This window comes from Phyllobates terribilis, unplaced genomic scaffold (assembly GCF_046119375.1).
Source record: "Phyllobates terribilis strain yellow unplaced genomic scaffold, ASM4611937v1 Scaffold_4__5_contigs__length_816908805, whole genome shotgun sequence".
Lineage (NCBI taxonomy): Eukaryota > Metazoa > Chordata > Amphibia > Anura > Dendrobatidae > Phyllobates > Phyllobates terribilis.
Genome location: NW_027362764.1, coordinates 67,885,564 through 68,173,921, shown reverse-complemented (window position 1 = coordinate 68,173,921; position 288,358 = coordinate 67,885,564). Strand labels below are relative to the sequence as shown.

The following is a 288,358-nucleotide window of genomic DNA, read 5'->3' as shown; positions in this document are numbered from 1 at the left end:
TGACCTCATCTCTTGGCTGACTGTGGGTTGACAGTAAGTGGGATCTCCAACCTCATCATCATCACCCTGTGCGTTATAACACCCGTCATCCTCAGAGCCAACCTGTTCCTGCCCTGACAAAAAACTAAAGTTGTCGCTCCAATCAGGTATTTGAGTCTTATCATCGTCTTCCTCATTGTCTCCACCAACAGGAGTTACAGTTTGGGAATGAGGGTCTACATTATGGTCAGAACCTTCTGCGTCTGGTCCTGGATCCGACTCATAAAGATTCTGGGCATCAGTGCAGATCATTTCCTCGTCTGGATTCACAGAAGCGCTGGAGTCGACCTCTGATTCCCAGGCTATAGTATGAGTAAACAGCTCTGCAGACTCAACCATCTGTTCTACCTCATACTCAGACGGGCAGCTGGAGATTTGGAAGCTGTGAGGAAGCAAGTGCGATTGGGGTGACACCTTTGAGGACTGGAGTATTTGTGATGTTGAAGTTGATGTGGAGGAGAGCCCACTTAAAGGAGCACTTGATATCCGTTGAAGCACCTGCTGTTTTTGTGCCTCATCTGGAATTTGTAGCGATTGGCGTGGCCGTAAGAAAGGGATCTTATCACATTGTCCGCTAAAAGAAGTAGACATTTTAGTTTGGCTGGAAGATGGTCTTTCTTCTGCAGATGTTACTGTTGCTTTAATACCTACCCCACGGACACAACCTTTTTTCCCCTTCCCAACACGCCTATTCCCCTTTCCACCAGCAGCAGGCCTTTTTCCACTCATTTTGGTGGTTAACTAATTCACAACTCTAGAGTTGTTTGCACAAAAAAACAATGGATGGGAACCGAGCAGAGCTGAGTGGCCAAACTGTGGTATTAGGCCAAAACTATTGGCTGGGTTAGATGCAGAAAAAAATTATATTCAATTTGCAACCTGATGGAGGTCAGTATAGATGGACTAATAGAACAAGTCCCACACACAGCTAGAAGCCCAAATATTTTTTCAGAGGTAGATGCAGATAAAAATTATTTTTAATTTGCAACCTGATGGAGGTCAGTATAGATGGATTAATAGAGAAAGTCCCACACACTGCTAGAAGGCCAAATATTTTTTCAGAGGTAGATGCAGATAAAAATTATTTTTAATTTGCAACCTGATGGAGGTCAGTATAGATGGATTAATAGAGAAAGTCCCACACACTGCTAGAAGGCCAAATATTTTTTCAGAGCTAGATGCAGATAAAAATTATATTCAATTTGCAACCTGATGGAGGTCAGTATAGATGGACTAATAGAACAAGTCCCACACACAGATAGAAGCCCAAATATTTTTTCACAGGTACTGTAGATGCAGATAAAAATTTAATTTTAATTTGCAACCTGATGGAGGTCAGTATAGATGGACTAATACAACAAGTCCCACACACAGCTAGAAGCCCAATATTTTTTCAGAGGTAGATGCAGAAAAAAATATATTCAGTTTGCAACCTGATGGAGGTCAGTATAGATGGAGTAATAGAACAAGTCCCACACACAGCTAGAAGCCCAAATATTTTTTCAGAGGTAGATGCAGATAAAAATTATTTTTAATTTGCAACCTGATGGAGGTCAGTATAGATGGACTAATAGAGAAAGTCCCACACACTGCTAGAAGGCTAAATATTTTTTCAGAGCTAGATGCAGATAAAAATTATATTCAATTTGCAACCTTATGGAGGTCAGTATAGATAGACTAATAGAGAAAGTCCCACACACTGCTAGAAGGCCAAATATTTTTTCAGAGCTAGATGCAGATAAAAATTATATTCAATTTGCAACCTGATGGAGGTCAGTATAGATGGACTAATAGAACAAGTCCCACACACAGCTAGAAGCCCAAATATTTTTTCAGAGGTACTGTAGATGCAGATAAAATTTATTTTTAATTTGCAACCTGATGGAGGTCAGTATAGATGGACTAATAGAGAAAGTCCCACACACTGCTAGAAGGCCAAATATTTTTTCAGAGCTAGATGCAGAAAAAAATTATATTCAGTTTGCAACCTGATGGAGGTCAGTATAGATGGACTAATAGAGAAAGTCCCACACACAGCTAGAAGGCCACATATTTTTTCAGAGGTAGATGCAGAAAAAAATATATTCAGTTTGCAACCTGATGGAGGTCTGTATAGATGGATTAATAGAACAAGTCCCACACACAGCTAGAAGCCCAATATTTTTTCAGAGGTAGATGCAGAAAAAAATATATTCAGTTTGCAACCTGATGGAGGTCAGTATAGATGGACTAATACAACAAGTCCCACACACAGCTAGAAGCCCAATATTTTTTCAGAGGTAGATGCAGAAAAAAATATATTCAGTTTGCAACCTGATGGAGGTCTGTATAGATGGATTAATAGAACAAGTCCCACACACAGCTAGAAGCCCAATATTTTTTCAGAGGTAGATGCAGAAAAAAATATATTCAGTTTGCAACCTGATGGAGGTCAGTATAGATGGACTAATACAACAAGTCCCACACACAGCTAGAAGCCCAATATTTTTTCAGAGGTAGATGCAGAAAAAAATATATTCAGTTTGCAACCTGATGGAGGTCTGTATAGATGGATTAATAGAACAAGTCCCACACACAGCTAGAAGCCCAATATTTTTTCAGAGGTAGATGCAGAAAAAAATATATTCAGTTTGCAACCTGATGGAGGTCAGTATAGATGGACTAATACAACAAGTCCCACACACAGCTAGAAGCCCAATATTTTTTCAGAGCTAGATGCAGAAAAAAATTATATTCAATTTGCAACCTGATGGAGGTCAGTATAGATGGACTAATAGAATGATGTTATGCCCAAAAGATTTTACTTCACTAGGTGCAGTAAAAAAATTGGTATTCTATACACAGGTGGTATATCTTGCAACACAGCTAGGCTACTCCACTGACTAACACACTCTGCAATAGGCCAAAAAGAATTAGCTTTGCTAGATTCAGCCAAATGCTGTGAAAAAAACTTGCACAGCACTGGCACAGACCTGCCTGGCAAAAACTGATAGGAACTGATGTAACCTAGTCCTGAAAAGGACTCCAATTACAATTAGTCTTTACTCCCACAATCTATCTATTTAAGAGCACAGACCTGCCTGATAAAAGTCGTAGGAAATGCTGTAACCTAGTCCTTAGAAGGACTGCAATCACAACTATTCCCTACTCCCAAGCTATCTGTAGATTTGTGCGAAAATTGGCTTGAAATTAACAAGGTATAGCGCACACAGCAACAGCGGTGCCGTCTAACACGCAGCTGCAGCAGTGAGAAAATGGTGGCGACGGGGAAAATGGCTTGGTCTTATAGGGCAAGGACATGTGACATACACTGCCAATGACACATGCCCTTGCTTGTGTGAAAAAAAGCACTTCGCTCCGTGTGTGCGCTGCTGATAGGCTGACAGATTGCACCTCCCCACTGTAAATGCGGGAAAGAGAAAAAAAAAATGGAGATCTTCATTGTTCCTGCAGAGATCCATCCCCTGCCCCTCCCCCCACCCCGCTGTACACTCAAACTGCGTATTAACATTAATTTTCATCATTACTGAGAAAAAATCCAGTTATGATTTTGGTGCACGAACAGTTATCGAACATAACCTCGAACAGCCGAATTTTTCTCAAATTGTTCGTGTTCGCCGAACGGCTCGAACACCGCCCAAAACAGCTCGAATTTGAGATTGGCGAACAGTTCAAGTAGAACAACGCTCATCTCTAATCACCACATCAGTTACAAGCTGGAAGCACTACAGTACTGCTTCAGCCAAGCGGCAACAGGCTGTGCTGAAACTCATAAGCTTAGGTGATAATCCTCACACTGCTTGTGAGTTGTGGAAAGCTGTGAAAGAGCAGGCAGATCTGTGGCTGAGATTGCTGAACCTACATCCAGGCATGGTCGTGTGTGACAATGGCCGCTACCTGGTGGCGGCTCTAAGGCGAGGCGAGATCACACACGTACCATGCCTGGCTCATGTGCTTAACCTCGTGGTTCAGCGGTTTCTTAAATCTTACCCCGAGTAGCCAGATCTGCTCGTCAAAGTACGCCACCTGTCAGCTCATTTTCAGAAGTCGGCTACAGCTTTCGCCGCCCTTGCTGTGTTGCAGCAGCGTTTGCAGCTTCCGGCACACCGACTGGTGTGTGATGTCGCCACACGTTGGAACTCTACCCTCCACATGTTGCAAAGGATTTGTGAGCAGAAGAGAGCAGTTGTGGAGTACCAGCATCAACAAGGCCGCCGGTATTCAGTTCAGACTCCACACATAAGACCTCAGGAGTGGACCTGGATGTCTGACATATGTACCATCCTGACAAACTTTGAGGAGTCCACCAAGATGGAGAGTGGCGATGACGCCATCATTAGCGTCAGTATCCCACTTGTCGGTCTTTTGCAGCGCTCTCTGCAGAGAATTAAAGAGGAGGCATTGCAGCCAGAGTATGATGAGATGGATCAAGAAGCCATAGTGGGCGATTACACACAGCCCAGCCTCATCTCATCCCAATGTGCATTGGGGGACAATGAGGGAGAGGAGGAGGAGGAGGAGAGCATGGTCAGTCGTCATCTTGGTGAGGACACGGAAGTCTTGCCCGTTACCTGTCTGGCACGCATGGCTGACTTTAGGTTACGCTGCCTTAACCGTGACCCTCGCGTTGACAAAATGTTGGGTGACAGTCATTACTGGTTGGTGACACTTTTAGATCCCCGCTACAAGGAGAACTTTCACTCTCTTATTCCTGAGGAGGAGAGGTCTACAAAAATGGGGCAGTACCAGAAGGCCCTTGCTGCAGAACTCTTAAAAAAATTCCCATCTGAACACGCTAGCGGCAGAGGTCATAGTTCGTTGCCCAACCAAGGCGTACAGGCGAGAGAGACGCAACTCCAATCCAGCAGAGGCAGGGGAACACTGTCAACGTTCTGGGAAAGTTTTCTGAGACCCGCCCAGCTTACAGGCCCTGAGGCGCGGGGTACTCTCACAAGGAGTGGAAAGTTTCAAAAGATGGTGAGGGAGTACATTGCCGACCATACCAGCGTCCTCCGTGATTCCTGTGCCTTTTAATTATTGGGTATCCAAGCTGGACACTTGGAATGAACTCGCTCTGTACTCCTTGGGAGTCCTGGACTGCCCTGCCGCTAGCGTGTTATCGGAGCGTGTTTTTAGTGCCGCTGGGGGAATTATAACTGATAAGCGCACTCGCCTGTCAACTGACAATGCTGACAAGCTGACCCTTATCAAAATGAACAAGGGCTGGATTGGGCCAGACTTCTCATCACCACCAAATGACAGCATAGTAACATAAAGTCAAATCCACTGTGTTATTTTGGGAGGTGCATTCCCATGCACCGCTTCACACCCACACATGGGTATACGCTTCCTTATTTCGGCTGTTTTTTGCTCTTCTCCTTATCCTCAGCCTCCACCACCACTATACAACCAGGGTGACCGTGGTCCGTGTTGCCAGCATTGCAAGTTCCTCCGTCCTAATTTTTGGCAGCTTTTGCTTGCATGGCAGCTTTTGCTTGGAAGGCACACACAATAGTGGGAATAATGTTTTTAATATGCTGTACTGCATGGCTCTTGTAAGGGGCATTAAAATCATCTTGATAAGCTACTGTGACCTCCACGTCTCTTCCAAGGGTCATTGATATTGTCTTTTTATTCCTCTGGGACCTCCACGTCACTTCCAAGGGTCATTGATATTGTCTTGTTATTCCTCTGGGACCTCCACGTCTCTTCCAAGGGGCATTAAAACCGTCTGGTTAAGCTAATGTGACCTCCACGTCTCTTCCAAGGGGCATTAAAACCATCTTGCTAAACCACTCTGAACTCCACGTCTCTTCCAAGGGGCATTAAAACCGTCTTGTTAAGCTACTGTGACCTCCACGTCTCTTCCAAGGGGCATTAAAACCGTCTTTTTAAACCACTCTGAACTCCACAGCTCTTCCAAGGGGCATTGAAATGTTGTTTTTAATTACCTCTAACCTCCACGACTCTTCCAACGGGCATTGCATTTCCTCCTAATTTTAGTCAGCTTTTGCTTTTCAATGCATAGGCGAACACTAAGGGAGACTCACTCCCCAATAATGGGTAGAAGGTTTTTAGTACGCTGTAATCCACGTCTGATTCAAGGGGCATTGCAGTTTCTCATAGTTTTTGGAAAGCCTTCCATTCATTGCTTAGGCCAACAGTGTACAGGAGACCCAGTTGCTATAAATGGAAAAAATGGTTTAGTTAAGGCCCTCTGACCTCCATGTTACTTCCAAGGGGCATAGGAGTGCCTCGAAATTTTTGGTAGGCATTGCACTCACTGTATGCCCTATAACTGTGTAGCCAAACCGCTCCTTTTGGTACAGAAACATATCCTACAAGACATGTGTGGTTGACTGGCCTGATATTGATGTGAATGGTCCCTGTTCCTCCTGCTCTTTCTCCTTTGCCATCACCTCATCCATCATTCATCACCTGAAGCTTTGTTTTAGCGGGAGTCATAGAACTGGGATAGTAGCAGGAAAACATCCAGCAATCCTCGGAGGAGGTAGGATATGCACCAAAACGCTGACCACCTCAGGCCCAGTCGCTACTACATACATGTGCTTGCATTCCAAGGAACAGAAAGCTAAGGAGATGGATGGCCTCATGATCAAGAGTAATTTACTCGTTGTGTAGGATGCCGACCACTGCTGCTGTCTACCTTCTGAACTTTGTGTTGAAGCCTGATTGACCCAGGACCCGCAATCCTCTATGTCTGGAGCAGGGGCGGACACAGACTATAGTGGGCCCCTGTGCAAGAAATTTTTGGGGGCCCCCCCCTGCGCTTCATAAGGCAACAAAGTTATGTAAACATAACCCCCCCATGTGCAGCTCTCACCCCCCCATGTGCAGCTCACCCCCCGGATGCATCTCTCATCCCCCCCCCCGTGCATCTCTCATCCCCCCCCCGTGCATCTCTCACCCCCCCATGTGCATCTCTCACCCCCCCATGTGCATCTCTCACCCCCCCATGTGCATCTCTCACCCCCCCATGTGCATCTCTCATCCCCCCATGTGCATCTCTCATCCCCCCCATGTGCATCTCTCATCCCCCCCATGTGCATCTCTCACCCCCCCATGTGCATCTCTCACCCCCCCATGTGCATCTCTCACCCCCCCCATGTGCATCTCTCATCCCCCCCACTCCTAGTTAATTAATTGTATTTAAGAAAAATAAAACTTGTTATACTTACCCCCATGCGATCCCTGCAGAATCCTGGCGCTCGTCCACGTCGCTGCCACCAGGCTCTCCTGACGTTCGGCCATGTGACGGTGCCACATACATAGCCAACAGCTTTTGTTTTGGCCAAAAGATTTTTAAAGCCGCCACCACGATAAGGTAGACTCTTCTGGCTGGGCCCTACTCTAACCTATTAAAATTTTCTTAAAATATCCAATACTCTTTTTAGATATATTTTTATTTAGTTTTCTTTAAGGGAATGTGTCATATACATTTTTTTTTAAAATGACCAATAATACCACATACAGGGAATACCGCCACACCATCACCAGACCACATATTACCACAACATAGTGACCGAATAATACCACACAGAAGGGAGAAAAACTGCCACACCATGACCAGACCACATATTACCACCACATTACTAATATTACCACCACATTACTAATATTACCATAAGTGTCATTATACACGGGAGCTCTATACATGGTATAATGTAAGTGTCCAGGTAATCTAGTGATCACCAGTGACATTATACACAGGAGCTCTGTATATAGTGTCAGTGTACAGGTAATACAGTGATCACCAGTGACATTATACACAGGAGCTCTGTATATAGTGTACAGGTAATACAGGGATCACCAGTGACATTATACACAGGAGCTCTGTATATAGTGTACAGGTAATACAGGGATCACCAGTGACATTATACACAGGAGCTCCGTATATATTGTCAGTGTACAGGTAATACAGTGATCACCAGTGACATTATACACAGGAGCTCTGTATATAGTGTACAGGTAATACAGGGATCACCAGTGACATTATACACAGGAGCTCTGTATATAGTGTACAGGTAATACAGGGATCACCAGTGACATTATACACAGGAGCTCTGTATATATTGTCAGTGTACAGGTAATACAGTGATCACCAGTGACATTATACACAGGAGCTCTGTATATAGTGTCAGTGTACAGGTAATACAGTGATCACCAGTGACATTATACACAGGAGCTCTGTATATAGTGTACAGGTAATACAGTGATCACCAGTGACATTATACACAGGAGCCCGGTACATAGTATATAGTGTAAGTGTACATGTAATGCACTGACTCACTGGTGACGTCTCTAGGTGAAGTCCTTCAGCTACGCTTTTCTCCTTCATCCAGCACAGACCGCCATCACGTCTTCCAGCCAGGACTCGTCTCTGCATAAAATAACACAGTTATCTAGAGCACATTCCCCAACTTCTACATTACGCAGCTGAATACAGACGTGCATCCACCATCAATATATGGTTAGTTATTATGCAACCTACCATTCCAAATATAAATTGTAATCCACCACGGTGCCCCCATTAACTGTAAATAGGCACTTAATATATAATTTAATTAGAACCTCTACTCTATACTTCCTGCTCCCTGCATTCATTATTTACATGCACCCCCTGCCCCAATTCATTATATCATGTCCGTGCTCTCCCCACCCCATCGTCATTTATCATTTACTCTCCCCCACCCCACATTCATTATGTGCAGCTCATTATCCCCCTACTCCCAATTCCCCCATGTGCAGCTCATTTTCTCCCAATTCCCCCATGTGCAGCTCTCATCCCCCCATGAGCAGCTCTCACCACCCCCCATGTGCACATCTCTCATCCCCCTCCCCCACATGTGCCCCTCTCTCATCCCCCTCCCCCACATGTGCCCCTCTCTCATCCCCCTCCCCCCATGTGCCCCTCTCTCATCCCCCCCATGTGCATCTCTCATCCCCCCATGTGCATCTCTCATCCCCCCATGTGCATCTCTCATCCCCCCCATGTGCATCTCTCATCCCCCCATGTGCATCTCTCATCCCCCCCATGTGCATCTCTCATCCCCCCACATGTGCACATCTCTCATCCCCCTCCCCCACATGTGCACCTCTCTCATCCCCCCATGTGCATCTCTTATCCCCCTCCCCCATGTGCATCTCTTATCTCCCCCCATGTGCATCTCTTATCCCCCCCCATGTGCATCTCTTATCTCCCCCCATGTGCATCTCTTATCCCCCCCCCCACATGTGTACCTCTCTCATCCCCCCCACCCCATGTGCATCTTTTATCATCTCCCCCCCACGTGCACCTCTCTCATCCCCCTCCCCCCACGTGCACCTCTCTCATCCCCCTCCCCCCACATGCACCTCTCTCATCCCCCTCCCCCCACATGTGCACCTCTCTCATCCCCCCCACCCCATGTGCATCTCTTATCACACACACACACACACACCTCCCATTCCCCCCACTCCTAGTAAATTGTATTTTGAAAAAAACAAAACTTGTTATACTTACCCCCATGCGATCCCTGCAGAATCCTGGCGCTCGTCCAAATCGCTGACACCAGGTTCTCCTGACTTCCGGCCATGTGACGGCGCCGTCACATGACCGGAAATCAGGGGAATCATGAAGGAGCTGCCGCAGGAGCGCAGCGCAGCGCTGAGATGTCCCGGACCCGGCGCTTAGCATGGGGCCGGGGGCCCCATGAGGAGAGAGACTAACAAGAGGGGTCCCCCAACGGGGCTCCAAAGGGGCCCCTACCGGCTGGGCCCCACACTGGAGTCAGGGCAGACATGCCCTGATGGCGGCCCTGCTGGAGGCTGGAGGGGCCCCCTCTCCCTCGGGGCCCCCGTTCAATGAACCGGCTGCATGGGCGGTAGTTCCGCCCCTGGTCTGGAGGACGTGTTGCAACCCAATGTCCAACTGTGTCCCAGCTTCCACAATATTAACCCAGTGTGAAGGCGTCAGTGAGATGGACCATCCCTGGCCACATTCACTTGTCCACGTGTTTGTGGTTAGGCTGTCCTTCCCACTAAATGCACTGGGTAGGGCACAAGTAATGTTTTGGTATGGACGCTTGTGTATAAGGTGCACCGGGACAAATAGGGGTGGTTGGGCACCGTTTATGGACACCTGGCTGCCCCCAAGTAGCTGGGGACCGTGTGTGGGCACCCGGTCGCGGGGCAGCTGGGGACCGAGTATGGACACCCGGCCGCCCCCTGGCGGCTGGGGACCAAGCGTGGACACCCGGACGCCGGGCGGCTGGGGACTGAGTTTGGATACCAGGCCGCCGACGCAGCTATGAAGTGGAAGCCAGATTCCGCCTCCACATGCCTAAAAGGCCCAATTTCAAGTGCAAGCAAGCAGTATGGTATTGCAGCCTGGGGGTGAGTGGGTGGCAGGCTGCATACTTGCGCTTGCATTGCAAGGAATGGGGGAGGTACAATTGAACACTGCCCTGGGAAAAGGACTTGAACGGGGATAGTTGCAAGTCTGCAATGACAGGTGCAGGGCGGGAGGCATCTTTGCATGTGCCATGAACAGGGGATTGGCATGCACACACTACAGCGGAATAGGCTGTCCTTACCACTAAATGCACTGGGGAGGGCACAGGTAATGTTTTGGTATGCGCGCTTGTATATAAGGCACACCGGGACAAATAGGGGCGGCTGGAGACCGAGTATGGACCCCACGGCCGCCCCCTGGCGGCTGGGGACTGAGTGTGGACACCCGGCTGCCGAGCGGCTGGGGACTGAGTATGGATACCAGGCTGCCGACGCAGCCATGACATGGTGTCTGGCGTCTGCCTCCACAAGCCTAAAAGTCCTCATTTCAAGTGCAAGCAAGCTAGCAGTATGGTATTACAGCCTGGGGGTGGGCGGGTGGCAGGCTGCACACTTACGCTTGTGTAGCACCCTGAGGATTCGGCTGCTACAGGGGTATTGCACCTCAACCCAGAGGTGTGATATTCCACTCCCGGGTAAGGATGGAGTGTGGATCTGAGCTCGGTAGGCTGCATGCACTACACACATCCCATTTCCGAGGAGCAGACCGACGGTACTCCCACTTAGAAATGTGCAGGTACGACCGAGTCTGTTCCTGGCTGGAGTGGGAGGGGGGTGGTACATCCCAAGTAGTGTAGGGGCAGATAGGGGGAGCAGCCTGGGTAAAGATAGGAGCTCATTGGGTGCTGGTCACCTGAGCTCACACATAGAGGGTGTATATAAGGTGGGCACCATCAAAGAACAGGGTCAGTCTGTCAGAGTCAGGAAGAGGAGCAGAGAAGCCCCAGAGAGAGAGAGAGGAGAAAGCAAGAAAGACCCAGAGGGGGAAACAGAAAAGGAACTCTGAGAACCCAAAGTCCATCAGCGGGTGAAGAGTTGGCAAAAGGGTACCGGATCCCAAGCTGGTGGGGGCAAAAGCACACCCTAGCCAGAGACCGGGGGCCGTGGGCAGTGTCTGCCACGGCCACCCACCACATCCACCCCGAAGGCATACCACGTGGAGGGTCAGGGAACCCAAGGCCAAGGGTCTCCCAACAGAAGGCCCGAGGGAGCTGGACCTGGGTGGATCACTAGTGGGGACGGCCAGAGGAAAGGACAGAAGGAGAGCTCAGGGTCACGCTCCGGACTTGTTTGGGGGTTGGCTGGATCCAGGACCTGGTGGACGCAGCACGGCTCGGGTGGTCACTTGAAGCTGGAGTGACCGGAACATCAGCAGTGAGTAAATACCCTAAACTGCACAACCCGACTCTGTCTTCCTTTAACATCTATGCTGCACCACCACAACCCCCATCCTCTGCACCTGACCCCCTGAGGCTATACCCCACCCGTTGGGGGTTATACCACCAAAAGCTGCACCTACACCATCAGCCTCAGCGGACCCTGCTGCAGCGGCGGCCATAGTGACCGCAATACAACGGGTGGCGTAGTCGACAATAAAGAACTTAATAACATCTGTAGGACTGCCACATACAACTGAGTTTGACACCCTGGGCACGGACCGGGTCACAGCCACTCGGAAGACTACAACTCCCATCTGATCCGGCTCCGGATATTCCCCCTAAAGAATATGGCCCAGGGGGCGCGTCAACTTTGGCGTAGTCGGCAGGATTACGTGCCCGCAACACCCGGGTACTGCGTGCCTGAAGAAAAGAACGAGTTTACCTCAAAAAGAAGTCTCCTGCCGGTTCCGGAGGGTCCCCGCCATCGGACCCCATCACCAGTCGATTCCCGCCGGTTGTCCGCCATTAACAGCTTTTTCCCGCCATCTGCAGAGTTTCCCGCCACTGGGAGACGATTCCCGCCATTTCCGAAGATTTCCCGCCTTGGGGGAGCGGACGCCATTATGGGCGTGCCAGAGGGTGGCAAGAGGCCACCTCCCATCGTGGGCCAGGACCGAAAATGGCGCCAAAAGTGGAAACCGCCCCCACCAACAGAGACTGTGATGCTAGAGGTGTCTGTCAGCGTGAAAGAACAGCCCCTGGAGCTGACAATCACCAAGTGGCCCCGGGACCGCCCTCGAAGGGGGAGGAGACGAAAGGAGAGAACAAAGATGGGTGTCGCTTGGAGCAGTCTGGAGCGAGCGCACCCGGAGGCAAGAAGCCTGGAGAAGAGTATCGGAGGAGCTTACCCGGAGATGGCGAGAAAGCAGAGCAGCACCGGCCCGCTGGCCAGGAGCCTGCTGGAGACAACTGAAGGAGAGCAGAGCAGCACCGACCCGTTGGTCAGGAGCCTGCTGGAAACAACGACCCCACTAGGCCTAGTGGAGGTCCTAGCACAGCTCCCCCGAGACCGGGAGTGTGCACAGACCGCTCTGGAGGGCCTCGCAAGGAGGATGGCCCGGGTGCAGCGAGAGACGTTGGCGGAGTGGAGCCGTGAGATGGCCCAGCAGACCGAGACCTGTCAGCGGAGCACGCCACCCAAGACGAGGAGACAGACCGTCTCTGAGGATGGCGCGGGAGGACTGGAGGCCGGAGACGGCGCCGAGAAGGGAGCCGAACGAGTGGAGGCAGGTAAAGGGGACGTCTATACCCCAAACCGGGAAACCGCGTACCTGCCCCAGCTCCCCGTCGCAGAGCCCGAAGTCTATCCTGCCGTGCCCGTCGCTGCAACGTCACCGCCGCAGACTAGGCCTCAAACGGGAGCCGCGACCCCTGTGACGTCACACGCCTCGACCCCGAGCGTGACCAAGCAGGAAGTACCACCAGCCTGGTCGCAAGGCCTAGTACCCCCGGGCGCCGCAATACCAACAGCGCCCCCTACCTCCGCGGAGCCCCTGGCCTGGTCGCAGGGCCAAGTAGCCCAGGGCGCCGCCGTCCTTACGGTGCCCTTTACCTTCCAGATACCCCAGGCCTGGCCGCAAGGCCCGGGCAACCCGGGCGCTAACACCACCGCGCCCATAAGACCAAGAGTGCCGCATCTGGGAGAGGACCTGTACGCCCAGCATACGTGCCCGGATGGGCAGCCATTTATATGGCCACCGGAGTTCCACCATCCCCGACTCCGGAGAGAGAGACCCCTGGATGAACCCCTGATCCCGGCTCCAAAGCCCGTAAAGAGGATCTCGCCCCCGCTAGCAGAAGCGCAGTTTGAGTGGGACCCCACCGGAGAAGATCTCATGGGGTTCACTCAAGAGACTCGGGCAGCTGCAGCGGAGCGTGCTGAGTGCTGCCGCCAACAGCTCGAGGACTTTGAGAGGGAGCGGAGAGAGAGGCGGGTCCGGGAACAGCAAGCTCAAGTAAGGAGCGCGGAGCAGAAGAGCCGGGCCAGGAGAGACCCCCGTGCAGCGCATAGTCCCCGCACCACCGGGACTGTGATAAAGTTTAACATGCAGCATGGGTGGGGCTTCATCCGAGACCACCGCACCCTAGGCGACGTCTTCGTGACCAGGAGAGACGTTGAGTCCCACCTACCGGAGGGACACAGAGGTCGTGACCTTTACATCGGGGACGAGGTCACCTTCACCCGGCACAAGTGTGCCAAAGGACCCTACGCCCTCCATGTGCATCGCCTGACGGAGGAAGAGCTGCGGTGTGAGGAGGAAGAACAAGAGGACCCAGACGGGTCTGAAACTAGAGTTAGAGGTAACCACAAAGAAAGAGCAGGAGGACGCCGTCGTTAAGTACAGCAGAGTAGAAGCTGTATATAGTTGCCCGTCGGGGCACCGTGAACTGAAACTGTTACTGTTGCTAATGTAGTCCCCGTTGGGACCAGAGAATTGAACTGTTTACCCGTTTAACCCCTAAATCCCACTGACCGAGGACTGAGAGCGGTCATTCCTCCCCAATACCTGGCCGAGGACTGAGAGCGGCCACTACCCCTGTATATAGTTGCGCGTCCTAAAGCGCCCCCTACCGGTTTTATAGGAAAACCATTTGTCTAGAGAGACTGTCGCACTTTACCCGGTCACAAGTTGCACAGTGACCGGAGGAGGAGCCAGAGGCGACGAGAAAGTTTTATATGAAAAGTTTTATTAATATATATATATATATGATGTTTTATATGTTTATGCAAAAATTTGTATGTTTTTGGTGTTTTGTTCTTACAGCCCGAGGACGTGCTGTGATTTACCAGGGGGGAATGTAGCACCCTGAGGATTCGGCTGCTACAGGGGTATTGCACCTCAACCCAGAGGTGTGATATTCCACTCCCGGGTAAGGATGGAGTGTGGATCTGAGCTCGGTAGGCTGCATGCACTACACACATCCCATTTCCGAGGAGCAGACCGACGGTACTCCCACTTAGAAATGTGCAGGTACGACCGAGTCTGTTCCTGGCTGGAGTGGGAGGGGGGTGGTACATCCCAAGTAGTGTAGGGGCAGATAGGGGGAGCAGCCTGGGTAAAGATAGGAGCTCATTGGGTGCTGGTCGCCTGAGCTCACACATAGAGGGTGTATATAAGGTGGGCACCATCAAAGAACAGGGTCAGTCTGTCAGAGTCAGGAAGAGGAGCAGAGAAGCCCCAGAGAGAGAGAGAGGAGAAAGCAAGAAAGACCCAGAGGGGGAAACAGAAAAGGAACTCTGAGAACCCAAAGTCCATCAGCGGGTGAAGAGTTGGCAAAAGGGTACCGGATCCCAAGCTGGTGGGGGCAAAAGCACACCCTAGCCAGAGACCGGGGGCCGTGGGCAGTGTCTGCCACGGCCACCCACCACATCCACCCCGAAGGCATACCACGTGGAGGGTCAGGGAACCCAAGGCCAAGGGTCTCCCAACAGAAGGCCCGAGGGAGCTGGACCTGGGTGGATCACTAGTGGGGACGGCCAGAGGAAAGGACAGAAGGAGAGCTCAGGGTCACGCTCCGGACTTGTTTGGGGGTTGGCTGGATCCAGGACCTGGTGGACGCAGCACGGCTCGGGTGGTCACTTGAAGCTGGAGTGACCGGAACATCAGCAGTGAGTAAATACCCTAAACTGCACAACCCGACTCTGTCTTCCTTTAACATCTATGCTGCACCACCACAACCCCCATCCTCTGCACCTGACCCCCTGAGGCTATACCCCACCCGTTGGGGGTTATACCACCAAAAGCTGCACCTACACCATCAGCCTCAGCGGACCCTGCTGCAGCGGCGGCCATAGTGACCGCAATACAACGGGTGGCGTAGTCGACAATAAAGAACTTAATAACATCTGTAGGACTGCCACATACAACTGAGTTTGACACCCTGGGCACGGACCGGGTCACAGCCACTCGGAAGACTACAACTCCCATCTGATCCGGCTCCGGATATTCCCCCTAAAGAATATGGCCCAGGGGGCGCGTCACTTGCATTCCAAGAAAACAAAGCAGATGCTAACTTCTATCATCATCATCATGCTCCTCACCTTGGCACTCTCAACTCCCCTGATGGAGAAGCCAGGGCCCACCGGAGGAGTCTGGTTGTCTGGTGGGCTTGTCCAATGCTGCCCTAAAGCAGGCCAGGCTAAGAAAAGTGTGGGGAAGGTTACCGGGACAAATAGTGGCGGCTGGGGACTGAGTATGGAGACCTCGCTGCCGAAGCAGCCATGAGGTAGTGGCCAGCTTTCGCCCCCGTCCAAACTAAAAGGCCCCATTTCAACTGCAAGCTAGTAGTATGGTATTGCAGCCTGGGGGTGGGTGGGTGGTTGGCTGCATATTTGCGCTTGCTTTGCAAGGAATGGGGGAGGTACAATTGAGCAGTGCCCTGGGATAAGGACTTGCACGGGGATAGTTGCAAGTCTGCATCTTCTGATGCGGCAAGGATCACTTCTGATTGGCACACTTTTAGGCAGTGACCTGGGTGTCAGAGATGCTTCCAGGGGTCTTCCCCATGCTGTTCCCATGTCTTGTCAGCACTGTATGCATGTGTCACACAGCACATGGCCAGATAAGGTTGTAAAATGTTAAAATGACATTTCCCTGTGAATGCATTTGTCATGGTTGAAAGCAATACAAAAGTGAAAAAACGCATAAAAAATGCTACTTGTGAACATAGCCCAAGGTGTTGAGGAGTATTTTTGTTTTTGTTTTTTTATTTTACCTTATACACAAGTCTTTACCCTGGAAAGGATGTTCCTTAACATATTTCACAGAAAAACAGTTTCAGTTTTGTTTTTGAACGTTTTATTGTGAGCTCGTAAAAGTGGCTTAATACCTCTGACCACGTTGTTGACAGCAGTAACCTGGGGGTCAGAAATGCTTCCTGGGGCGATCCCCATGCTGTCCCCATGTCATTTGAGCACTGTCACTATTGTTTTGGCCACTTTTTAGGCTTTCTACAGACTGCCGATGGTGCCGTCGCAAAAATGCTCGGGTCTCCCATAGACTAACATTGGGCTCGTTGCTCGGGTCGAGCACCCGAGTATCACGGTGAGCTCGGCCCGAGCTTCAAGCACCCGAGCATTTTAGTGCTTGCTCAACACTAAAAGTCATTTCAAAGGAGTTGCAAAGACAATCAGGACTGCTATAGGCTTGCAAATGCCACCTGAGCATTTTGGTCTTATAGACCCAAGGTCAGGTTTGGTCTTCTCAGGGAGAAATTAAGGTACTTTTAATGAATAATTGAGAACGTGACATGCTAATACAGAAGCTAGATAGGATAGCTCAGTTATTGGTACTGTCTATTTCTAAAATGAATGTGGTCAGAGGAAGGGCCCCTACAGTTGTGATAGTCAGAGGAGATAAAGGATTAGGATCCTCATATCCTATCAATGATGGTGAAAAAATATGGGTGAAACAACTGGGTGACAAAGGTCCTCCAGAACCTGCTGAAGTAATTGCTCAAGGAGCAAATAACGTGTTATGAAACCCGGGCAAGAGAAGTGGGAGCACGTCCCAACTGACAGGGATTTTGTTCAGAGAATAATATGTATTTTTTCTTTAGATCAAAATCTGGAAATGATGACCCAAGCGATTTTCAGACCAAAAATCGAGAGACCATCCATGGAAAATGTGGCTTTATGGAAAACCAAACAGAATCTGTGGATTTACTTGGCTCAGTTGATGAACATTAGCCATTTTTGTATGACAAAGACTACCCCTGCTACCAATATACTGGAAACTTGCAGGGTGGCGGTACTGACCCCTTTACAGTTATGAACGAAGATGATAGGGGGATCTACTCAAGATAAAGACAGAAGGAGAAGATGTGACCCACAACTTCATATACAATCCATATTATGCCTGTATGAACTGTATTGGGGAAAAAAAAATTTTTTAACGGAAGACATGATTACCATAAAGACTCAAAGTATTACACCAGCTGATTTATGTTATCAGATTACCTGATTTTGGATATATAATTTTTGCTATAATTTGTACATGCATTTCTATGTTTTGCTGTACGTAGTGTACACTTTCATTATTATTTTTATGTTAATCATGTGCTAAAAATATCCCCATAGGGTATGGAACCTTGTATAACCTTGGACACGCTCACAAAAATTGCTGGATTATTACGACAGTCATATGGGATCACGTCTGATCATTGAAAAAAGTTTTTCTGCTTCCACAATACAGTAATGTGTACAAAATAAAAAACAAATGGCTGTATTCTGCGAACAAGCAAATGGAGCAGTGAAATGATGTACACTGACACACTGCTACAAACTCTAAATGGAGGACAATATTTTCCACATTCACTACAAATGGCTGGATTTGAAACACAGTTATATGTGATATGTCTGACGGACACTCATGGTTATAAATTGCGGCCCTGTAGTTTACTATTCTTCACAGCGACCTCGTGTGAATAGCTTCACTTACACACTGCAACAAACTGTAAATGGAGGCCAGAAATGGCTGAATTTGTAACGCAGTTATATGTGATATGTCTGATGGACACTCACGGTTTTAAATAGCGGCCCTGTAGCTTACTATTCTTCACAGCGATCTCGTGTGAATAGCTTCACTGACACACTGCAACAAACTGTAAATGGAGGCCAGAAATGGCTGAATTTGGACTGCAGTTCTAGACGGATTTTGGTAAGACCTTACCTGTAAAATCCTTTTCAGCGAAGGAAGGAAGGGAGACACAGATCCATTACTAGTGGGTAGGCGGAGCCCCACAGGATAGTTCACCTCCGATTTATAAAAAGTGACGACCGGCCCCTCCAGCTTAGGCTCCTCCTACTCCCATGTTCCTCAGTCCGTACACAAGCTAAGGAAGAGCAGACAACACCAGCAGAACAACACAACCCCTTCTGAAAAATCAGAAATGCGAGAGAACAGGTTATGCATATAACAGAAAAAACACACAGTCCCAGGCACTACTCACTGGACCTGACAACTGCGATGAGCTGGCAATGCTGGAACAGAGCCCTAGCGCGCCGACCGCCATCAGAGAGGAGTCGCGCCGCATCTGGAAAACAATAATACACTTCTGCCCTGGGAGGGTGCTGTGTCTCCCTTCCTTCCTTCGCTGAAAAGGATTTTACAGGTAAGGTCTTACCAAAATCCGTCTTTCAGCAGCAGAAGGGAAGGAAGAGAGACACAGATCCATTAGTAGTGGGACGTCCCAAAGCAGTCCAGAACTCAAGGGTGGGAAACAGTGGCAGAATCGCCAACACCCCAACAACTTAGTCAAGTGCGCAACAAGCGCCGAAAAGGAGATAAAGAGATAACCTAAACCACCGACGCCTGCAGGACCCTGCGTCCCAAGGCCACAACGGCGGAAGCACTCACGTCCACTTTATAAAATTTAGTAAAAGTGTGGACGGAGCGCCAGGTAGCCACCCGGCAGAGCTGCGCTGCCGAGGCCCCCTGACGAAAAGCCCACGACGAACCAACAGCTCTTGTGGAATGAGCTCGAACCTTAATCGGACAAGGCTCGCCCTTGAGCCAGTACGCCTCCAGGATAGATGAACGTAACCACCGAGCTATAGTGTCCTTGGAAGCCCACTGACCACGCCGACGACCAGCAGGAATCACAAAAAGAGAGTCCGACTTCCGAAACCCTTGGGTGATTGAAAGATAGAACTTCAATGCTCACACCAAATCCAACGAGTGCAAGGCCCGCTCCTTTGGACTCTTCGGTTTCGGACAGAGGGAGGGCAACACGATATCCTGATTGACGTGGAAATTCGATACCAACTTAGGCAAAAAATCGCCACGGGTACGAAGCACCACTCGATCCGAGTGGAATTCCAGGAAAGGGGGCAAGCAAGACAGTGCCGCCAACTCAGAAACCCTTCTCAAGGAGGTGACCACCACCAGGAAGGCCACCTTCCAAGAAAGCAAGTAAAGCATAGCTGAATCCAAAGGCTCAAACGGCCCATGTTGAAGAGCCTCCAAGACTAGATTGAGCTGCCAAGGAGCCACAAACGCCCTCCGAGGCGGAAACTGACGTGCAATCCTGCGAAAAAACGAACGCACATCTCTGCGCGAGGCAATAGCCTTCCGAAAAAGCACAGACAGTGCAGATACCTGACCCCGCAAGGTACTAACTGCCAGACCCTTGACCAAACCACATTGCAGAAAGGCTTAAGAAGTTGGGAATGGAAAAAACCCTCGGGTTTCTTGATGAACCAGAACACCATGAATTGAAGGCCTCCCCAGTTCTGTGATAAATCCTAGCCGTAGCTGGACCTCTGGCCGCCAGCAAGGTGGCAATGACATTGGCTGAAAACCCACGACGGGTCAAGATTTCGGTCTCAAGAGCCAAACGAAGAAACTTCAAGTCCAGATGGCAAAAGGGCCCCTGGGTTAACAGGTCCGGACGAAGAGGCAGTGGAAACGGAGGCGCCGCCAGAAGAGACACCAGCGTTGAATACCACGCTCTCCTCGGCCAATCCGGCGCCACCAAAATCGCCGAGATCTGTTCAAGTTTGATCCGCCGGAGCACTAGAGGGAGTAAGCATACCGGCGGAAACACGTAGATCAGCTCGAACTGGTCCCACGGGGCCACTAGAGCATCTACCGCCACAGCTTCCGGGTCCCTGTACCTGGACATGAAGGTCGGGATCCTGGCGTTCAACCTGGATGCCATAAAGTCCACTTGGGGAGTCCCCCAACGGGAGCACAGCAGTGCAAAAACTTCCGGATGAAGGCTCCATTCTCCGGAATCCACCTGCTCGCGACTGAGTAAGTCCGCCGTGATATTCAGCGCTCCTGGGATGTGAATCGCGGATATGGCTGGAACCCTGGACTCGGCCCAAACCAGGATCCGAGAGACCTCCATCATGAGTCTGGAACTCCTCGTCCCGCCCTGATGGTTGATATACGCAACAGCTGTTGCATTGTCCGTCTGAATCCGGACCGGCAGACCGCTCAAAGGGACCGTCCAATGTCGGAGGCAGAGAAAAAATGCTCTCAACTCCAGGATGTTGATCGGCAGAGACGACTCCTCTGACGACCAGACCCCCTGAACCCAGAGATCGTTCCAAACCCCCCCCCCAGCCAGACAGGCTGGCATCGGTGGTAAAGACCGACCACCGTGGGAAGAGGAAGGATTTCCCCAGGGATAAGGCCTCCGGACGTAACCACCATTCAAGAGACTCTCGCACCCTCATTGCCGACCTCATAGCCTGGACATGGTGATGAAGGTTCGCTTGTTTGTCCGGAGGTAGGGACACCGCTGCCCTTACCATGTCGAAATGCATTCCCAAGAACAGGATTGACTGCGAAGGCTCCAAAGACGACTTCTTCCAATTGACCAGCCACCCGAAGTCCTCCAGGTGCTGAAGGGAGAGATCGCAGGCTGTCACCGCCTCCTCCGCTGTGGGCGACACAATTAACAGGTCGGCTAGGTAGGGGAGAATTGCAACTCCTTGCCTTCGAAGGAGCACCATGAGCGGCGCCAGAATCTTTGTAAAAACCCTGGGTGCCGAGGCCAACCCGAATGGTAGGGCTACAAACTGGTAATGGGCCTGACCAATGGCGAAACGCAGGAAACGCTGGTGAGCCCTGCCGATAGGGACATGCAAATAGGCATTGCGGATGTCGATCGACACCAAGAAATCGTACTGCGACAGGGCCGCCACGACAGAGCGAAGAGACTCCCTACGGAATTTCCAGGTCCGGACATAAAAATTCAAATCCTTGAGGTCCAGAATGGGGCGAAACTTTTCCTCCTTTTTGGGGACCACAAAAAGGTTGGAGTAAAACCCCCTTTCCCGGTCCTCCGGCGGAACCGGAACCACCACACCCTGCTGCAGAAGAGTGTCGATCTCCCGCAGCAGTGCGGCAGCTTGGGCTCGGACGGGATGCGTGACTGGCGAAACCTGTCCGGGAGTCGAGAATGAAACTCTATGAAATAGCCTGCCGACATAACCCGCGTCACCCAGGCGTCCGATACGTGGGACGCCCAAAACGACCCGAATTGTAGCAGACGACCTACCACCCGAGAGCCCTCGAGTGGGTTCCTGGCGTCAGTCCGCCTTATCGGGCTTTTTGTCAACCTCCCGTTTGTCCTGACGGAAGTGTTGTTTCCAGGGAGTACGGGATTTCTGGGTGGTCTTTTTCCCGGAAGACGAGGGACGACCCGATCTCCAAGAGGGCTGACGGAACCGTCCCCTGGGCCGAAAGGACCGGCGACCACTACCTGCAATTGACTTGCCAGACGTAGAAGCCGCTACCTTCCGCTGCGGCAAAGCTGAATCCTTGGCCTTTGCCTTGGCAATCAGCTCCGTGAGGTCTGAACCAAAAAGCTGACCGCCCTTGTACCAGACTCAGCAAACCTTGTTTGGATACTGCGTCTCCAGTCCACTGTTTAAGCCACAGTGCTCTTCTGACTGTGACGGCCGAGGATTGAGCCCTGGACAGAACCGAAGTAGTATCCAGCACTGCGTCCCTGCCATATCAGGCCGCCTCTTCCAAAAGCTGGAAGAGTCTTTCCACTTCAGACGGCGGATCCAACCACCGCAGAGGAGCCTCACCAGCCCACATGGCCCCCAAGGCCGCTCGGAGTCCATGATCCGCGGCCTCGTAGATGGAACTCGCCGCTAACTCCGTCCTTCTGTCTAGCGGTTCCTGTAGACTCGCCTTCCCTTTAACAGGAAGCAAGGAGGATTTGCTCAGCTGAGACAATGGCAAGTCCGCTTCAGGAGAGGGGACCCAATTAGCGATCGTCTCCGTGGAGCAGGGATACAGGGCATCAAAGAACCACAACCCCTGGAAGCATTTATCCGGACACAGGCGTTCTTTCTCCACCGCCTTGTTAAGTTCATCATGCGCCGGCAGTGTCGAACGAGCCCGACGCGACTCCTGATACAGACGGGCCGACTTGCCAGGCCTCGTCACCTCTTCAGACAGCTGTAACGCTTCCCGCATGGCTCCAATAAGAGCATCCACGCGGCCCGAAAGCGAAGCAGAGCGACCCTGCCGATACTCTTCATCAGAATCGGAGATCTCACCAGCAGAGCTTGTCGGTGATTCCGAAGCCTCCGATGCGCTGCGCGGAGGAGACAGCGCCACCACAGGCCTGTGGCACTTCCTGCCTCGTGACGCCGGATGGGACTTAGCTGATACCCAATGACCCAGGAGGTTAGACAGACTGTCTATGGAGCGAGTGAGCGCCTCCACTTTAACATCACTGAGACCCCCGACAAGTGTCGAACCTGACGCCGTCGAAGACCCCGGCGCATCAGATACACGTGACCGATCCTGAAGCGGGCCGGGAGAGAGGTCCGCGCCCCCTGGACCCTGATCTGACATGCCCCCCACGCAGCTGCGAGCGTCGCGGATAAGGCGGTAATAACCCTTTACAATGGGTACAGTAACCGGGAATGTGTGATTCCGTTATCACAGCCTGTTCCCCCACAAAAAATTCAGCAAGCACTGAAGGGTTAAAGCAGAACAAAGGTTAACCTATTACAGAAAGGGTTAACTGTTCTGATAAGGCCAGACCCCCAGAAGGGGTTAATGCTGCTGACCACGCAAAGCACCTTTGCCTTAAAAGGTCAGAGGTGTGCGTTCAGCAGAGAAGCAGCAGCACTCTGCGCTGCAATGGTGAGGAAAAACAAAGGAATATTCTGCCTTAAGAGACAGAAGTGACTCACCAGCTGGCCGAGTTGTTCCTGGAGCCTGTGTGTGTGTGAGGGGGGAGCAGGGAGAAAGAAGTAATGCAGAGGGCCTGTGAAGAAGGAGAAGGGGGGGGGCGGGGACAGCTTCAGCGCGCGCTTTTCGGGGGCTTCCTGCTTGAGGCTGATGGCAGGCAGCCAAGAGCGCGAAGCCACGCCCCCCGACACTAACTGAGCCCGCGCTCCTCTGTCCCTGCTTCCCTGCCACCCGGGGAAGAGGAAAGGGCTGTGCATCACCAGCTACTGTTCTCTGTGCTCAGCCAGTCATGGAATCTGCCCTCATGTGGGTCTCTGAGGGTCTTGTGATTCCGGCTCGGGGTGCGGCAGGAAGGAAGCACCCGTCTCCTCAGCAGTCAGGGCCTTACACCGGGGTGCCGTACCCCTCTGCCTGCAAGGACAAAAAGGCAGCCGCTGAAGCACTCCACACACACAGAGGGCACTTACCCAGCTGAGCGCCACAGGGACCCCCAGGGATGTGTGGCGCCATGGCCCTTTGCTCCCCCCCACGGCGGAGCGCGCAGGGACCCCACATGAGCGGTGTGCGTCTCCGCCAGGGAACGCCCTGTATCCCCCGGGGCCGGCAGACTTCTGCGGGGACCTCCTTAGGGGGTACGCAGATCCGCCAGGGGAGGGCCAGGGGTCCCAGCAGCGCTGAGACCCCCTGAGACCTCTAGACCACGGGGGTCCAGGTCTCCTGGTAAAAATAAAAAATTCTTCTGAGGAGCTGCAACTATCCTCTGCGACCTCAAATTTTAGACTGAGGAACATGGGAGTAGGAGGAGCCTAAGCTGGAGGGGCCGGTCGTCACTTTTTCTAATCTGAGGTGAACTATCCCTGTGGGGCTCTGCCTACCCACTAGTAATGGATCTGTGTCTCCCTTCCTTCCCTTCTGCTGCTGAAATGTGATACGTCTGACGGACAACCACAGTTTTAAATAGCGGCCCTGTACTTTACTATTCTTCATAGTGACCACATGCGAATAGCTTCATTAACACACTGCAACAAAATGTAAATGCAGGCCAATATTTTCCATGTTCACTAGAAATTTCTGGATTTTTATCGCTGTAATATGGAAAAGATCTGGCTGTATTCTGCAGTGCTCTGCAGTGGAGAAGAGAAATGGTGTACTCAGGATTGCTTTTTAAGCAAATAATCAGGATTAAAATAAAAAAAAATATCCCTGGCCCCTGATATCTAGAGCTATGTCTACAAACATCTGTAACAGCAGCAGCAGACAGAATGTGCAATGGACCCTCTTGTGCTGTATACACTGCCACATACCCTACCTGCCTAACTCCTGCAATCACCACTGAGTATATGCAGCTGGATTAGTCCTCAGAAGGACGGTTTGTTCAGTTGGATATATATATATATATATGTTGTGGAATACCTACACTAACCAATAAACAAGCAAATCTCTCCCTCAGACAGCAGCATCTCTCTCCACTCTGCTTGTTTTCGGGGTACACTGTGACGAGCCTAGCGTCACCGGGTCTTAAATAGATCCGATGACGCTATACGGCCAGCCAAGCACATTAACGCCACAACCAACACTGCTACGACATTACTGTGTATGGCAAGCAATCCCTGCTCTCTAAAGAGCACCAAACATGCAGGGCGGGTACCCAAGCTCCCGCCTGAGCAAGCCGGAAATACTCGCTTGTCGAGCACCATGATGTTCGGGCGAGTACCAAGTAGTGGTGAGCACTTTCGCTCAATAATTAACTTTAGTGTTAAAAACTTGGCAAAACACCATAGACTACATTAAAGTTCAATGTGCAGGGAAACAAAGAGCATGTAACAGCAAAATGGTATAAAAATTTTAATGAAATCCAATTGCAAAAAATGAAAACATAATTTTTATAATTTTTAGTACATACACTTAATTTAAAAAAAATGCCTTGACCCAAAAGATGGTCAATCCCTTTACATAAGTTGTCAGGGGTATCTGGTGTTGATGGGCCCTGAGACTGGGATTCACACTTTTTAGCAATATTTTTTCCTTCTGAAGAGTGAGTCTTCCAGACAAAAAGCTGTTGTTATCCTTATAGATGATTGTTGTCCATTAGATTAAGAGTCTGTAGAGTCTAGACATTATTTCACAGTTACTGATGGGTTTTATATGAATCAAAGATTTACATGTTCATTTTGCTCAGTATTTTCCACTAAAACGTTGGCATCTTGTGTCGCTGCTGAACGGCTGCTGTCGAAGTATATTTTGTTGGTGAAACCATTTTCTGGTAGTGCCATGACCCCTTTTCTCTTATATAAAATGAAGACCGCAGTGCCGAAGCCAGCAAGAACAAGAATGATAGGAACAACCACGCCAATGACCGTGCCACGTGAGGACTTCACTTCTGTAAAGGAAAATATAGATTAGAGATGGGAGAGACAGACTGATAATAAATGGATGTTGGAGTAGAACAGAATGACACTAGTTTGTGAACTCAGAGATAAAGTGGCCGATCCATCATTTCTATTGCGTTTTTTTTTTATCTAGTTTTGTGTATTTTTTGCCTGTTTTTCATTTGTACCATGTTCATCTTTTCATTTGCGCCTTTTTTAAAGTCACTTTTTTATGAGTTCGTCTTTTTGTTTGCTTATTAGTTTGACATTGTGGGCAGGGTTTAAGCATTCTAGATGTTTTCAACTGATTCATCATTTGGGATGAACATACTGTACTCCAGGCTCACCTTGATTGATTTTATCTACGTCAGAAAATTTGGCCCAACTTTTGCAACATTTTAAAAAAGTTGGGCCAAATTTTGCAAAAAAGGAAAGGTGACTTAAAAAAAACAATTAATGAATTGGGGCTGAAGACTTTAGAAGAGGTGAGTGTAACAACAATTACCTTCCTATTGGTATTATCATTTAGTATCACTGCGGGTACTCTTACAGTTAAAGAAGCCATCAAAGTTTTTATCCTTTTAATATCTTGCAGTCATCATATTTTCTGGCATTTTGTACTTACAATTGCATTTTTTGCCCTTCTACCCAGTTCTAAGCTCTATGTAGAAACAGGAGGTTAATTTTCTCTGCACAAGTCATGAGTCACTGCAAAAGTCCCTGGCAGAGGGGAGGAGGGAACAGCTGACACAGGAGTTGAAAAGGGGAAGGATAAAGACAAGAGATTTCCTGTGTTACATACAGCAGAGAAAATAGAAGAATTAGCTGGATAGAAAAATTAGCAATTGTAAGTACATACACTGTGCTCCAAATTATTATGCAAATAATATTTTCTCAGATTTTCCCAAATTACCTATATGAATTGCAGTCATTGTAATTTTCCAGTCAAATAACTATTAGAGTACAATTGAAAGTTTTTTGTACAAATTGCCTATGATAACAGTATATTTTTAAAAAAATAAAACACTCAAACTGCACTCAAAATGCATGTTCAAAATTATTATGCACAGCAGAGTTTTCAACTTTTTCATTTTAATAAAGAACAAAAAAATGGTCATTTTTGAAATTATGAGCATTAGCAGGTTATTACAAACTGAAATCAAACAGTTTTCAACTCAAAACTTTATTCGAGGTGATGTAACATTTGTACATAGGACCCCTTGTTCGAAAGGAGCTTCTGAACTCTCTCATTCATTGAATTTGTCAGGTTTTGGATGGTTTCTGGTTCAATTGTTTTGCATGAGGAGAGAATACCCTCCCAGAGCTGTTGCTTAGATGTGAACTGCCTCCCGCCATCATAGACACTCCTTTTGATGATGCTCCAGAGGTTCTCAATGGGGTTGAGGTCAGGGGAGCATGGGGGCCACACCATAAGTTTGTCCACTTTTATGCCCACAGCAGCCAGAGATGCAGATGTGTTATGTGCAGCATGAGACGGTGCATTATCATGCATGAAAATGATCTTGCTGCGGAATGCACGGTTCTTCTTCTTGAACCATGGCAGGAAGTGCTGTTTGAGAAACTCAACATACATTATGGAGTTCATCTTTACCCCTTCAGGGATCCTAAAAGGGCCAACAATCTCTCTCCCCATGATTCCAGAACAAAACATTACTCCACCTCCTCCTTGTTAGTGCCGTAGCCATGTTTGCATGGGGTGTCCATCAACCAGCCATCCTCCACTCCATCCATCTGGACCATCGAGATCATTTCATGCATGATAATGCCCCGTCTCATGCTGCACATAACACATCTGCATCTCTGGCTGCTGTGGGCATAAAAGGGGACAAACTTATGGTGTGGCCCCCATGCTTCTGCCCCGAAGTATGCATATCACATACATCACTGCCTTTCCCGGCTCAGAAACTGGCAAATCCTCGCAGCTCACAATGCATGCGATGGGAGGATTCAAAAGTCTGCAGTCACACTGATGTGTTTCTGATTGGTGGAATAATCATGTTAGATCAACCTCAAATTGTTTTGGTAAGTCAATTGTATATAATCACGTGTATTCACTCTGTATATAGCTTTGATATAGAACGCAGGCTTGCGTTTGAAACGCGTTGCTATGCTTATTTTTCCCATGGAATCCCTATTCTATCTATAAATTTTTTGCATATGAAAGAACCTGGAACATTCTTTATTTTTCTCAACATTGCAAGTGGTCCCTTGAGTTCTGTGCTTCAGGATGCCAAGGAGTGTGGGTGAGCTGGTTCCTTCTTTCCTCTTTTACACTGAGAGACTGCAGACTTTTCATTTTAGATCGGACAACCCCTTTAAGAGAAAGTTCTTCCCAGGATAACAATGTTCACATTCATAGACCATCCTGGGGCATGCAGGGTGTGATCACAGTAATGTATGGTGAATGTAACAAATGAGATAAATGTGATCTCTACTGTACCTGGCATGTCTGACAGCTTTTCAGTAGGCGATGGAGCTGTAATCACAATACACAACAGGTCACACATTTTAATTTATTTTATGTTTTTTTACTTTTAAATATTAAAATTGTGAAATTGAGCAGTTTAGCTGATCTTTGGTGACTTCTTTTATGTAAATTTTCATGAGTTACCAGAGGTACATCACTTTGTTCTGTTTTTGGGCTTAGGCTGTGTGCCCACTATGCGTTTTTTAAGCATTTCCGCAGCAGCAATTCCGCTGCAGAAATGCTTAAAAAACGCTAGGTAGAAGGTCTGCCATGTTCCCCAATGATAATCCGCATGTGCTGTGCACATGCTGCGGAAATTTCCGCTGCGGATTATCATTGCGGAAAAAAACGCAGCACTACTAATTATTTTGCGGAATCGCAGCATTTTCGCCACCATTGACTTGCATTGGAACGCATGACATCCGCATCACTGCATCTGTAGATGCGGATAACATGCAGTTCAATGTGCGCATGGTACCCGGGTTTGGGGAAGAAGAGACTCTCCTCTGGACCCGGGTACCATAGTACCTGTTAAAAAAAAGAAGAAAATAAAAAATATACATTTACTTACCTTCTGATGGCCCCCTTTGTCCTTGTCCTGGCTTGCCGGCAGCTCGCAGTAGACTAAAGGACCTGCGGTGACGTCATTTAGTCATGTGACGGGATTTATACAGTGTGACCAAGTTGTCAAGCACTTTCCAAGTGATGCTAAAATCGCTTGTCAACCCGCATGCGGAAATGCATGTGAAAAACGCTTCACTTCCGCTTGTCCCTGGCGGGAAAAACGCATGTACAATCCGCATGTACAATCCGCATGTACACTAAGTGCAGGCACCGGGCAGGTTAAAAACTATATTAATCGGCAGATTAACCCTATCATGCAGATTAATAGTGTTTTTTTTCTGGTGACAGGTTCCCTTTAAAGTTGATATTTCTGCACATCTAAAAATCTCAGCAGTGAGATTTTTTTTTATGTGACAATCCAATATTGTTTCGTCAGCCTAAAGAGTCTTCTTGAAGGGGATGTGTCATCAAAAAATTATCTATTTAAATTAGGTTGTGCAAAAGTTCATTGTGAAATGAGGTTAAGAAGGATCAGCTGCGACATTGCCTATCGTGTTTGATGGATCCTGTGACATTACCTGTGTATAGAGGTGTTACCTGTCATTGTAATCCTATCTGTGATGATTATGAAACTTTTGAAAACTCTTCCTGAAAGAAGAGCCATTATACATTTCCTTTCAAGGGTACGTGTCATCAAAAATGACTGATTGTTTAACTCAGGCTTTTATGTTAAATACATGTTTTAAAAATAATGTTTATTTGTATTTTTCTTTTAACTTTTGTGTTTTTTTAATTTTCCATATCACAATCTATATAAAAAAATAAATAGGCGAGTAAATTAATGCAAAATATTGCAGTTTATGTTCAAAGTCTTCTGGTGTAGAAATCCTCACAGGAAGAAACAAGCCTCTATGCTCCGATCTGCTATAGCAAATCCTTGCCCTTATGGTACCTAATCATTGTCCAGTTGGCAGATGTACCCTTCACTTATTGGAAAAGGTCTCTCTGCTCCTTACCATCTCATACTAACGGAGGTACTCTTATACAAAGTGGGAAAATCAAGACATGGCATAAGCCAAAACTCATGCTATTCTGTGGCACTCTCTAAAGCTGTCAAGTAAGTTGTGGGAAAGACTAAGTGCAACATGAAGGGAAGAGAGGGAGGAAGCCCAAACACTAGGGAAAAGGGGAGTGGAGACCCCTAGGCAGATCTAATATCACCCTGCCTACCCTATCATCTCAATATAGGTTCTACACCTATCGCCGAGCAGGAACCTAAGCCCTGAATGTCCCTAGAGCTTGGCCCCAGATAGGGAGGGGACAGGATGAGCACTAGTCAAGCCCCACTATAAAGACAACAAGGTAAACAAACAAATGGGATACACTTAGCTTCAGCAGACACCAGAGAGATAACGCCAACTGTCCTTCAAGGGCACAAGAGAAAAAACTAGCCCACTGCTCGTGTTCCAAGCCTACACAGGTATATAGAACTATCACTGGAGAAACTGAGATTTTTTAACTACCCAGCAAGGGTGTGTCAATTCAGTAGAAGGTGGAGGTCGCTGCGGGGTCCTAAAGGAAGAAGGATATAACTATACAACAGAGATGAGGGAATTAAGAAGGCATCCGCAATGCCAAGCGCAGTGACCTTCTAAAGCCGGCTCCAGAGTGACTGTCTGTCACACCTGACACACCCGTGAAAAAAGCCATAGGGTAGCACAGCATAAAAGCAACTGCTACTCATCCCCACTTGCTAGCTAGCCGAGGCACAGGTCTTTCTGTTGAGATGCACAAGTTCTTCCCCCTGAAGACTGTGTACATGTGTCTGACCTCTACCTGTTCAAATCCTTAATCTATTATTTTCTGTGTAACCTCCTAGTGGCATAAGCACAAATGCTAATGCCCATTACTCAACCATGTCATCACTCATTTACTCTCACGTCCACTTCACCTCTTGTAATAGTGGATCCTGGATTATTGATACATAGGTGTTGCCTTTTATTGTAAACCCAAATGTGATGATAATGAGTAGTGATGAGCGAGCACTAAAGTGCTCGAGTACTCACTGCTCAGGTCAAGCAAAGCAGAATGCTTGAGTGCTCAGTCCGAGTAACGAGCCCAATGTAAGTCTATGGGAAACTCAAGCATTTTTCCGGGCCCCCCGGCGGTCTGCAGAGGGCATAAAAATTGTTCAAATTACATGGGAACAGCACGAGGAAGACCCCTGGAAGCATCTCTGACTCCCACGTCACTGCTGTCACCAACGTTGTCAGAAGTATTACGCCACTTTTACGGACTCACAATAAAACATACAAAAACGAAACCAAAATTAATTTTTCTGGGAAAAGTGTTAAGGAACATCCTTTCCAGGGTAAAAACTTGAATATAAGGCAAAATAAATAACCAAAAACAAAAATGCTCCTCCACACCTTGGGCTATGTTCACACATAGCGTTTTTGATGCGTTTTTGCACTTTTGCATTGCTTTCAACTGTGAAAAATGCATTCACCGGGAAATGTCATTTTAACATTTTACTGCCTTATCTGGCCATGTGGTGTGTGACACATTATCAGACACATCCTGTTTCATTCATGAAGGAGGGATTCTGAAAGTCACAAACACTATTTTTATAGGGCCATCAGGCGGCCCTTACTATTCTTAAAGGGCCAGCAGTCGGCTATGCTTTAATGTTCCCATTATTAAAGAGTGTGTCTCTGTTATTCGGTATACAGTGACTGCAAGGGCTGCCAAAAATCTGGACGCACCCCGTTACCCCTTTGAAGAGACATAGAGGAGGGTCTCAGTAAAAAAAAATGTCCCATTATAAAGGAGTGGGTCCCTTATAGTGGTAATGCCCATGCAGTGACTGCAAGGTCTGTCAAAATTTGGGGAAAAAAAATACCAATTTAAAGACACATAGAGCTGGGCCACAGTAACAAGATGTTCCTATTAGAAATGAGTGGGTCTGCTATACAGTAACAGGGTATGCAGTGAGTCCAACTGCTGCCAAAATTTAGGAAACACCCCAATAACAATTTAAAGACACATAGAGCTGGGCCACTGTAATGACATGTTCTCATTAGAAAGGAGAGGGTCTCCCATACTGTTTGCCTATGCAGTAAATGCAATGGCTGCCAAAAATTTGGAGGAACTCCAATGTCCCTTGCAAGAGAGGTAGAGTTCGGAGGGCCTCCTGAAAACAATGTTCCCATTATTATGAAGTGGGTCTCCCCTACTGTTTGCCTATCAGTGAATGCAACAGCTGCCAAAAATTTGGAGGAACTCCAATGTCCCTTGCAAGAGACGTAGAGGTCAGAGGGTCTCCTGAAAACAATGTTCCCATTATTAGGAAGTGGTTCTTCCATACTCTTTGCCTATGCAGTGAATGCAACAGCTGCTAAAAATTTGGAGAAACTCAAAGGCAGGAAAGACATTGGAGCTAGAGAGGGTACAAAGGAGGGCGACTAAGGTAATAAAGGGAATGGAGGGACTAGAATACCCAGAGAGGTTGTCAAAATTAGGCCTATTTACGTTGGAAAAGAGAAGGCTTAGGGGAGACCTCATAAACATGTATAAATACATCAGGGGGCAGTACAGAGATCTCTCCCATGACCTGTTTATACCAAGGATGGTGACAAAGACGAGGGGGCACACTATGCGTCTGGAGGAAAGGAGGTTCCTGCACCAGCATAGAAGGGGATTCTTTACGGTCAGAGCCGTGAGACTCTGGAACTCTCTGGGAGAGGAAGTGGTGATGTCCAACTCACTTAATGAGTTCAAGAGAGGCCTGGACGCCTTTCTTGAGAACAATAAAATTACATCTTATGCTTAGTTAATTAATCCAGGGATTTAATCTGACTGCCAGATTGGTGTCGGGAAGTGAATTTTTCCTCAATGATGTAAATTGGCCTATACCGCATGGTTTTTTGTTGCCTTCCCCTGGATCAACACTGCGGAATAGCTGCAGTGCACAAGAAATAGGCTGAACTGGATGGACGCTTGTCTTTTTTCGGCCTTATAAACTATGTAACTATGTAACTATGTAACAATGTCCCTTTCAAGAGACGTAGAGGTCGGAGGGCCTCCTGAAAACAATGTTCCCATTTTTAGGAAGTGGGTCTCCATTACTGTTTGCCTATGCAGTGAATGCAACGGTTGCCAAAAATTTTGAAAGAACTCTAATGCCCCTTGCAAGAGACGTAGACATGGTGATATGGTAGATATTTCGGTGATATGGCGGTAGAGGATGAGGATGAGGAGAAGGAGGAGAACAAGAGCAAATAGGCAAAATCAGGAAGCTTATACCCATGTCTGGGTGGGAAGACAGAGGTGCATGAGAAGAGACCTCCCAATAAAAGACACTGGATTTGAGTTTATGTTACGCTGCTATCGTTCGGTGGTGTTGAGACGTCTGGCCCAATCCAGCCCTTGTTCATTTTTATAAGAGTCAGTTGACAGGCGGATGCGCCTATCGATTATAATTCCACGAGCGACACTATAAACCCACTCTGACAAAACACTAGCGTCAGGGCAGGCCAGGACCTCCAAGGTGTAGAGAGCTAGTTCATGCCATGTGTCCAGCTTGGATACCAATAATCATAAGGCACAGAGGAATCAAGTAGGATGTTGGTACAGTCAGCAAGGTACTCCCTCAGCATCTTCCGCAACTTCCCCTCCTTGGGAGAATACCCCACACCTCAGGGCCTGTAAGATGGGAGGGTCTGAGAAAACTGTCCCAGAACTTTGACAGTGTTCCCCTGCCTCTGCTGGATTGCACTTGTGTCTCTCTCGTCTGTACTTATTGATTGTCCAACGAACTGTGACCTCTGCCGCCAGCGATTTCAGATGGGAATTATTTTAATTATTCCGCAACAAGGGCGTTCTGGTACTGCCCCATTTTATTAGGCCTCTCCAGCAAGGGAATAAAACACAGAAAGTTCTCCTTGTAGTGTGGGTATATAAATGTCACCAATCAGTAATGACTGTCACCAAAAATTTGGACAAAGCCAGGGTCACGGGAAAGGCAGCATAACATAAACTCAGCCAAATGTGCCAGACTGCAAAGAGGCAAGACTTCCGTCTCCTCACCAAGAGGACGACTGACCATGCTCTCCTCCACTTCCTCCTCCTCCTTGTCCTCAGGCCATCCACGCTGAGATAACTGTCACACCACGCATGACAGTTGTGCAGGTAGTACCGTCTATAGCGCAGGAAACTAGCTCCTCTTCTTCCTCCTCCTCATTGTCACCCAATCCAGGTTGGAATGAGATGAGGCTGAGCTGTGTGGAATCACCCTGTATGGTTCCTTGCTCCATCTCATCGTGCTCCACCTGCAATGCATCCTCTTTAATTGTGAGCAGAGAGCATTTCAGAACACAGAGAAGCTAATTATGGCATCATCGCCGCTCACCATCTTGGTGGAGTTCTCAAAGTTTTGGAATATGGTACAGATGTCTGACATCCATGTCCCCTCCAGAGGTCTTATGTGGGGAGTCTGACCTGAATACTGACGGCCGTGTTGATGCTGGTTGTCAACAACTGCTCTCTTCTGCTCACAAATCCTTTCCAACATCTGCAATGTAGAGTTCCAACGTGTGGGGACATCGCAGATAAGTCGGTGAGCTGGAAGCTGCAAACGCTGCTGAAGCACGGCAAGGGCGGTGGAAGCTGTAGCTGACTTTCTAAAATAGGCACACAGGCGGCGTACTTTGACAAGCAGATGTGACAGATCTTGGTAGGTTTTGAGAAACCGCTGAACCACAAGGTTAAGCACATGGGCCAGGCATGGTACATGTGTGAGTTCGCCTCGCTTCAGAGCCACCATCAGGTTCCGGCCATTGTTACACACGACCATGCCTGGCTGTAGGTTCAGCGGTGTGAGCTACAGATCTGCCTGCTCTTTCAGAGCTGTCCACAACTTTTCAGCAGTGTGCAGTTTGTCACCCTAGCATATTAGCTTCAGCACAGCCTGTTTGCCGCTGGCCAAGGCATTGCTGCAGTGCTTCCAGCTTCTGACTGATGTGCTCTTTTCAGAGATGGAGGCTGAAGAGGAGGAGGAGATGCAGGAGCTGTAGAATGTGGGGGCAACCCTGATTGACCCAGGTCCCACAATCCTCGGCGTCGGGAGGACGTCTTCCGTCCCAAGGTCCAACTGGGTCCAGGCTTCCACTATATTTACCCAGTATGTTGTCAGCGAGATGTACCGTCCCTGCCCACAAGTACTTGTCCACGTGTCCGTGGTTAGGTGGACTTTCCCAGTAACTGCGCTGTTGAGGGCACGTCTAATGTTGTGGGACACGTGCTCGTGTAATGCAGGGATGGCACACCATGGGAAATAGCGACGGCTGGGGACCAAGAATCGAGGGATGGCTGCCGCCATCAGGTTGCGGAAAGCTTCGGTCTCCGCAAGCCTAAAAGGCAACATTTCGAGCGCATGCATTCGCGAAATGTGTGAATTTAGTAGTGTGACCTGTAGGGCGTTGGCTGCGTATTTGTGCTTGCGCTCCAAGGACTGGGGTACTTGCGCTCCAAGGACTGGGGTATGGACAACTGAACGCTGCGCTGGGACAAGGAAATGGACATGCATGCTGATGGTGCTACTTGAGTGTGTGCAACAACACGTGCAGGGCAGGAGGCATTTTCGCATGCGCCATGAACAGGGGATTGGCGTGCACGCACAACAGCGGAACAAGCAGTGGTGTCACCCACAGACACTGTTTCTGGACCCTGGGGTTCATCCACTTAGTAGAGTGCTTTGCTGCCATGTACCTGATCATGCTGGTGGTGGTCAGGCTGCTAGTTTTGCTACTCCTGCTGATGTTGGCCTGGCAGGTGGTGCAAATGGCCTTTTTGGGATTATCTGCAGAATCTTTAAAAAACAGCCAGACTCGGGAAGACCTAACAGTTGTACTGGCAACTTCCGTCTTGTTGGTGTTACGAGGAACGCTTTCCCGCCTTGTGTCGGTGGCCACCACACTGTTTCTTCCTGCCTGTTGTGGTGCTACGCCTCCCTCCCCCTGTGTGCTGCTGTCCTCGCTCTACATGTCCCCTGGCCAGGTTGGATCAGTTACTATGTCATCCACCACCTTGTCTTCCACTTCCACTCCCTGGTCCTCCTCCTGACTTTCTGGCAATTGTGTCTCATCATCATCATCCACCTCTTGTAACAGTAATTGCACTTTCCCACCGTTGCCTTCGTGTGACTGTGGCTGCTCAAATAATTGGGCATCGCTACACGACTTCTCCTCTTGACTCGCTTGAAGCTAGTCGGGCGAGAGGCCCGAATCTACAAATGGAAAAGTGAACAGCTCTTCTGAGTGTTCAATTGTGGGATCAGTTGTCTCCGGGCACTCGGCATGGTGGGAGGAAGGAGGATCAGGGTGAGGAGTATGCAGTCCAGACTCACGGCTACTGAGACTTGACCGTGTGGAAGACAGGGTGGTAGGGGTGATGGCAAAGTGACTGAAAGCATTATTTGCTATGCAACCAACAACCTTTTGACATTGCTCTGGGTTCAATAGTGGTGTGCCGCGGTCCCCTAGCAATTGGGACAGGAAGGTCGGGAGACAAGATGTGGGTGTTTGTTGTGGCACAATTTCAGCTTGCCCACAGCCTCGGCCTCTGCATGCACCATCACCATCATGTCCACTTCCCCGTCCCTTGTTACGCACCTTGCCCATTTTAAATGGAGGACAATATTTTCCACGTTCACTAGAAATGGCTGATTTTGGAACGCAGTTATATGTGATAAGTCTGATAGAGAACCACAGTTTTAAATAGCAGGCCTGTAATTTACTAATATTATTTTTCACAGAGATCTAGTGTGAATAGCTTGACCGACACACTTGTTATGATCTGCAACAAGAACTAAGGAAAGCTTTACCTACAGTAAGACTAAGCTGAATCCCTACGATGTAGCGGGCAGCCTGTTCTTAGTGAACAGAGCCGCCTTAGTCCTAGGCTAGTCTGAACGAAGACCTATAGAATAAAGGGAAGGGGTCCCTAAAAGAACTAAGGACTGGAACAAAAAGGGACACCTCCTCAACAGAGAAAGTTGTTGCAGAAAAACAAAAGATAAACTGACAAAAAGGTACTAGAGGTCCCAAGGAACCAAGCGAACTGAGAGATAGGCACCGAAGCACCTGGCTAGCAAAACAGTCAAACAACACTGAAGTCCAGCACAGCCAAAAAGGCGGAGTTGGAATATAAAGGCAAATGGTCACGTGACCGCAAAACACAAGATGGAAAACACAAACAGGAGGGTTCTAACAGTACCCCCTCTTTTAAGAGGATCCTCCAGATCCTCAAGGCCCAGGCCTATCCAGAAAACCTCTTGTGGAAAGCTTTAACAAGCCTAGGAGCAGAGACATCATCCGCCCTTACCCAGGAGTTATCTTCGGGACCAAAACCCTTCCAGGAGACGAGATACTGTACTCTCCCTTTATGCCATCTAGAATTCAAGATATGTGAAATTTCATATTCGCCGTCTTCTACCACAGGAGGAACTGAGACAGTGGCATCCCTATCAGATATATCTGCCCTTTTCAACAAGGAAACATGAAACACAGGATTAATCTTCCAGGAAGTAGGAGCATCCAACCTAACCGCAGACGGGTTAACAACCTGAAGCACTTTAAATGGACCCACAAACTTAGGACCCAGTTTTTTAGAGGGAATCCTCAACCGCAGGTTCCTTGAGGACAACCAAACCATGTCACCCACAGTAAACAAAACCTCCTTTCGTTTCCTGTCACAATACTTCTTGGACTTCTTGTTAGCCTCTTGAAGGTTGCAACGTACATTAGACCAAACTCTCTCCAAATCACCGGAAAAATTCTTCTCCTCCGGCACCGCCGACCCCAATTTGGAGAACGAACCAAAAGACGGATGTCTCCCAGTAAAACAAAAAAAAGGAGAACACCCAGCTGAGGAGGATGTATGATTGTTAAGAGCAAATTCTGCGAGAGGCAAAAACTTAGACCACACCTCTTGATTGTCCGCCACAAAACATCGCAAAAACTGTTCTACATCCTGGTTCTTTCTTTTGGTCTGTCCATTAGACTCAGGATGATATCCAGACGAAAATGACAAATGGACTCCCAACCTGTCACAAAAAGCACGCCAAAAGCGCGCCACAAACTGAGGTCCTCTATCAGAAACAATATCCGTGGGAACGCCATGAAGCTTGACAATCTCCCTAACAAGCGCCTTAGCGAGTGTCTTGGCGCAGGGCAACTTAATGAATGGAACCAAATAACACATCTTACTAAAACGGTCCACGACCACTCAGATGACAGTAAAACCTTCGGACACGGGCAGATCAGTAATAAAATCCATTGTGAGATGCGTCCAAGGCGCACTAGGAACCTCCAGAGGGCAAAGCAACCCCGCAGCAGGAGTAAGTGAAGCCTTTGACCTAGCACACACCGTACATTGACGCACCCACTTGATGACTGCTTTCTGCCATCCAGGCCACCAAAAACTGCGACTGATAAGTCTCTTAGTCTCAGAAATTCCTGGATGACCTGCCAACTGAGACTCATGACACTCCACAAACAAATCTCCCCTAAAGGTTCTGGGCACGAACAACCTCCCATGGGGAGTGTTAGATGGAGCATCATCTTGAGCTTTTAGAATCCCATTCTCTAAAACGGAGTCCAATGCCGCCACCACAAATCCTTTCTGTAAAATGTTCTCCTCCTCCTCGGCACCGAAAGTAGGAGAGAAGCTGCGAGATAAAGCATTGGCTTTAACATTCTTAGTACCAGGGATATAGGTACTTTAAGAAATGAAGGTCAGTCAGTCCGAAAAATTGAGAAAACTTTGAATGTGTCCCCAAGTGCAGTTGCAAAAACCATCAAGCGCTACAAAGAAACTGGCTCACATGAGGACTGCCCCAGGAAAGGAAGACCAAGAGTCACCTCTGCTTCTGAGGATAAGTTTATCCGAGTCACCAGCCTCAGAAATCGCTGGTTAACAGCAGCTCAGATTAGAGACCAGGTCAATGCCACACAGAGTTCGAGCAGCAGACACATCTCTTCAATAACTGTTAAGAGGAGACTTTGTGCAGCAGGCCTTCATGGTAAAATAGCTGCTAGGAAACCACTGCTAAGGACAGGCAACAAGCAGAAGAGACGTGTTTTGGCTAAAGAACACAAGGAATGGACATTAGACCAGTGGAAATCTGTGCTTTGGTCTGATGAGTCCAAATTTGAGATCTTTGGTTCCAACCACCGTGTCTTTGTGTGACGCAGAAAAGGTGAACGGATGGACTCTACATGTCTGGTTCCCACCATGAAGCATGGAGGAGGAAGTGTGATGGTGTGGTGGTGCTTTGCTGGTGACACTGTTGGGGATTTATTCAAAATTGAAGGCATACTGGCTACCACAGCATCTTGCAGCGGCATGCTATTCCATCCGGTTTGCGTTTAGTTGGACCATCATTTATTTTTCAAAAGGACAATGACCCCAAACACACCTCCAGGCTGTGTAAGGGCTATCTGACCAAGTAGGAGAGTGATGGGGAGCTACGCCAGATGACCTGGCCTCCACAGTCACCAGACCTGAACCCAGTCGAGATGGTTTGGGGTGAGCTGGACCGCAGAGTGAAGGCAAAAGGGCCAACAAGTGCTAAGCATCTCTGGGAACTCCTTCAAGATTGTTGGAAGACCATTTCCGGTGACTACCCCTTGAAGCTCATCAAGAGAATGTCACGCTGTCTCCGTATACTGGAGGTAGGGGGCCTAAGCTGACCCTAAGCTGGGACCCTGACTAATCCCTCAACCTGGAGGTACTGTTAAAGGTACAGAGGTCCAGGCCGCCAGCGTAACCCCTACCTCCTGAAGATCCCTGCACCACAGTAATCTAGTCCTGAGAAGGACCCCGATCACAACAAAAGGGAACAAGACATAATATGCCCAAACACAATACTTAGACGAACGAGACAGTACAAGGGAAAAACCAAAACCACCTTGCATACAAACAACTACTCAACTACAACAGAGGGAAAACCAACGGGAAAGGAGATAAATGATAAAGCGAGGAAAGGGAAAAAACACTTCCAAATACACTTATCTCAGCAACTCCAAACACCACGATCCGCTCTGTCAGTCTGAATGAAATGCTTTCACCGACACCTCCCAAACAGACCAGCAGGTATATGAAGGAGTCTCACTACAGAAGTATTGATTGCAGCTGGGCGAGGCTGGACCTCATCTAGCCCAGAGAGAGAGAGAATTAACTCCCTCACTGCCGAGAGACACAAAGCACCAACAAGTCAGCTGCGAGAAGTCAGGCTGTGTACTCGTGACGATCTTCGTGGCAACACACCCGTGACAGTACCCCCCCTTCTACGAGGGGCCTCCGGACCCTCAGGGCCAGGTTTATCCGGGTGAGTCGTGTGGAAGGCCCGAACTAATCGGTCTGCGTTAATATCCGACGCAGGAACCCACATCCTCTCCTCAGGACCATACCCCTTCCAATGAACCAGGTACTGAAGGGACCGGCGATTAAAGCGTGAATCAATGACCCTCGATACCTGGAACTCCAAGTTACCATTGACAACCACTGGAGGGGGAGGTAAAGGTGACGGTACCACCGGCGCCACATACCTCTTAAGCAATGATCTGTGAAACACGTTGTGAATTTTAAACGTAGGGGGGAGATCAAGACGGAATGCCACCGGATTAATAATAGAACTGATTCTGTACGGCCCAATGAACCTGGGACCCAATTTCCAGGAGGGAACCTTAAGTTTAATATTCCTGGTAGACAACCATACCCGATCGTTCACAGTTAGGTCCGGACCAGACACTCTCCTCCTATCAGCCATACGTTTGTATCGGTTCCCCATAGTATTCAGATTCTTCAGCACCCCTCTCCATACTGAAGCGAGTGATGAGGAAAATCGTTCCTCCTCAGGAACCCCCGAAGAGCCCCCCCTACTGAAAGTACAAAACTGGGGGTGAAAACCATATGCCCCAAAAAACGGGGACTTACCAGTGGACTCGCTCCGCCTATTATTAAGAGCAAACTCTGCCAGAGGTAAGAAAGAAGCCCAGTCCTCCTGGTTCTCTGACACAAAACACCGGAGATATGTCTCCAAGCTCTGGTTCATACGTTCCGTCTGACCATTGGTCTGAGGATGAAAAGCCGAAGAGAATGACAACTGCATCCCCCGCCGTGCACAAAACGCCTTCCAGAACTTAGACACAAACTGAGACCCCCGATCAGACACCACCTCGGAGGGTACCCCGTGAAGCCTCACAATCTCCCCAATGAACACCTGCGCAAGAGTTTTAGCATTAGGGAGAGCCGGAAGAGCGATAAAATGTGCCATCTTGCTGAACCTGTCCACTACAACGAGTATGACCGTTTTACCCGAAGACGGAGGGAGGTCCGTAATAAAGTCCATAGACAGATGAGTCCAAGGACGCTCCGGGATCTTCAAAGGTAAGAGGGCCCCAGACGGACGGGTATGTGAGGTCTTAGAGCACGCACAAACCCCACAGGATGCGACAAAAGTTACCACCTCCTTATGTAAGTTAGGCCACCAAAACCGACGCGAGAGGAGATCCACAGTTGCTTTACTCCCCGGGTGTCCTGCAAAAACAGAGTTATGGTGTGCCTCGATCACCTTTTGTCGCAACTGATCTGGAACAAACAGTCTCCCTGGAGGTCCAACAGGGGCGTCCCCCTGAGCCTCCAATACCTCCTCCTCCAGCTCAGAGCATACTGCCGAAACCACCACCCCCTCCTGAAGGATAGGAATCGGGTCGTCCGTATTCCCGGCCCCCGGGAAACTACGAGATAAGGCATCCGCCTTTACATTTTTTGACCCAGGACGATATGTAACGACAAAATTAAACCTGGTAAAAAACAATGACCACCTAGCTTGTCTGGGATTCAGACGTTTCGCGGACTCCAGATATAGCAGGTTCTTGTGATCGGTGATGACGGTGACCGGATGAACTGCCCCCTCCAAAAAATGGCGCCACTCCTCAAAAGCTAACTTAATGGCCAAGAGTTCCCTATTGCCGACATCGTAATTCCTCTCAGCGGACGACAATTTTTTAGAGAAAAAGGCGCACGGATGCCACTTACCAGGGGACGAACCCTGTGACAATACTGCTCCCACCCCTACCTCGGAAGCGTCTACCTCTACAATGAATGGCTGAGACGCATCAGGTTGAATGAGTATGGGCGCCGAGGCAAAACATTTTTTCAAAGAGGAGAATGCTTGACAAGCCTTGTCAGACCACCTAGAAAAATCCGTCCCCTTTTTAGTCATGTCTGTGAGAGGCTTAACCATGGACGAGAAATTACGAATGAACTTCCGGTAATAATTAGCAAACCCCAGGAAACGTTGTAGTGCCTTAAGATTCTCTGGCCGATCCCACTCAAGAACTGCCCGCACTTTCCCAGGGTCCATACGAAAACCGGACGCTGAAACCAGGAAGCCTAAAAACTGGAGTTCCTGTACGGCGAACACACACTTTTCCCACTTGGCATACAGTTTATTATCCCGCAAGATCTGTAACACCTGCCTAACGTGCTCCTGATGAGACACCAGATCCGGCGAGTAAATTAAGATATCATCCAGATATATGACAACAAACTGTCCCACCAGGCGGCGAAAGATGTCATTAACAAAGTGTTGAAACACCGCCGGGGCATTAGTCAGACCGAATGGCATGACAAGGTTCTCATAATGCCCCTCCGGAGTGTTAAACGCCGTCTTCCACTCATCCCCCTCCTTCATCCTAATCAGATTGTACGCCCCCCTGAGATCCAACTTAGAGAACCATTTGGCGCCCACGATCTGATTAAAGAGATCGGGAATAAGTGGGAGCGGATACGGATCTCGGACCGTAATCCGATTAAGTTCACGGAAATCCAGGCAAGGGCGTAGGCCTCCATCTTTCTTCTTAACAAAGAAGAACCCCGCAGCCACCGGTGAAGATGAAGGTCTAATATGCCCCTTAGCCAGACTTTCTGAGATATAATCCTTCATGGCCTGCCTCTCAGGACCAGAAAGGTTATACAACCTAGCTTTAGGTAACTTGGCCTCAGGGAGCAGTTTTACAGAACAGTCATACACGCGATGAGGAGGTAGTTCCTGACACCCTTTCTCCGAGAATACATCCTCAAAGTCCGCCAGAAATGGAGGTAAGACCCAAGGAGTAACCGCACCAATGACCGTGTTCATGCAGTTTTTATTACAGAATTTACTCCATTGGCTTATCTCCCTGGTTTGCCAATTAATAACCGGGTTATGCTTAGCTAACCAAGGAAGGCCCAACACAATAGGAGTGGGAAGACCCTCCAACACGTAGCAAGACAACAGTTCTTTATGTATTGCCCCCACTTGAAGTTTTACGTCATGCACAGCTTGCAAAAAACTTCCCTGACCGAGAGGCCTGGCATCGATCGAGAATATGGGGATGGGTTTAGCCAACTCACTCAACCGCATACCTTGGACCCGGGCAAACCGAGCATCAACCAGATTAGCCCCGGCCCCACTATCCAGAAGAACAGATATCCTCTCAGTTCTCGTACCCACCACCACCTCCGCCGGTACGAGAAACTGAGACGAACCTAGGGACGAAATACCTACTCCCAGATTGCCGTCCACCACACAACCTGGGATTAACAGTTTTCCGACGACTCTTCACTCTGCAAGGGACGGGATGGACACCCCCCAATAAAATGTCCCTTTCTCCCGCAGAAGAAACACCTTCCTGCCTTATGGCACACCACCGGTCCCCTCCCCCGAAATGATGTCCCTCCTAATTGCATAGGCTCCTCTGGACTGACCAGGGGAACCACCATATGAGGGGACCTTGTAGGAGGTGGAGTCATCACAGGGGGTAGAATTATCCCGCACCTCTCCCGAAGCCGTCTGTCCACGCGAATAGCAAGGGCCATAGCGGCTTCCAGTGACACGGGAGAGTCATACTGTGCCAACACATCCTGTAATTTGTCGGATAAACCATGACAAAACTGGCTCCTAAGAGCCGGGTCATTCCACTGGGTGTCCGTGGCCCACCTACGGAACTCCGAACAGAATTCCTCCGCCGGACGATCTCCCTGCTGGATCCTACGTAACTTAGACTCAGCAAGGGAGATCCGATCTGGGTCATCATATACGAGTCCCAGAGCAGCGAAAAACCTATCCACTGACTGGAGAGCCGGGGAACCCGGGGGAAGAGAGAACGCCCAGGATTGTGGGTCCCCTTGTAGGAGCGAGATGACAATTCCCACCCTTTGTTCTTCACTCCCCGATGACCGAGGCCGCAGCCGAAAGTACAATTTGCATGCCTCCCGGAAAACAAAAAACTTGTCCCGCCCCCCAGTGAACCTATCAGGGAGAGCTACTTTAGGTTCTGGTCCGGCTTGCTCCTGAGGATGCCAAACCTTGGACCTAACGTCCGCCAGCTCCATGGACAAACTCTGCAATTGCCGAGCTAGACCGGCTACTGGATCCATGGTAGCTGGAGAAAAACTAAGTTGGGTCGGTGAAAGTGTCACGCTGTCTCCGTATACTGGAGGTAGGGGGCCTAAGCTGACCCTAAGCTGGGACCCTGACTAATCCCTCAACCTGGAGGTACTGTTAAAGGTACAGAGGTCCAGGCCGCCAGCGTAACCCCTACCTCCTGAAGATCCCTGCACCACAGTAATCTAGTCCTGAGAAGGACCCCGATCACAACAAAAGGGAACAAGACATAATATGCCCAAACACAATACTTAGACGAACGAGACAGTACAAGGGAAAAATCAAAACCACCTTGCATACAAACAACTACTCAACTACAACAGAGGGAAAACCAACGGGAAAGGAGATAAATGATAAAGCGAGGAAAGGGAAAAAACACTTCCAAATACACTTATCTCAGCAACTCCAAACACCACGATCCGCTCTGTCAGTCTGAATGAAATGCTTTCACCGACACCTCCCAAACAGACCAGCAGGTATATGAAGGAGTCTCACTACAGAAGTATTGATTGCAGCTGGGCGAGGCTGGACCTCATCTAGCCCAGAGAGAGAGAGAATTAACTCCCTCACTGCCGAGAGACACAAAGCACCAACAAGTCAGCTGCGAGAAGTCAGGCTGTGTACTCGTGACGATCTTCGTGGCAACACACCCGTGACAGAGAATGCCAAGAGTGTGCAAAGCAGTCATCAAAGCAAAAGGTGGCTACTTTGAAAAACCTAGAATATAAGACATATTTTCAGTTGTTTCACACTTTTTTGTTAAGTATATAATTCCACATGTGTTAATTCATAGTTTTGATGCCTTCAGTGTGAATGTACAATTTTCATAGTCAAGAAAATACAGAAAAATCTTTAAATGAGAAGGTGTGTCCAAACTTTTGGTCTGTACTGTATATATGTTGTGGAATACCTATACTAACTCTAAATAAGAAAATCTCTATCTGACTCAGCAGCAGCTCTCCCTACTCTGCCTGATTTTGGGGCAGACTGTGACTAGCATAGCGGCGCCAGGTCTTATATAGACCTGATGACACTGTGCGGCCAGCCAATCACTGTAATGCCAACATGGTTATGGCATTACAGTGTGTGGCAATCAATCCCTGCAAAGCGGGGACCCGAGTTCCCGTCCGAGCAACCCGGAAATAGTCGCTGAGCTTGTCGAGCACCGTGATGCTCGGGCGAGTACCAAGCAGTGGCGAGCACGTTCGCTCATCTCTAATGAGATGGCTGATAACTCTGCCCTCAGTGTATACAGCAGAAGCTGAAAAGGGGCAGACAATGTCATTCTACCTTGAGGATGGTTTGTTCCTCTTAAATTAAACAGTTACATAGAAAAAAAGTCAATAACTTACTTTTTAACTTTTTACATATGTATCCATTGTAGTAACGGCACTCTGACTCCTGCCATGTTCCCTTAGTAGTAGACATTTTTATACAAGTTGAACTTGAAGCTTCAAATTTTATTCCCTGATGCCAGTTTACAAAGTCCAGGGGTGCATTGTCATACCAAAGCCATTTGTCTAAAAGCAAACATATTTCCTTATTTAATATGGCTGCCCATTATATACAATAATATATTACAATAGGAAGAAAAGTCATAAAACTATAATAAAAGTATAAACCTGCTGATGCCACTCATGACACATTTGTTTTCGGTAATACTTTTGCTCTCCATAAAATAACAATTTTGGAGCATCTGTGTTGTTCCTCCTGTGTTGTATAAATACATTTACAACTGGGATTCCCTACAATCTCTAAGGATCTCACAATGAACTTTTTGTGAGTTTTTGGTGTTGCAGATTTTCTTACCCTTTAAAAGAATTTCAGAGTTATGATTTTTTTTTCTTTTGTTTCAACTTTTTTAACTTCATACTTCATTCTCCTTTAGAAGCTGCTTTGAACTGCTACTGTAGCAAGAATTCTTACTCAAACACTTTTGGCTTGCACATCAAGAGCTTTTCTTGGTTTCAAAGCTAGGCTCTAATGGTACCCAAAGCTCTTTTTGTTTAGATTATTTGTCCTGTATCCTTTATTCCTCCCCAGTCCTTACTGTACCCCCATTTCTCTACATCTACAATATACAGTGGGTACAGAAAGTATTCAGACCACTTTAAATTTTTCACTCTTTGTTTCATTGCAGCCATTTGGTAAATTCTAAAAAGTTCATTTTTTTTCTCATTAAAGTACACTCTGCACCCCATCTTGACTGAAAAAAACAGAAATGTAGACATTTTTGCAGATTTATTAAAAAAGAAAAACTGAAATAGCACATGCTCATAAGTATTCAGACCTTTCGCTCAGTATTGAGTAGAAGCACCCTTTTGAGCTAGTACAGCCATGAGTCTTCTTGGGAATGATGCAACAAGTTTTTCACACCTGGATTTGGGGATGCTCTGCCATTCTTCCTGCAGATCCTCTCCAGTTCCGTCAGGTTGGATGGTGAATGTTGGTGGACAGCCATTTTCAGGTCTCTCCAGAGATGCTCAATTGGATGTAGGTCAGGGCTCTGGCTGGGCCAGTCAAGAATGGTCACAGAGCTGTTCTGAAGCCACTCCTTTGTTATTTTAGCTGTGTGCTTAGGGTCATTGTATTGTTGGAAGGTGAACCTTTGGCCAAGTCTGAGGTCCAGAGCACTCTGGAAGAGGTTTTCATCCAGTATATCTCTGTACTTGGCCGCATTCATGTTTCATTCAATTGCAACCAGTCGTCCTGTCCCTTCAGTTGAAAAACACCCCCCATAGCATGATGCTGCCACCACCATATTTCACTGTTGGGATTGTATTGGGCAGGTGATGAGCAGTGCCTGGTTTTCTCTTACAAAAAAGTTCTATCTCCGTCTCATCAGACCAGAGAATCTTATTTCTCATAGTCTGGGAATCCTTCATATGTTTTTGAGCAAACTCTATGCGGGCTTTCATATGTCTTGCACTGAGGAGAGGCTTCCATCGGGCCACTCTGCATTAAAGGCACGACTGGTGGAGGGCTGCAGTGATAGTTGACTTTCTGGAACTTTCTCCCATCTCCCTACTGCATCTCTGGAACTCAGCCATAGTGATCTTGGGGTTCTTCTTTACCTCTCTCACAAAGGCTCTTCTCCCACAATTGCTCAGTTTGCCTGGATGGCTAGGTGTAGGAAGACTTCTGGTGGTCCCAAACTTCTTTCATTTAAGGATTATGGAGGCCACTATGCTCTTAGGAACATTGAGTAATGCAGAAATTCTTTTGTAACCTTGGTCAGATCTGTGCCTTGCCACAATTCTGTCTCTGAGCTCCTTTGGCAGTTCCTTTGAGCTCATGATTCTCATTTGGTCTGACATGCACTGTGAGGTCTTATATAGACAGGTGTGTGTCTTATCAAATCAAGTCCTATCAGTTTAATTAAACACAGCTGGACTCCAATGAAGGAGTAGAACCATCTCAAGGAGGATCACAAGGAAATGGACAGCATGTGACTTAAATATGAGTGTCTGAGCAAAGGGTCTGAATACTTATGACCATGTGATATTTCAGTTTTTCTTTTTTAATAAATTTGAAAAACTTTCTACATTTCTGTTTTTTTTCAGACAAGATGGGGTGCAGAGTGTACTGTAATGTTAAAAAAAATGAACTTTTTAGAATTTACCAAATGGCTGCAATGAAACAAAGAGTGAAAAATGTAAAGGGGTCTGAATACTTTCCGTACCCACTGTATGAACACAAGTAATGAGACACTAACAGATTACACCTACAGGAGATTTTATGGCATTCCATTCTACATCCACAGGCATTTATATAGAGTTGTCCTCACCCACCCCCTTTGGTGCTTCAACAGCTTTCACATGGCAGGTTTTCTACAAGATTTTGCAATTTGTCTGTGCGAAATATTTGGCAACTAATCCAGAAGAACATTTGACAATGATGTTGGACAAGAGGTCCTGGGTCTTAATTTCCATTCTAGCTCATCCCAAAGACTGTTGATGGGATTGAGGTCAAAGTTCTGTGCGGACCAGTCAAGTTCTTCCCTACCAGACTCTCCCTACCATGCCTTTATGGACGATGCTTTGTGCACTGGGGCACAGTCATGGGGAAAAAGAGCTTTCCTGCAACTGTTTCAACAATATTAGAAGCAACAATTGTCAAAAATATCTTGTATGCTGAAGTATTTTTCCATTCAATTAAATCATGATTCAATCATTCTCTCTCCTCCACCAAACTTTATAGTTGACGCAATGCAGTCAGGCGGGTAAATCTCTCCTGGTATTTGCCAAAACCAGTCTCATTCATTAGACTGAAAAGAACACATTTATAATTTCCACTGCTCCAGGGATAGTGGCAACTTTACATCACTTCATCCGAGTCTTGCCATTGTGCTTGGTGATGTAAGGCTTGCATGCAGCAGCTCAATCATGAAGTTCCTGCCTGGGGCATTGTGCTTGTGCTGATGTTATACCAGAGGAGTTCTGCATTCGGCAGTTATGGAGACAGCAGAGCGTTGGTGACTTTTCTGCCCTCTGCTCCTCAGCACTCAGTGACCCCCCACTCTGCAGCATTATGGGGTCTCCACTTTGTGGCTGAGTTACTGCAGTTCTTTTCACTTTTTAAAATCATCACTCACAGGTGATGGGGAAGATTTAGGAAGAATAAATGTCATGATTTGTTACACCTGTGGTTCCTATTACAGGACAGTACTGGTGTCAGTGAGCTCTGCACCACCGGCCGGTCTGTCACATGATAGTAAAGGCAGAAGGCATGACGGGGGCCGGATGTTATACACCGGAGGAGAAGGGCTGGATGTTATACACCGGGGACGAGGGGTCGGATGTTATACACCGGGGACGAGGAGCCGGATGTTATACACCGGGGACGAGGGGTCAGATGTTATACACCGGGGACGAGGGGTCGGATGTGATACACCAGGGGCAAAAAAAAACCCTGAGTTCAATGAATAATTCTTTTGACCATAGAGTGTATTTGTATTTTTCAATGTTGGGCTGATTCGGCAGCCTATAACAGTCTTTCAGATAGGAGCCGCTTCACTAACATATAAAATGTGCATTAATACTTTTTTTATTTCCAAGAATTTTACACCCCTGTCAATGGTGCCCTAGGTAGTCACCTACTCCACCTGTCTCTCATTTCCAGCCAATCTCCTAACCATCCCTTTAAAAGACTCAGAAAAGACTGAAGAATAATATCATCATTAAGAAGAAACACAAGAAGTATGGTGAGGGGTAAAAAATGGTTAAAGAAAACAATAAATGATTAGATAATGTCTTGATACCATTACCTTCCACATTTCTGTAAAGCCCAATCCAAAAACCTTTGACCCGGTCATTCAGTAACTCAGCATGATGGAGGAGAAAATTTGATTCAATCTGATCTTCAATTGAAACTAAACTGGCATCTGTAAAATTCAGAGGTCAAATAATTGTTTAAGGGAGTCCTAGTGGACAAATATGGTATTACAAGTCATAATCACAAATCTGATTCTACTGTACATAATATTTATTTATTTTACTCACTTACATAGCGCCAAGGTATTTTGCAGCGCTTTACAGACATCATCATCACTGTCCCATTGGGGCCCACAATCTAAATTCTCCATCATTATGTTTAGCTCGTGGGAGGAAACCGGAGAACCTGGAGGAAACCCACACAACAATGGGGGAAATTACGAACTCCCTGCAGATGTTGTTCTTGGTGGGATTTGAACCCAGGACCCCAGCGCTGCAAAGCCGCATTCCTGGTTTTGTATGGATGAATGGATATGGATGGATGAATGGATATAGATGGATGGATATGGATGGCTGGATTTGGATGGATGGATATAGATGGATGATTGGATATGAATGGATGGATATAGATGGATGGATATGGATGGATGAATATGGATGGGTGGATGGATATGGATGGATGGAGATGGATGGATGGATATAGATGGATGGATATAGGTGGATGGATGGGTATAGATGGATGGGTGGAGATGGATATGGATATGGATGGATGGAGATGGATATGGATGGATGGAGATGGATGGGTATAGATGGATGGATGGATATGGATGGATGGATATAGATGGATAGATATAGATGGATGGATGGCTGGATGGATATGGATGGATATGTATGGATGGATATACCTGGCTTCAGTGCAGCGCACGGCTCAGATGATTCAAGTGTGCTTCTTACGGGGAGAGAGAGAACATGCCCCCAGAGCTCTTGAACTCACAAAGAGTCCAGCTGACAGAGGAGTCCTTGAGCTCCCAGCAGGGGAATTCTCGGCTTCAGTGCAGCACAGCTCTGCTGATTCAGAATTAAATTAGCTCCCTCTTTACTAATAGAGATCTCTCCCTCTCTCTCATCGTCCACCTACCCATCCATCGAGCGCAGGTGCCCGAGTCCTTCATTGACTTACATTATGCTCGGTACTCGAGTTGAGCAGGTCCGAGCATCTGACCATCTCGATTCGAGTACCGAGCACTCGAGCAGTTTACTGTTCGCTCATCACTAGTCCTATGTGTTAGAACCCTCCTGTTTGTTTTTTCCATCTTGTGTTTTGCGGTCACATGCCCATCTGTCTTTATATTCCAGCTCCGCCCTTTTGGCTGTGCTGGACTTCAGTGTTGTTTGACTGTTTCTCTAGCCAGGTGCTTCTGTGCCTTTGTCTGTCAGTGCGCTTGGTCCTTCTGGGACCTCTAGTACCTTTTTGTCAGTTTGTCTTTTTGTGTTCTGCAACTACTTCTCTGTTCAGGAGGTGTTATGCTATAGGTCTTCGTTCAGACTAGCCGAGGACTAAGGCGGGTCTGTTCGCTAGGAACAGGCAGCCCGCTTCATCGTAGGGATTCAGCTTAGCCTTACTGTAGGGACAGCTTTCCCCTATCTTTCCTTAGTTCATGTTGCAGATCATAACACTATGTTAATATGTAACTTGGCCTGTTAAGATGGTTTTGATTGGAAAAGCTTTTGATTTCAGTAAATGTGACCACTTAATGCTGCAAATTTAACACATGACCATTTTCAGTTCTTTAAAACCTATAAAATGTTTGTAAACTGTTGTGCATAATAATTTGGCGCATTTCGAGTTTCTTTAGTTTTGAGAAAAAATAATGATATCATTGGGAGGTTTGTCCAACAAAATTAGATTTTTACTCTAACGATTGATGATTTTAAAATTGTACTGACTCGTTTGGATTTTCCATTTAGGAAAATCAGAGAAAAATAGCATTTGCTTAATAATTTGGAATGCGGTGTATTGAAACACTGTGCTGGTCAATGACTGGAGAACTGAGGCTCCACACAGCAGGTGCAATCTAGTGACGTTGTTGCGCCTGCTGCGTCCAGCCGTTGGCTCCCTCTTCCACATTAGTATTCACTGATATCTGCATCCTCAGAATGAAAATACCAGTAAAATTGAGATATTGGGCATGGTGCTGCTCGACGGCCACTGTTTCCAGCACTTTGGCTGCCTCAGTCCGCGGACCAGACATGAGCAATCAAAGGGATTTGCCCAATTCTGTTGCAGGGGAAAGTGAGGACTGCACCAACGTACATAGTCTATGGGCAGTCCAGAAGTAGTTGTACAGTTGTATCTGCTCTGTGAGACTTGCAAACTGCTCAAGTCTCTCTGCTAGATTTCTACAATGAATTGGTCTGGAGTCCAGACTGTTTAGCTCACAGAGCATTGTCTACATTGTACAAATTGTACCAACTTCACAGATAAAAGTTGTGGCCCCTTCATTCTTCATGTCAAAGTAATGGAATATGTTAGTGATATAACAAAACGTTATAAGATCGGATAGTCTCATTATCTGTTTTCTGGATCTCGGCCATAATCATTATCTCCGTTAAATTAATTTATTCTATCCAATGTTTCTATCACTCACCTTTCAAAAGACAGTGACGGGATGCTTCAGACCAGCCTTTTGTTTCAGATGATTCGAAATGATAGCAATGGTTACGGAAGGGTATCCAGCCTTCTGTGTCCGGGCATGTTCCAGGGTTTTGTGGTGGGTCGGTGGGAGGAGGAACTTTAATTTAAAAAGATAGAAGAGATTGGTATGGAGTCGGACATAATGTGTAAGTTATATTGTCATGCCCTCAGCATTAAGTTTCATGTTTTCATTACCGTTCACAGCACATAGGATCCTTCTAGGGTAGTGATTCTCAACTTCAGTCCTCAAGACGCACCAACAGATCATGTTTTCAGGATTTCCTTAGTATTAAACAGGTAATAATTCCATCACCTGTGCAATAGTAAGGAAATCCTGAAAACATGATCTGTTGGTAGCTCTTGAGGATTGGAGTTGAGAACCACTGTCTAGGGGTTGAATTTTCTTATTGGCACTAGCTTTTTGTCCCTCTGCTCTTCCCATCTCCTTGCTCTCTAGCGGTGCATTGTGGGAAGAAGGAGGAGCTCATTCCCTCGCAGACTGAAGTACAGTGGACATCCACCATTTCATTCCCCTTCGTGATAACATCGCTGGTAAGAAAGATTATGTTGCATTTGTTTTCAACCACCCACTGCATAAGACTCTCACTCCTGCTACATTTATAAGGGTACGTGCACATGGTCAGGAATGGCTGCGGATTGGATGCAGCGCACTTGCGCTGCGTGCAATCTGCAGCGGCCACATGTTACAGCATAGAGGATGTCAAGAAATCCCATGCCCACTATGCGTCCCTGTTCATCTGCGGATCACCCGCGGAGACAGACATGCGACACGTCTTTCCAGACCGCAACATGTCAACTTCTCTTGCGGAGTTGCTAGTCTCTGCAAGAGAAATTCTATCATTGCAATGTATTGATTGCGGTGAATCCGCATGGTTCAATGAACACGTGGATTCACCTGCGTGCAGCACTTTGGACGCAGCATAAAGTATACTGCGTTCAAAGCACTGCCAGAAAGGATCGTGTGCACATACCCTAAGACTGGTTAGAAAGTTGGTTGAACACATGTTGTCTATACACTGTTCAGCCATTTTGTCTCATGTATTTCTGTGTTGCCTTTATACATGTGCTGATTCCTTGTTATTTTCCTGTTTCTAGTTTCACCGAATGTATTTACTCAATGTTCAATAAACTGCACGGTGTTCAGGATAGAGTCTTCTTATTGGACTACAGTAGATCGTTTTAGCTGCATGTCAGACTACAGACACATCTTAGGGTACCGTGTAGTGAGGACAGAACATATATACTGTATATACCATATTCTAAGGATTATATGACACACTTTTTTCTCTCCAAATTTGGGAGGAAAATGGAGGTGCATCTTATAATCCGAAAGGTAGCTTACCAAGGTAAGGGGGCCTTAGTAGTGGAAAGGGGCCACAGGACACAGGTCGCTGCTGCAGGAGGCCGTCGGCGACAGAAGTGGGGATGATGCTGCGGCCCCCAGGCTGGGAGGAAGGGGTGTCACGACGGTGCGAGATGGCAGGTCCTGGGTTTTTATAAGATGCCAGCAGTGAGCAGAGTCATTTTCCCATTTATTTCTCTGTGGTGTGTCTCCTGGGATCTCAATCTGCGTAAGCACCACTTCGGGCAGCCATTTTCCAGATCCCGCTGCAGGGAAGGGGACTCCGCTCACCGCCGACATCTTATGAAAGCCCAGGGCCCCCAGCCTCACACCGCTGGGACACCTCCTCCTCCCAGCCCTGGGTCCGCAGAATCGCCCTACTCTTGCTGCCGCGGCCGGCCTCTTGCAGCAGCGACCCTGCCTCCTGTTACCCCACTCCGCCGCCGCCCCCCATCCCAGTAAGCTACCATAAAATCGGACTATAAGACGCACCACCACCCACCCAAAATTTGGGGTACGTCTTATGGTCCGTTGAATCCTATGGGACGCAAAATACAGTAGTTAATTTAGTTACATGCTGATTTTTTTTTTCATTTAAAGTCATGCCTGTAACATCCCTGGCGGCGTGCTGGCATGGCTTACCACCTCCCACCATGCAAGACCACCATCTTACCTATCAGTCCAGTCTGCACACTTTGCTCCAGTATCTGCTGTGTGCATGTCTCTTGTCTGATTGCTTAGGGCGGCGACGCTGTTACTGCCTGTTTCTTATAGTTACTGTGTGCACAGTTCTAATGCGTCCCCAGCCTATTGCTGTGAGTCACTGGATACTTAAACCCCCTCCACCCAGTAGGAGGACCCTGAGCAACACTTTCTTTCAGTGTGTTCTGTGCAACTGAGTTGCCAGGTCCTGTCCTGTATCTTGTCTGTTTCCGCCACCCTGGGGGCTGTATACCCAGGCCTGTTACCTGTATCTGTGACTTCTAGTCTGTTCTGCTACCCTGGGGGCTGAGTTCCCAGGCTCGTTCCTGTATCTTGTTCCTGGTTCAGTTCCTGTCTGAACAGTGTCCTAGCCCATTACTTGTTTGTCTCTATATCCGTATCTTCCCTTTTCCTGCAGTGTCTAAATCTGCACCTAACTCTGACTCGTTGTCTCTGTACTTCTGTTTGTGAGTTTAGTGTCCACTCGCTACTTCATTGTAAGTACCTTGTGTGTATTTGCTCTGCTCTGCTTGTCTACCGCACCTGCGGGTTTTGCTCTGCTCTGCTTGTCTACCGCATCTGCGTGTTTTGCTCTGCTCTGCATGTCTACCGCACCTGCGGGTTTTGTCTGCTCTGCTTGTCTACCGCACCTGCGGGTTTTGCTCTGCTTGTCTACCGCACCTGCGGGTTTTGCTCTGCTTGTCTACCGCACCTGCGGGTTTTGCTCTGCTCTGCTTGTCTACCGCACCTGCGGGTTTTGCTCTGCTCTGCTTGTCTACCGCACCTGCGGGTATTGCTGTGCTCTGCTTTTCTACCGCACCTGCAGGTTTTGCTCTGCTCTGCTTGTCTACTGCACTTGCGGGTTTTGCTCTGCTCTGCTTGTCTATCGCACCTGCAGGTTTTGCTCAGCTCTGCTTGTCTACCGCATTACCGGGTTTTGCTCTGTTCTGCTTGTCTACCGCACCTGCGGGTTTTGTTCTGCTTGTCTAGCGCACCTGCGGGTTTTCTCTGCCCTGCTTGTCTACCGCACCTGCGGGTTTTGCTCTGCTCTGCTTGTCTACCGCACCTGCGGGTCCTGCTCTGCTCTGCTTGTCTACCGCACCTGTGGCTCCATTCCTGTATCCAAGTTAGTACTGGTCCCTATCCTGCCAGTACCCACCTGTCTGCATACCAGCCGTGCCTGCCAGTACCCACCTGTCTGCATACCAGCTGTGCCTGCCAGTACCCACCTGTCCATATGCCAGCCTAACCTGCCTGTTCCTGCATTCCCCAGTGTGGGTCAACAGCTGTGACCGGGGTCTGACCTGGAGTAGCACCTGGTCCCTCTGCTCGGTTCCTCCCTGGTTCACTGAGTCGACTGAGCCGCCGTGCGACCTTGGTCGGACCGAGTTGATACTTAGTCACGCCCCTCCAGGCACTCCTCGGTTCATGGTCCAGTGGGATCACTAACCACGCTCACGCCAGTTAGTCCGGGCGTGTGCGTAACAATGCCATAGGGGGAGCTTCAGGAAAATAAAACCTTCAGAAAAATATTACAGCCTACAGACAAAAAAGTGGCCTTGAAAGTGGGCATAACTTTAGAAAATTTTGACTGATTAAAAAAGTGTCATCCTATCAGATTACCTGGATCCATGATGACATTTGAGGTGAGAACAGACCCTCCTAATTCATGGAACACATAGTTTATTGTAAAACAAGCTGTCTCTGGGACCCCCATTAATTGTCATTGATATGAACCTCATCTCTTCCCTAGACCACCAGATATGCAGATATTAATCCTTGTCTAGTCTAGTAAGCCAAGTATAATGGTATTAACTCATTACTCCCCTAGACTGCCAGCATTGTAGACAGAACTCCTGCTGGTCCATGGAAGATTAGATTAATGACAGCAACCCTTATTTTTTAATGGAGCTGTTTTCAAAACCCGAGAGCACTTCTAATGTGCACATTGTTCTCTTCATTACTCTAGACCACCAGGGCATTGGCACAAAACCACTACTTACCTGTGACATGGCTAATTATTTGAATTCTATATGGCTATCTGGAAAATAATCATCTTACCGCTTGTTTGTTTGCAGATGGAAGAATAAGTCTCATCACAAGACGATGTCTTCCATTGCCCATCCGTATCCACATATACACATCCAGTGTCTTTACTTGGCTCTTCTGCAGCCCATTTTGTGTAGCGTACTTTCCAGTTATCAACCCATTTATATGTATTCTCAGTCTGAAATAATTTTTATTAGTAATATGATGGAAATCAGTTTTTCATAAGTCATCAGTTATGTGAAGAAAAAACAAACAGTGACAGTAATGAAATTATAAGACTTTTCTCCAAAACATGTCATGCCTCGTAAGAAGATTAAAGAGTAGGTGATCGAAGAACCAGGGAAGAAGCAGTGGAGGTGGGATAGATATGAGGAGTGGCGAGGAAAAGAGTTTTCTATGTTTTTAACCCCTTCTTGGCCCTTAAAATCCAATCATGAATAACAGTAAAGAGCAGCTTTGCTGCCCAACAGCAGGTGTCTACATCAAACCTAAATAGTAAATGAGGATGAGTAAAAGTCATAAGGTCATAGTCATATGGTGCTCTAATCCGGGTCTATAAAAGTGGCCAAAGAGGAGTAAGTAAGAGGCTTCAGGCTGTGCTGCTGTCAGAGTAGTTTGTCCCAGGAGAGGGATACAAGATCACCAGAATGAGAGTACTGCCATTGTTTAGACCAGTGTTTCCCAAACTCCAGTCCTCACGTCCCCCACAGGTCACGTTTTCAGGATTTCGAAAGTGTTGCACAGATGAGAGAGTTCCTGATGCCTTGATGATTCTTCCATCAACCTGGGTAACACTAAAGAAATCCTGAAAACGTGACCTGTGGGGGCCATGAGGACTGGAGTTTGGGAAACACTGGTTTAGACCATTGTGGTTACCAAATGTCTACCTCTTTTGTTACCAAGACATTGCCTCTTGGAAGATTCTGTACATTCCTTCCACAACTTCAAAGTGGGGAGCAGCTCTAGCATTTGCCACTGTTTCTTATTTAGAGGGGCATATCACCACTCAAAGCTATTTCATCTTGTAAGATTGTTGATGTAGAGTGGCGTGGTAGTCTCGGGTGAGGTACCCGTCTCCTTTTTTGATCTGGTGCACTATATGAAAGTGTGGGTCCTGGCTGTGTGGCGCCCCTGAGGGTTCAGTCGCCACAGGGGTACTGCACCTCAGATAGAGGTGTGGTATCTCCTCTCCCAGGTAAGGATGGAGCATCTCACAGGATCCCACTTCACACTCAACACTACACCACTCCTGTCCTGTAGGGGGCCTAAATGCACCAGGGTGCTGCCCCGGCCCGGGATAGAGGAGATGGGGGGAACAAAAGATAGGGGGAACCAGGTAGTGGGTGAGGGTGGAGGAAACACTTACAGGAAGCACATACAGTATCATATATAATCTACGGCCATCTTAAGTTCAAGGTCTTTTGATTGTGGTCTTCTGTCAGGGTCCAGCAAGAGTCTGTAGCTGGCTGAAGATACACGGTCCTCGTACTTTGGTTGTTAGAACCCTCCTGTTAGTTCTTTTTCTATTTTGTTGGTCACATGACTTTCTGCCTATATAATCCAGCTCCGCCCTTCTGGCCTTGCTGGACTTCAGTGTTTCTTTTACTCTTAAGCTAGCCAGGTGCCTTGTACCTAACTCTGTAGTTTGCTTGGTCTTTGGACCACTAGTACTTTTGTTTGTTTGTCTTTGCTCTGCTACAATTTCTGCTACGAGGTGTCCATCTATATCCCAGTCCTTAGTTCTTGTAGGGACCCCTCCCTTATATCTATAGGTCTGCGTTCAGACTAGCCGAGGACTTAGGCGGGTCTGTTCACAAGGAACAGGTCCCCCGCTGCATCGTAGGGAATCAGCTTAGTCCTATTGTAGGGACAGTTTTCCTATCTTTCCTTAGTGCTTGTAGCAGTTCATAACACTGGCCTTGAGACGAGGAGCGGGTCAGAGTTAACCAGTGTCTCTACCCGGTCAGGGTCCTGTTCTAAGATGGCCTTGGAGGGGAGCAGAGGAGATAGGCTCCACAGGCAAAAGGATCCCAGGGGGATACGGACGGAGCGGAGTCGCCACCTGTATCCTTCACTCTAGCTTAGCCAGAGGTATTCCTGCTGCAAGAGGGGCGACCTGTGTACTTCACTGTTGGAAAAGCCTGGCGGCTTAGTGGATCCCAGGGAGGAACACAAGCGGGAGGAGATAAGAAGGAGAGGAACACATCAGCGGGGTCTTGACAGGTGCTCCTGATCTACCTGGGAAGTGCTGAACCCCCTACCCGGTGGCCGCAGTATGCCGTGTGTAGCAGAGAGAAGCTTTGCGGCTGAAAGTTCATCTAAAGTGAGTAAAGTACTCGGATGACTTCATTCACCGTCTCCGCTTGTTTATTCCTGCGCGGCACTGCACCCACCATTCCTCCACACAGATCATCAATCTCTGCCCTGAGACCTACTCCGCCTGTGGGGAGTAGTACCAACCGAGCTGCCAGAACACCAGCCTCAGAGGACTGTCGCAGCGCTGGTGGCCTTCACCAGAAACCACTGGTGGCGTAGTCGAACAACCACTCATCCAGAAGCCCAATTTTTATGTGACAGCCCTGGGCACGAAATGGGTATAGGCCATGACTGCATCCCCGCAACATCCGCAAGGACCCGGCTCCGAGTATCACCCATTTGCTCAGGGAGGGCGTCACAGCTGCGTGTGTAGACTTGTACTGTGTGGGCTGCATGTAGCCGGTGGTGTGCTCTGGCCAGGACTGTGTGTTGTACAGTTCAATGAGGGAGACTTGTGTTCCAACACATCTCTTTACTCAGTGGTAACTTGATAAAGGTTATATACAAGGGATAGCGGGTACAAAGTCATATGGACATTTCCTTTACATTATAAAGCATTTTTCACTTCCAAATATCCTTCCTCTGTAGTTCTACTCCATAGCTAGTGAGGCACATAGTTCAGTCCTACTCCGCCACAACCCAGCTTTAACGCTACTGTCCTGGTCAGCATGTCTCATTACTTGCTCTTTGGTTCCACATCCTATTTCTTCCACCACTGCCATCCTGGAACCCTCGCACTCGGGACCCCCACTAGTCCATCGCACTTAGTCCTGCTTATGTCCATTACCTTCTGCGTTACAAGCTCCGAGGTTAGTGACTTTTATCTAAGGCCACCTCCACGGAAGGCCACTCTGTCTCATCAGTCACTTCTCCTCAGGATCACACTATCCCTTGTCCCTAGTCTCCTACCCTGCTATGCAGATCTGCACATTTTACTCTCTAAACCCTATCTAACAACTAACAGGAATTTAGTCACTTTCCCTAATACTAACTCCTCCTACAGTGGGCTAGTCGCAACATTATCTTTCTCTTAACTTGCCCTGTCGTCACTACCTATGTTATAGTTAACTATCTTCAGTACATCCCTATACTACCTGTGTTCTAATGTTATACTATACTTTACATTATCACATCCTATATTGTACATTACTTATAATAGTATTATACACTATACATAACCTCATCACAATTCACACTACACAATATATAGAAAGACGTGACAGCACAGTCCACCATCCTTACATTGACACAAGCTTCTTTCCCCAAATGAGACTGCAACCATCAAGCACATTGTCTTTTTGCAAGTAAATCTATTATTGAACTATCTCCTGGTTCACATGCAATCCTTCTCCCTTTTTGAGTGTGAGCCACTGTATCCTACTAAATATTTAAAGGGACACACTGCCCATAACCACTAAATGTTAGAACTCTATCATTGAACTTCTTCCTGTTGCAATCAGTTTTAGATTTTTTCTAAATGGAATAAAGGGATACATTTTTTGATTGAAAAGCCAGATGAGGGCTTGTTTTTTTGCTAAATGAGTTATTACTTGGAATATCACCATAGTTTTTTACCATATAATGTACTGAAAAAATATATTTCTGTCATTAACATCAACCCCTCCAAGCTACATATATGGGCATGTAGATTTAAAATTTAAATCCATCAACACCTTTATATTTTCTATCTGTTGCTGCATTCCTGAGGATTAGCATTTTAATTAATAAGGAAATGAACCATTAAGTGCTCTGGGTGTGACATGGCACTTTCCGAGCCTCTGCCTCTTGATGTTGTTTCCCCGCCCAGCACCAGCCCCTTTAGCTTGATTTATAGCTCCCTATCACGGTTGCTTGCCTAGCATGTGACAGCACACATTCAGTGAGCTATCAATCAAGCTACAGAGACTGGTGCTGGATGGCGAAACAACCTTGAGAGGCAGAGGATTGGGAAGAGCTCTCCCATGCTCAGAGCACATAATGTCTCATTTACATATGAAGTAAAACACTAATTTCTTGGGAATGCAACAACAGATATCATGCTCGCAGGTGGCACACGTGGTTCATGGACCCTCAGTACCACAGACAGGGCTTACCGTGGAGGGGCATAACTAAGCAGCTACCTTGGTGTTCACTCGAGCCTTTAGGTCAGGATTGTGCGGCAGGTAGCTGCCAGGTGCCACTCCAGGGTGGCATCCAGCAGTAGCAGCTGACCCCAGGGGTCAAAGACGAAAACTCGGATAGAGAGTCCTAGGGAAGGATGGCCACTGGTACGGGTTTAGACTGTACAGGTCCTGGATACCAGACAGAATGGCCATTGGGACAGGTTCAGACTGCGCAGATTGGACAGCCACTTGGGACAGATACAGACACACAGGTCTCAGCTAACAGTTCTGGTACCGCCAATGTGGCCATGGGGTACAGATACCGCAGACGTGGTTTCGGGGTGACGTATTACCTAGACATAACTACAGAGACAGTACAGGATAGGGAATCTCTACAATAGACTATGGTAACATGGAATGCGGGAATAATAGTAACAGACTAGTAACGGGGGACCTAGCAACATACAGCAACACCAACCACTTAACACTAAACTATAGGGGTTGCTTAGGCACCTCTCTCATGGGGAGGCAGCCTTTTATACAAGATGCTTTCCAGCTATCAGCTGGGAGACACCTTGCAGGTGTACACTTTAACTAAATTTTTATACTGATTAATAAGAGTGAATTCTGACTTTTTTACTTTTTTTGCATATGGCACTACATCAATTCTGTACATTGTATATGGTGCAAGAGTATCTATATGCCATTTATATCACTATTAACACTTCAACATATTAGAAATTAGTATTGAAAAACTTTATTCACACCTCATTTCCACTGTGAAGGCCGATCCAAAAAGGCTGCTTATGTTTCGCCGAGTGAAGTTTTAGAAAAGATGTGATGAACACATCTGTGATGCTGACTAGCTTTGACCCTTCCTTCAGGCACATCTCCTGGGCCTCATCCCAAATCCTTTTGGTTTCAACAAATTTATAGCCGGCGTCTCCATATTTTATGTAGTTACTATAATCTGTAGGAGTGTTGGGAATCACCGGCAGACTCGGGTCTGAAGAACAAACAAAACTAAATGAGTTGAAAGAAGACACAAAACAACAAATAGACCTAAACCAACATATCCAACAAGAAAACAAAATTGCTCTAAAGTTACTGGGAGTAAAAGTAACTGTATCAAACTAGTAAAAATCTCTCCCTTTCAAGATGCACCAATGAGTTTTACAGACAGAGTCCCATCCTGGGTTATGGAGGCATCATTGCACAATTTGGTGAGTATAGGAGTGGATACAGACAAAAGAGGGCCCCTTGTGCAAGAATAATACATGGGTCCAATAGCGAACCATAAGGCACAATTACACCAGCTTTCGAGAAGGGCCCCTTTACCTCTTCTGCCACGGTGCAGTTGCATCAGTTGCACAAATAATATCTCCGCCCCTGGGTGGGACCATATCATACTTCCTCGATCCAAACCACATCTGACTCCTTATTGCACCCATTTATAAATGAGGTGCTTGTGCATGAATGTGGATCTCACCATTAAAGTATCTATAGGACTCCCAAAAATATCCCAGTTCTAAAATTTTTAAACAGTGGTATTGGGCTTCCTTCATGGGGAAAGGGAGCTAAAGGCACATAGATACAGTATGTGTAGACCCAGTGAGTCTACCATTGCTTTATGTAGGCAAAACATCTTTCCATATATTGGAAGGTTCCTGCATATATGATGGTCTCTCCTCTGGGCCCCCTCTCTGAGCGACGGAGGAGAATGGCTTTGGTAGTCCCTGCCACATCTGTCAATAGACAGCATATACGGTATGCTGTAATATTTTCCTTGTTTCGGGACTGTTTGGCCAGAAATCGCAGCTGATCTCCAGAGTTATATAGGATGACTTGTGCCAATCAACTAATCAGTTTAGGTGAATAAGGGAAAGTATGTGCTGCTACAATGAAGAAAAGTCAAAATGGCAGTGGAAGAAAGCCAATGGCACATTGGTCTGCGGAGGAGCTGCACACATTAAAAACCTACCTGCTTCTTTTTTTTAAATATATTAATTATAACAAAACGATTGTAAAGATGGACTTTAACTCTTTAAAGAATCAAAATGCATTTAGAATTATAAGTGGCCTTTTGAAAACAAATCTTTTCTACATATTTTGCTTTAAATGATATACATACCACATACCATCAAATTTCTGGCAGATGTATCCTTTGGTAAGATCACATTCAACTTCGACCCAGGTACCAGCACCAAATGTAGATTCCAATTGCAAAACTGCACAATTATTATTCTTGAAAACAAAAACATTAGTTTCTGATCATTTACATACGCATAAGATGCATATAAACATAGTTGACTGTTTTTGGATTTTTGCCCCATGCCATATTCAGTTTTGGGCCACATTCACACGTTCAGTATTTTACATCAGTATTTGAAAGCCAAAACCAGGAGCGGGTGAAAAATGGAGAAGTGGTGACGTGTTTCTGTGGCACCCCAGGGGTCTGGCTACCACAGTAATAGAAATATTACGTCTGAGAGCAAGTGGGAGGTTTCTCTGGTCAGGAGCCCTAAGCATGCAACACCTCCTGCCCAGACCTGGGAGGGGAGGAATCTGCCCTTATAAACTGGGTCTGGGGCGGGATTAGGTCAGTCAGAGCCTGGAGACAGTTCCAGACACAGGGAAAGTGTCAGCAAGGAGCTCTGTAGGAGCAGGAGCGAGTGCCAGGGGCTGGAAGCTAGATAGCTCGCCCTGGCTGAAGACATTAAGACCGGACACGGAGTCCGAGGCTGTGGGGACATCCAGGTCCAGCAGCAGAATCCAACCGGCAGGGAATTCCATGTCCTCTGGCCAGAGAAGCCCGGAGGCACGGTCACAAGCAAGGGACCAGCACCGCCATCGTGAAGCGGAGGCTAATAGAAGGCCCCAAGTCGCCGGCCGTACGGGTGAACACCACATGGTATACTCAGGGACGTGGGCTACTACTACCCGCACACAGCAAGGTAGCCAGGAAAGAGTACAGATAGACGGGGAGGCCTACAACTCCACCTGGCCAGGGGAGATCCTGCTAGCTCTCAGACTGACCAGGCCTCTACTGCTAGCCAGTACTCCTGGGAGGGTCTGCTTTATAACATCAGTAAAGACACTGAACTGCACTGCACGGACTCTGAGTTATTCCTGCTGCGCTCGTGCACCATCACTCCCATCATCCACACTAACTGCCCTGAGGCTATACTCCTCCCGTGGGGAGTCATCCCGTTCTTCGCTGCACAAACAACACCGGCCTCAGTGGTCTGCCTTGCAGCGGCGGTCCCCACTGACCGCAATCCACGGGTGGCGTAGTCGGACTATTATCTCACTAATAAGACTGCCACTGAATTGACCACCCTGGGCACGGACCGGGTCGGCGCCATGGAGACTATAACCCCCAGCGATCCGGCTCCGGGTATTCCCTGCACAACACAGGCCCAGGGGGCGAGTCAGCTTTGGCGTAGTCGGCAGGATTCAAACCAACCTGCCCCAACGGGTATTGCGTGCCTGAAAAAAAGACTTTTGCACTTACCTGAGAGAAGTTTCCCGCCGTCCGGAGTCGTTTCCCGCCATCGGACGCCATCTTGGGTCATTTCCCGCCATCTTCTGCCGTCTTCCCGCCATCCGCAGCCGCTTCCCGCCATCGGACGCCATCTTCGGGACGCCGCGCGGGAAGAAGAGGGGCGTGGACGCCAAAAGCGCGCGAGATCCGAAGCTCCGCCCCACGCGCTGATCCTGCGCAAGGTCCTGGAAGGGAGAGGGAGCGACGCTGACGTCACAGGAGCGCGACGCAAGGTCCTCAACCCCGACGATCGACTGCGGAGACGCGGCCTACGGAAGAAGAGCATCGCAAGGTAGGCCACGGTCCACTAGGGGGGAAGGAGAATGTCGGATACCGAGGGGAGCTCCACCGCCACACTGGCCGCCAGCGCAACCGCTGCTGCGGTCATGCCATTCACCATGCCCTATATCCCGGGGGCAACCTGGCTACCCCAGTACTCAGGGGAGTCACATACCCTAAGTGACTTTAGGGAAAGACTGGATAGCCTGAGTTATTCCTGCTGCGCTCGTGCACCATCACTCCCATCATCCACACTAACTGCCCTGAGGCTATACTCCTCCCGTGCGGAGTCATCCCGTTCTTAGCTGCACACACAACACCGGCCTCAGCGGTCTGCCTTGCAGCGGCGGTCCCCACTGACCGCAATCCACGGGTGGCGTAGTCGGACTATTATCTCACTAATAAGACTGCCACTGAATTGACCACCCTGGGCACGGACCAGGTCGGCGCCACGGAGACTACAACCCCCAGCGATCCGGCTCCGGGTATTCCCTTCACAACACAGCCCCAGGGGGCGCGTCATTTCTATTATACTTTTCCTCTGATTGTTCCACTCCTGATTTTGGCTTTCAATTACTGATCTAAAATACTGACCAAATACTGAATGTGTAAACATGGCCTTAAGTAAAAATTGGAATCTACTGTGAAAACATGTGGTCCATTTTATACTGATCCAAAGGGGTTCTCTCATAGAGCTAGAAAAGACTTGAATTGACCATGTGCTATATTGGGAGTGCACAACATATGTTGGTCCAAGGGTCGCAATTCCATACTGAACCAATAACTAAGACCGAAAAAATTTAAAGGGGTACTTACATGAATACATCACCAGAACCACCATCAGTGCATTAATATATCACCAGAACAAAATTTTGAGTATTTGAGGAGGATTTGGAGAGATTCTGCTAAGTTTCTGCTCCAAAAAATAAGTGTGAATATAAATTAACTTACATTGTTGCTGTGGTTTTGTGCTTGTGGGGCGGTGTGGCCTGGAGTCATGGGGACTCGGTCTTGCTGGTGCATTGCCGCTGCAGCAGTGGTTGGCGCACGGCTCAGCTCCTATCCAGGCAGGAAATGTTAGGACCCACTACGAGGTTTGCCGTGACGTGGCAGTGGGCTTCATACAGTCTGATCAGAATGTTAAACTAAGAACCTCATGTTCAGTTATATATAATTTTGCCGAGAGGCATTAGATCAAATGTATGATTTTTTGGAGGTGCGGTCCATGCTCCTTTTTTTTGCATAAATTAACTTACACTGAGTTTTTGGGTCAGAAACTACATAGAATCTTGCCAAATCTTCCTCAAAATCTCAAAACGTTTTGGATAACAACATGTATACTAGATCAGAATTTCCACCAGCACATGAGTGAGGCGCCAGGAACACCATTAGCAAAAAAATGCAGCACCAGAACCATTGTCAGCACATGAATGCAGAACCAGAACCACCGTCAGTACATGAATGCAGCGCCAGAATGACTATCCTGTATAGTTTAACTTCTCTGGCCTATCCTCTGCCAGCAGGGGATATATTAGGCAGCTATGCCCTCCACACCGTGCCTGAACTTAGGTTCCAAGTGCAGTTCATCTCCTAGTATTCTGTCTGAGTGCATGTTTGTATTGACTCTCCTATTACCGACCCAGCTTGTATACCGGCTCTGTCTGACCTTTCTGATCCTGACCTCGGCTTTGTATTTTGAACCTATGTTGCCTACCCCGAGCCCGGACTTCTTGACCATGTGTCTGCCTACGCCCTCGGTGCCTCGTATCCCTGCCTTGACCCGTTGGTCAGCTTCTGCAGGTCCGGGCACTGCCCTGGAGTGTCACCTGGTGGCTACCCTAACGGCCCAAACCTATCCTCACCATCAGAGGCTCTAGTGAAGACCAGGTAACCACTTAGTCACGCCCTGTAGGGTAAGCCTCGCCAATGTCGCTGTGTGTCCACACCCACCATAGTCATACCAACCTTAGTACAGCAATCAATTGCAATGTCAGGTCAACCCCATGTGCAATTTTATCGCTTGAACTTACAACCCCCAGTATGTCTTTAACAGTGAAAAGGAGATACTGAGAGCTGTTGTTAAGTCATCATCAGACTGTGGACCATACAGAAACCACAGCACAGATGAGACGCAGGAAGGATCACAAATAAACATTTACAGCCAGGTACCTTATATTTGACATCTTCTCTGATTGAAGTTATTCCCATCCCTTTTTGTATCCATGTAGTAAAGATGCCATGATGAGATTTCATGCCCAAAGCTTGTCTCTGCAGACTTTAGTAGTGTTTCCTGACACCGTGCCCTTACAAATAAAAGTATCATTATAATTCCCCAGAAATAAAATTAGCTCCCATGCTGTGGCCTGGAATAAAGAATTTTCCCTCAATGTGCTTCCTGCACAAAATACCCACACACACTGCCCATCTACAAAATTTCCCCCCAAACTGCACCTCTGCAAAATACCGCCCTACTCTGTCCCTCTGCAAAATATCCCCCCCACCCTGCCCCTCTCCAAAATATCCCCCCCCACCCTGCCCCTCTCCAAAATATCCCCCCCCACCCTGCCCCTCTCCAAAATATCCCCCCCACTCTGTACTTCTCCAAAATACCCGCCCACACACACTGCCCCTTTCCAAAATACCCCCCCACACTGCCCCTCTGCAAAATATCCCCCTGCACACTGCTCCTCTGCAAAATATCCCCCGCACACTGCCCCTCTCCAAAATATCCCCCACACACAAACATACTACCCCTCTGAATAAGGTACCCCCCACTGTCTCTCACAAAACTGTGCCCCTTTTCACAATTATCGCCCCCCATTATGTGCGGTCAGACTAACAATAACCCCCCCATCCACAATGATAAGGCATTTCATCTTCAGCTCCTTAATGGAGTGCTTACTATTGCCCACGCCATCTCCGCTCCTCTGCGGTGCTTCGCTGCTAAGGTGCCAGCAGCAGTGTGTTTATGTCACAGCGTGCTGATCTCATGACGCTGATGCACGTCGGGGCCAGGGCAGACGTACACTCCTCTGCTCTGCCTCAGTCCCGGCGACAGTGTTCAAATGTATTCACATCTGAAAGACGCAAATACATTTGAGTATAAGAAGATGGGAGCTGCGGTGCCTCGACATTTGCATGGGCCGAAACATTTGGCGACTGTAGGTTGTGCAGGCCTGTACTACTTGGATAATGATGACATCTGTAAGTCACTATGGTTTAAGATGACACTATATATGAATTCTCCAAATCGCGTGGATTTTCCTGGGAAATTCGGTTTGGCGTGCAATAACTGTTCTTTAACAATGAAAAGGATCTGTTGCCTCCCCAGACCCCAAAGTATAATAAACATAGAATGTAAAAAGCAAAAAAAACAGCGTAATACCTCACTGCTCACCTATCTGTCCAGTTGTCCACTCTACTACTTTTGATCGTCACGCACCGCATCTTCACTGTCTCCACTCTAGGCAGCGAATTCTTTCTGTGACCAAGCTTTAGATGCCTCTGTGTGCCATGCCAATTCAACGCACACGGTAATGTCACGGCATCATGGTGTACACCGCAACCTTAGGATGAACAGTAACCTCCAAGGCATAGTCACAGCCGGAAGTCCCGGCTTAGAGTGAAACAGTGAGATAAGTACTTGTTTCTTTTGTCATTGTCTTTTAACCTTTTGCTGGCCCCTTGTGTTTCAGAAAATGATGGCTGCCATGTTGCTAAATTTGTGCAAAAATAATTTTAAAAAATCCATATTGTGTAGAATAGGGAATTTTGTAAAATGTGAGTAGAATTCAATTCTACAATTACATTTGTCCATCTTTAATTGCAATGTAATAATACATAATACATTTTTTTAATCAAGGAACGAAATTATTTCATGATCAAAATGGTAGGCAAACCCAATATTGCAGTCATTGTTATTAATATAGGTTACAAACTCTTGTAGTAATAATTCATCTCCACTTCACAAAATTAGTGTATCGTCAATGAAACGTCCGTACCAATATATATATGAAATGAATGAATTCAATACATTATAAATGAACTTCTCCCACCAATTCATAAAAATGTTTGCGAGGGCTGGTGAAAATTTGGCCCCCATGGCACATCCTTGACATTGAACATAAAAATTTCCCAAAAAAGAGAAATAATTGTGTGCTAAGAGAAAAGTCATGATCTGCAATATACTTTCAATGAGATCGCTAGAAAAGTTGGAATACTTCATCAACTGATCTGATACAGATACCGTAGCCAAGTTATGTGGGATAGCAGTATATAATGAGTTAATATCACACGCAACCCAAATATAATTCTTACACCAATTCATATTATTCATGATAAGTACGTGCTTGCTATCCCTGATATAGCTTGGTGCAATTATTGCGATCAGCTGGAGTCTCTCATCCAACCACTGACTCAAGTGTTCAAGCAGAGATCCAACCCCCGACGCAATAGGTCTAAGAGGTGGGGGAAACTTTTGTTTGTGTGTCTTTGGGAGGGCATGAAGAAGTGGATAAGTGGATACTCAGGGTTTAAATATTCCGCCTGTTTTTGATACATTATACCCAAATCAACACCTTCCTTCAAGACAGTTTTTCCTTAATGAGAGAAGTTGGATCACTATTCAATCTCCTGTAAGTATTGGAATCGTGAAGCATTTTTAAAATTTCTCTCTCATAAAGACCTCTGTCTAAAACAACTATGGAGCTGTCCTTATCCGAATTTTTTATCACTATGTTGGTATTAGTTCTCAAAGATTGTAATGCAGCTCGTTCATTCTTGTTCACATTTGAATTTCCAGTATGCGTTTTTGTTTTCTCATACAATTGGTTTAATTCTTCTTCCACCACAGGGAGTACTTGATTGATGACTTTATAAACTGCAACATCACTTATAGAGTTTATGTTATCTCCTGTGAGAAGTGTATGCTGCAGTATGTGGGATGTACCACTCACCCTTTAAAAAGATGGATCTCTGAACACATCTACATATTACTTCTCGTAGTCTATCTGGTGCATCAAAACACTTCTTACATTCACATAAGGGAGATGTTAGCATTTTGAAGGTTAATGCGATTGAGAGAGTTCTGTCTCCAAAAATAGGAGATGACAGAACAAGTACTCTAAAGTTTAAAGAAGCCTCCTGGATCTTAAAATTAAACAGCAGAATCCCGAATGGGATGAATATTAAATCAGATGTATTATATATATATATTAATTATGAAAATATGAAGTCTTTTTTACGAAGGTTTTTTTCTGAATTATTGTTACTCCAGGATATACGTCATTTCCTCTTACACACCCCCCTTTACTTACTTCATTTAAGCAACTATTTGGCGCACAGACTCTATGCATACTAGGAGTAAGAACTTTTATCGTTCGAAACGCGTCAGTGCATGCATCTGATACAGCGCTTGTTTTTTTATCCAATATGAATTTTTAATCTATTTTCGAAATAAAGGTTGTTTTTTACAATTTTCTCCTGATTTTTCCACGATTGAGTGCTGGACTATATACCCTTTCTTCCATTTTACCAGAGAAGTATCTTTGGCAAATACAGTGGATAGGCTATCATTCTGTGATTGCATGGGTTACATTCTTTAGTCTTCCACTGATAAAGTAACCACATGGGCTTTTGCAGCTTGCATATATTCCAATACAATGCAAGCTGCTCGATGCTGAAATCTAATAAAATCAAATGAAATAAACTCAAATTCATTACAATTTCAGTCTGCTGCAGACAAAACGAATACTGATGCATCACCTGGAGTAAGTTTACCCCAATGTGTTTGATAAAAAGTTCATTACAGTCTACTATTAAGGCTTCTGTGGTTGTATGCTGTCCAGTCATAAAAGTAGCTATGTAGCTACAACTTTAAATAGAAAGTGTTCTGTGGCTTTTCTAGTAATAAAGTGTATTCAGCACTTGATTAAAACTTCTGACATGCCATAGTGACATGTAAAAATATTTGAAGGTTTGCTTAGCCCCCTATCGATCACTAATACGAAGTGGCAAACATGTTCAACAGACAGCTGATCAAAAACTAAAGACTGACTTACAGACTTTCTGCCGCTTTGTGTTAGGCTGGATTCGCATTGCGTTTAGCTTACGGTCAAGTGACTCCATTGAAGGTTATGTCTAAAGTACCGGAAAATGGGATTCGGACATTTGCGCTGATGGGGCCATTGACTGTAATGATGCCGATGTAGTCACTGTGTGATCCGTCTAACATATTTTTCAGTTGTATCCTCCTATTCCTGGCATGCTCCAAGACGCATTTAATAACTACCTTTGTGCACACCTCAACTTGGCTTATACGGCTGAAAATGATATCCGATAAATGACACAGTGACTTTGTCTGTATTATTACAATCAAAGGCCCCATCAGCAAAAAATGTCCGAAGCCTGTTTTCTGGTGCTTCGGACATAAGCCCCAACGGAGTTACTAACCGTAGGCTAAAACCCAATGTGAACTGAGCCGTAGCAGTTTGTCTCAGCACCTATACCCCCCCCACCAATCAAAATTTCTGAAATGTCTTTATGACATGTGAAAAGGTTTCTAAAAGTTCATTTATACTTTAATACACATATTAAATGTACATTAGGTAACTTACACTCCAATAATTCTTTGGGTGTCCTTTGGCCCAGTTTGTATAATAAACTCCACTTTGATCTGTCCAAAGATATCTCAACGTATTTCTTTTGTGTAATCCGATCCATAAATCACCTCGTACGCCTCTTAAATTAGACATCAGAAAAGCTGTAAAATACATATCCCATGCGTCAACACCTTGGAAATATTAGTTAGTCACAAGATTTATTAGCAATGATACAACATCCATGTTTCGATAAATTCGATATAGATGTGGCAGGCACCAAACAAACATTCATTTTTTTTTTATCTCTGAAGCTCTATATTATTTGTGTAGCTCGTTTGCTACAATATAAATGTAATGAAGTTGCTCAGCGTGAAATCCGTCTTAATTCGGGACTTGCTACATCTCTAAATATGTGCAAGATTCATGAAAAAAAGTCTCTCTTTTTCTAATGAACAGCATAACTCATATCCATGGTCTGTGTCTGCTCATTCCTTTTCACTTCAGGTACAGACCACAGACAAGAGGTGCAATCAGCGCTTCTCCAAAAAACAAAACATTTATGCCCAAGTGCACCTGGTATTTAAATAAAACCATATGGAAAGAATTATTGGGACACCTGCACATTACATCTATAGGAGCTTTGTGACCTCCCATTCTACAGCCATAGACATTAATTATCTACAACTGCTTCCGCTATTCCGGGAAGGCTTTCTGCATGGTTTTGGATTGTGTCTATTGTCATTTTTTGGCCACTAATCCTTAACAGCATTTGTGAGGTCAGACATTGATGTTGTAGGAAAGGGCAGTTCTCACAATTTCCCCTCTAGTTCATCCTAACATGGTCATGTTCTTCCACCAAAGTCCTCCAACCATGACTTTATGGACCTTGTGCACTGGACACAGTCATCGGGAACAGAAAAAAAGCCTTCCCCAAAATGTTCCCACAATGTTAAAAGGATACAATTGTCCAAAATGTCTTGTTTGAGGAAGCATTATACTTCACTGGAATTAAGCCAAGGCAGATCCCTGAAAAACACCCCTATAGTGTTATCCCTCCTCTACAAAGCTATACAACTGGTATAATGCAGGTAGGCAGGTGCCGTTCTCCTGACATTCCCCAAACCAAGACTCGTCCGTCAGACATCAGACAGAGAAGTGTGATCGATCACTGTACAGTGAACACATTTCCACTGCTCCAGAGTCCAGTGGTGGTGGCTTTACACCACTCCATCCGATGCTTGGCATTGTGCTTGGTGATGTACGACTGCAGCAGCTGCTCAGCCATGAAGCTCCAGGTGGGGGCGCAGTGTTTGTGCTGATGTTAATACTAGAGGATTTCTGGACTCTGCAGCTAAGGAGTAAACAATGCATTCAGCAACTTTTATGCCTTCTGCTCCACAACACTCTGTGACTCCGCTCTATAACTTTATGTGGTCTTGTAGTTCATAAGTACTTCCACTGTTGAATAATATCGCTCACAGCTAATTGTGATATATTTAGGACTGACTTGTTACACTGATGGATCCTATAACAATCTGCAAACTGCACAGCTAAGGGTTGTATTTTATACGCCTTAAATCAATGGGACTGAATGAAAAACTTCAATTCACTGTTTTAGAAGTCTGTCTAATACTATTAGTATAGTTGTACAGGTGCAGTTTGGAAAACTTTCCAATAAGGGTATTTGTTTCTGTAATTATAACATTAATCCCCCCTCTATTTTAAGACAAAGAAAATATACATGACTTACATTGTACCAAATCATCATTTATGGAGACCAAATTTGCTCCCATGGACTGACAATCAAGTCTGGCATTATCCCAGTTTACTGCTTTATCTTCCTCTGTGCCAAGTATTCTATAACACTGAAAACATGAAGTAATTGGTAAGTTATAGTTTAAGACTTATGTTTTTTAGCAAATAAAACTATTCAGACTGTACAGCCCCTCTTTTTATTATTATTGGGGAATATGGACATTGTGTATTGGATGGGTCCCTGTATTATCCAGGTCTTAGAGCAGCTGTCAGCCGTGGGTCTCCCCAGTTAGGACCTGACTTCTCCATGGGTTCAGTTTTATGGGGTGTCAAATTAGACATATTTCCCAGGGTCTTCATTTCCCCACGTTTCCTGTGCACTCTGAGACCGGTCCAGAAAATTGTAATGCAAAGTGCTAATTTACACTGTTATTTGTGTTTAATAACCATGTTACCATTAAAGGGAACATCACATTGTAATTACAGTCCTATCTGTGGGCAGTAAGTTATAGAGCAGGAGAAGTTGAGCAAACAGATATATAGTATTTCAGTAAAAGATTAAATAAAACTTGTATTTTAGAAAGTTTAATTCCCGTTATTCCTATGCTTAGGAATCTATTGGGTGGTACAATTTGGAGATTGACAGCTATCTCTCAATGCATAGTGATCTCTAAGCCGAACTGCCTGCTGGATTTCCAAACATAAAATATTAAGGAATTTGAAAGAATAAAACACAATTAATCTAAATTGCTTTTTTTCAAAATCATATCTAAATGTGCTCTATACCATACCCCCTGCTGTTCACTCACAACATTAAGGGCTTGCTCACACAAGCATCTACATCGGACAAGTGCTATCCAATGTTTTATCAGATAACACTTTGGCCAATATTATTCTGTAGGGCAATGATGAACAGCGTTTTTTTTTTTCTCATGCCGACTGAGAAAAAAAACACAGCAGGCTATGACATCAGAGTGCAGTTCAATTTTCGCAGACCCACACAATGGAGAAGATGGAGAAATCTTGTTTTCCATCTTCTCACCTGTGCTGCGATGCTCTCATCTGAAAGAATCAGATCACACTAAGCTGACACTCGGCTCAAATTGCAGTATTAATGTTTAAGTAAGAAATTTGCCAACATTTTCTAAACAAATTCACCTTATTCACCCTAAGTATTTCATACTTGTGCATCGGTGACTGATGTCTGGATGAGAATGTGGACACTTTGACTATTGCATCGAGATACAATTGGCGTCCGCTAGGCTGGTGTTGTCTTAACATTTACCATGTTATTAATGTATGGCAATATTTAAGTGAATTATTTGTGTATCGGTGTTTAGCAAGAACATCAGGTTTCCAGCTTTTGAAATTAGAAGAAAAAAATGTTTTAGTTATAAATGGTCAAATAATAATATTGAATGTCATCTTTTGAAGCTTAATTTTAGAAAGCTTTCTCTTTACCCAATTGGTTGCTGCACATAGACATCGTAAACATTTCAGAAGTTATCTTTGCTCTTTACCACATGTCATATTCCCGCTTAAAGATTCATTCTTGCATTTAAAGAGAACATGTCACTTGCTCAAAAAAAGCAAGATAAATACCTTGTAAAAATTCCTGAGTGCTCCTGATTCTGCCGCTGTTGGTTTTGTGCTGTGTCTTTTCATTGCAGCAATATTCACATTTGTTTCTTCTGGATCACAACATGTGAAATCTCTGCTTTTAGTTCACCTGGTTGTTTATTCATGGTCTTCTCTGCGGGCGTGCGCTTTCACCCCTTCCTCCCAAACACTGCCAATAACAGCAGCTCTTCAGCCTCCAAGATGGAGGGTAAAGATGCACACCCCTGAGAAGACTGTGTAGAAACGAACAGTTGCACTGCAAACAGAAATTTCACATAGTGCTCTCCATAGTAATAAAAAATAGCTCCAACAGAAAGGGCGATAAATCCCTTTATTCCTATGTACAGCACATTGGAAATCAATGATATTATGTACATTAATACATGATGGAATATACTAATACTTATTTTATGAAAATTACCTTTTTTCCAAATGAAAGCCAATCTGTTGGGCATCCGCCTTCTGGTGCAGGAACAGTTGGGGTAAATGTTGCATTGATGGAACTATTAGATCTTTCACAGATAAAGTTTTTAGGGTCACCACAATTTATATCATTCCAATACCCTGTGGGATAAATAAAGAAATAATACTATACATTACTCAAGGTCAATACAGATGTTAACACATGCATTAAATATAGTACTGTATTTTAACACACACTTGCATTATATATAGTACTGTATCTTAACACACATGAAACATGATGCACGCTGTCTATTGTCACATCTGTGCGTGACTACCACAGGTAATCTCTTCATGCCCACTCAAGTTTGCAACCACTGTCCACTCAGACTGCAAAATCACATATCAGCACAATCCACAGACCCTAAATACACAACAAACTGCGACCATTTATCACTAATGAGTACCCCAACACTTACACACGGCTTTCCACAAGTCAAAGGGTCGATTCATCAAGATTTCTGTTTTTGCATGCCAGTTTTAATGGAGTGTGTGCTGAGTAAAATGTGCTAAACTTTTTTTAAAAGCGTGCCCCACTTAAATAAGTTGTCCACTACTTCTCATATGCCACGCTCGGCCCCAATAAAATAAAAGAGTTCATGCTCACCTCCCATGTCGGTGCTCATGTGTAATAACAATCGCGCAAGAGCCCCAGGAACGCAAGTACCGACACCACTGGAACGACGCCGGCACGAGAGGTGAGTATAAATTTTTTTATTTTATTGGCACCAAACATTTAGATTAAGAAGGGGGTTGTCCTAGTAGTGGACATCCACTTTAATGAATTTAGTGCATCTTAGCTACCGTGTGTTTTACAGACGGCATTGAAGAGCCACCGTCATGCTTCACAGTAGGCATGACCAGGGTGGGTTTTAGACAAAGTGGGGCCAAAAATGCTAATATATTGCAACATAACACAGAGACATTTAGGTTGCATTTACACAAGCTGATTTCAGTCTGCTAAAAGAGCCCAATCAACTATATTCAAGTAAACCCTAACCATGGTATACAAAGCCATCCACAGCCTGTCTCCTCCATACATCTGTGATCTAGTCTCCCGGTACTTACCTGCACGCAACCTCCGATCCTCACAAGATCTCCTTCTTTACTCCCCTCTTATCTCCTCTTCCCATAATTGCATACAAGATTTCTCCCATGCATCCCCCCTACTCTGGAACTCTGTACCCCAATATATAAAAAAAAAAAAATTCAAAAGGAACCTGAAGACCCACCTCTTCCGACAAACCTACAACCTGCAGCAACCCTCGCTCCACCATAGGGTTGCACAACCAGCTCTACCCTCACCTACTGTATCCTCACCCACCCCCTGTAGATTATGAGTCCTCTCTCCTCTTGTACCAGTCAGTGTCTTGTATTGTTCATATTGTTATTGTACTTGTTTTTTATTATGTATACCCCTTTTCACATGTAAAGCACCATGGAATAATTGGCGCTATAAAAATAATAATAAAAACAATGTTATTAGACACTCATTTACCGGCCTCTTTACACAGGCTGATGAAAAAAGAAGACGGTGGAGCGATCAATAATAGGTAATTCCGGCCCACACATCATGCTATTGGTAGCACATCTCCTGTATACAACAAACAATGCAGTCTCCTGATAAATGAGCATCATTTGCTTGTTCTTTGATTTATTGCCAACATCATACCTACAAAAAGGTTTTTAAGAATATATGAAGTAACTTTTCTTGTGCTTTTGGGTCAATAAAAGTGACATCTTGGAGTTCATGCATGGAGACTTTCAGCATTTAGTCTATGCTTTACCATGCAAAGCAACACCTCAGGTACTGCTGCCACCATATTCATTGAAATCCCTGGTATTTATATGCAAATGAGTCCAGTGGGCGGTCCTACTCAGTGATTGACAAGCTTACCTGTATGTGTATTGTGTATGTAGAGACAGCTGTCAATCACTGATTAGGGCCACCCACTGGACTAATTTGCATACAAACGCCAGCAATTTCAATTAATAAAATGCAAATTAGACAGAATCTTTTCTAACAAACCAATATATCATTCTGCTCAGCTTCTCCTCCTCTATATATTCTCTATACTGGGCTGTTCACAGATTGGATTGCATGTACAACGTGACAAGTTCTCCAAACCTGTTTCTTGCATTTACAATGGCTTAGATTTACAGTCCTAGACTCCATGTTCATTTAAGATATATGAACAAGTCGACCATCACAGATAGGATCCCTTGAAGTCTGACATCCCTTAGGCTCAAATGGGTGAGATCTACGCATGTCTTTATGGATAATGTTTATGCACTGTGACACTTTATATATGAGTCTTGTCCCATTGCGGTTTATGGCTTACTGGTGGACTCTAGGAAGGGGACTTATTGTCTATTGATTATTGTATCATGGGAGCTGGAGTCACAGAGGTCTAATGGTATCGATGAATATCTTCTAAATTAAGATATTTTTTCTCTTTAAGCTCTAGATTGGGGTTTTATGACAAGATTGTATTGATATCATTAAAAGCTATGTTTTAATAAGATAACCGCACAGTGAGTATCTGTAGCCCTATATACAGGCCCACTGACTGATTACAAGATTGTAGACACCTGTGATGCTAATTAGTGGACACAACTTGATTTAACATGTCCCTTTTGTCACTTTATTTTCAGGGGTACCATCATTTCTGTCCAGGCCTATTTCATGAGTTTCATTTTTTTTTTAATTCTGTGGAAGCAGTGTTGAAAAGCAATCTCTGACTTTCATTTGTTCATTTTCATAGATTTTTAATTTATTATTACTTTTGTCAGATTCAAGTCATTTCTGTGACCATTGTGGGTCTTTCTTTCATTAAACGAGGGGTACCAACAATTTTGACCACGTGTGTATGTTGTAGGAAAATAATTAAACCAAAATTTTATATTTTTATATTTTGAATATAAATGTCACAGTCTTAGGACTTACCTAAGGGATAACCCATCACGACACAGAACTCATCATTATTGGCAAAGTCAGGTTGACGGATATCCCAGGCAACAAAGTCAATGGGAGAACCATCCACCCACCTATTGAGAAATGAGAGTTGTAGTTAATTTAGTTACACATTACTGCTGTAAAAAAAGCAATCTAGTTTGTTTCCTGAAGAATCTTATCTTATACCACTTTCAGAGGACCAAAATACAGGTACCCCTTAGGAGCTTATAGGCCTAAGCGCTGATATAAACTGGCCCAGAGACCCTGTGTATGGACAAAGTCTACTTTATAAGCAATGTTCCAAAACTAACTTATAGTTTAACGTTATAGGAAGAGAGGGAGAGAAAATAGAAAGGTAAGGTAGGTAAGGTGGATAAGGGAAGGAAAAAGGGGAAGAGAAAAAGGGCAAGTGGAAATGTAAGGGGAAAGAGAAACAAGCTTGAATGAATTCCTAAATACTTCTAATTAGCAAGTCTAAGGGATAAAGTTTTTCATTATGGAGAGTGCTATGCCAGCGCAAGGAGACTTTTTGGCCATGCAATGCTCCTCTGGGAAATTAAATATGCAAGTTGCCTCCTCATAGAGGAAGAGGTCTTGAACTCTAGTGCCATCCTTTAGCAATCCTAAAAGTCAATACTTGCCCTTTAAAGGGGTCCTCCGAGAAATGTAATAAAATAAAATACATTTAAATATTAAATAAAATGTCTAAATACTTTTATTTAGCAAAAAAAAAGGAATTTCAGTGTGTAACCCATTCTAGATATTAGGGGACAGGCAGTAGGACAGGTTGAGTGAAGAACATCGGCCTGAGACAGATATCATGTCAGAGTAGGGTCCTGTCAGGCATCCTGAATGCGCATTCCTGTGTTCAGTCAATCTGATAGGACATGGAGGAGCAGAACAGACTAAATGAGAAGAAAAACATATGCCTTTAGCTGTCTCAGATTGAACATTTATCTCAATCAGCTGGCATCTTCAGGTAGATGATGGTTGAATTATTCAGCCATCATCTGCCTCTAACAACTGCAGGTGGAGTGGAGATCCGTGATGTGTCTTCTGAAGAAGACCCTCATGCCTGTCATTATGATCCATTAATGTTAATGCATGGTGATAGCTATTCCTAGTATGCACCTTTACACCAGTTTTCTGTTTGGAAGTGACAGTCAGTCTTTTGTTATTTATATATTGGCACTCTGATCGAGCACTACACCTATCAGCCCTTGGTAGCTTTAATTACAGCAGGATCCTACCTACCCATATAAATGTAGGCTTCAGCTCAGGAAAGGAATCACATTAGGATAGGTTCCCAGCAAATAAGATCACCTTGCCGTAGGTTGTGGGCATGCATGAATTGCCCAAATTATGTGCTAAGCAGCGGCGTACTGCCAATGGCGGCAAGCCACGCCACTGCTATGCGGCCCATGAGCCAGGGGGGGCCTGTGTCAGCACCCACAGCGCCCGCTGTTCTGTAATGTGTGGCGCTTCCCACCACAGACTTAGCAGACCGGAGCATCAGGTGGAACCAGGAGAGGTGAGTATGGTATTTTTTTTTTTTAACCCCTCCATGACCAGATCATTTTCCGTATTTGCATTTTCGTTTTTTTAGTGTTTTTCTTTACCAAGTTCTCTGAATGCTAAAACTGACCTGCCAGGTCATTAAGAATTTGTAGATACCAAACATGTATAGGTTCTTTTTTATTTAAATGGTGAAAAAAAATCCAAAGTTTGCTAAAGAAAACCCCCCCAAAAATGACATTTTCCAAGACCCGTAGCGCCTCCATTTTTCGGGATTTGAGGCTGGGTAATGGCTTATTTTTTGCGCGCTGAGCTGATGTTTTTATTGATACCATTTTGGGGTAGATCCAATGTTTTGATCGCCCGTTATTGCATTTTATTTCAATGTTGTGGCGACCAAAAAAAGTAATTGTATTGTTTTTAATTTTTTTCTCATTACGCTGTTTACTGATCAGATTAATTCTTTTTTTATATTGATAGAGCGGGCGATTCTGAACGCAGCGATACCAAATATGTGTATGTGTGTTTTTTTTTAATTGTTTTATTTTGAATGGGGCGAAAGGGGAGCAATTTAAACTTTTATATATTTTTCATTTTTTAATATTTTTTTTTACTTTTTAATTACTGCAATAGTCTCCACGGGAGACTAGAAGCAGAACTTTCCTTATTACCTGTACTACACACAGGCAATGATCAGATCGCCTGTGTGTAGCAGATTTGCTCACTTACTATGAGTGCCGACCACTGGGTGGCGCTCATAGCAATCTGGCAGTGACAACCACAGAAGTCTCCTGCACACCCCGGATTGTCATGCCAACCCATCATCGACCCGCGATCATGTGACATGGTCGCCGATGGGTGAGGCCAATGAAGCGCTTCCCGGAAGCGTGAGTTGAATGCCGCTGTCAGTGATTGATGGCGGCATTTAACTGGTTAACAAGATCGCGATTCCCCTCGCGGCTGTTGCGGGCATATATCAGCTGTATGGCGAGTGAATTATATTATATGGAGGACCATGGCGAGTGCATTATATTATATGGAGGATGAAGGGGAATGCATTATACTGTATGGAGGACCATGAGGGTGCATTATGCTGTATGGAGGACTATGGGGGGTACATTATACTGTATGGAGTACTGTGTGGGGTGCATTATATTGTATGGAGGACCAAGGGGGGTGCATTATACTGTATGGAAGACCATGTGGGGTGCATTATATTGTATGGAGGACCATGGGGGGTGCATTATATTGTATGGAGGACCATGGGGGTGCATTATATTGTATGACCAACCAAGGAGTGTATATACCCTTATAGTGATGAATAGATACGTTTTACCAAGTTACCATAAGGGTAAATAAGCCCCAATTAAGGGGTGTATTAAAACATGACTTATATTTCTAATCTTAAAACGTGGTAAATAAATTTAAAACTACACTGATTTGTCTGTGCCATTACTATAATATTGAGTCTCTAGAAACTATATAGTACAAGGATACATCTGATATTAGTTCTGATACATTGCTATTTCCTCTATGACTGCAGCTCATAGGTTAATTAATTAATCAGATATTTAACTAGAACACACACAGATTTCCCTAGTGCTACCTAAAATATATATATAGCCACAGAAAAATGACTCAGACAAACCAGTGTAGCTTTAAATTAACTTATCACGTTTTAAGATTAGAAATTGTAATGCACACGCCCGGACTGACTGGCGTGTGCGTGTTTATGTAATGATTCCACTGTGCCATGAACCGGAGAGTGCCTGGAGGGGCGTAACTAAGTATCTGCCCGATCCGACCAAGGTCGCACGACGGCATACGACGCCAGTGCACCAGGGAGGAACTGAGCAGAGGAACCAGGGTCTACTCCAGGTCAGACTCCGGACACGGCTGTTGACCCACACCGGGGAATACAGGAACAGGCAGACTAGAGCGCAGGCTGGGTAGGGTCCAGTACAGACTGGGAGACAAATTCGAAACCGCAGACGCAGTGGACAGGGCCGAGCAAAGCGAAACCGCAGACGCGGCGGACAGAGCTGAGCAAAGCGAAAACCGCAGACGCGGCGGACAGAGCTGAGCAAAGCGAAAACCGCAGACGCGGCGGACAGAACTGAGCAAAGCGAAAACTGCAGACGCGGCGGACAGAGCTGAGCAAAGCGAAAACTGCAGACGCGGCGGACAGAGCTGAGCAAAGCGAAAACCGCAGACGCGGCGGACAGAGCTGAGCAAAGCGAAAACCGCAGAGGGAACAGGGCTCTGTTCACACGGAACAGACTAGAAGGGAAAGGCAGAACCAGATACCCACAGGGTACTTGCAGAGAAGTAGCGAGTGGACCACAAACTCACAAACGGAAGTACAGTGACAACGAGCAGGAGTTAGGTACGAGTTCAGACTCTGCAGAAAAAGGAAAGGAACGGACATAGAGAAAAAACAGGTAAAAGATAGGAGAGAGTTCAGACTGGAACTGAGTGTACGGAGGAGACCGACACTGCAGCGGGATACAGGAGCGGGTCTGGGAATACGGCCCCCAGAGAGGCGGGACGAACAGGCAAGGAGCGTGTTCAGACTGGCCTGGAAATATAGCCTCCAGGAAGGCGGAACGAACAGGCAAGGAACGAGTACAGACTGCAGGTTAAGGTACACAGATAGGACACAGTACAGACATGGGAACAGATACTGCAAGACAGGTAACATAGACAGGACCTGGCATGTCAGAGACAAAAGCCAACTGACAGGGCAAGATGCTCAGGCATGGGTTAATTGGGGCAGCTGGTTTAAATACCAGGTGATAGACAGCAATAGGCTGAGGACGCACAAGGGGTGTGCCTGCAGCAGGTACAAAAAGCAGGAAGTGATCGGGCGCCGCCCTTAAGCAGCAGACACAGAAGCAAACAGACAGCATGGAGGGAAGCCAGAGAGACACCCTGGACTGGAGATCAAGTGCGCGCTCTTGCACAGTGGGAGATGGACCACTATGCAAGGATGCCGCCAGGTATGTTACAGTACCCCCCCCCTTACGCCCCCTCTTCTTCAGGCCTGTCAGAATGTTCCGCAGGGAATTCGAGGGCCAATCCTTTACTTCAAGGAGATCACTTCCACTGTCCACTGGAGAAACTGGTCTCATCTGGGTAGCTAGGATGCTACCTCCTATCCAGCCATCCTCAGCAACAGACGAAACGGGTGGAGTACCAGGAACAGCACACAAGGAAGTCTCTCTCCACTTATTATCAGGTAGCACCCCAGAGGGTTCAGGAGACAACTGGAAGTCCTCCGCCGGGTTGGAGGAGTGCAGAGACTCGGGGGTAACCTCTGCTTCGGGGTACATCTTGTCAAACTCACAGGATGAAATGAGCGAGGTATCAGGTACAAGGTGTAGAAAAGTCCCTGTTACCTTGTTATCTGGTGGTACCCAGGAGGATTCAGAAAACAACTGGGGGTCCTCCGCCGGGTCGGAATAGTGCAGAGACTCGGGGGTAACCTCTGCTTCGGAGTACACTAGGTCGGACTCACTGGATGAAGCGGGCGAGGTATCAGGTACCGAATATAGAAGAGTACCTGTCCATTCGTTATCAGGTAGCACCCCGAAGGGTTCAAGAGACAACTGGAGGTCCTCCGCCTGGTCGGAGGGGTGTAGAGACTCGGGGGTAACCTCTGCTTCAGAGTACACTAGGTCAGACTCGCTGGATGAAGCGGGCGAGGTATCAGGTACTGAGTATAGGAGAGTACCTGTCCATTCGTTATCAGGTAGCACCCCAAAGGGTTCAGGAGACAACTGGAGCTCCTCCGCCTGGTCGGAGGGGTATAGAGACTCGGGGATAACCTCTGCTTCGGAGTACACTAGGTCGGACTCACTGGAAGAAGCGGCCGAGGTATCAGGTACCGAGTATAGGAGAGTCTCTGTCCATTCGCTATCAGGTAGCACCCCGAAGGGTTCAGGAGACAACTGGAGGTCCTCCGCCTGGTCGGAGGGGTGTAGAGACTCGGGGATAACCTCTGCTTCGGAGTACACTAGGTCGGACTCACTGGACGAAGTGGGCGAGGTATCAGGTACAGAGTATAGGGAAGGCTCTGTCCATTCGCTACCAAGTAGCACCCCGAAGGGTTCTGGAGACAACTGGAGGTCCTCCGCCCGATCGGAGAGGTGTAGAGACTCGGGAGTAACCTCTGCTTCGGAGTGCACTAGGTTGGACTCACTGGACGAAGCGACCGAGGTATCAGGTACCGAGTATAGGAGAGTCTCTGTCCATTCGCTATTAGGTAGCACCCCGAAGGGTTCAGGAGACAACTGGAGGTCCTCCGCCTGGTCGCAGAGATGCACAGACTCGGAGGTAATCACTGCTTCAGAGTACCCTTGGACAGGCTCACCGGTTAAAGTGGGTGAAGCATCAGATACCGGATGCAGGAAGTCCTCCTGTGTTGATTCTGGGTAGGCAGTAGTCTCTTCAGGCAGGAGAACAGGTGCGCTACCCACGCACATTACCCGTCGGGGCTGCTCCGGGATACCGGGAAATGAAGCTTCAGCAGGAACCTCAAGGTTGGAATCAGGAGGTCTTTGGGAGAACAGACCCTGGCGTGACGGCTTCCCTCTACGCCTAACACATCTGGACTGCCTCTTGAGATCGTGAGAAGTATTCCGGAGAGCGTAGTCATCCTGTCTGGATTCTGGGTGGGCAGTAGTCTCTTCGGGCAGGAGGACTAGTGCGCTACCCACACACATTACCCGTTGGGGCTGCTCCGGGATATTGGGAAGTGAAGCTTCAGCAGGGGCTTCAGGGTTAGGGTCCTCGAAGACCATACGAAAGGCCACCAGGAAGGCCTGCAGGTCAAGGACGACAGGATCCCATGCTTCCCATAGGGGGGTGACCCATTTCAAGGCATCACCCGCTAGGTAGTCAATCATAAAGGCCACTTTAGCCCAATCGGAAGGAAAATAGAGAGGGTAAGCCTTGAAGTGTAGCATGCATTGCTCCACAAAAGCACGACTCTGTCTTGGATCCCCATAGTAACGTGGCCGATCCGCAGGAACGAGAGCTGATAGATCCATCTGGACGGGTGCGTAATTCGCCTGGAACTCAGCTAGAGAGAAAAAAAAAATTATTTATTTTTAATGCACGTATTCGCTGGAAAAAAGTCTCAGAGAGCGAAGGCCGTGGGGCTCAACGGGAACCATGGCCTGAGCATGCTGTAATGCACACGCCCGGACTGACTGGCGTGTGCGTGTTTATGTAGTGATTCCACTGTGCCATGAACCGGAGAGTGCCTGGAGGAGGGTAACTAAGTATCTGCCCGATCCGACCAAGGTCGCACGACGGCATACGACGCCAGTGCACCAGGGAGGAACCGAGCAGAGGAACCAGGGTCTACTCCAGGTCAGACTCCGGACACGGCTGTTGACCCACACCGGGGAATGCAGGAACAGGCAGACTAGAGCGCAGGCTGGGTAGGGTCCAGTACAGACTGGGAGACAAATTCGAAACCGCAGACGCAGTGGACAGAGCTGAGCAAAGCGAAAACCGCAGACGCGGCGGACAGAGCTGAGCAAAGCGAAAACCGCAGACGCGGCGGACAGAGCTGAGCAAAGCGAAAACCGCAGACGCGGCGGACAGAGCTGAGCAAAGCGAAAACCGCAGACGCGGCGGACAGAGCTGAGCAAAGCGAAAACCGCAGACGCGGCGGACAGAGCTGAGCAAAGCGAAAACCGCAGACGCGGCGAACAGAGCTGAGCAAAGCGAAAACCGCAGACGCGACGGACAGAGCTGAGCAAAGCGAAAACCGCAGACGCGGCGGACAGAGCTGAGCAAAGCGAAAACCGCAGACGCGGCGGACAGAGCTGAGCAAAGCGAAAACCGCAGACGCGGCGGACAGAGCTGAGGAAAGCGAAAACCGCAGACGCGGCGGACAGAGCTGAGCAAAGCGAAAACCGCAGACGCGGCGGACAGAGCTGAGCAAAGCGAAAACCGCAGACGCGGCGGACAGAGCTGAGCAAAGCGAAAACCGCAGACGCGGTGGACAGAGCCGAGCAAAGCGAAAACCGCAGACGCGGCGGACAGAGCTGAGCAAAGCGAAAACCGCAGACGCAGAGGGAACAGGGCTCTGTTCACACGGAACAGACTAGAAGGGAAAGGCAGAACCAGATACCCACAGGGTACTTGCAGAGAAGTAGCGAGTGGACCACAAACTCACAAACGGAAGTACAGTGACAACGAGCAGGAGTTAGGTACGAGTTCAGACTCTGCAGAAAAAGGAAAGGAACGGACATAGAGAAAAAACAGGTAAAAGATAGGAGAGAGTTGAGACTGGAACTGAGTGTATGGAGGAGACCGACACTGCAGCGGGATACAGGAGCGGGTCTGGGAATACGGCCCCCAGAGAGGCGGGACGAACAGGCAAGGAGCGTGTTCAGACTGGCCTGGAAATACAGCCTCCAGGAAGGCGGAACGAACAGGCAAGGAACGAGTACAGACTGCAGGTTAAGGTACACAGATAGGACACAGTACAGACATGGGAACAGATACTGCAAGACAGGTAACATAGACAGGACCTGGCATGTCAGAGACAAAAGCCAACTGACAGGGCAAGATGCTCAGGCATGGGTTAATTGGGGCAGCTGGTTTAAATACCAGGTGATAGACAGCAATAGGCTGAGGACGCACAAGGGGTGTGCCTGCAGCAGGTACAAAAAGCAGGAAGTGATCGGGCGCCGCCCTTAAGCAGCAGACACAGAAGCAAACAGACAGCATGGAGGGAAGCCAGAGAGACACCCTGGACTGGAGATCAAGTGCGCGCTCTTGCACAGTGGGAGATGGACCACTATGCAAGGACGCCGCCAGGTATGTTACAGAAATCAATGTCATGTTTTAATACATCCCTTTAATTAGGGCTAATTTATACTGTATGGAGGACTATGAAGGGTGAATTATATTGTATTAAGGACCATGGGGGGTGCATTATAGTGTATGGAGGACCATGGATGGTGTATTATATTGTATGGAGGACCATGGCGAGTGCATTATACTATATGGAGGACCATGGCAAGTGAATTATATTGTGTGGAGGACCATGGAGAGGGAATTATATTATATGGAGGACCATGGCGAGTGCATTAAATTCTTTGGAGGACCATGCCGAATGCATTATGTTCTATGGAGGACCATGACGAGTGCATTATGTTCTATGGAGGACCATGATGAGTGCATTATCTTCTATGGAGGACCATGACGAATGCATTATGTTCTATGGAGGACCATGACGAGTGCATTATGTTCTATGGAGGACCATGATGAGTTCATTATGTTCTATGAAGGACCATGACGACTGCATTATGTTCTATGAAGGACCATGACGAGTGCATTATTTTCTATGGAGGACCATGACGAGTGCATTATGTTCTATGAAGGACCATGACAAGTGCATTATGTTCTATGGAGGACCATGACGAGTGCATTATGCTCTATGGAGGACCATGACGAGTGCATTATGTTCTATGAAGGACCATGACAAGTGCATTATGTTCTATGGAGGAGCATGACAAGTGCATTATGCTCTATGGAGGACCATGACGTGTGGATTATGTTCTATGAAGGACCATGATAAGTGCATTATGTTCTATGGAGGACCATGATGAGAGCATTATGTTCTATGGAGGACCATGATGAGTGCATTATGTTCTATGGAGGACCATGGCAAGTGCATTTTATTATATGGAGGAGAATCAGGAAAGCATTTTATTATATGGAGGACCATGGGGAGTGCGTTATATTATATGGAGGATGATGGGGAATGCATTATATTGTATGGAGGACCATGGGTAATGCATTATACTACATAGAGGATTATGCGGGGTGCATTATACTACATGGAATGCTATGTGGGGCCCTTATAATATTTGGAGGGGTATGTGGGGGCCATTATACTGTATGCAGCAATTATACAGTGTTAGGCTGCGTGCACACGATGAGTTTTTCATGCGTTACGGCTGCGGAATTTACGCAGCGGAAACGCATCAAAAACGCATGGTAATCTGCACCCCATGGTCCCAAATGGCATTCCGCAATGTCAATGCACATGCTGCAGATTTTTCCGCAGTGTTTCTGCAGCGCTCATAAATCCGCAGCATGTTCATTAATTTTGCGGAAGCGCCGCCATTGACTTGCATGGAGACGCATAGAATCCGTGTCTGTACATTTGTACAAGCTGATAATATGCGTTTCAATGTGCGGATGGTACCCAGTTCTGGAGGAGAGGAGACTCTCATCCAGACCTGGGTACCATTATACCTGTAAAAAAAAGAATAAAATAAAAAATAAAGTTTATATTCACCTGTCCGGCGGCCCCTGCAGCGCTTCTCCTTCCAGGACCTGAGATGACGTCGCGATCATGTGACCGCAGGCTGTCTCACGATGTGCCGGCAACCCGGAAGGAACCAGGAAGGAGCGCGACATCACACGCGGCGGCATCGGAGGTAAGTATAGCTTTATTTTTTTTATTTTTATGGTCACACTGTATAAATCCATGCTGTTTGCATGGATTTATACAGTGTGACCTAGTTGTCAAGCACTTTCCAAGTGATGCTATCGCCTGGAAAGTGCTTGTCAGTCCGCATGCGGAAACACATGCGTTAACGCATGTGGGTACGCATGTGAATCCGCATGTATTCCGCATGTATTCTGCAGTAAAAACGCATGCACAATCTGCATGCGTTTTTTCTGCCAGGGAGATGCAGAAATGCTGCAGAAATTTTCTGCTTCATTTCTGCATCGTGGGCACATAGCCTTAAGGTTTGTGTGGGGTGCATCATACTGTGTGGAGGGCTGTGTGGGGGCCATTATACTATTTGGAGGGCTAGTGCAGATTATTATACAGTGTGGGGCCATTATACCATATGTAGGCCCATTATACTGCATGCAGGGCTGTGTGAGGGATCATACTGTTTTGGGGTCAGCATACTTTGCCTTGGGAGTTGAGGTGGGGTACAGTAGGGTCATTATACTGTGCATGTGGAGGAATTCACCATGGAGGTATCATACTGTGTTTGGGGGGCAATTTTATTGGCATCATATTTTATGTGGGCAATGAAAGAGGAATATAGGACTTCAGCAGGAGGAAAATTACTATATAAAGGCTGAAAAATTGTGAGATATTCTTCTGTGACCCCGACAATTACTTAATTTTTATTTTTTTGGGAGGGAGGCCCAATTCAAATTTCATATATTTCATGTTTACATTTTATAGTGTTACAGAGTGCAGTTTATTTGTTAAAGTTTAGACTCTATTTTTCACTATACAGTACATAGCAGTGCTGATGTCCCCTAAGAGGACTAAAAAATACAGTAAAAAGTGAAAAAAAATGTTTTTAGAAATTTGGAAAAAAATTAAAAAAATGCAAAAGTTCAAATCACTGCCTTTTGCCAAATTAAAAATAAAACGATTAAAAAAAATACACATTTTTGGTATTGCTGCATTCAGAAAAGTCTGATCTATCAAAATATAAAGTAAATTCATCCAATCGGTAAATGATGTAACTAGAAAAAAAACTGAAACGCCAGAATTAAATTTTTTTGGTCGCCACAACATTGCAATGCAATACGAGGTGATCGAAATGGTACCCCAAAATGGTATCAGTAAAAACGTCAGCTCAGGTCACAAAAAATAAGCCCCCATACGGCTTCATATCATATCCTGAACAATGAAAATGTTACAAGTCTCAGAAAATGTCGACAACAGCAAATTTTTTTTTTTTTAAATTACCGAATTTTTTTTCACCACTTAAATATACATGTTTGGTATCTACGTACTCGAACTGACCTGGAGAATCATATCGCCAGGTCAGTTTTACCGTATAGTGAGCATGGTAAATAAAAAAAAAAAAAGCAATTGCACTTATTTTGCAATTTTAACACACTTGAATTTTTTTCTCAATTTTCCACTGCATCACTCGATATAATGAATGATGTAATTCAAAGTACAACTCGTCCGGCAAAAACATGCCCTGATATGGCTATGTGGATGGAAAAATAAACAGTTTTGCCTCTTGAAAAAAGGAGAGGAAAAAATGAAATGAAAAAATGGAAAATAGCCCCGTCAGGAAGGGGTTAAGTTGTCTTGGTAAATTGGATTGTTCAAAATCAAAATAGAGAGCAAAAATTGTCATTTGAGGGCCTCTCTCTCATATATACACTGTATGTATATATATATGTATATGAAAGGAATGCGAATACCATAGTGGGGTCCCTAGTTTATGTTCCCCTTGTATAAGACAGATATTACAGTCATACATCAATGAACTTTAAAAATTTTAAACTAAAATCATTATTATATTGTAATTGAACACATTTTTATTATAAGCACCTACTTAAATACTTTATCCAGTCCTAATCGTAGCCCAATATAATATCTTTTATGGCCTTCATCCTTCGAAGTCTGAAAGGCAAATAGATAACATCAAAGTAAGACGTTTACATTTTTTTTAAAAAAATCCACATTCTATAGAGCACAGATTTTTGTCAAATTCAAGTAGAATTCAGTTCCACTCAAATAAATTCACCCAACACTAGTTCCAAACATATTCTAACTGCATGTTTTTTGCTGGGGGGAGAAAATGAAGCTCTTTTCTCCTTGCAGGGGCTCTGAGCAGTCAGCACAACACAGTCAGCAGGGGAACACTGTTGGGCTGCCGTTTCTGGCGGTCCGAGGTGTTTCCCTGGCAGTGGAATTTTGCCGCCCCTCCCCGGAGTGGGATTCAGCCATTCTCCAAGCTGGTTGTCAAATTGACAGTCGGCTCAGAGAAGCTATAAAATGGCAGATCTCTGAATTCAATTGTACTTGTGTCTTTCAGGCGTGAGTACAATTCAAGCCCTGACCGCCGGCACTTCCAAATCAGGGTGAGGTCAGCAGCATTATCAGATCAGCTGGTCACTCTGCTGATGTCATTCTAATACCGCGCAGCATAGGTATCAGTGCGATATCAGTACGATAAGCGCTATATAAGTTATATTGTCCTCGGGAATCATGTAAGTATAGTGAGGGGGAGGAAGAGTGTAAAGAGACAGCATGGGGAGGAGGAAATGTCTGGGATAACAGTATGAGGAGAGGGGAAATCTGTTAGGAGACAGTATGTGGAGTGGGGAATGTGTGAAAAGACAGTATACGGGAGTGTGTGTGAGGAGACAATATGAGGAGAGGAAATGTTTGAGGAGATAGTATAAGGAGAGGGAAAATGTAAGAGGAGGCAGTATGGGGAGTTGGGAAATGTGTGATGGGACAGTATCCAGAGGGGCTGGAACTGTGTGAGGAGACAGTATGGGGAGAGAGGTGGGAAATGTTTGAGGAGACTGTATGGGGAGGGGAAAATGTGTGTGGAGACAGTATGTGGAAAGGAGGGAAAATATGTGAGGAGACAGTTTGGGGAGGTTGTGGAGAAATGTGTGAAGAAACAGTATGATCAGGGGGTAGAGGAATGTGTGAAGGGTCAATAGGGGGGAGCATGAGAGGACTGTACGAGGGAAAATGTTTGGTGAACAAATATGTGAGAGAATAGTACTGGGGGAGAAAAGTTTGAGGGGGCACAGCCAGTGGCGCTGATAACAGCCCCCCCCCCACCCCCACCTGTCATCACATGTTCAACAGTATTGGCATCTTGACTTGAACTGGATTTGACTTGAAACATCAAGATAGAGTGCCAAATATATTTAAAATTGTATTTTCATGCAGATTAGCACCATACCATGTTTTTTTAATTGCCAGTTTATTTTCAAACTCTGTTTCCATTGTGCCTGTTGCCACCACTAGGGGGAGCGCCTTCCACAAAAATGTACATCTCCCATTTAGCTCAATAATAAATCAGTATGCAGTGAGTGTGAGCGCCCCCTTGAAGTGGCAGCATGATATATTTTTAACTCAGGGTCTATAGTAGGGCAACAAGGGGAGTGGTGATTCCTCTCCTGAAATTAAGCAGACTTTTTAACTAGACTCCCTCTGGGAGTGTCTATATTTTATGAGAGTCACACAAAAAAAAACTGCAGCAAAATCGCCTTTTCTCCATTTATTTTGCTGTAATATAAACATTCCCAGGGGGAGTTTCTGAATGCAGAAAGCCTACTAGCAACAGAAGGGGTCTATAGGCAGCTGGATAATGAAGAAGGTGTTATTTTACCTAATATGATACAATTCCAAACATTTTTATTATTCTGCAAAAAAAATGTTAAGGACCGTTTTCAGTTTTATTAGAATGTTAGTATTGAGAACTTACATATCTGGAGAGGAATTTCCACTCAGATTCACCATTAATGGTGACAAGATGGGAAAAATTGCTTTTACAATATCTATCAGCTTTCTCCATCGGCATTTCATCCTTGCTAACATAGTATTGGTGGTCATTATAGATTAGCCAACCATCGCTGGTAAAATTATATTCTGTAATATAAAAGATATAGGAAATCATGTAGTTGTAATTAGAGATGAGTGAAATTTTTGAAAATTGAATTCACCGGCTTAAATTTTTCCCAAGAAGTTTGATTTGAGGCGAATTGCAAGTTCTGCAAAACCTCTGCAAAGGGGACAGGACAACTGCATCGCATTGAAGGGAGGTTGGATGGGGTCATGTATCGTGAGATTTTCGCCAACAACCTCCTTCCCTCAGTAAGATCATTGAAGATGGGCTGTGGCTGGGTCTTCTAGCATGATCATGACCCGAAACACACAGCCAGGGCAACTAAGGAGCGGCTCCGTCAGAAGCATTTCAAGGTCCTGCAGTGGCTTAGCCAGTCTCCAGACCTGAACCCAATAGAAAAGCTTTGGAGGGAGCTGAAACTCAATGTTGCCCAGCGACAACCCCGAAACCTGAAAGATCTGGAGAAGATCTGTATGAAGGAGTGGACCAAAATCCCTGCTGCAGTGAGTGCAAACCTGGTCAAGAACTACAGGAAACGTCTGACCTCTGTAATTGCAAACAAACGTTTCTGTACCAAATATTAAAGGGGTTGTCCACTACTTATTATCCCCTCCCCAATGTATCCTCATAAGTGTTTTTGTAATAACCTTCTGTTGCAGTTACTGCCTGTGAGCGGCGCTATCGATAGCCGCTCACAGGCATCACGTGACCTGGGCTGCAGCCAGCTCTGACATCCGCTAGCGTCACAACAAGTCCAGGCTGCAGCTGGGGGTCCCTCTTCCGCGTTCCACCAGTAGATGCTGGGTTGTGGGCGGAGTTACCCCAAGTCACACCCAGCATCCATTGGCCGCTCTCCCTCTCCTCATTCATTGGGAAAGCATGTGGTGGATGCTGGGTGTGACGTGCGGGGCAACCCCACCCACAACCCAGCAGCCTCTGTGGGGACCCCAGTGCTGAGTCACGCCTCACTTGTCGTGACGTCAGCATGGGGTCACGTGATGCCTGTGAGCGGCCAGCGATAGCGCTGCTCACAGGCAGAACCTGCAACAGAAGGTAATTACAAAGACACTTATGGACCCTGGGGGGGATCAATGGGGACATAATAAAAAGTTGTGGCCAACTTATTTAAGTTGTTTTTTATTGTATCAAATACTTATTTCATGCCATAAAATGCAAATTAATTATGTAAAATTCATACAATGTAATTTTCTGTTTTTTATTTTTAGATTCTGTCTCTCACAGGTGAAGTGTACCTGAAGATAAAAATTACAGACCTCTCCATTCTTTGTAGGTGGGAAAACTTGCAAAATCGGCAGGGTATCATATACTTATGTTCCCCACTGTATAAGGATTATTCAGTTTTTTAAAGTTTTCTCACCATATCTCTATGACTAAGCTGTCAGCTGTGACGTCCTGTCACTATCCAGATTCATGATTAAGCTTTTATAAAGGCTATAATGTCTCCCCTAATTAGCTGTGCTATATAATGTAATGTGATAGCTGCAAAGCATGATTAATGGAAAGTCCGCAAAGTCGCCCCTGAAATCCTGAAATCATGTGAGCCTTCTTTGGCTCATGTAATCTACTTTGCGTGACATGGCTGTGGTTATTGTTTCGGTGATTCACACAAATATAATCCTAAGGTGTTCAAATTTGCTGAGTGCAACAAATGTCTTAAACTGCAAAATGTTTAAAAAAAAATAAAAATCCTAATACTCACCTCACTGCACAAGTCTTCGGCCACCTCCGCTACTCCCTGTCCCCTGTATGATCCTCTACGCTGTATGCCACTATATCCTGTAACCCGGGGCTCTTTCACACTAGGTTGGTACTTTTGGCCGTCCCCGCACTTGCATGTTGTGAGCTTGTGAAAGTGGAGAAGATGTCCTGACACTCTCTCTGAAGGCTTATTGTGATAATCTGTTGCAATAAACTGTTTTGTATGTGATTTTACAAGTAATAAAATAAATTAATTAAAAATACTGTGCTCTACAGTAGTTTGTTGAGCTGTGACAGGGTTAACAGAAGCCAGTCCAGGTGGGAGGAGTTACTGGAGCATTTGTACAGGCAGCTAGTTCCTGTTAGTTGTTAGTTATGGTTGAGCTATTGGAGTAGCAAGAAGCATCATATAGCTACAGGCCACAAGTGGAAAGTGTGCTGTGATTGAGAATCGTAGGGTTAAAGTGCAGAATCGTGTTACAGAAGCCAGTTGTGTACCGAAAAAGGGCTAAGCAACAAGTCCCCACAAAGTACACGCACACTAATGGGTACTGTAGCAGGCTGTTTAGGGACCCAGAAGAAACCACCGGCCAGTCTGGTCCCTTACAAGGTGAACGTTAAGAGTCCCGGAGTTTAGCTCAGGAGACAGTGAGCAGTGGAAGAGTCCAGAGAAATGAGCAGTGAGGTATAAGTTGATTAGAAATCAAATTTCCCTGTAAAATTTGTATGATTTGGATAATTGGGATCTGGTCGGCTAATCTCTATTGAGAACAAACGTGATGATGTTTGAAACATCTAGGTGACAACCTGCTTGTCTGTGCTATTCACATCAAACATGGTGGAGTAGTCAGCTTCTCTTGCTGAATGACTGTCCCTTTACCCGTATTTCACATTTGCCCTCATTTGAAGTACACTCTGTCTGCATTTACTTTCTTCCTAACTTCCAAGTAGCTGTCATCTACTGACCACCATTCTATGCCACCACCTTCATAAACCACTTCACTACCTGGATAATACATTCATCTCAACTAATTTTTCCAGAATTATCATGGGTGACATACTTATCTCCATGGACAAATATCACTCAGATGCCTCCAAGGTTCTGTTTAATTTGCTCAAAATATTTTCCTATCCTCCATCTACCATGTTCACTTTGGACCACAGGCACCACAACCTGGATGTAATTATCAACTCTGCACCACTTTTATTTATGTGCTATTTATAACATTGCATTGGTTCACTAATTTATAATGGATTTGTCAGCTGATCCATGCTGCCTAAATCTGCACCCATACACCAACAGGTCTCTGTCTATGTGTGTGCATAGGGTGATACTTATCAATCAAGGGGATCTGTGCAGAGAGAAGCCACTGGGGACCTGCCTTGGGACTAGACACCTGAGACACATAGTCCCCAAATGGCTTTTCAAAGTATGCTTTCTCTGAAATTCTGCAGCTATTTAGAGTAAGACATACATGACTACAATAACCCACCGGGTGATTGATTGATGCTGGCTTGGGCAGAACGAATCATATGACAGATTCCCTTTAAACAGAATGAAAAATAAATTTCTTACTTGGAGGTTTTGGGTTTTCCTTAAATTCCTTTCCTAGAAACAAAAAGTAAGAGGTAATTGCACAAGTACTGTATATAGGATTTTATAGCTTTTGGTTAAGGAGTATTTAATTCTTTACTTTATGGACTGTATGAGATGCTGTAAAGTAAAGATAGTGTTTACACCCATACCCCATAGGAAAATGAGACTACAGGGGTATACTTTTCTATATCTTAAGTTTCTATTATCAAAGTCAAATACGGGATATTAATAGAAAGGTTTTGAAGTTGTTCATTATAAATTCTAGGGGGGAGGTAGGGGAGCACCAGTTAGCAGGACAACCGAGAGACAACAAGGCCAGACTGCCCAGCCGGTACTGTCATTTGGCCACATAGGTCCAGATAAGGATGTGGTTACCATTAAAATCTGTCGCAGGGCAGAGAGCCATTGGTTTCCTGCTTCACCATTCCCTCTGGAAAACTGCAGTTTGCAAACTGTGAAAGGTCACAATTATTCAAGAGACATCAGGTGGCGCGATGGCATCACTTCATGATGCTGCCTGAACTGGATGGCAAGTTGAAGAGGAAAAAGGAAGAGGCGACTAACTTCTGGAAGCATAATTGAGCGGGAAAGGGCATAGGAGATTTTAGAGGTTCTTCTTCACTGCGCTTAGAGACTCCCATTTAGAAATACATTAACAGAGTAAAGGTAGAATAGACAGCCTGAACATTACCAAATGTGTCCAAGCGGCTCATGCTGGATGATAAATTTGGCACATTTTTAGGCAATTTTGTCTAACTTTACACCACTTCTTGTTGGCTTAGGGGAACATTAATGCATCTCAACCCATGTCCCTTTCTTGCTAAGCCAGGCTTCTCCTCCTAACCTAGCAAGGCATGTAAAGTATCTATGATACTTTATAAACTTAAGCTATTTCAGACACAATTATGGCGCATTTTGAACAGTAAAAGTGCCCGAATGTGATTGCTCCTGACACAAACATAAACAAAATGTGATGACAGAAACAACGCATTTCTGGTGGGTGCACTAGGAGTTTTTTTCTAGAGGTGGAGATTTGCTTTAACTTTAATATTTATGTACCTTTTTGTAGCTTACAAATCCATTCAAATGGCATATCGCAGTGGAAGTTAAGCCAAGACATATACTGGTAGACTCCAGACAGTGCTACACATTTTTTCTGCTCATCGGAATTGTCAGGTCTGCCATATCGCCACTTTTCATAATTCAACTTATTTAAAAAAAGAAAAAAGAAATTAGTTACCGGACTACAACGCTTTGAAAACTGTACATACATGTACATACTTTCCTAAATCTAGTGCTAATACCATTGTTATTTGTTTTTATTGGAAATCCCTCCATGAACGGGTCATTTTTCATTTTTTAACTTTTGCTTTTTACTTTCTCTTCTTCCAAATGTCATAACTTCTTTTTCTTTTGCCATAGCTGTATGAGGGCATGTTGGTAATTTTTTTGTGGGACAAATTGTAATAGAGAAATAGAGCTGGAGTGACAGAGGCTTCAGATCTACCTTAGTCCTTCAGTTTAATTTTCATATCAATTCAAACTCTGATTTCTTAGTAATGGAGGAACGCACTGACCATGTAAATGTATTGTTGGAATTGTCATTGAAAGAGCTACATGTGACGCGCCCCTGGGCCTGTGTCGCGCTGCGTTGCGCACGCGGGAGCTTACCCGGAGCCGGATCTCTTTAGGGTTGTAGTCTCGTGGCGGTGATCCGGTCCGTGCCCAGGGAGTCAGACTAAGTGGCGCTGTATTAGCGGTAGATGTTGGACGACTACGCCACCCGTTGAGTACAGCTAAGGAGCTGCTGCTGCAGGGCAGACCGCTGAGGCCGGTGGTAGGATTGTGCAGCGTGATAGTATAACCCCCAACGGGAGGGGTATGGCCTCAGGGCAGCCGACGTGGATGATGGGGGTAGCAGGAACCACTCGGAGACGGTACGGTGTAGTTCAGGGTCTTTACTGGTGACAAAGATAGACCCTCCCGGAGTACTGGCTAGCGATTGGGGCCTGGTCAGTCCTTGAGCAGATGGGATCTCCCCTGGCCAGGCGGAGTTGTAGGCCTCCCAAACTAACGATACTCTTCCGGCTACCTTGCTAGAGGCGGGTATAAGTAGCCCACGTCCCTGAGTGTACCGTGTGGTGCTCACCCGTATGGCCGGTGACTCGGGGCCTTCTAGTAGCTTCCGCTCCACGACGGCGGTGCTGGTCCCACGCGTGTGACCGTGCCTTCGGGTTTCTGGGCCAGAGGACCTGCAATCCCCTGCCGGTCGGTTTCTGCTGCTGGATAGGAGTTAGTCCCCACAGCCTCGGACTCCGGGTCCGGTGATAACTTCTCAGTCAGGGCGAGCTCTGCAGCTGCCAGCCCCTGACTCCTTGTAGCACTGCTCCCACAGAGCTCCTGATGTTCTTTTCCTATATCTGCTTCTCTGTCTCTACTTCTTCTCTACTCTCCAACCCTGCCTCAGCCCTAGGTTTATATAGGGGAAGTTCTTCCCCACCCAGGACTGGGCAGGAGGTGTGGCATGCACAGGATCCCTGACCAAGAGACCTCCCACCTGCTCTCAGACATAACATTGCTGTTACTGTGGAAACCAGACCCCTGGGGTGCCACATTCCCCCCTAGTGAAATTTAGTACTCCGGGACTAAACATATTTTTAGAAAAACATAACAAGGTATAAACAATAATACAATAAGAAAAACACATAAGATGGTTACGGCGTGTCCGCAACCGGGTGCAGTCTTTGAAGAAAACAAAGGTGTCCATTTCACCAAAACAGGGAGACGTAACCAGGTAGGGGTCTGTCCTGCCCCGAGTCCTTAACAGTCTTTAGTCCATTCCTAGGTTACGCTCCAACCAATTGTACAAGGATTCCCGGTAAATCCACCAAGGACTCCTAAAAATAACTAGAAACACATAATTATACACAAGCAACAAGAAAAACAGGTAACCATAAATAAAACAACTTATACACTTCAAATCCTCCAACGTGCGGGTAACTGACCTCTCGTGGCCCTAGTGGACCTACGGAGCTGACTGTCTAGCCCCGAACTACAGGGTGTAGGAACTGTCAAGGGTAAACTGGGCAGCTGTCCATGGGCCCTTTGGCTCACTAGAGGCATGGCAGGTTCACTATAAGCAGAGGGTTGATCCTCCTGGTCTGCTGGTGTGGGATCTTCTGCCTCCTGGACCGGCTGTTCTTCCAGCTCTACCTGTTGCTCCGTAGGTGCTTGGGATGCTGGTTGGAGGAAGGTGAGTACAGGTACCACAACTGCGCCATTGTCTTGAGTCCAAGACCGAGGGAAGTCTCCGAGCACAGTACTAACCATATCTTCCCTTTCCTCTACGGGTCGAGGTTCTTCTTGTTCCTCTTCAGGGTTCCGTAGCTGTTCGGGACACTTCTTCAGGTGATCCCGGGATACAATGGTTGTGGTTTCCCCTCCGTCTTTACTGATGGTACAGACCTTTGGGTTGTCGTGGCTTGAGGGCAGTACGATGTACGGGTCCTTCTCCCACTGGTCGTCCAACTTGTGGAGCCGCCTTTTCCTCTTCAAGACCTGCTCTCCGGGTACCAGGGGAACAGCGGGAGCATACTGGTTGTAAGTTTTCTCTTGTCTTTCCCTAGCTTGACAGAGACTTCGCTCCACGCTCTCCTGTACTTTCCGGTACTGCTGCTGCCTCTCTGTGTCCCAGTCTGCTTCTGGTGAAGTGTCCTCGGGTGTCAGGACTCCCATCTCCAGGTCAACAGGTAGCTTACCAGGTCTTGCCCTCATCAGGTAAGCCGGGGTACAGTTGGTGGAACCTACCGGGATGTGGTTGTATAGGTCCACTAGGTCGGGCAGCCTCTCAGGCCACAGACTGCGTTCTTCCAGGGGCAATGTTTTCAGAAGATCTATCACCACCTGGTTCATTTTCTCACAAAGTCCATTAGTTTGCGGATGATAGGGTGTCGTCCTTATCTTCCGGCAGCCATACAGAGTGCAGAATTCTTGGAAGACCTCCGCTTCAAAGGCAGGTCCCTGGTCTGTCAACACTTGGTCCGGGTACCCGTGTGGACGGCAGAAATGCTGCTGGAAGGCTCTAGCTGCTGTTCGAGCTGTTAAGTCCTTGACGGGGACGACAACCAAGAACCGGGAGTAGTGATCCACGATGGTTAGTGCGTAGACGTAGCCACTTCTGCTTGGGGTCAGTTTTACATGATCCAAGGCTACCAGTTCCAACGGCTGCCGGGTGACGATGGACTGCAGGGGAGGCTTCTGGCTGGCACGGTCCTTCCTTCTTAGGTTGCACGGGCCACAGTCTCTGCACCACCTCTCGATGGTTCCCCTCAAGCCTACCCAGTGGAACCGCGCGCGCAGCAGGAACTCCAGCTTCTTCCATCCGAAGTGTCCAGCCCCGTCGTGGTATGCCTCCATCACCACGGCTGCGTCTCTTCGTGGCACCACTACTTGCCAGATTAGTTCATGCGTCCGGGAGTTAACCATTCGGCGGCACAACTTCCCCTTATAAAGGAACAGTCGACTCTTCTCAGCCCACAGTTGCTTGGCTTCCTCCGGAGCGTCTGGGTCAAGGCGAGCCTCTGGCCGAGTCAGCATCTCCTTCACCAGTCGGACGGCAGGGTCACTGTCTTGCGTTTCCGCCCAGTTGTAGTGAGGCAAGGGATTAAACGTAGCAGCTTGCTTACTCCTTACCCGGTGGGAATACTGGATAGTCCCATGACGGTGGAACGCGGGGAGTTCGACTTCTTCCAGTCCCTCTGGATCTTCTCCTACGTCCGGTAGGTTTGGCATCCTGGACAGGGCGTCCGCGTTGGTATTGGAGCGTCCTGCCCAGTATTTGATTGTGAACTCGTAGTTGGACAGACGGGCCATCCATCTCTGCTCTAGGGCACCGAGTCTTGCTGTGTCCAGGTGTGTCAACGGGTTGTTATCCGTGTACACGGTGAACCGGGAGGAAGCGAGGTAGTGCTTAAAGCGTTCGGTGACTGCCCACACCACTGCCAGGAACTCTAGCTTAAATGAGCTGTAATTCTCAGGGTTTCTCTCGGTGGATCGCAGTTTTCGGCTGGCGTAAGCGATTACTCGTTCTTTCCCCTGCTGGATCTGGGACAGCACGGCTCCTAGCCCGATGTTACTTGCGTCGGTGTAGAGGATAAAGGGCTGGCTGTAATCAGGGTACGCCAGGATTTCATCCCCCGTGAGGGCCATCTTCAGCTGGCGGAAGGACTCTTCTTCTAACTTCTCCCATCTGAAGGGTGGCTTCTGGTTCTTGGCCTTCCGGGACTGGCCTATCAGGAGGTCCTGCATAGGAGCTGCCTTTTTGGTGAAACCGGGGATGAATCTGCGGTAATAGCCTACCAACCCGAGGAACTGCCGCACTTCCTTTACACTGGAGGGACTTGGCCATTCCTTAATTGCGGTGATCTTATCAGGGTCGGGAGCCACTCCATCAGCGCTCACCACGTGTCCCAGGTACTGCACCTTTGGTTTCAGGAGGTGACACTTGGAGGGTTTCACCTTTAGGCCGTAGCTTGCCAGAGCTTCGAACACTTCCGCCAGGTGTTTCAGGTGGTCCTCATACGTCTTGGAATATACGATGACATCGTCCAGGTACAGCAGGACCGTCTCGAAGTTTCTGTGGCCCAGACAGCACTCCATTAATCGTTGGAAGGTTCCTGGTGCGTTGCAGAGTCCGAACGGCATGCAGGTAAACTCGCTAAGTCCCATCGGGGTGGTGAATGCGGTCTTCTCCCGGTCCGCCTCTGCTACAGGAACCTGCCAGTACCCACTAGTGAGATCCAAGGTAGAGAAGAAGTTAGCAGATCTTAAAGCAGCCAAAGACTCCTCTATCCTTGGTAAGGGGTACGCATCCTTGTGTGTGATACGGTTGATTTTCCGGTAATCTACACACATCCTCATGGTGTTGTCTTTCTTTTTGACTAAGACTAGTGGAGCTGCCCAGGGGCTACAGCTATCCCTGATCACCCCAGCCTCCTTCATGTCTCTAAGCATCCCCTTGGCGTGTTGGTAGTGTGCAGGGGGTACGGGTCGATACCTCTCTTTTATGGGAGGATGGTCTCCCGTGGGGATGTGGTGTTCTACCCCCTTGACTCGCCCGAAGTCTAACGGGTGTTTACTAAACACTCTCTCGTACTCTTGAACCACCCGATAGACTCCCTGTTTCTGGTGTGAGGGAGTGGAGTCAGTACCCAAATGTAGTTGCTGACACCAGTCCTCCATTGTTTTCTGAGAGCCGTTACCTTCCTCCGGGGAAGATGGAGGCAAGGGTTCTACGGACTGTATGGAATCTTGATTGATGGTATACAATTTGGCTAGCGTGGCATACCGGGGCAGGTACACTTCCCTCTTCCCGATATTTATTATGCGAACGGGCACCCTCCCATGGCGTACATTGACCACCCCCCGTGCTGTCAAAATGGTGGGCCTACTGTCTGAGTAAACTGGTTCTACCATTGCCTGGTAATCTCTACCTCTCAGACCAATAGCTGCCCGGCACCAAATCATCATTTCACTTTTCGGGGGCATGGCAATAGGGAAAGGGTCACACATTCGCACGCTACCAATCTCACCACCGGAGAGTTCTAGCTGTTGCCGTCGCATCAGTGCCCGGATCTCTTTCTGGAGCACTCGCTGCTGGCCGGAGCTGGCGTTCTTGGCAACCTGCTGTAAAAGGAAAATCACCTCTGCAAGACAATTTTCAATTACATTAGTTCCTAGAGTTATCTTTGGGTGACTCTCGTGTTTGTCAATGTCTACAATGATCAGTCCCTGTGCTGCCAGTTCGACTCTACCAATTTTAATGGTCACCTCTTTAAATCCAATCTGTGGCACGGGCTGACCATTGCTGGCGATGATACTCAAGTCGTCGTCAGGGTAGCGGGTGATATCCGAGTCATTCCAGTACTGCTTGAAGAGCACGTACGGGATGGTGGTGACCTGTGACCCGGTGTCCAGTAGGGCACTCATAGGAATGCCATCCAGTACCACGGGTAAGACTGGACGTCCTCCCACATATTTGTCGCGCCAGTTCGATGGGCCTGGTGATCTTTTTCCTGGGGGTTGGCCCTCTACCCCAGGTTGTGCCAGTTTAAAGGACAGTACCTTGCCATATGTCCGGGTTGATTGCAGCGGCGGCAGATGGGTCGTCCGTCCTCGTTGTATCAGTCGCTGGGTCTTCTTCTGGCCGGTGGGGTCCTCCTTGGTCGACGCCACGGGATGTCCTCCGGTCCGGATGCCAGCTGGATCTTCCCTGGAGTGGAAACCTGTAAAGACTGCACAGTTCGGGTTAGCGCAGCAACGCTTTTAGCTAGCTCTTGGACCTGATGGTGCAGGTCTGGAGCCGGGTCATTGTTCAAAGCCTGCGCACCAGCTCCCACAGGCCCTGCCGACAAGGGCGCCGCCTCCTGGTGGTAAGTGGTAGTGGGGCGTCTGGGGGTCACAACGCCACCTGGTGCCGGTTCTCGAAGCACCCGGATGGCTCTGTCCTTGAACTGTGCAAATCCCAGATGAGGGTCCTGTAAGGCCATTGCCCGCAACTGGGTTCGGTGGGCATTGCAATATAAACCCTCTATAAATTGTTCAGTCAACAGCCTATCCTCGTCTCCCACGCCGTCAGGGTCGGTCTGCTTAATGGCTCTCAGGGCCTCTTGTAGGTTCAGGGCATAGTCCCTTATACTCTCATGTGCCCGCTGTTTGCACCCGTAGAATCTAAGCTTGATCTCGGCTGAGGTGCGGGTATCAAAGGTGTCCCTCAGCCGGGTTAGTATCCCTGCGACAGTCCTCCCCCCAGGTGGCCAGGACTTTACCTCCCTTTGGGCTGCCCCGGTTAATTGGGCCACCAGGATGCTCACTTTTTGCTCCTCTGTGAGGGGGTACACCTGGAAGAGGCTATCCAGCTTTTCTCTAAAGTTATGCAGGGTATGTGACTCCCCTGAGTACTGGGGTAGCCAGGCTGCCCCCGGGATATAGGGCATGGTGAAAGGCATGACCGCAACAGCGGTGGCGCTGGCGGGGGTTGAAGCGGTGAAGCTCTCCTCCGTATCCGACATCCTTCTCCCCCCTAGTGGACCGTGGCCTACCTTGCGATGATCCTCTTCAGTAGGCCGCGGCTCCGCAGTGGATCGTCAGGGTTGAGGACCTTCCGTCGCGCTCCTGTGACGTCGGCGTCTGCTGGGCTCCTTCCAGGACCTTACGCAACGTCCGGACGTGAGGCGGGGCTTCAGTTCTCGTGCGCTTTCGGAGTCCACGCCCCTCTTCTTCCCGCGCGGCGTCCTCAAGATGGCGTCCAATGGCGGGAAAACTCCACGTATGGCGGGAAGAAGGCCGAAGATGGCGCCGGATGGCGGGAAAATTCCACCGATGGCGGGAAGGAAGCGGAAGATGGCGCCGGATGGCGGGAATCTTCACCACAGGTAAGTTTGAACAGTCTTTTTCAGGCACGCAGTACCCGGTGGTTGCGGGCACGAAATCCTGCCGACTACGCCAAAAGTTGACGGGCCTTGGGCCTGTGTCGCGCTGCGTTGTGCACGCGGGAGCTTACCCGGAGCCGGATCTCTTTAGGGTTGTAGTCTCGTGGCGGTGATCCGGTCCGTGCCCAGGGAGTCAGACTAAGTGGCGCTGTATTAGCGGTAGATGTTGGACGACTACGCCACCCGTTGAGTACAGCTAAGGAGCTGCTGCTGCAGGGCAGACCGCTGAGGCCGGTGGTAGGATTGTGCAGCGTGATAGTATAACCCCCAACGGGAGGGGTATGGCCTCAGGGCAGCCGACGTGGATGATGGGGGTAGCAGGAACCACTCGGAGACGGTACGGTGTAGTTCAGGGTCTTTACTGGTGACAAAGATAGACCCTCCCGGAGTACTGGCTAGCGATTGGGGCCTGGTCAGTCCTTGAGCAGATGGGATCTCCCCTGGCCAGGCGGAGTTGTAGGCCTCCCAAACTAACGATACTCTTCCGGCTACCTTGCTAGAGGCGGGTATAAGTAGCCCACGTCCCTGAGTGTACCGTGTGGTGCTCACCCGTATGGCCGGTGACTCGGGGCCTTCTAGTAGCTTCCGCTCCACGACGGCGGTGCTGGTCCCACGCGTGTGACCGTGCCTTCGGGTTTCTGGGCCAGAGGACCTGCAATCCCCTGCCGGTCGGTTTCTGCTGCTGGATAGGAGTTAGTCCCCACAGCCTCGGACTCTGGGTCCGGTGATAACTTCTCAGTCAGGGCGAGCTCTGCAGCTGCCAGCCCCTGACTCCTTGTAGCACTGCTCCCACAGAGCTCCTGATGTTCTTTTCCTATATCTGCTTCTCTGTCTCTACTTCTTCTCTACTCTCCAACCCTGCCTCAGCCCTAGGTTTATATAGGGGAAGTTCTTCCCCTCCCAGGACTGGGCAGGAGGTGTGGCATGCACAGGATCCCTGACCAAGAGACCTCCCACCTGCTCTCAGACATAACATTGCTGTTACTGTGGAAACCAGACCCCTGGGGTGCCACACATGCACATATAAATAGTTGTGGTTAAATGGATATGACTTATTTAACCCCTTAACGACATGCACCATATATATACTGATCTGCGGGAGCTGCGTTCCCACAAAGAGCAGTATATTTATGGCACAATGATCGCGTGGGCTTGCAGTGAGTGGCGCCATAATCGAGTGCGGGTGTCAGCTCTATATGAGAGCTGACACCCTGCTGCCATGCCCACGATCGGTGATAGCACCAATCCCGGACATTTAACCTCTGTGATGCTGCGATCGCATTTTGCTGATGGTCTCCATGGTGACCCTGGGCCAAAAAATGGCCGTGGGGTCCTTCAGGGGAGGTGGCCTGTTAGCGCCTGCTTAGAGCAGAAGCTGACACACCTCCTCCTTGCATGTCTTATGCAGATCTCATGCCCTGCAGTGCAGAACCATTGCAGAGTATCAGATCAGCAATCAGTCAGTGTAAAGATGTAAAAAAAAAGTTAATAAAAATTGTAAAAATATTTAAAAAAAATCACAAAATAAAGAACAAAAAAAAAGAGAAAAAATATTAATCCAGTAAATACATTTATGTGAAAACAAAAATAAACCCAAAAAATACCCATATTTGGTATTGCCGTGTCCAAAACAACTTGACCTATCAAACTGTCCCACTACTTAATCCCTTCAGTGAACACCGTTAACAAAATAAGTAAAAAATGAGACAAAAAACAATGCTTTATCATACAAAAAGTGGAATAAAGCGCAAACAAAAATACCAATGTAAATAAAAATGGTACCACTGAGAACGTCATCTTGTCCTGCAAAAAACAAGCTGCCATACAGCTCCATCAGCTTAAAAATAAAAAACTTATAGCGATACAAAATAATTATTTTTTCTATAAAAAAAAAAAAAAAACATAAAAAAAACAATATAAATGTGTTACTGCTGTAAACGTACTGACCTGAAGAATAACGCTGCCTTATCAATTTTAACACATGTGGAAAAATAAGCCCCAAAAAACAATTTCTGTATTGCTGGTTATTGTTCATTCTGCCTCCCAAAAATCAGAATAGAAAGCGATCAAAAAATGTTATGTGCCCGAAAATCGTACCAATAAAAAAGTCAACTCATTCCACTAAAAACAAGCCCTTATACTGTTTATACTGGGTTTCCATGTAAATATCTGAAATACGTGATTCAGACGGAACCCCCAGCGGAAGATTCCCTATAGTGAGGCAGATGGAGACATTGTGGATGCCATCTGGCCTATGATCCAGAGGTGTCTGTCTTTTTAGGCGTGCATAAAAACGTGGTCAACCTCAGTTTTGTGCACTTTTGAAAAGAAGGATGGCATTGAACTGAGGCCAGACGGAGTCCAGAGTAACTCTGTTGCCTAATGAATGGATCCCTGGGGGATTTCATATGAATCACGTCACTCGGAGATTTAGATGTAAACCCCGATATAAGTGCTCAGCGTAGAGCCCTGGATAAATGTAATCCCAAATGTTATGTAAAATTTTCCCAACAAAAGCTGCTACTCAATCCACAAAAAAAGCAAGTCCCCAATCAGGTCCGTCAACTGTTACTGGAAATATAGGGGCTTCCACGTTACTGCTAGCACAAAGGCTCTGGAAAAGCTAAATTGCTTCTCGCACCCCAAAAGAACTCCAGCAAATTCTCCCTCCCTTCTGAACCCCAGTGTGCCTAAATCACATTCATTGTCCACATGTATGGCATTTCTGTAGGGATGATAGCCCGCCTAATTTACGGGTGCATGTCTCCAGAAGCACGAACTGGGCATAATGTACTGGTCACTACAACGTACTGGTCACTACAATGGCAGATTGCAATTTTCACTCAGCAACATCCACAGCTGCTTGTTTCTGGAAAACACCCATAAAGTCAAAATCGTCACTACACCTGTAGATAAAATTCCCAATGGGGTATAATTTCCAAAATGGGGTCACTTGAGGGGGATTCTGTTCTTATTGCACATAGGGGCTCTGTATATGGAGTCTGCAAACTATTCTAGGAAAATCTGTGCCCCAGGAGGCAAATAGCCCTCTGTCCTTCCTGAGTCTCGTGTGGCTAATCAGTACTGTAAAGCCACATATGGGGTATTTCTACCTTCAGCAGAAGTTGCAGCACAAATTTTGGTGTCATTTTTACCCATTTCCCAGTGTGAAAATGAAAAATCTGGGGCTAAAACAAAATTTTTGTGGTAAAAGTGTAATTATTTTTTCTTCACTGTCCAATGGTATAAAATTCTGTGACGCACCTGTGGTGTCAATATCATCACTGCACCCATAGATGAATTCATTGAGAGGTGTAGTTTGTAAAATATGGTCATCTGTCGGGAGTTCTGCTGTTCTGACCCCTCAGGAGATCTACCAATGTGACATGGCACCCTCAAACCCGTCCAGCAAAATCTAAATTCCAATATGGTGCTTCTTCCCTTCTGAGCTTTGCACTGTGCCTCAAAAGTAGTTTTTGACCACATATGGGTTATATACGAACTGAGGAGAAATTGCACAACAAATTGTATGGCGCAATTTCTCAGGAAACCCTTATAAAAATGCAAAATTTGGGGCTAAAAGAACATTTTTTGAGGGAAAAGTTAGATTTTTTTATTTTCATGGCTCAACATTATACCTCGGGGTTCCAGCTGCTCCCCACATTTCTATATAAGTTCCCTGAGGGGTCTATTTTCCAAAATTGGGTGACTTATGAGAGGTTTCCACTGTTTAGGCACATCAGAGACTCTCCAAACGCAACATGGCGTCCACTAATTATGCCAGCAATTGTTAAATTCAAAAAGTCAAATGACGCTCATTCCCTTCCTAGCCCTGCCGTGCGCCCAAACAGCGGTTTTCCCCTACATACGGGGTATCAGCGTGTTCAGGAGAATTTGCACAACAAAGTTTGGGGTCCATTTTCTCCTGTTACCTTTGTGAAAGTAAAACAATTGGGTCTAAAGTAACATTTTTGCGAAAAAATATATATTTTTTTCCTTCCACATTCCATTAATTCCTATGAAACACCTGAGGGGATGATAAACTTCCTGAAGGTGGTTTTGAGCCCCTCAAAGTCACTTCAAATATGATGTGGGCCCTAAAAAAATAGTTTTGCAAATTTTGTTGGAAAAATGAGAAATCGATGGTCAAATTTAACCCTTATAGCTTCCTAACACAAAATTATGCTTAAAAAATTGTGCTGATGTAAAGCAGACATGTGGAAAATGTTGTTTATTAACTATTTTGCGTGACATATCTCTATGATTTAAGGGAATAAAAATTAAAATTTTCATACTGGCAAAATTGTGAACCTTTTTGCCAAATTTCTGTTTTTTTTCACAAATAAACACAAGTCATATCGAACAAATTGTACCACTATCATAAAGTACAATATGTTGTATAAAAATTGTGTGTGTTTTACTGCGTTTCCATATGTAATCCGCACATGACTTTATCAATTACACTTTAGCATAGCTCAGTATCCAGAAATTTCATGACATGCCAAAAAGAAAGAAAAAACACAGCTGAAAAAATGCAATAGAAAAGGCATGTAAATAAAAAAAAATTCAAAAATATAACAAAATGCAAGTAACTGTAATTAGCTGATTGCTGCAGAAATGCTGCAGGAAATCTGCAACATCAAATTGCATAAAATGCTCATCGCTGGAAATTAGAATTAAATTACTTGTACTCCTTACAATTCAGGGTCGGACGCATCATTAATGCAACCTGTACAGGAGGACCCACTTCTGCAAAGCAGGTGGAATTGTGCATTATTATGAGCAATGAGCCCATATACTGTTCTGACAGAGGGGCCCCTTTCTGTCTGTGTCCACCCCTGTTACTATAAGAAGGATAATTATTTTCAATGCACAAAAGTGAATACTTACAGGAGATCCATCAGACCAAGTGAATCCTTCATCCACATTACTGTGCATTAGACCAATCCAGAAGGTTCCATAGTAGATGTTCTTTTTGCTTGTGAAAAATGTAATACATTATTTCCAAAGCATTCAGGTATAGGCTATATGGTACTTTATAACATAGTAAGAGCAGAAAGGAAATTGACCTTTAATCATTAACAAAATCTTAATTGTAAAATAAAAAGATACATTGTACCCCTGTACTAATATACTGTAGATATTTAGCACCAAGATTAGACTAAATTTCACAATACCTCCTAAGAGTAAAAATGCAAGACATACAGAGTTTCTGCATGGCTCTTACTGTATGTCTGCATGCATATATCCATGAAAGCATAAGGACTAGTGATGAGCGAGCATGCTCGCTACTGCTCGGCGCTCGCCCGAGCATCTCACTGCTCAACATGCTCGGCGAGTATTTCTAGGTTGCTCAGGCGGGAACTCGGGTCCCCTCCCTGCATGTTTGGCTCTCTTTAGAAAGCCAATGAACATGCAGGGATAGCCTGCCATGCACTGTAATGCCGTAGCCATGTTGGTTGTTGGCATTACAGTGATTGGCTGGCTTCACAGCGTCATCAGGTCTATATCAGACCTGGCGCCGCCGTGCTCGTCACAGTCTACCTCGGAATCAGGCAGTGTAGGGAGAGCTGCTGCTGTGTCAGGAAGAGATTTGATCGTGTATTAGGTAGTGTAGGGAGAAAAACCATACATTACACATATCCATCTTAACAAACAGTCCTTCTGAGGACTAATCCATCTGCAGAGATATCAGGCAGGCAGGGTGTATAGGTTGGCAGTGTATATATCAGACTGCAGTGCATATAGCACAAGAGGCTCCATTCCAATTCTGCCTTCTGCTGCTGTTTGTATAGAAATATCTAGGGCCCAGGTCTCAGGGGCCAGGAATATTTTTCTTTGGATCTTAATCCTCATTATTTTCTTAAAAAGCAATCCAGAGAACACCGTTTTTCTGCGCCATTTGCTTGTTTTGGGAGAGGTGCTGCTGAGTCAGGGACAGATTTGCTTGTGTATTAGGTAGTGTAGGGAGAAAAAACGTACATTACACATATCCATCTTAACAAACAATCCTTCTGAGGTCTAATCCATCTGCAGAGATATCAGGCAGGCTGGGTGTATAGGCAGGCAGTGTATATAGCAGACTGCAGTGCATATAGCACAAGAGGCTCCATTCCAATTCTGCCTTCTGCTGCTGTAAGATATTTCTATAGAAAGGCCCAGGTCTCAGGGGCCAGGAATACTTTTTTTGGATCTTAATCCTCATTATTTGCTTAAAAAGCAATCCAGAGAACACCTTTTTTCTGTGCCATTTGCTTGTTGGCACTGTAGAATACAGCCAGGTCCTTTCCATATTACAGCGCTAGAAATCCAGCTACTTAAAACTGTGTTTTCTCTGTCAAACGGATCACATATACGTTGTCAGAAAATACTGCCATTTCTGGCCTACATTAAAAAATTTCCTTTAGTGTGTCATTGAAGCAATTCACCGCAGTTTACTGTTCAAACTACTTACCTACAGGCCAGGTATTTAAAACTCTGTTTTCTCTGTCAAACGGATCACATATAAGTTCGCTCCAAGCTCAATCATTTGTAGTGAGCGTGGAAGATACTGTCCTCCATTTAAAATGGGCAAGGCACGTGGCAAGGTACGGGGAACTGGACGTGATGGTAATGGTGCATGCAGAGGCCGAGGACAAGGCCGTGGGCAAGCCGAAATTGTGCCACAACAAGCACCCACATCTTCTCTCCTGACCTTCCTGTCCCAATTTCAGCACACCACTATTGAACCCAGAGCAGTGTCAAAAGGTTGTTGGTTGGATAGCGGATAATGCTTCCAGTCACTTAGCCACCACCACCACCCTGTCTTCCACACGGTCAAGTCTCAGTAACCGTGAGTCTGGACTGCATATTCCTCACCCTGAACCTCCTTCCTCCCACTATGCCGAGTACCCAGAGACAACTGATCCCACACTTGGACACTCTTAAGAGCTGTTCACTTTTCCATTTATAGATTCGAGCCTCTCGCCCGGTCCACTTGAAGCAGGGCAAGAGGAAATCGTGTGTAGCGATGCCAAAATATTTGAGCAGCCACGGTCACACGAAGGCGACGGTGGGAAAGTGTCACAAGAGGTGGACGATGATGAGACACAATTGCCAGAAAGTCAGGAGGAGGACCAGGGTGCGGAAGTGGAAGACGAGGTGGTGGATGATATAGTAACTGACCCAACCTGGTAGGAGGACATGCAGAGCGAGGACAGCAGCACACAGGGGGAGGGAGGCGTAGCACCCCAACAGGCAGGAAGAAGCAGTGTGGTGGCCGCAGACAGAAGGCAGGCAACCGTTCCCCGTAACACCAACACGAAGTACAACTGTTAGGTCTTCCCGAGTCTGGTTGTTTTTTAAAGACTCTGCCGATAACCCCAAAAAGGCCATTTGCACCACCTGCCAGGCCAGCATCAGCAGGGGTGGCAAAACGACCACCACCAGCATGATCAGGCACAAGGCAGCAAAGCACCCGACTTTGTGGGCCGAACCCCAGGGTCCAGGAACAGTGTCTGTGGGTGGCACCATTGCTTCTTCCGCTGTTGTGCATGCAAGTCAATCCCTTGTCCATGGTGCATGCGAAGACACCTCCTGCCCTGTACCTGTCGATGCACACTCTCAAGTGGCAGCATCAGGAAGCACGTCCATGTCCTTGTCCCAGCGCAGCATTCAGTTGTCCATACCCCAGTCCTTGGAACGCAAGCGCAAATATGCAGCCAACGCCTTACAGGCCACACTAATAAATTCTCACATTTCACGACTGCTTGCGCTCGAAATGTTGCCTTTTAGGCTCGTGGAGACTAAAGCATTCCGCAACCTGATGGCGGCGACCGTCCCTCGGTACTCGGTCCCCAGCAGCCACTATTTCTGCCGTCCCCGCATTACACAAGCATGTGTCCCAAAACATTAGCCGTGCTCTCAACAACGCAGTTACCGGTAAAGTCCACCTAACCACGGACACGTGGACAAGTGCTTGTGGGCAGGGATGGTACATCTCGCTGACGGCACACTGAGTTAACATATTGGAAGCCGGGACCCAGTCGGACCTTGGGACGGAACACGTCCTCCCGACGCCAAGGATTGCGGGCCCTAGGTCAATCAGGGTTGCCCCCACGGTCTACAGCTCCTGCACCTCATCCTCCTCAGCCTGCTCCTCCTCTTCAGCCTCCTCCTCCGAAATGACCACATCAGTCATAAGCTGGAAGCACTGCAGCACTGCCTCGGCCAAGCGGCAACAGGCTGTGCTGAAGCTAATATGCTTAGCTGAAAAAACGCACAATGCTGAAGAGTTGTGGACAGCTCTGAATGAGCAGGCAGATCTGTGGCTCGCACCGCTGAACCTAAAGCCAGGCATGGTCGTGTGCGACAATGGCCGGAACCTGGTTGCGGCTTTGAGGCGAGGCGAGCTCACACACGTACCATGCCTGGCTCATGTGCTTAACCTCGTGGTTCAGCGGTTTCTCAAATCCTACCCAGAGCTGCCGGATCTGCTTGTTAAAGTACGCCGCCTGTGTGCCCATTTTAGAAAGTCAGCTACAACTTCCTCCGCCCTTGCCGTGCTTCAGCAGCGTTTGCAGCTTCCGGCTCACAGACTGGTGTGTGATGTCCCCACGCGTTGGATCTCTACACTGCAGATGTTGGGAAGGATTTGCGAGTAGAAGAGGGCAGTTGTTGAGTACCAGCATCAACAAGGCAGTCGGTATTCAGTTCAGACTCCACACATAAGACCTCAGGAGTGGACATGGATGTCAGACATACAGTACAGACCAAAAGTTTGGACACACCTTCTCACTTAAAGATTTTTCTGTATTTTCATGACTTTGAAAAGTGTACATTCATACTGAAGGCATCAAAACTATGAATTAACACATGTGGAATTATATACTTAACAAAAAAGTGTGAAACAACTGAAAATATGTCTTATATTCTAGGTTCTTCAAAGTAGCCACCTTTTGCTTTGAGGACTGCCTTGCACACTCTTGGTATTCTCTTGATGAGCTTCAAGAGGTAGTCACCAGAAATGGTCTTCCAACAATCTTGAAGGAGTTCCCAGGGATGCTTAGCACTTGTTGGCCCTTTTGCCTTCGCTCTGCGGTCCAGCTCACCCCAAACCATCTCGATTGGGTTCAGGTCTGGTGACTGTGGAGGCCAGGTCATCTGGCGTAGCACCCCATCACTCTCTTTCTTGGTCAAATAGCCCTTACAAGCCTGGAGGTGTGTTTGGGGTCATTGTCCTGTTGAAAAATAGTGGTTTGCCGTGACGTGGCAGTGAGCTTCATACAGTCTGATCAGAATGTTAAACTAAGAACCTCATGTTCAGTTATATATATTTTTGCCGAGAGGCATTAGATCAAATGTATGATTTTTGGAGGTGCGGTCCATGCTTCTTTTTTTTGCATTGCATATTCTTTCCCCTTTCTTGGACCAGCACTCCTCCCATTTGGCACAGGCGATTTTAATTAGCAGAAGTCTGCAAAGAGGGTCTAGCCTATTTTTGCTCTCACTTGAGAGCTTGAGGAAGGTGAGCCACAATGTTCCTTTTATGGGGGTTGGTGCAGTGTGTCGGCCATTGTTGTTGTGGTTTTGTGCTTGTGGGGTGGCGTGGCCTGGAGTCATGGGGACTCGGTCTTGTAGCATGGGTGCTGTGAGGCACCAGGCCGCCCGCCCTGCTGGTGCATTGTCGCTGTGGCGGTGGTTGGTGCACGGCTCCGCTCCCGTTCAGGTAGGAAATGTTAGGACTCACTACGAGGTTTGCCGTGACGTGGCAGTGGGCTTCATACAGTCTGATCAGAATGTTAAACTAAGAACCCCATGTTCAGTTATATATATTTTTGCCAAGAGGCATTAGATCAAATGTATGATTTTTGGAGGTGTGGTCCATGCTTCTTTTTTTTTTAAGTGAAATATGAAGAGGCGGAAACCCTGACAGAAGTTGGGCCCACTTTGTGTGACAGAAATGTATCGTCCGTGTCCACAACAACTTGTCCAGGTGTCTGTTGTTAGGTGGACCTTCCTGATTACGGCGTTGGTGAGGGCACGGTTCAGATTGTTTAACACGTGCTTGTGTAACGCAGGGACGGCACACCGGGCAAAGTAGTGGGGTCTGGGAACACTGTATCATGGGGCAGCCACGGCCAAGAGATCAAGGAAAGACTGTCTTCCCAGGAGCCTAAACAGCAACCTCTTCACAGCTAGCAATTTGGCAATGTGCGAGTTTAGTATTTGTGCCTGTGGGTGCTTGGCTGGGTATTTATGCTTTCTTTCCAAGCTCTCAGGCACAGACAATTGGACGCTTCGCTGGGACAAGGAAGTGGATGTGGTTGATGTTTGTTGTGTGTGAGCAACTGTAGCTTGTGGGCAGGAGGTATGAGCACCTGCTTCCTGAACAGCAGATTCAGAAGGACATAGCCCAGGTGACATGGCATTAATTTGACCCGCAGGCGCAGATTTGGTACCCTGGTTTTCCGTCCACCTACTGGAGTGCTTGGCTGCCATGTGGTTTCGCATACTGGTTTTGCTCAGGTTGCCTTTGCTCTGGACTCTGCTCAACTTGGTATTGCAGATGCTACAGACTACAATGTTTTACTCTGAAGGACTTTCAGAAAAAAAATTCCACACAGCAGCTGAACGCCCCCTTGTCCTGACTTGGTGCACAGCAGGGGTGCTCTTGGGAACATATGACCCAGTTCTCACTCTGGGCAAACCACGACCCCTTTGTGCCTGTGTTGGTGCTACATATCTATCTTCCTCTGTGTTGCTGTCATGGCTATGCATGCCAAAGGTCCAGGTCGGATCAGTGGACTCATAATCGATCACCTTGTCTTCAATCTCCTCCTCCTTTCCCAGTTAGTTGACATTGTAGGCTGACCTGATGGCAACTGTGTCTCATCATCATCAGCCTCCACCTCTGGAGACAGTAAATGACGCTCCTCCAAGTGGTTTTCTTCTAGCCGTAGGTCCTCAAATACTTGAGTATCAATGCACGCCATCTCCTCTTGTCCCTCTTTAATGCTGCACGGTGATAGGCCAGAGCCAACCTAAGGATAAGTACCAAACAGATCCTCAGAGTGGCCAAGGTTGGGGTCATATGTCTCCTGTGACTGATAATAGCGGGAGGAAGGAGAACCAGCTTCAGGATTGGATGGGCCAGCCTTCTGTGCATCAACAGTAGACTGTGTGGTTGTGGAAGATTTGTTGCTGCTTGGCAAATGCGTAGAGGCCTTGTCTGCTATCCAAGACAGAATCTGCTCTCGCTCTTCTGGCTTCCACACACGTTTACGTTCCAGACCAGGAAATTTCTCCAGGAACATAGTAGATGCATCAAGCTTCTTCTGACCTGACACAGACTGAGTGCCTTCTCGCGCACCACTGACAACACCACGTCGACGTCCCTTAACAACAGGCTTTTTTGGCATTTTGGGTTTTGTTGACAGATTTTTAGATGTTGATGGCACACACCAAACTAGCTGTCACAGCCAAAATAGTGGGTAAAATGGGCTGGTGCGTGCTTGGTAGCAGTCAGTAGGAACTGTTTAAACTACTGCTTTTCATAGGGCACTAAACACCTTTTTAAGTGGACTAATGTGGATAGAAGGCAGGCTGTCACCCCAAAAACAGTGTGGAAAATGGGCTTGTGCATGCTTCGTATCAGGCAGTAGGAAATGTTTGGACTACTGCTTTGTGTAGGGCACTAAACGCCTTTTTAAGTGGACTAATGTGGACAGAAGGCAGGCTGTCACCCCAAAAACAGCGGGGAAAATGGCCTGGTGCGTGCTTGGTAGCAGGCAGTAGGAAATGTTTGGACTACTGCTTTGCGTTGGGCACTAACAGCCTTTTTAAGTGGAGTAATGTGGACAGCAGAAGCCAGGCTCTGACTCCTAAAACAGCGGGGAAAACAGACCGGTGCTTTTTAAAAAAAAAAAAAAGCAACACCTAATACACAATCTCTCCCTCCCTGTACTCTGACTTTGTTGTGAGTCTTTAGCTCTGAAAAGAGCTATTTTTTGGTGGTATTATGAAGCTAGTGAGCGGCTAAACTTTCCCTGCTCAAACTTCCTACTCTACACTGAACTAGTATACACTTCACGTAGCTCCCTAGCAGCTCAGCGATCTCTCCATATGCTTGTAGAACGCAGGCTCCGGATGCAATGTGCACAAAATGGCGGCAGCAAGGCTTAAATAGACCCTATGACGCTGGGCGGCCAGCCAATCACAGTAATGCCACAACCAAGGTGTCTGCGGCATTACTGTGATTGGTTAAGAAGCCCAGCATGTTTAGTGGCTGCAAAGGAGGCGCCAAAACTGCAGGGCGGGACATTCGAATATAGCGAGGCGAGTACACAAATACTCGCAATAACGAGTAACCCGAATACCGTACTATCCGTGCTAATAGCGAATAGTATCAAATACACTCGCTCATCACTACTACTAGGCCTTGCAATGCTCCTCTAGGAATTTAAATATGAAAATAGCCTCTTCAGAAAGTAAGACCTCATGTCAGAGGCCGCTCACCTAGCCAAATTAGATCTCCTGCTTCGAACAGAGAAGGGGAAAACACCCCAAATCACATGTCTGCAAATAGATTTTTTAGTTTGGTAGGGTAAGAGGCCTCTGACAGTAGTTCTAATGGAGAACTTTTCTCCTTGAAGAGAGTGCAAACCTTTCATAAATGTCACGATCCCACCAATCGCTGTGTCCTAGAGATCGTATGAGTAACAGCTCAGCCACCCTATGGTGGTGTGTCGGGCTGCCAATGCAGTGTTTGAGTTTCCTTCAGGTGTTTTCCCTTCCAAATAATTGCCAAGCTATTTAACTGGATGGAAATGTTAGGTCATTGCCAATTGTAGCTTTGCTCAAAAGGTATGTGTATGCTCTGTGCTCTTAATCTGGAATTATGATCTTTTCTGCTCAACCTTGGATTTTTCTTGACCATCCGTCTGCCTAGCCCTTTTGTTGTGATCTGCTACTTTCTTGGAATCCTGACCTCGGACTGTTTCCTGACTATAACTTTGTCTCACCCTTCTGTCTATGACGTACTTTCCTGACTTTTGACCTTGCACCTCTTGACTACTTAGGCTCACAGCTTGTCCATGAGTAGTGACTAGCATCACATTACAATTGGCCCAAATGAGATTCTTGAGGTTATCAACCCAGTTGGCTTTAGATTAAAACTTCCTCCCTAACTTCATATTCCAAATGTTTTCCACAAGTCCCTGTTGAAAGAGTTTATCCCTTCTGTATTGTCTCCCTTGTCTTCGCCTCCTCCAGTTTCCATTGTTGGAGGGTTAGACTAAGAGGTGCAGAGGATTGTAGATTCTCGGAGAGTCCAAAATTCCCTCCAATATCTTGTTCATTGGAGGATATATGGACCCAAGGAGAGATCTTGTGTTCCGGCTCGCTCCATAAAGGCCAATCGTCTGGTTAGGGCCTTCCATCTTTGGTTTCCTGGAAAACCTGGGGGTCCAATGGCCCCCCTAGAAGAAGGGGGTGCAGTCACAATCCCGCCACTCGCAGGCTATTTAACTATCTGGCAATGTTAGGTCATTGACAATTGTAGCTTTGCTTAAGATGTTTGTTTGCTCTGTGCTCCTAATCTGGTATTATGATCTTTGCTGCTTGACCTTGGATTTGTCTTGACCATCTGACTGAATAGCATTTTTGTTGTGACCTGCTACCTTCTTGGAATTCTGACCTCAGACTGTTACCTGACTACGCCTTTGCTTCACCCTTCTGTCAATGACGTACCCTCTTGGCTTTTGACCTCTGACCTCTTGACTACACAGCCTCATGGCTTCTCCATGAGTAATGACTAGCGTCATAGTAAGGTGACTTCTAGTGCATGCAATACTCCTCTGAGAATTTTAATATGAAAATAGCTTCTTCAAACAGGAAGAGGACTAGAACTCTAGAGCCACCTTTTGGGAGTAGCAATCCGAAAAGTCAATATTGAAAATCTAACAAGCCTTACCACAAGACTTAGGATAAAATGCAACCATGCACTCCATTTGCAAACACATGTTTTGGGGTGTTTGCTCCTCATCAGTGCAAAGCAGGTGATCTGATTTGGCTAGGTGGGAGGCACCTGACGGGTGCTCCAAGGGGGTATGTTTCTCTTTGTAGAGAGTGCCAAGCCCGTGGAAGAAGACTTATAGGCCATGCAATGCTCCTCCGGGAATTTTTAATATGTAAATAGCCTCTTCAGAGAGGAAGAGTATGAGAATTCTACTCCCTCCTATTGGAGATAGCAATCTTAAAAGTTAATATTGACCCTTTAATAAGCCTTGCTTTATGCTTAAAGGGTGAAGATTGACTTTTAGGATTGTTACTCCCATTAGGTTGGACTAAAATTCTTGGTCATCTTGCTCTGTGAAGAGGTTATCTGTAAATGGGAAGAAAAATAGGGTCCTTGATTTGTAAGTGGGTGATAACATGAAGAAAAGTTGCTCTTACCCTAGTGTCATTGGAGCCTGTACAGCTGGAGAGATTACCATCCCTGATGATATCTCAGTCCCAAATAATATCCATGTGTTGTTTGTTAATCCCATTGTTTCAAATTGTAATTTAAATTTAGCCCAAAAAATAACAGTTAAAATAATGATCCTCCCCTAGTGGAGAGTTTGAGTTTTCATTCTATGAAAAACCCTCAGCTTGAATTTGACGAATCATTCCAACTACCACTTCAGCCACCATTAATAAAAGGAACATCATTCTCAGATGAGAATTTTATAATAATAATAATAATAATAATATTATTATAAAATGTCATCTACCACAGATCCTTGGCTTTTCTTACCCCTCTCTGGGCTCTAACCAATTGAAAATGCCTCCATTATGGCCACCTCCAGAGAAATGTAAAAAAAAATAATATTCACATTATGTAAATTAAGATTGCTGCTTACCGTAGAAACAATTCAACTTTCACTTGCTCCACGTTGCTAGTGATACTGAGTAAGTCACCTCCTATAGTTTTGCAAAACGCTCTTGCCTCAGTCCACGTCATTAAACCATAATCTTTTGTGGAGTAAAACTGTTAGAAGAACAGATAAAACTTTTATAAGTAATTTTTTAATGAATTCTAAATTGCCTAAAAATGATTTAACTTGACAATTTTCTTGCTAGCAAAGCTCCATTTAACTCCCACAAAGCTCTGTACCCCCCGGCTTCCTGATGTTTGTGGGCAGAGTGAAAAACACAAGAAATCCAGAGGCTCATGTCCAGCACTAGTGGTAGCAAACTGCTTGGAGTGCAACTGAGAGTTTATTTTCTGAGCGTGTGTTTTCATCCCTTCCACTCAGACTCTGTCAGTCTAGCAGTCTTAGAAGCTGCTGAGCTGTGATTGGCAGCGCTTGTGAGTGAAAGGTGAAAGTGCACCCTCCCAAAAAAGAAACGCCTAGTTGCACTATAAGCAGAAATTTCACATAGTGCTCTCCTGGGGAAACAAATGTGAATATCTTTGCAATGGAGCGACACAGTGCAAAATGGAAAAGAGCTGCAGAATAAGGAGAGCTCAGGCATTTTTACAAGGTATTTAACTTTTTTTTTTGAGCAAGTGACAGGTCCTCTTTAAAAGAGAATTGAGAGAAGTGCAAGAGTCTAGTGGACACATTACTACAAGTTTGCAAGTTGCATACATAGCGTCCCATAATTGTCCACCCACACGGGGAATACTGGTGAATTGTGACAGTATTTTCAGTGTCAAATTAGCCAATTTTTTGCCTTCCCAAGGTCAGTGCACAGATATGTTTGTTTCACCTGTATACATCCATGGTCTGTTGTAGTCCAATTAGTTGGACACGTTGGTTCTGCAGTTGTTTTAGGTACCGGAGGAGGCGTCACTCCTTGTGCCCACTTCTTGCACACATATTTAGCTTTCTCTTCACAGTTTATAACATCCCATAATCCCGCATTGTTTCCAGTTCTCATTGCTACACAGCCCTGTCTTCTGTCTTCAAAGAGTAATTGAAAATTTTAGGAACAATTAAACTTTATATCATTACAAGGGACATAACTTATTTTTTTCCACATGGGGGCTTGTTTTTTGCAGGTTGAGTTATAAATATTATTCACAATGTTTCGAGATGCATACAACTTATTAACTAACTTTTCTTAATTCTCCATGAGAAAGAATATAAAACCACAATTTCATAAAATTTGGGATGCTGTGTAAAATGGAAACAAAATGAGAACGCAATGATATGGAAAACTCTTGCAGCCATATTTCACAACAGATCAGAAGGTGAATGTTGGACATTTTTCTATTTCATTTGACAAAAAAACCCCAAAACTATTCACTTAGAAATTGATGGCAACAACACATCTAAAAAGAAGCTGTGGCATGGCCATGTCTACCATTGTGTCGCATCACCCTCTTCTTTTTAAAACTGTCTATAAACGTCTGGGAAGTGAGGAGGACACTGATTGGAAGCAGATTTTGAAATTATTGCATTCTTGTTTTCTTTACATTTTTACTTTTTTGGCAACAACAATTCCACCAATGTTTTTTGCATTTGAAACGTTACGTATCCACTGTGCTGCAAAAAAAAAAGTATTTGCTTTTTTCTTACTCTCAATACTTATTAGATTTGCAATGGCACTTGAACATCTAAAATCCTTATGTGTCACCCTGGCCTGGATGCCACAAAATGTATTAAAGCTGTGTCTGAGAGCAAGGGGGAGGTTCTCTAGTCAGGGGAACATTAGCAAGCAGTACCTCCTGTCTCAGGCCAGTAGGGGGAGCAGGCTGCCCCTATAAAAGCTGGTACTGAGGGCAGGGTTAGGGAGAACTTGATGGCCTGTCTCAGGACTGAGACGTGTCCCAGAGCAGAGCAGGGACAGACAGTTGCACTGCACCTAAGAGGAAGTGTGGCAGGAGGAGAGCCACAAGCCAGAGACAATAGGCGAAGCAGGCCTGTCTTGGCAGATAAGAGACTGACTTTACCAGACTTTGGTGTCTGAGGCTGGCAGGATTCTACATCCCCCAGCAGATAACCAGTTCGCAGGGGACTGTATATTCCTTGGCCTAAGAAGCCTGGAGGCCCTGCCACAACCGAAGGGACCAGTAAAGCTGTACAAGGCTGGGAGCAGAAAGGAACCCACGTCACAGGCCATACAGGCGAGAATACACGGAAAGCTCGGAAACGTGGGCTGTTACCCTATAACGAGGAGATAGCCAGAAGGAGCGCAGAAAGCACGGTAGGCCTACACCCTCACCCTGACCAGGGCCAATTTCCCCGTTGCTCTCAGACATCCAGGTCCCCTCCTAGCCGGGACTGTTTGTGGGTCAGTTTACCTGTTCTAGTAAAGACCCTGGACTGCAACCTGTTGTCTGTGTGCTCCTTGCTCCTCCAGCACTATCAGCACTGGGACTCTCACTACCATCACTCCCAACATCCATTATACTGCCCTGGGGCCGCACTCTTCCCGTGGGGAGTCACACTATCCTAGCTGCACACCTCATCAGCCCCAGCGGTCTGCATGCAGCGGCGGTTCCTAATAACCGCAATCCACGGGTGGCGTAGTCGGACATAATCATCAACACATAACAGACTACCACTGGCCTGACCACCCTGAGCCACGGAACCGGGTTGCCACTACTACTCCCATCGTTCCCCTATTGCCCGGATCCGAGTGCCCCACGGCCCAGGGGGCGAGTCAGCTTTGGCGTAGTCGGCAGGATTTCATGCCCGCAACCACCGGGTACTGCGTGCCTGAAAGAGACTTTTGTAACTTACCTGTGGCGAAGTTTCCCGCCGTCCGGAGTCATTTCCCGCCATCCGGAGCCGATTCCCGCCATCAGACGCCATCTTGGACCGTTTCCCGCCGTCTTCTGCCGTCTTCCCGCCATCCGCAGCTGCTTCCCGCCATCGGACGCCATCTTCAGGACGCCGCGCGGGAAGAAGAGGGGCGTGGACGCCGAAAGCGAGCGAGACCCAAAGCTCCGCCCCACGCACCGACGCTGCGCAAGGTCTTGGAAGGGAGAGAGAGCGGCGCTGATGTCATCAGGACGCGACGCCAGGTCCTCGTCCATAGCAGCGGAGCCGCGGCCTACAGAAGAGGATCGTTGGAAGGTAGGCCACGCTTAACTAGGGGGGAGGGAGATGTCGGACACAGAGGCCCCCACTACCACCAACGCAGCTGCAGCAGCGGTGATGCCCTTTTCCCTGCCCTACATCCCTGGAGCGGCCTGGCTGCCCAAATACTCAGGGGAGCCCCATGCCCTAACTGATTTCAAGGAAAGGCTATACAGTTTGTTCCACGTTTACCCCCTGACAGAGGAACAGAGGATTAGCATACTAACGGGGCAGTTAACTGGCGCAGCCCAAAGAGAGGTAAAATCATGGCCCACTGAGGAGAAAAGGACTGTGAAGGGTATTCTGGCCCGGCTGCGGGGTACCTTTGACACACGTACCTCCGCTGAAATTAAAATGAGGTTCTATGGATGTAAGCAGCGGGCACAGGACAGCATCAGAGACTATGCCCTAAATCTGCAGGAAGCCTTGAGGGCTATCCAACACACTGACCCTGACAGTGTGCAGGAAACGGATAAACTACTAACAGAACAATTCATAGAAGGTCTGCTGTCCAGCGCCCACAGGGCCCAGCTGCGCCTCATGTTCTTTCAGAACCCCGACCTGACCTTTGCCCAATTTAAGGACAGGGCCATAAGGGTGCTCCGTGAATCTGCAACCAGTGGCGCTATAAACCCCCGGCGCCCTGCTCTCACCTACCACCAGGAGGCGGCGCCCTCCTCTATGGACCCCGTGGGGGCTGATGCACAGGCCCTGAACCAAGTCCCGTCGAAAGACCTGCACCACCAAGTCCAGGAGCTGACCAGGAGCGTCGCGGCGTTGACCAGGACCGTCCAGGCGTTGCAAGTGGACCCGGCAAGACCCATCGAGCTGGCTTCAAGTCCGGAGGATGTCCCGTGGCGTCGACAGAGGAGGATCCCGTCGTTCCGAGGGAGGCCCACAGACCGCTACGCAGAGGATGGACAGCCCATTTGCCGTCGATGCAACCAGCCCGGACACATTTCCAGGTACTGTAATTTAAACGGGTCCAACCTGGGGCAGAGGGCCAACCCCCAGGCATAAGATCACCAGGCCCTTACAATTGGCGTAATAAGTACGTTGGGGGGCGCCCGGTTTTACCCGTGGTGCTGGACGGTATCCCCATGAGCGCCTTGCTGGATACTGGGTCGCAAGTAACCACTATCCCTTATGTACTTTTTAAGCAGTATTGGACTAATGCTGATATCACACGGTATCCAGACAGTACCTTGAGCATCATCGCCAGTAATGGCTTACCCGTGCCGCAGATGGGGTTCAAGGAGATGACCATTAAAATTGGTAAAGTTGAACTACCGGCACAGGGAGTGATTATTGTGGACATTGACCGTCATGAAAGTCACCCTAAAATAACTGTGGGTACTAACATAATTGAAAATTGTCTTTCAGAGGTAATTGTAATTCTACAACAGGTGGCGGTGAATGCTAGTTCCAGCCAACAGAGAGTCCTCAACAAGGAGATAAAAGCCCTGATGAGACGGCAGCAGGTAGAACTGTCTGGTGGTGAGATCGGTAGCGTAAGACTGAGTGACCCATTCCCCATTTTCATGCCTCCCAAAAGTGAAATGATGATCTGGTGTCGGACTGCAATCGGGTTGAGAGGTAGAGACTACCAAGCCATGGTAGAACCCGTGTACTCAGACAGCAGGCCCACCATTTTGACAGCCCGGGGGGTGGTTGATGTCCGTCATGGGAGGGTGCCCGTCCGCATCCTCAACATTGGGGAGAGGGAAGTACACTTACCCAGGTACGCTACACTCGCCAAACTGGTGTCGAACACAAAGCTATCAGGGCCGTGGAACCCTTGCCTCCATCTCCACAGGCGGAGGGTAATGGCTCCCAGAAACAAAAGGAGGACTGGTGCCAGAAACTCCACGTGGGTGCTGACTCCACTCCCCTGCACCAAAAACAAGGAGTCTACCGGGTGGTACAGGAGTACGAGAGAGTCTTTAGTAAGCACCCGCTAGACTTCGGCAGAGTAAAGGGGATAGAACACCACATCCCCACAGGGAGCCACCCACCGATAAAAGAAAGACACAGACTTGTACCCCCTGCACACTACCAGAACGCCAAGGGCATGCTAAGAGAGATGAAAGAAGCTGGGGTCATTAGAGACAGCTGTAGCCCCTGGGCAGCCCCCTTGGTTCTGGTCAAAAAGAAAGACGGCACCATGAGAATGTGCGTGGACTATAGACAAATCAACCGCATCACCCACAAAGACGCATATCCGCTGCCTAGAATAGAGGAGTCTTTAGCCGCACTAAAATCAGCTAACTTCTTTTCTACTTTGGACCTTACTAGCGGGTACTGGCAGGTTCCTGTGGCAGAGGCTGACAAGGAGAAGACCGCCTTCACCACCCCGATGGGACTGAGTGAGTTCAACTGTATGCCCTTCGGGCTCTGCAACGCACCAGGGACCTTCCAGAGGCTGATGGAATGCTGTCTAGGGCACCGAAACTTCGAGACGGTCCTCCTTTACCTGGACGACGTGATCGTCTATTCGAAGATCTACGAGGACCACCTAAAGCACCTGGCCGAGGTGTTCGAAGCCCTGGCAGGCTATGGCCTGAAGGTGAAACCATCGAAGTGTCACCTGCTGAAACCAAAGGTCCAGTACCTAGGGCACGTGGTAAGCGCGGAAGGAGTGGCCCCCGACCCTGACAAGGTCACGGCAATCAAGAGCTGGCCAAGCCCCTCGAACATCAAAGAGGTGAGACAGTTTCTCGGGTTGGTAGGCTACTACCGAAGGTTCATCCCCGGGTTCACTAAGATGGCAGCTCCTATGCAGGACCTCCTGATCGGACAGTCTAAGTCCCGAAGTCAAAAGCCACCCTTCAAGTGGGATAAACCGGAAGAGGAGTCCTTCCGCCAGCTAAAGATGGCCCTCACGGGGGATGAGATCCTGGCCTACCCTGATTACGGCCAGCCTTTCATTCTCCACACAGACGCCAGTAATGTGGGACTGGGAGCCGTACTGTCCCAAAACCAACAGGGCAGAGAACGGGTGATCGCATACGCCAGTCGGAAGCTGAGGCCCACCGAGAGGAACCCGGAGAATTACAGCTCCTTCAAGCTAGAATTCTTGGCAGTGGTGTGGGCCGTGAAGGAACGCTTCAAGCATTACCTGGCCTCCGCAAAGTTCACCGTGTACACGGACAATAACCCGTTGACACACCTGGACAATGCAAGACTGGGTGCCCTAGAACAGCGGTGGATGGCCCGTCTCTCCAACTATGACTTCGTGATCAAGTACCGGGCCGGCAAAACCAATGCCAACGCTGACGCCCTATCGAGGATGCCTCACTTACCTGAAGGTGACGAAGACCCAGAAGAGCTGGAGGAGGTAGAACTCCCCGCGTTTCACCGGTATGGAGCCGCTCAATACTCCCACCGTGTGAAGGAGCAGGATCTAACAACCGTGATGATCAATCCCCTACCTCACCACAGCTGGGCCGAGACCCAAGATAGTGACCCTGCCATCCGTCTGGTGAAAGAACTGCTGACCCAGGAAGACGCCCGCATGAATCCGGATGCTCCAGAGGAAGCTAGACAGCTATGGAAGGAGAAGAGCAAGCTGTTCCTCTACGAAGGCAAGTTGTGCAGAAGGATTGTCAACCACCGGACGCACGAGCTGACCTGGCAAGTCGTGGTCCCAAGGCGGGATGCAGCTATGGTCCTGGGGGCTTACCATGACAGAGCGGGACACTTCGGTTGGAAGAAACTGGAGTTCCTACTAAGAGGAAGGTTCTTTTGGGTCGGCATGAGAGGAGCTGTAGAAAAGTGGTGCAGAGACTGTGGCCCTTGTCACCTAAGGAGGAAGGACCGCACCAGCCAGAAGACACCCTTGAGGCCCATCGTCACCACGCAGCCTCTTGAGCTGGTAGCTCTGGACCACGTCAAATTGGCTCCAAGCTGGTCTGGATACATCTATGCCCTGACAATCATGGACCACTATTCCCGTTTTCTAGTGGTGGTCCCGGTAAAGGACTTGACAGCCCAGACAGCGGCCAGAGCCTTCCAGCAATATTTCTGCCATCCACACGGGTATCCGGAACGGGTCCTGACAGACCAGGGTCCAGCGTTCGAGGCTGAAATCTTCCAGGAGTTCTGCAACCTCTATGGCTGTAAGAAGATTCGGACAACGCCTTACCATCCACAAACCAACGGGATGTGTGAGAAGATGAACAATATAGTCATTGATCTCCTGAAGACGTTGCCCCTGGAGGAACGCAGCCTGTGGCCAGAAAAACTGCCGGACCTGATAGACTTATACAATCACATCCCGGTGAACGCTACCAACTGCACCCCGGCTTACCTGATGCGAGCCAGACCGGGTAAGCTGCCCGTAGACCTGGAGATGGGAGTCCTAACACCTGAGGACACCTCCCCGGATGCAGACTGGGATACGGAAAGGCAACTGCAGTACAAGAAGGTACAGGAGAGTGTGGAGAAGAGCCTGGCCCAGGTGAGAGAGAGGCAAGAAAAACTCTTCAATCAACACGCCCCTGCTGGTCCCTAGAACCTGGTGAGCAAGTCCTAAAGCGAAAAAGAAGGCTACATAAGTTGGACGACCAGTGGGAAAGGGAACCCTACACCGTACTGCAGTCTGACCACGACAACCCGAAGGTGTGCGTGATCACCAAGGACGGAGGAGAAACCACTAGCACCGTCTCCAGAGACCACCTCAAAAGGTGCCCCGAGCAACTCCGTAGTGCAGAAGAGGATCAGAGTGACCTTGAACCCGCAGAGGACAAGGAAGAAATGATCAGCACCGTTCTCGGAGAGTTCCCTCAGTCCTGGACTCGCATAAATGATGCCATAGTGGTACCTGTCCTGCATTTCCTGCAACCGGCACAGCAACAACCAACACCAGAGCCGGAAGGTGAAGAGGAGCAAGCGGTTCCAGAGGCAGAAGAGCCTGTACCAGCAGCCCAGGAGAGTCAACCCTCTGCTGACAGTGAGCCTGCCATGCCTGTGGTAAGCCAAAGGACCCGCAGACAGCTGCCTGCCCTACCTGTACACACAGCTGGTAGCTGTACCCCTAACGCTAGTGGGGAAAGCCAGGTTGGTCCACCACCAGACAGTGGGCTACGTAGGTCAACCAGGAGCACAAAGGGACAGATACCCGCTCGCTGGAGAATATAGAGTGTACTAAAATGGTAAATAACCTTGTTGCCAAATGTTAAAATGTTTGCCAAAGTTACCTGCATGTTTATTAATAGTGTGTTTCAGTTTCTTGCAGCTACCGTAAGGACTCAAAGGTTATGGACTTTTTATAACCGGGACCTTGCATGGACTGCGTTCGGAGCCTAACCCAGGAATGAACTAAGACTGTGAAGGACTTGGGGTAGGACAGACCCCCACCTGGTTAAGGCTCCCCGTTGTATTGGTGATATGGACACCCGGTCATAGGCCACACTGTGACCTTAAGAACTCAATTTGTGCGTCGTCTGTCTATTCATGTTTTATTGTTATGCATATTGTCTTTGTTTATTGTTTAGTCCCGGAGTACTAAATTTCACTAGGGGGGAATGTGTCACCCTGGCCTGGATGCCACAAAATGTATTAAAGCTGTGTCTGAGAGCAAGGGGGAGGTTCTCTAGTCAGGGGAACATTAGCATGCAGTACCTCCTGTCTCAGGCTAGTAGGGGGAGCAGGCTGCCCCTATAAAAGCTGGTACTGGGGGCAGGGTTAGGGAGAACTTGATGGCCTGTCTCAGGACTGAGACGTGTCCCAGAGCAGAGCAGGGACAGACAGTTGCACTGCACCTAAGAGGAAGTGTGGCAGGAGGAGAGTGTTATGCACACGCCCGGGCTAAGCGGCGTGTGCGTGTGATTGGTAGTGATTCCACTGGACCGTGCCGGAGAGTGAATGCCTGGAGGGGCGTGACTAAGTATTCACCCGATCCGACCAGGGTCGCACGACGGCATACGACGCCAGTGCACCAAGGAGGAACCGAGCAGAGGGACCAGGTGCTACTCCAGGACAGACCCCGGACACGGCTGTTGACCCACACAGGGGAATACAGGAACAGGCTGGTAGGCTGGCACACAGACTGGAGGGTATAGGCAGGCACGACTGGTATGCAGGCAGGCGGGTATGCAGGCAGGGAGGTACTGGCCGAAAGGACGGGCTGGAGCACAGAAAGGTTAAGACCCAGTACAGACTGGGTCACAGAACCGCAGATGCGGTAGACAACCACAGCAGAGAGGGAACGCCCAAAGCGGTGGGCAAGAACAGAGCAGGACGGGGCTGCAGGAGCAGCGAGCACAAGCAGGGCAGGACAGGACTGCCGGAGCAGCGGGCAGAAGCAGGGCAGGACAGGACTGCCGGAGCAGCGGGCAGAAGCAGGGCAGGACAGGACTGCCGGAGCAGCGGGCAGAAGCAGGGCAGGACAGGACTGCCGGAGCAGCGGGCAGAAGCAGGGCAGGACAGGACTGCCGGAGCAGCGGGCAGAGGAGTCAGAGCAGGCTAGGCTGAGTAGGGGGGACAGGGCTCTGTTCACACAGAACAGACAGGAAGGGAAAGGCAGAGCCAGACACCCACAGGGTACTTGCAGTGAAGTAGCGAGTGGACCACAAACTCACAAACGGGAGTACAGAGACAACAGGCAGGAGTTAGGTACGAGTTCAGACTCTGCAGAAAAAGGAAGGGAACGGACATAGAGGCAAAACAGGTAAAGGATAGGAGAGAGTTCAGACTGGAACTGAGTGTACGGAGGAGACCGACACTGCAGCGGAATACAGGAGCGGGTCTGGGAATACGGCCCCAGAGAGGCGGAACGAACAGGCAAGGAGCGTGTTCAGACAGGACAGACCAGAAACAGGAGCGGGTCTAGGAAATCGGCCACTAGAAGGCGGAACGAACAGGCAAGGAGCGTGTTCAGACAGGACAGACAAGAGAACATAGAAAGGACTCAGTTCGGACACGGGAACTAATACCGCAAAGCAGGAGACATACAGGACTTAGTTCAGACACGGGAACTAATACCGCAAAGCAGGAGACATACAGGACACAGTTCAGACACGGGAGCTGATACCGCAAAGCAGGAGACATACAGGACTCAGTTCAGACACGGGAACTGATACAAAAAGCAGGAGACATACAGGACTCAGTTCAGACACGGGAACTGATACAAAAAGCAGGAGACATACAGGACTTAGTTCAGACACGGGAACTAATACCGCAAAGCAGGAGAAATACAGGACTAAGTTCAGACAGGCCTGGAAATACAGCCTCCAGGAAAGGCAGACAAGGAAACAAAGACGGGACCTGGCACCTTCAGAGTGCAAGCACACACTGAAGGAAAACACTATGCTCAGGCAGGGATAGAAGGGAGCTGCTGAGCTATATACCAAGTGTCAGACAGCAATAGGCTGAGGACGCACAAGGGGTGTGACCCACAGCAGGTACAAAAAGCAGGAAGTGATCGGGCGCCGCCCTTAAGCAGCAGAGACAGACACAAACAGACAGCATGGAGGGAAGCCAGAGAGACATTCCGGACAGGAGATCAAGTGCGCGCTCCTGCACAGTGGGAAATGGACCACTATGCAAGGACGCCGCCAGGTATGTTACAGTACCTCCCCCCTTACGCCCCCTCTTCTTCAGACCTGCCAGAATCTTCCGCAGGGAATTCGAGGACCAGTCGTTCACTGGGTTGGAGGGGGACAGAGACTTGAGGGTAATCTCTGCTTCGAGGTACATCTTGTCAAGCTCACAGGAAAAAATAGACGGGTTATCGGGTACATAATGAGGAAAAGTCACTGTCTCTTTGTTATCTGGTGGTACCCCGGAGGATTCAGGAAACAACTGGAGGTCCTCCGCCGGGTCAGAAGAGTGCAGAGGCTCAGAGAAAACAACTGCTTCAGAGTACACTAGGTCGGACTCACTGGAGGAAGCAGGCGAGGTATCGGGTACCGAATATAGGAAAGTCTCTGTCCATTCACCACCAGGTGGCACCCCGAAGGGTTCTGAACACAACTGGAGGTCCTCCGCCTGGTCGGAGGGGTGTAGAGACTCGGGAGTAACCTCTGCTTCGGAGTACACTAGGTTGGACTCACTGGAGGAAGCAGGCGAGGTATCGGGTACCGAGTATAGGAAAGTCTCTGTCCATTCACCACCAGGTGGCACCCCGAAGGGTTCTGAACACAACTGGAGGTCCTCCGCCTGGTCGGAGGGGTGTAGAGACTCGGGAGTAACTTCTGCTTCGGAGTACACTAGGTTGGACTCACTGAACGAAGCGAGCGAGGTATCAGGTACAGAGTATAGGAGAGTCTCTGTCCTTTCGTTACCAGGTAGCACCCCGAAGGGTTCAGGAGACAACTGGAGATCCTCCGCCTGGTCGGAGGGGTGTAGAGACTCGGAGGTAACCACAGCTTTGGAGCATCCTTGGACATGCACACCGGTTAAAGAGAGAGAAGCATCTGATGCCGGGTGCAGGAAGTTCTCCTGTGTGGAGTCTGGATGGGCAGAAGTCTCTTCGGGCAGGAGAACTGGTGCACTACCCACGCACATTACCCATTGGGGTTTCTCCGGGATACAGGGAGATGAAGCTTCAGTAGGGACTTCAAAGTTGGGGTCAGGAGGTCTCAGGGAGGACAGACCCTGGCGTGACGGCTTGCCTCTACGTCTAGCACGTCTGGACTGCCTCTTGAGGTTGAGAGAAGTATTCCGGAAAGCGTAGTCACCCTGTGAGGATTCTGGGTGGGCAGTAGTCTCATTGGGCTGGAGGACTATTGCGCTACCCACACACATTACCCATCGGGGCTGCTCCGGGATATTGGGAGGTGAAGCTTCAGCAGGAGCCTCCGGGTTAGGATCATCGAAGACCATTAGAAAGGCCACCAGGAAGGCCATTAGGTCCCGGAGGATCGGATCCTGTGTTTCATATAGGGGGTTGATCCATTCCAAGGCATCACCCGCCAGGTAAGATATCATAAAGGCCACTTTAGCCCAATCGGAAGGAAAGTAGAGAGGGTAGGCCTTAAAGTGTAGCATGCATTGCTCCACAAATGCACGACACTGTCTTGGATCCCCATAGTAACGTGGCGGATCCGCAGGAACGAGAGCTGATAGATCCATCTGGACGGTGCGTAATTTCGCCTGGAACTCAGCTAAGAGAAAAAAAATTTATTTATTTATTTTAATGCATATATTCGCTGGAAAACTTCTCAGAGGGCGAAGGCCGTGGGGCTCAACGGGAACCATGGCCTGAGCATGCTGTTATGCACACGCCCGGGCTAAGCGGCGTGTGCGTGTGATTGGTAGTGATTCCACTGGACCGTGCCAGAGAGTGAATGCCTGGAGGGGCGTGACTAAGTATTCACCCGATCCGACCAGGGTCGCACGACGGCATACGACGCCAGTGCACCAAGGAGGAACCGAGCAGAGGGACCAGGTGCTACTCCAGGACAGACCCCGGACACGGCTGTTGACCCACACAGGGGAATACAGGAACAGGCTGGTAGGCTGGCACACAGACTGGAGGGTATAGGCAGGCACGACTGGTATGCAGGCAGGCGGGTATGCAGGCAGGGAGGTACTGGCCGAAAGGACGGGCTGGAGCACAGAAAGGTTAAGACCCAGTACAGACTGGGTCACAGAACCGCAGATGCGGTAGACAACCACAGCAGAGAGGGAACGCCCAAAGCGGTGGGCAAGAACAGAGCAGGACGGGGCTGCAGGAGCAGCGAGCACAAGCAGGGCAGGACAGGACTGCCGGAGCAGCGGGCAGAAGCAGGGCAGGACAGGACTGCCGGAGCAGCGGGCAGAAGCAGGGCAGGACAGGACTGCCGGAGCAGCGGGCAGAAGCAGGGCAGGACAGGACTGCCGGAGCAGCGGGCAGAAGCAGGGCAGGACAGGACTGCCGGAGCAGCGGGCAGAGGAGTCAGAGCAGGCTAGGCTGAGTAGGGGGGACAGGGCTCTGTTCACACAGAACAGACAGGAAGGGAAAGGCAGAGCCAGACACCCACAGGGTACTTGCAGTGTAGTAGCGAGTGGACCACAAACTCACAAACGGGAGTACAGAGACAACAGGCAGGAGTTAGGTACGAGTTCAGACTCTGCAGAAAAAGGAAGGGAACGGACATAGAGGCAAAACAGGTAAAGGATAGGAGAGAGTTCAGACTGGAACTGAGTGTACGGAGGAGACCGACACTGCAGCGGAATACAGGAGCGGGTCTGGGAATACGGCCCCAGAGAGGCGGAACGAACAGGCAAGGAGCGTGTTCAGACAGGACAGACCAGAAACAGGAGCGGGTCTAGGAAATCGGCCACTAGAAGGCGGAACGAACAGGCAAGGAGCGTGTTCAGACAGGACAGACAAGAGAACATAGAAAGGACTCAGTTCGGACACGGGAACTAATACCGCAAAGCAGGAGACATACAGGACTTAGTTCAGACACGGGAACTAATACCGCAAAGCAGGAGACATACAGGACACAGTTCAGACACGGGAGCTGATACCGCAAAGCAGGAGACATACAGGACTCAGTTCAGACACGGGAACTGATACAAAAAGCAGGAGACATACAGGACTCAGTTCAGACACGGGAACTGATACAAAAAGCAGGAGACATACAGGACTTAGTTCAGACACGGGAACTAATACCGCAAAGCAGGAGAAATACAGGACTAAGTTCAGACAGGCCTGGAAATACAGCCTCCAGGAAAGGCAGACAAGGAAACAAAGACGGGACCTGGCACCTTCAGAGTGCAAGCACACACTGAAGGAAAACACTATGCTCAGGCAGGGATAGAAGGGAGCTGCTGAGCTATATACCAAGTGTCAGACAGCAATAGGCTGAGGACGCACAAGGGGTGTGACCCACAGCAGGTACAAAAAGCAGGAAGTGATCGGGCGCCGCCCTTAAGCAGCAGAGACAGACACAAACAGACAGCATGGAGGGAAGCCAGAGAGACATTCCGGACAGGAGATCAAGTGCGCGCTCCTGCACAGTGGGAAATGGACCACTATGCAAGGACGCCGCCAGGTATGTTACAGAGAGCCACAAGCCAGAGACAAGAGGCGAAGCAGGCCTGTCTTGGCAGATAAGAGTCTGACTTTACCAGACTTTGGTGTCTGAGGCTGGGAGGATTCTACATCCCCCAGCAGATAACCAGTTCGCAGGGGACTGTATATTCCTTGGCCTAAGAAGCCTGGAGGCCCTGCCACAACCGAAGGGACCAGTAAAGCCGTACAAGGCTGGGAACAGAAAGGAACCCGCGTCACAGGCCATACAGGCGAGAATACACGGAAAGCTCGGAAACATGGGCTGTTACCCTATAACGAGGAGATAGCCAGAAGGAGCGCAGAAAGCACGGTAGGCCTACACCCTCACCCTGACCAGGGCCAATTTCCCCGTTGCTCTCAGACATCCAGGTCCCCTCCTAGCCGGGACTGTTTGTGGGTCAGTTTACCTGTTCTAGTAAAGACCCTGGACTGCAACCTGTTGTCTGTGTGCTCCTTGCTCCTCCAGCACTATCAGCACTGGGACTCTCACTACCATCACTCCCAACATCCATTATACTGCCCTGGGGCCGCACTCTTCCCGTGGGGAGTCACGCTATCCTAGCTGCACACCTCATCAGCCCCAGCGGTCTGCATGCAGCGGCGGTTCCTAATAACCGCAATCCACGGGTGGCATAGTCGGACATAATCATCAACACATAATGGACTACCACTGGCCTGACCACCCTGAGCCACGGAACCGGGTTGCCACTACTACTCCCATCGTTCCCCTATTGCCCGGATCCGAGTGCCCCACGGCCTAGGGGGCGAGTCACTTACATAATACACTGCACTACTCATGTATTGCAGGGCACTATTCCAGCCTGTCAGTATTAAATTTCATTCAGACGTCCATTTTTTTCTTAAACATGAAAAAAGTGTTATCAGTGAGTTTTTCATATGCCCCAAAAATTAAAAATTGCAAAGCTTCTCCCACCCATTATAATGTTACAATTTGACAGCACACAGATTGCACTTGGATAGCAATGAAGATGTGTCAATGTTTTATTCAGACTTATAGATTTGTATGGGTGATCCGTGGCTCGGATGAAATGTGTCTCTGCTTTTTTATTCTGCTTTTTGCCTATACAGTTCACAAGAAATCACAGACAAGTAACTAGTCCCATAGACTATAATGGGTACAAGTTCTATCCATGAAAAACATGGAAAAAAACAAGTACATGAAGCAAGGACATATGAATAAGCCACTATACTGGCAGTGAGATATTAGACCATGCCCTTTGCCTGATGGACTGCTGCAGCAACCCATCGGCCCTCAGTGAGTGCATTTTAGGACTGGCTATGGGCTGATTCATGTAGCGTTCTCCCTCTGTCAAACTCCTCAGCTGCTCTGGTTATTAATGATCACAACATGTGACAAATTAAACTCCTGGCATCAGAGCTATCTCTGATCCCAATAGATACAGCAGTATCTTAACTATATATCACCTCTGGCTGCCTCTGGGATGGCAAGGACACAACTCTTGTACCCATACCATCATGCTGATGTGGCACCCCTGAGGGTTCAGTCACCACAGAGGTACTGCACCTCACCGAGAGGTGTGGTGTCTCCTTCTCTCGGGTGGGGAGGGGGTGCTGCCCGGAACCCCAACACCTGCATCCAGCACTACACTGCTCCAGGCCGGCTGGAAGGGCAAGATGTAATGTGTTTTCTGCTGAGCCCTGTCCTTGGCTGGAGTGGGGGGAACCGGAGGTGGGGGGAACCGGTGGTGGGTGTGGGTGGAGGAAGCAGTTTAGTGGAGCACCATGGTAGGAGATATATAATGGGAAGCCATCTTAGGGTGGCAGATCAGACCGTAGGACAGTCAGTGGAGAACAGTCTGGGAGCAGAGTCTCTTTAGGAGCTCTGCTCCGCAAGTAGGGCCCAGTCCTAGAGGCCCCGGAGGGGAGCAGAGGAGTAGGCTCTGATCTAAAGAAGGAGATCCCAGGGGGTACGGCAAGTGCAGGCACCTGTACACCCCGCATCTGTCATAAGACAGAGGGATCATAGGCCGCAAGAAGGGGACCGGCCCCTGGTCCAGCCGTGTTACTCCAGGTCTCGGCTGGGAAATCCGGAGGCTTCTGGCTTATATAGTCAGTTGCCGAAGCCTCATTCTAATCCCCGCGAGGGTCAAGCAGGTCTGTGAACTCCGACGGACAGGAGGGACTTCAGAGCACCCGAGCGGGATTGAGAGTGGGAAGCGCAGGGCAGGAGGGAGAAAGACCCAGCGTGAAGACGGTCTAGCTAGGAACACAAGAAAGTGGGGTTCTGTCAGGTACTCCTAATATACCTGAGGAAGTGCTGAACCCCTGCCTGGTGAACGCAGCGCGATGTGGGAGGCTGACACCCGTACAGTGCACCAGTGAACTGTCATAAGAACTGTGAGTAAAAACTCGGATGACTGCACCGCACTGCCTCCGTCCATTCTTTTTCTGCGCCATCTTTCCCTCCCTGCACTACAACGCCCAGCGCAACCTTCACCGCCTTACACTGCCCTGGAGCAAGCTCTACCTGTGGAGAGCCACACCATCCCTACTGCCGTAACACCAGCTCCAGAGGACTGCTCCGCAGCGGCGGCACCCCCTTTTGCCGCATTCCACAGGTGGCATCACGAACAATCCCAAAAACCCCATATAAAAATATCCCCCCTTTTGCACTGACCGCCCTGGGTCACGGACTGGGCCAGCCACTGTGATATCCCCCACCGCCATACGCAGAGGCTCGGCTGCCGAGTACTCCCACGGCTCAGGGGGCGCGTCAGCCTTGGCGTCACAAACAGGATTCCGTGCCCGTTGCCACCGGGTAGTGTGCGCCTTAAAAGACTGTGATACTCACTGTGGTGAAGGTTTCCCACCATTCCCCAGATTTCCTGCCATAGTCCGCCATTTTCCTGTCGCTGCGCGGGAAGAAGAGGGCCGTAACCGCAGGAATCGGAGAGGCGTAACCGCTGGAAGCGCGCGAAGCCCAGGACACGCCCCGCCCCTGACGTCGAACCAGGAAGCGTCAGGTCCTGGAAGGAGCCCAGAGGACGCTCTGACGTCAGACACGAGTGACGCAAGGTCCTGGAGGAAGACCGTCGCCCACGGAGCTGCGGCCTACCGGATGAGAAGTGAAGAAGGTAGGCTCCGGTTCACTAGGGGAGTGCAACCATGGCCGACGACCAACAAGCCGCCGGAGCACCGGTTAATGCTCCTGATGCCCAATTTGTGCCCGGCGCTGCACAGGCCGGAGCGGCCGCCCCACCAGCAGGGGTCGTGGCTCCAGTGATACCCATGGCATTGCCATATGTCCACAGGGTGGTGGAGGAGAGCAAACCCTCGCCACCTAGAGCTGATGACCCGGCTGGGCTAGCATATTGTGGACAGGTGCTTCCCCGGAGGGAGCACAATTATTGAACTGCTGAACATTTTGTGTGCATAATTACCCATCAGGGTATACAGACTCCAGGCTGGGGACTGTGAACAGCCAGAAACTTATGTGTAAATAGTTCTGCACTTCTTAAAGTGCACCCTATTGGTTTTATATTAGAAACCATGACCTCAGAAGAAAGACCCGTTTGGCGTGGCGGAAGACGTGGTCCAACTCCAGGATCACCTATGCCCTGCAGCCATGCCCAGGGCCTACGTTGAGCGTTTGCGGACGGGTCCCTCATGCTGCTACTGTTGCACCCTGTTACAGAAATGTTATTGAAAAGTGTCCTTATAATGTTTGATAAATACACCCTGTGACGTTGGGGTGATGTGCCTCCCATAAAGGGAAGAAATGTTTTACAATCTTATATGCGAATGCATTCCAAAAATTTTGCTTGTCTAATTTACCGTGTTTTACTCAGTTCCAGCCCGCAGACGTGCTGTGTTTTACCAGGGGGGAGTGTGGCACCCCTGAGGGTTCAGTCGCCACAGAGGTACTGCACCTCACCCAGAGGTGTGGTGTCTCCTTCTCTCGGGTGTGGAGGGGGTGCTGCCCGGAACCCCAACACCTGCATCCAGCACTACACTGCTCCAGGCCGGCTGGAAGGGCAAGATGCAATGTGTTTTCTGCTGAGCCCTGTCCCTGGCTGAAGTGGGGGGAACCGGAGGTGGGGGGAACCGGTGGTGGGTGTGGGTGGAGGAAGCAGTTTAGTGGAGCACCATGGTAGGAGATATATAATGGGAAGCCATCTTAGGGTGGCAGATCAGACAGTAGGACAGTCAGTGGAGAACAGTCTGGGAGCAGAGTCTCTTTAGGAGCTCTGCTCCACAAGTAGGGCTCAGTCCTAGAGGCCCCGGAGGGGAGCAGAAGAGTAGGCTCCGATCTAAAGAAGGGATCCCAGGGGGTACGGCGAGTGCAGGACTGCACCCGTACGCCCCGCATCTGTCACAAGACAGAGGGATCGTAGGCCGCAAGAAGGGGACCGGCCCCTGGTCCAGCCGTGTTACTCCAGGTCTCGGCTGGGAAAACCGGAGGCTTCTGGCTTATATAGTCAGTTGCCAAAGCCTCATTCTAATCCCTGTGAGGGTCAAGCAGGTCTGTGAACTCCGACGGACAGGAGGGACTTCAGAGCACCCGAGCGGGATTGAGAGTGGGAAGCGCAGGGCAGGAGGGAGAAAGACCCAGCGTGAAGACGGTCTAGCTAGGAACACAAGAAAGTGGGGTTCTGTCAGGTACTCCTAATATACCTGAGGAAGTGCTGAACCCCTGCCTGGTGAACGCAGCGCGACGTGGGAGGCCGACAACTGTACAGTGCACCAGTGGAACTGTCATAAGAACTGTGAGTAAAAACTCGGATGACTGCACCGCACTGCCTCCGTCCATTCTTTATCTGCGCCATCTTTCCCTCCCTGCACTACAACGCCCAGCGCAACCTTCACCGCCTTACACTGCCCTGGAGCTAGCTCTACCTGTGGAGAGCCACACCATCCCTGCTGCTGCCGTAACACCAGCTCCAGAGGACTGCTCCGCAGCGGCGGCACCCCCATTTGCTGCATTCCACAGGTGGCGTCATGAACAATCCCAAAAACCCCATTTCTGGTGACTAACTCTTGAAGCTCATCAAGAGAATGCCAAGAGTGTGCAAAGCAGTCATCAAAGCAAAAGGTGGCTACTTTGAAGAACCTAGAATATAAGACATATTTTCAGTTCTTTCACACTTTTTTGTTAAGTGTATAATTCCACATGTGTTAATTCATAGTTTTGATGCCTTCAGTGTGAATGTACAATTTTCATAGTCAAGAAAATACAGACAAATCTTTAAATGAGAAGGTGTGTCCAAACTTTTGGTCTGTACTGTATATATATATATATATATATATATATATATATATATATATATATATATATAGGACTTCTCAACGATGTGATTTATAGTTCACTTTGAATTCACGCTAATCCTAATTTGCATCAAACCAAGACAATTTTACATCATAGTGTATAGTAAAGTACAATACCGTGAGCTTCATCCTGTGGATATACGTGAAGCTTATGTTGCACGCACAATACTAGCAGTACCTAAATGAGCTTTAACTATAGGAAGAGTGGAGGATGAACTCACCCGGCATGTCCACGTTCCAGTGTGTATACAATACGTTTTGCCCATTAGCCCATTTAAATGTGTTCCTGTCCTCTGTATCAGAGAGTCCGGTCCAAAAATATTTCTCTGGTCTAAACCCAATCAGACTTATTAAATAGATCTGCTCAAACCTGCAGGGAGAAGCCAATATTACTTTTTTGTTACTGTATGAAAAGGTCATTGTAATACAAAGAGGCAATGAATGTAATCTCCGATGCAAATGAATGAATTGAATTACTTAAAGGGGTTTTCCCAAAAGTACAAGGTATCTATCCAGTGGTTGGAACCATAGCAATCCCAAAAAGGGGCTCTGGAACCCCTAAGAATGGGGCAGAGGCTGTCTTGAATGGAGCAGAGGTTTGCATGGTCAGTTACTATTGGCAGACCCATAGACAATGAGTGGCCACCTCCACTTCATTCAAGAACCTATTCTATAGCAAATACAGGACCAGAACAAAAGACTACGTTCTGGACCTAATAAAACTCCATTAGTAAGTTATTTACAGTGGCTTAAAAAAGTATTCACCCCCTTGGCTTTTTACCTATTTTGTAATATTACAACCTGTGTTTAAATATTTTTGTAATCCGATTTGTGTGTGATGCATCAGCACTAAGTAGTCTGAGTTGGTAAAGTGAGAAAAATAGAGGCATAAATTACGGTATATTTAACGGATCAAATAACTAAAAATTGGCATGTGCATATGTATTCACTCCTGTTGCTATGAAGTCCCTAACAATTTCTGGTGCAAGAAATTACCTTCATAAGTGACATGCTTAGTGAAAGGAAGTCCCCCGATGTAAAATCTAAGTGTCACATGGTCTATCAGTATATACACTTTACCTTTTCTGAAATGCCACGGAAGCTGTAACACCATTAAGCAAGAGGCACCACTAACCAAATAACACCATGAAGACCAAGGAGATCTCCAAACAAGTCAGGGACAAAGTTGTTGAGAAGTACAAGTCAGGATTGGGTTATAATAAAATATCCCAATCTCTGAGGATCTCCCGAAGCACCATCAAATCCATTATCATCAAATGGAAAGAACATAGTACCACAATAAACCTGCCAAGAGAGGGCCGCCCACCAAAACTCTCAGCACGGGCAAAGAGAGCATTAATCAAAGAGGCAGCACAGAGACCAAAGGTAACTCTGGAGGAGCTGCACAGTTCCCAACCAGAGACTGGAGTATCTGTCCATACGACCACAATAAGCCGTACACTCCATAGAGGTGGTCATTATGGAAGAGTGGGCAGAAAAAAGCTTTTACTTAGACACAAAAATTGTAAGGCTTGTTTTGAGTTTGCCAAAAGACATGAGGGAGACTCCATAAATGTCTGGCACCAAACCTACAAAGCTCATCACCCCAAGAAAACCATCGCTATAGGGAAACATGGTGGTGGCAGCATCATAGAATCATAGAATCATAGAATGGTAGAGTTGGAAAGGACCTCCTGGGTAATCTGGTCCAACCCCCTGCTCAAAGCAGGATTCACTAAATCATCTCAGACAGATGTCTGTCCAGCCTCTGTTTGAAGACGTCCATTGAAGGGGAACTCACCACCTCTCGTGGCAGCCTGTTCCACTCATTAATCACCCTAACTGTCAAAAAGTTTTTTCTAATATCTAATCTGTGTCTCCTCCCATTTAGTTTCATCCCATTGCTTCTAGTCTTTCCTTGTGCAAATGAGAATAAAGATGATCCTTCTACAATGTGACAGCCCTTGACATATTTGTAGACAGCTATTAAGTCTCCTCTCAGTCTTCTTTTTTGCAAGCTAAATCCTCATGCTGTGAGGATGGTCCAAGATGAGGGGAATATGGATGGTGCGAAATACAGGGATATTCTTGAGCAAAACCTATTTGTCTGCCATTGATTTGAGACTGAGATGGACATTCACCTTCCAACAAGACGATGACCCAAAGCATACTGCTATAGCAACACTCGAGTGGTTTAAGCGGAAACTTGTAAATGGAGTGGCCTAGCCAAAGCCCAGACCTTAATCCAATCAGAATCTGTGGTCAGACTTGAAGATTGCTGTTGACCAGAGGAAACCATCTAACTTGAAGGATTTGGAGCAGTTTTGCTTTGAGGAATGGGCAAAACTCCCAGTGGCAAGATGTGAAAAGCTCATAGAGACATATCCAAAGCGACTAGCAGCTGTAATTGCAGCAAAAGGAGGCTCTACAAAGTACTGACTTTAAGGTGGGTGAATAGTTACGCACACTGAAGTTTTTAGTTATTTTGTCCTATTGTTTGCTTCAAAATGAAAATAAAACCAAACGTTCCCAGTTGTAGGCATGATCTTTACATGAACTCAAACCCTCAAAAGAATAGTGAAATACCAAATTGTGACGTATCAAAACACAAAAGATGTGCCAAGGTGGGGGGGGGGGGATACTTTTGCAAGCCACTGCAACTTATTAAATAAAGATCAATACAGAACATTACTAATTGGTTAATAAAACCCTTTAAGTGGTTGTAAAACTTTGGAGACAATTTTTTACATGCTAATTTTTGGAGCCAAATCAAATTTTTGCATTAAAACTTTTGCACCATTTCCTTTCTAGAGTCTATGTGTTGCTCTATCTATTGCTGGTTGCCCAATGAGTCAACTGGGAATTTATCAGTGAACTTCTTTTGATGGTCTGATAAGGGAGTTTGTAACATTTTTTTTATAATTTTCTTAGTTTTTCTAGGCTTATTTATGACCACAGACCACATCAAAGTTGAAGCTGCTGAGAAACAAACAGCCTGTAAAAGTCAAATGGCACAACATTTTTAATGAAACCCAATTGCAAAAATGATTTTTAGCCCCCAAAACATTCTTTAAATAAAAAAATTTAAAAAAGTTGACAACTCCTTTAACCCCTTTCTGGGGTGTAATAATACGTACCTGCATCCTGGGCCTTATGGACCAGGTAAGTATTATTACTAGTGATGAGCGAACGTGCTCGCCACTGCTCGGCATTCGCCCGAGCATCACGGTGCTCGACAAGCTCGGTGCTCGGCGAGTATTTCCGGGTTGCTCGGGCGGGAACTCGGGTCCCCTCCCTGCATGTTTGGTGCTCTTTAGAGAGCCAATGAACATGCAGGGATTGCCTGCCAGCACTGTAATTCCGTAGCCATGTTGGTTGTGGCATTACAGTGATTGGCTCTCAGCACAGCGTCATCAGGGCTATATAAAACCTTGCTCCGCTATGCTCGTCACAGTCTACCCTGGAACCAGGCAGAGTAGGGAGAGTTGCTGCTGAGTCAGGGAGAGATTTGCTTGTATATAGTTAGTATAGGTATTCCACAACATATATATATATCCATCTGAACTAACAGTCCTTCTGAGGACTAATACAGCTGCATATATTCAGTAGTGATAGCAGGAGTTAGGCAGGCAGGCAGTGTATGTGGCAGAGCGCAGTGCATATAGTGCAAGTGGGTCCATTGAATGTCCTGTTAGTATAGGTATATATATATATATATATATATATATATATATATATATGTAAATAAATATATATATATATATATATATATATATATATGCATCTGAACTAACAGTCATCCTGAGGACTAATCCAGCTGCTAGCTGCATATAATCAGTGTTAGGCAGGCAGGCAGTGTATATGGCAGACTGCAGTGCATATAGAGCAAGAGGGTCCATTGAACGTCCTGTCTGTTGCTGCTGTAATACATATTTGTAGACATAGCCCCAGATATGAGGGGCCAGAGCATTTTTTTTTATCTTAATCCTGGTTATTTGCTTAAAAAGCAATCCAGAGTACACCATTTTTCTGCTTGATTTGCTTGTTAGCCCTGCAGAATACAGCCAGATCTGTTCCATATTTCAGCGATAAAAATCCAGAAATTTGAACTGAACATGGAAAATATTGGCCTCATTTTCCATTCTGTTGCAGTGTGTTGTTCAAGCTATTCACACTAAGTCTCTGTGTAGAATAATATTAGTAAATTACAGGCCTGCTATTTAAAACCATGGTTCTCTGTCATTTAAAATGGGCAAGGTTCTCTGTTATTTAAAATGTTCTCTCTCCATTTAAAATGGGCAAGGCGCGTGGCAAGGGACGGGGAAGTGGATGTGATGGTGATGGTGCATGCAGAGGCCGAGGACGTGGCCGCGGGAAAGCTGAAATTGTGCCACAACAAACACCCACATCTTGTTGCTCGACCTCCCTGTCCCAATTACTAGGGTACTGCAGTACACCACTATTGAACCCAGAGCAGTGTCAAAAAGTTGTTGGTTGGATAGCAGATAATGCTTTCAGTCACTTTGCCACCACCACCACCCTGTCTTCCACACGGTCAGGTCTCAGTAGCCGTGAGTCTTGACCGCATATTCCTCACCCTGATCCTCCTTCCTCCCACCATGCCGAGTGCCAGGAGACAAGTGATCCCACACTTGGACACTCAGAAAAGCTGTTCACTTTTCCACTTTTAGATTCGGGCCTCTCGTCCGGTCAGCTTCAAGCGAGTCAAGAGGAGAATGCGTGTAGCGATGCCCAAATATTGGAGAAGCCACGGTCACACGAAGGCGACTGTGGTACAGTGCAATTACTGTTGCAAGAGGTGGATGATGATGATGAGACACAATTGCCAGAAAGTCAGGAGGAGGACCAGGGTGCAGAAGTGGAAGACGAGATGGTGGATGATATAGTAACTGACCCAAACTGCCAGGGGGAAATACAGAGCGAGGACAGCAGCACACAGGAGGTGGGAGGTGTAGCACCACAACAGGCAGGAAGAAGCAGTGTGGTGCCTGCAGACACAAGGCGGGAAAGCGTTCCTCGCAACGCCAACAAGACGGAAGTTTATAGTACAACTGTTAGGTCTTCCCAAGTCTGGTTGTTTTGTAAAGACTCTGCAGATAACCCCAAAAAGGCCATTTGCACCACCTGCCAGGCCAGCATCAGCAGGGGTAGCAAAACTAGCAGCCTGACCACCACCAGCATGATCAGGCACATGGTAGCAAAGCACCCGACTAAGTGGGCCGAACCCCAGGGTCCAGAAACAGTGTCTGCAGGTGACAGCACTGCTTCTTCCGCTGTTGTGCATGTCAAGATGCTTCCCACCCCGCATGTGTTGTTGCACACTCTCAACTAGCACCCTCAGCAAGCACGTCCACGTCCTTGTCCCAGCGCAGCGTTCAGTTGTCCCTACCCCAGTCCTTGGAACGCAAGCGTAAATACGCAGCCAACGCCCAACAGGCCACACTACTACATTCAGTATGGTATGAAAAAAATCGCTGCACTACTGTATATCGGTGCACAAGTAGGGGCCGAACCCACTGATAAATAGAAAAACAAGCGGTGGACACCGCGTTGTGGAGCCTGTCAAGTCCCTCACTCTTAAGGTGGTCCAGATCGTATTGATCCCTTAGGATTTAACTATCCAAACCCTTCTATACACTGCAAACGTTAACTGATGAAGGTCACTATGACCGAAACGTTTTTTATGCTTATGGACTGCAAATAATCTATGCTTATGGACTGCAAATAAAATTTCACCGCTTTGAATATTTGAGTGCCGAGGCTTTTTCTATTTAACACTACTACATTCAAACATTTTGCGAATGCTTGCGCTTGAAATGCTGCCTTTTAGGCTAGTAGAAACGGAAGCTTCTAATGGCGGCGGCTGTCCCTTGGTACTCGGTCCCCAGCCGCCAATATTTCTCCCAGTGTGCTGTCCCCGCATTACACGAGCACGTGTCCCACAACATTAGCCGTGCCCTCAACAACGCAGTCCACCTAACCACGAACACGTGGACAAGTGCTTGTGGGCAGGGACGGTACATCTTGCTGACGGCACACTGGGTTAATATAGTGTAAACCGCGACCCAGACGGACCTTGAGACGGAACACGTCCTCCCGACGCCGAGGATTGCGGGCCCTGGGTCAATCAGGGTTGCCCCCACAGTCTACAGCTCCTGCACCTCATCCTCCTCAGCCTCCTCCTCCTCTTCAGCCTCCATCTTCGAAATAACCACATCAGTCACAAGCTGGAAGCACTGCAACACTGCCTCGGCCAAACGGCAATAGGCTGTGCTGAAGCTAATATGCTTAGGTGATAAACTGCACAATGCTGAAGAGTTGTGGACAGCTCTGAAAGAGCAGGTAGATCTGTGGCTCACTCCGCTGACCCTATAGCCATGCATGGTCGTGTGTGATAATGGCCGGAACCTGGTGGCAGCTGTGAGGCGAGGCGAGCTAACACACGTTCCATGCCTGGCCCATGTGCTTAACCTCATGGTTCAGAGGTTTCTCAAAACCTACCCGGATCTGCCAGATCTGTTTGTCAAAGTTCGCCGCATGTATGCCCATTTTAGAAAGTCAGCTACAGCTTCCGCCACTCTTGCCATGCTTCAGCAGCGTTTGCAGCTTCCAGCTCACCGACTGATCTGCGATGTCACCATGCGTTGGAACTCTACATTGCAGATGTTGGAGAAAGGAGAACCACTGAATGTCCAGTCCAATATACAAGAGACATAAACCAATATATATAAAAGACCTTTATTAGACAATGGTCAAAGTGGTGCTACAAACACATGAGAACCCACCATATAAAAAATGTAATTGCAACCTAAAAGAGGAATATGACACAATAGATGTAACGGTTGCAATGGACAAGATATATTACATTACAATTTCACAAAAATTACAAAAAGAAAAAGATGGAATAGACAGGTATGTCAGCACCAAAGAAGATAGTATATATACTTCAACACAATAGTTTGTGAAACTATATTGGGGGTGGAGTATATACTGCCACACAAAGATCTATAGGACTATATAAGAAAAGAGATTGCTGCTACAGAAATAGATAAGTACCAGGTGCCAACTTGTTTATATAAGGTATATAGTGAAACAATGAATGCACATGCACATGGTACTAAGCAGAGAACTGACATACCTGGTTGTGGGATATAAAGGAGGGATCACGGGAATACCCCGACGCGCGTTTCAGACCAAAAGTGTCCTTCGTCAGGGGGTGTTGGTCTTAGGGGACCACCGAGTATAAAAAGAATGTGTGTCCAATCAAATGTGACGCGCAAAAGAAATCGCCGTGTACGGGGCGTGTCTATCCCAGAACCGGAAGTGACCCAGCAGCGCTGATTGACAGGGGCGGGCACACCCAACATGCAATGCGCGGTAAGGTCCTGTATTGTGGACTGCCTAGTACAATTGCGCATGCGCCGTCCGGAGGCACCAGGACCTGCAGATGTTGGGAAGGATTTATGAGTAGAAGAGGGCAGTTGTTGAGTACCAGCATCAACAAGGCCATCGGTATTCAGTTCAGGCTCCACACATAAGACCTCAGGAATGGACATGGATGTCAGACAGATGCACAATCCTCCAAAACTTTGAGGACTCCACAGCACTGGCGTATAGCAAATGTGGTGCCAATATTCAAAAAGGGGACAAAAGCCGAACTTGGAAATTATAGGCCAGTAAGCTTAACCTCTACTGTGGGTAAAATCCTGGAGGGTTTTCTAAGAGATGCTATACTAGAGTATCTGAAGAAGAATAACCTCATGACCCAATATCAACATGGGTTTACAAGGGACCGTTCCTGTCAAACAAATCTGATCAGCTTTTATGATGAGTCAATTTCCGGACTGGACCAAGGAAATGCAGTGGATGTTGTGTATATGGACTTTTCAAAAGCTTTTGATACAGTTCCACACAAAAGGTTGATACATAAAATGAGAACAATGGGGATAAGGGAAAATGTATGTATGTGGGTTAAGAACTGGCTCAGTGATAGGAAACAAAGGGTGGTTATTAATGGAACACACTCAGACTGGGTCTCAGTTAACAGTGGGGTACCACAGGGGTCAGTATTGGGACCGCTTCTTTTTAACATATTTATTAATGACCTTATAGGGGGCATACAGAGTAGTATTTCAATATTTGCAGATGACACTAAACTCTGTAGGGTAATCAATAAAGAGGAGGAAAATTTTATATTACAGGAGGATCTACAGTATGTAAACTAGAAGCTTGGGCTAATAAATGGCAAATGAGCTTTAATGGGGATAAATGTAAGGTAAAGCACTTGGTCAGAGGAAATAAAATGTATAATTATATGCTTAATTGTAAAACACTGGGCAAAACTGTCACTGAAAAAGACCTGGGTGTATTGGTGGACGACAAGCTCACGTTTGGTGGCCAGTGTCAGGCAGCTGCTGCAAAGGCAAATAAAATAATGGGATGCATTAAAAGAGGCATAGATGCTCATGAGGAGAACATAATTTTACCTCTATACAAGTCACTAGTGCGACCACACTTAGAATACTGTTTACAGTTCTGGTCTCCGGTGTATAAGAAAGACATAGCTGAACTAGAGTGGGTGCAGAGAAGAGCGACCAAGGTTATTAGAGGACTGGGGGGTCTGCAATACCAAGACAGGTTATTACACTTGGGGTTATTTACTTTGGAAAAACGAAGGCTTAAGGATGATCTTATTACTATGTACAAGTATATGAGGGGACAGTACAAAGACCTTTCTACTGATCTTTTTACTCTGAGGCCTGAGACGGGGACAAGGGGGCATCTTCTACGTCTGGAGGAAAGAAGGTTTAATCATAATCACAGACGCGGATTCTTTACCGTAAGAGCAGTGAGACTATGGAACTCTCTGCCGCATGATGTTGTAATGAGTGATTCACTATTAAAATGGATGCCCCCATGGATGCCTTTATTGAAAAGTATAATATTACACGTTATATATGCTAGATTCCTTGTTAGGGCATTGATCCAGGGAACTAGTCTGATTGTCGTATGGAGTCAGGAAGGAATTTTTTTCCCTAACGTGGAGCTTAGTGTTTGCCACATGTTTTTTTTTTGCCTTCCTCTGGATCAACATGTTAGGCTATGGGTTGAACTAGATGGACTTAGTCTTCCTTCAACCTTAAAAACCATATTACTATGTAAGATCGTGAGCGGCGATGACGCCATAGTTAGTGTCACCATGCCGCTTCTCAGTCTTCTGAAACACTCTCTGCTCACAATCAAAGAGGATACATTGCAGGCGGAGCACGATGAGATGGAGCAAGGAACCATACAGGGTGATTACACACAGCCCAGCCTCATCTCATCCAAACGTGGATTGGGTGACAATGAGAAAGAGGAGGAGGAGGAAGAACAGGAGTTAATTTCCTTTGCTATAGATGGGACTACCTGCAAAAGTGTCATACCGTCTGTTCAGCATGGATGGCCAGAGGACAGGGAGGAAGAGGAAGAGGATAAGGATGAGGAGGAGAGCATGGTCAGTCGTCCTCTTGGTGAGGACACGAAAGACTTGCTTCTTTGCAGTATGGCACATATGACTGAGTTTATGTTACGCTGCCTTTCCCATGACCCTCGCGTTTTCCAAATTTTGGGTGACAGTCATTACTGCTTGGTAACACTTGTAGACCCACGCTACAAGGAGAACTTTCTGTCTCTTATTCCCTTGCAGGACAGGCCTTATAAAATGGTGCAGTACAAGAAGGCCCTTGTTGCGGAATTATTTAAAAAATTCCCATCTTAAAATGCTGGTGGTAGAGGTCACAGTTCGTTGGACAACCAAGGAGTACAGGCAAGAGAGACACAAATGCAATCCAGCAGAGGCAGGGGAACACTGTCAAAGTTCTGGTACAGTTTTCTCAGACCCTCCCATCGCACAGGCCCTGAGGCGTGGGGTACTTTCCTAAGGAGGAAAAAGTTTCAGAAGATGGTGAGGGAGTACCTTGCCAACCGTACCAACGTCCTCCGTGATTCCTCTGTGCCTTATAATTATTGGGTATCCAAGCTGGACACGTGGCATGAATGGGCTCTCTATGCGTTAGAGGTCCTGGCCTGCCCTGCAGCTAGCGTTTTGTCAGAGCAGGTTTTTAGTGCCGCCGGTGGAATTATAACAGATAGGCTCATCTGCCTGTCAACTGAAAATGCTGACAAGCTGACTCTTATAAAAATTAACAAGGGCTGGATTGGGCCAAACTTCTCAACACCGCCGAATGATAGCAGCATAACGTAAACTAAATGAGAACATGTCGTACGCAATACTGTAGCCCAGCTCCATCTGTCTTTAAATTGTTAGTAGGGTTTTTCCTAAATTTTGGCAGCCATTGGACTCACTGCATACCCTATAATTATATAGCAGACCCTCTCCTTTCTAATGGAAACATGTTGTTACTGTGGCCCTGCTCTATGTGTCTTTAAATTGTTAGTGGGGTTTTTCCTAAATTTTGGCAGCCGTTGGACTCACTGCATACACTATAACTATATAGCAGACCCTCTCCTTTCTAATGGAAACATGTTGTTACTGTGGCCCAGCTCTATGTGTCTTTAAATTATTAGTGGAGTTTTTCCTAAATTTTGGCAGCCATTGGACTCACTGCATACCCTATAACTGTATAGCAGACCCTCTCCTTTCTAATGGAAACATGTCGTACCTTGTTACTGTGGCCCAGCTCTATGTGTCTTTAAATTATTAGTGGAGTTTTTCCTAAATTTTGGCAGCCATTGGACTCACTGCATACCCTATAACTGTATATCAGACTCTCTCCTTTCTAATGGAAACATGTCGTTACTGTGGCCCTGCTCTATGTGTGTTTAAATTGTTAGTGGGGTTTTTCCCAAATTTTGGCAGCCCTTGCAGTCACAGCATGGGCATTACCACTATAGGAGACCCACTCCTTTATAATGGGAACATTTTTTTTACTGACACCCTCCTCTGCGTGTCTTCAAAGGGGTATTGGGGTGCGTCCAAATTTTTGTCAGCCCTTGGAGTCACTGCATATGCAATAACAGTATAGGAGACCCACTCTTTAATAATGGGAACAACAAAGCATAGATGACTGCTGGCCCTTTAAGAATAGTAAGGCTGTAAAAATAGTGCTTGTGACTTTCAGAATCCCTCCTTCATAAATGAAACAGGATGTGTCTGATGATGTTTCACACACCACATGGCCAGGTAAGGTTGTAAAATGTTAAAATGACATTTCCTGATGAATGCATATGTCACAGTTGAAAGTAATGCAAAAGTGCAAAAATGCATCAAAATGCTACGTGTGAACATAGCCCAAGGTGTGGAGGAGCATTTTTGTTTTTAGTTATTTATTTTGCCCTATATACAAGTCATTACCTTGGAAAGGATGTTCCTTAACATATTTCCTAGGAAAATCCATTTTGGTTTCGTTTTTGTATGTTTTATTGTGAGTCCGTAAAAGTGGCGTAAAACCTCTGACAACATTGTTGACACCATTGACCTGGGAGTCAGAAATGCTTCCAGGGATCTTCCCCATGCTGTTCCCATGTCACTTGAGCACTGTTCCCATCGATTTGGGCAATTTTTAGGCCCTCTGCAGACCGCCGGGGGGGCAACCGGAAAAATGCTCGAGGTCCCATAGACTCACATTGGGCTTGTAACTCGGACCGAGCACTTGAGCATTCCAATTTGCTCGACCCGAGCAACGAGTACCCCAGCATTTTAGTGCTCGCTCATCACTAATTATTACGCCCCGGCGCGCAGGCACGATCGCCGCCGGGTGTCAGCTGATCCTAACAGCTGACACCCGGTACCATATGCCAGGAGTGGTTCCGCTCCGCTCCCGGGACATTAACCCCGATTTCGATCGCAGCATTTCCGGGGCAGGCAGTGGTAATAGTGCCCCTCTTACTTTGGATCGAAGACAGCGCGCTTTCAGTACGGGATCCCGATCCTTGCCATGGTGACCTGATGTCATCATGACGACATCCGGGTCACCAGGCATCAGCAAGTTTGAAAGATCGTGCTCAGTGCACGATCTACCTAACTTGTGTTTGCAGGGCTGACAGTCTGCATAGCAGAGCGATGCTGCTGCTGCATCTCTATGCTATGCAAGCGATCAGCCTGCAAAAAATGAAAGTCCCATAGTGGGACAAAGTGCAAAAGTTAAAAATAGTGAAAAAAAAGTGGAAAAAAAATTGTAAAAATATTTAAAAAAAAAAGAAAAAATAATCCAAAAAAATAAAAATATACTGTAGCCATAAATAAATAATATTATGAAAACAAAACAAAAAAACCCAATAAAAGTACACATATTTGGTATCGCCACGTCCGAAGCAACCTGACTTACAAAACTGTCCCACTAGTTAACCCCTTTAGTCAACAAGGTAAAAAAAAAGATCAGCCAAAAAATAAAAAAGTCATAGCTCTCAGAATAAAGCAATGCAAAAAAAATTATTTTTTCTATAAAATAGTTTTTATTGTGTAAAAGCGCCAAAGAATAAAAAATGATATAAATGTAGTATCGCTATAAACGTACTGACCCAACGAATAATGCTGCCTTATCAATTTTACCACACACGGAATGGCATAAAAAAAATTCCTGAATTTTTTTTTTTAAAAATCGGAATAGAAAGCGATCAAAAAATGTAATTTGCCCAAAAATGGTATTGATAAAAACATCAACTTGTCCTGCAAAAAATTAACCCTTACATGCCTCTGTCTGCCAAAACCTGGAAAAATGATTGCAAAAACTAATCTTTGGAACAAAAAAAAAAGATTGTGTTAGGGTTAGGGTTGTGCTAGGGTTATGGTTGTGCTAGGGTTAGAGTTGTGCTAGAGTTAGGGTTGTGCTAGGGTTAGGGTTGTGCTATGGCTAGGGTTGTGCTAAGATTAGGGTTGTGCTAGGGTTGGGGTTGTATTAGGGTTGGGGTTAGGATTGTGTTGGGGTTAAGATTTTTTCAAAAGCAAAAAAAAAAATGATGATATGGCAACTAGTGTTGAGCGCAACTGCTCACTACTTGAGTTTGCATCGGGTGTTCGGTCATGCACCGAGTATCGCGGGTGCTCGAGTGACATGTTCGAGTCTCCGCCCCATATGTTTCGCTGCTGTTATACAGCCAAAAAAACCTTGCAGAAATTGCCTGCCACGCACGAGCGGTCCCTGCATGTTTTTTTTGGGTGTCTAACAACCGTGAAACGTGGGACGGGGACTCGAGCACCTGAGTACCCAATGCAAACTCAAGTAGCAAGCACTTGCGTTCAAGACTAATGACAACTTATTCAATATAATGACCTAATGTTATCAAATTCTATGTTGTACCTCTGGGTTCAAAATGTTCACTATACCCCTTGATAAAATCCTTGAGGGGTATAGTTTCCAAAATGGGGTCACTTGTGGGGAGTTGCCATTGTTTTGGCACATCAGGGGCTCTCCAAACGCGACATCGCGCCCGCTCTTGATTCCAGCCAATTTTGTGTTCAAAAAGTCACACAGTGCCCCTTCCCTTCTGAACCCTGCCTTCCGCCCAAACAGCGTATTTTCCCCACATATGTGGTATCGGTGTACTCAGGAGAAATTGCTCAACAGTTTTTTGGGTTCATTTTCTCCTCTTACCCGTGAAAATAAAAAAATTGGGGCTAAAAGATCATTTTTGTGGAAAAAGTTAGATTCTTTTATTTTCACGACTCTATGTTATAAACTTCTGTGTAGCACCTGAGGGTTCAGGGTGCTCACCACACATCTAGAAAAGTTCTTTGACGGGTCTCGTTTCTAAAATGGGGACAGTTGTGGGCTCTTTTCACTGTTTAGGCACATCAGGGACTCTCCAGATGCGACATGGTGTCCGCTAATTATTCAAGCAAATTTTACATTCAAAAAGTCAAATGGCGCTCCTTCCCTTCTGAACCCTGCTGTGTGCCCAAACAATGGTTTTCCCCAACATATGGAGTATCAGCATGCTCAGGAGAAATTACACAACAAATTTTGTGGTCCATTTTTTCCTGTTACCCTAGCAAAAATAAATAAATTTGGGTCTAAAGTAACATTTTTGTGAAAAAAAGTTAAATGTTCATTGTTTTCTTCCATATTGCAAAAAATCCTGTGAAGCACCTGAAGGGTTAATAAGCTTCTTGAATGTGGTTTTGAGCACCTTGAGGGGTGCAGTTTTTATAATGTTGTCACTTTCGGCCCCTGTCATAAAGGCCCTTCAAAGTCACTTCAAATGTGATGTGATCTCTAAAAAAATGGTTTTGTACATTTTGTTGGAAAAATGAGAAATCGCTGGTCAACTTTTACTCTTATAACTTCCTAACCAAAAAAATGTTAGTTCCAAAATTGTGCTGATGTAAAGTAGACATGTGGGAAATGTTATTTATTAACTTTTTGGTGTGACATATCTCTCTGATTTAAGGGCATGAAAATTTCAAAATTTTTGCCAAATTTCCTATTTTTTCACAAAGTATCGCAAGTAGTGTTGAGCGATACCTTCCGATATCAGGAAATATCGTATCGGATATGGCCGATTCCGATACCGGAAACCAATGCAAGTCAATGGGACAGAAATATCGGAATGAAAATAAACCCTTTCTTTCCTTGTAGGTTAATTCTACATGAAGTAAAACAACTAAGAATAATGTAGAATGTATTATGCGAAAAGCCGGCAATTCATCAGCGCATATGACGCGCCCCCTGGGCCAGTGTTGTTTGGGGGATACCCGGAGCCGGATCAGATGGGGGTTGTAGTCTCCGAGTGGCAGTGACCCGGTCCGTGCCCAGGGTGTCAAACTCCGTGTGTGGCAGTCTTTACAGATGTTGTTAGTGTTCTTAGTGTCGACTACGCCACCCGTTGATTTGCGGTCAAAAGGCCGCCGCTGCAGCAGGGTCCGCTGAGGCTGGTGGTATGTGTGCAGCTATGATAGCATAACCCCCAACAGGAGGGGTATAGCCTCAGGGGGTCAGGTGTAGAGGATGGTGGTAGTGGTGGTGCAGTGTGGATGGTAAGAAGACTCAGAGTCGGGCTGTGCAGTTCAGGGTTTTTACTTACTGCTGTTCTGTTGGTCACTCTGGCCTTGAGTGACCGCCCGAGCCATGCTGCGTCCACCAGGTCCTGGACTCGGCCAACCCCCAAGCAATTCTGGAGCGTGGTCCTGAGCTCCCTTTCTGACTGTCCTCTCTACTGGCCTTTCCCACCAGGGGTCCACTTATGTCCGGCTCCCTCGGGCCTCTTGGTGGGTGCACCTCTTCGGGGTTCCCTGACCCTATACCTGGTGTGCCTTCCTTGTGGACTTGGTGAGGGGCTGCTCCACATGTAATGTCGCAGCCTCCGGTTCTTAGTTGAGGGTTGTTTCTTTCCTCCACTAATTTGGGATCCGGTTCCCTTGCGTGCCAACCCTTCACCCTTCTGGTCTAATTCTGGGTTCTTGGGGTTCCTTCTTCTTCCCCTCTGGGTCCTTCTCTTCTCCTCTCTCTCTTCTCTCTGCAGGCGCTCCTGGACCTCTCTCAGGACTGACTGACTCTCTACAGAAGACTGACTGACCCTGATCTAAGATGGTTCCCACCTTATATACTCCCTCTATGTGTGAGCTCAGGTGACCAGCACCCAATGAGCTCCTAGCATTACCCAGACTGCTCCCCCTATCTGCCCCTACACTACTGGGATGTTCCACCCCCCTCCCACTCCAGCCAGGGACAGACACTGTCGTACCTGCACATATACCTAGTGGGAGTACCATCGGTCTGTCCCTCGGAAATGGGATGTATGTAGTGTATGCAGCTAACTGAGCTCAGTTCCACACTCCATCCTTACCCGGGAGTGGAATATCACACCTCTGGCTTGAGGTGCAATACCCCTGTAGCAGCCGAATCCTCAGGGTGCTACATTCCCCCCTGGTAAATCACAGCACGTCCTCGGGCTGTAAGAGAACAAAACATCCACAAACATACAAAATTTTATTTTCAAAAACATAAACATATAAAACACTATAAACACTTTCAGCAGCATAAACTTTTTCTTGTTCCTCCGGCCACGGTGCGACTTGTGACCGGGTAAAGTGCCACAGTCTCTGGTAGAAAAACAACAGTTTCCTATAAAACCGGTAGGGGGCGCCTTAGAAAGCGCAACTATATACAAAGGGGAATATGGCCGCTCTCAGTCCTCGGCCAATGGGGAAGAGGAATGGCTGTTCACAGTCCTCAGCCTGTTGGGGGATAGGGACACACGGGTACATTTCACTGGTCCCAACGGGGACTATATTTTAAACTATTAACTGTTCTTGTACCCCGATGGGTAACTATTTTACAGTTTCACGATACCGTACTCTAATGACGGCGTCCTCCTGTTCCTTCTTTGTCTTCAGACCCGTCCGGTCCTCTTGCTCCTCCTCACACCGCAGCTCCTCCTCCGTCAGGCGATGTACATGGAGGGCGTAGGGTCCTTTGGCACACTTGTGCCGGGTGAACGTGACCTCGTCCCCTATGTACAGGTCACGACCTCTGTGTCCCTCCGGCAGATGGCTTTCTACGTCTCTGCGGGTTACAAAGACGTCGCCGGGGGTATGATGGTCTCTTATGAAGCCCCACCCATGCTGCAGGTTGAATTTAATCACAGTCCCGATGGTACGGGGACCATGAGCTGCACGGGGGTTCCTCCTGGTCCGGCTCTTCTGCCCTGCGCTCTGTTCCTGCAGCCGCTGCTCACGGATCCGCCTCTCTTTCCGCTCTTGCTCGAAGGCTGCCAACTGCTGGCGGCAGCACTCCACTCGCTCTGCTGCGGCTGCCCGCGTTTCTTGAGTGAACCCCATGAGGTCTCCTCCGGTGGGGTCCCACTCGAATTGTGCTTCTTCTAGCGGGAGCGGGATTCTCCTGACGGGCTTCGGAGCCGGAATCAGGGGCTCGCACAGGGGCCTTGCTCTTTGGAGTTCCAGTTCGTAGTACTCCTGGGGCCATACAAAGGGCTGCCCATCCGGGCACGTGTGCTGGGCAAATAGATCTTCACCCAGGTGCGGCACTCGAGATGTTGAGGGCGCGTTGATGGTAGCGGCGCCCGGGTCGACCAGGCCTTGCGACCAGGCTTGGGGCACCCTAAAGGTAAAAGGCACCGTAAGGACGGCGGCGCCCGGGGGTACTCGGCCCTGCGACAAGGCCGGTGGCTCCGCGGAGGTAGGGGGCGCTGTTGGAATTGCGGCGCCCGGAGGTACTAGACCTTGCGACCAGGCCAATGGTATTTCCTGCTTCGCCGCGCTCAGGGTTGAGGCGCGTGACGTCACAGGGGTCGCGGACGTGGCTTCTGCTTGAGGCCTAGTCTGGCACGGTGACGATGCAGCGACGGGCACGGCAGGGGGAATTTCGGGCTCTGCGACGGGGAGCTGGGACAGGTACACGGTTTCTCGGCTCGGGGTAGAGACGTCCCCTTTACCTGCCTCCGTCCGTTCAGCTCCCTTCTCGGCGCCGTCTCCGGCCTTCATTCCTCCTGCGCCATCCTCAGAGGCGGTCTGTCTCCTCGTCTCGGGTGGCGTGCTCCGCCGACGGGTTCCGGTCTGCTGGGCCATCTCTCGGCTCCACTCCGTCAGCGTGTCTTACTGCACCTGGGCCATCCTCCGTGCGAGGCCCTCCAGCGCGGTCTGTGCACACTCCCGGTCTCGGGGGAGCTGTGCTAGGATCTCCACTAAGCCTAGTGGGGTTGTTGCTTGCAGCAGGCTCCTGACCACTGGGTCGGTGCTGCCTGTCTCTCCCTCCATCTCCGGGTACGCTCTCTCTGGACTCCTCTCCAGACTTCTTGTCTCCGGGTGCGCTCTCTCCAGACTCCTCCAGGCTGCACCCATCTTCGCTCCTTTGTTCTGTCTCCGCCCACATTGAGGGTGGTCCCGGGGCAACTTAGTGATTGTCAGTTCCAGGGGCAGTTCTCTCACGCTGATGGACACTTCCAGCATCACAGTCTCTGTTGGTGGGCGCGGTTTCCGCTTTTGGCGCCATTCTTCGACCTGGCCCACGATGGGAGGTGGCCTTTTGCCACCCTCTGGCACGCCCATAATGGCGTCCGCTCTTCCAAGGCGGGAAATCTTTGGAAATGGCGGGAATCGTCTCCCAGTGGCGGGAAACTCCATGGATGGCGGGAAAAAGCTGCAAATGGCGGACAACCGGCGGGAAACGACCTGTGATGGGGTCCGTTGGCGGGGACCCTCCGGAACCGGCGGGAGACTTCTTTTTGAGGTAACGGTGAACTTTTCTTCAGGCACGCAGTACCCGGTTGTTGCGGGCACGTTATCCTGCCGACTACGCCAAAGTTGACGCGCCCCCTGGGCCAGTGTTGTTTGGGGGATACCCGGAGCCGGATCAGATGGGAGTTGTAGTCTCCGAGTGGCGGTGACCCGGTCCGTGCCCAGGGTGTCAAACTCCGTGTGTGGCAGTCTTTACAGATGTTGTTAGTGTTCTTAGTGTCGACTACGCCACCCGTTGATTTGCGGTCAAAAGGCCGCCGCTGCAGCAGGGTCCGCTGAGGCTGGTGGTATGTGTGCAGCTATGATAGCATAACCCCCAACGGGAGGGGTATAGCCTCAGGGGGTCAGGTGTAGAGGATGGTGGTAGTGGTGGTGCAGTGTGGATGGTAAGAAGACTCAGAGTCGGGCTGTGCAGTTCAGGGTTTTTACTTACTGCTGTTCTGTTGGTCACTCTGGCCTTGAGTGACCGCCCGAGCCGTGCTGCGTCCACCAGGTCCTGGACTCGGCCAACCCCCAAGCAATTCTGGAGCGTGGTCCTGAGCTCCCTTTCTGACTGTCCTCTCTACTGGCCTTTCCCACCAGGGGTCCACTTATGTCCGGCTCCCTCGGGCCTCTTGGTGGGTGCACCTCTTCGGGGTTCCCTGACCCTATACCTGGTGTGCCTTCCTTGTGGACTTGGTGAGGGGCTGCTCCACATGTAATGTCGCAGCCTCCGGTTCTTAGTTGAGGGTTGTTTCTTTCCTCCACTAATTTGGGATCCGGTTCCCTTGCGTGCCAACCCTTCACCCTTCTGGTCTAATTCTGGGTTCTTGGGGTTCCTTCTTCTTCCCCTCTGGGTCCTTCTCTTCTCCTCTCTCTCTTCTCTCTGCAGGCGCTCCTGGACCTCTCTCAGGACTGACTGACTCTCTACAGAAGACTGACTGACCCTGATCTAAGATGGTTCCCACCTTATATACTCCCTCTATGTGTGAGCTCAGGTGACCAGCACCCAATGAGCTCCTAGCATTACCCAGACTGCTCCCCCTATCTGCCCCTACACTACTGGGATGTTCCACCCCCCTCCCACTCCAGCCAGGGACAGACACTGTCGTACCTGCACATATACCTAGTGGGAGTACCATCGGTCTGTCCCTCGGAAATGGGATGTATGTAGTGTATGCAGCTAACTGAGCTCAGTTCCACACTCCATCCTTACCCGGGAGTGGAATATCACACCTCTGGCTTGAGGTGCAATACCCCTGTAGCAGCCGAATCCTCAGGGTGCTACACATACACCGGTACTCGACAATTTACAACAGAAAGAATAGAGCTTCACACATAGATTAGATAGATAGAAACATGTCAGTCACATATATATGAAGTACAGTGACAGTGTTGCTTAATGTACTTGTCATTTAGTGCAAAGGATTTATTAAAAAAAAATTAGTGTTTTCATGCACTGTCTCTTTAAGAAAGCCGGCCGGCAATTCAGCATCTGTACCCGACAATTTAGAATAGAAGGAATAGAGAATCATACATAGATTAGATAGATAGAAACATGTCAGTCACATATATATGAAGTACAGTGACAGTGTTGCTTACTGTACTTGTCATTTAGTGTTAAAATAAAGGATTTATTAAAAAAAAAATTGGCGTGGGGCTCCCCTTAATTTTAGTCTCTAGCGGAGGTTAAGCAGACGGCTGGGGCAGATGTTTGAAGTCTGGGAAGGGGGTAATACCCACAGAGCTTCCCAGGCTACTAATATCAGCCCCCAGCTGAATATGTAGCACCCTGAGGATTCGGCTGCTACAGGAGTATTGCACCTCAACCCAGAGGTGTGATATTCCACTCCCGGGTAAGGAAGGAGTGTGGAACTGAGCTCAGATAGACTGCATGCACTACATACATCCCATTCCAGAGGAGCAGGCCGACGGTACTCCCACTTAGAAATGTGCAGGTACAACCGAGCCTGTTCCTGGCTGGAGTGGGAGGGGGGTGGTACATCCCATGTAGTGTAGGGGCAGATAGGGGGAGCAGTCTGGGTAGTGTTAGGAGCTCATTGGGTGCTGGTCACCTGAGCTCACACATAGAGGGATATATAAGGAGGGCACCAGCTTAGATCAGGGTCAGACGCTGAGAACAAGTCAGTTGGAGAGAGAGAAGGAAACAGCAGCCCTGGAGAGAGAGAGAGGAGAAAGAAAGAGAAAGACCCAGAGGGGGAAGACTGAAGGGACCCAAGAACCCAAATTAGAGCACCGGGTGAGGAGTCAGCAAGAGGGTACCGGAACCCAAGCTGGTGGGGGCAAAAACATCCCTAGCCAGAGACCGGAGGCTGTGGGCAGCATCTGCCACGGCCACCCACTACATCCACCCTGAAGGCATACCACATGGAGGGTCAGGGAACCTAAGGCCAAGGGTTGCCCAACAGAAGGCCCGAGGGAGCTGGACCTAGGTGGATCACTGGTGGGGACGGCTGAAGAAAGGACAGAGGGAGAGCTCAGGGCCACGCTCCGGACTTGTTTGGGGGTTGGCCGGATCCAGGACCTGGTGGACGCAGCACGGCTCGGGTGGTCACTAACAGCTGGAGTGACCGAAACATCAGCAGTAAGTAAACTCCCTTAACTGCACAACCCGAGTCTGTCTTCATTGCCGGCTGCACCGCACCACCACAACCCCCATCCTCTGCGCCTGTCCCCTCTGAGGCTATACCCCTCCCGTTGGGGGTTATCCCACCAAGCTGCACATCCACCATCAGCCTCAGCGGACCCTGCTGCAGCGGCGGCCACAGTGACCGCATTACAACGGGTGGCGTAGTCGACACAAAAGAACTCTTATAACATCAGTAAGGACTGCCACATAACACTTAGCTTGACGCCCTGGGCACGGGACCGGGTCACAGCCGCTCGGAGACTACAACCCCCCATCTGATCCGGTGCCGGGTATTCCCCTCAAAAAGGAATATGTCCCAGGGGGCGCGTCAACTTTGGCGTAGTCGGCAGGATTCCGTGCCCGCAACACCCGGGTACTGCGTGCCTGAAGAAAAGTGCAAGTTTACCTCAGAAAGAAGTCTCCCGCCGGTTCCGGAGGGTCCACGCCATCGGACTCCATCACCAGTCGTTTCCCGCCGATTGTCCGCCATTTCCAGCTTGTTCCCGCCATCTGCAGAGTTTCCCGCCACTGGGAAGCGATTCCCGCCAAAACCGCAGATTTCCCGCCTTGGAAGAGCAGCGGACGCCATTATGGGCGTGCCAAAGGAGGGCAGGAGGCCACCTCCCATCGTGGGCCAGGACAGGAAATGGCGCCAAAAGTGGAAACCGCCCCCACCAACAGAGACTGTGATGCTGGAGGTGTCTGTCAGCGTGAAAGAACTCCCCCTGGAGCTGACAGTCACCGAGTTGCCCCGGGACCGCCCTCGAAGTGGGAGGAGACGAAAGAAAAGAGAAAAGATGGGTGTCGCTTGGAGCAGTCTGGAGCGAGCGCACCCGGAGGCAAGAGGTCTAACAAGGAGTAGCGGAGAAGCTCACCCGGAGATGGAAAGAGAGCAGAACAGCACCGGCCCGCTGGCCAGGAGTCTGCTAGAGACCGAGGAAGGAGGGCAGAGCAGCACCGGCCCGCTGGCCAGGAGCCTGCCGGAAGCAGAGCAGAGCAGCACCGACCCGATGGTCAGGAGCCTGCTAGAGTCCACAACCCCGCTAGGTCTAGCGGAGATCCTAGCGCAGCTCCCCCGAGACCGGGAGTGTGCACAAACAGCCCTGGAGGGCCTCGCACGGAGGATGGCCCGGGTACAGCGGGAGATACTGGCGGAGTGGAGCCGGGAGATGACCCAGCAAGCTGAGACCAGTCAACGGAGCACGCTACCCTGGAAGAGGAAGCAGACCGCCTCTGAGGATGGCGCGGGAGGACCCAAGGCCGGAGACGGCGCCGAGAAGGGAGCCGAACGCATGGAGGCAGGTAAAGGGGACGCCTATACCCCAAGCCGTGACACCGCTTACCTGCCCCAGCTCCCCGTCGCAGAGCCCGAAAGTCCCCCTGCTGTGCCCGTAGCCGCCAGGTCACCGCCATGGACTAGGCCCCGACCGGAAGCCGCCGCAGCGACCCCTGTGACGTCACGCGCCTCGACCCGGAGCGTGACAAAGCAGGAAATACCACCAGCCTGGTCGCAAGGCCTAGTACCCCCGGGCGCCGCATCACCAACAGCGCCCCCTACCTCCGCGGAGCCTCCGGCCTGGCCGCAAGGCCAGGTAGCCCAGGGCGCCGCCGTATTAACGGTGCCCTTCACCTTCCAGGTGCCCCAGGCCTGGCCGCAAGGCCTGGGCAACCCGGGCGCCACCACCACCGCGCCCGCGCCCGTAATACCAAGAGTGCCGCATCTGGGAGGAGTCAGAGGACCCGGACGGGTCTGAAGCAACACCATATCAAGAAAGAGCAGGAGGAAGACGCCGTTGAGTGCGGCCGAGAAGTGATGTAAATAGTTACCCAATCGGGGTATAAAGGAACTGAAACTGGAACTGTTGCTGCTGCTAAAATAGTCCCCGTTGGGACCAGTGAACAGTTTAACCCGTGTGTCCCCTACCCAAACCAGGCTGAGGACTGTGAGCAGCCATTCCCTTTCCCCTCCTTACCTGGCCGAGGACTGAGAACGGCCAAATTCCCCTGTACATAGTTGCGCTTTCTAAAGCGCCCCCTACCGGTTTTATAGGAGAAACCATTTTTCTAGAAAGACTGTCGCACTTTTCCCGGACACACGTTGCACAGTGTCCGGAGGAGGAACCTGAAACCAGAGACGACGAGAATGTTTATATGAAAAAGTTTTATATATATATAATGTTTTATATGTTTTATATGTTCATATAAAAATTTTGTATGTTTTGGTGTTTTTGTCTTTACAGCCCGAGGACGTGCTGTGATTTACCAGGGGGGAATGTAGCACCCTGAGGATTCGGCTGCTACAGGAGTATTGCACCTCAACCCAGAGGTGTGATATTCCACTCCCGGGTAAGGAAGGAGTGTGGAACTGAGCTCAGATAGACTGCATGCACTACATACATCCCATTCCAGAGGAGCAGGCCGACGGTACTCCCACTTAGAAATGTGCAGGTACAACCGAGCCTGTTCCTGGCTGGAGTGGGAGGGGGGTGGTACATCCCATGTAGTGTAGGGGCAGATAGGGGGAGCAGTCTGGGTAGTGTTAGGAGCTCATTGGGTGCTGGTCACCTGAGCTCACACATAGAGGGATATATAAGGAGGGCACCAGCTTAGATCAGGGTCAGACGCTGAGAACAAGTCAGTTGGAGAGAGAGAAGGAAACAGCAGCCCTGGAGAGAGAGAGAGGAGAAAGAAAGAGAAAGACCCAGAGGGGGAAGACTGAAGGGACCCAAGAACCCAAATTAGAGCACCGGGTGAGGAGTCAGCAAGAGGGTACCGGAACCCAAGCTGGTGGGGGCAAAAACATCCCTAGCCAGAGACCGGAGGCTGTGGGCAGCATCTGCCACGGCCACCCACTACATCCACCCTGAAGGCATACCACATGGAGGGTCAGGGAACCTAAGGCCAAGGGTTGCCCAACAGAAGGCCCGAGGGAGCTGGACCTAGGTGGATCACTGGTGGGGACGGCTGAAGAAAGGACAGAGGGAGAGCTCAGGGCCACGCTCCGGACTTGTTTGGGGGTTGGCCGGATCCAGGACCTGGTGGACGCAGCACGGCTCGGGTGGTCACTAACAGCTGGAGTGACCGAAACATCAGCAGTAAGTAAACTCCCTTAACTGCACAACCCGAGTCTGTCTTCATTGCCGGCTGCACCGCACCACCACAACCCCCATCCTCTGCGCCTGTCCCCTCTGAGGCTATACCCCTCCCGTTGGGGGTTATCCCACCAAGCTGCACATCCACCATCAGCCTCAGCGGACCCTGCTGCAGCGGCGGCCACAGTGACCGCATTACAACGGGTGGCGTAGTCGACAAAAAAGAACTCTTATAACATCAGTAAGGACTGCCACATAACACTTAGCTTGACGCCCTGGGCACGGGACCGGGTCACAGCCGCTCGGAGACTACAACCCCCCATCTGATCCGGTGCCGGGTATTCCCCTCAAAAAGGAATATGTCCCAGGGGGCGCGTCAAATACATAGCCTTTACTAGCTATTAAAATGGGGGACCCCCCCCAAAAAATGACGTGGGGTCCCCCCTAATTTAATAGCTAGCAAAGGCTAGGCAGACAGCTGGGGGCTGATATTAATAGCCCAGGAAGGGAGCCATGAATATTGGCCCCCTCCCAGGCTAGAAACACCAGCCGTCAGCCGCCCCAGAAATGGCGCATCCATAGCATGCACCAATTCTGGCACTTAGCCTCGCTCTTCCCACTGCCCTGTAGCGGTGGCAGTGGGGTAATAGGGTTGGGGTTGATGTCAGCTTATAATACCAGCTGACATCAAGCCCAGGTTAGTAATGGAGAGGCGTCTATAAGACACCCCCATTACTAACCCCATAGTCAAAGTTAAAAAAAAAAACACAAACACCCAGAATAAAGTCCTTTAATTGAAATAAACACACAATTCTTTATTGTTCTAAATTAAACCATACTTACCGTCACGCCCATTCCAGCTGAAGCCAACGATCTCCTGCAATAAAAGTAAAATAATAAAGCAACATCATCCTTACCTTTCCATGGTTCCCACGACAGCTTCAGCTCTGCTACATCGAGATGACAGGCTGGACCGCAGCAGAACGCTGCCATCCAGCCTGTCATCCCGCAGACACTGAGAAGCGCAGGCATGCTTGCGCTCCTCAGTGTCTCTCTGTGACGGCATCCAGATGAGCCAACAATGAACTCAGCTCACCTCATGCACGTCACTGACAGCGTGGGAGAATTCTCCTGCACTCAGCGCTTCAGCGTGAGAATTTTCCCACGCTGTCAGTGACGTGCATGAGGTGAGGTCATGTCCAATGAACTCAACTCACCTCATGCACGTCACTGACAGCGTGGGAGAATTCTCACGCTGAAGCGCTGAGTGCAGGAGAATTTTCCCACGCTGTCAGTGACGTGCATGAGGTGAGCTGAGTTCATTGGACATGAACTCGGCTCATCTGGATGACGTCACAGAGAGACACTGAGGAGCGCAAGCATGCCTGCGCTTCTCAGTGTCTGCGGGATGACAGGCTGGATGGCAGCGTTCTGTTGCGGTCCAGCCTGTCATCTCGATGTAGCAGAGCTGAAGCTGTCGTGGGATCCATGGGAAGGTAAGGATGAGGTTGGTTTATTATTTTTCTTTTATTGCAGGAGATCGTTGGCTTCAGCTGGAATGGGCGTGATGGTAAGTATGGTTTAATTTAGAACAATAAAGAATTGTGTCTTTATTTCAATTAAAGGACTTTATTCTGGGTGTTGTGTTTTTTTTAAATACTTTACTAGAAATTCATGGTGGTCATGTCTAATATTGGCGTGACCCCATGAATTTCGGGCTTAGGGCCAGCTGATAATGCCAAGCTGGCCTTAACCCCTTTATTACCCAGTGAGCCACCGCACCAGGGCCCTGGATGAGTTGGGTACAGCGCCAGAAGATGGCGCTTCTATGAACGCGCCATTTTCCGGGGCGGCTGGGTGGGGCCCAGAAAGCTTGGGCCTCCCTGCGCTGCAGATTCCAGCCCCCAGCAACCTATTTGTACCTGGCTGGACACAAAAATAGGGCGAAGCTCCACGTATTTTTTTTTTTAATTATTTCATGAAATTCATGAAATAATTAAGAAAAAAAGGGCTTCCCTATATTGTTGTGTCATGAATTTCCTGAAATAATTAAAAAAAAATTGACGTGGGGCTTCGCACTATATTTGTGTCCAGCCAGGTACAGCAGGCAGGAACGGGCTGCCCCCAACCACCAGCTGCCTATTTGTACCTGGCCGGACACAACAATATCGGGAAGCCCTTTTTTTAAAAAAAATATTTCATGAAATAATTAAAAAAAAAAATACGTGGGGCTTCTCCCTATTTATGTGTCCAGCCAGGTACAACTAGGCAGCTGGAATCTGCAGCGCAGGGAGACCCAAGCTTTCTGGGCCTCCCCCCCACTGCAAATTGCAGTCCGCAGCCACCCCAGAAAATGGCGCGTTCATAGAAGCTGGATGCTGTACCTGGCTGGCATACAAAAATATGGCAAAGCCCACGTCAAAATTTTTGGGAAAAATTAATTAAAAAATAAATAATAATTTAGGGACTGCATCTTTATTAACTCCTCAAATGTCATTTAGTGTTAAAATAAAGGATTTATTTTAAAAAAAAATTTGGCGTGGGATGCCCCATAATTTTAGTCTCTAGCGGAGGTTAAGCAGACGGCTGGGGCAGATGTTTGAAGCCTGGGAAGTGGGTAATACCCACGGAGCTTCCCAGACTACTAATATCAGCCCCCAGCTGGCAGGGGGTAATAGGGTTGGGGTCCATGTCAGCGCCAGCTGCCATGAAGCCCAGGTTAGTAATGATGGGCGTCTATAAGACACCCCCATTACTAACCTACAAAGTGTTAAAAATAAAAAACACACTACACCCAGAAAAAAATAATTTATTTGAAATAAAACACACCATTTTATTTAATTCTTAGTTTACTAAAAAAAAATAGTTACCTGTCCACGTTCCTGCGCTGATCTCCCATGCACAGCTGTCACATCTGGAGATGGTGACAGCTGTGCATGGCTGCTGTAAGTTCACACTGCTGGGAACACGTCCGCTCCCGGCAGCGGGAGCCACTGACTGAGGTCACCGGAGTGCATTCAGGCAGCGCAGCTCCGGAGACTTCCTTTACGGCACTGCTGTACCGTGGGAATTTCTCACGATACAGCAGGGCCGTAAAGGAGCTGACCGGAGCAGCGCTGCCTGAACTCCGGCAAACCCACTTATGCAATGACGGGGCTGCTTTACGGCCCCATCATTCTAGCGGCGGCAGCGGTTCAGAGCGGTCACATTCTATGTGGCAGCTCTAAACTGGAGATCATCGTGGGACACTCGTGGACTACTACGGAGGGGTAAGGATAAGGTTGTGGTTTATTATTTTATATTTTATTACAGGAGATCGATGGCTTCGGGGAATTAGGTGTCTAGGTGAGTATAGGAGTAGTTTTTTATTTTTTACTTTATTTTAGGTGGCGATCGGCGGGGACAGGTAATGTATAAACTAATTTATTGTAGGCAACCACTGGCCACCAATGAAATGTATTTAACATTTATTGGGGACACAGTAGGGCAATTTAAATAGCAGGATCAGGCTGATGGGAACTACTGCTCCCATCGAGCTGATCCTGCTGGCACGAGTGGACGGGGGACAGACATAGGCCGATGGGAGTAGTAGTGTCACATCGGCCTATGTCTGCCTGCACACACACACCCGCAGACATCGCACAGACACCGCACACACCCGCAGACATCGCGCAGACATCGCACAGACACCGCACACACTCGCAGACATCGCACAGACACCGCACACACCCGCAGACACCGCACACACCCACAGACACCCCACACACCGCGCACACCCGCACAGACACCCACACACACCAATCATGACAGGTCTGGGAGGTGAGGCTGACCTGTGCGACCGTGGAAAAGTTCATGTGAGTTCATGCAATGCAGTGAAGCATGAACTCACATGAACCCTCCGAGGGCACCGCGGCGACTTCAAATGAACAGCTGATCGGCATCACCTGATACCTCAGCTGTTCATTTGAAATAACCGGCGGGAAAGCGCAGCACAGAACGGGAAAGCCGGCGGTGAAGTCTTTTCACTGCCGGCTTCCCCGCCCGGGTCCTTCGCTCCCCGCTCCTTGGTGCTGCGCTCCCCGCCCGGTCCTAACTTACGATCGGGATGGGAGGTGGCGAGGGGAGCGGAGGATCGGGGTGGGAGACTGCGGGGAAGCAGTATGGGGCTGTGTGATTGTTTAAAAGCCGGCGACTTTTTACCGCCCGCCGGCTTTTAAACAATCAGGAGAATTCTCCCACGCTGGGATGGCATTCTGATGACAGGCTGGATCGCAGCTGAGCGCTGCCATCCAGCTTGCCATCCTTCAGAGACACTGCAGAGTGCAGGCATTATGCGAACTTCCGATTCCGGTATTCGATATTGTAAAAGTATCGGAATTAAGTATCGGAATTCCGATACCGCGAATATCGGCCGATACCCGATATTTCAGTATCGGAATGCTCAACACTAATCGCAAGTCATATCAAATAAACTGTATCACTCTCATGAAGTACAATATGTCACAAAAAAACAATCTCAGAATCAGTGGGATCCATTGAAGCGTTCCAGAGTTATTACATCATGAAGTGACAGTGGTCAGAATTGTAAAAATTGGCCTGGTCATCAACATGCAAACCACCTTCGGGGGTAAAGGGGTTAAGTTACCTTTTGGAGCAATTGGGGACATAATTGTCAGACTCAACCATGACTTTAACAATTTATTTTAAATTGGGTGAAATGTGAAGTCCTCTACCCACTCAAGACTGTTGTCTATCAAAGATCTGGGCTTAGGCGCTGCTTAATAGACTACATTCACCATCAATAATATTGGTCGTATTGTGTCATTTTTCCGATTTTGGGTCGAATCATTTTTTTAAACGTGAACTTCATGACTTTGTCATTCATCACCAACTTCATAGTAAATATTTTTTTCCTTAGGGCATAATGAAAGCCATAATTGACCTTTTCTTAACTACATGCCATTGTAGCACCCCGAGGGCTCGGCTGCTACAGGGGTATTGCACCTCGAACCAGAGGTGTGGTATTCCACTCCCGGGTAAGGATGGAGTGTGGACTAGAACTCAGTGAGCTGCATGCACCACATACATCCCATTTCCGGGGGACAGATCAACGGTACTCCTACCAGATAGATGTGCAGGTACGACAGCGTCTGTCCCTGGCTGGAGTGGGAGGGGGGGAGGAATATCCCAGTGGTGCAGGAGCAGAGAGGGGAGGGACTCTGGGCATAGGAAGGAGCCCATTGGTGGCTAGTCACCTGGGCTCGGGTGTCAGAGGGAGTATAAAAGGTGGGCACCATCTTAGGAGTTGAGTTCAGTCAGACAGAAAAAGAGGAGAAGAGTAGTGACAGGGAGCAGCAGCCCTGTCTGGGTGCTGCTCCTGAAGGGAGCAAGAGAGAGAAAGACAAGAGGAAAGGAACAAGGAACAAGGAAGGAATGGAACCTGGAGAAAGGCCCAGAGACATGAAGGAAGAGGGAACCCGAACACGCTAGGAGTCAGCGGGTGAAGGGTTGGCAGATCAGGGTACCGGATCCCGAACTGGTGGAGGCCACTTATCCTCAGCCAGGAACCGGAGGTCGTGGCCACGTCTTGGCGCGACCACTCACTACACTCACCACGAAGGCACGCCACATAGGGTCAGGGAAACCGGAGATAGGTTTCGCCACCAGAAGGCCCGAGGAAGCTGGACATGGGTGGGTCCCTAGTGGGGACGGCCAGAGAAAGGAACGGAGAAAGGAGTTCAAGGTCACACTCTGGAACTGCCTGGGGGTTGGTCGAGCCCCGTACCTGGTGGACGCAGCACGGCTCGGGTCGTCATCACCTGCAGGACTGACACTGATAACATCTGTGAGTAAAGCATTGAAAACTGCAATCAGTCTCTGTGTTCCATCGCACTACCAGCACTAAAGGTACCGGGACGTCCTTTCTATCACTCCCTTCACCCGCACCAGCTGTCCTGAGGCCATACCTCTCCCGTTGGGGGTTATACCACCATTGCTGCACACATACCACCGGCCTCAGCGGACTGTTCTGCAGCGGCGGCCTTGCGACCGCAAATCAACGGGTGGCGTAGTCGACACTTAAACAACATCTACAAAGACTGCCACACACTTAGTTTGACCACCCTGGGCACGGACCGGGTCCCCGCCACTCGGAGACTACTACCCCCATCGGATCCGGCTCCGGGTATTCCCCCGCGCACACGTGCGCCGCACTACAGCACTGGCCCAGGGGGCGCGTCAACTTTGGCGTAGTCGGCAGGATCTCGTGCCCGTAACCACCGGGTACTGCGTGCCTGAAAAAGAGACTTTTTACTTACCTGTGGTGAAGTTTCCCGCCGTCCGGAGTCGTTTCCCGCCATCCGGAGCCGATTCCCGCCATCCGACGCCATCTTCTGCCTTCTTCCCGCCATCCGTGGAGTTTTCCCGCCATTGGGCGCCATCTTGAGGACGCCGCGCGGGAAGAAGAGGGGTGTGGACTCCAAAAGCCCGCGAGAACTGAAGCCCCGCCTCACGTCCGGAAGTTGCGTAAGGTCCTGGAAGGAGCCCAGTGACGCCGACGTCACAGGAGCGCGACGGAAGGTCCTCAACCCTGACGATCCACTGCGGAGCCGCGGCCTACGGAAGAGGATCATCGCAAGGTAGGCCACGGTCCACTAAGGGGGAGGAGGATGTCGGATACGGAAGAGAGCTTCACCGCCACAGCCGCCATACCAGATTGCAGAGCTGCTAGCGGTGCTCCAGAAGGAAGAACCGGAGTACGCGCAGGCCGCGCTGGAAGAGCTGAACAGGAGGATGATCTGGGCGCAACGAGATGTGCTCGCCGGGTGGAAGGAGGAGTTGACCCGGCGCACGCTGACCTGCCAACCGGAGGTGCAGCCACCATCCAGCACCGCGTCGATCCCGAGAGGCAGCAGAAGCGGACCGGAGGCCGGGGACGACGCCGCGGGGGAGGCCGCAACGACAAGTAAGGGGAACGCCGTTACTCCGGGCCCTGAGGCCGCGGACCTGCCCCTACCTCCCGCCGCGGGACCCGAAGCTCTGGGTGCCGCACCGCCCACCGTACCTCCACCACCAGTAGTCAGCCCTCCAGCAGCAAGCTCTGCAGCGGAGCCTCGCCCTGAACCGTGCTCCCCAACACCGGGCACGATCAGAAAGTCACCGGCCTGGTTAAAAGGCCGAGTGCCCGCGGGCGCTGCACCCCAGCCGGGGCCCCCAGTCGTGCCATCATTGGGGAAAGACCTGTATGAGCAGCACACCTGCCCGGATGGGACACCATTCGTCTGGCCGCCTGAGTACACCAACCCCCGCTCCAGGAAGAGTCATCCCGTAGGAGCAAGGGCCCCAGATGAACCGCTAATCCCAGCTCCGGAGCCCGTGGACCTCTCTTCACCCCGCTGGAGGACGCCCAATTCGAGGGTGACCCCACTGGAGAAGACCTGATGGGGTTCACTCAGGAGACCCGGGCGGGCGCCGCCCGGCGCTATGAGACCTGCCGCCAACAACTGGCAACGTTTGAGCGGGAGCGGAGAGAGAGGAAAGTGAAGGAGGAGTGGCTCCACATTAAAAACGTGGAGCAGAAGACAAGGACCCGCCAGGACCCCCCCGTACAGCTCACGGTCCCCGAGTCACCGGGACTGTTGTTAACTTTCACATGGCATGTGGCTGGGGCATCATCTAAGACCCGAAGACCATAAGCCAGGTGTTTGTAAACAGGAGCGACGTAGAGTCCCACCTACCGGAGGGGCACAGTGGACGGGACCTGGTGCCTGGAGATACCGTCACCTATACCAGGCATAAGGGAGTGAAGGGGTGGTACGCCCTTCATGTCCACCGGGTCAAGGAAGAAGAGGAGCAATCGTACCAGGAGGAGGAGGAGAAAGAGGGCCCGGACGGGTCTGAACCTGAGGAAGAGAAAGGAGCGTGTGGAGCACACCGTTAATCGTAAACGGTAAAAGAGGAGATGTAAATAGTTACCCGACCGGGTATAAGGACTGTTGTGGGACTGTTTCCACTAAGAGTGTGGTCCCCGTTGGGACAGAAAGAGAACTGTTGCCTATTTTTGCCCTAATCCCTAACCTGACCGAGGACTGAGAGCGGTCATCCCTTCCCTCTACCTGGCCGAAGACTGAGAGCGGCCAGATCCCAAGATCCCAAGAACCCGAGAATTCAAGAATGTTTTATTTGAGAATGCCTTAATGTGAAATTTGATATGATGCCAAAGTTTTACATAGTGTTTTTGTAAAAGAGTTCCGGTGGCATTAGCCAGCTGTTGAGAAAACCTCCCATAAAGGGATGGATGAAAGTTGATGTGTTTTATGTGTACGTACACTTTAAAAATTGTTTTTACTCTATTTCAGCCCGAGGACGTGCTGTGGTTTACCAGGGGGGAATGTAGCACCCCGAGGGCTCGGCTGCTACAGGGGTATTGCACCTCGAACCAGAGGTGTGGTATTCCACTCCCGGGTAAGGATGGAGTGTGGACTAGAACTCAGTGAGCTGCATGCACCACATACATCCCATTTCCGGGGGACAGATCAACGGTACTCCCACCAGATAGATGTGCAGGTACGACAGCGTCTGTCCCTGGCTGGAGTGGGAGGGGGGGAGGAATATCCCAGTGGTGCAGGAGCAGAGAGGGGAGGGACTCTGGGCATAGGAAGGAGCCCATTGGTGGCTAGTCACCTGGGCTCGGGTGTCAGAGGGAGTATAAAAGGTGGGCACCATCTTAGGAGTTGAGTTCAGTCAGACAGAAAAAGAGGAGAAGAGTAGTGACAGGGAGCAGCAGCCCTGTCTGGGTGCTGCTCCTGAAGGGAGCAAGAGAGAGAAAGACAAGAGGAAAGGAACAAGGAACAAGGAAGGAATGGAACCTGGAGAAAGGCCCAGAGACATGAAGGAAGAGGGAACCCGAACACGCTAGGAGTCAGCGGGTGAAGGGTTGGCAGATCAGGGTACCGGATTCCGAACTGGTGGAGGCCACTTATCCTCAGCCAGGAACCGGAGGTCGTGGCCACGTCTTGGCGCGACCACTCACTACACTCACCACGAAGGCACGCCACATAGGGTCAGGGAAACCGGAGATAGGTTTCGCCACCAGAAGGCCCGAGGAAGCTGGACATGGGTGGGTCCCTAGTGGGGACGGCCAGAGAAAGGAACGGAGAAAGGAGTTCAAGGTCACACTCTGGAACTGCCTGGGGGTTGGTCGAGCCCCGTACCTGGTGGACGCAGCACGGCTCGGGTCGTCATCACCTGCAGGACTGACACTGATAACATCTGTGAGTAAAGCATTGAAAACTGCAATCAGGCTCTGTGTTCCATCGCACTACCAGCACTAAAGGTACCGGGACGTCCTTTCTATCACTCCCTTCACCCGCACCAGCTGCCCTGAGGCCATACCTCTCCCGTTGGGGGTTATACCACCATTGCTGCACACATACCACCGGCCTCAGCGGACTGTTCTGCAGCGGCGGCCTTGCGACCGCAAATCAATGGGTGGCGTAGTCGACACTTAAACAACATCTACAAAGACTGCCACACACTTAGTTTGACCACCCTGGGCACGGACCAGGTCCCCGCCACTCGGAGACTACTACCCCCATCGGATCCGGCTCCGGGTATTCCCCCGCGCACACGTGCGCCGCACTACAGCACTGGCCCAGGGGGCGCGTCACCATAATTAATGAGCAGAGGTATTTTTTGTAAAATGTAAAAATAATATTCACCTGTCATCCACAGTCAGCAGGAAGGCTCCATTACTATTACATGTGCTGTTTGCTTCTGCAAATGAACCCGGCGATTCCCCTATTTGATAGCAGTAGTAGCCGTGTCTCTTCCAGCCCTGAGTACCCAGAAAATAGTAATAAAAGTGTTTAGTAACATTTGATCAATGTTTAGTTCATCCGCTTAAATAGAGAGAAGCCCATATAGAAAGCACATGGAGTCCATGCACCATCACAGTGTAGCTCCATAGTGCTGCTATATTGTGCTACACACAACACTACATTACTGGTTTATTCTCTTAACTTTTTATGTGTGGAAATTGCAATAAATCTGATTTCTTTATAAAAATTGGAAATATACTGAGGCACAGTATCATATTCTTCAGAATCCTAATTCTCTGATTTAAACACACAGAGGCCGATTTATCATTACTTTTGCATCTTTTCTGGTTAGTTTTGATTTTTTTTCCTTTTGTGCCTGCTTTTCGTTTGCTCCATATTCATTTTTTCATTTGTGCCTATGTTAAAGTCATTTTTTATGTGCTCGTCTGCTCATTTTTTAGTTCACCGTTGTAGGGGGGAGGGGGTGTTAGATTTTCCAAATGTTTTTTTCTGATTCATCATTTCCAATTTTTTGAAAAGTCTCAACATTTTTGCACAAATATATTCCATTTCCCGCAACCTCCCACCACCTTCTGAGGATTAATCCATTTGCAGAGCTATCAGGCAGGCAGTGTATATAGGAAGGCAGTGTATATAACAGATTGCAGTGCATATAGCACAAGAGGCTCCATTCCAGTTCTGTCTGCTGCTGCTGCTGCTGTTGGATATTTCTAGACAAAGGCCCAGGTCTCAGGAGCCAGGAATCCTCATTATTTGCTTAAAAAGCAATCCAGAGAACACCAATTTTCGGCGCCATTTGCTTGTTGGCACTGCATAATACAGCCAGATCCTTTCCATATTACAGCGCTAAAAAAAACTGTGATTTGTCCGTCACACGGATTACATATACGTTTTCAGAAAATACTGCCATTTCTGGCCTCCACTGAAATTTTGTTTCAGTGTGTCAGTGAAGCTATAGACACCAGTTCGCTGGTCAAAACAGTTACCTACAGGCCAGCTATTTAAAACTGTGGTTTGTCCGTCACACGGATCACATATTAGTTCGCTCCAAATTCAGCCATTTGTAGTGAGCGTTGAAGATATTGTCCTCCATTTAAAATGGGCAAGGCACGTGGCAAAGGAAGGGGAACTGGACGTGATGGTGATGGTGCATGCAGAGGCCGAGGCCATGGGCAAGCTGAAATTGTGCCACAACAAACACCCACATCTTCTAAATACTACTATTGAACACAGAGCAGTGTGAAAAGGTTATTGGTTGGATAGCAGATAATGCTTCCAGTCACTTAGCCACCACCACCCTGTCTTCCACACGGTCAAGTCTCAGTAGCCGTGAGTCTGGACCACATATTCCTCACCCTGAACCTCCCACCATGCCGAGTGCCCAGAGACAACTGATCCCACATCTGATGATCTGTTCAGTTTTCCATTTATAGATTCTGGCCTCTTGCTTGGTCCACTTGAAGCGGGGCAAGAGGAGATCGCATGAAGCAATGCCCAAATATTTGAGCAGCCACAGTCACACGAAAGCGACGGTGGGAAAGTGTCACAAGAGGTGGACGATGATGAGACACAATTGCCAGAAAGTCAGGAGGAGGACTAGGGTGAGGAAGTCGAGGTGGTGGATGATATAGTAACTGACCCAACCTGGCAGGAGGACATGTAGTACGAGGACAGCAGCACACAGGAGGAGGGAGGCGGAGCACCCCAACAGGCAGGAAGAAGCAGTGTGGTGGCCGCAGACAGAATACAGGCAACCATTCCTCGTAACACCAACACGAAGAAAGTTGCCAGTACAACTGTTTGGTCTTCCCGAGTCTGGTTGTTTTTTAAAGACTCTGCCGATAACCCCCAAAAAGGCCATTTGCTCCACCTGCCAGACCAGCATCAGACCAGCATCAGCAGGGGTGGCAAAGCTACCAGTCTGTCCACCACCAGCATGATCAGGCACGTGGCAGCAATGCACCCGACTTTGTGGGCCGAACCCCAGGGTCTAGCCAATCCCCTGTCCATGGCGCATGCGAAGATGCCTCCTGCCCTGCACCTGTCAATGCACACTCTCAAGTAGCAGCATCAGGAAGCACGTCCATGTCCCAGCGCAGCGTTCAGTTGTCCATACCCCTGTCCTTGGAATTCAAGCGCAGATACGCAGCCAACGTCCCATAAACCACACTACTAAATTCACACATTTTGCGACTGCTTGCGCTTGAAATGTTGCCTTTTAGGCTCCTAGAGACGGAAGCATTCTGCAACCTGATGGCGGCGGCCGTCCCTCGGTACACGGTCCCCAGCCGACACTATTTCTCCCGGTGTGCCGTCCCCGCATTACACAAGCACGTGTCACAAAACATTAGCTGTGCCCTAAACAGCGCAGTTACCGGGAAAGTCCACCTAACCACGGACACGTGGACAAGTGCTTGTGGGCAGTGATGGTACATCTCGCTGATGGCACACTGGGTTAACAAAGTGGAAGCCGGGGCCCAGTCGGACCTTGGGGCGGAACACGTCCTCCCAACGCCAAGGATTGCGAACCCTAGGTCAATCAGGGTTGCCCCCACAGTCTACAGCTCCTGCACCTCATCCTCCTCAGCCTCCTCCTCCTCTTCAGCCTCCATCTCCGAAATGACCACATCAGTCACAAGCTAGAAGCACTGCAGCACTACCTCGGTCAAGCGGCAACAGGCTGTGCTGAAGCTAATATATTTAGGTGACAAACCGCACAATGCTGAAGAGTTGTGGACAGCTCTGAAAGAGCAGGCAGATCTGTAGCATGGTCGTGTGTGACAATGGCCGGAACCCGGTGGCGGCTCTGAGGCGAGGCGAGCTCACACACATGTGCTTAACCTCGTGGTTCAGCGGTTTCTCAAATCCTACCTGCGCAACTGTCATACGTCCGTTCAGCGTGGATGGCCTGAGGACAGATAGGAGGATGAGAGCATGCTCACTCGTCCTCTTGGTGAGGACATGGAAGTCTTGCCTGTTAGCAGTCTGGCACATGTGACACCCCAGGGGTCTGGTTGCCACAGTGATAGAGATATTACGTCTGAGAGCAGGTGAGAGGTCTCTTGGTCAGGGATCCTATGCATGCCACACCTCCTGCCCAGTCCTGGGAGGGGAATAACTTCCCCTATATAAACCTAGGGCTGAGGCAGGGTTAGTGAGTAGAGAAGAAGTAGAGACAGAGAAAAGAAGCAAATATAGGAACAGAACATCAGGAGCTCTGTGGGAGCAGTGTTACAAGGAGTCAGGGGCTGGCAGCTGCAGAGCTCGCCCTGACTGAGAAGATTTCTTACCGGACCCGGAGTCCGAGGCTGTGGGGACTAACTCCTACCCAGCAGCAGAATCCGTCAGGCAGGGGATTCCAGGTCCTCTGGCCAAGAAACCCGAAGGCCACGAGTCACCGGCCATACGGGTGAGCACCACACGGTACACTGAGGGACGTGGGCTACTTATACCCGCCTCTAGCAAGGTAGCCAGAAGAGTACAGTTAGTTTGGGAGGCCTACAACTCCGCCTGGCCAGGGGAGATCCCATCTGCTCAAGGACTGACCAGGCCCCAATCGCTAGCCAGTACTCCGGGAGGGTCTATCTTTGTCACCAGTAAAGACCCTGAACTACACCGTACCGTCTCCGAGTGGTTCCTGCTACCCCCATCATCCACGTCGGCTGCCCTGAGGCCATACCCCTCCCGTTGGGGGTTATACTATCACGCTGCACAATCCTACCACCGGCCTCAGCGGTCTGCCCTGCAGCAGCAGCTCCTTAGCTGTACTCAACGGGTGGCGTAGTCGTCCAACATCTACCGCTGATACATCGCCGCTCAGTTTGACTCCCTGGGCACGGACCGGGTCACCGCCACGAGACTACAACCCTCAAGAGATCCGGCTCCGGGTAAGCTCCCGTGTGCGCAACGCAGCGCGACACAGGCCCAGGGGCGCGTCAACTTTTGGCGTAGTCGGCAGGATCTTGTGCCCGCAACCACCGGGTACTGCGTGCCTGAAAAAGACTGTTCAAACTTACCTGTGGTGAAGATTCCCGCCATCCGGCGCCATCTTCAGCCTTCTTCCCGCCATCGGTGAAGATTCCCGCCATCCGGCGCCATTTCCAGCCTTCTTCCCGCCTTCCGTGGAGTTTTCCCGCCGTTGGACGCCATCTTGAAGACGTCGCGCGGGAAGAAGAGGGGCGTGGACTCCGAAAGCGCGCGAGAACTGAAGCCCCGCCTCACGTCCGGACGTCGCGTAAGGTCCTGGAAGGAGCCCAGCAGACGCCGACGTCACAGGAGCGCGACGGAAGGTCCTCAACCCTGACGATCTACTGCGGAGCCGGGGCCTACGGAAGAGGATCATCGCAAGGTAGGCCACGGTCCACTAGGGGGGAGGAGGATGTCGGATACGGAGGAGAGCTTCACTGCCTCAACCCCCACCAGCGCCACCGCTGCTGCAGTCATGCCTTTCACCATGCCCTATATCCCGGGAGCGGCCTGGCTACCCCAGTGCTCAGGGGAGTCACATACCCTGCATGACTTTAGAGAAAAGCTGGATAGCCTCTTCCAGGTGTACCCCCTCACAGAAGAGCAAAAAGTGAGCATCCTGGTGGCCCAATTAACTGGGGCAGCCCGAAGGGAGGTAAAGTCCTGGCCACCTGGGGGGAGGACTGTCGCAGGGATACTAACCCGGCTGAGGGACACCTTTGATACCCGCACCTCAGCCGAGATCAAGCTTAGATTCTACGGGTGCAAACAGCGGGCACATGAGAGTATAAGGGACTATGCCCTGAACCTACAAGAGGCCCTGAGAAGCTGCCCGATCTGGTGGACCTATACAACCACATCCCGGTAGGTTCCACCAACTGTACCCCGGCTTACCTAATGAGGGCAAGACCTGGTAAGTTACCTGTTGACCTGGAAATGGGGGTCCTGACACCCGAGGACACTTCACCAGAAGCAGACTGGGACACAGAGAGGCAGCAGCAGTACCGAAAAGTACAGGAGAGCGTGGAGCGAAGTCTCTGTCAGGCTAGGGAGAGACAAGAGAAAACTTACAACCAGTATGCTCCCGCTGTTCCCCTGGTGCCCGGAGAGCAGGTCTTGAAGAGGAAAAGACGGCTCCACAAGTTGGACGACCAGTGGGAGAAGGACCCGTACACCGTACTGCCCTCAAGCCACGAGAACCCGAAGGTCTGTACCATCAGTAAAGACGGAGGGGAGACCACAGCCATTGTATCCCGGGATCACCTGAAGAAGTGTCCTGAACAGCTACGGAACCCTGAAGAGGAACAAGAAGACCATCGACCCGTAGAGGAAAGGGAAGATATGGTTAGTACTGTGCTCGGAGACTTCCCTCGGTCTTGGACTCAAGTCAATGGTGCAGTTGTGGTACCCGTACTCACCTTCCTCCAACCAGCATCCCAAGCACCTACGGAGCAACAGGTAGAGCTGGAAGAACAGCCGGTCCAGGAGGCAGAAGACCCCACACCAGCAGATCAGGAGGATCAACCCTCTGCTTGCAGTGAGCCTGCCATATCCCTAGTGAGCCAAAGAGCCCGTAAACAGCTGCCCAGTTTACCTTTGACAGCTCCTACACCCTGTAGTTCAGGGCCAGACAGTCAGCTCCGTAGGTCCACTAGGGCCACTAGAGGCCAGTTACCCGCACGTTGGAGGATTTGAAGTGTTTAAATTGTTTTATTTGTGGTCACCTGTCTGTTACTTGTAAATAATTATGTGTTTCTAGTTATTTTTAGGAGTCCTTGGTGGATTTACTGGGAATCCTTGTACAATTAGTTGGAGCGTAACCCAGGATGGACTAAAAGACTGTTAAGGACTCGGGGCAGGACAGACCCCTACCTGGTTACGTCTCCCTGTTTTGGTGAAATGGACACCTTTGTTTTCTTCAAAGACTGCACCCGCTTGCGGACATGCCGTGACCATCCTAATGTCTTTCATTATTGTACTGTTTTTGTTTATACCTTGTTATGTTTTTCTAAAAATATGTTTAGTCCCGGAGTACTAAATTTCACTAGGGGGGAATGTGACACCCCAGGGGTCTGGTTGCCACAGTGATAGAGATATTACGTCTGAGAGCAGGTGGGAGGTCTCTTGGTCAGGGATCCTATGCATGCCACACCTCCTGCCCAGTCCTGGGAGGGGAAGAACTTCCCCTATATAAACCTAGGGCTGAGGCAGGGTTAGTGAGTAGAGAAGAAGTAGAGACAGAGAAAAGAAGCAAATATAGGAACAGAACATCAGGAGCTCTGTGGGAGCAGTGTTACAAGGAGTCAGGGGCTGGCAGCTGCAGAGCTCGCCCTGACTGAGAAGATTTCTTACCGGACCCGGAGTCCGAGGCTGTGGGGACTAACTCCTACCCAGCAGCAGAATCCGTCAGGCAGGGGATTCCAGGTCCTCTGGCCAAGAAACCCGAAGGCCCCGAGTCACCGGCCATACGGGTGAGCACCACACGGTACACTGAGGGACGTGGGCTACTTATACCCGCCTCTAGCAAGGTAGCCAGAAGAGTACAGTTAGTTTGGGAGGCCTACAACTCCGCCTGGCCAGGGGAGATCCCATCTGCTCAAGGACTGACCAGGCCCCAATCGCTAGCCAGTACTCCGGGAGGGTCTATCTTTGTCACCAGTAAAGACCCTGAACTACACTGTACCGTCTCCGAGTGGTTCCTGCTACCCCCATCATCCACGTCGGCTGCCCTGAGGCCATACCCCTCCCGTTGGGGGTTATACTATCACGCTGCACAATCCTACCACCGGCCTCAGCGGTCTGCCCTGCAGCAGCAGCTCCTTAGCTGTACTCAACGGGTGGCGTAGTCGTCCAACATCTACCGCTGATACATCGCCGCTCAGTTTGACTCCCTGGGCACGGACCGGGTCACCGCCACGAGACTACAACCCTCAACAGATCCGGCTCCGGGTAAGCTCCCGCGTGCGCAACGCAGCGCGACACAGGCCCAGGGGCGCGTCACACACATGGCTGAGTTTATGTTACACTGCCTTTCCCATGACCCTCGCGTTCTCAAAATTTTGGGTGACAGTCATTACTGGTTGGTGACACTTCTAGACCCATGGTACAAGGAGAACTTTATATTTTTTATTCCCGAGGCGGACTGACAAAAATGGTGCAGTACCAGAAGGCCCTTGTTGCGGAACTATTAAAAAAATTCCCATCTGAAAACGCTGGCGGCAGAGGTCACAGTTCATTGGACAGCCAAGGACTACAGGCAAGAGAGACAAAACTCCTATCCAGCAGAGACAGGGGAACACTGTCAAAGTTCTGGGAGAATTTTCTCAGCCCCTCCCATCGCACAGGCCCTGAGGCGCGGGGTACTCTCACAAGGAGTGCAAAGTTTGGGAAGATGCTGAGGGAGTACCTTGCCGACCGTACCAAGATCCGCCGTGATTCCTCTGTGCCTTATAATTATTAGGTATCCAAGCTGGATACATGGAATGAACTGGCTCTCTACACATTGGAGGTCCTGGACTGCCCTGCCGCTAGCGTTTTATCAGAGCAGATTTTTAGTGCCGCTGGTGGAATTATAACAGATAAGGGCATCCGCCTGTCAACTGAAAATGCTGACAGGCTGACTCTTATATAAAATGAACAAGGGCTGGATTGGGCCAGACTTCTCAACACCACCGAATGATAGCAGCGTAACGTAAACTCAAATCCAGTGTCTTTTTTTGGGAGGTGTATTCCCATGCACCTTTTCACACCCACACATGGGTATACGCTTCCTGATTTTGGCCATTTGCTCTTGTCCTCCTCCTTCTCCTCATCCTCCACGACCATATCACCAGGGTGACCGTGGTCCGTGATGCAACACCCACATAATTTTTTTAAAGGGTGTTTATGATGCCCGTAAAAAAAAAATTTTATACAGTATGTTCATATATACCTCCCAGGGGAAAATGTTTGTCAGCCCATACACTTAGTGCATGAGCATTACAAGTATAGGAGACCAGCTCCTTTCGAATGGGAACATTTTTTTATGAGGCCCTCCTCCACATCTCTTCCAAGGAGCATTGGAGTGCCTCCCAATTTTTGGCAACCCTTGTATTCACTGCATTGGCCAACACTACGGGAGACCCACTTCCTAATAATGGGAACATTGTTTTTAGGAGGCTAGGGGCATTGGAGTTCCTCCAAATTGTTGGCAGCCGTTGCTTCACTGCATAGGCAAACAGTATGGGAAACACTCTCCTTTCTAATGGGAATTTGTCGTTACTGTGGTCCTGCTCTATGTGTCTTTCAATTGTTAGTGGGGGTTTTCCCAAATATTGGCAGCCCTTGCAGTCACAGCATGGGCATTACCACTATAGGAGACCCGCTCCTTTATAATGGGAACATTTTTTATACTGAGACCCTCCTCTATGTCTCCTCAAACTCGTATTGGGTTGCGTCCGAATTTTTGACAGCCCTTGAAGTCACTGCATATGCATTAACAGTATAGGAGACCCACTAGTTAATAATGAGAACAACAAAGCATAGCCGGCTGATGGCTCTCTAACAATAGCGAGGGCCGACTGCTGGCCCTTTAAGAATCATATGGGCCGCCTGATGGCCCTATAAAAATAGACTTTGTGACTTTCAGACTCCCTCCATCATAAATCAAACAGGATGTGTCTGATGATGTGTCACCCACCACATGGCCAGATAAGGTTGTAAAATGTTAAAATGACATTTCCTGTGAATGCATTTGTCTTAAAAAATAACGTAAAAAGAAAAAAAAAACAGTAGGATCTTTCTTTAGTATAAGGAACAGAGTCGCCAATGTAACCTCAATGTAATCACATTGTTCAGCTCCTGCACCTCCTCCTCCATCTCCGAAATGACCACATTAGCCACAAGCTGAAAACACTGCAGCACTGACTTGGCCAAGCAGCAACAGGCTGTGCTGAAGATAACATGCTTAATGCTTAGGTGACAAACCGCCCAGTGCTGCAGAGTTGTTGAAAGCTGTAACACAGCAGCCTGATCTGTCTCTCTCACCGCTGAACATACAGCCAGGCATGGTCATGTGTGACAATGAGCGGAACCTGGTGATGGAGAAATGACAGCCGGAGTAGATACGGTTTCCCTCTATGCCACTCCTTTCACCGAGCTAAAGAATATGGCTGTGGTGAAATACAACTCATACTGAGAAGAAGTTTCAAACTGAAAAACATTGTGCCCACCAGAGGATTTGATTCTGAGGGTTCACCTTTCTCCCCCGCTCAAGAGCCCCATAGCTGCTGCAAAGTTAGCGCTATCATGAGCTCTCCTGATGGAGAAACCAGGGCCCACCCGAAGACTCTCTGCTGGGACTGTCCAACCCTGCTGAGAAGGAGTCCTGGCTAAGAAAAGTGTGTGGGAAGGTTCCCGGCCACTCTATGGCTCCATTTTTTACTGAGGTGGAAACCCACGCAAAAATGGGGAGAAAATACTAAATTCTTGCAGATGTTGTCCTTGCTGGTATTTGAACCCAGGATCCCAGCTCTGCAAGGCTTCAGTGCTAACCACTGAGCCAATGCACTGCTGTTCACCCTGTGATATCTAACAAGCTGGAGAAACTTGCACCTACTGCCACTCTATCTTCAGCTCCTTTGTGAGAAACTAATGTATTTGGGCAGCCACTCAGTCTACCAAATAGAATTTCTGAGAAAGAAATTGGGGATGGCATCACTACTGGTATTCGGGCAGTGCTAATACCATGGCATCATACCATAGTTCACTGGAAATATTATAGACTGGTAGGAGGAAAGCAGATTCCTACAGAAAAGTACCAGCAGTAATGTTCAGGGACCCTTACTTGTGGAAGACGGAGACGACACCAGGAGAAATAGTGGCGGCTGGTGACCGAGTATGGACACCCAGCCACCGTCGGCATGAGGTTGTGGACAGCTTCCACCTCCACGAGCCTAATAGGTCACATTTCAAGGGCAAGCAGCTTTAGAGGACTTCCTGAGAGAAATGACAGCTGGAGTAGATACGGGTTCCCAAGTCCTTTCACCAAGCTAAAGAATATGGCTGTGATGAAACACAACTCACCCACAAGCTGTGGACTGGCTCCATACTGTCACTGACCACATTCACTTGTCCATGTGTTTGTGGTTAGGCGGTCCTTTCCAGTAAGTAAACTGGGGAGGGCACGAGTAATGTTGTAGGACCTATGCTTGTGTAAGATGACACCGGGACAAATAGTGGCGGCTGGGGACTGAGTATGGATACCTGGTCGTCGTCGCCATAAGGTTGTGGACAGCTTCAGCCTCCATGAGCCTAAAAGGCCACAATTCAAGTGCAGCTGTCAAAAATTTGGCAGTATAGTATTGCAACCTGTGGGTGGTTGGCTGGCTGCATACTTGCGCTTGCATTCCAAGGAATGGGGTAGGGACAGCTGAACGCTGCACTGGGACAATGACGTGGACGGTGATTGTTGCAAGTCTGCAACGACAGGTGCATAGCGGGAGGCATCTTCGCATGTGGCAAGGATCACTTATGAAGGGCACACTTTTAAGCAGTGACCTGGGAGTCAGAGATGCTTCCAGGGGTCTTCCCCATGTTGTTCCCATATCTTTTCAGCACTGTATGCATGTGTCTGATGATGTGTCACACACCACATGGCCAGATTAGGTTGTAAAATGTTAAAATGACATTTCCCAGTGAATGCATTTGTCGTTGTTGAAAGCAATGCAAAAGTGCAAAAACGCATCAAAAACGCTACGTGTGGAGGAGCATTTTTGTTTTTGTATATTTATTTTGCCTTATATACAAGTCATTACCCTGGAAAGGATGTTCCTTAACATATTTCCCAGGAAAATCCATTTTGGTTTCGTTTTTGTATGTTTTATTGGGAGTCTGTAAAAGTGGTGTAATACTCTGACCACGTTGTTGACAGCAGTGACCTGGGAGTCAGAAATGCTTCCAGGGGTCTTCCCCATGCTGTTTCCATGTCATTTGAGCACTGTTCCCATCGATTTGGGCAATTTGTAGGCCCTCTGCAGACCGCCGGGGGGAACCGCCTGAAAAATGCTCGAGTTTCCCATAGACCTACATTGAGCTCGTTGCTCGGGTCGAGCACTCGAGTATTCCAATTTGCTCGACCCGAGCATCAAGCACCCGAGCATTTTAGTACTCGCCCATCACTAGCAAAAACGTGGGGTTTTTTTTGCTTCAAAAGTTGCAAAAAAATAAGACAAAAGTAATGACCTTTTTTTTTTACTTTCATGAACCACGTGATCCATTTTGAAGAATCTGGGGAAAAAAATGGAAAATAAGGCTGTGTGCCCACTATGCGTTTTTTAAGCATTTCCGCAGCGGCAATTCCACTGCAGAAACGCTTAAAAAACGCTTGCTTTGCATATGCTGCGGAAATTTCCGCTGCGGATTATCATTGGGGAAAAATCCGCAGCACTACCAATTATTTTGCGGAAGCGCGGGGTTTTCGCCGCCATTGACTTGCATTGGAACGCATGTAATCCGCATCACTGGATCTGTACATGCGGATTCCATGCGTTTCAATGTGCGGATGGTACCCGGGTTTGGAGAAGAGGAGACTCTTCTCTGGACCCGGGTACCATAGAACCTGTAAAAAAAAGAATAAAATAAAAAATATACATTATACTTACCTTCTGATGGCCCCCGGTGCGCTTGTCTTGGCTTGCCGGCAGCTCGCAGTAGACTAAAGAACCTGCGGTGACGTCATTTAGTCATGTGACGGGTCACGCGACTTCTGACGACGGCAGGTCCTTTAGTCTACCGCGAGCTGCCGGCAAGCCAAGACAAGGACACCGGGGGCCATCAGAAGGTAAGTATAATATTTATTTTTTATTTTTTACCATTCTTTCTTTTACCATCCGTTTGCATGGATTTATATAGTGTGACCAAGTTGACAAGCACTTTCCAAGTGATGCTAATGTGGCGCCCCTGAGGGTTCAGTCGCCACAGGGGTACTGCACCTCAGATAGAGGTGTGATATCTCCTCTTCCAGGTAAGGATGGAGCATCACTCAGGACCCCACTTCACACTCAACACTACACCACTCCTGTCCTGTAGGGGGCCTAAACGCACCAGGGTGCTACCCCGTCCCGGGATAGAGAAGATGGGGGAACCAAAGAGAGGGGGAACCAAGTAGTGGATGAGGGTGGAGGAAACACTTACAGGAAGCACTTATAGAATCATATAAAATAGATGGCCATCTTTAGTTCAAGGTCCTTTGATTGTGGGTCTTCTGTCAGGGTCCAGCAAGAGTCTGTAGCTGGCTGAAGATTCGCGGTCCTCGCTCTCTGGCCTTGAGACAAGGAGCGGGTCAGAGTTAACAAGTGTCTCTGCCCGGTCAGGGTCCTGTTCTAAGAAGGCCTTGGAGGGGAGCAGAGGAGATAGGCTCCACAGGCGAAAGGATCCCAGGGGGATACGGACAGAGCGGAGTCGCCACCTGTATTCTTCACTCTGGCCTAGCCAGAGGGACTCCTGCTGCAAAAAGGGTAACCTCCCCCGATATCTGACTTTGTCACTTCAAGTCTTAATCAGAAAAGCCCGGAGGCTTAGTGGATCCCAGGGGGATACGGACGGAGTGGAGTCGCCACCTGTATCTCTCAACCTGCGTTTACCCAGTGGGACCAAGCCTTACACCACGTTCATACCACACACAGTCAGGAGAAGACTCAGTGGGAGAACTTACTAAGGAGAGGAACACACCAGCGGGGTCTTGACAGGTGCTCCTGATCTACCTGGGAAGTGCTGAACCCCCTTCCTGGTGGCCGCAGTACGCCGTGTGTAGCAGAGAGAAGCTTTGCGGCTGAAAGTGCATCTAAAGTGAGTAAAGACCTGGATGACTTCATTCACCGCCTCCGCTTGTTTATTCCTGCGCGGCACTGCACCCACCATTCCTCCACACAGTTCATCAATCACTGCCCTGGGGCCTACTCCGCCTGTGGGGAGTAGTACCAACCAAGCTGCCGGAACACCAGCCTCAGAGGACTGTTGCAGCGCTGGTGGCCTTCACCAGAAACCACAGGTGATGTAGTCGAACATTAACCACTCATCCAAAAAGCCCATTTTTGATGTGACAGCCCTGGGCACAGAACGGGTCAAGGCCACGACTGCATCCCCACAACATCTGCAAGGCCCGGCTCCGAGTAACCCCACCGTTTAGGGAGGGCGAGTCACAAACTGGCGTAGTCGACAGGATGCGTGCCTGCAGCAACGGAAGAAGTTAATCCCCATTGCCGATGGGTACTGTGCGCCTTTCGCAGAAGACTGTCTTTACACACTCAATGTGGCGCCCGCCCAAGAAGAGCGGACGCCATTATGTGCAAAAACAACAGCAACCTAAGACCTCCCATCGTGGGCCTGGCTCCCCAATGGTGCCAAAAGTGCCGACCACCCCCTCCAGCAGAGACTGTCTGCATAGTAGTGGCCGTCAAGACAGATGGGACGTCCCAAGGAGTGCCCGTCAGCCAGCCGCCCTGGAGCCACCCCAAAAGGAGGAGGAGGAGAAGACCGCACCCTGCAGCAGAGATGGACTCAGCCAAGGAGATGCCCTCCGTCGCTGGACCACCAGCTGCCACCTCCCTCACTATGGAGGGAATCCACCTGACCGCGGAGGAGGCTGACTTCCTCCACGGTGAAACGCAGGATCTGACCCGGAGGGTCGAAGAGGCCCAACGACTGGCCGCTGCTGAATGGAGGGAAGAGGTGCTGCGGAACATCGAGGCCCGCCGCCGGAGCTCGTCGCGCTTGACCACTGAGGCCTCAGCCCAGGCGGAGGAAGCCCAGGAGGCCCTATGCAGCCCAAGAGCAGGTAAGGTTGAAACCACTATCCCGGGCGTGGGACGCACCGAAGCCCTCCTAGATCTCCTGCCGTCACCCCTGTCCCAGGGCGCCATCGTTTGGGAGCAACTCCTGGCTCCGGAGGCCGAGGCCCCAGCCACTGCCACTCCCGGAGGCCTGCTATGCCTCCGGACTCCCGGTCCAGAAAACCCTGCACTCTCCTGGGTGTACACCTGCCCCAACCTGGACCGCACCAATAGAGGGCCCGCAACGACCCCCACTATTGCCGCTGCCCGCACCTCCAGTCGCCTGCCCGGTGGCAGAAGAGTTTGCCTGGGACAACCAGGGGGGCGACCTGATGGGCTTCCCCCGGGAGACCCAGTCCGAAGCGCGGAGGCGGGAGGAGTTCAGCCGTAAGGAACTCTTCCAGCTCGAGAAGGAGCGGCGAGAAAAGAGGATCCGCTGTGAGCGCCTGGAGGTGCATGCCAAGGCTGCCAAATCACAGGCCCGTCAGGCGGAGGCCACCCATCCAAGCCCCTGGGAAGAAGGCCTTATCGTGCGCTTCCACAAGGAGGCAGGATGGGGCTTTATCCGTAGCCCATAGTTCAACCGGGACGTCTTCGTCAACCGGCGGGACGTCGAGCCGCGGCTGGAGCAGGGCCACCCTGGCCGGAACCTCTACCCGGGTGATCTAGTGTCCTACACCTGCCACCACGGGGAGCGTGGGTGGTATGCCCTGGATGTCCACAGGGTATTCAAGGAAGATGCCCCCATGTACCTAGCTACAGAGGACCGGTCTGGTTCCGTCGGAAAGAATGAGCCATTTCCCCGGTGGGGATACCACTGTTGAGCAGCCCCGGAGAATGCACCTCCCAGTTGTGTGAACTTTTATTTGTATATAGTTTGCACCTATTTAGGTGCCCCCTATTGGTTTTATGCAAAACCACCTCTACCTCTGACCTCAGAAGCAAAACCTGTCTGGTCGTGGCTCTACTGGAGGTCCAACTCGGGATCTCCATGTCCTGCAGCCACCCCAGGGCCTACGTTGAGGGTTTTGGGCAGGTCCCTCATGCTGCTGAACTAGCACTTTCCTTCAGTATTTTTCTACAGTATTTTTCTACATGCATAATGTCTCTTTAATGTTTTATATATTTATACCATATATCCTGTAACTTTAAAGTATCTGAGCCTCCCATAAAGTGAAGATTGTTTCTTGTTTACAAAAGCATTTAAAAACTTTGAATGTCTGTACCTATACTTTGCTCTATTGCAGCCCGCGGACATGCTGTGTTTAACCAGGGGGAATGTGGCGCCCCTGAGGGTTCAGTCGCCACAGGGGTACTGCACCTCAGATAGAGGTGTGGTATCTCCTCTTCCAGGTAAGGATGGAGCATCACTCAGGACTACACTTCACACTCAACACTACACCACTCCTGTCCTGTAGGGGGCCTAAAAGCACCAGGGTGCTACCCCGTCCCGGGATAGAGGAGATGGGGGAACCAAAGATAGGGGAACCAAGTAGTGGGTGAGGGTGGAGGAAACACTTACAGGAAGCACTTATAGAATCTTATAAAATAGATGGCCATCTTTAGTTCAAGGTCCTTTGATTGTGGGTCTTCTGTCAGGGTCCAGCAAGAGTCTGTAGCTGGCTGAAGATTTGCGGTCCTCACTCTCTGGCCTTGAGACAAGGAGCGGGTCAGAGTTAACAAGTGTCTCTGCCCGGTCAGGATCCTGTTCTAAGAAGGCCTTGGAGGGGAGCAGAGGAGATAGGCTCCACAGGCAAAAGGATCCCAGGGGGATACGGACCTGTATCCTTCACTCTGGCCTAGCCAGAGGGACTCCTGCTGCAAAAGGGGTAACCAGCCCCCGATATCTGACTTTGTCACTTCAAGTCTCAGTCAGAAAAGCCCGGAGGATTAGTGGATCCCACGGGGATACGGACGGAGTGGAGTCGCCACCTGTATCTCTCAACCTGCGTTTACCCAGTGGGACCAAGCCTTACACCACGTTCATACCACACACAGGAGAAGACTCAGTGGGAGAACTTACTAAGAAGAGGAACACACCAGCGGGGTCTTGACAGGTGCTCCTGATCTAACTGGGATGTGCTGAACCCCCTTCCTGGTGGCCGCAGTACGCCGTGTGTAGCAGAGAGAAGCTTTGCAGCTGAAAGTGCATCTAAAGTGAAAAAAAGAAGCAAGACAAAAATATATCTCATACCCTACCATAATTATATATAAATGTAAAGCAAAATTGCATAATAAATATAGGGTACTTACAAGGTTTTTAATATAGGCAGTATAGGTACCATCCCAATTTAGGGTCACCTTGCCGCTGGTGGGACGGCTTGTATACTTTTTTTGATCAAAAATAGTTCACTAAGTACCCTATATTTATTATGCAATTTTGCTTTACATTTATATATAATTATGGTAGGGTATGAGATATATTTTTGTCTTGCTTCTTTTTTGCTAGTGTGAACATGCCTCTGTTTCTTGTATGTCTGCCATCTTAGACCTCAGTTCACATTGTCTGGTTTTTTGCATCTAAAGTGAGTAAAGACCCGGATGACTTCATTCACCGCCTCCGCTTGTTTATTCCTGCGCGGCACTGCACCCACCATTCCTCCACACAGTTCATCAATCACTGCCCTGGGGCCTACTCCGCCTGTGGGGAGTAGTACCAACCAAGCTGCCGGAACACCAGCCTCAGAGGACTGTTGCAGCGCTGGTGGCCTTCACCAGAAACCACAGGTGACGTAGTCGAACATTAACCACTCATCCAAAAAGCCCATTTTTCATGTGACAGCCCTGGGCACGAAACGGGTCAAGGCCACGACTGCATCCCCACAACATCTGCAAGGCCCAGCTCCGAGTAACCCCTATCCCGGGCGCGGGACGCACCTAAGCCCTCCTAGATCTCCTGCCGTAACCCCCGTCCCAGGGCGCCATCGTTTGGGAGCAACTCCTGGCTCCGGAGGCCGAGGCCCAAGCCACTGCCACTCCCGGAGGCCTGCTATGCCTCCCGACTCCCGGTCTAGAAAACCCTGCACTCTCCTGGATGTACACCTGCCCCAACTCGGACTGGTCCACACCAATAGAGGGCTCGCAACGACCCCCGCTATTGCCGCTGCCCGCACCTCCGGTCGCCTGCCCGGTGGCAGAAGAGTTTGCCTGGGACAACCAGGGGGGCGACCTGATGGGCTTCCCCCGGGCGACCCAGTCCGAAGCGCGGAGGCGAGAGGAGTTCTGCCGTAAGGAGCTCCTTCAGCTCGAGAAGGAGCGGTGAGAAAAGAGGATCCGCTGTGATCGCCTGGAGGTGCACGCCAAGGCTGCCAAATCACAGGCCCGTCAGGCGGAGGCCACCCATCCAAGCCCCCGGGAAGAAGGCCTTATTGTGCGGTTCCATCAGAGGGACTCCTGCTGCAAAAGGGGTAACTGGCCCCCGATATCTGACTTTGTCACTTCAAGTCTCAGTCAGAAAAGCCCGGAGGCTTAGTGGATCCCAGGGGGATACGGACGGAGCGGAGTCGCCACATGTATCTCTCAACCTGTGTTTACCCAGTGGGACCCAGCCTTACACCACGTTCATACCACACACAGTCAGGAGAAGACTCAGTGGGAGAACTTACTAAGGAGAGGAACACACCAGCGGGGTCTCGACAGGTGCTCCTGATCTACCTGGGAAGTGATGAACCCCCTTCCTGGTGGCCGCAGTACGCCGTGTGTAGCAGAGAGAAGCTTTGCAGCTGAAAGTGGATCTAAAGTGAGTAAAGACCCGGATGACTTCATTCACCGCCTCCGCTTGTTTATTCCTGCGCGGCACTGCACCCACCATTCCTCCACACAGTTCATCAATCACTGCCCTGGGGCCTACTCCGCCTGTGGGAAGTAGTACCAACCAAGCTGCCGGAACACCAGCCTCAGAGGACTGTTGCAGCGCTGGTGGCCTTCACCAGAAACCACAGGTGGTGTAGTCAAACATTAACCACTCATCCAAAAAGCCCATTTTTCATGTGACAGCCCTGGGCACGGAACGGGTCAAGGCCACGACTGCATCCCCACGACATCTGCAAGGCCCGGCTCCGAGTAACCCCACCGCTCAGGGAGGACTAAGTCACTAAAATCGCTTGGAAAGCGCTTGACAACCCGCATGCAGAAATGCATGTGAAGATCGCTTCACTTCCGCTTGTCCCTGGCAGGAAAACACATGTACAATCAGCATGTACAATCCGCATGTACAATCCGCATGTACAATCCGCATGCGTTTTTTCCTGCCAGGGAGATGCAGAAACGCTCAGGAAAAAATCCGGAGCATTTCTGCATCGTGGGCACATAGCCTAAAACAAGACAGAAAAACAAAGTGACTTTTACCAAAATGCAAATGATGAATCAAGGTCATAATTTAATTTACCTCATTACATCCAGGGTGAACATTGGGAACATGCTCCTTATCATTTTGCAGGGGTTTTCTTTTGCAGATATAAGGATACCTATAATTACACGTCTTGTCTGCCCATTTTCCATCCTGTATAGGAATTGATTACAAGAATATTAACATCACCATCCACTTATTCTTTATAAGTGTCCTTTCATAATTTAGCTTAGGAGCTTAAAGGGGTATTCCCATCTCCAAAATCCTATCCCAATATGTAGTAGGTATAATAATAATATTAGCAAATACCTCCAATTAGAAATGTAGTATAGTTTTTATGATTCGCTATGTCTCTTTCCTCATGTGCAGGCATTGCAGGACCTTACGTATCCATGGTTACGACCACTAGCAACTAGCTAACTAAGGCCACGTTCACACGTTCAGTATTTGGTCAGTTTTTTACCTCAGTATTTGTAAGCCGAAACCAGAAGTGGTGACGTGTTTCTATTATTCTTGTAACACCTGCACAGGGAATTGTCAGAGCAGCTACCGGCATACTGGAACTTACAGACACTAAGAAGAGCTTTGCAGCTGCTGTTAAGCAGGGACCTACAGACATTAACCGTTTTTCGCCTGAGCTGCAGTGGACTACAATTCCCAGGGACCCTTGTTTCAATCAGATGACACAGCCTGGAAGGATAGAAGGAGAGAGAGTGGATTGGATGAGGAGGGACTTGGGGGGAGGGAGCTGGGCAGGAAGTGAAAGTAAAAGTTCAGAGAAAAAAGAGTGTGGCAGCTTGCTGCGAGGGACGGAGCGGTGTGGATCTGCATTCCTCTATGCTGCCGAGTGTGGCGGCCCCCTCTGAGATACCCGCGCTGCTGGAGAGAGCGCGGTCTTGTCACCCTCTGAAGCAAGTTACATCAAGGACTCAGAGAGTTCTACCGGCACTCCCACCGTATAAAGGCCTGAATCCTGCTGCCCCCAGCTGGTGTCCAGAGAACCATCCGACCATTTGAGACACACAGTGAGTGCCCTTCTGAGACTTGTGGTTCTACCAGCGCTATTTACAGTGAGTAAACTACAACCCTGACTATTGACATTAATATTCATCTAAGTGCACCAACGGTTCTCATTTGCGTGCCAACATCCGCGGCAACTGTGCCCCAACGTTTGGACTGAGTTAATACAAAAAGGGAAAACCTGCTACGTTATATTTGCAGGGTCAGAATAGAAGTAGATTGTGATGTGTATATGACTTTTATAGAGCACTGTTACTTGTATTGTATGTTATTCCCTTAAATCCACCTCAATTCTGCTGCATAGCAATAAACCTGTTAAACGGTTTTACTCCTGTTCCCTGTGAGTCTGTACTGAGTTGTGGCAGGGGCTTCCCGAATCAGCCCCTAGCAGAAGATAACAGTCCTTCTGCAGTCCCAGAGAGAGAGCTCCAATCAAGATTCGGGTGGAGGCACTGCGCCCTAGAGAGGTGAGACCCCCCATAACACCCAGTGTACAGTGGTAGCCCTAAAGGGGTGTTACATACTTTTCCTCTGACTGTTCCACTCCTGGTTTTGGTTTACACATACTGAGGTAAAATACTGATCAAATACTGAACGTGTCAACGTGGCCTAACTGTCACTATATCAGTGGTCGCAACCATGGATAACTAAGGTCCTGCCATACCTGCAGGAGGAAAGAGACACAGCGAATCAGAAAAACTATACTACATTTCTAATTGTAGGTATTTGCTAATATTATTATCATTACACCTACTACATATAGGGATAGGAACTTGGAGATGGGAATATCCCTTTAATGAAGACAAATGTATCATTGAGTCAATGGGAGCTGGGTGGATGTATGTGTGAAACATTTGGCAAACTTTATAAGGTGATATCAAATCATAAAATGCTTTTTTATGTTTTTTATTAATGTATTGTGAATACCGATACTGACTTGCTATTTTTTATGTCAAGTATCAGTGTGACCTGATGTATAAGATAACATATTAGAATGTATCTCCATCAGCTCATAATTTTAACTGTATAATCAGAAAATGACATTTGTTAAAATATTATTTTTTATTAAACATATTTTTTTTCTCATACCGTTATCTATACAAATAAATAGAAATCTTGTGATTTTCACACTGGTCACTGGGGCTTTTCTAGTCTCACACTTGTGTTGGATTGTCAATGCAACCCTCTTCTCCCACTCTTGACACACTGATAGCAACACCGCAGAAGAAATGCTAGCACAGACTTCCAGTATCCGTTGTTTCAGATGCTGCACATCTCGTATCTTCACAGCATAGACAATTGCCTTCAGATGACCCCAAAGATAAAAGTCTAAGGGGGTCAGATCGGGAGACCTTGGTGGCCATTCAACTGGCCCACGATGATCAATCTACTTTCCAGAAAACTGTTCATGTAGGAATGCTCGGACCTGACACCCATAATGTGGTGGTGCACCATCTTGTTGGAAAAACTCAGACAACGTGCCATCTTCAGTGCATAAAGAGGGCAATACATCATCATGTAGCAATTTCAGGTATCTAGTGGCATTGAGGTTTCCATTGATGAAGAATGGCCCCACTATCTTTGTACCCCATATATCACACCATACCATCAAGATACGAGATATGCAGCATCTGAAACAACGGATACTGGAAGCCTGCGCTAGCATTTCTTCTGCGGTGTTGCTATCAGTGTGTCAAGAGTGGGAGAAGAGGGTTGCATTGACAATCCAACACAATGGGCAGCACTTTGAACACATTTTATAAGTGGTCATAAACTTGTAAAAGACTCATGAAAGAATAAAGTTACGTTAAAACCAAGCACACCATTGTTTTTTTATGAAATTCTTAATAAGTTTGATGTGTCACACAACCCTCTTCCCATTGAAAAAAATAAAGTTGGATCCAAAATGGCCGACTTCAAAATGGCCACCATGGTCACCACCCATCTGGAAAAGTTTTCCCTCTCCCATATACTAATGTGCCACAAACAGGAAGTTATTATCACCAACCATTCCCATTTAATTTAGGTGTATCCATATAAATGGCCCACCCTGTAAAAAAAAAGCCCCATTGGCCGGTCTGAAAATTGCAAGATTACTAATTTTTGTAATATATATTGTGATATAGAAAATCAATAAAATAAAAACATTATTAAACTTAAAAAAAATCATAGAACATTAAAATCTATTTAAACAGTAGGTCATTTTCTGATGACAATTAATGATCCTCAGATTCACATATCATACCTTAGTGGCTAGGGCCACACAGTCCTCCTGTTCGCTATTGAGGTGAGACGGTTCTCCTTTCTGCCATGTTGTAAATGTCACTGGAGATCCATCGCTCCATTCAAAAAATAGCTGCGTCTTCAAGTCATTTAACCCCAGCCAAATATATTCTGCCTTTCCTAAAAGGAAATAAATGAACATAAGTTCTGTATACACTGCTCGATATTGAAATTGCAAGTCCAAGAAGGAAAGGCCATGGAATGATCGAAATCACAAGATGGATAGATGTATTACTGATCTGCAATTGATGATAAAATGGAAACAATATTTTCAAAACACCTTGATTTGGTATCGCTTATGAGCACCAGAAATCCCCACCCTATCAATGAGGTTATTAATGATCTTCTGAGGAATGTACTGCCAATACTGACTGTACTTGGGTCACTTTGGGTAACAGGCCGTACCACTGTTTCCTTGATTGATCCATTCTGTACTGTGAGTGAAACTAGATATCACATACCAAGTCTCCCATACCATTGTCTCATAGCTCCATGTTGTGCAAACATCTTCTGGTGGTTTGTGTAGACAGACATCCAGCTACAGGTATTCCATTGACCCAAAAGGCCATCATGGTGCAGAGCAAGATGGCAATGGAGGCCGGAATGGAGATCTATTCTCTTCAGGCATGAGTCTGTCTTTTATCTTAGACACAATGATAGCTGGAGATTTGGTTTGGAAACCACGTGGGCAACATCATGAAGAGGCCTTTATGAGGGAACACCACACCGGTGTTACTTCCCGGGATTATGGTGTTGGTTGCATAATGTATGGTAGCCTAACCCTTCTAGTCTTCATTCTAGGTTCACTTACATCTCGGCATCACATTGATTTGGTTGTAGAACCAGTGGTACGATCATTCCTCCAAAGTATCCCAGAATGTTGGTTGTGCTACTGTGAGCATTGGTCGACAACTGCACAGGGAGATGCCGGCAACTCCATATAATTAACATGTTTGTCCATCCTGTGATTTACATAATTCCCCAACTTTTTCTTTTTGTTGTTGCCATTTCAGTGTTCAATAGTGTATTTTATTATACAACATCCACTAGATGAAGAGACATTAAGCTAACATCAAGAGAGCAAGATTGCTGAATGCATGATGAATGGTGACAACTTGTTAATATCTCATTGGGTCAGCATTAACCATTACTTTCTGAGATCACGGATTGACACCATTGATTCCATGATGCCCTTGCGGGCTTACATTCTACAGGATGATGGGGTAGGAGACAGCTACAGGGGTTGCAGTAGCTCTGATGGTGTTGAGGTGGCATCGTGGTCATTGCAGGTTGTAAATTTTCTTGAAGAGATGAGTTTTCAGGTTCCGTGTGAAGTATCTGAATGTAGTGGCTAATCAGATGTGTTGAGGCACAGAATTCCATAGGATGGAGGATATTCGGGAGACGTCTTGGAGGCGATTGGGCGAGGAACGAATAAGTGCGGAGGAGAGAAGGAGGTCTTGGGAGGACTGAAGATTACGTGAGGGAAGATATTGGGAGATTAGTTTGGAGATGTATGGAGAAGAAAGGTTATGAATGACTTTGTAGATCAGTGTTAGTAGTTTGAACTGGATACACTGGGTAATTGGGAGCCAATGAAGGGAATTGCAAAGGGGAGAAGCAGAGGAGTAGCGAGGAGAGAGATGAACTAGCAGAGTTAAGGATGGACTGGAAAGGTACGAGAGTGTTAGCGGGTAAGCCACAGAGGAGGATCTTTAAATAGGACATTGTTGTTTGTATTATGTGGCCCTTTGCCATTTTTGATGCAAAATAACAATAAACACAAGTCAGAAAATATAGATCTTTTATAATATGTTGAGGAAGATTCATGTCAAGCAATCAACTGTGGACAGGAAATCTTTTAACTCTTAAAAAGGAAATCTGTCACCAATATTTTACAGCCCTTCTGAGAGCAGCATGGTGTAAGGACAGAGACCCTGATTCCAGTGATGTGTCACTTACTGGGCTGCTTGCTGCAGTTTTGATAAAATCATTATTTTATCTGCTGCAGATCTAGCAGTTCTCTGAATGCTGCTGAGCTGTGTATAACCCCGCCCACACCACTGATTGGCAGCTTTTGTGTACACTACATAGACAGAAAGCTACTGATCAGCTCTGGGGGATGGCTTTTACAGAACTTATGAATATTGTGGTAGGTCGACTCGCTTGGCTGCTTCCGGAAGTAGACTCAGGAACCGGGTTTTCTCTGCAGGCTTAATTTTATGTCATAAAGCGCTGCAACTCCAGCAGAAATAAACACGGCCTTACTGGCAAAACAACAAAATAAAAGATAAATGATAGCACAGTCCTTATGTGTGTGTGTGGTTCGCTCACACAGGTTATGTCCAGCCTTCAGCTCTGTCCTGAGCTATGGCTGTCCAGTCTGGAGACCTTGCCTCTCCAAACACAACACAGAGGAAAAAAACAGGACTGAACATTTAAAGCTTGCTCAGCCACACCCTGAGGTGGAGGTATGATGACTTCCCTCCCATCTCTATGTCATTCCCATAAAAGCACACCCTTTAAAAGAGTTAACCCCCAGCATATAACATGCTGGCAGAAATTCATTAGGTCTCAGTTCACACAGGAGAGCATCTTGAGTGACACATACCTCCCCTCGCACATAATACCAGTGACTCTGTCACATATTCCCCACCTCTGCCCAAAGCCGGGGGTTTTGGCACCTTCAGACACCAAGCAGGGAATTCTGGAGAGGGCATCAGCATTAGCCTGTAACTTCCCGGGTATATGCTCCACGTGAAAATTAAAGTCTTGGAGACTTAAGAACCACCTAGTTACTCAGGAATTCTTACCCTTCGTTTCCCTCAACCATCTCAAAGGGGCATGGTCTGACACCAATTTAAACTATCGGCCAAGTAGGTAATATCTTAGCGTGTCTATGGCCCATTTTAAGGCTAAGCATTCTTTCTCCACAATGGCATAATTTTTCTCACAAGACGAGAGCTTCCGGCTCATATACAGGATGGGATGCTCTTCCCCATTTATCTCCTGCGACAGTACGGCTCCTAGGCCAACTTCTGAGGCATCTGTTTGGAGCACAAACTCTTTAGTAAAGTCTGGTGCGACCAGGACCGGCTGCTTACAGAGTGCCAGCTTCAGCTGTTGGAACACCATCTCTGTTTCAACCGTCCATTTCACCATCGTTGATTTTGTGCCTTTCAGAAGGTCCGTCAGTGGTGCGTCAATCACAGCAATATTTGGGATAAACCGCCGGTAATATCCCACGATTCCAAGAAACGCTCTCACCTGCTTCTTGGAGAGCGGTTGCGGCCAATTCTGAATTGCCTCAATCTTATTTACCTGTGGCTTAATTTAGCCTCTCCCGATGACGTAGCCTAAGTACTTGGTCTCCTCCTTCCCAATGGCATATTTCTCGGATTTATCGTAAATCCTGCCTTCCTTAGAGAATCGCCTGTACCTTTGGCAGATGACTAGCCCAGTCTGGGCTAAAAACGACAATGTCATCAAGGTAGGCTGCTGTACTTAACGTTTTTAGCCCTAAATACGGTCTCTCAGTGATCAATTCAGCGCTCCATAGACCACTTTTTCTTTTTTCCATTTATCCCCTTTCCCTTCCTGAGGGCTGGCGGCAGGAGCAGCTGTTGACCACTTTTTAATTGTCCATACAACTCCCCATCCAACTTCTTTGAGGACCTGCAGCGCCGGAGCTGCCCTCCCTAACCTAAAAGGACCTGCGGTGACGCACCTCCAGCCTCCGGTCACATGGTCCGTGACCAGTCTTGTGGTCCGCGACCAGGAATGCGAAAGTAGCGGTGGCAGACGGCGGTCCGCAACACGCGGTGGGAGCATCAGTCTGCAGCGTGCGGTGAGAACATCCATCTCCCAAACTCAAAGCAATCACCGGGGTTGTGCAGGTGAGTGGCCCTTTGGCCGTTCTCATTCTAATTCATCTCTCTGGTTCTTCACACAGCACGCTTTTTCTCTCTTCTTCTATCAAGGTAGGCTGCGGCATACTTCTTATGTGGGTCGAGGATCCAATCCATGGCCCTCTGGAAGGTGACTGGTGCTCCCTGCAGTCCGAAAGGCATTCAGGTGTACTGGAAGCACCCATCAGGTGTTGAGAAAGCTGTCTTCTACTTGGCCCTGTGGGACATGGGGATCTGCCAGTAGCCCTTCGTCAAGTCAAGGGTGGTAATATATCTCGCAAGCCTGAGTTCATCGACGCGGGGCATTGGGTATGTGTCACACTTGGAAACCACATTCAGCCTGCAGTAGTCATTACAAAATCACCACTCCCCGTCGGGCTTTGGCATGAGAATGATGGGACTTGACCATCCGCTCTTTGATTCCTCTATCACGCCGAGGTCCAGCATCCTCTTCACCTCAGTTGAGATTACCTCACGGCGGGCTTCAGGAATCCTATAGGGTTTGAGGTTTACCCTAACATGCGCTTTTGTCAGCACGTACTCGACCACCTCTATACACCCTGGCAACTCCGAGAACAGGTCACAGTTCCATTGCAGCAGCTCTCTACATTATTTCTGTGCCGGCGATAGAGTCTCTGCTACCGTCACGTCCTCGACTTTGGCTTTCAGACTGGCTCCCAAACAAGAAGCCCCCAGCATTTCTCACAACTGCTTGAGCAAGTTAACATGGTACACTTGGTACGGCTTTCTTCTGCCAGGCTGATGAACTTCGCTGAGTTTCTCCACCACCTCATATGGGCCTTGCCACTTGGCCAGGAACTTGATCTCGACGATAGGAATAAGCACCAGTACACGATCCCCAGACTGAAACTGTCTCAGCCTCGCTGACCGGTTATAGACCCTTGCCTGGGTCTCTTGTGCTTGGAGGAGATGAGCCTTCACGATAGGCATCACTTTCGCCATCCTCTCCTGAATCTGGGCGACATGTTTTATGATGCTCCGGTGGGGCGTAACCTCAGCTTCCCAGGTTTCCTTGGCAATATCCAGGATCCCTTGCGGATGTCGTCCATACATTAGCTCAAACGGGAAGAAACCTGTAGAGGCTTGTGGGACCTGTCTTACCGAGAAGAGCAGGAATGGTAGCAGGTAGTCCCATTCACAACCGTCCTTCTCTATGACCTTTTTGAGCATTGCTTTTAAGGTTTTATTAAAGCGCTCCACAAGGTTGTCTGTCTGCGGATGGTAATCAGAGGTTCGCAGCTGGGTAATCTGAAGGACTTCACACAGCTCCTTCATTACCTTGCTCATGAACAGGGTTCCTTGGTCCATTAGGATCTCCTTTGGCAGTCCGGTCCTGGCAAATATATGGACAAGTTCCCAGGCGATGCTTCTACTCAACGAGTTCCTCATTGGTACCGCTTCTGGGTACCGCTTCTGGGTACCGGGTCGCATAGTCCATGACCACCAGGATGTATTGGTGGCCCCGGGCCGATTTGACTAAGGGCTCCACTAGGTCCATGGCAATCCTCTCAAAGAGGATTTCTATCACAGGTTGGGGGATTAAAGGACTACGGAAGTGGGAGGAGGGCTCGGTTATCTGGCAGGTGGGGCAGGATCTACAATAGTTCAGGATCTTCCAGTAACACCCTGGCCAGTAAAACCTCCTTAATATCCTCTCCTGAGTTTTCTCGACCCCCAGGTGTCCCCCAAGAACATGTGAATGGGCCATATCTAATACCCTCTGTCGGTATGGCCCTGGAATTAATAGCTGCTCCACTATTTCATCACCCCTTGGTTTGGTCCCCCGATACAATAACTCCCCCTGAACTGCAAAGTGGGGGTACCTGGTGTCTGCCCCCCGGCTCTTGAGCAACCCCATTACAGACAGTAACATTGTCCCATGTACCCTTCAAGGTCAAGTCCCGAACTTGAGCAGACCCAAAGTTCTGTCACCTCTAACTCAGGGAGGTCGGCTTCCTCGGTCACAGTCTCGTCCTCGTTGCTGGCAAGGACACACAATGGGAACTCATCCCCTTCAGATGTCGACGGGGGGTATTTCCTTAGGGACCTGGAATTTCTCCACGCGATTCAGTCCGGTTCCTTTCCCCCACAAGTCCCAGAACAACGGGAAATCGTGACCCAATATGACAGGATTTATCAGGTCCTTAACCACTCTGACCTTGTGGGATTGGGCACCACAGTCTGTTCCCACTGTCACTGTGGCTACAGGGTATTCCTTGGTGTCCCCATGTATGCAGGGAACGCCCACAGTCTTGGCAGAGATCAGCTGGTGGGGAGGGTTGGCACTGATTATGGTCACTAGACTCCCTGAATCTAACAGTCCAAGCACCATTACCCCATTAACGGACACGGCACATGCCTGCGGCCCCTCGCCGGTCCACAATGCAGGCGGGATAAGCATAAAAGGAGACCTGTCTGCCTAGGCTGCAGTCCATAGGCTCGGGGGACATATGACACCTGGCGGCTATGTGTCCAGGGTTGTGACACCGCCAACAGACTAGATTCTTAGCAACAGTCCTTGTGGCACCTTCAGTGGGAGTGGGACGCCCCCCAGTGGTGGCTCTAGACCCCTTCAGTGGTGGACCCGCCCCCTTTTTGGTATCCCAGTATGGAGGAGTGACTATCTCTGGTTTCCCGAGGGATTTCTCAACCAACTGGTACCTCTCTACCAGGTCGATGAAGTCATCTGCATTTTGGGGATCGCACTGGGCAACCCAAGTCTGTACTGGCATAGGAAGGGAGTGTACAAGTCTATCAATCACCACCCACTCAACCATCTGGGCCAGAGTGGAGGACTCTGGCTGCAACCACTTCTGAACGAGATGTAGTAGGTCAAACATCTGCGACCGAGGGGGTTTGTCGCTGGCATACGCCCAATGGTGGACTCGTTGGGCTCTCATCGCCATATTCACTCCCAAGCGTGCTAAGATCTCTGTCTTTAGCTTGGCATATTCCTTGGCATCCTGCAGTGCCAAGTCGTAATATGCCTTTTGGGGTTCCCCTGACAAATATGGTGCCAGAACTTCTGCCCACTGGTCTGGTGGAAGTCTCTCCCAATCAGCCACCCTCTCAAAGACAGTCAGAAATGCTTCTACATCATCCCCGGGGGTCATCTTCTGCATGGCCCGTCTTACCGCCTTCCTGACGTGGGAGTCATTCTTTGGCCCTGGGGGTGGGGCGGTTGCCCTGCCCAGGATGGCGTCCGCCAGAAGCTGTATCTGCTGCTGCTGTTCCTGCTGGTGCTGCTGCTGTGCCTTCTACTGCAACTGGATCTGTTGCAACAAACAGTTTGGTCGTCTCCTGGTGCTGCTGCTGGCTCTACAGGTACTGTTGATCCATCTGTTGTTGGCTCTGCACCAAGTGCTTAATGAGCTCCTCCATTCTGTCGGACTTCTCTGGCTGGCTGCCGACCTTCACCCAGGACATCCACCAGTCTCTGCGGCAGGTACACGTGTTCCTGGAATCTTGCACGCACTCTCACACCAACTGTAGTAGGTCGACTCACTTGGCTGCTTCCGGAAGTAGACTGCAGGGTTTTCTCCGCAGGGTTTATTGTATGGCATAAAGCCCTGCAATCCCAGGAAATAAACACGGCCTTACTGGCAAAACAACAAAATAAAAGATAAACGATAGCACAGTCCATGTGTGTGTGTGTGTGTGGTTCGCTCAAACAGGTCATGTCCAGCCTTCAGCTGCTCTCTGAGCTTTGGCTGTCCAGTCTGGAGACCTTGCCTCTCCAAACACAACACAGAGAATAAAAAACAGGACTGAACATTAGTGATGAGCGAGCATGCTTGCTACTGCTCGGTGCTCGCCCGAGCATCTCACTGCTCGAGATGCTCGGCGCTCGCCGAGTATTTCCGGGGTTGCTCCGCAGGAGCTCGGGTCCCCTCCCTGCATGTTTGGCGCTCTTTACAGAGCCAATGAACATGCAGGGATTGTCTGCCACTCACTGTAATGCCGCATTCATGTTGGTTGTGGCATTACAGTGATTGGCAGACCGCACAGCATCATCAGGTCTATATCACAGGCCCTGAGGCGCAGGGTACTCTCACAAGGAGTGCAAAGTTTGGGAAGATGCTGAGGGAGTACCTTGCCGACTGTGCCAACGTACTCCGTGATTCCGCTGTGCCTTATAATTATTGGGTATCCAAGCTGGATACGTGGAATGAACTGGCTCTCTATGCCTTGGAGGTCCTGGCCTGCCCTGCCGCCAGCGTTTTATCAGAGCGGCTTTTTAGTGCCGCTGGTGGAATTATAACTGATAAGCGCATCCGCCTGTCAACTGAAAATGCTGACAGGCTGACTCTTATAATAATGAACAAGGGCTGGATTGGGCCAGACTTCTCAACACCATCGAATGATAGCAGCATAACATAAACTCCAATCCAGTGTCTTTTTTTGAGAGGTGTATTCCCATGCACCTTTTCACACTCACACATGGGTATACGCTTCCTGATTTTGGCTATTTGCTCTTGTCCTCCTCCTTCTCCTCATCCTCCACGACCATATCACCAGGGTGACCGTGGTCCATGATGCAACACCCACATAATTTTTGTAAAGGGTGTTTATGATGCCCGTAAAAAAAAAAATGTATACAGTATGTTCATGTACACGCCCCAGGGGTAAATGTTTGTCAGCCCATGCACTTAGTGCATGGGCATTACAAGTATAGGAAGCCCGCTCCTTTCTAATGGGAACATTTTTTTATGAGGCCCTTCTCCGTGTCTCTTCCAAGGGGCATTGAAGTGCCTCCAAATTTTTGGCAGCCTTTGCAATAACTGCATAGGCCAACAGTATGGGAGACTCTCTCCTTTCTAATGGGAATTTGTCATTACTGTGGCCCTGCTCTGTGTCTTTAAATTCTTAGTGGGGTTTTTCCTAAAATTGGTCAGCCGTTGGACTGCATACCCTATAACTGTACAACAGACTCTCTCCTTTCTAATTGGAACATGTCGTACCTTGTTACTGTGGCCCTGCTCTGTGTGTCTTTAAATTCTTAGCAGGTTTTTCCCAAATTTTGTCAGCCCTTGCAGTCACAGCATGGGCATTACCACTATAGGAGACCCGCTCCTTTATAATAGGAACATTTTTTTTACTGAGACCCTCCTCTATGTCTCTTTAAAGGGGTATTGGGTTGCGTCCAAATTTTTGGCAGTCCTTGCAGTCACTGGATACGCAATAACAGTATAGGAGACCCACTTGTTAATAATGGGAACAACAAAGCATAGCCGGCTGATGGCTCTCTAACAATAGCCGACTGCTGGCCTTTTAAGAATAGTAAGGGCCATCTGATGTACTTATAAAAATAGGCTTTATGACTTTCAGAGTCCCTCCATCATAAATAAAACAGGATGTGTCTGATGATGTGTCACACTCCACATTGCCAGATAAGGTTGTAAAATGTTAAAATGACATTTACCAGTGAATGCATTTGTCTTAAAAAAAACAAAACAATAGGATCTTTCTTAAGTATAAAAAACAGCGTCACCAATTTAACAACAATGTAATCACATTGTTCAGCTCATGCACCTTGTCCTTCATCTCCGAAATAACCACATCAGTCACAAGCTGACAGCACAGCAGCACTGCTTTGGCCAAGCGGCAACAGACTGTGCTGAAGACAACATGCTTAATGCTTAATTGACAAACCGCCCAGCGCTGCAGAGTTGTTGAAAGCTGTAACACAGCAGCCTGATCTGTGTCTCTCACCGCTGAACATACAGCCAGGCATGGTCGTGTGTGACAATGGGCGGAACCTGGTGACGGAGAAATGACAGCCGGGGTAGATACGGTTTCCCTCTATGTCAGTCCTTTCACCGAGCTAAAGAATATGGCTGTGGTGAAATACAACTCCCACTGAGAAGCTGTTTCAGATTGAAAAACATTGTGCCCACCAGAGGATTTGATTCTGATGGCTAACCTTTCTACCCTGCTCAAGAGCCCCATAGCAGCTGCAAAGTTAGCGCTATCATGAACTCTCCTGAGGTAGAAGCCAAGGCACTCCAGAGGATTCTCTGGTGGGACCGCCAACCCTGCCAAGAAGCAGTCCTGGCTAAGAAAAGTGTGTGGAAAGGTTTCCAGACACTCTATGACTGCTTTTTTACTGAGGCAGAAACACACGCAAAGATGAGGAGAACATATAAAGTCCTTGCAGATGTTGTCCTTGCTGACATTTGAACCCAGGATCCCAGCGCTGCAAGGCTTCAGTGCTAACCACTGATCCAATGTGCTGCCATTCACCCTCTAATATCTAACAGGCTGGAGAAACTTGCACCTACTGCCACTCTATCTTCAGCTCCTTTGTGACAAAATGTATTCGGGCAGCCACTCAGTCTGCCAAATAAAATTCCTGAGAAGGAAATTGGGGATGGCTTTGCTACTGGTACTGGGGGCAGTGCTAATACCATGGCGTCGTACCATAGTTTGCTGGAAATATTCCAGGCTGGTAGTAGGCAAGCAAATTCCCACAGAAAAGTACCAGCAGTAATGTTCAGGGATCCGCGCTTGTAGAAGACGGAGACAACACCGGGAGAAATAGTGACGGCTGGGGACCGAGTATGGACACGAGGCATGAGGCATGTGGTTGTGAAAAGCTTCCGCCTCCACGAGCCTAAAAGGCCACATTTCAAGTGAAAGCAGCTTTACAGGACTTCCTGTGAGAAATGACACGCAGGGTAGATAGGGTTTCACCGAGCTAAATACAACTGTCAGCAAAAAAAGTTGTGGACTGGCTCCGTACTGTCCCTGGCCAATTTCACCTGTCCATGTTTGTGGTTAGGCGGTCCTTCCCAGTAAGTGCACTGGGGAGGGCACGGGTAATGTTGTGGGACCCGTGCTTGTGGAAGGCGGAGGCGATACCGGGAAATATAGTGGCGGCTGGGGACCGAGTATGGACACCCGGCCGCCGCTGGCATGAGGTTGTGAAAAGCTTCCACGAGCTTAAAAGGCCATATTTCAAGTGCAAAGAGCTGCCCAGAAATCTGACAGTTTAGTGTTGCGGCCTGTGGGTGGGTGGGTGGCTGGCTGCATACTTGCACTTGTATTCCAAGTAATAGAAAACTAAGCAGATGGTGGCCTCTATCATCATCATGGCCTCACCTCGGCACTATGAACTCTCCTGAAGGAGAAGCCAGGGCCCGCCGGAGGAGTCTCTGGTTCTCTGGTGGGCCCGTCCAACCCTGCCGAAAAGCTACCCTGGCTAAGAAAAGTGTGGGGGAAGGTTCCCGGACACTCTATGGCTGCTTTTTTAATGTGGATCGGCCATGCTTATGCATGTTATTTCTCAAACCGCATTACAGATCAGGCCATTGTCCAACTCTGTATTCAAGAAATTAAATGCGCAAAGAAAGATGTGTGTGTCAAAGCACCACTGACAAGGGCGAGTTGATGTTGGACGGGCTGCCATTGCTTCTGCAACAAGCTGCATTACAGGACTTCCTGTGAGAAATGACATGCAGGCTAGATAGAGTTTCCCTCTATGCCAGTCCTTTCACCAAGCTAAATACAACTGTCAGCAAAAAAAGTTGTGGACTGACTTCGTACCGTCCCTGGCCACATTCACCTGTCCACGTGTTTGTGGTTAGGCGGTCCTTCCCAGTAAGTGCACTGGGGAGGGCACGGGTAATGTTGTGGGACCCGTGCTTGTGGAAAGCGGAGGCGATACCGGGAAATATAGTGGTGGCTGGGGACCGAGTATGGACACCCGGCTGCCGCCGGCATGAGGTTATGGAAATCTTCCGCCTCCATGAGCCTAAAAGGCTACATTTCAAGTGCAAGCAGCTGTCAAAAATTTTGCAGTATAGTATTGCAGCCTGTGGATGGGTGGGTGGCTGGCTGCCTGCATACTTGCACTCGCATTCCAAGGAATGCGGTAGGGACAACTGAACGCTGCAGTGGGACAAGGACGTGGACGGTGATTGTTGCAAGTCTGCAACAACAGGTTCATGGCGGGAGGCATCTTCGCATGCGCCAAGGATCACTTATGATGGGCACACTTTTAGGCAGTGACCTGGGAGTCAGAGATGCTTCCAGAGGTCTTCCCCATGCTGTTCCCATGACTTTTCAGCACTGTATGCTTGTGTCTGATGATGTGTCACACACCACATGGCCAGATAAGGTTGTAAAATGTTAAAATGAAATTTCCTGGTGAATGTATTTGTCTTTGTTGAAAGCAATGCAAAAGTGCAAAAACGCATCAAAAACGCTACGTGTGAACATAGCCCAAGGTGTGGAGGAGTATTTTTGTTTTTGGTTATTTATTTTGCTTTAAATACATTGTACATGTCATGGAAAGGATGTTCCTTAACATATTTCCCAGAAAAATCCATTTTGGTTTTGTTTTGGTATGTTTTATTGTGAGTCCGTAAAAGTGGCGTAATACCTCTGACAACGTTGTTGACAGAAGTGACCTGGGAGTCAGAAATGCTTCCAGGGGTCTTCCCCATGCTGTCCCCATGTCATTTGAGCACTGTTCCCATCGATTTGGGCAATTTTTAGGCCCTCTGCAGACCACCGGGGGGAGCCGCCTGAAAAATGCTTGAGTTTTCCATAGACTTACATTGGACTCGCTGCTCGGGTCGAACACCCGAGTATTCCAATTTGCTCGACCCGAGAAACGAGTACCCGAGCATTTTAGTGCTCGCTCATCACTACTCTTTAACTGTGAGAAGCGAGCGTTTCAGTAGACAGAGAAGCAGGATGATGATGCTAATTATGGCATCATCGCCGCTCACCATCTTTATGGAGTCCTCCAAGTTTTGGAGGATGGCACAGATGTCAGACATCCATGCCCACTCATCAGCTCTTATGTGCGGAGGTTGACCTGAATGACGATGGGCGTGTTGAAGCTGGTACTCAACAACTGCCCTCTGCTGCTCAAAAATCCTTCCCAACATCTGCAACGTTGATTTCCAACATGTGGTGACATCACACAACAGTCGGTGAGCTGGAAGCTGCAAAAGTTGCTGAAGCACTGCAAGGGTGGCGGAAGCTATAGCTGACTTTCTGAAATGGCCACACAGGCGTTGTATTTTCATAAGCAGCTCTGACAGATCTGGGTAGGTTTTGAGAAACTGCTGAACCACTAAGTTGAGCACATTTAGTGCTCTCTCACTATTAATGTGTACCCCTGTACGAAGGACAATATCAGCACCGAAGAATTAAAAGATTAAATATAGCCTACTTTATATACCACGGTACTAAGAAAACCAATTTTGATTATATTTTGTGTACCCCTGTGACAAAAATATCTGCACCAAAGAATTAATTTCAGTCGAGTAGAGCTAGTATAATGGTGACTGACAACTTTTCCACTACAACCATCCCAGCAGATAGAGACCCAATCAAGATTCTCCAAATTTCCAAAAATGAATGGCAGACACCAGCAAAGTGGCATCAATTTCAGTACAGTAGAAATTGTAGAATTAGGAATGACACCTCTTCCCCTACAGCCAACTCAGGAGATGGAGACCTAACCTGGAGCGTTCATGTTTCCCTAAATTAGGGCCTAACATCAGCAAAGTGGCATCAATTTCAGTACAGTAGAAGTGTAGAATTAGGAACGACACCTCTTCCCCTACAGCCAACCCAGTAGATGGTGCCCCAATCAGAAGTGTTCACATTGTAATAAATTAGAGCCTAAAACCACCAAAGTGGCATCAATTTCACTAGCGTTTAAGTAGTATAATGGGGACTGACACCGCTTCCACTACAGCCAACCCAGCAGATGGAGACACAATCAGAACTGTTCACATTTAAAAAAATTAGGGCCTAAGACCACTGGAGATGGTGGAGTTCAACCTCTTAGCTTTGTTATATGTAGGAGTAAACAATCTTTTACGTGACCACAACTGCGGGACTGAGGGCTGGCTGCAATGCTGAGAGAGGTGGAGTACGGTGAAACAGACAAACTACTTGACCGTGAGTGAGGTGCAGGCGAAGATGTTATGGTGGATTGAGAAACATGTGGTGTGCTCAGTGAAACAAACACAGCAGGCATATCCACTTCTGTTACAGTTGACAGGCTCTCACTCAGCCTGACTGGAGCGAGTATACAACCGTAGGTTCTGCAGTCGGAGACCTGCATGACAATACTTGGCATGGTAATAGAGGAGGAAGGTTAAGCAGCAGATGTGTTTGATGGGGCTTGCTGATGGTTGTTTATTGAAAACCAATTTTGAGTGTATCATGTTTGTGTACCCCTTTGTGGAGAACAATATCTGCACCAAATAATTAATTTCACTACAGTATAACTATACAAATGGATGGAGACCAAAACCTCTTCCACTACGACCAACTCAGGAGATGGATACCTAACCAGGAGTGTTCACATTTCCCTAAATTAGGGCCTAACACCAACAAAGTGGCATCAAGGGAGTAGAAGGAGTACAATGGAGACCAAAACCTCTTCCACTACAGCCAAACCCAATAGATGGAGTCCCAATCAGGATTATCCACATTTCCAAAAATTAGTGGCAGACACCAGCAAAGTGGCATCAATTTCACCAGAGTAGAAGTAATTTAATGGAGACAGAAACCTCTTCCACTACATAGTTATATAGTTACATAGTTTATAAGGCCGAAAAAAGACAAGCGTCCATCCAGTTCAGCCTATTTCTTGTGCACTGCAGCTATTCCGCAGCATTGATCCAGGGGAAGGCAAAAAAAAACCATGCGGTATAGGCCAATTTACATCACTGAGGAAAAATTCACTTCCCGACACCAATCTGGCAGTCAGATTAAATCCCTGGATTAATTAACTAAGCATAAGATGTAATTTTATTGTTCTCAAGAAAGGCGTCCAGGCCTCTCTTGAACTCATTAAGTGAGTTGGACATCACCACTTCCTCTCCCAGAGAGTTCCAGAGTCTCACGGCTCTGACCGTAAAGAATCCCCTTCTATGCTGGTGCAGGAACCTCCTTTCCTCCAGACGCATAGTGTGCCCCCTCGTTTTTGTCACCATCCTTGGCATAAACAGGTCATGGGAGAGATCTCTGTATTGCCCCCTGATGTATTTATACATGTTTATGAGGTCTCCCCTAAGCCTTCTCTTTTCCAATGTAAATAGGCCTAATTTTGACAACCTCTCTGTGTATTCTAGTCCCTCCATTCCCTTTATTACCTTAGTCGCCCTCCTTTGTACCCTCTCTAGCTCTAATATGTCTTTCCTGAGCACCGGAGCCCAGAACTGTGCACAATATTCTAAGTGCGGCCTTACCAGCGCTTTATACAGAGGAAGAACAATGTTCTCATCATATGCCCCTATTCCTCTTCTGATGCATGCCATGACTCTATTTGCCTTCGCAGCTGCTGCCTGACACTGGGCACTCCAATTTAATTTGCTATTAACCAAGACGCCCAGGTCCTTCTCCATGTCAGATTTCCCCAACGGTTTCCCATTTAATATGTATGGGTGACTGCTGTTTTTCTTTCCCATGTGCATGACATTACATTTATCGGCATTGAACCCCATTTGCCATTTTTTTGCCCAACTCCCCAATTTATCTAAATCTTCCTGTAGCTGTGCCCTATCCTCATCTGTATTAACTACAGCCAAACCAAATAGATGGAGACCCAATCAGGATTCCCTACATTTCCAAAAATTAGTGGCACACACCAACAATGAGGCATTAATTTCACTGCAGTAGAAATTGTAGAATTAGGAACCAAAACCTCTTCCACTGCAGCAAACCAGCAGATGGAGACTCAATCAGGAGTGCACCATCCTCTCCAGTCGTTCACCACGTGTCAGACTTGTACTCTGTTGTGCAGGTGCACGAGCTAGTCTAAAAAATGTGTGAAAGGACTCACAGAAATTGTATCTTCCACTTACACTACTGCTGCTACTAATATTTTGGCATTGACGAATTGACGTGCTGGAGGTTGGAAGTGTAGAGCTGCGATGAACTCTGTGTGCCTCACTGCTGGCTTGGGGAAAACCTATGTTAAGGTTGTTTAAAAGTGTGTTTTAATACTCCAGCATTCGAGGGTCCCTTTCCCAGGCGGGAAGAATCTGGCAAAATTTACTGTTATAACGTGGATCTAACAGAGTGGCAACCCAGTAGTCAGCACTATTTGAATCATAACTATATGGGGATCATGTTGCAGATAGTGCAGCAAGAACGCACTCATATGTTGGGCTCTTTCATGAGGTTCAAGCCCATGCTGTGTTGGTGGCTGGGTAATTTAGATGCTTGTTTCCTCCGTCCCCTCCCGCCAAACATGAACAGAGAGGGGATGATTATCCTCTTTATGTTCTGACTGTTGCTCGCCCATCACCTCTTTCTCTTCCATTTGTTCATCGCCTTCACTAACAGATTTTTTGGTATCACCAGCCCCCCTCGATCGCAATGAACCACCCTCCCTTGGCACCCTGAGATGTCCCCTAGTGTATGATGCTAGTAACAGAAGAAAGTATTTTTTTAGTGTGGATGAGGCCTGTATAACATAGGAGATATGCTACGAACAATTTCAAACTGAGATGTCCCCTACTGTATCACATTAGTAACAGAAGAAAGTATTTTTTTTTATTGTGGATGAGGCCTGTATAACATACAAGATATTCTCCAAACGAATTCAAACTGAGATATCCCCTGCTGTATAACGTTTGAAATTGAAGAAAGTATTTTTTGACTGTGGATGAGGCCTGTATAACATAGAATATATGCTCCAAGATACCCAGATCTAGCCTGCTGTATCACGTTAGTCACAGTAAAAAAATATTTTTTTACTCTGCATGAGCTCTGCATACAGCTAAATTTTACCGCCACTAAAATAGTAGGTGGCTTTTAGCAAAGTGTATCACGATTGTGACACAAAAAAATCTTTTGTGGACTCTGCCTGCCAACAGAAAAAATATGTTTGTTTTACTGTGCATACAGCTTAAGTTCACCCACCAAAAAAATTACAAACTGGGCTAACACAGCTTGCACTATCACATAAGCAAATAAAGAAAAAGGCTTTTATGCTTCGCACTCAGAAGCTCTGCACTGTCAAGCTCTGCAGATAGCTGAATTTCAACCCCACAAAATCAAAAAGTGGCCTACAAGGGCTTGCTTGCTTTCTCACATTAGCAAGGGCAAAAATAGATTGAAGGTCTGCATGGAGCACAGACATTACAACCAGTGCACAGCACTGTTCTATGGTATGGGTCCTGCTCTTTCTGTCAGAATCTCAGTAATTGCACAAGAAAAAAAAAATGTGCTGCAAGATCGATTGGACAGGTATACAGCACAGGACTTATCTACACTATCTGACTTCCACACACGCACCCATCTATCTAGCTAATATCTCTCATTACACAGGAGCAGACTGAGCAACGTCTGTCTCCAGCAGTGGCATAAAGAAAATGGCGCTGAGGGAACATGACCGCTTTTCATATAGGGAGGACATGTGATTTCAGCAACCAATTGCAGAAGCCCTTGTGTCTGGACAGGGTGGATGCTTCCTGCGCTTTGATTGGCTAGCCGCGCTTTCCTGACTTAAAGTTACAGCCTACAGGAATAAAAAAAAAATTACAAGCGCGCCGCTGATCTGACCTGTTCTGAGCTATCACCAGCCTCCCCACTCATCTACCATGTCCCCCACTCATCATACACAAGCACTATGCTAGCAAAACTGTTAAAAATGCTGTAGTTGCCCCGCAATCACGTTCCCGCATTTATTCGCCGAATGTTGCTGATTTTTCCCAAATTTAAGAAATTTTGCTTGCATTTCCGATCACGAATCCGAATGTGCCATATTCATGTCGAATTTAAGTTGTAAGTTCAGATTTCGAACAAATTCGCTGATTACTAATTGCAGCATCTTCTCTTTCAATATAGAGCAGTACATCTATGAATTCATGACACCATCAATGAGATGTAGCTCCCGACACTGGCAGCTCTCATGCAGCCCCACATAAGGACACGGCTTATGAATTCACAGATGTACTGCTCTATGCTGAAAGAGAAATTGCCATCATCACTCCATGCGCTTAGTAGACGTGCACTTTTCCAACATGAAAATGATTGAAAACACACATCTAAGTTCATTGCTGCATTTCTAAAGAAGAACAGGGTGAAAGTGAGTCAGTGGCCAAGTGTCTCCTAATCTCAACTGAACACCTATGGGGAATTCAGAAGAGACAAGTTGTCATTAGGGATGAGCGAACGTGCTGGGTGATACTCTGTTATCACTCGAGTATCACGGTGCTCGTTACTCGGCGAGCAATGGGTGGTGCTCTAACTCAAACTTGAATCCCCGCCGTGCATCTTTGGCGACTGTTATACAGCCAATAAACACGTGGGGATTGCCTGTGGGTCAATGTATTGCCATAGCCATCTCGGTAGAAGTATTACTGTGATTGGCTGGCCGTCTGACATGTAAGAAATTATAAAAGAACAGACGGCGCCAGGCTTGGCACACTGACACCATTGCACAGCTCTGTGACAGTTTGTATTGGAGGGAGAGAGTGCTTGTACAGGCGTGTGTGACAGTATAGCAATTCAGAGTCCAGTATTGTTGATACTGGTGCTGAAGCTGAACCATCATAATAACAGCCCTTGTCAGGGCTAATCCTTTGCTTTGCTGTTTGTATCACATACATTGTGCATTTAGTGTAGGGAGGGAGAGAATTGCAGGAGCAGGGAGAGTGACAGAATACAGTCTGTAGACAGGGATTAGTGTTAAGGATTAGTATTACGTGCTTTGAGGTCCTATTTTGTGTTATATAACACTCCCAAAAATCATTGAAACATTTTCCCGAGTTCCATTTCTCAGCCATACCATGTGATGTGGTTTGTGAACATTTCTGTGATCTTTAAAATGGACAAAAAGCTTTTAAAAATTTTGTAGAGTTCCGTTTCTCAGCCATACTGTGTGATGTGGTTTGTGAAGATTTCTGTGATCTCTAAAACTGAATAAAGCTTTTTAAAATTTTGTAGGGTTCCATTTCTGAGCCATACAGTGCTGCGTTGTCTGGATACACTTCTGTGATCTCTAAAACTTAAAAAAAGCTTTTAAGAGTTTTATAGGGTTCTATCTCTGAGCCATACAGTGTTACATGGTCTGGGGACATTTCTATGATCTCTAAGGCTGTGTGCCCACTATGCGTTTTTTAAGCGTTTCCGCAGCGGCAATTCCGCTGCAGAAACGCTTAAAAAATGCTTGGTAGAAGGTCTGCCATGTTCCCCAATGATAATCCGCATGTGCTGTGCACATGCTGCGGAAATTTCCGCTGACGATTATCATTGCGGAAAAATCCGCAGCACTACCAATTATTTTGCGGAAGCGTGGCGTTTTTGCCGCCATTGACTTGTATTGGAATGCATGTCATCCGCATCACTGAATCTGTACATGTGGGTTCCATGAGTTTCAATGTGCGGATGGTACCCGGGTTTGGAGAAGAGGAGACTCTCCTCCGGACTCGGGTACCATAGTACCTGTAAAAAATAGAATAAAATAAAAAATAAATATTATACTTACCTTCTGATGGCCCCCGGTGTCCTTGTCTCGACTTGCTGGCAACTCGCAGTGGACTGAAGGACCTGCAGTGACGTCATTTAGTCATGTGACGGGTCATGCGACCGCTGACGTCGGCAGGTCCTTTAATCTACTGCGAGCTACCGGCAAGTCGAGACAAGGACACCGGGGGCCATCAGAAGGTAAGTATAATATTTTTTTTTTATTTTTTACCATTCTTTCGGTCACACTATATAAATCCATGCCAGTTGCATGGATTTATATAGTGTGACCAAGTTGTCAAGCACTTTCCAAGTGATGCTAAAATCGCTTGGAAAGCGCTTGACAACCCGCATGCGGAAATGCATGTAAAGAATGCTTCACTTCCGCATGTGTGGTGCCCCTGAGGGTTCAGTCGCCACAGAGGTACTGCACCTCACCCAGAGGTGTGGTGTCTCCTTCTGGAAGGGCAAGATGCACTGTGTTTCTGCTGAGCCCTGTCCCTGGCTGGAGTGGGGGGAACCAAAGAGAGGGGGAACCAGTAGTGGGTGAGGGTGGAGGAAGCAGTTTAGGGGAGCACTTTTATAGGTGTATATAAAGGGAAGCCATCTTAGGGTGGCAGAGTAGTGCAGAGGACAGAGAGTGAGTAGTAAGGAGAGGAGGGGAGCAGAGTCTCTTTAGGAACTCTGCTCCATAAGGGGCCTAGTAATAGAGGCCCAGGATGGGAGCAGAGGAGAAAGGCTCCGTAAACAGAAGGGATCCCAGGGGGTACGGTGAGTGCAGGACGGCACCCGTACGCCCGAATCTGCCAGGTGTCAGAGGGATCAGGCCGCAAGAAGAGAACCGGTCCCTGGACCAGCCGTGTTACTCCAGGTCTCGGCTGGAAAAGCGGAGGCTTCTGCACTTCCATGGTGCAGTTGCCACAGTCTCACCCTAGTCACCGTGAATGGCATCAAGTAGGTCCGGGAACTCCAGGTTCCCCAGAGGGACTTCAGAGCACCCGATCGGGACTGTGTGTGGGAAAGCGCAGGGCAGGAGGGAGAAGACCCGGCGCGAGAAGTCAGTCTAGTAAGGAACATAAAGAAAGCGAGGTTCCGTCAAGCACTCCTGATATACTTGAGAAAGTGATGGACCCCTTATCTGGTAGACGCAGTGCGACGCGGGAGGCTGACACCCGTACAGTGTACCTGAGGAACTTGAACAGAACTGTGAGTAAACTCGGATGACTGCACTCCACTGCCTCTGTCAGTTATTTCCGCTGCGCCATCTCTCCTGCACCACAAGCCCCAGCATCACCATCATCTGCACCTACACTGCCCTGGGGCCCGCTCCACCTGTGGGGTGCCGTTCCAACTCAGCTGCCCTACCAACCGCCCCAGAGGTCTGAAGCAGCGCTGGTATCTATTACCAGAAACCACAGGTGGCGTCACGAACACTTCCTAAGAACTACAAATCCCATCTAAATATTTTCTTTCCCCTTTTTGTTCACCGCCCTGGGCCACGGACCGGGCCGCCGTCACTGTGACATATCCCTCCCCCAGCATCTACAGGCCCGGCACCGAGTACTCCATGGCCCTCGGGGCGCGTCATCTCTGGCGTCACGAACAGGATATGTGACCAGCCCGTTATCAGCGGGTATTGTGTGCCTAAAGAACTGTTTTTCCACATTGAATGTGGCGCCCGCCCCAGAAGAACGGGCGCCATTATGTGTGTGATCAAAGACAACAATATGGAACCTCCCATCGTGGGCCGGGTCCCAGAATGGCGCCAAAAGCACAACCCGCCCCTTGCAACTGTGACCGTCCGCATAGATGTGTCCGTCAAGGCGGGGAGGACGTCCCAGGGAGTGACCGATAGCAGGCTGCCATGGAACCGCCCCCAAAAAGGGAGGGAAGGAGGAGAGAAGGAATGGAGACAGGGTGTGGTCTTAACCAGTCTAGACAGACGGCACCCGGCAGCCAGAATGGAAGGAGGTGAGGACCAAGCCTCCGCCTCTGGCCTCCAGGAGTTGGCAACCCCTCTCACCCTGGAGGAAGCAATTGTTAAACTGTCCCCGGAGGATGCCGGGTTCCTCCAAGCAGAGCTGCAGGTATACCGCAGAGTCGAGGAGGAGGAGGACATGCCCCTGCAGCCTGAGGCTGATGACCCGGCCGGGTCAGTCGGCAAGAACCAGGCCTACCCCCGGTGGGGACACTATCACTAAGATGGAACTAAGAACTGTATATAGTTACCCGTAAGGGTACAACCAGTTATTAATGTGAGAACTGAAAAATGTGTGTGCGTTAAGTTACCCGGTAAGGGTATACAGACTTCAGGCTGAGGACTGTGAGCAGCCAAGAACTGATCTTGTATATAGTTTGCACTTATTAAAGTGCCCTCTCTTGGTTTTATATTTGCAACCAAGCGACCTCAGAACAAAAACTCGTTTGGCGTGGCCGAAGACGTGGTCCAGCACCAGGATCACTTAAGCCCTGCAGCCACGCCCAGGGCCTACGTTGAGGGTTTTCGGATGGGTCCCTCATGCTGCTCGATCTGCACCTTTACCTGTGAGATGGACACCCTGTTTGGGATCTCACTACAATTGCTTGAAAAATGTTGAAAGTGTTTTACATGAGAAAATGTGTATATGCAAGTGAAAAGTTTTATATTGTTCTTGATAATGTTAACCTGTAACATTTAAGAAATGTGCCTCCCATAAAGGGAAGAAAAAGTTTTATAATCTTCTAAGTGATGCATCTAAAAATTTAGTATCTCTAAAGTACCGTGTTTTTGCTCAGTTCCAGCCCGCGGACATGCTGTGTTTTACCAGGGGGGAGTGTGGCGCCCCTGAGGGTTCAGTCGCCACAGAGGTACTGCACCTCACCCAGAGGTGTGGTGTCTCCTTCTCTCAGGTAAGGAGGGAGTAATGCCCGGAACCCCAACACCCGCATTCAACACTACACTGCTCCAGGCCGGCTGGAAGGGCAAGATGCACTGTGTTTCTGCTGAGCCCTGTCCCTGGCTGGAGTGGGGGGAACCAAAGAGATGGGGAACCAGTAGTGGGTGAGGGTGGAGGAAGCAGTTTAGGGGTGCTCTTTTATAGGTGTATATAAAGGGAAGCCATCTTAGGGTGGCAGAGTAGTGCAGAGAACAGAGAGTGAGTAGCAAGGAGAGGAGGGGAGCAGAGTCTCTTTAGGAGCTCTGCTCCATAAGGGGCCTAGTAATAGAGGCCCAGGAGGGGAGCAGAGGAGAAAGGCTCCGTCGACAGAAGGGATCCCAGGGGGTACGGTGATTGGAGGATGGCAACCGTACGCCCGAATCTGCCAGGTGTCAGAGGGATCAGCCCGCAAGAAAGGAACCGGTCCCTGGACCAGCCGTGTTACTCCAGGTCTCGTCTGGAAAAGCGGAGGCTTCTGCACTTCCATGGTGCAGTTGCCACAGTCTCACCCTAGTCACCGTGAATGGCATCAAGTAGGTCCGGGAACTCCAGGTTCCCCAGAGGGACTTCAGAGCACCCGATCGGGACTGTGTGTGGGAAAGCGCAGGGCAGGAGGGAGAAGACCCGGCGCAAGAAGTCAGTCTAGTAAGGAACATAAAGAAAGCAGGGTTCCGTCAAGCGCTCCTGATATACTTGAGAAAGTGCTGGACCCCTTATCTGGTAGACGCAGTGCGACGCGGGAGGCTGACACCCGTACAGTGTACCTGAGGAACTTGAACAGAACTGTGAGTAAACTCGGATGACTGCACTCCACTGCCTCTGTCAGTTATTTCCGCTGCACCATCTCTCCTGCACCACAAGCCCCAGCATCACCATCATCTGCACCTACACTGCCCTGGGGCCTGCTCCACCTGTGGGGAGCCGTTCCAACCCAGCTGCCCTACCAACCGCCCCAGAGGTCTGAAGCAGCGCTGGTATCTATTACCAGAAACCACAGGTGGCGTCACGAACACTTCCTAAGAACTACAAATCCCATATAAATATTTTCCTTCCCCTTTTTGTTCACCGCCCTGGGCCACGGACCGGGCCGCCGCCACTGTGACATATCCCTCCCCCAGCATCTACAGGCCCGGCACCGAGTACTCCACGGCCCTCGGGGCGCGTCACATGTCCCTGGCAGGAAAAACGCATGTACAATCCGCATGTACAATCCGCATGCGTTTTTTCTGCCAGGGAGATGCAGAAACGCTCAGGAAAAAATCCGGAGCATTTCTGCATCGTGGGCACATAGCCTAAAACTGAAAAAAAGCTATCAAAAATTTTGTATGGTTCCATTTCTCAGCCATACACTGTTACGTACTTAGTGGGTGACAAAGATGGCAGAAGCACGTGAGACTCCCAAGGGAATGATCTGAGGAATATCGGAGCCAGAGGAAGCTGGCACAACAGCAGAGGTGGCAGTAGCATCAGCAGACGTGGTCGTCGGAGAGAGGTTGTGAGTATTAGAAGTCGGAACAAAGCCCTGACGTGGCAGGACTGAGCTAGAATAAGATACTTGTAGTCATGTGACAACTCAAGCTGACAAAAGAGCGTTATTTTATGAGTGTGCAAATTGCACACTGTCAAGATTCAGCATTTAGCAGTCACATAGAGGGACTGCAGAAATGTATCGGTAGACTGCAAAACCCTGTAAAGATGACGTTTTATACTAGTGGATATCTCCTTAAATGGTATTTGTTGCAAACCAGTAGATACTTACCAAACTGAAACTGGGAGGTAATAGCACTTCCTTCTTCAATATTGTGCACACTGAGAAGATCACTCTCTTCTTTCTTGCAAGATGACATGGCGTCCTTCCAAATCTTAGTGTCACTAAACAGGTAATAGCAGTGTCCATTATAAGGAGTCCACGAAGAAGGACAAGAAATGGCATCACTAGACCCTGTAATAAGATAGAAGAACTTCAAAACCATTATATGTAAAAAGACATTAAACTGATTGTCCACTTTTGCGGTCAACTTAAATAAAAAATTATTTGCTTTTTTTTTTTTTGCTTAAAAATAAATTTTACAATTGGGCTTAACTAAAATGTTGCACCGTTTGCTTACTATAGCCTCTTTGTTGCACCGTCTATTGCTGGCTGCAGAATGAGTTAACTGAGAATCCATCAGAGAGCTTGCTCTGACGGCCTGTCATGGAGTTTGTATATTTTATCTGTTTTTTTTTCTGATCTCCTCTTAGCTGATTTAAGACCGCACACTATATCAAAGATGAATGTGCAAGGAAAACAAAAGTTTTGTAAAAGCCAAGTGATGCCATATTGTTTTTAAGCTCAATTAAAAAAAAAAAGATTTTTATTCTGTAAAAAACCTATATGTAATTAAAAAAAATGTCCTCAAAGTTAATCAAAAGAAAAGTATATGTTATACAGAGACCAACATGGAAATAATTGAACTACACAGCAAAACTTCAAATACGGCAGTTTCCATGCTGACAGAAAACTCTGACAAGTGATTTATTAAGTAAAAGCCCATTTACACAAGCCAATAGATGGCAAATGAGCATTCTTGATAATTGACCTTTGTAAACATGCCACCAATCAACCAATGAATGTGATAAAATCTACCTAGAATCACCACTAGGAGGAGCACTCACCATAAAGATTTATAATGCTACTACGGAGATATGTAAGAGTGACGCGCCCCTGGGCCTGTGTCGCGCTGCGTTGCGCACGCGGGAGCTTACCCGGAGCCGGATCTGTTTAGGGTTGTAGTCTCGTGGCGGTGACCCGGTCCGTGCCCAGGGAGTCAAACTGGACGGCAGTCTGTTAGCGGTAGAAAATGGTTGATGACTACGCCACCCGTTGAATGCAGCCAGGGGGCTGCTGCTGCAGGGCAGACCGCTGAGGCCGGTGGAAGGATGGTGCAGCGTGATAGTATAACCCCCAACGGGAGGGGTATGGCCTCAGGGCAGCCGACGTGGATGATGGGGGTAGCAGGAACCACTCAGAGACGGTATGGTAGCGTTCAGGGTCTTTACTGGTAACAACGATAGACCCTCCCGGAGTACTTGCTAGCGAACGGGGCCTGGTCAGTCCTTGAGCAGATGGGATCTCCCCTGGCCAGGCGTAGTTGTAGGCCTCCCAAGCTGACTGTACTCTTCTGGCTACCTTGCTAGAAGCTGATGTAAGTAGCCCACGTCCCTGAGTGTACCGTGTGGTGCTCACCCGTATGGCCGGTGACTCGGGGCCTTCTAATGGCTTCCGCTCCACGATGGCGGTGCTGGTCCCACGCGTGCGACCGGGCCTTCGGGCTTCTGGGCCAGGGGACCTGAAATCCCCTGCCTGACGGATTCTGCTGCTGGGTAGAAGTTAGTCCCCACAGCCTCGGACTCCGGGTCCGGTAAAGAATCTTCTTAGTCAGGGCGAGCTCTTTAGCTGCCAGCCCCCGACTCCTTGTGACTCTGCTGCTTCCTATGCTGCTCTTGTCTCTACTCTTCCTGGACTCACTAACCCTGCCTCAGCCCCGGGTTTATACAGGGGAAGTTCTTCCCCTCCCAAGGCTGGGCAGGAGGTGTGGCATGCACAGGATCCCTGACCAAAGGACCTCCCACCTGCTCTCAGACGTAATATCTCTATCACTGTGACAACCAGACCCCTGGGGTGTCACACTCCCCCCTAGTGAAATTTAGTACTCCGGGACTAAACACTTTTTAGAAAAATATAACAAGGTATATCAAAGAACAATAAAATACAATAAGGAAACACAATAAGATGGTCACGGATGTCCGCAACCGGGTGCAGTCTTTGAAGAAAAGCAAAGGTGTCCATTTCACCAACACAGGGAGACGTAACCAGGTAGGGGTCTGTCCTACCCCGAGTCCTTAACAGTCTCTAGTCCATCCTGGGTTACGCTCCAACTATATACAAAGGATTCCCGGTAAATCCACCGAAGACTCCTAAAAACAACTAGAAACACAAAATTACACACAAGCAACAATAAACAGGTAAACATTGTAAAACAACTTAAACATTTAGATCCTCCAACGTGCGGGTAACTGGCCTCTAGTGGCCCTAGTGGACCTACGGAGCTGACTGTCTGGCCCTGAACTACAGGGTGTAGGAGCTGTCAAGGGTAAACTGGGCAGCTGTCTACCGGCTCTTTGTCTCACTAGGGGTACGGCAGGCTCACTATAAGCAGAGGGTGGATTCTCCTGTTCCGCTTGGGTGGAGTCTTCTGCCTCCTGGACCGGCTGCTCTTCCAGCTCTACCCGTTGCTCCGTAGGTTCTTGGGATGATGGTTGGAGGAAGGTGAGTACGGGTACCACAACTGCACCATTGACTTGAGTCCAAGACCGAGGGAAGTCCCCGAGCACGGTACTAACCATATCTTCCCTTTCTTCCACGGGTCGATGGTCTTCCTGTTCCTCCTCAGGGTTCCTCAGTTGTTCGGGGCACTTCTTCAGGTGGTCCCGGGATACAATGGCTGTGGTTTCCCCTCCGTCTTTACTGATGGTACAGACCTTCGGGTTCTCGTGGCTTGAGGGCAGTACGGTGTACGGGTCCTTCTCCCACTGGTCGTCCAACTTGTGGAGCCGTCTCTTCCTCTTCAAGACCTGCTCTCCGGGTACCAGGGGAACAGCGGGAGCATACTGGTTGTAAGTCTTCTCTTGTCTTTCCCTAGCCTGACAGAGACTTCGCTCCACGCTCTCCTGTACTTTCCGGTACTGCTGCTGCCTCTCTGTGTCCCAGTCTGTTTCTGGTGAAGTGTCCTCGGGCGTCAGGACTCCCATTTCCAGGTCAACAGGTAACTTACCAGGTCTTGCCCTCATTAGGTAAGCCGGGGTACAGTTGGTGGAACCTACCGGGATGTGGTTGTATAGGTCCACCAGATCGGGCAACTTCTCAGGCCACAGACTGCGTTCTTCCAGGGGCAACGTTTTTAGAAGATCCATTACCACCTGGTTCATTTTCTCACAAAGTCCATTAGTTTGCGGATGGTAGGGTGTCGTCCTTATCTTCCGGCAGCCATACAGATTGCAGAATTCCTGGAAGACCTCCGCTTCAAAGGCAGGTCCTTGGTCCGTCAGCACTTGGTCCGGGTACCCGTGTGGACGGCAAAAGTGCTGCTGGAAGGCTCTAGCTGCTGTTCGAGCCGTTAAGTCCTTGACGGGGACGACAACCAGAAACCGGGAGTAATGATCCACGATGGTTAACGCGTAGACGTAGCCACTTCTGCTGGGGGTCAGTTTTACATGATCCAAGGCTACCAGTTCCAACGGTTGCCGGGTGACGATGGACTGCAGGGGAGTCTTCTGGCTGGCCCGGTCCTTCCTTCTCAGATTGCACGGGCCACAGTCTCTGCACCACTTCTCGATGGTTCCCCTCATGCCTACCCAGTGGAACCGCTCGCGCAGCAGGAACTCCAGCTTTTTCCACCCGAAGTGTCCAGCTCCGTCGTGGTATGCCTCCATCACCATGGCTGCGTCTCTTCGTGGCACCACTACTTGCCAGAGTAGTTCATGCGTCCTGGAGTTAACCATTCTGCGGCACAACTTCCCCTTGTAAAGGAACAGTCGACTCTTCTCTGCCCATAGTTGTTTGGCTTCCTCTGGAGCGTCTGATTCCAGGCTAGCCTCCGGGCGAGTCAGCATCTCCTTCACCAGTCGGACGGCAGGGTCGCTGTCTTGCGTTTCCGCCCAGTTGTAGTGAGGTAAGGGGTTCAACGTAGCAGCCTGCTTACTCCTTACCCGGTGGGAATACTGGATAGTCCCATGACGGTGGAACGCAGGGAGTTCAACTTCTTCCAGTCCCTCCGGATCTTCTCCTCCGTCCGGCAGGTTGGGCATCCTGGACAGGGCGTCCGCGTTGGTATTGGAGCGCCCTGCCCGGTATTTAATTGTGAACTCGTAGTTGGACAGACGGGCCATCCACCTCTGCTCCAGGGCACCGAGTCTTGCCGTGTCCAGGTGTGTCAGCGGGTTGTTATCCGTGTATACGGTGAACCGGGAAGAAGCGAGGTAATGCTTAAAGCGCTCGGTGACTGCCCATACCACGGCCAGGAACTCTAGCTTAAATGAGCTATAATTCTCGGGATTCCTTTCGGTGGGTCGCAGTTTTCGGCTGGCATAGGCGATTACTCGCTCTTTCCCCTGCTGAATCTGGGACAGTACGGCTCCTAGCCCGACGTTACTGGCGTCGGTGTAGAGGATGAAGGGCTGGCTATAGTCCGGATACGCCAAGATTTCATCCCCCGTGAGGGCCATCTTCAGCTGGCGGAAGGACTCTTCCTCTAGCTCTTCCCATTTGAAGGGCGGCTTCTGGTTCTTGGCCTTCCGGGACTGGCCTATCAGGAGGTCCTGCATAGGCGCCGCCTTTTTGGTGAAACCGGGAATAAACCTTCGGTAGTAGCCTACCAACCCTAGGAACTGCCGCACTTCTTTTACGCTGGAAGGGCTTGGCCATCCTTTGATTGCGGTGATCTTATCGGGGTCGGGAGCCACACCGTCAGCGCTCACCACGTGTCCCAGGTATTGCACCTTTGGTTTCAGGAGGTGACACTTGGAGGGTTTCACCTTTAGGCCGTAACTCGCCAGAGCTTCGAACACCTCCGCCAGGTGTTTCAGGTGGTCCTCATACGTTTTGGAGTATACGATGACATCGTCCAGGTACAACAGGACCGTCTCGAAGTTTCTGTGGCCCAGACAGCACTCCATTAATCGTTGGAAGGTTCCTGGGGCGTTGCAGAGTCCGAACGGCATGCAGGTGAACTCGCTAAGTCCCATCGGGGTGGTGAATGCGGTCTTCTCCCGGTCCGCCTCTGCTACAGGAACCTGCCAGTACCCGCTAGTGAGATCCAAGGTAGAGAAGAAGTTAGCAGATCTTAAAGCAGCCAATGACTCCTCTATCCTTGGTAAGGGGTACGCATCCTTGTGTGTGATACGGTTGATTTTCCGGTAATCTACACACATCCTCATGGTGTTGTCTTTCTTTTTGACTAAAACTAGTGGGGCTGCCCAGGGGCTACAGCTATCCCGGATTACCCCAGCCTCCTTCATGTCTCTAAGCATCCCCTTGGCGTGTTGGTAATGTGCAGGGGGTACGGGTCGATACCTCTCTTTTATGGGAGGATGATCTCCCGTGGGGATGCGGTGTTCTACCCCCTTGACTCGCCCGAAGTCTAACGGGTGTTTACTAAACACTCTCTCATACTCTTGAACCACCCGATAGACTCCTTGTTTCTGGTGTGAGGGAGTGGAGTCAGTACCCAGATGTAGTTGCTGACACCAGTCCTCCATGTCTTTCTTAGAGCCGTTACCTTCCTCCGGGTGAGATGGAGGCAAGGGTTCCACAGATTGTATAGAATTTTGATTAGTGGTATATAATTTGGCTAGCGTGGCATACCGGGGCAGGTACACTTCCCTCTCCCCGATATTTATTATGCGAACGGGCACCCTCCCATGGCGTACATTGACCACCCCCCGTGCTGTCAAAATGGTGGGCCTACTGTCTGAGTAAACTGGTTCTACCATTGCCTGGTAATCTCTACCTCTCAGACCAATAGCTGCCCGGCACCAAATCATCATTTCACTTTTTGGGGGCATGGCAATAGGAAAAGGGTCACACATTCTTACGCTACCAATCTCACCGCCGGAGAGTTCCACTTGTTGCCGTTGCATCAGTGCCCGGATCTCTTTCTGGAGCACCCGCTGCTCGCCGGAGCTGGCATTCTTGGCAACCTGCTGTAAAAGGAAAATCACCTCTGCAAGACAATTTTCAATTACATTAGTTCCTAGAGTTATTTTTGGGTGACTCTCATGTTTGTCAATATCTACAATGATCAGTCCCTGTGCGGCCAGTTCGACTCTACCAATTTTGATGGTCACCTCTTTAAATCCGATCTGTGGCACGGGCTGACCATTGCTGGCGATGATACTCAAGTCGTCGTCAGGGTAGCGGGTAATATCCGAGTCATTCCAGTACTGCTTGAAGAGCACGTACGGGATGGTGGTGACCTGTGACCCGGTGTCCAGTAGGGGCACTCATGGGAATGCCATCCAGTACCACAGGCAAGACTGGACGTCCTCCCACATATCTGTCGCGCCAGTTCGATGGGCCTGGTGATCTTTTTCCTGGGGGTTGGCCCTCTACCCCAGGTTGTGCCCGTTTAAAGAACAGTACCTTTCCATATGTCCGGGTTGATTGCAGCGGCGGCAGATGGGTCGTCCGTCCTCGCTGTATCGGTCACTGGGTCTTCCTCTGGCCGGTGGGGTCCTCCTTGGTCGACGCCACGGGATGTCCTCCGGTCCGGATGCCAGCTGGATCTTCCCTGGAGTGGAAACCTGTAAAGACTGCACAGTTCGGGTTAGCGCAGCAACGCTTTTAGCTAGCTCTTGGACCTGATGGTGTAGGTCTGGAGCCGGGTCATTGTCCAAAGCCTGCGCATCAGCTCCCACAGGCCCTGCTGACAAGGGCGCCGCCTCCTGGTAGTAAGTGGTAGTGGGGCGTCTGTGGGTCACAACGCCACCTGGTGCCGGTTCTCGGAGCACCCGGATGGCTCTGTCCTTGAACTGTGCAAATTCTAGATGAGGGTCCTGTAAGGCCATTGCCCGCAACTGGGTGCGGTGGGCATTGCAATATAAACCCTCTATAAATTGTTCGGTCAACAGCCTGTCCTCGTTTCCCACTCCATTAGGGTCGGTCTGCTTAATGGCCCTCAGGGCCTCTTGTAGGTTGAGTGCATAGTCCCTTATACTCTCATGCGCTCGCTGCTTGCACCCGTAGAATCTAAGTTTAATCTCGGCTGAGGTGCGGGTATCAAAGGTGTCCTTCAGCCGGGTTAGTATCCCTGCGACAGTCTTCCTCCCAGGTGGCCAGGATTTTACTTCCCTTTTGGCTGCCCCAGTTAGTTGGGCCACCAGGATGCTCACTTTTTGCTCTTCTGTGAGGGGGTACACCTGGAAGAGGCTATCCAGCTTTTCTCTAAAGTCATGCAGGGTATGTGACTCCCCTGAGTACTGGGGTAGCCAAGCTGCTCCCGGGATATAGGGCATGGTGAAAGGCATAACTGCAACAGCGGTAGCGCTGGCGGGGGTTGAGGCAGTGGAGCTCTCCTCCGTATCCGACATCTTCCTCCCCCCTAGTGGACCGTGGCCTACCTTGCGATGATCCTGTTCCGTAGGCCGCGGCTCCGCAGTGGATCGTCAGGGTTGAGGACCTTCCGTCGCGCTCCTGTGACGTCGGCGTCTGCTGGGCTCCTTCCAGGACCTTACGCAACGTCCGGACGTGAGGCGGGGCTTCAGTTCTCGCGCGCTTTCGGAGTCCACGCCCCTCTTCTTCCCGCGCGGCGTCCTCAAGATGGCGTCCAATGGCGGGAAAACTCCACGGATGGCGGGAAGAAGGCTGAAGATGGCGCCGGATGGCGGGAAACTTCACCGATGGCGGGAAGAAGGCTGAAGATGGCGCCGGATGGCGGGAATCTTCACCGATGGCGGGAATCTTCACCACTGGTAAGTTTGAACAGTCTTTGCTTTTCAGGCACGCAGTACCCGGTGGTTGCGGGCACGTGATCCTGCCGACTACGCCAAAGTTGACGCGCCCCTGGGCCTGTGTCGCGCTGCGTTGCGCACGCGGGAGCTTACCCGGAGCCGGATCTGTTTAGGGTTGTAGTCTCGTGGCGGTGACCCGGTCCGTGCCCAGGGAGTCAAACTGGACGGCAGTCTGTTAGCGGTAGAAAATGGTTGATGACTACGCCACCCGTTGAATGCAGCCAGGGGGCTGCTGCTGCAGGGCAGACCGCTGAGGCCGGTGGAAGGATGGTGCAGCGTGATAGTATAACCCCCAACGGGAGGGGTATGGCCTCAGGGCAGCCGACGTGGATGATGGGGGTAGCAGGAACCACTCAGAGACGGTATGGTAGCGTTCAGGGTCTTTACTGGTAACAACGATAGACCCTCCCGGAGTACTTGCTAGCGAACGGGGCCTGGTCAGTCCTTGAGCAGATGGGATCTCCCCTGGCCAGGCGTAGTTGTAGGCCTCCCAAGCTGACTGTACTCTTCTGGCTACCTTGCTAGAAGCTGATGTAAGTAGCCCACGTCCCTGAGTGTACCGTGTGGTGCTCACCCGTATGGCCGGTGACTCGGGGCCTTCTAATGGCTTCCGCTCCACGATGGCGGTGCTGGTCCCACGCGTGCGACCGGGCCTTCGGGCTTCTGGGCCAGGGGACCTGAAATCCCCTGCCTGACGGATTCTGCTGCTGGGTAGAAGTTAGTCCCCACAGCCTCGGACTCCGGGTCCGGTAAAGAATCTTCTTAGTCAGGGCGAGCTCTTTAGCTGCCAGCCCCCGACTCCTTGTGACTCTGCTGCTTCCTATGCTGCTCTTGTCTCTACTCTTCCTGGACTCACTAACCCTGCCTCAGCCCCGGGTTTATACAGGGGAAGTTCTTCCCCTCCCAAGGCTGGGCAGGAGGTGTGGCATGCACAGGATCCCTGACCAAAGGACCTCCCACCTGCTCTCAGACGTAATATCTCTATCACTGTGACAACCAGACCCCTGGGGTGTCACAAGAGTCTCTAAAGAGTGAGCTCCCTCTAGTGGTGACTACAGTAACAGAAAAAAAATTGTATAGAAGCAGGAGAAAGCCCCATGTTATTTGAATGTTTTTTCTCTGTGGAAAGTCCTCCAGTAATGTTATCTCTGTCTATGTTTTCTGAAGTTAAATGCCATCTATTGTTCTATATAAGGAATACATTTAGGCTGGAAATAGATTTCTCTTCAATGGCATTACTGACAGAATCCCCCAAAAATGTATTTCTAAAGATCAGTACTTCCTTCCTCACCAGTGAAATCAATAACTTCTTATCACAAATATGACCATTGCCTACCTGTAGAGGGCGCTTCAGTGGGTTTGCTGTTCCCCTTTTTACATATATAGCCCAGTTTTTTCTCGCACTCCTTGTTTTCCCACTTTGTGTATTCTCCAGGATTTAGTGCTGCACAATTTGTGTCAGGTTCTTCTGATGGATTTCCTAACATAGAAGACAAATTTGAGTAGATTGTCTAACCTTTGTTGTAAGTCTTGATTTCCATTGTAGATACAATTCTAGTAGATAGGAGGGATTCATATGAAAAATATATATTATGTAGCAAAGCCAGGTAGGACCGGGTTAAGTCCTAGTTCAGCAGGATTTGATTAGATACATCTATCTAGCTTTTTACTAGAACAAGGGCCTGTGTTCACTAGGTAGGTCAATTTGCTGGATGAAGCAGAGTCGAGTGTGCTGGAGCTGGTGAGTGACCAGCCAAGATGTGAGCTATAGCTGAGAGAGAGACGTGCTGGGATCTCTCTCTGGATAGAGACTGCATGGGTAAGTTAGGAAAACTGAGGAGTCTGTGTGTTGGGGCTGCAGAATAATGCGTGGAAGCCTGTTCAGTGTGAACTGTGCCGTGAGTTGAGCCCGTCTGTTTGGCGCTGGAAGTGGTTGGAGCTCGGGCTGCAGGGGATACCAAGACTGGTGGGATTGCTCCAGGAGAAAGGACATATGCTTGTATGTGCCTGATGAATGAACTGTTTATGTGCTGTGATACAGTTGTACCCACAAGAGGCTGTTTTTGGTTTTGAATTCCTTGGAGTTTTATGAAAGCAATAAAACTGCACCTGGCTGGACCAAGCCACATTTTCTGTGTGAACGCTGCCTAATGCTTACATGAGAATGTGAATCGCTACTATGTATATGTATACATTATATATTACATTATCTGTCATATTTTGATAATCTTTTTAAAGTATTTGTCATATACTCATTATTTCTATTTTCATAATTGAAATTTGCATACACTATTTTTATGTGTTACGTGAAAAAACTTTAATAAAGACGTTGCCCGCTACTGGACAACCCCTAATTAATGGGCCCAGGGAGGTAACAAAAATAAAAAAAAATTGATGCTCACGTCCCAGACTGACACCGCTCCCTTATAGTTAGTGGCTGATTGGCTGCAGCACTCGTTTGATGCCCCTGCAGGATCTTAATCCTAGCAAACTGGCAGGGGACACAGCACTGGCTATGGAGGTGCAGTGCCAATCTGGGACGCATCAATTTTTTTATATTTCTCACCCCATCCATCACACTTCCTAGGCTCGTTAACAAGGGGTTATCCCCTTTAGTTCAAACTTTGTAATTTCCCTGCCGATGAAATCACCGCCCCTGAGTTCAGTAATGTCCAGCTCTCTGTAGAGGGCAGATATAGCATATGAGCAATAGAACTCCGCAGGAAAAGGGGGCAAGTGAAACCTACTGTAAAACAAAATAACAGTGCAACCTACTGTCTAATAGACCATATAAATGGGCTATGCTCCTTTCTATCAATGTCTTCCAATTATTCGGAAGCTGGAACATCAGTGAGCAATTTTTCTGAAGAGCCTTAAATGAGGTAGCCCTGACCAGCACCTCTCTATAATCAGATTTGCACCTGGAAAACAAGGAGTCTTTAGGCTATGTGCACATGGCATCTTTAAGGCATCGGCACACCCGAGTTTACCCAGGCAAAGCCACTTCTGTAAGACGCTGGCGGTCGTTTTCCTGTGGCCTCTTTCACACGTCAGTGTCTCCGGTACGTGTGGTCACAATTTTCAGACGTACAAGAGACGCTTACACACGTAGACCCATTCAAATGAATGGGACTGTGCACATGTAAGTGTGTTTCCACAGACTATGGGGTTAGTAATGGGGCTTCTTATAGACGCCCCTCCATTACTAACCCCTGGGCTTAATGTCAGCTAACAATGCAAGACTCACCTGAACCCCGACCCTATTACCCCACGTGCCTCAGCACCAGGGCTAGTGGAAAGAGCGAGGCTAAAAACCAGATTTGGCGGATCTTATGAAAGCGCCATTTCTGGAGCAGCTGAGGGCTGATGTTGTTAGCCTGGTAGAGGGGCCAATATCCCCGGGCCCCTTCTCAGGCTATTAATATCAGCCCACAGCTGTCTGTTTAGCCTTTGTTGGTTAAACTAACCAGTAAAGGCTAAGCAAACAGCTGTGAGATGTTATTAATAGCATGGGAACTTTGGGGGATATTGTCCCTTTTTTCAGATTAGTAACATCAGCCCCCATCTGTGGGCTTTCCCTTTGAAAATTACGCGGGAGCCCAAGCCATTTTTTAAAAATTATTTATTGTACACAGCGGGTGTTGAATCATCATTGTTGACTGGTCGCACTGATCTCAGGGATCTCAACACCCGGCGCCTGGGATCAGCGCAAAGTGTACTGCTTTTCCCAGGCCGCGGTATGTGTCACACAGATGTCACACGTATTTACACACGGACACGGATAGCTCCAGTACTGATTTTTCCAGTACCGGAAATGTATCAAAAAGAGCCCTGAAGCAGCTTTGCCAGTAAACTTGCCATCGTTCTTGTGTTTTTAACTCTATACTTTCAAATATAGAGAGCAGGTAGTTTTTTTAGTGGAAGCCCCCGAGAAATGAATATGTCACTTCTTTTAACAGCTTCAGGATTTCCAAACCAAAGTGATATAAGACGGAACGTGCACAATGTTGTTTTTACATTGCTATGCATTACGTTCATTTCATGGGACACTTTTGTGGCATTTTTTTCAGGCGGATTCCTGGAGTGGATTCCGGCTGAAAAGGACGTTGTGTGCACATAGGCATATACTGTTTTTTTTTTCGATCTTTGTCACTGCCTCTTTAAGTGCAGGCAATAAATACTAGGTCCAGCAATTATTCATCCAGTCTTCATATGCTTCTCTCAACAATTTTTTTTCTCTCCTCCAAGAGTAAATGCACACAACGCCTGTTAGACGTCGACGTATCCACATCATTTTTTTTGAAGACACTTAAGGAAAATGCTGGCAGTATTTTTCCTGAAGTGTCTTCTTCGACTTTTTTGGGGATTCGTTTTTGCAGGGGCTTTTCTTTTTTCAATTTTGAATATAAGATAGTGCCACCTGAAGAATGGGCCGGTCACTTCTTCTATCGACTTTAGCGTTCAAAGCCTGAAGTGGTTAAAGGAAGTTGAAAAAAATAAGTGATTTCAACATTATTGTGCATTATGTTCATTCTTTTTGGTGTTTATTTTTGGCACTTTTTCAGGCAGGTTCCAGGCAGAATCCATTTGAAAAAGATGTGAGCACATATCCTAAAACCATTTTTGTGTAAATTTCCACCAAATCAACCTCAGTAATCACCTGGAAGCCAATTGAGATATCTAAATGGATGTCCACCATCCCATCTCCAGCCAGCGTTAACATCCAGACTATTGAGCCCAATCCATAAGACTGTGGTCAGACTATTTGTTGATCCTGCAAGATATAGACAAATAATAAAATGGATTACATACGGTTTGCTCCAGAAAAAACTACCACAAGTAAAATATCTTATCCAAAGCAAAATTTGATCCCTTAAGGATCAACGTATTTTGCACCTTTTCAATATTTCATCATCAAATTCCAAGAGCTGTAACATTTTTATTTCAGTTAGTATGGCCAAATGTGGGCTTGTTTTCGTGGCACAAATTGTATTTTTAATGGTGCTGTTTTGGAGAGCAATATAATTTATTGATTAGATTTTATAAACCTGTTTTTTTCTGAAAGATGAAAAAAATAACAGCAATTTTGACATTTTGGGTTGAATATTTAAATTTCGGCATCGTGTTATGAAAGACATTAATATTATTCTGCTGGTTAGCACAATTAAGGAAATACCAAAATGATACATTTCTTTTTAGATTTTATTACTTTTGCACAATAAAAAATGCAGGTAATTATGGAATTACAGCTTTATCTGCAGGTAAATAGTGTTTCTGGACAGGACAAGTTCTCTGTAAGCATTCTAAGATAGCACAATCTATATTTTTAGTAAGATAAAGTCTTTGATCCCCTAATAACCCATGACTTAATTGTACATCATGGTTGGGTTCCAGCTCCCTCACGTGTATTTTTCTCCGACTACAGGTAGAATAAAACTTAATTTTCACCCTCCAGTAAACTTTCACACAGGATTTAAACACTATTTACCTTAAGACTACTCCCTTATCTTCGGGTAAATGACTTTTCTAAATAAAACAGGATCCATTTAATTGACTCCAAATCCCCCTGCAAATGTGAAATGTCATATACACAAGATTGCTCCCTCTAGTGGCAGCTCTCAGTGCCTGGATTTTGTATATTTAATTTAATTTAAAGCAAAGATGGCTTCGGTCCCTAATACAATGTATAAAGAAGATTACAAAATTCCTCTGTACTATGCTTTAAAAATTGATTTGTACAGATCTCTCATACACTCATTCCGATTCTTCTCTATGATTCCTACCTGAGATGAATGACTGCTCGTGCAGCTCGGTTATACTCAGCAGTTCTGCATCTTGTTGCTGGCAGCTTTTCCTGGCTTGGTACCAAGTGAGGGATGAATCGGAGTTAATCTGATACTTGGAGCCAGTAATGGAATCTGTCGTCCACCAGCCGTCAGACAACGCTGAGAAAAAAAAAATGTTATATATCAAGAACTTGTGTACTTTCAACCTATATACAGTATATCACTGCACAGTTTGTCTGGTCCATGTGAATCACTAGGGGCTTGTAATAGGTCTGGAAAAAAAGAGTCACCACTTTCCTGCACAAAAAGACCTTAAGTAGAGAGGAGTGAACCCGAATTTAACAGTTCAGTGTTCGTACCGGACAGTAAGTGTCCAGTGCTAAACGCCGAACACCAACTTCTCCCGGGAGTCCTTTGTAAAGTTCGGAATTCCTGGGTGAGAGGAAAGAGAGGAGAGAGTGAGAATTTTCCAGCTCAAAAGTCTGGTCCCGGGTCCTCTTTGGAATAAAGTTTGGGTCATGCACCAGAACCCGAGCTTCCACGGGTCTGCTTATCGGGTTGTCCAGTCAAAAGTGATAAGTCTGACTTATGAATCCCCCCGGGATTTGCTGGTATGAGACATGGGACCGAAGGCTATGTATATGTTATATATACCCCCAGCCATTCAGCACCACCTCTCTCCATTCACTTGTATGGCGCGAGGCAACGCCCCGTCTAGTGACATGTCCAGTGGGCACGTTCGACTAGAAGGCGCGGCCTCGCTCAATACAAGTGTATGGAGAGCGAGGCCACGCCCACTGGCCGGGGTATGTATAACACATACTTACCCTCCGTTACCGGGTTTCATACCGGTGACTTCCCGCAGCACACTGTGCGTACGCTGGGGGGATTCACAAGTCTGCAGTCACACTGAGTGATTGCAGACTTATCACTTTTGACCAAACAACCCCTTTAAACACTAAATGAATCCCCTTGTTGTGTTCAGGACTACTATATACACTGCTCAAAAAAATAAAGGGCGCACTCAAATAACACATCCAAGATCTGAATGAATGAAATATTCTCATTGAATACTTTGTTCTGTACAAAGTTGAATGTGCTGACAACAAAATCACACAAAAATCATCAATGGAAATCAAATTTATTAACCAATGGAGGCCTGGATTTGGAGTCACTCCCAAAATTAAAGTGGAAAAACACACTACAGGCTGATCCAACTTTGATGTAATGTCCTTAAAACAAGTCAAAATGAGGCTCAGTATTGTGTGTGGCCTCCACGTGTCTGTATGACCTCCCTACAACGCCTGGGCATGCTCCTGATGAGGTTGCGGATGGTCTCCTGTGGGATCTCCTCCCAGACCTGGACTAAAGCATCCGCCAACTCCTGGACAGTCTGTGGTGCAACGTGACGTTGGTGGATGGAGCGAGACATGATGTCCCAGATGTGCTCAATCGGATTCAGGTCTGGGGAACGGGCGGGTCAGTCCATAGCTTCAATGCCTTCATCTTGCAGGAACTGCTGACACACTCCAGCCACATGAGGTCTGGCATTGTCCTGCATTAGGAGGAACCCAGGGTCAACCGCACCAGCATATGGTCTCACAAGGGGTCTGAGGATCTCATCTCGGTACCTAATGGCAGTCAGGCTACCTCTGGCGAGCACATGGAGGGCTGTGCGGCCCTCCAAAGAAATGCCACCCCACATCATTACTGACCCACTGCCAAACAGGTCGTGCTGAAGGATGTTGCAGGCAGCAGATCGCTCTCCACGGCGTCTCCAGACTCTGTCACGTCTGTCACATGTGCTCAATGTGAACCTGCTTTCATCTGTGAAGAGCACAGGGCGCCAGTGGCGACTTTGTCAATCCTGGTGTTCTGTGGCAAATGTTAAGCGACCTGCTAGCTGCTATCTGGTGGAAATGAACCAAAAGTCAAGGCTCATCACGAAATTAAAGGAGTTTTCTGGTTTTGGGAAACCCCTGTCACCTGTCTGCAGTTTGTTGTAAAAAAAAAACTACATTTTACTCACTCTTGCCATGTCTAGTGCTAAGTCTCCACCATTGATCCTGATTTCTGTTATTGTCTGCAGTGCTGATGTAGCATCGACCACGCTGCAGCCAATTAATCAACTCTTCGGCTCCAAGCGGTTTGTACTGTCAATGTGGGCAGAGCTGTTGAGTTCAGTGAGTGGTTGCAGCGGTGTCAATGTGACCTCAGTACTGCAGACATCGAAGAGCAGCAGCAAAGACTCAGTCCTGGATCCAGGGTGAGTGAGTAAAGCATAGTTTGTTTTCTTAAAAATAATTTCAGTCAAGGAAAATAAATTTTCAAAAGCCATAAAACCTCTTTAAGGTGAATTAATACAATGTCAATATTAACAAGATTTTCGCTCATTTAGTGGCCTGTTAGAATCATAGAATCATAGAATGGTAGAGTTGGAAGGGACCTCCTGGGTCATCTGGTCCAACCCCCTGCTCAAAGCAGGATTCACTAGATCATCTCAGACAGATGTCTGTCCAGCCTCTGTTTGAAGACGTCCATTGAAGGGGAACTCACCACCTCTCGTGGCAGCCTGTTCCACTCATTAATCACCCTAACTGTCAAAAAGTTTTTTCTAATATCTAATCTGTGTCTCCTCCCATTTAGTTTCATCCCATTGCTTCTAGTCTTTCCTTGTGCAAAGGAGAATAAAGATGATCCTTCTACAATGTGACAGCCCTTGACATATTTGTAGACAGCTATTAAGTCTCCTCTCAGTCTTCTTTTTTGCAAGCTAAACATTCCCAAATCCTGCAACCGTTCCTCATAGGACATGGTTTGCAGACCAGTCACCATTCTGGTCGCTCTTCTCTGAACTTGCTCCAGTTTGTCTATGTCTTTTTTAAAATGTGGTGCCCAAAACTGTACACAGTATTCCAGATGAGGTCTGACCAAAGAGGAGTAAAGACCGATAATGACTTCACGTGATCTAGACTGTATGCTTCTGTTAATACATCCCAGAATTGTATTTGCCTTTTTTGCTGCTGCATCACACTGTTGACTCATGTTCAGTCTATGATCTATTAGTATACCTAAGTCTTTTTCACATGTACTGTTGCTTAGTTCACACAGTCCAACAAATACTGCTGGGAACAGAATGTTCAGTAATACCATATTTCTGTCCCCACACCGCATCATGTCATCGGATAAAAGACTGACGAACAATCGGCTGGCATGCTTATATGGGCTTACAGTTGGGAATGACCTCCTCACCATCGCCTGCCTGCCTGCACCTTAATGTGAACCTGTCATCAGGATTGGGCTAAGTAAACTACAGGCAGTGTCAAGTTGGCACCGTTACACTGATTAAAATGATACCTGGGATGATGAAATCCATCCTGTGGTTCTTGTTTAATCTTTATTTGCAGTTTGGAGATAATGAGATTCTCGTGCTTCGGGGCGGGTGTGTGGGCTGGTCTTTTCTTGGTGCTCTGGCATTATCGTCATCATTGTGGCTTAAATGACAGGTGTAAGACGGCGGTGTTCACACCGTGCAGTAACTGAGGCAGTGACCCAAGCAACTCCAACATAAACAGCATTATTCAGCAACTCAGGGGTAAACAGAAAAATCCTCCAGTTCGCAGCCGGGTTAACACGAGTCCTTAAACAACAGTTGCAGAGTGCAGAGCCTTCCCAGGCGTGGGTTCAGCCACCCTCAATCCTGCTGAGCTTTCCTGCTATGCTCCTAGCAGGTTCCAATACTGAACAACACTAATCCTTAGTGCAGGGTTTTTAAAGGACCTGTGGCAAGAGCCACTGGAAAACCCGGGTTGGAGGGAGGAGGCCTCCCCACTGCCTTCCTGTAGCCTCCTCCAAGAAATGAAGGCCCTGACGGTTTTTATTTAATCTGACTTAGCCAGGTAGTCTGACCAGGTCAACGCTCACCTTCATTACTGCATTGCAGCCGCAGCTGTGTCTGTGACTGCAATGCACTCCAATGGATTTAATAGGTCTCTGTACACATTCTGGGGGATATCTAACGTCCCTCGTATACGATCCCGGTCACTACCACACACAGGTCACTGATCTTTCAGTGACCTGCTTCCTAGTTTAAATACTTGCGTAATTCATATTGTGGTCTTTTAAAAAAAAAATAACTCTAGAAAAATGGAGCCTGTGCATACGCAGTAGCAGCTATCACTTGCCGATAAATGCTACTGCGCACATGCTGCAGCCATTTTGCTGGAGCTCAAAAATTTTTTTGCTCCAACAAAATGTCCACGGTGAGTGTGCAGTAGCTTCTATCGGCAAGCAAAAGGTGCTACTGCACAGGCGCCGGCGCTATTTTGCAGTAGTTAAAACAATTTTTTACAAGACAACAATATGAACTACACAAGTGCAGTATTTAAAACAGGAAGAAGGTCACTGAAGGATCAGTGACCTGTCATTAAAGTCACAATGATAAATATGAGAACAGAGCACCAAGAAAAGACCCGCCCACAGGCCGCCCTGAAGCACGAGAATCTCATTATCTCCAAACTGCAAATAAAGATTAAACAAGAATCACAGGACGTATTTCATCAACCCAAGTATCATTTTAATCAGTGTAACGGCACCAACCTGACACTGCCTGTGGTTTACTTAGCACAATCCTGCTGACAGGTTCCGTTTAAACCACATTTCAATGCAAATTGTGACTGTTAAAAATTTGGATTAGAATTCAATTCCTCATTTTATTCACACTTCTCTGAAGTACTGCTACAATCCAAAAGGTTAAATTCTGGGGAAGATTTTATTTTTTGCACTTGAAATGCAACATAGTAAACCTATTACGCACTGTCAGCATTAATCAGAAGTAGCTACACAACCAGGTTAAAACATCAGAAACACTTACATTTAGATGGACAAAATCCAAAAAGTTCATCCGTGTCATAATTTGGAGTAGTCGCGCACCAGAGTTTTCCTTCACTTTTTCCATCCGTTGTACAATCTACGTAAACTTTGTTTTTGTACTTGAAGGGGAACTTGCAGGGTTGACCATTACTATTTCCTTTTAAAGTGTATTTTTCTGTGGAGAAGCAAAATGCATCATCAGTCTCATGTCAGAATCAGTATGGAATGTGTTAGGCTACATTCACATTCTGCATCCGAGCCTTCATCACCGATTGTGCAAAATTTCAATGGAAAAATAGGGCGGAATTCAGTTAAAGCAAAGGACACCTTTATAGAACCCAGTCGCTATTTTAAGATCTGTGTTTCTCGATGGGGTTCATGACTTTAGAGGTTTCCTACACCGTCTTCCTGCTGTGCTTTTATTGTCTGATGCAGTGTTTGATTCTGACAGTACCTACAAGATCAGCAGTTTTTGGGTACTTTGTTGTAATTTATTTAAAAGGATTGTCCACTACTAGGACAACCCCTTCTTGATCAAAATGTTTGGCCCCCATAAAATAATAAAACCTATACTCACCTCCCATGCGCGTCACTGTCCCCGCCTTCGGACAAATCGAACATGAAGAGAAAGTCCGGGCTGCAACTGATCTCAGACTTCCTCTTCATGCTCAATTCGACAGGAGGCTGGAACAATAACACCAGCACTGATTGGGCATGGGTGTCATGTGTCACAGCAACAGAATGGGAACCCCAAGATAGCGAGTACCTACACCGGTGGAACAGTGCTGGCACGGAAGGTGAGTATAGGCATTATTATTTTATCAGGGACAAGTGAGAGTTATGACAAGAAGTTGTCCAAGTAGTGGACAAATTATTTAAGTAGGGGGTAAAATGAAAAACCTTCCTTAAGTGCAAACATTTTAAGGACTCACAAACTAATTCTAAAATGTCTTAAACAATTTTCACATACAATAGTCAATGCCATACTAAGTTATAACATTTGGTAATGCTATGCTGCAAGCATTAAGGGGTGCCCTGAGATGGATGCTGATGAAGGTAGTTTCGCAGGGAACATGACTGAGAGATCAAAGGAGCAGCAGAAGATGTGACAACATTTTTTATTTTATTACACCCCCCATGGGCTAAAAGAGGGTTAGCTAAAATGTAGTGGCAAAAACACTTTAACGGGAATCTGTCAGCAGGTTTTTGCTATTTAAAGGGAATCTGTCACCCCCTGGGAGATATCAGACCTCTACTATGGGCATACAGGTTATAGAAAAGTAAATCTATACATACCTGTATGGTCTATAGTAGAGGTTTGATTGCAGAGAAATGCGTTTTTATCAACTCGGTTTTGGACAGGCTTGGCGTCACCTGGACGCCAAGAAACCCCTGCCTATCTTCTTAGTAGTCCCCGAAATCCCCGCCTATGTGTTTATTTACCATATTCCCCCCCTCCCCTGCACGTCATAGGACCCTGTGATGTGCACTGGTCTCCCTCACTTCCCCAGCATGTGCAAAGCGCCGCTCACATAGAGTGTGCTTTGTTTCTCCCCGTACCCGTCTGTCTGTGCACTGCGCCACAGGGTTCTATAGAATATTCCTCTTCTACAGACTGGTCGCCTCTCCCGGTTCTGGTCCTTCTCACATGACTTGGATCTCCCAAGTCAGATCTCTTGTTTCCTGGTGTTGGTCTCACGGGTCTTCACTCAGGTCTGGTCTTTCAGATCTTCACTTAGGTCTGGTCTTATGGGTCTTCACACGGGTCTAGTCTCTCAGGCCTTCACTTGGGTCTGGTCACTCTGGTCTTCACTCAGATCTGGTATCTCGGCTCTTTACTTGGGGATGGTCTCCTATAATGGCGACTATATGCCAACTCCGCTGCTCACACGTCCATCCTGCTACAGGTCCAGGCGCCAACTTCTCCCCTTCCCTGCCTTGTTTTTTATAATTATTAAACTGTGCCAACGACCTACTAACCATCAAATCCAAGCGGCACTACTCTGTTCTCCTCCCCTGGACCTGTCATCTGCCTTCGATACAGTGGACCATTCCCTTTTACTACAGGCTCTCTCATCTCTTGGCATCACAGACTTGGCCTCACCTTGGATCTCCTCATACCTAACAGAGAGGACATTCAGTGTCTGCCACTCACACACCACATCTTCATCTTGCCCCATCTGTCGGTGTCCCCCAAGGTTCAGTCCTAGGGCCTCTACTCGTCTCTATTTACACCTTTGGCCTGGTACAGCTCATAAAGTCTCATGGCTTTCAGTTTCACCGCTATGCTGACGACACACAGATCTACCTCTCTGGACCTGATATCACCTCCTTAATAACCAGAATCCCACAATGTCTGTCCACTATTTCATCCATCTTTTCTACTAGATAAAACCGAATTAATCATCTTTCCATCAGCTCACTCAACCCCCCATCTGACCTTTCTGTCATGGTCAATGGCTGTCCTCTCTCCCCAGTCCCATAAGCTCGCTGCCTCGGAGTAACCCTAGACTCTAATCTGTCCTTCAAACCACATATCCAAGCCCTTTCCACAACCTGCCGACTCCAACTCAAAAATATCTCCTTGATCCTCACTTTCCTCAGGCGGTACTGGATGCGCTCAGAAAGGCAGGGTTTACCATAAACCCAAAGAAGTGTGAAATGGGGAAAGAAGAGGCAAAATACTTGGGTACATCATCGGCAGGGGTGAAATAAAGCCGCAAGTAAATAAGATGGAGGCAATTTAAAATTGGCCACAACCGGTCTCCAAGAAACAAGTTCAGGCATTTTTGGGAATTGTGGAATACGAACGGCGATTTATCCTGAATTTCGCATTGATAGCCGCCCCCCTGACTGATCTTCTTAAGGGCACAAAGACACAAAGACATCAATGGCCAAGTGGTCCTCTGAAGCGGAGATGGCGTTCCAGGAGTTGAAGCTTTGTAAACAGCCGGTCTTGGTCACACCTGACTTCACTAAGGAGTTTGTGGTTCAGACAGGTGCGTCCGGGGTCGGTTTTAGCGCTGTGTTGTCCCAGGAAATAGATGGGGACGAACATACAGTCCTATTCCTGAATAGGAAACTTTCCTCTTGTGAAAAGGACTATGCCATCGTAGAGAAAGAGTGCTTGGCCATCAAATGGGTGATTGACATGCTGAGGTTCTACCTGTTGGGCCAGAAGTTCAGGTTAGTGTCAGATCATGCGCTCTGTAGATGGATGAGGGAAAGGAAGGGGAAGAATTCCCTGGTGAATAGGTGGTTTTTAGTCCTACAGTACTTTAGTTTTCATGTGGAACACAGGCCAGGGAAGCTACATGGTAATGCAGATGCCCTGTCCAGACTTCCCTGTTTAGCGATGCCAAAGGTGCCAAACCCCCCGGCTTTGGGCAGAGGAGGGGGATATGTGACAAAGTCACTGGCAAAGTGCTGGAGAGGAGATATGTTTTACTGAGGCTATTAGCTTCAGTGATTTGAAACCCAGAAGTTTCTCTCCAGCACACTAAGTGGTGCAAGGGGTTAAACAGCCATTTTAAAAGGGCTGGGTTTTTGTGAACAACCATAGAATGTGTGGGAGGTCGTTCATCATATCTCCACCCAAGGGTGTGGTCTGGGGTTTAAATAGACTGCCTGCTGAGGCATTCAGTGTTCAGCAAGTCTGGAGAGGCTAGCTCCAGTCAGGAGATGTTTTGTTTGAGCTAAATCTGAACAGTGTGCTTGCTGAACCCTGAGCGAGTGGATCCCTGTGTTAGGAGGGCGGTTGCAGACAACTTTATTATAATGGAACGCAACCGACCCCGGGGTCCGCGATGCAGCCTGGAGGACTTCTGCCGAACACTTTCCGGGTGGAAAGTAAAGTAACCAACTTAAATGATAGACCCTTCCGTGTTACTGCACACAGGAACGGGTCTAATGGTTTGCTCTATCTCCGTTAGCAGCACGAGAGATAGGCGGAGAAAAACTATCTGTAGTCCTGTTAACTACACAGGGACTACACTGGCGGCGCTAGGATGCGTGTGTGACTACGCCGACGGGTACACGTGCCTCCAGCCGGCCTGCTACCGGACTGCAGAGTATTACTCCACGTGTCTGACAGACGATAGCCGTGAACAGGACGTCTGCAGGCTGCTCGGGGTGTTAGGCGACCCCTTTGGCTGAGCCAGACTGCTAGACGAAGCTACCTGCCTCTATGGAGCTAACCTACCTCTATGGAGCTAACCTGCTTGGCGGAAACTACACGTGGAACAGAGTCGTCCACACATCAGCATCAATGCTCAATGATCAGAGCGCGCCGCCATGTTTGAAAGCGGGCCTTTTAAAGACTAAGCCCTGCCCACCGACGCGCCATTGGTGATGCTACCCGTGGACCAATCAGGCGGTGCCAGGTCACCATGTCAGGTGGGTGCCAAACCACCAATCACGATCCGCCAGGTCACGAGCATGCTCAGTGCGGCAAATCCTGGACTTAGACTCCAAATGCCCAGTCTCCCTCTGCAACCTATGCTTAACATTGCTAGGCACAAATACCCAGGAGACAATCTGCACATCTTGTGGACTAGCTAGGCGTTGGGGCTGACGACAATGCTGAGCAGCATCAGCCCCAGCTGGACCAAAACGGGAGACCACAGAAGATTCTGGACCCATATCGAATCCAGCACCAGACTGAAGCCTAACACCCTGCTACCAAAAGAACTGTGCTAGGTATTACCACTTAGTTTTGTTCGTTTTCCTGTTTTTGCCCAAAGGGCCATGTTTATTTTTGCTTCACCACGGTTTATGCCGCCTGTCTAATAAACCTGGGAATAATTTAAATAGACAGTTTTCCCTTGTCTACCTCTGTGAACAGCTGAGTGAGCTGATATACCACAATATATAGACACAATCATGGCCGAAAGTGTTGGCACCCTTGAAATTGTTCCAGAACATGAAGTATTTCTCCCAGAATATTATTGCAATTACACGTTTTGTTATAAACCTGTTTATTTCCTTTGTGTGTACTGGAACAACACAAAAAAAAAAAGAGAAAAAAAAGACAAATTGGACATCATTTTACACAAAACCCCCAAAATGGTCTGGAAAACATCCTATGTGATGTATTCAGCAGTCTCAGTGTATCCTATTGATGCATATATCGCAGACCTCCCATTGCTTGACTTCTATAAATGTAATGTGAGCAGTGATGAATTTCCCACTATAAAGAGACATGCAGTGTTATAAACATCTGTGTTTAGAACTACATACTTCTGTGATCAGTTCATTACAAAACTTATCGAAAAGAGTCAACACCACTCCAGGCTGACGCAAATCTGGAAAAGCAATTGCGAGTAGCAACATCATCAATACCACCTAACATCACAGCAAAAATAAGCTGTTTCAGCCATCAAACTAAGAGTCAGGTCAGTTAATTAATTGTTTGATGAAATATAGCAGGATAATTTTCAAGTTGATAATGTTGTATGGCCCCCAAATGATGGTATAAATATTGAAATGGCCATCGGCGGCACCGTTTTATTGGAGTTGATGACCCTTTAAAGAGGACCTGTCATCAGGTAAAAAGTGGCCAATTTTTACTCTTAGTTTATTTCCCCCACTGCCCTGAGTATGTAGTTTTTTTGTATTTTTTTAATCAGCGATAGTGTTCCTGAGATATGGATTGTTTTATTTTTTGCCAATTTTATGGTATTTACTAGGGTGTGGCGGAAAGGGTAATCATGCAGAGGAGCTTAAAGACACGCCCCAGAGGATCCTGTGAACCACTCCCCTTGTAAAGACCTTAAAAAATAGCACTATATAAAGATGCCTATATCTCTGCAACTGTATGGTGGATTAAAAAAAAAATGAAACAAAAACAAAGTATTCAGGCGAACAGCTAGAGTAAAGTAACAGCCTAAATTGGCCAATTTTGAGCTGGTGACAGGTCCTATTTAAATCACAAGTAGTGTTGAGCCACCCCCGTAGTGTTCGAGTTCGGTTCGGTTCGTCGAACACCCGTGTGTTCGCCGAACTGTTCGTCGAACTGTTCGTCGAACACCTTCGAACACCGTTAAAACCAATGGCAGGCAAACAAAAACACATAGAAACACATAGAAAACACCTTCAAAGGTGTCCAAAAGCTGACAAACTGCTCAGAAGACACAACTAACACATGGAAAAGTGACAAGTACATATAGTCATGCGAAAAGAAAAGAGGTGGAGGAGTAAAAGGAGGGGGAGACACAGATATAGGCATGTCATGCCCTTCTAAAATCCAAAAAGTGAGAAGCCGACACGTTCAGTCCGCTCCTGCCCGTGCCACCTCCGTGTCGCCGGGTTTGTGCCAGAGCCGCGGTGAACCCTGACGGCCAGCCCCCCTCTCCCAATACTGGTGCCTGTCCGCTGGTGGGTCGAGCGAGCCCCCCTGTGGTGGAGGCAGCTCTAAGCTTTTTAATTTAAATTGTCTCTCTAATTTGAATAAATACACTTTAAATCCATTTACAAGGATCTATTGGAGGGCAAGTCTCATGCCAGCAGCCGCGTAATTCCAGCTCCAGTAGCGTCCACTAAAGCTGCTGCAGTTAAAAAGCTTTTATAAGGATCGAGCTCGGCTGTCCACCGCAAGGCATCCTACTGCCAGTCCGAGCCCCTATGCCTTGGGGTGCCTCCTGATGCTCTTCACTGAGTATCCCGTGGTCCCGAAGCATTTCCTTTGAAAAAATGAAGTGTCCAAACTACAGGTGGTGTAGCTTGCTTAACAGCCGGGATAATCCGCTGACTAGCAGACCCTGCTACTAGGCACAAAGTATTTCCTGGGCTAGATGCAGTTGAAAATTTGTAATTAGATACTCTCGTCGGATGCTGAGAAAGCATTCCATAGAGTCTCCTGGCACGCCATATATGATTCTCTTAAAAAGCTTGGGGTAGGGGTCTAGGGGACCCTTTTATAGCCAAAATCACGGCCCTGTATCGCAATACGTCACCTAGGCTGAAGATAAATGGAACTGTAGCACCCTGAGGGCTCGGTTGCTACAGAGGTATTGCACCTCACCCAGAGGTGTGATATCTCACTCTCAGGTAAGGATGTAGTGTGGATCAGGACCCGACACCTGCATGCATTACACCACATTGCCGTGGGACAGGGCGACCAATATGCCCCTGAGATGGGCACGACAGTCCCTGTCCCTGGCTGGAGTGGGGGGAGGGAACACTGAGGAAGGGGAACCCTGTAGTGCAGGAGCAGGGAGGAAGCAGTTCCTGGGTGCATTGAGAAGGGAGTATAAAAGGTGGGCACCATCTTAGTTCAGTGCAGAGAAGTCTGAGCAGAAGTGGCAGGGAGCAGGGGCTCTGCATGAGCTCTGCTTCGGAGGCGGGCCTAGTAACAGAGGCCCAGGCCTGGAAGAGGGAGAAGGAAGGAAGAGGAGCGGAGAAGGCTCCAGGAACGAGGAACGAAGGGATCTCAGGGGTGCGGACGGGCGAGTCGCCACCGCACGCCCGAATCCACCTGCGTGGAGGGGTCAGGCCAAAGGGGGAGACCGGTCCCCGAAACTAGTGGAGGCAGGAAACGACCCTCAGCTAGAAACAGGAGGCTGTGACATTTTATGTGGCGCAGCCCCTCGCTACACCCGCTAGGAAGGCACCACATAGGGTCAGGGAAACTGGCGCCAAGTTTACCAAGAGGAGACCCGAGGCAGCCGGACAGAAGGGTTGGTAAGAAAGGCCAGACAAAGGACACACAAAGGGGGTCCTGTGAAGCACTCCAAAGTTATCTGGGAGTTGTCTGAGCCCCTCACCTGGTGAGCACAGTACGACGTGGGCAGCCGTTACCTGCAGACGTGGTCTGGATAATAAGAACTGTGAGTAAAGGCCCTGGACTGCATCACTGACTCCGTGTCATTACTGCTGCTGCCCTGCACCATCACCCCCATCCTCCGCATACACTGCCCTGAGGCTATACTCCTCCCGTGGGGAGTTATGCTACGCTCTGCTGCACCCACAACACCAGCCTCAGCGGTCTGCCCTGGAGCGGCGGTTCACTCTGACCGCAATCCACGGGTGGCGTAGTCGGACATTTAAACATCAAAACCACATAAATAGTTCCGCCACTGGTTTGACCACCCTGAGCCACGGAACCGGGTCGCCGCCACGAAGACTACAACCACCAGCATCCACCAAAAAGGGTCCGGCTCCGGGTGTCCCAAGGCCCAGGGGGCACGTCAGAACATTTTCATCACCTTTCACAATCACCAATGGGACAAGGCAGGGATGTTCTCTGTCCCCTCTCTTATACATCCTAGTGACGGAGCACCTGCTCTCATCAATTCGCCATAACCCCAATATTAGGTGGATTGAGGTGGGAGGCACCGAGTACAAGTGCTCTCTATTTGCTGATGATGTCCTAGTATATATCACTCAATCACATATATCCATCCATGCTGTTATGGCTGAAATAGATCACTTTGTTACATGGTCAGATTTTAAAATCAATGCAGCGAAGTCTGAGGCCCTCGATGTCTCCCTCCCCAAATCCATATAGGATTCCATCCAGTCCAACTTTCCCTTTGCCTGGTCCTCACAGGGTATCAAATACTTAGGAATTCCTATTCATAGAGACCTCTCCCATCTATGTTATCTTAATTTTGGGCCCTTTATTGAACAACTCCATACAGACCACGGTTGGCAAGTTAGAACTGTAAGATTCACTACGTGAACCAATGGTGTTTTGTGGAAAAGCACATGTACACTGTGTTCCAAATTATTATGCAAAAAGTGTTTAGGATTGATAAGGGAAGAATTTGTTTGTCAGTTAAACTCATTGATGGTGATGTGTATCAGGGCTCTTTATATCACTGTAAGCAATTGCAGACACCTGTGCTAATTAGTTTGGCAGGTGTGTCCAATGAAAGGCAAGACTACTTAAGAAGGCTGTCTCACATTATTAAGCAGCCTACATTTTCTGCCAAAATGGGAAAGAAAAAGGATGTGTCGGCTGCTGAGAAGCAACAAATTGTGGAGTGTTTAGGTCAAGGCATGACTACAATCAACATTGTGCGATGATCAGGATGAAGTGTCTTGGCAATCAAGAAGTATGTAGCTGATTCACAGTACACACGTGTGCGTGCTGATAAGGGCAAATTGAGGACTCTTTCCTAAAGGCAATTACGTCAGGTTGAAAGAGCAGCGGCAAAAAAGCCTTGTCATAGCAGCAGACAAGTTTTTGAAGCTGCTTGTGCCTCCTACGTCCCCCGAACAACAAGATGCAGGGTCCTTCAGAGGTTTGCAGCTGTGCATACGCCATCCTGTCGACCTCCTCTATCCACTTCACACAAACAGAAACGGCTCCAGTGGGCCAAACATTACATGAAGACTGATTTCAAAACTGTTTTGTTCACGGATGAGTGCCGTGCAGCGCTCGATGGTCCAGATGGATGGAGTGGAGGATGGCTGGTTGATGGACACCGAACGCAAACACGGCTACAGCGCCAACAAGGAGGAGGTGGAGTAATGTTTTGGGCTGGAATCATGGGGAGAGAGATTGTCGGCCCCTTTAGGATCCCTGAAGGCGCTAAAGATGAACTCCATAATGTATGTGGATTTTCTCAAACAGCACTTCCTGCCATGGTTCAAGAAGAAGAACCGTGTATTTCACAGCAAGATCATTTTTCTGCATGATAATGCACCATCTCATGCTGCACATAAAACATCTGCATCTCTGGCTGATATGGGCATAAAAGGGGACAAACTTATGGTGTGACCCCCATGCTCCCCTGACCTCTACCCCATTCAGAACCTTTGGAGCATCATTAAAAGGAGTGTCTATGATGGCGGGAGGCAGTTCACATCTAAGCAACAGCTCTGGGAGGGTATTCTGTCCTCATGCAAAACAATTGAAGCAGAAACCATCCAAAACCTGACAAATTCAATGGACGAGAGAGTTCAGAAGCTCCTTTCGAACAAGGGGTCCTATGTGAAAATGTAACATCACCTAGAATAAAGTTTTGAGTTGAAAACTGTTTGATTTCAGTTTCTAACAACCTGCTAATGCTTATAATTTCAAAAATGACCATTTTTTTGGTCTTTATTAAAATGAAAAGGTTGATCGAAAAGTTTGGGGGATCTAAGAGTGTGGCAACCCAGTAGTCATGATTACTTCGAATTCTGACAATATGAGGGTCATGCTGCAGGTAGTGCAGCAAGAAGGCACTTATGTGTCTTGCGCATCTCGGAGCCCCAAAATTATTTTCCGGGCTAGATGCAGCTAAAAATTATTATTAATTTTAAATCTGGTGAAGCTTTAGTATAGATGGCCTAATAGGATCAGTGCTGCACACTGCTACAAAGCCCAAATTATTTTCCAGTCAAGATACAGATAAACATGATTAGTAATTTTAAATCAGGTGGAGCTTATTATAGATGGCCTAATAGAATCAGTGCTGCACACTGCTACAAAGCCCAAATTATTTTCCAGCCAAGATACAGATAAACATGATTAGTAATTAGAAAGCTTAAAACGGTTGGTAGGGTGATTTTAACCAATCATCAAGCTTTTACTCTCCCCAGGATGACACAGGGGTAGAAAAGTCGTTTCGGATCCATGATTTGTTCATCTTTATGAACGTGAGTCTGTCTACATTATCAGTGGAGAGCCGCGTGCGCTTATCTGTCAGCACACCACCAGCAGCGCTGAACACACGTTCAGACAGAACGCTGGCTGCGGGGCATGACGAGATCTCCAAGGCGTAAGTGGCTAGCTCCGGCCATTTATCCAGATTGGAAGCCCAAAAAGAGCAAGGGTCCAGTGACACAGTCGTGGCTTCAATGTTTACTTGGAGATACTCCTGTACCATCGTCTCTAGGCGTTGACTATGTGTCAGACTTCTTGTCTCCTGTGGCCTTGCAAAGGATGGGCTAAAAAAGTGGTGAAATGATTCCGCAAAATTGATGTTACCAGCAGATACTGTGGTTCTGTTACGGTTTGAGTGCTGAACACTTGACGGTCCCACGGTTGGCAAGTTGGAACTGTGAGATTCACTACGTGCACCACTGGTATTTTGTGGAAAAGCACATGTAAGATTCTGCAACAGTCTCTGCTGATACTCCTGCATGCGTGCATCCCTTTCTATGGCAGGAATAATTTCTGCAAATTTACTTTTGTACCGGGGATCTAACAGTGTGGCAACCCAGTAGTCAGGATTATTTCTAATTCTCACAATTCGAGGGTCATGTTGCAGGTAGTGCAGCAAGAAGGCACTCATGTGTGTTGCGCATCCAGGAGCACCAAGTCCCTGTTGTGTTGGTGGCGAGGTAACAATCATGCTTCCTTCCTCTGTCCTCTCCCCCCAACCTCGCACAACAGAAATGTGATCAAGGTCTCCCTCATCTGATGAGTCTTCCATCAGTTCGTCCTCCACTTCTTCCTGGGCTCCTGCACCTTCCTCACTAGTTTGGCTGCTACCATGCGCCCTGGTAAAACCATCTCCCCCACCCTCACATGCCTGCCGCCTTGGTGCTGCCGACCGTCTGGACCTTGCAGATGTTAGCCCTTCCGCATACAACTCCTCCTCCTCTACTTCCTCCACCTCCTCTTGTGCCACCACCTGACTCCGAATTCTGTTTAACATGTGCTCCAGCATGTAAATTACCGGAATAGTCATGCTGATAATGGCATCGTCAGCACTAAACATCTTCGTCGCCATTTCAAAACTGTGCAGAAGGGTGCATAGGTCCCTGATCTGAGACCACTCCTCCAGCGTGATTTGCCCCACCTCTGGATCTCGTTGGCCCAGGCTATACGTCAGAACGTATTGCACCAGGGCTTGTCGGTGCTGCCACAGTCGCTGCAACATGTGCAGAGTTGAATTCCACCGGGTAGGCACATCGCATTTTAGCCGGTGAAGTGGCAGGCCCAACGACTTCTGTAGAGATGTAAGTCGCTGAGCTGCGGGATGCGAACGGCGAAAGTGAGCACACAGCGACCGTGCCCTCTGCAGAAGGCCATCTAGTCTGGGATAGTGGGCTAAAAATTGCTGGACAACCAGGTTCAACACGTGAGCCATACAAGGCACGTGTGTGACATTGCCCCGGCGAAGGGCCGCACCCAGGTTTGCAGCATTGTCGCACACGGCCTTCCCTGGTTTCAGGTCCAGTGGAGACAACCATTCATGAAATTGGTTCTCCAGAGCTGACCACAACTCCTCAGCTGTGTGACTCACATTTCCCAGACATTTCAATGTAAAAACCGCCTGATGACGTTGAGCCCTACTGCCAGCATAGTAAGGAGGTGTGCAGGATCCCTTCTGCGCAGTTAGAAAGCTTGTGGCATGACCAGACAGGCTTTGGGTGCAGGTGGTAGACCGAGAGGAGGTTGAGGAGGCAGAAGCAGTGGAGGAACTTTGACATAAAGAGGATTGACGCACAACTCGTGGGGACGGCAAGACTTGGACAGCAGCCCCTTGTCCTGCTGTCACCATAGTTACCCAGTGCCCAGTCAGCGACATGTAACGCCCCTGTCCATGCCTACTCGTCCAAGTGTCTGTGGTGAAATGCACCCTGTCACACACAGAGTTTCTCAAAGAAGCGGTGATGTTGTGTGCGACATGCTGGTGGAGCGCAGGCACACCTTTCTTTGAGAAGTAGTGCCGACTGGGCATCTGGTACTGGGGCACTGCGACGGACATAAGGTCTCGAAAATCCTCTGTGTCCACCAGGCGGAAAGGCAGCATTTCTGTAGCCAAGAACTTGCAGATGGTGAAATTCAACCTCTTAGCTTTCTCATGGCTAGGAGGAAATGGTCTTTTACTTGTCCACATCTGAGGGACCGAGGGCTGGCTATTGTGCTTAGACGGGGTTGATAAGGGTGTCCCCGGCAAACTGCCGGTCTGTGAGGAAGATGCAGGCGGACATGTTAGGTTGCCTTGATCCAAAGGTGGTGCTATCGATGTCGGACAGCGCTCAACACCAGCTGGTGTTACCACCTCCAAAGAAAATGATGACCTGCCAATCACGCTGGCTGTTGCGGGTAAAGAGGTGGCAGGTCTGCGCCCCAAAACAGGTGTGACTGCTGTCCCCCCAGTCACAGAGGATGAAGAGGCCGCGGATGCACAAGATATGGCAGACGGTGGTTGGCCCGACCGGCTAGGCCGCATTGTAGCACACTGAGCTTCCCACTGCAACTTATGCTTCATGTCCATGTGCCGGTTCATGCATGAAGTACTCAAACTATGTATTTTTTGGCCTCTACTTAGCTTTTGCTGACAAATGTTACAGATAACACGAGTTGGGTCATCTTTATCGATCTGAAAAAATGCCCAGGCTATACAAGGCTTAGCACCCATGCGACCTGAAGAGCCACCACGACTTGTGGTGAGAGGCAGAGTTGTATTTGAGGATGCAGTTGTTGACGTGCTTCCAGTACTACGTCTCTGTCCAGGAAGGCGCAACCTGACCTCGTCGTCACTAGCATCTTCCTCCACCTCCTCTGCTGACCTCATCTCTTGGCTGACTGTGGGTTGACAGTAAGTGGGATCTCCAACCTCATCATCATCACCCTGTGCGTTATCACACCCGTCGTCCTCAGAGCCAACCTGTTCCTGCCCTGACAAAAAACTAAAGTTGTCGCTCCAATCAGGTATTTGAGTCTTATCATCGTCTTCCTCATTGTCTCCACCAACAGGAGTTACAGTTTGGGAATGAGGGTCTACATTATGGTCAGAACCTTCTGCGTCTGGTCCTGGATCCGACTCATAAAGATTCTGGGCATCAGTGCAGATCATTTCCTCGTCTGGATTCACAGAAGCGCTGGAGTCGACCTCTGATTCCCAGGCTATAGTATGAGTAAACAGCTCTGCAGACTCAACCATCTGTTCTACCTCATACTCAGACGGGCAGCTGGAGATTTGGGAGCTGTGAGGAAGCAAGTGCGATTGGGGTGACACCTTTGAGGACTGGAGTATTTGTGATGTTGAAGTTGATGTGGAGGAGAGCCCACTTAAAGGAGCACTTGATATCCGTTGAAGCACCTGCTGTTTTTGTGCCTCATCTGGAATTTGTAGCGATTGGCGTGGCCGTAAGAAAGGGATCTTATCACATTGTCCACTAAAAGAAGTAGACATTTTAGTTTGGCTGGAAGATGGTCTTTCTTCTGCAGATGTTACTGTTGCTTTAACACCTACCCCACGGACACAACCTTTTTTCCCCTTCCCAACACGCGTATTCCCCTTTCCACCAGCAGCAGGCCTTTTTCCACTCATTTTGGTGGTTAACTAATTAACAACTCTGGAGTTGTTTGCACAAAAAAACAATGGATGGGAACCGAGCAGAGCTGAGTGGCCAAACTGTGGTATTAGGCCAAAACTATTGGCTGGGTTAGATGCAGAAAAAAATTATATTCAATTTGCAATCTGATGGAGGTCAGTATAGATGGACTAATAGAGATAGTCCCACACACTGCTAGAAGGCCAAATATTTTTTCAGAGCTAGATGCAGATAAAAATTATTTTTAATTTGCAACCTGATGGAGGTCAGTATAGATGGACTAATAGAGAAAGTCCCACACACTGCTAGAAGGCCAAATATTTTTTCAGAGCTAGATGCAGATAAAAATTATTTTTAATTTGCAACCTGATGGAGGTCAGTATAGATGGACTAATAGAGAAAGTCCCACACACTGCTAGAAGTCCAAATATTTTTTCAGAGGTAGATGCAGAAAAAAATATATTCAGTTTGCAACCTGATGGAGGTCTGTATAGATGGATTAATAGAACAAGTCCCACACACAGCTAGAAGCCCAATATTTTTTCAGAGGTAGATGCAGAAAAAAATATATTCAGTTTGCAACCTGATGGAGGTCAGTATAGATGGACTAATACAACAAGTCCCACACACAGCTAGAAGCCCAATATTTTTTCAGAGGTAGATGCAGAAAAAAATATATTCAGTTTGCAACCTGATGGAGGTCTGTATAGATGGATTAATAGAACAAGTCCCACACACAGCTAGAAGCCCAATATTTTTTCAGAGGTAGATGCAGAAAAAAATATATTCAGTTTGCAACCTGATGGAGGTCAGTATAGATGGACTAATACAACAAGTCCCACACACAGCTAGAAGCCCAATATTTTTTCAGAGGTAGATGCAGAAAAAAATATATTCAGTTTGCAACCTGATGGAGGTCTGTATAGATGGATTAATAGAACAAGTCCCACACACAGCTAGAAGCCCAATATTTTTTCAGAGGTAGATGCAGAAAAAAATATATTCAGTTTGCAACCTGATGGAGGTCAGTATAGATGGACTAATACAACAAGTCCCACACACAGCTAGAAGCCCAATATTTTTTCAGAGGTAGATGCAGAAAAAAATATATTCAGTTTGCAACCTGATGGAGGTCTGTATAGATGGATTAATAGAACAAGTCCCACACACAGCTAGAAGCCCAATATTTTTTCAGAGGTAGATGCAGAAAAAAATATATTCAGTTTGCAACCTGATGGAGGTCAGTATAGATGGACTAATACAACAAGTCCCACACACAGCTAGAAGCCCAATATTTTTTCAGAGGTAGATGCAGAAAAAAATATATTCAGTTTGCAACCTGATGGAGGTCTGTATAGATGGACTAATACAACAAGTCCCACACACAGCTAGAAGCCCAATATTTTTTCAGAGGTAGATGCAGAAAAAAATATATTCAGTTTGCAACCTGATGGAGGTCAGTATAGATGGACTAATACAACAAGTCCCACACACAGCTAGAAGCCCAATATTTTTTCAGAGGTAGATGCAGAAAAAAATATATTCAGTTTGCAACCTGATGGAGGTCTGTATAGATGGATTAATAGAACAAGTCCCACACACAGCTAGAAGCCCAATATTTTTTCAGAGGTAGATGAAGAAAAAAATATATGCAGTTTGCAACCTGATGGAGGTCAGTATAGATGGACTAATACAACAAGTCCCACACACAGCTAGAAGCCCAATATTTTTTCAGAGCTAGATGCAGAAAAAAATTATATTCAATTTGCAACCTGATGGAGGTCAGTATAGATGGACTAATAGAATGATGCTATGCCCAAAAGATTTTACTTCACTAGGTGCAGTAAAAAAATTGGTATTCTATACACAGGTGGTATATCTTGCAACACAGATAGGCTACTCCACTGACTAACACACTCTGCAATAGGCCAAAAAGGATTAGCTTTGCTAGATTCAGCCAAATGCTGTGAAAAAAACTTGCACAGCACTGGCACAGACCTGCCTGGCAAAAACTGATAGGAACTGATGTAACCTAGTCCTGAAAAGGACTCCAATTACAATTAGTCTTTACTCCCACAATCTATCTATTTAAGAGCACAGACCTGCCTGATAAAAGTCGTAGGAAATGCTGTAACCTAGTCCTTAAAAGGACTGCAATCACAACTATTCCCTACTCCCAAGCTATCTGTAGATTTGTGCGAATATTGGCTTGAAATTAACAAGGTATAGCGCACACAGCAACGGCGGTGCCGTCTAACACGCGGCTGCAGCAGTGAGAAAATGGTGGCGACGGGGAAAATGGCTTGGTCTTATAGGGCAAGGACATGTGACATACACTGCCAATGACACATGCCCTTGCTTGTGTGAAAAAAAGCACTTCGCTCCGTGTGTGCGCTGCTGATAGGCTGACAGATTGCACCTCCCCACTGTAAATGCGGGAAAGAGGAAAAAAAAATGGAGATCTTCATTGTTCCTGCAGAGATCCATCCCCTGCCCCTCCCCCCACCCCGCTGTACACTCAAACTGCGTATTAACATTAATTTTCATCATTACTGAGAAAAAATCCAGTTATGATTTTGGTGCACGAACAGTTATCGAACATAACCTCGAACAGCCGAATTTTTCTCAAATTGTTGGTGTTCGCCGAACGGCTCGAACACCGCCCAAAACAGCTCGAATTTGAGATTGGCGAACAGTTCGAGTCGAACAACGCTCATCTCTAATCACAAGGATAACATCATCCTTACCTTCATAAGGTTTATCGCATAAATCATCCTCGGTTGAATAGATTTTCCATTTACTCCAGTCTCCTGTTGCTAAAGAGAGGACGAGCTTTTTCTCATCTCTGTAGGTCATGTAATGATCCCGGTTGAGCACTCCGAAGAAAGTTTTATTTTTACATTCCCATTTTTGGAGTTCACTTTTGCCATCACATGTCTGCAGCGTCACCGCTGACCATTCCACTATGGATGATGCAGACAAACATTGTGATGTCCCGACATTTATAAGCTGCTCTTTAGAAATCCATTGAAATTTCTGCGTATTAGAATTCTCATTACATTTGGCCACGACGAGCGCAGAATTCTCTGCTTGTAGACATTGATTGTAGTAGTTATTGTAGATCAAAAATGTTTTGTCACCTGAAAAATAAGAAAAAATTTTATTAATAACTTTTCCTGCTAAATTTTGGTAAAATTGGATGAAGTCACATTAATATTTTCAAAACTGGATGCTAATAGACATAACAATAATTAGCCTTTTATGGATCAGGTCAAGATCAGTGAAGACCTAGACATTATGTTACTTTGAGTCATGGTCCTTCGATTTTTTTGCGAAGGGGCATGGTAAGGAAAATATCTCGTAACAAGAAGACAACAAGGCTACGTGTAAAATCAGGAAATTCTACAACTATAATTCATTCTTTGCCCACAATATATTAAACTTTCAATCAGTGGTCCTTCAAAACCTTCCATATAGAGCCAAACAATGCCACAGATCTCAGTAATATTGTATCTAGCTCTGTCTGTATTGTACATACTGTGGGTAACAAGGCCGTTCTACAAAAATAAAAATTACCCTTTGCCTAGAACAACCCGAAAACTTTATTAGTATTTCTTAATTGATTGTTTAATTAGTAGCGGACTACCCAGTCCATTTAAATCACTTGTTTAGTCCTATACACATTACGAATTAAGAGAAAGTGCACAAGTTGCATTTTAGAACCATTTGTTTTCTTTTTTGCTAATTTTTATCACGGAAAAAATTCAAAGTTTTACAGTTAACAGCAAAATGAATGCCTATTTTTTTCCTTGCAGATTTGAAGCAGTTTCACATCTGCAGTATATCAATCCTTTCAGCATTTTTGCAGCACTTTTAATTTAAATGAATGGAGAACAAGATGCATAAAAATGCACATATCCTAAGTTAGTTAATACTGATAAAGTTTATATTATGGATGTAATTACAGAAATGTCTTTAAAACAGTCCATGATATACAGTAGATAGCTGCTGGTCAAATGATGTATCGGCTGATCTTTCAGTCGGCAGCTGTCTCGAACGGCTGCTTCATATACAGGAGCACTCAGTCTGCTGAGCGCCGCTGTCAGACTCCTGTGTAGGTGGCTTATCTTACAGAGAACAAAATGATCAGCAGTCTAAAATCAGATATCATCTGTTGGTGGAGAATCAAAAGGCCCAGACTCATAAGACTATGTGACGAGCTCATTGATATTACTAGATTTGGCTGACATTAAAGGGGTTGTCCAGTACTTTTAAAAATATGCCAATGTGTTTTAATGATAAATAGAAGCTTCTTTCTAATTACCTCCTGGTGCCGTTTCTGCCTGTGAGTGGCGCTATCAGTGGCCATTCACAGGCAGCACATGACCCCCCCCACTGACGTCACGTCAAGTGAGGCGTGACTCAGCGCTGGGGTCCCTGCGGTGGCTGCTGGGTTGTGGGCGGGGTTATTCCCCGCGTCACACCCAGCATCCACCGCGCGCTTTCCCAATGAATGTGGACAGGGAGAGCTCGCGGTGGATGCCAAGGGTGACGTGCGGGGTAACCCCGCCCACAACCCAGCAGCCACTGTTGGAACGAGGAAGAGGGACCCCCTGCAGCCTGGACTTGTCGTAACGTCAGCGGATGTCATAGCCGGCTACAGTCAAGCTATTCCCACTAGGTCTCCATGTAGAATAATATTAGTAAATTACAGGCCTACTATTTAAAACCGTGGTTCTCTGTCAGACATATCACCTATAAGACTGTTCAAAAATCATACATTTCTTCCATTTGTCTGTGAAGAATAGTATTAGCAAATTACAGGCCTGCTATTTAAAATTGAAACAGAAAAAACTGCCGGCACTTCCAATACAAGAAATAGGTGTGAACAGGTGCTTACTAGGGGGAACTACCTCCATATACAATTAACAAACAAAGTAGCACTCTGTAACGCTTAGTATATAATTATGAAGTATGAAATATGAATAGCATTACTGCTGTGGAAAATAGAAATAAATGAAAAATTTTAGCTCATGTAAATATGAAGCATGAAGTATGAATAGCATTACTTCTGTGGAATATAGAAATAAATGAGAAATCTTAGCGCATAAATTGGCCAATTCATGTGTACCTGGTAGCCGCGATAAGGCGTTTCTCAATGTCAGGACCCTACCAATGTGAATACCTCTCTAAGGGACATCTGTCTGCTTATGTGTGGGAAAGTAAGATCCTACTGCAATTAAAACCACCTGCGGCATCAGAGTGGAGTGCTCAGTCAAAGCTTAAATCTAGAAATAGAAAAAAGTGATGGCACTTCCAATACAAGAAATAGGTGTACTGTAGCATCGGCGTCTCAGCCTCCTGCCAGGCAGAGACGCCGTCCCCCTTACCGCCGTGTTCCTGGTCCGGCGTCTTCTGGCCTCCCTGCTGCTGCTGCTGGTGCACGCAGATTCCCAGGCACGGTGCTTAGGGCGCGCGTGCGCTTCCTCCGTCGTAAAGGGGCCACGCGCACCGTCCTAAAGAGTCCCCGGCCAATGACTGGAGGACTTCCCATATATAAGGCACCTCCTCCAAAATGGAGGTGCCTGTGCAATGGTTATTATTCCGTGTGCTAACACTTGCTTCAGCCCTCAGGTCCTGCTGCCTGTCAGTCCTGCTCGCCAGCCTGCCTGTCAGTCCTGCCCGTCTGTCTGCCTGTCAGTCCTGCCTGCCTGTCTGCCTGTCAGTCCTGCTCACCAGTCTGCCCACCAGTTACCTGTTGTGCTCACCAGCCTGCTTACCTGGAAGCACCTGCCTGTTACCTGTTGTGCCTGCCTGCCTACCTGGAAGCACCTGCCAGTTACCTGTCGTGCCCACCAGCCTGCTTACCTGGAAGCACCTGCCTGTTACCCGTTGTGCCCGCCAGCCTGCTTACCTGGAAGCACCTGCCTGTTACCTGTCGTGCCCGCTAGGTTGTCTACCCGGACCACCCATCAGCCTTCCTGCCGTTCTCATCCTCTGTACCGGTCAGTTCCTGCCATCTGACCCATGGGACTCACCTGCTCTCATACAAGGTCAGTCCCAGAGTGGCACCTGGTCTCCCTGCTCAGTCCCTCCCTGGTTCCCGGAGTCAATTGAGACGCCATGCGACCTTGGTAAGGCCGAGTAGGTACTTAGTCATGCCACTCTGGTCCCTCCTTGCACCGCAGCACAGAGATTCCACCACCCGGACCCGTAACATGTACAATACAATAGATGTCCCTTAGAGAGGTATTCACATTGATAGGGTCCTGACATCGAGAAACGCCTTATCGCGGCTGTCAGGTACACATGAATTGGCCAATTTATGCACTAAGATTTCTCATTTATTTCTGTATTCCACAGCAGTAATGCTATTCATATTTCATACTTCATATTTACATGCGCTAAAATTTATCATTTAGTTCTATTTTCCACAGCAGTAATGCTATTCATATTTCTTCATAATTATATACTAAGCGTTACAGAGTGCTACTTTGTTTGTTAATTGCTGTTTAAAAGTGTGTTTCAGGCGTATCACATATAACTGCGTTCCAAAATCAGCCATTTCTTGTGAACGTGGAAAATATTGTCCTCTATTAAAAATGGGCAAGGTGCGTGGCAAGGGACGGGGAAGTGGATGTGATGGTGATGGTGCATGCAGAGGCCAAGGATGTAGCCGTGGGCAAACTGAAATTGTGCCACAACAAACACTCACATCTTGTCGCTAGACCTTCCTGTCCCAATTACTAGGGGACCACAGAACACCACTATTGAACACAGAGCAGTGTCAAAAGGTTGTTAGTTGGATAGCAGATAATGCTTCCCGTCACTTTGCCACCACCACCACCCTGTCTTCCACACGGTCAAGTCTCAGTAGCCGTGAGTCCGGACCGCATATTCCTCACCCTGATCCTCCTTCCTCCCACCATGCCGAGTGCCCGAAGACAACTGATCCCACACTTGGACACTCAGAAGAGCTGTTCACTTTTCCATTTGTAGATTCAGGTCTCTCGCCCGGCCAGCTTCAAGCGAGTCAAGAGGAGAATGCGTGTAGTGATGCCCAAATATTGGAGCAGCCACGGTCACACGAAGGTGATGGTGGGAAGTGCAATTACTGTTGCAAGAGGTAGATGATGATGATGATAAGACACAATTGCCAGAAAGTCAGGAGGAGGAACTTGATGCGGACGTGGAAGACGAGGTGGTGGATGATATAGTAACTGACCCAACCTGGCACGGGGACATACAGAGTGAGGACAGAAGCACACAGGGAAAGGGAGGCATAGCACCACAACAAGCAGGAAAAAGCAGTGTGGTGGCCGCAGACACAAGGCGGGAAAACATTCCTCGTAACGCCAACCTGACGGAAGTTGCCAGTACAACTGTTAGGTCTTTCCGTGTCTTGTTGTTTTTTAAAGACTCTTCAGATAACCCCAAAAAGGCCATTTGCACCAGCTGCCAGGCCAGCATAATTAGCTGCCTGACCATCACCAGCATGATCAGGCACATGGCAGCAAAGCACCTGACTAAGTGGGCCAAACCCCAGGGTCTAGCAACAGTGTCTGCGAGTGACACCACTGCTTGTTCCGCTGTTGTGCATGCACGCCAATCCCGTGTCCATGGCGCATGCCAAGATGCCTCCCGCCCTGCACCTGTCGATGAACACTCTCAACTAGCACCATCAGAAGCATGTCCACGTCCTTGTCCCAGCGCAGCGTTCAGTTGTCCCTACCCCAGTTCTTGGAACGCAAGCACAAATACGTAGTCAACATCACACAGGCCACACTACTAAATTCACACATTTTGCGAATGCTTGCACTCGAAATATTGCCTTTTAGGCTCGTAGACACGGAACTTTTCCGCAACATGATGGCGGCGGCCGTTCCTCGGTACTTGGTCCCCAGCCACCACTATTTCTCCCGGTGTGCCATCCCCGCATTACATGAGCATGTGTCCCACAACATTAGCCGTGCCCTCAACAACGCAGTTACTGGGAAAGACCACCTAACGACGGACAAGTACTTGTGGGCAGGGACAGTACATCTCGCTGACAGCACACTGGGTTAATATAGTGGAAGCCGGGACCCAGTGCGACCTTGGGATGGAACAAGTCCTCCCAACACCGAGGATTGCGGGCCCTGGGTCAATCAGGATTTCCCCCACATTCTACAGCTCCTGCACCTCCTCCTCCTCTTCAGCATCCATCTCCGAAATGACCACATCAGTCGCAAGCTGGAAGCACTGCAGCACTGCCTCGGCCAAGAGGCAACAGGGTGTGCTGAAGCTAATATGCTTAGGTGACAAACCACACAACGCTGAAGAGTTGTGGACAGCTCTGAAAGAGCAGGCAGATCTGTGGCTGACACTCCTGATCCTACCGCCAGGCATGGTCGTGTGTGAAAATGGCTGGAACCTGGTGGTGGCTCTGAGGCGAGGCGATCTCACACACGTAGCATGCCCGGCCCATGTGCTTAACCTCGTGGTTCAGCAGTTTCTCAAAACCTACCCGGATCTGTCAGATCTGCTTGTCAAAGTACGCCGCCTGTCTGCCCATTTTAGAAAGTCAGCATTGTATTCAGGAGGCCCTCTGACCTCGACATCTCTTGCAAGGGGCATTGGAGTTCCTCCAATTTTTTGGCACCCGTTGCTTCACTGCATAAGTAAGCAGAATGGGAGACACACTTCCTAATAATGGTAACATTGTTTTCAGAAGGCCCTCCAACCTCTACGTCTCTTGCAAGGGGCATTGGCGTTCCTCCAAATTTTTGGCAGCCGTTGCTTCACTGTATAGGCAAACAGTATGGGAGACACCCTTCCTAATAATGGGAACATTGTTTTCAGGAGGCCCTCCAACCTCTACATCTCTTGAAAGGGACATTGGAGTTCCTCCAAATTTTTGTCAGTCGTTGCTTCGCTGCATAGGCATACAGTATGGGAGACACACTTCCTAATAATGGGAACATTGTTTTCAGGAGGCCCTCTGACCTCTAGGTCTCTTGCAAGGGGCATTGGGGTTCCTCCAAAATCTTGGCAGCCGTTGCATTCACTGCATACCCTTCAACTCTATAGAAGACCCTCTCCTTTCTAATGGGAACATGCCGTACTCGTTACTGTTGCCCAGCTCTATGTGTCTTTAAATTGTTAGTGGGGTTTTTCCCAAATTTTGGCAGCCCTTGCAGTCACAGCATGGGCATGACCACTATAGGAGACCCGCTCCTTTATAATGGGAACATTTTTTTACTGAGACCCTCCTCTATGTCTCTTCAAAGGACTATTGGGTTGTGTCCAAATTTTTGGCAGCCCTTGCAGTCACTGCATACACAATAACAGTATAGGAGACCCACTCATTAATAATGGGAACAACAAAGCATAGCTTGCTGATGGCTCTCTAACAATACCAAGGGCAGACTGCTAGCCTTTTAAGAATAGTAAGGGCCGCCTGATGGCCCTATAAAAAAAGGCTTTGTGACTTTCAGACTCCCTCCATCATAAATGAAGCAGGATGTGTCTGATGATGTGTCACACACCACATGGCCACATAAGGTTGTAAAATGTTAAAATTACATTTCCTGGTGAATGCATTTGTCTTAAAAAATAATGTACAAAATAAATAAATAAAAAATAAAAACAGAGTTAGCGCTATCATGAACTCTCCTGATGGAGAAGCCAGGGCCCACCCGAGGATTCTCGGGTGGGCCCGTCCAATCCTGCCGAGAAGCAGTCCTGGCTAACAAAAGTGTGTGGGAAGGTTCCCAGACACTCTATGGCTGCTTTTTTACTGAGGAGGAAACCCATACAAACACAGGGAGAACATACAAAATCCTTGCAGATGTTGTCTTTGCTGGGATTTGAACCCAGGATCCCAGTGCTGCAAGGCTTCAGTGCTAACCACTGAGCCAATGTGCTGCCGTTCACTCTCTGATATCTAACAGGCTGGAGAAACTTGCACCTACTGCCACTCTATCTTCAGCTCCTTTGTGAGAAACTAATGTATTTGGGCAGCCACTCAGTCTACCAAATCAATTTCCTGAGAAGGAAATTGGGGATGGCTTCGCTACTGGTACTGAGGGCAGTGCTAATACTATAGTGTCGTACCATAGTTTACTGGAAATATTCCAGGCTGGTAGGATGCAAGCAGATTTCCACAGAAAAGTACCAGCAGTAATGTTCTTTGACCCGCGCTTGTGGAAGACAGAGACGATACCGGGAGAAATAGTGGCGGCTGGGGACCGAGTATGGACACCCGGCCGCCGCCATGAGGTTGTGGACAGATTCCGCCTCCATGAGCCTTAAAGGCCATATTTCAAGTGCAAGCAGCTGTCCAGAAATCTAGCAGTTTACTATTGCGGCCTGTGAGTGGGTGGGTGGGTGGCTGGCTGCATACTTGCGCTTGCATTTCAAGTAACAGAAAACTAAGCAGATGATTGCCTCTATCATCATCATGGCCTCATCTTGGCACTGAACTCTCCTGAAGGAGAAGCCAGGGCCCACCAGAGGTGTCTCTGATTCTCTGGTGGGCCTGTCCAACCCTGCAGAGAAGTAACCCTGGCTAAAAAAAAGTGTGTGGGAAGGTTCCCGGACACTCTATGGCTGCATTTTTAATGTGGACTGGCTCCTTACCATCCCTGGCCACATTCACCTGTCCACGTGTTTGTGGTTAGGCGGTTCTTCCCAGTAAGTGCACTGGGAAGGGCACGGGTAATGTTGTGGGACCCGTGCTTGTGGAAGGCGGAGATGACACTGGGAGAAATAGTGGCGGCTGGAGATCGAGTATGGACACCAGGCCGCCGCCGTGAGGTTGAGGACAGCTTCCACCTCCACGAGCCTAAAAGGCCACATTTCAAGTGCAAACAGCTGCCCAGAGATCTGGCAGTTTACTATTGCGGCCTGTGGGTGGATGGGTGGGTAGCTGCATACTTGTGCTTGCATTCCAAGCAACAGAAAACTAATCAGATCGTGGCCTCTATCATCATCATGGCCTCACGTCGGCACTATGAACTCTCCTGAAAGAGAAGCCAGGGCCCCCTGAGGAGTCTCTGGTTCTCTGATGGGCCCTTCCAACCCTGCCAAGAAGCAGCCCTGGCTAAGAAAAGTGTGTGGGAAGGTTCCCGGACACTCTATGGCTGCATTTTTAATGTGTACTGGCTCCGTACCGTCCCTGGCCACATTAACCTGTCCACGTGTTTGTGGTTAGGTGGTCCTTCCCAGTAAGTGCACTTGGGAGGGCACGGGTAATATTGTGGGACCCATGCTTGAGAATACAGAGACGACCCCTGGGAGAAATAGTGGCGACCCGGCTGCCGTCGCCATGAGGTTGTGGAAAGCTTCCGCCTCCACAAGCCTAAAAGGCCACATTTCAAGTGCAAGAAGTAGCCCAGAAATCTGGAAGTTTACTATTGCGGCGGTTGGGTGGCTGGCTGCATACTTTATTTCCAAGTAACAGAAAACTAAGCAGATGGTGACCTCTATCATCATCATGGTCTCACCTCGGCACTATGAACTCTCCTGAAGGAGAAGCCAGGGCCCACCGGAGGAGTCTCCGGTTCACTGGTGGGCCCGTCCAACCCAGCCGAGAAGCAGCCCTGGCTAAGAAAAGTGTGTGGGAAGGTTCCCGGACACTTTATGGCTGCTTTTTTAATGTGGATTGGACGTTCTTATGCATGTTATTTCTCAAACCGCATTGCAGATCAGGCAATTGCCCAACTCGGTAGTCATGAAATTAAAGGTGCAAAGAAATATGTTTGTGTGTCGAAGCACCACCGACAAGTGCAAGCGGATGTTGGATGGGCAGCCATTGCTTATGCCACAAGCTGCATTAGAAGACTTTCTGGGAGAAATGACACCCAGAGTAGATACGGTTTCCCTCTATGCCAGTCCTTTCACCGAGCTAAAGAATATGGGTGTGGTGAAATACAACTCTCACTGAGAAGCAGTGTCAGACTGAAAAACATTGGGCCTACTAGAGGATTAGATTCTGAGGGTCCACCTTTCTCACCCACTCAAGAGCCCCATAGCAGCTGCAAAGTTTGCGCCTATTATGAACTCTCCTGATAAAGAAGCCAGGGCCCACCTGAGGATTCTCTGGTGGGCCCGTCCAACCGTGCCGAGAAACAGCCCTAGCTAAGAAAAGTGTGTGGTAAGGTTCCCGGACACTCTATGGCTACATTTTTAATGTGGACTGGCTCCGTACCGTGCCTGGCCACATTCACCTGTCCACGTGTTTGTGGTTAGGCGGTTCTTCCCAGTAAGTTCCCAGGAAAATCCATTTTAGTTTCGTTTTTACATGTTTTATTGTGAGTCCGTAAAAGTGGCTTAATACCTCTGACAACATTGTGGACAGCAGTGACTTGGGAGTCAGAAATGCTTCTAGGGGTCTTCCCCATGCTGATCCCATGTCATTTGAGCACTGTTCCCATCGGTTTGGGCAATTTTTAGGCCCTCTGCAGACCACCGGGGGGAGCCGTCGGAAAAACGCTCGAGTCTTCCATAGACTTAGATTGGGCTCGTTACTTGGTCCGGGCACTCGAGCATTCCAATTTGCTCGAACAACGAGTACCCAAGCATTTTGGTGCTCGCTCATCATTAGTAGCGAGCAAAAAGATGTAAAAAGCTTCTTCCCTATTTTTGTAATAATGCAATTAGTAAGTTTAGAATAGTTTGTCCGATGTACAGTACAGACCAAAACTTTGGACACACCTTCTCATTTAAGATTTTTCTGTATTTTCTTGACTATGAAAATTGTACATTCACACTGAAGGCATCAAAACATGTGGAATTATATACTTAACAAAAAGTGTGAAACAACTGAAAATATGTCTTATACTCTAGGTTTTTCAAAGTAGCCACCTTTTGCTTTGATTACTGCTTTGCACACTCTTGGCATTCTCTTGATGAGCTTCAAGAGGTAGTCACCGGAAATGGTTTTCACTTCACAGATGTGCCCTGTCTGATTTAATAAGTGGGATTTCTTGCCTTATAAATGGGGTTCGGACCATCAGTTGTGTTGTGCAGAAGTCTGGTGGATACACAGCTGATAGTCCTACTGAATAGACTGTTAGAATTTGTATTATAGCAAGAAAAAAACAGCTAAGTGAAGAAAAACGAGTGGCCATCATTACTTTAAGAAATGAAGGTCAGTCAGTCTGAAAAATTGGGAAAACTTTGAAAGTGTCCCCAAGTGCAGTTGCAAAAACCATCAAGCGCCACAAAGAAACTGGCTCACATGAGGACCACCCCAGGAAAGGAAGACCAAGAGTCACCTCTGCTTCTGAGGAAAAGTTTATCTGAGTCACCAGCCCCAGAAATCGCAGGTTAACAGCAGCTCAGATTAGAGACCAGGTCAATGCCACACAGAGTTCTAGCAGCAGACACATCTCTTCAACAACTGTTAAGAGGAGACTTTGTGCAGCAGGCCTTCCTGGTAAAATAGCTGCTAGGAAACCACTGCTAAGGACAGGCAACAAGCAGAAGAGACTTGTTTGGGCTAAAGAACACAAGGAATGGACATTAGACCAGTGGAAATCTGTGCTTTGGTCTGATGAGTCTAAATTTGAGATCTTTGGTTCCAACCACCGTGTCTTTGTGCGACGCAGAAAAGGTGAACGGATGGACTCTGCATGCCTGGTTCCCACCGTGAAGCATGGAGTAGGAGGTGTGATGGTGTGGGGGTGCTTTGCTGGTGACACTGTTGGGGATTTATTCAAAATTGAAGGCATACTGAACCGGTTTGCGTTTAGTTGGACCATCATTTATTTTTCAACAGGACAATGACCCCAAACACACCTCCAGGTTGTGTAAGGGCTATTTGACCAAGATGGAGAGTGATGGGGTGCTACGCCAAATGACCTGGCCTCCACAGTCACCAGACCTGAACCCAATCGAGATGGTTTGGGGTGAGCTGGACCACAGAGTGAAGGCAAAAGGGTCAATAAGTGCTAAGCATCTCTGGGAACTCCTTCAAGATTGTTGGAAGACTATTTCCGATGACTACCTCTTGAAGCTCATCAAGAGAATGCCAAGAGAGTGCAAAGCAGTCATCAAAGCAAAAGGTGTCTACTTTGAAGAACCTAGAATATAAGACATATTTTCAGTTGTTTCACACTTTTTTGTTAGGTATATAATTCCACATGTGTTAATTCATAGTTTTGATGCCTTCAGAGTGAATGTACAATTTTCATAGTCAAGAAAATACAGAAAAATCGTTAAATGAGAAGGTGTGTCCAAACTTTTGGTCTGTACTGTACGTCCTCAACAAAATATGCAAAAGTCTCTTCAACTGTCATGTCCCACGACTTGGGAACCATCCAGTATTGTATTGCATTGTTGCTGTTGTGTTGCTATGCAATAAGGTTTGCCTTTTAGAACTTTGTCCTCCCTCTCTCCTTGTCTGCCTTCCCAGCCTTTATGTCAGTAACTCCTCCCTTCTTCTTCTTCATTGTGAGTATGGCAGCGATCTTAAGAAGCCACATGTCCTGCAGCTCTGGTTCAGAATAGTCTTTTATACCTAATGCAGAAGTTATAGCTTCTGCAATTGTGCATAACTACAAGAATTCAGCTTGAAAATAAACCTTCTTCTGGAATCTTCATATGTGCCTCTGCAGTCGAGTTTAAGCTATCTGATGATATCTCTTCGTGTGAGTAAGTCGAGTTCAAGCTATCTGATGATATCTCTTCGTGTGAGTACTGGTACAGAGAGACAGCCTAGAAACGGTGTCTCAAGTGCCCTATTCTTGCAGCCTAGTTATGAAGCCAGAATATTAAAAAAACTTCTGCCAGATTCATCTGTAAAGTAATCTTGATACAGAAGACCCTCTGAAGCACACAAGAGACTATTTACTAAACCAAAATAGCACACCCCTGACTCCAACAATTGTTCCTGATAGTGCAGACATTTCTCCAAAGCAAAAGTATGCAGGTCTTTCTCCAACATTCTGCATTCAAGGTCAGTAAAGTGCACTGCTAATTCATTATCTTAAACCATCTTCATGCGCCAGAGCGTACCAGACCCCTGCACCTCAGGAAACCCTATACACAGACACCCACATGCAAGCCAATATGTCAATAAGTCATCACATTCCGGACAACTTCACAATTCCAGTTCCACATATGGCAGAAACTATTCACATCAAACCAGTTAGTTGACTAATTGCCTGTGCCGCACCATACTTTCCTGCATCTCTATGTCAGGACGCTACCAACCATGTGAATAGCACTACTAAGCCAGAAATTGTCTTTCCAAAATCAGAGAAAACTGACATGTCTGACTTTGCAAGGAACATGGCTCGCTGTGAACTTACTTAGGTCGATCTCACAAGGTTTGATGATCAACCTGAGAACTATAGAGATTGGAAGTGTGCCTTTAGAACCATAAGTAGTGACCTTGGCATTACTGTTGCTGAAGAGCTGGATTTGCTGATGAGGTGGCTCTGGTCACAATCCATAGAGTGGGTCAACAGACTCAGATCTGTCCACATCAGAAATTCAGAGTCCAGCACCTAGTCATATGGCTGCAGGGGAGAGACTAGAATGAAGCGTTGGCAGTTCTTAAGCCATAGACAATGTACTGTACAAGTGACTACAGAATTTTCCTAAAATATCCAGAAGGGACAGTTTAAAGTTCCAAGAGCTCAGTGGCCTACTGTTAGAGCTCCAGCAGACCAAAGCAGACACTCACCTATCTGACCTCAGCTACGTGGACACTGCTTGTGGGGTAAGCCCAATAGTCTCTAAGCTGCCATACAATATTCAGGTTCCTATGGCACAAGGCCAATGACATCCAGGTACATGTCTTCAGCAACAGCTCCTTGCCTGCTGTGGCAATCTATGGACCGAGATGAACAGACTAGGAAGTTGAGAGAGCGGATGGATCTGATGCTCGTCTATTTGTGGAGAAGAACTTATATGTAGATCGTGGACTTAAGTCTTTGCCGACAAGTGAAGAGGCAAGAAACCCTTCTCCAAACGAGAAGTCTTATCTCTTGTGAACAACATCAATGATTTTCTTGGGTTTATAGCACCCATCACCATTCAAGGCAAGATACTGCTGAGACAGTTTATCGCTGAGAACACAGATTAGGACACTCCACTACCATCCCAAAAACAACACACGTTGTAGAAATGGAAGAAGTCTTTGAAGGTTCTAGAACAACTTCAAGTCCTATGCTATTATGCCTTATGGTCCAATTGAACTGTTGTCAGGAAGGAAATTCACATCTTCTCTGATGCATCTACAGAGGCCATGGCTACAGTAGCCTGTCTGAGAACCTTTGAGGCCAGCAACAAGGTGTATTGTGGATTTGTCCTGTGTCAAATTAACCCCAAAACCTACACACTCTGTTCAAAGACTTGAACTTTGAGCTGCTGTACTGGCAGTGGAAACTGCCTAAGTCACTCCTGAGCAGTGGCAATACATCTCCACTCGTCTGGGTCCAGCTAAATGAGGAATGGGACTCTTGGCTGCATCTAGCCTTTGTGTCAACACATTGTTGTCGCCTCCAAGCTTCCTACTGGAGGATCCCTGTTCTCTTGAAGCAAACAGACCATATGAGCCTCTGGAACCGGAGTCCAATGAGAAGATCAGATCAGCCATCTCTACACGCTACACATCTGTGGTACCAAGGATGAAGCTGAGACCTCATTACTTAGGATGCTGCTTGAGCTGGTCATTGGTTGTGCAAGCTGGTACTGAACTGACGTAAATCACCAAGTGCTCCATGAGAGAAGGCATCACATGAATATGGACAGTATTACTGGACACAGCTCATGGTGGGGAGCATATGTCCAGCTGTTACAACATGCAAGATTCACCATTTGGATTATTGGGTTGGTGGAAGAGTTTGCATATTGAGGTTTCCCCAATCAGAAGATGGGTTTATAATGGAACTTGGACTTATCTTTTTGCTGTGGACTACAGGACACCAACTATAAATTTCGATTTTATAGTTGTTTATAGTTTTATTATTGCATGCTTGTGTGTTTCTTTTTGTCTTTCAGGTTCCGAGAGAGCCAGTGGACATCGTTGAAGGACATTGCGTCAAGGTTGGATTATCGTGAAATCTAAAGATTTAAGATGAGAAGCGTCATGTCCCACGACTTGACTGTGTTTGACAGCTGCCAGTGGAAAAGTGGAGCAGTGTCTCTGTGTGTTGAAATCCCAGTAACAATAACCAATAAAATAGAACAGATCATTGCAAAAAAACAAAGTTCTGTTCAAATATAGTATTCATAATGAAAATGGTGCAAACATATGATAAAAAAATAAAACATAGAAATCCACCATCATACCACAACTGAGAAATATCAGTTAATGGATGTGCAAGTAGTTTTTTTTACCAGCATGTTACTCAATATAAATTACAAGTGAGTAATTTGTCAGAATGCTATATCATGGAAGAATAAAGGAGTTATCTGGGACTTTTTTTTCCCATATCAGGGGGTTAAGAATGTCTAGTTGCAGTTAGGCAGCGGGGAGACGCCTGTTAATGAGCATGAGATCAGCAGTGACGCCCTGTCAACAGCAGAGCAGAAAAGAAGCAGCTGCCACCAGAAGCCACAGAATCCCCAGCAGGAGCGGTCTGTTATTGCTAGCACCTACCTACCTGTCAATTCTTAGACGCATAAGAAAAAATATAATAGTTACAGATAACCCCTTTAATGTCTGGGGGGGATCCAAACTAAGGCTGGAGCTAGAAGGCAACTTTGGCTGTGATACAAACTACGTGGCCAAAGATGGTATCGCAATGTAAAGCAGGTAAGTGTGGTTGCATTGTGATCTGCAAGGTAGAGCAACCACAGGTAAAAAGTCTCCGAAAAACAAAGTGGTTCAAATTTTTCCAACTTATTTGTCAAGGTAGAAACACCCCTTGCCCCATAAATCTGCATTACCCTGCAATAAAGAAGTGGCACAGAGCAACCTTTGCCCAGGCAGTCTGTCTCTAATCTAGTCCCAGTGTAAGTTCACATTAAAGAAGAGCTCCCATCAAAATTGTTTTCCTTTTAATATATTGCAATCATCATATTATATAGCATTGTGTACTTACAATTGCTCATTTTGCACTTCTAACTAGTTAATTCTTCTCTTTTCCATTAGGTCTATGACATCATGTGATTAAAGACTGACTAGTTCTAGATTCTAGCTCAATGTAACCTCTTTTCCCTGAAAATCCTAAATGCCCTAAATGAATCAAACAATAAACCAATATTAATCAATAATTATGATTTGATTAATACAAAAAGAGACTACAAAAAATATAAAATGAAGACACGATTTAAAATGTGGATGGCAAAGGGAATCAAGACTGCCAACTGATGGCAGGAAAATAAATAATTCATAATAATAATAAATGCATGAACCAAACCACTATTATATGCGCCTGATGAAATATATACAATATAAAATGAATTTAACACACTATAAGGAATTATACAGAAATTATGTGAATAAAAACATTATTAATTAATATATATTTAATATAAAAATTATTTAAATGAAAAAAGGTGAATCAAACATATTTAATTAATATCAAATTATATTCCCGGTTACATAGCCGCCATTCAATATGACCACAAGTCTGTACTAAGATTATCTCTACCTACACCTAACAAACTTTATTTCTTCATTTTTCTTTGATTCTTGCAGTCAGACCTATCAGTGTTTAATATCAATATCTGCATCACACACTCCGATTCATCAAAGATTTGATGCCAGAAAATTTGTGTAAAAAGCTGTTTAAAGTCTCAACATTTTTATGCAACTAATATAATTTGATATCAATTATATATTTGAGTCACCTTTCTTCATTGTATTTAAATATATATTTATATGACATATATGTTAATTAATCATCTAATTCATCTCATTTTTGGATAATTCTTTACGGTGCATTAAATCTGGTTTTATATAGTAAAGATTTATTCAGGTGCACATAATATCGGTTTTGTTTTATACATTTATTATTATTAATAATTGTTGTATTTATTTCCTGGCAATCAGTTGGCGAAGTCTCGCTCCGTTACATCATTCACATTTTTTAATCATGTCTTTGTGTTATGTTGTTTTTAGTCTTGTTTTGTTTTAATAATTATGATCATTGAGTAACATTGGTTTATTGTTTGATTTTTGTTTTTTTACCGGGGTATTTAGGATTTTTTTTGCTGCACATGACTGTAATCCCATATAACCCAATCATCGAAATTAGCTATAATAACCATAAATAGCTGAAGTAACTCATAGTGGTATGATGTGTAGTGGGTGGTCATTAGTGCATGTGGGTGAAGGAACTTGTCAAGTATTACTGTAAGAAGGATTGCATCATTCTATTTCTTGCTAAGTAAACTTAATGACCTGTCACATCTTTTCTCATTTACACAATCATTTCATTAGACTATATTTAGGCTAAGCCTTCCATATTTGATCAGTATCCGTCTGTAACTTGTACAAAAGATCAATGCAGTTTATTCCTCATAGAGATATAATACCAAGCACAGACAAAACCATATGTATGATACGACGCTGCCAAACCATATGTACTGGGAGGGTCAGGTACTTTGGTTAAAGAGGTTATCTTGGACTCATTTTATTTATTTATTTTCGTATGAGCTCTAGAACTTACAGGCAAGTTGGTAACTACTTGTTAGTTGTGCCCGGCGCCGATCTCTGCCAGCAGACAGTGATCACAGACCATTCCTGCCAGTGATTCTGGGGATTCCGGTGACGTCACGTCGACAGAGCAGCAGCTTCCCTTCCGCTCCTCTCAGTTGACGGGGCATGACTATCGATGACATGATGACATGATAATTGACAGCGGGCTCCTCACTGCCTAACTGCCGGCTGTCAACCAGCATGATGTTGGCAGTGAAGCCCCATCGACAGAGCAGCCCGGAAGAGGAATGGCTGCTCTGTTGATGTGAAGCGGGAGAATCGTCGACAGGATCAGTCCGTGATCGCTATTAGCCGGTGCCGCTAATTACAGGCTGTTAGTTAGCAATTACTAATAGTTCTTAACCCCATGTTAAAAAAAATACTATAGTTCTGAATAACCCCTTTAAGCAGATCTGCAGTGATGGCTGTGGTTGTACTTACGAAAAAAAATTCAATAATACTGTATTGTGACAAGTTTAAAGAAGACCTTTCACCACTTTTTCCTGTTGAACTAGACACACAATCTAATTATGGCTGCAGAGTGGAATAAAAATGTTTTTCTTTATTTAAAATTTTGCCTCTCCCTTGCACACCTAATGAGTTAACTTTATAGACTATTCCAAAGTATAATAAAGTAACAATCTTTATTAAGTAATGAATGATAATTATGATTATTAGAAAGTGAAAAAATATTTTAAAAAAAGAGCACATGATGCAGAGGGGGAGTTGGTCCAATTTTACCCCTAGTTAATCACGAAACAAATAACCTCATAGTGCAATTTCATAAGTCCAAGGAGTTTGCAAAATGCAAAGCGCTGGTTGTTCAAATATTATAGAAACATATCAGATGTGATGTGATATACATATATCATGAAAGTGCACGCAACCTGACTTGCTAATATCTCGACATTGCTAATATCTCCACAACAGAGAGGCTAAATTTAAATAAAAAGAGTGTTTTTGTGTTCTGCAGCCACTATTACATCGTGTGACCAATTCAACACAAATAATTTGGTGAAAGGTATAAGTCTTATACATTCGTTAAAATATAAGAACATAGGAAGAGGCAAGTCCATGACATAAAGAACATATGAATCACAAACGCTTTCACCAGTCACTTGTTTCATTCAGGATAACTTTCTAACATACTAACTTTTCTCCAAGGACAAGCCACAAATGTGTTTTTGTATCTAAAAAAAAAAGTCAATAAGACCTAACAGAAGATATCACCATGGAAAACCATGAGGTTGGACCTTCATCTATATATATAATCGTCTTATCCCGTCTGTCTGTCTTTCTGTCTGTCTGTCCTGGAAATCCCGCGTCGCTCATTGGTCCGGCAGCGGCCAATCAGCGCCGCGTGATTTCTGAAAAAAGATGGCGGCCGTTAAACACCGCTCTGCTGATTGGTCGCGGCTGCTGCCCGCGACCAATCACCGATTTGGGCGCCACATTTAAATAGCGGCCGCGACCAATCACCGATCTTGGCGCCACATTTAAACACTGCTGTGCTGATTGGTCGCGGACGCTGCCCGCGACCAATCAGCTATCTTGCCGACACATTTAAACACTGCTGTGCTGACTGGGCGCGGACGCCAGCAGCGACCAATCAGCGATATTGGCGCCAAATTTAAACAACGCTCTGCTGATTGGGCGCGGCTGCCAGCCGCGACCAATCAGCGAGATTGGCGCCAAATTTAAACAACGCTCAGCTGATTGTTCGCGAACTCCAGCCGCGACCAAACAGCGAGATTGGCGCCAAATTTAAACAATGCTCTGCTGATTGATCGTGGACGCCAGCCGCAACCAATCAGCGAGATTGGCGCCAAATTTAAACAGCGCTCTGCTGATTGGTCGCCGACGGCAGCCGCGACCAATCAGCGAGATTGGCGCCAAATTTAAACAACGCTCTGCTGATTGGTTGCGGCCGCCAGCCGACCGCGACCAATCAGCGAGATTGGCGCCAAATTTAAACAACGCTCTGCTGATTGGTCGCGGACTCCAGCCGCGACCAATCAGTGAGATTGGCGCCAAATTTAAACAACGCTCTGCTGATTGGTCGCGGACGCCAGCCGCAACCAATCAGCGAGATTGGCGCCAAATTTAAACAACGCTCTGCTGATTGGTCGCGGATGCCAGCCGACCGCGACCAATCAGGGAGATTGGCGCCAAATTTAAACAACGCGCTGCTGATTGGTCGCGGTTGGGTGGCGGCCGCAACCAATCAGCGAGATTGGCGCCAAATTTAAGCAACGCTCTGATCTCCCGACGGCAAGTGTGAACGGAGGACCGAGGAGCGGCGCCACCAGTCGGGATGCTTCTGCTGCGAGCAGCCGCTCATCTCCCAGCTGCTCGCAGCGGAAGTACCCGCACAGGCAGCGCCGCTCCTCGGCGAATAATCAGCGATATGGGCAGCAAATTTAAATCCCGCTCTGCTGATTGATCGCGGTCTCCGGCCGCGACCGATCAGCATTATTGGTGCCAAATTTAAACCCCGCTCTGCTGATTGGTCGCGACCGCCGTGCGCGACCAATCAGCGATTTTGGCGCCAAATTTAAACAACGCTCTGCTGATTGGTCGCGGTTGCCGGCCGCGACCAATCAGCAGTATTGGCGCCAAATTTAAACCCCGCTCTGCTGATTGGTCGCAACCGCCGTGCGCGACCAATCAGCGATTTTGGCGCAAAATTTAAACCCCGCTCTGCTCATTGGTTGCGGTCGCCGGCCGCGACCAATCAGCAATATTGGTGCCAAATTTTAACAACACTCTGCTGATTGGTCGCAGTTGCCGGCCGCGACTAATCAGCATTATTGGCACCAAATTTAAACACTGCTTTACTGATTTGACACGGTGGCCGGCCGCGACCAATCAGCGATATTGGCGCCAAATTTAAACACCGCTATACTGATTGGTCGCGGTTACCGGTCGCAAATAATCAGCATTATTGGCGCCAAATTTAAACACCGCTCTGCTGATTGGTCGCGTTCGCTGCCCGCGACCAATCAGCATTATTGGCGCCAAATTTAAACCCCGCTCTGCTGATTAGTCGCGACCGCCGGCCATGACCAATCTGCGATATAGCCGTCAAATTTTAACACCGCTTTGGTGATTGGTCACGGTTGCCGGCCTCGACCAATCAGTGATTTTGGCGCCAAATTTAAACACCGCTCTGCTGATTGATCGCGGTCGCCGGCCGCGACCAATCAGCCTTATTGGCGCCGAATTTAAACCCCGCTCTGCTGATTGGTCGCGGGCAGCGAACGCGACCAGTGACCAATCAGCATTATTGGCGCCAAATTTAAACCCCGCTCTGCTGATTAGTCGCGACCGCCGGCCGTGACCAATCTGCGATATAGCCGTCAAATTTTAACACCGCTTTGGTGATTGGTCACGGTTGCCGGCCTCGACCAATCAGTGATTTTGGCGCCAAATTTAAACACCGCTCTGCTGATTGATCGCGGTCGGCCGCATACATATTCTAGAATACCCGATGCATTAGAATCGGGCCACCATCTAGTTAATTCTAATATGGGAGCAAAAGGGGTTGTTGTAAGCTGTTCAAAGAACATTTTTATTGTGTCCTTATACCAGAGAAATTCAGGAATTACTGCGCTAGAAATTACAAGAAGTTGCCCAACCTAAAGGTCAAATGGGCGCAAAAGCTCAGAAAGGTGTCAAACAATTTATAATACTCAAAAAATCTTCCATAGGTGTTAGATCACAGAATAATATAGCACCAACATATTTAGAGGCTCAGTTCAGAGATTAGCTTCACATTTATCTCCAATGGGACTCATAATCTCATTTCCCTTACTCAAAAACATAGACATTGTTGGAATTCAACATCTTTATTAACTTGAAATTCTCAATATTTTTTTAGAGATTCCTGGAGTTCCCACCAGGTTAAGTTGTGTCAAAGTAATAGTAAGTCGTGCAGCCTGTGCTGTCATGCTTCTGCGGGTCTGTGAGTCTCTGAAGGACTACAGCTTGCCTGTCTTAATGCCAGCCACAGGGATGCACTGGTCATATGCTGAAGACATGCTTGTGGGTCCTCATGGACGTTCATCGTAACGTTTTGCAGACTCTGACTTCCTAATAGCCAAATAAACGATTTGCCAATTGGGTGGAGTTTACGTATCCACCACAAGATGGTCCCAGGCCCACTGGAGTGAATAAAGTTTAAGTTCAATGCCAAACATTTTTTGAACACAATTGACTTGAAACTAAGTATCAAATTATAACAATCCTTTTGCACAGTCTGGTCCCAGACTCTCAAAGCGTAGAGTAAGTTAACTGGGGATTATCCTATATCTCCGCATGCCATTGCTTTAATCAATGGTTGGAGGGCCTTGGATTTCCAGTCTCAAAAGAGGGGTGCCGATTTCTTTTTTGGCGATGTACTCAAAATTCTCAAACTTGTCTCATGGGTATTCAACAGGACCTACAACTACAGTACATTAGCACTGATACCAGGTTCTCCTGACTATACACGTGGTCTAAACTTTACTGTCTGAAACTTCATGACACCATTTCAGTATAATACCTTCCACCTAATAACTCAGTATGACAGCATCGAGGCACCATACTTAATACCAGAGCGCCGCCCTTGCAACATCATCAGGCTCTGCCTGGAACTGTATAGAAAATCATTACATCATTGTTTCGTATAAAACTGTAAATTACAAGACATCTGATTTTCAATAGTTTATCATAGATAGGTATTCCTGTTTTTTAAATAAGAAAATTTAAAGTGGATCCTTTATCTCTTCACACACCATGCTGCATATTAATAGCAATGACGGGAAGTACTCATATACAGTACAGACCAAAAGTTTGGACACACCTTCTCATTTTTCTGTATTTTCTTGACTATGAAAATTGTACATTCACACTGAAGGCATCAAAACTATGAATTAACACATGTGGAATTATATACTTAACAAAAAAGTGTGAAACAACTGAAACTATCTCTTATATTCTAGGTTCTTCAAAGTAGCCACCTTTTGCTTTGATGACTGCTTTGCACACTCTTGGCATTCTCTTGATGAGCTTCAAGAGGTAGTCACCGGAAATGGTCTTCCAACAATCTTGAAGGAGTTCCCAGAGATGCTAGGCACTTGTTGGCCCTTTTGCCTTCAGTCTACGGTTCAATTTTCATAGTCAAGAAAATACAGAAAAATCTTTAAATGAGAAGGTGTGTCCAAACTTTTGGTCTGTACTGTAGGACCACATGGATCATAATTGTGATTCTGGGCTTGTCGATCATATTTGAGGTGTCGGACCTTCTGTTAGTTTTGTTTCCATATTGTATCACTATCATACAGTATTCAGTTATAGGAACTATGTATGGTGTCCGAATTGTGACCAAGCAATCCCATACGGTGCTGCCAACACCATACTCTGCCTACATACAATGGCTTAAAATGCCTAGGTAAGTACCACCATGCCCACATAATATCCACATACAGTGACCAAAAAAAACAGATCCATATATAACCTCATTGTTGAGTTATACAATTTTTGTAAATAAGAATTAATATTACGACTTGGGTGGTCACAAACTATGGAGTGTGGTCTAAGTCAAGAGTGTCATGGATGCCAACTGTGCCACCACCATATGAAAATATAAGTAGAGCGTAACTTACCTACTAGACAAGAAGCCAACGTAAGGCATAGAAGTATAAGGAATATGGAGCCAGTCATTCTTAATATCTCATTATTCTTTCCAGTTCTTAAAAGAACGATGTGGAGACAACTGCACCAAGAACGTCCTTCTAAAGTTCAGAGTGAGAATTGTGACATCCAAATATGTGGTCTCTATATAATACAGGAGTATCCTGTCACATGGGACGTTAAAACCAACAGCACCTCCCAATCCTAACTAAATGTCATCTAGTATACAATTTTATGAAAAGGCCACAATTCTGCCTATGTGGGACTCACCTCGTGGTCAGTTTATTCTATGATTTCTTGGAAGTTATTTCACAATCTTTTGTCTGATTCATCATCATTCTTTCATCCACGGTTTGTTTTACATAGAAATTTATTCAGAAATTCAAGTTTTTTAGAAAGCTATGATTAGCAAAGCAGGTTTCCGACTGGTTATGAGTTAACTGAATCACTTCCTTTTTACAAAATTTCATGAATAATATAGAATCCTACACCTGTTCCAAATATTAAGGATTGATGAAACCTTAAACTTTTAGAAGATATTCATTGTTGGATGCTATGGGACATCGTTGGTAGAGAAACCACCTGGTTAATTCGGTCATCTTTTGGCATACAAATGCCATTTTCATGCTGCTAGTTGTCATGACATTTTCTATAATGTTATTTTATCTGTCCTGTACCATGAGCATTGTACTGTGGCTAGTTAGTAATGCAACCTTTGTAATTCCTTATTGATGGTTGTTATTGTCATTTATTATAAGTTGGTGCTGCAACTAAGTTGTAACAGATGAGCAAATGATTTGCAACAATGTATGTAAAAAGATGGATGAGAGATGCAATATGTGGAGAGCTAAAGTACTGCAGTACCACTATGCATATGGCATGTGCTACTCACCCCCATTTCTCACTAACTATGATGCAGACATTCTCTGCCAAGGCTGTACCATCTGCACATGTGTGATCTCAAATGATGGGAAACAGGTATGTTTTAAGGAATCTATCATGTTTCCAGGGCCATGGATGTGCATCCTAATGCCGTCTCCATGTTGCCCTCTGACCCAGTCATGTGATAAGGGGGAAAGAAAGAATCAATACACAACGGATATGCACACCAATTGTCAAAAAAAATATATAGAAAGCTGTATCTCTATCATGGTATCCATTTCTCTCCCCCCAATAGGTTGGGAGCCCAAGTCACACATGTTGGCGACCTCTAAGCTCCTAAGTGAAACTTTTGTTCTCCCAGTTAATGCTGCAGTAGCTGTACTACTGCCTCCTTGTTATTGTCCTAACGCCTATCTCCCTTTCTTTCTCTCTCCCTCTTCTCGATCGCAGTGCAGTGGGCCGGCCCCCCAAGATTGGATATCCCTCATTGAGATGCTTCCAGAGGAAAACGCCAAGAAAAACCCTAGGCCCTCCCAATGACGGAATTAAACATCGCATCCTTCAATGTGAAGGGTCGAAACACTCCTGAAAAAAAGAGCCCAGATCCTGCACCATTGTCACAAACGTAAGATACACATTATCTGTTTCCAGGAAAACCCACTTCAAATTAAATCATGCCCCCAAGATCAAAAACAAGCACTATACGAGCTGACACTATGCCAATAATCCCACCTCACGCTCAAAACGAGTTGCCATAGCAGTTCCCAGATCCTTCCCACATCAAATAACCCATTGCTTCATCGACCCCAATACCAGATATATAATTCTTACAATCTTAAAAGAGGGCCAGGTCCTAATCATCATCAATGCCTACTCCCCGAATCAAGACCAAGTAACCTTTTTATCTAACTTAATTGATCATTCCATCCCCCTAATAAAAGGTTCCATACTACTCTGTGGAGACCTTAACATAACACTAGATCCAACTTTAGATAATTCTAAAGGCAAGTCTCATTTCCTATGCACAACTATAGAAAGAATTAAAAAAACACTCAGTTACAATTATTCGATGCCTGGAGAATTCAACAGGGACTACAGCTTTTACTCGCCTCCACACGACTCATACAGCCGCCTTGACTATATACTAATACAGCAAGGGGCACTACCATGGTTAGTTTCTACAGAAATAGGAAATATCCTATGGTCAGGCCACGCTCCAATATATTGCTCATTAAAAATTCCCTCTGCCCTGATGCGGACGGGGTGGTCTTGGTGGCTGAATGAGTCCTTACTCCTAGATCCACCCTGCATATCAAACATACAGGCAAGCATATAAGACTTTGAAATAAATCATTCCTCCGACAACACTGACCCACCCATTAAGTGGGAAACCCTGAAATGTGTTTTAAGGGGCATATTCATCAAGCAAAGCACAAGAATAAAAAGGAAAAATCACAGGCCCTTAGGGAAGCCCTGCATAAGGTCTCAAGACTAGAGCAGCATAAACATGCACTCTCCACAGCCGTTCTCAGCAGGGCCGGCTCCAGGTTTTTCTGGGCCCCGGGGGAAAGAGTCTCAGTGGCCCCTTTAATACATACCAGGATTCATGATGCACAGATACCGCAGAGAAATATATATATATAGTTCAATACAAAGATTTCACTTCTTACATTACATGAGCGATTTCTATTGTAAATGCCACAATAGCTCAGATACCGGCGAATCGCTCCACACAGTATACTGGCCCCCATATAACGCTCCATATGGAATACTGGCCCCCATATAACGCTCCATACGGAATACTGGCCCCCATATAACGCTCCATACGGAATACTGGCCCCCACATAATGCCCTATACAGAATACTGGCCCCCATATAACACTCCATACAGAATACTGGCCCCCATATAACGCTCCATACAGGATACTGGTCCCCTTATAACGCTCCATACAGGATACTGGCCCCCATATAATGCTCCATGCAGGCTGTTCCCTCCACATAATGCCCCATACAGTTTGTTCCCCCCTTACAATGCTCCATGCAGGCTGTTCCCCCCCTTATAATGCCCCATGCAGGCTGTTCCCCCCGTTATAATGCCTCATGCAGGATGTCACCCCCCCATCTTTATAATGCCCCTGCAGGATGTCACCCCCCATCTTTATAATGCCCCATGCAGGATGTCACCCCCTCTCTTTATAATGCCCCATGCAGGATGTCACCCTCCCTCTTTATAATGCCCCATGCAGGATGTCACCCCCCCTCTTTATAATGTTTATGCAGGATGTCACCCCCCCCTCTTAATAATGCCCCATGTAGGATGTACCCCCCCTCTTAATAATGCCCCATGCAGGATGTACCCCCCTCTTTATAATGCCCCATGCAGGATGTACCCCCCCTCTTTATAAGGCCCCATACAGGATGTACCCCCCCTCTTTATAAGGCCCCATGCAGGATGTCACACCCCTCTTTATAATGCCCCATGCAAGATGTCACCACCCTTCTTTATGATGCCCCATGCAGGATGTCACCCCCCTTCTTTATAATGCCCCATGCAGGATGTCACTCCCTCTCTTTATAAGGCCCCATGCAGGATGTCACCCCCCTCTTTATAAGGCCCCATGCAGGATGTCACCCCCCCTCTTTATAAGGCCCCATGCAGGATGTCACCCCCCCTCTTTATAATGCCCCATGCAAGATGTCACCCCCCTCTTTATAATGCCCCATGCAGGATGTCACCCCTCCTCTTTATAAGGCCCCATGCAGGATGTCACCACCCCCTCTTTATAAGGCCCCATGCAGGATGTCACCCCCCTCTTTATAAGGCCCCATGCAGGATGTCACCCCCCCTCTTTATAAGGCCCCATGCAGGATGTCACCCCCCCTCTTTATAAGGCCCCATGCAGGATGTCACCCCCCCTCTTTATAATGCCCCATTGCAAGATGTCACCCCCTCTTTATAATGCCCCATGCAGGATGTCACCCCTCCTCTTTATAAGGCCCCATGCAGGATGTCACCACCCCCTCTTTATAAGGCCCCATGCAGGATGTCACCCCCCTCTTTATAAGGCCCCATGCAGGATGTCACCTCCCCCTCTTTATAAGGCCCCATGCAGGATGTCACCCCCCCTCTTTATAATGCCCCATGCAAGATGTCACCCCCCTCTTTATAATGCCCCATGCAGGATGTCACCCCCCCTCTTTATAAGGCCCCATGCAGGATGTCACCCCCTCCTTATAATGCCCCATACAGGATGTCACCCCCCCATATTATGCCCCATGCCTCCATACATTAAAAAAAAAAAATCAAATACTCACCTCACTCCTCCTCACCTGCTGCCGCTGCTCAGGTCCGGACTCCAGCGTCACCGGCGGCTTCCCGCTCTGCTCTTCCTGTGATGGCTCAGGGAAGGGCGCGGTGGAAAGACGTCACCGCAACCTCTGACCTGAGACGTCACAGAGAGCGCAGAGCAGGAAGACAGCAGATCTGCGGAGGCACGGGGAGAGGTAAGTATCCGCCTGCCGGGGCCCTGAGCAAGCGGGGGGGAGCGGGCGCTGACACCGCTCTCCTCCGCCGACAGCCCGGTGGGGTGCCTGACCACGAGTGGGCACCCCGCCTGCTCAGGGCCCCGGCATTTGCCCGGGTGCGTCGGGTGCCGACGCCGGCCCTGGTCATGCTGGAACATAAAAGGGTATTCTCTAAACTGTTTTCACAAAGTTGGAAGTTATAATTGACGAAAATGTATAGGTATAATAATTAAGTCTTCCTTTCACTAGAACTACAAGGCCTAGAAGAAACCTACTCTGTAACTTTATGCGACCTGCACTTCATGGCGGAGATGCTGCTTCCTCAACGCTTCCACTTTGCAATAAAACCACTCACAGAAATGTGATGAACTGATTTTAACAACTGTGGCATCCTATAAAAGGACTAGGCTCAAATACAGTGAGTTCTTTAGAATGAGCCATTCTTTTGCAAATGTTGGTAAAGGCAGCCTGAATGGCAAGCGACTGGATTGTATACACATGTGGTCATGAGACTGAATAAAAATAAACTGAATTCAATGATTAAGAAGTGTGTCCCAAATACTATAGTTAATAAAGTGTATTTCCTCACTTCCTTGCGTCGCTCCCTGATCCTCTTTAAATCTAGAATGACATATGGAAAAAGTATACGGATTCAAAATAATAGAGATATTTTTAAAGGGTTATAAAGAACTTTAACATCAAGGACTTAGCCTAAGGAAAGGCTATCAAGCTTTGATCAGTAGGAACTGCACTGATCAGCACAGTGAAGAGATCATTTTATGGCTTTTTTTATAAACTAGAGAGATGATAAAAAAAATCTTAAAGGGAATCTGTCAGCAGGATTCCACCCCCAAACTATTTACATGTGCATGTAGCTCTTGTGACGGGGTGTGTGACAGAGCAGGCAGAGACAGCAGGCCGGAGAACAATCCAACAACCTTTATTGGGACTGAGAGAATATAACACCAAACATAGATATGATTCCTGGAGTCTTCAAAGTGGTCACATAAAAGGAAGAAATCCGTGGGTACCACCAGGTAATCCGATGCCAAGGACAATGTAACAACAGTTCTTATACTAGTTCCTCAAATCCAGCAGGGTGGGCAAGACATAACAATCCCACGTGGCAACTGATTTCCAATCTCCAATAGTCCAACTGATCCCCAATCTCCAATAGTCCATACACGTGCACAGCAGCAGATCCTCTCACCTCACACGACACAGCATCAACTAAAAAACCAAACATGTGGCTAATTGCTCTCCTTCTCTTGGGATCAGCACCCTGGTTGGGCAGAGATACTCACCCCCCACCCCCTTAAACATTTACTACAGGTAACTCAAAGGATGAAGAAGCCTCCAGAACTCCAGCTCCAGCCAGTCTGCAGTGCTGAGCACCAGGGAAGCCACCTTCAGAGAGGAACAAAGACACACATGCCCCCACCAGATGCTGGACAGAAAATGCTAATGTAGGCCTGATTACAGTATTTGTCCATGAAAACAGGCTGAGGAGTGTACACTCTGATACAACCCCTTCCCCCATCAACTTGTATATTGACCTCAACAGGTCGCTTGTCAAGTACACGTACTGTAGATATAGCTGACGGGACTTATGGTTCCTCCTTTTTGGACAATCCATCTGCATTTTGGTGATGGTTCTCTTTTGGATATCATACGATAAAGTTATAGGGTTGAAGGTCTGAGCTCCATTTTGCATCCTCTTTGACTTAAACTCTGATTCTTGCACCCATTAATTGGCACTGTAGATCTCCCACATCATTTCCTAGGACAATATCTGCAGGCAGGCCACTCATCACCCCAACCACACATTGCTTGATCACCAAAGCCAAAGTCCAGTTCTACACTTGATTTTGGGATATTCCTCCACTGGGCTCCAGCTAATTCAATGATAATCCCAGGTCCTTGCTGTATTGCCTCCGGCCAAACCACTCTGGGATCAGCTATGGCGAGAAACTTTTAAACAGTCCGGCATGACTTCCTGTAAGTGCTTTCTTTGATGATTAGAGGAACTCATGGCTGTGGCCTGCACCCCATCAAACCCTAATAGTTGAACATGGGTGTCTGAGTCATTAGGCAAGTCAACTTGGAGGAGTGACACCTTTTCCTCAATGGTATTTGGCTTTAAATAATTGATAGGCCCTCCCCCTGTTTGATGCGAGCACCGGCAATGAGCCCGCATCTTCTCCAGCACATGATAGCTGAGCTGATCAGCTGTCATGTGCCCCTAACAGCAGCAGGTGGAATCGCGATCCACCTCCAGCTGTTAACATGTTAAATGCCGCTGTCAAATTCCGACAGTGGCATTTAACATGGCCATGTCAGAAGCGCGTCATAAGATCTGTCCATCGGCACGGCCGTCACATGATCGCGGGTCGCTGATGGGTTGGCATGGCAACCCGGGGTCTGCAGGAGACCCCTGTGGTTGTCATAGCCGGTGAGATGATTGCAGCTTCTAATCTCCCATGGTGACTATTGAAGCATGTGAAAAGTGAAAAAAAATGTTTTTCTAAATATAAAAAAATATAAAAGTTAAAATCACCCTCCTTTCACCCCATTCAAAATAATACAATTAAAAAAAAAATCAAAAATACACATATTTGATATTGCCGCATTCAGAATCACCCGATCTATTAATATATAAAAATAATTTATCTGATTGGTAAAAGGAGTAACAAGAAAAAGAATCAAAACCCCAGAATTACGTTTTTTTGGTCTTCGCAACATTGCATTACAATGCAATAATGGGCGGTCAAAACACAGTATCTACGCCAAAATGGTATCAATAAAAACATCAGCTCAATGCTCAAAAAATAAGCCATCACCAGCCCCAGATCTCGAAAAATGGAGACGCTATGGGTCTCGGAAAATGGTGCCTTTTTTTTTTTTTTTTTTTACAAACTTTGGATTTTTTTTCACTACTTAAATAAGAAAAGAACCTATACATGCTTTGTATCGACAAACTCATAATAATCTGGAATATCATAATAGCAGGTCAGTTTTAGCATTTAGTGAACATGGAAAAAAAATTGTAGATCAAAACTTTTTTACTAAAATTATTTTCTCCTAAAGAAGCAGTAAACGTGGCTGATACCAGTTATCATTAACTACACTCTAAACCATACAGGTAAAATCCCACCCAAATCTGCCCAACGCTGAATTCAGATTTTGCAAATGTAATACATACGGAATTGCATCAGACTGCTGTGAATTTGCCACATATTTATCTCTTTGTAGCATGCCTTCCATCCTGATATTTTTTTGCTATATTCTCACATATTGTGGTTTTACAGAAGGAAATGGATCCCATTTGTACCCATTGACATTTATGTAAAGACGCTAATAAATTGCTATGGCAGCCAGTGACGAAATTGTATTCCATATATGAAATTCTATTAGGTCCCATAAGAAAGTTAAGTAAAGTTTAATGAAAAAATTCAAAAAGTTCAAAGAAAAAAACACAAATTGTAACTTAGAAAAAATGCTTTCTTTAAAAAAATTTAAAAAAATACGCATTATTACCATGAAATTACTACACATAATTAGTATTATTGAATACACAAAAAAACAAAACAAAACAAAAAAAAACATATTACCTCCATGATGATCATCTTAAAATTAAAGCTAAATTGCTCTTTTCTGTTATCCCCTCTACCCAAATTAATATTATAAAAAGTAATCAGTGTCATATGAACCTAAAATAATACCAATGAAAACTATAACAAATAATAAGCTCTCATACAGATCTTATGTTGGTAAAAAAAAAAAAAAAAAAAAAGGTTACAGGTCTAAATGAAAAAAAAAAATATTTAAAAGAAATCATTTTTATTGTATGCAGTCATGGCCAGAAGTGTTGGAGCCCTTGAAATTATTTTACAGAATTCACTGTTAATGAAATAGTAACTTTATTCTGTGGGTCATTATGAATGTGTGGCACCCGAGGGTTCAGTCGTCACAGGGGTTCTGCACCTCATAGCGAGGTGTGGTATCTCCTCTTCCGGGTAAGGATGGAGCATCACATGGAACCCCACTTCACACTCAACACTACATCACTCCCGTTCTGTAGGGGGTCTAAAGCACCAGAGAGAATCTATATAATAGGTGGCCATCTTAGATTCAGGGTCTTTTGATTGTGGTCTTCTGTCAGGGTCCAGCAAGAGTCTGCAGCAGACTGAAGATTCACGGTCCTCGTACTCTGGCCTTGAGATTAGGAGCGGGTCAGAGTTAACCAGTGTCTCTGCCCGGTCAGGGTCCCGTTCTAAGAAGGCCTTGGAGGGGAGCAGAGGAGATAGGCTCCACAGGCGAAAGGATCCCAGGGGAATACGAACGGAGCGGAGTCGCCACCTGTACCCTTCATTCTGGCCTAGTCAGAGGGACTCCTGCCGCAACAGGGGTGACTGGCCCCCAATATCTGACTGTGTACTTCACGTCACTGTTGGAAAAGTCCGGCGGCTTAGTGGATCCCAGGGAGTAACAAAAGCAGGAGGAGAGGAAGACACCAACGGGGTCTGGACAGGTGCTCCTGATCTACCTGGGAAGTGCTGAACCCCCTTCCTGGTGGCCGCTGTACGCCGCGAGAAGCAGAGGGAAGCTTTGCAGCTGCTACTTCACCAAAGTGAGTAAAGCTTGGACGACTTCACTATCTGCCTCCGTTTGTTCATTCCTGCGCGGCACTGCACCCGCCACAAATCTCCAGATATTTCTCTCTGCCCTGAGGCCTACTCCGCCTGTGGGGAGTAGTACCAACCAAAGCTGCCAGAACACCAGCCTCAGAGGACTGTTGCAGCGCTGGTGGCCTTCACCAGAAACCACAGGTGGCGTAGTCAAACAACCACTCATCCAGAAGCCCATCTTTTTAATGTGACAGCCCTGGGCACGGACCGGGCCACGGCCACGACGACATCCCACCACCCTACACCATCAGGGCCCGCCGTCCGAGTACACCTCCCCAGGGAGGGCGTCATAAATGCTACTTATACAGTCAATGCCGAAAGTGTTGGCACCCTTGAAATTGTTCCAGAAAATGAAGTATTTCTCCCAGAAAATGACTGCAAATTACACATGTTTTGTTATACACATGTTTATTTCCTTTGCGTGTATTGGAGCAACACAAAAAAGCAGAGACTAAAAGGCGAATTGGATATAATTTCACACAAGTCACCAAAAATGGGCCAGACAAAATTGTTGGTGCCCTCAACTTAATATTTGGTTGCATCCTTTGAAATAAATAACTGCAATCAATCACTTCCTATAACCATCAACAAGCTTCTTACATCCCTCAACTGAAATTTTGGACCACTCTTATATGTGAAGGGTGCCTTCTCCCAACAGCAGTTTAAAGATCTCTCTACAGGTGTTCATTGGGATTTAGATCCGGACTCATTGCTGACCACTTCAGAACTCTCCAGCGCTTTGTTTCCATCCATTTCTGGGGGCTTCTTGAAGTATATTTAGGGTCATTTTCCTGCTGGAAGACCCATGATCTAGGATGCAAACCCAGCTTTCTGACACTAGGCACTACATAGCAACCCAAAATCCTTTGGTAATCTTCATGATGGCTTGCACACAGTAAAAGGCACCCAGTGCCAGAGGCAACAAAATAATCACAAAACATATTTGAACCTCCACCATATTCGACTGTTGGCAGTGTCGGACTGGGGTGCTAAGGCCCACCAGTAACCAACTCCAGTGCCCCATTTTTCAGCTACATGCAAATGTGACATTATCCTCAATCACAAATTTCTATGACAATGAATTGGGTAAATTAAATAATTCATTTCATTTACCCAAGTGTTAAATGAATAAGATGCTGCATTTGTCTGTACATAGTGATTCAAGTGTATTGTGCCAAGTACTGCTCATATACAGTAAGAGGGTGGCCCACCGGAGGATTCTCCTGTTCTCCTGTGGGCCAGTCCAAGCCTATTAGTGCTGTGGTGTATTATTCTATGTTCACCTGTCCCCTCCAATGCCTGATTAACGTGTTGCAACTGCAAGAACTAGTAAAGATCAGTGTGGGGCCGGTCACACTCCTCCTGCAGCTGTCATTAGATAAATCTGTGACATTTTTTGGCTGTCTTGTATAAATTGACACCACCTAGTAGTTGCTTATCTTGTGCCAGAAACGTGCGCTACAATTTTGGTGCAATTTCTGGTCCTCGCTACAGAATATTAGACCCCTCCCCTCTGTTAAGCCACTCCCCTTGTCAGCTAAGCCACACCTCTTGTCAGACAAGTCACAGAAAGTGTTTAAAACACGAGGATCAAATCAAGAAATACAGTTTCTGCCGCAACTACAAAATTCTGTCCCATGTAGCTGATAAATCTCTCCCAGTGATTAATATTTAGATTTGTATGGAACATAAAACCACAATCTTAGGACCATTACATACATTACCAGCCTACTTTATACATGTTTAATTGATATCACAAGCTGTTCTACCCCCAAAATATCTCTGCAGCTCCCTCATAATTATATGAAAAATATGAAGAAATATATGTGTGTGCCCACATATTATCTGTACAGGTCCATATATCAGCCACTATTATGAGAAACATGTAATAAAATACACTATACTACAATATTAGTGTCTTGTCCCTTTAAATCTGCAGCTACTTCTGTCACCATGGTAACGGCATTCATACTCCGCCAATAGGATTGCTTGGTTTGAATTTGAAGAAAAAAAAAAAATCCTATGTTGTCAGTTTGTTACGTCTCATCTGAGTGTGAAGACAGACACCTGCGATCAGCGAGAGATTATAGGTATAAGACGTGATATAATATAAAGGACGGAGCCACATCCCATCACACGCACTCAGCGACCACAACTGACAGGAATCAGCACATTTACCAGACAATAAGTTATTATTCCCCAACACATGATACGCTGAGACACCAGTGGGGGGCGCCGCACTCGTTACATCTCCCATCTGGATGGATCCAGCAGCGAGATCCTGATATTTACCCCCAGCTCCGCTCCTCCATAGGGAATGGCCCCGGAGCACGCAGAACAGGCCGAAGTGTAGTACTGCTAGAACTCTGTACGATATCCCGTCCTCCATATACGACATAATACAGGGCTGCTCCTACTGGGACAAGTCATCACCTATCCAGAGATCAGTGACAACTTGTTCCAACTAGACATCCCCTTTAATGGAAGAGATCACATATCTAACAGCTCCAGTAATGCCGCTGAATATATCGCCAATATCAGCCAATCACCAAACCCTCTGCTGACGGCTCCTGATGTTTTATAGATTTTGGATACGTTTCTACAAGAGAAGAAGTGAGCGGACACCATGGGGATCGAGTATTCTGCCAGCGTTGGACCAGGTAGTATCCATCAGTGATATCTGACCTCCCTCCATACTCTATTGTATATGGGTTTCTTCGGCTTTACCCCTTCCCAATATAACCAATTTATGGGTTTTTTTCCTCCGCTTTTTCTAAGGGCTATAACTTTTTTAATGTCTGTCCACATAGAAGTGTGAGGTCTTGTTATTTTGCAGGACGAGCTGTACTTATAAATCACACCATTCATTTACCACATAGTACTAAAAAACGGGGAAAAAATTCCAAGTGCAGTAAAATTGCAAAAAAAAAAAAACCTCACAAGTCTGACCTTGTTTTTTTTGGGAACGGTTTTAACGGCGCACATTGTGTGGTAAAAATGACCTGTAATAGGATCCTGCTCCTCAGGGTGATTACACCAAGACCAAACTTGGCCAGTAGTTTTGGGGAAAAGCAAACATTTTTTTGATTGTGTCACCATTTTTTCCCGAGACCCATAACATTTTCATTTTTGGGGTTGATGGAGCTTTGTGGGGGCTTATTTTTTAAGGGGCATGACAAGGTTTTTATTGATACCATTTTGGGACAGATCTGACATTGTCATCGCTCCTTACAGGATTTTCTGCAGTGTTGTGGGGAACGAAAAAATGCAATTTTGGATTTTTTAATTTTTTTTCTGTTTAAGGTGATTACTGATCAGGTTATTTTTATATTGTGATAGATTGGACTTTTCTGGAAGTGACAATACCACATAAGTGTATTTTTTTATCATCTTTATTTTTCGTGGGAGGGGAGTTAAACGTGTTTTTTTTTTCATATTTTTTCAACTTTTTTTTAACTTTTCATTGTATTTGTATATATCATCTGATCGATTGCACTATATACAGCTATACCACAGTAATGCTCCATATAGCAAAATCACAGTCTCCTTTGCAGCCCAAATGAAGCTTCATTATGACAGGCATGGGAGTCTTCAGAAGACCCCCGGCTGTCATAGCAATCCATCGGCACCCTGTAATCGCGTCACAGGAGCACCAATGGGATGAGGCGCCCCAATGCCGGCTTGCTGTTAATGCTGCTGTCAGAGATTGACATCAGCATTTAACAGGTTAACAGTTGTGGGTAGATCTTGGCTGCTCCGCGGCCATTAGAGGCAGGTCCTGGTTGTTTTCCACAGCCATTATCTGCCATGGGGCGAGCTGACCCTGTGACCCTGCTCCATACACCCACTACTGACTTATACCATACATGTACGGAGTACAGCGG

At 47.6% G+C, this 288,358-nt stretch overlaps 1 protein-coding gene across 1 annotated transcript; it reads right to left on the bottom strand.

Annotated features, from left to right (window-relative positions):
- Positions 1–49,509: 49,509 nt before the first annotated feature.
- Positions 49,510–253,381, bottom strand: LOC141264614 (macrophage mannose receptor 1-like). The gene is made up of 28 exons (XM_073676893.1): positions 253,372–253,381; positions 252,815–253,207; positions 235,846–236,019; positions 230,970–231,131; positions 229,847–229,960; positions 226,523–226,666; positions 217,400–217,582; positions 193,315–193,472; positions 190,089–190,202; positions 171,807–171,922; positions 138,371–138,519; positions 119,520–119,713; positions 118,667–118,794; positions 108,675–108,762; positions 96,355–96,502; positions 95,275–95,307; positions 91,839–92,002; positions 89,943–90,010; positions 78,061–78,161; positions 75,073–75,215; positions 73,027–73,141; positions 71,292–71,437; positions 62,993–63,098; positions 61,622–61,860; positions 56,449–56,614; positions 52,276–52,419; positions 49,681–49,797; positions 49,510–49,574 (listed from the first exon to the last, which is right to left on the bottom strand). The coding sequence occupies exons 1-28, from the start codon at positions 253,379–253,381 to the stop codon at positions 49,510–49,512; spliced, it is 3,882 nt and encodes a 1,293-aa protein (XP_073532994.1).
- Between the last annotated feature and the right edge of the window lie 34,977 nt (positions 253,382–288,358).

Excerpts from the sequence above, each read along its gene's own strand:
- LOC141264614 (XM_073676893.1), bottom strand. Across the intron at positions 190,203-193,314 it reads GTGTGGCCCTAGCCACTAAG|GATGGAAAATGGGCAGACAA; the intron begins GTATGATATGTG and ends ATTCCTATACAG. Across the intron at positions 56,615-61,621 it reads GCCTTCACAGTGGAAATGAG|ACTGAGAATACATATAAATG; the intron begins GTGTGAATAAAG and ends AAATTATTTCAG.